This window comes from Neomonachus schauinslandi, chromosome 5 (genome assembly GCF_002201575.2).
Source record: "Neomonachus schauinslandi chromosome 5, ASM220157v2, whole genome shotgun sequence".
Taxonomy (NCBI): domain Eukaryota; kingdom Metazoa; phylum Chordata; class Mammalia; order Carnivora; family Phocidae; genus Neomonachus; species Neomonachus schauinslandi.
Genome location: NC_058407.1, coordinates 41,142,774 through 41,397,967, shown reverse-complemented (window position 1 = coordinate 41,397,967; position 255,194 = coordinate 41,142,774). Strand labels below are relative to the sequence as shown.

The 255,194-nt window shown below is 38.4% G+C and overlaps 2 protein-coding genes across 2 annotated transcripts; one reads left to right on the top strand and one right to left on the bottom strand.

Moving 5' to 3' along the window:
• Positions 1 to 35,942: 35,942 nt before the first annotated feature.
• On the top strand, positions 35,943 to 128,865 carry ZDHHC17 (zinc finger DHHC-type palmitoyltransferase 17). The gene is made up of 17 exons (XM_021678557.2): positions 35,943 to 36,035; positions 61,411 to 61,514; positions 68,114 to 68,236; positions 75,887 to 75,964; positions 76,566 to 76,710; positions 81,857 to 81,921; positions 82,570 to 82,732; positions 89,948 to 90,073; positions 105,536 to 105,678; positions 107,615 to 107,715; positions 115,376 to 115,500; positions 116,588 to 116,650; positions 119,359 to 119,452; positions 120,513 to 120,596; positions 122,034 to 122,191; positions 123,101 to 123,195; positions 125,966 to 128,865. Exons 1-17 carry the CDS (start codon positions 35,943 to 35,945, stop codon positions 126,102 to 126,104), a joined length of 1,899 nt encoding a protein of 632 aa, XP_021534232.1. The 3' UTR covers positions 126,105 to 128,865.
• A 5,031-nt stretch (positions 128,866 to 133,896) lies between these two features.
• Positions 133,897 to 152,531, bottom strand: CSRP2 (cysteine and glycine rich protein 2). Its single transcript, XM_021678556.1, has 6 exons — positions 152,440 to 152,531; positions 142,176 to 142,288; positions 139,371 to 139,539; positions 135,999 to 136,128; positions 135,224 to 135,317; positions 133,897 to 134,203 (listed from the first exon to the last, which is right to left on the bottom strand). Exons 2-6 carry the CDS (start codon positions 142,285 to 142,287, stop codon positions 134,127 to 134,129), a joined length of 582 nt encoding a protein of 193 aa, XP_021534231.1. The 5' UTR covers position 142,288; positions 152,440 to 152,531; the 3' UTR covers positions 133,897 to 134,126.
• Between the last annotated feature and the right edge of the window lie 102,663 nt (positions 152,532 to 255,194).

The following is a 255,194-nucleotide window of genomic DNA, read 5'->3' as shown; positions in this document are numbered from 1 at the left end:
TGACCCTGAGATCACAACCCTGAGATCATGACCCTGAGATCACAACCTGAGCAGAAACCAGGAGTCCACCCGCTCAACCAACTGAACAACCCAGGCGTGCCTGATCTGATGATATCTTTAGGCAAGATTTACAGTGATTCTCAATTCTCATTCATGGAATGAAGGAGATGTTCAGAAAGTTCCCCTTCTGTGTGTCAATAAAATTAATTTGCCACTTCTTTGCCCCCCTCAAAGGCTTGAAAATTTTCTCTGAAATGCCCATGTATGAGCCAGGAATTTCAATACCATTTTTAGACTCTTCTGAGTCTAATATATTTGATAAAACACCCCCTTTTCTGGATGGGTTATGAAAATATTGTTTAAGGCAAGTCTGATCCCTGGTGAGCCCAACATTTTGGATTGCCTTATTCAAAAAGAGTTTTATTAATTTATTCTTTCAACAAGTATTTATCGAGTGCCTGCAATGGGGTGGATGCTAGAGATATATCAGGGACCAAGACAAAACTGGTTCTCTTTGTTTTGTTTCAACCCGGAGGGAAAGGGATATGGTGAGACAGGATGTAAGAGAAGGAAAACAGCTCACATTAACTGAGGGACCTCTCTCTCTGTGCCTCTTACTGTCTAGGTGTGATGACATTTAAACCTCACAGAAACCCTATGAAAAAGGTATTTTTCTCATTATCCACATTCTACTGATGAAGAACTGAGACTTAGAGGAATATCTAACTTGCTCAAGACTAAAGAGCTCATAAGCACCAGAGCAAGGAATTCAACTCCAGTTTGCCTGACTTCAAACTCTATCCACTTAAACACTATGCCAAAATGCCTCTCTATTATCGCATGGTGATAACTACCACTGAAAGAAAAAAGATTTTGTATTTCTTGTTTGAAAATAACATTTTCCTTCATATTGAGTTAAAGCACTTTCTCTATGGGTTTGGCAATCCAATTGGATGTCCTTGGGCCTGAGTGCTATCCTTTCTCACTGAAAGAAAGTGGGTTGTCATCTTAAAATAAGCAAGCCAGAGTGGCCTCTGGTGTGTGTGTGTGTATACACCTTATTTCCCATATATATATATATATATATTCTCATATATAAATATATATATACTTCCCATATATATGGGAAATAAGTCTGCAACATATGTAAACAAATGGAGAATTTCAACAAAGAGAAAATTTTAAAAATCAAATGAAATGCTAAAAATGAAGATATGATATTAACTACAAAGAATTCATTTCATGGGCTTCAAAGCAATCTGGACACAATAGAGAAAATAATTACTGAACTTGAAGACATTTGGGTCAACAGCCATTACCCAAACTAAAACACAAAGAGAAGAGAGAGAGAAAAATAAAAACAGATTGTAATATCTGAGAACTTTGGAACAATACCACTGATCTAAAACATATCATTGGAGCCCAAGAAAGGGAGGTGAAAGAGTGGGGAGTTTCCAATAATTTTCCAAAATGTTTTTAAAGACATTAACTCACAGAACCAAGAAGCTCGGCAAATGACAAGTGAGATAAATACAAGGAAAACACACATATTTATATTATAGTCGAACTACAACATCTTTAAATTGCCAAAAGAAAAAAAGTCAACTTACACCCCAATGATTCTTTTAAAAGAAGTACAAAATAAAGACATTTTCAGATAGATAAAAGATGAGAGAATTGGTTGACAGCTGACCTAAACTAAAAGAAATGCTAAAAGAAATTATTTGGTTTAAAGGGAAATGATACTCGATAAAAGCTGGGTCAGCAGGAAGGAATAAAAAGCACCAAAAGGCTTAATATATCTTTTTAATATTCTTTATTTCATATATAGATATATTTTATATGTTACATATATCTTATATACGCTTACATAGATGATAGATAGATAATAGAGACAGAGATAGAGATATAGACAGATTCCTGTAACCTGCAAAAACTGGAGGGAAAATAAGGTCCCATTTATAGGGACAAGGACAAAAAACAAAAGTAATTTACGGAAAGCTACTAAGAGTGGTATGGAGTCCTTATGAATGCAGTTTAGGCATCGGCAAAGGTGCCCCTACCCTGCAGTCCTGAGTTCCAGATATGATTGGTTCAAACCTCCCGTTTCCATGCCCTGAATTCTTTCTATTCTCTGCATGTTTGTGTCTATTCCTTTATCTCTGCTGTGACTTTAACGCAAGTCAGGGCACACAGTACCTGCTCTGTTCCCCTCTCCCAAAGTAGTTTTGAAATAAAAGATTGTATCGAGTTGTAGAGATTTCGCTGAAGATAGACGCCTGCAACCCCACTCCAATCAACTGAACATTCAGAACATTCCTGTTGTAAATGTCTCACTGCCGAGATTTTTCTCACTGACCTCCTCACCTATGTACTATGCATCCTTCCACCATCACAACAGCTTCTCTTTGTCTGGCTACTGTTCTGATCCTTTTCTCTCTCAAGAACTAAATAAAATTTTTCTCATGTTCTCATGCAGAGAAGCTTAGCCATTCCTCTCATTGCTTTGGCTCCTGTCAACATTCTTACCTTCTTCCCAGAGCTACTTCACTGCACAGCTCCAGGGGCCCCACTTACATTGTAGTCCATGTCCATGGACTTGTATCATGCACAGATTGAGCAGCAGTGTGTGGTAGCCTTACCCCTATTTTATTAAGATATTTTCCCAATCAGGGACACCTGGGTGGCTCAGTCAGTTAAGCGGCTGCCTTCGGCTCATGTCATGATCTCCGGGTCCTGGGATCGAGTCCCGCATCGGGCTCCCTGCTCCGCGGGGAGCCTGCTTCTCCCTCTGCCTCTGTCTCTCTCTCTGTCTCTCATGAATAAATAAATAAAATCTTTAAAAAAAAAAAAAGATATTTTCCCAATCAAAGACTTTTCTGGTGTCAGCTATTATGCTAATAATCTCCACCTATAATACATAAAGGACCTACAGAAATTTTTAGGAGATTGAAAAAAAGTTGAGTAAGTGGAAAGCTATGCTATGTACTTGACAGGAAGTCTAATGTGGAAATGTCTACTCTTTTCCAATTACTCCTAGGTGTCATCAATTCTAATTAAGATATCAACAGCTTTTCTTTTCTTTTTTGGTATATGACAATTTTATAAGACATTTGAATAATTGCACAGAAGAGAACAGCAAAAATAAATCTTTTGGAAAAAAATAATGAGAACAAATATTAGACCTTACGATAACTCATTAACACATGGAACCATCATCTAATTAGCTAGTTTCCCATCAAGCTAGCTATCTTTGATCTATCTTGGTGAACATTTGAAGCCTCTCTTTCTTTTAATAATATCTTTCCCTTCTTCTGGAGAAGGGCATCACCCCCACTATGCATCCGATAATGGTTTTTGTGGAGTTGCCAATTGTAACACCCTGCTCCCTGGCCAAAAAGTGGACATGTAACATAGGCAGGATCAGAGAAAACTATCCTCTTGACCATAATGATTGGCCTAGGGTAGGTAAATTACTTGAGTCACTCAGCGTTTTCCTTGGAAAAATCCAAAATGAAGCTGAGAAAATATATCCTCTTCTAGGAAAGATAACTGGGATGATAGAAGCTCAAGGCTGCTGGCAGATATGTTTTCTGTCAGTGCAAAAGGCCCATCTGTTATAGGAGAGAGTGAAGCCAAGCAGAAGGAAGTAAAGATGAGAGATGGAATGGGTGAAAGAGAAGATCCTGGAGGTATTAAGTCCCAGACTGAATTTCTGAAGATCCAGAACCTATCTGGTTCCAGAAGGTCTTCTCTCCATTCTCAAAGTTTCTCTAGTTTATTTCTGATAATACAGACAGAGATTTAGTGATAGAGATACAATGACAGGAAATATTTCACCTCACTGTGCCCACCTCTCTCCTGGTTACCATTCAAAGGAGGAAAGGAAGAGGCACCTCCTGATTGGTCAGGATCCCAGACATGTTTTAGGGTTACGATTTGCTATGGGATGATTTCACTTCTAAGTTAATGGTAGTGGTTATGATGTTGATGGTAATGGTGGTGATAAGAGTATTCATATTTGCAGGGCACCTGGCTGGCTCGTCAGTAGAATATGCAAATCTTGGCCTCGAGGTTGTGAGTTTGAGCCCCACGCTGGGTGTAGAGATCACTTAAAAACAAAATCTTAGGGGCGCCTGGGTGGCTCAGTCGTTAAGCGTCTGCCTTCGGCTCAGGTCATGATCCCAGGGTCCTGGGATCGAGCCCCGCATCGGGCTCCCTGCTCTGCGGGAAGCCTGCTTCTCCCTCTCCCACTCCCTCTGCTGTGTTCCCTCTCTCGCTGTGTCTCTCTTTGTCAAAAAATAAATAAAATCTAAAAAAAGAAAAGAATATTTGTCAACATATATATATATTTAAAAAAAAGAGTATTCATATTTGCTATAATAGCAGCAGTAGTTGCTCTGCTCCCGGATGTGCTGGAAGGTGCCTGGATGTCCTGAAGTTTCTCTAGGTATTATTTGCCTTTAGGGTTGAAGTGGGGATCAGTTGCTTGGGAAAGTAGATGGTATAGAAGCTGTAACTGGTATGGAATAATAGAATCTGAACAGACAAATGGCATGAATTATTTTATGCAAACTCTGTGGGAGTTTTACCATGGGTAGAACTCTTTCCAAAATTCTCCTTTACTAGAAACACTGGGGTTCTCCTTATTTGGAGGGAAATCTGAGCATACTCTGTCTTAGCTTTAAGCTATCTGACTTCAACTGTGTATTTCTCTGGGTTATCCTAGGTTACTCCAGGATAATATGGCCTCCCACACCATTGAGACAGCTCAAGATTCCCATTCTAACTCTTCCTGGCATGCTTTTCTGCCATCCCCCCTCATTCATTTCACCTGTATGTTTTTACCCTCTCTCATTTAGGGAGTTTATGAAACTCTCTACTGAGTATTTCATCTGTCTTGAACTTTCATTCATTGATCCATCCACTTACTCAAATATATATTTAATGAGTGCCTACTATGTACGAATCATGATGCTAGTTGTACCCCAGGAACTTTTAGCCTGGTAGGAAGACAGACATGGAAACACTTTAATAAAAAATTGCTAAATCCAGCCCCATGTAGCAAGGCCTTGATATGGTTGATCCAGCAACCTTCCCTCAGTATCTCAGTGTTTTCTGCCCTTTCTTTCCTGTGTTATATACCCAGTCCCCTCCCAAGAGTACAGCTGAGGACACTTAGTTCAGCCTTCTAATCATAAGCAAATTCGAGCATCTCCTATCCTCCTTACTTCTTTGCTTACAAAACAGGGGAAGAATAACTGCCCCAACTATAACACATGATGTCTTCCTCTATATGCATATTATAGTACCAGAGCCCCTGGCCATAAGTCCAAAGAATCTGGCTTTTTCTAGGGCAGGGATAGGAAGTGGGGAAAATTCCATATCCCTGGTCCTGCAAAATACTTCCTACTGTCCTACCAAAGATGGCAATGGAAGGGCAGCAGGAAAAGATGTAAACCTGAAGACAAGGGATTTCACTGTTAGCCAGTGAAAATATAATTCCATGCAATAGACTTGCTTTCATAAAATAGGATTCAGTAGTTCATTTATATTAGTATTTGTATTATCTATTTTTTTGTATCTATTAAAGAAATTTAATCCATCATTGAATATTTCCTTTTTTTATTAATTAACATATAATGTATTATTTGTTTCAGGGGTTAATGTAGATTAAAAAGTGACTAATCTTGGGGTGCCTGAGTGGCACAGTGAGTTGAGTGTCTGACTCGTGGTTTCAACTCAGGTCGTGATCTCAGGGTGGTGATCTCAGGGTTGTGAGATCAAGCCCCGCCTCAGGCTCTGCTCTTCCTGGAGTCTGTTTAAGATTCTCTTCTCCCTCTGCCCCCCCCCCCCCCCAGCTCTTTCTCCTCTAAAAAAAAAAAGTGACTAACCTTTAAATTTCACTTTTATATGCTTTTGTTTACTCAGCTCTCATACTTGAATTATCATCTTAAAATACCACCTACTATGACAGTGGCATGTAAGCTTTAATTACTGTTTAATTTTATAGCAAAGTATTATTGTATTTTCTATTGTTTTATGGATTGTGTTGTAATGCAAAATTGTGACTGAATTAAAAATGTATGATAAAAGTGGTGTATATTGTACAAATAGAAGTAGTTGGGAAATAAAAAACGTTACCCTGTTTTTTTCCTCTCAAATTCCACTTCCCAGAAGCCACATCACTTTGTTTAAGCATGACAGTTTTTCCCCACAAAGCCCACAAATGAGTTTAGACACACACACACACACACACACACACACAATCTTATAATCAGCTTTCTCCATGAAACAATCTGTGCTATGTAGTATATTTAACTGTTTTTCAAAATACAATTAGAATAATTTTAGCTTTTTCACTATTATAATAACTTCATAACATATAATCTTGCATGATTATGTGATATACCTCTAAGGCAGACTTTTGGAAATGGAATTGCTGGGTCAATGACTAAATACATTTGAAATTCAGACAGATGCTGTGGAAATGCCATCTAAGGAGGTTGTGCCCACCTGTGGTCTTACCAGCAGCACGTATCTGACCGTGCCTGTTTGTAATCTTTGCCAAGCTGGTAGCCAACGTGGTATAACAGTGTTATTTTAATATGCATTTCTTTCATCATGAATGAGATCTAGCACCTTATCATATATTTATTAACCATTTGTATTTCTGCTTCTTTGAACTATATTCTTTTTGTGGCTGGATTTTTTTTAATATTGTGGATAATTTCCAAGAATGTATATTATGTACATGTTTTTGAGTTTCACATTAAATGACTATAATTTTTTAAGCATACCATTAACATTAGACATAGACAGATGCCAGGGTCTTATATAATGAAATAATGATTTTTGATATGAGGAGAAGACCCCCAGTCCCTCTGGGTCCCTGGGATCCTCCTCCTTCCCACATTGCAGAGCGGCAGTTTTTCAGTTCCCGTGGATGATAATCTCAGACATTCACATCCTCTTTAAACAGCCACACAGCATGGTTTCTGTAGCCTCAAAAATTGTAGCACAGGGCGCCTGGGTGGCTCAGTCGTTAAGCGTCTGCCTTCGGCTCAGGTCATGATCCCAGGGTCCTGGGATCGAGTCCCACATCGGGCTCCCTGCTCGGCGGGAAGCCTGCTTCTCCCTCTCCCACTCCCGCTGCTTGTGTTCCTGCTCTCGCTATCTCTGTCTCTGTCAAATAAATAAATAAAATCTTAAAAAAAAAATTGTAGCGCAAAATTATAAAAATGGTAGAGGATGGGCTAGCTCGGTGGTAACAGCACAGAAAGCTTTTCGGAGCTTATGTAAGAAGGAGGTAAGAAACATGACGATGCCATGTGTGACACTAAAAAGCTGGGGTTGGCCCAGGTCTCAAGTGCACCAGTGAAAGAAACAGGAGACAGGAGTCGAATGCAAGGGGGAAGATCGCTAGTACTGGGGTGAGTCTGATAATGGAAGGCCACACAAAGATTAAGCAAAGGACCTATTTATCTTTGTTTCAATTCAATTTAAGTAGCTCGCTAACATAGGGACACCCCTGAGCAGAACAAACCAGCTGTTTTAAAGTTTGTTTGTTGGTTGCAAGCTCAGGTCCTGACTCAAATAAGTTCAGGCTAAAAACGAATTCACTGGTTTACGTAAAAGGAAGTTGAGGATTAACTACTTTCAAGCTTCCTGGCTGGCTCTTGAGGGCTGTCCCCTTATTTCTGGCTCTGGCCTGCTTTTCTCCACATGGGCTCCTTATCCCTTGGGCGGTCCCTATGGTCACCAGCAGCATTAAGGTTTTACCAAACAAATGTCAGGTGACTTCTTAAGTGCTGGGAATATAAACACGAATGAGAAGACATCATCCCTATTCTTCCTTTTCATTTAATAAAAATTTATTATTACTTCCATTTTTAGAGAACTCATCTCTATTCCCTTTATTAAATAGCTAATTCCTTCCCTTCCTGGACTATTTTTGTTCTTTTTCCACCTATAACCTCTTTAGTAAATTCCAACGTATATACAGTTTTTTACCTTTTCACTTGGATATTTCATTTCAGCTTGCCCAAGAATATAATCTTTATATTTTTATTGATGGCTGCCTATTTGTCCATTGTATCAATATTTTCATATTTAGACACTTTAGGGGTTTTTTTTGTTTTGTTTTGTTTTGTTTTAAAGATTTTGTTTACTTATTTGACAGAGAGAGACACAGCAAGAGAGGGAACACAAGCAGCGGGAGTGGGAGAGGGAGAAGCAGGCTTCCCGCCGAGCAGGGAGCCCGATGTGGGACTCGATCCCAGGACCCTGGGATCATGACCTGAGCCGAAGGCAGACGCTTAACGACTGAGCCACCCAGGCGCCCTGTGCTACAATTTTTGAGGCTACAGAAACCATGCTGTGTGGCTGTTTAAAGAGGATGTGAATGTCTGAGATTATCATCCACGGGAACTGAAAAACTGCCGCTCTGCAATGTGGGAAGGAGGAGGATCCCAGGGACCCAGAGGGACTGGGGGTCTTCTCCTCATATCAAAAATCATTATTTCATTATATAAGACCCTGGCATCTGTAGCCCGGGGAGTGGGGAGCCCAATGCAGGGCTCGATCCCAGGACCCTGGGATCATGACCTGAGCCGAAGGCAGACGCTTAATGACTGAGCCACCCAGGTGCCCCACTTTAGGGGTTTTTTAGAGCAGTTTTAGGTTCACAGCAAAATTGAGGAGAAGGTACAGAAATTTCCCATATACTCTCTGCCCCAACACATGCACAACCTCCCCCATTTATCAACACCTGGCACCAGAGTGGGACATTTGTTACTACTGATGAACCTACATTGACATATCATTATCGCCCAAAGTCTATAGTTTACGTTAAGTTTCACTCTTGGTGTTGTATATTCTGTGGGTTATCACAAATAAAAATGACATACATCCATCATAATAGTATCACACAGTATATTTTCAATGCCTTAAAAATCCTCTGTGCTTTGCCTATTCATCCCTTACCAGTACCCACTGCCCCCAACCCCACAACCCCTGACAACCACCCATGTTTTTATTGTCTCCATAGTTTTACCTTTTCCAAATGTCATGTAGTTGGAATCATACAATATGTAGCCTTTTCAGATTGGTTTCTTTCCCTTAGTAATGTGCTTTTAAGATTCTTTTGTGTTCTTTTCATGACTTGATAGCTCATTTTTTTTTTTTCAGCCCTGAATAAGATTCCATTGTCTGGATGTACCACAGTTTATTTACTCATTTACCTACTGAAGGACATCTTGGTTGATTCCAACGTTGGCTATTATGAATAAAACTGCTATAAATATCCATGTGCAGGTTTTTGTGTGGACATAAGTTTTCAACTCCTTTGGATAAATACCAAAGAGCACAATTGCTGGATCATATGGTAAGAGTATGTTTAGTTTTGTAAGAAATGAAGAAGCTGTCTTTCAAAGTAGAGGTACCAGTTTGCATTCCTACCAGCACTGAATGTGGGCTTTTGCTGTTCCACATCCTAGCCAGCATTTGCTGTTGTCAGTGTTCCAGATACTGACTATTCTAATAGGTGCGCAGTGGTACTTCACTGTTGTTTTAATTTGCACTTCACTGATGATATGTGATGTGAAGCATCATATGCTTGTTTGCCATCTGTATATCTTTGGTGAAATGTCTGTTAAGATCTTTGGCCTATTTTTTTTTTTTTTAAGATTTTATTTATTTGACAGAGAGAGATAGAGAGCACAAGCAGGGGGAGCGGCAGGCAGAGGGAGAGGGAGAAGCAGGCTCTCCGCTGAGCAGGGAGCCCGATGCGGGGCTCGATCCCAGGACTCTGGGATCGTGACCTGAGCCGAAGGCAGCCGCTTAACTGACTGAGCCACGCAGGCGCCCCATCTTTGGCCTATTTTTTAATCAGGTTGTTTGCTTTCTTATAGTTGAATTTTAAGAGTTCTTTTTTAATTTTGGATAACAGTCCTTTAATAGATATGTTTTGCAAATAGAAATGTTTTGCAAATATTTTCTCCTAGTCTGTACCTTGTCTTTCTTTTTTCTTTTCTTTTCTTCTTTGCTTTTTAGAGAGGGGGAGAGAGAGAGATATGGGGGAGGGGCAGAGGGAGAGAGAGAGTCTCGGGGATCAATCTCACAACCCTGAGATCATGACCTGATCTGAAGTCAAGAGTCGGATGCTTAACTGACTGAGCCACCCTGGCGTCCCTCTTCTTATTGTCTTTGATATTGTTTTTTCACAGAGCACAGGTCTTTTTTTTTTTTTTAAGATTTTTTATATTTATTTATTTGAGAGAGAGAGGGAGCATGAGAGGGGGGAGGGTCAGAGGGAGAAGCAGACTCCACTGAGCAGGGAGCCTGATTTGGGACTCGATCCTGGGACTCCAGGATCATGACCTGAGCCGAAGGCAGTCGCTTAACCAACTGAGCCACCCAGGTGCCTCAAGAAGTCTTTAATTTTAATAAGTCTAGCTTATTCATTGTTTTTTTTATGGACCATACCTTTGGGGTTGTATGTAAAAAGTCATCGCCATACCTAGTTATCTAGGTTTTCTCCTATGTTATCTTCTAGGAGTTTTATCGTTTTGCATTTTCCATTTAGATCTGTGATCCATTTTGAGTCAATTTTTGTGAAAGGTGCAAGGCCTGAGTCTAGATTCACTTTTTTGCATGTGGATGTCCAGTTGTTTTGGGACCATTTGTTGAAGAGACTATCTTTGTTCCGTTGTATTGCCTTTGCTCCTTTGTCAAAGATCAGTTGACTATATATATTTGGCTTTATTTCTGGGCTATTTTGTTCCATTGATATATTCGTCTAGTCTTTTGCTGGTATCACCTTCTTGTTTACTATAGCTTTATAGTAAGTCTTGAAGTTGGATAGCATCAGTTCTCCAATTTTGTTCTTTTCTTTCAATATTGGCTGGTTATTCTGGGTCTTTTGCCTTTCCATATAAACTTCAGAATTGATTTGTCAATGTCCACAAAATAAGGTGCTGGGATTTTTATTGGGATTGCATTGGATTTATATATCAAGTTGGGAAGAACTAACATCTTGACAATATTGAATCTTCCTATCTATGAACATGGAATATCTCTCCACTTATGTAGTTATTTGATTTTGTTCTTCAGAGTTTTGTAGTTTTTCTCATATAGATCTTGTACATATTTTGTTAGATTTATACTGAAGTGTTTTATTTGGGGGGCTGCTAATGTAAATTGTATTGTGTTTTTATTTTATTTTATTAAATATTTTATTTATTTATTTGACAGAGAGAGACACAGCGAGAGAGGGAACACAAGCAGGGGGAGTGGGAGAGGGAGAAGCAGGCTTTCCGTGGAGCAGGGAGCCTGATGCGGGGCTCGATCCCAGGACCCTGGGATCATGACCTGAGCCAAAGATACACGCTTAATGACTGAGCCACCCAGGCGCCCCTGTATTGTGTTTTTAATTTCAAATTCTACTTGTTCATTGCTGTCATATACAAAATGATTGACTTATGTATATTAATCTTATATCTGGGAAACTTGCTATAGTTAATTGTTAGTCACACGGGTTTTTTGTTGTTGATTCTTTTGGATTTCCTACATAGATGATCATGCCCTCTGCAAAGAAAAGACAGTTTTCTCTCTTCCTTCCTAATCTGTGTACCTTTTATTTCATTTTCTTGTCTTATGGTATTAGCTGGTACTTCCAGTACAATGTTAAAAAGGAGTGGTGAGAGGAAATATCCTTGCCTTATTTCTTATCTTAGTAGGAAAGCTTTTAATTTCTCACCATATATGAGCTGTAGATTTTTTGTAATTTTTTTTAATCAAGTTGTGGAAGTTCCCCTTTACTCATAGTTTACTGAGAGTTTTTATGATGAACAGATGTTGGGTTTTGTCAAATCCTTTTTCTGAATCTGTTGATATGATCATGTGATTTTTCTTTTTTAGCTTGTTGACATGATGGATCACATTAATTGATTTTTTAATGTTGAACCAGCCTTGAATACCTGGGATAAATCCCACTTGGTTGTGGTATATAATTATTTCTATACACTGTTGGATTTAATTTGCTAATATTTTGTTGAGGATTTTTGCATCTATGTTGATGACAGATACTGGTCTATAGTTTCCTTTTCTTATAATATCAGTTACCAGATAATTTGTCTGGTTTTGATATTAGGGTAATGCTGTCCTTACAGAATAAGTTAGAAAGTATCCCTTCTGCTTCTATCCTCTGAAGAGATTATAGAGAATTAGTATAACTTTTTCCTTAAATGTTTGCTCAAGGTGAAATTTTACAGTACAGTTTTCATTTGGAAATTATATAGTATCATAGAGTAAAAAGAGCTCAGATCCTAAGCAGGTTTTCTGAATAATCATCACAGGAAAATGAAGTGCAGGATCACCTAGAAACCTGTCCTCGGCATTATGTTAGGTGTTTGATAAACACACACACACATACACACACACCCCTATATGGATAAATAAATATATATCAATTTCTTTAGTTTAAAATTAACATTTTAATCTTGATATAATTTCAGACCTTTGTTGCAATAACTACAGAAAATTTCCACATATCCTTCACCTAGATTCCTCAAACATTAATATTTTATTATCATTTTCTCTGTGAGACTTTCAGACATGATGTTTCATTACTCTTAAATACTTCAGCATATATTTCCTACAAACAGGAACATTCTTTTATAAAACCAGAGCACAATGATTAAAATCAGGAAATTGGGGCACCTGGGTGGCTCAGTCATTAAGCGTCTGCCTTCGGCTCAGGTCATGATCCCAGAGTCCTGGGATCGAGCCCCGCATCAGGCTCCTTGCTCGGCGGAGAGCCTGCTTCTCCTTCTCCCTCTGACCCTGCTTGTTATCCCTCTCTTCCTGTCTCTCTCTGTGTGTCAAATAAATTAATAAAATCTTTAAAAAACTCCATTTAAGGGCGCCTGGGTGGCTCAGTTGGTTAAGCGACTGCCTTCGGCTCAGGTCATGATCCTGGAGTCCCGGGATCGAGTCCCGCATCGGGCTACCTGCTCGGCAGGGAGTCTGCTTCTCCCTCTCCCGCTCCCCCGTCTTGTGCTCTTTCTCTCTCTCACTCTCTCTCTCAAATAAATAAATAAAATCTTTAAAAAAACAACAACAACAACAACAAAAAAAACTCCATTTAAAATTAGGAAATTAACATTGATGCCCAAGTATTGTCTGATATATGGATCATATTCAAAATTTGCCATTTGTCTTAATAATGTTTGCTATAGCAAAACAAAAGTCTGGGTCATATGTTATATTCAGTTTTTATTTAATTTGAAATAATTCCACAGTCTTTTTTTTGTCTTTCATGACATTGACATCTTTTTGGAGTACAGGCAATACATTTTGTAGAATATCTCTCAATTTAGGTTTGTCAGATGTTTCTTCATGATTAGATCTAGGATGTGGCTTTTGGTAGGAATATCACAGAAGTGATGTTTTCTTCTTAATGCATCACTGCAGGATGCATATAATACCAGTTTATCCCATGTCCCTCTTTTTAAAGTACTTAGCATCCAGGATTGGTGACAGGCACACAGAGAAATAACTGTAATATAGTCTGATTAGCACAATAAGAGAGGCATGCATGTGTGTGTGACATCTTTCATTCCTTCCTTACATTCTCTTGGCTCTCCTTTTTGCCCCAGTCGTTGCTGACACAACCAACTATGTACACTCCGCCATGGCCTTGCCTCAAGTGCATGGATCATCTCTTGCTTTTTTGCAGTAAGGGCTTTTCTGCTACCACCATGGGGAATGCCTGCAGAAGCCCATCCAGCTGTTTTGGCATAGGCACAGACTGGGGAGTGTGAGGGAGTTGACACTCACCGAGGCAACCTTCTACCACTGAGATGTAGAGCCAGGGAATCCATCATCTCCTCTTCTGTGTCAGACAATTCTGATGATTCTGAGACACAATTCACACAGCCCTCCAAGGCCTGCCTCTTCAGTAGGACCAAGCTCCAGGTGGCCACAATGGTGACCAGCTCAATAATGTACCCTTAGATTAGCTTTCTTTCTTTCCATTTATCATTCTTCTCCAGACCCCTCTGTCCCCTGCTTCTGCCCTATGGAACTATTTCCCAGAGTAAACCAATTGCATCCAAGTCCTTGTCTCAGACTCTGCCTTTCAAGGGAACTCAAAATAAGACATTTGATATGAGGAGTAGACCTGGAAAGCAGACCATCAGGAAGGGATTCTGGAATTGAATCCCTTGCCAGTCAGACTTACCACTGTGGGTAGAAAGTGTAGGTAGTGATAACTCCTAGCCTGAATCAGGATCACTAAGGTTTTCATAGGTAGATGTTTGGGATGAGGTATAGATGGAAAGTCAAGCATTTGCTTATGGACTGGGAATGTTCCTTGAACAGTTTAAAGACAGTGGTACTTTTTTTTATTCGAGTATAATTACCATACAGTGTTGTATTAGTTTCAGGTGTACAATATAATGATTCAACAATTCTATACATTTCTCAGTGCTCATCAGGGTACCTGTACTCTTTTTTTTTTTTTTTTAAGATTTTATTTATTTGAGAGAGAGAGAATGAGAGAGAGCACATGAGAGGGGCGAGGGGCAGAGGGAGAAGCAGACTCCCCGCTGAGCAGGGAGCCCGATGTGGGACTCGATCCCGGGACTCCAGGACCATGACCTGAGCCGACGGCAGTCGCTTAACCAACTGAGCCACCCAGGCGCCCAGGACCTGTACTCTTAATCCCCTTTATCTGCTTTCCCCAACCTCCTACCCACCTCCCCTCTGGCAACCACCCGTTTGTTTTCTATATTTAAGAGTCTGTTTTGTTTTGTTTTGTTTTGTTTCTTAAATTCCACATATAAGTGAAATCATATGGTATTTGTCTTTCTCTGACTGGCTTATTTCATTTAGCATTATACCTTCTAAGGTCCATCTATCTGTGTTGCATAAATCTCTTCGAATTTGTGTTTTCATTTTTTGGAGGGGTAAATATCCAGTAGTGTAATTACTGTATCATATGGCAATTCTATTTTTGATTTTTTGAGGAACCCACATACTGTTTTCCATAGTGGCCATACCAATTTGCATTCCTCGCCAACACTTGCTATTTCTTGTGTTTTTGACTTTAGCCATTCTGACAGGTGTGAAGTGATATCTCATTGTGGTTTTGATTTGCATTTCCCTGATGATTAGTGATGTTGAGCATCTTTTCAAGACAGTGGTATTTATAAGACCTGTGGATTGACTCACTTTTGTTACGGGCTTTTGAAGACTTTAAAAAAAAAAAACCAACAGACTCAAGTTACCAACCTTCAATTCAAGACAGGCTGTGAAAATCAGAAAGCCTCCAAAGCAGTATTTAAAGACATGCTTATCTTTTGCACCCATAGAGGAAACTGTGCTGATAATCAGATCCAAGATTGATCAACAAGGTAGTATAGCTACAAGGAGACTGAATGCACTGCCTTGACAAGTCCTCTATGCCAAAGAAGGGCCTTGGTAGGGAAAGAAAGGAACCCTAAGACTTGCTACTGTAGCATGTAGGTGGACAAGTCTGAGAAATTCAAACCCCCAGATTGTTCTGAACTCTGTATTAGCCTAACTTGAGAATACCCTCCCATTTTCTGGAGACACTACAAAAACCTCAGATGAGGCAATATCATATAACTAAACAAAGAATGTTAAGACTTGGTTAATATTTTACCTGAAAGGACTGAGGATACAGGTATAGGAATGAATTTTTAAAGTGTTGGGCCAAGGAGGGCAGAATATAAAGGTGGACAGGAGAGAATTTATTGACATTGAAAAATACTCTCATGACATAGCAAGGATACATGGAGCTAGTCCTAATATATTGCTAGGATGGTTCTCTAAAGTTTAGATAGAATGAAGGGCTATAGGAAATGAAGGAGAGATTCTAGAAGTGCCTTAACTGCCTTAAAGAAGGTGTCAGAAGGCTTAGGGAGGTTGGAATAAATTTAAAAAACGAGACCTGAGAATCTACCATCTGACTATGTTCCTTGTAAGGGCCCAGAAGACATACCCATCTCCAAGGCAGTAAGAAATACAGCAATGAGGGTACCATTGGCATCTTTGAAAAGCTCAGTCATATCTATTCACTGTAGTTGACAGTAAGAGATGCTGCTGTGGAACTGGGCTCCCCAATATCAATTAGACTGATAAAAATCCAAAATAGCAGAGGCCAGATGGAGCACATGACTGACAGAAGGAAAATTTACATAATTATAATAATGGACTGCAAGGCCACAGTGGCAACTAGAAGGTCTTCACCCACAGGGCTCTGTGATAATGATTAATAGACCACTGTGTTCCTCAGGGCAAGTTAAATGAGTATCCACTAGGGTGTTACTTGACATATATGTATAATCATAAACAGTGAACAACTGGTGAACAGAAGGCTGATGCCAGTTAGCTCAATGAAAAGTTGCAAGCTCTCACCCACTTTACAGATTAAGCAAGTTCTCAGACTTAAAGTTCATCATTTGAAGGGGACGCTGAGTAAAGACTCACCAATACTAAAACAAGTATATATACTACATATTCTCCCAATTATTCTCTAAAAGGACATATGCCCATTTATGGGGAAATTGTACATTGAGAAAAGGGAAGTGTTTAGGCATTTCAAGGCTTGTTGGATACAGGTTCTGAGCTGACACTAAATACCAGAAGGGTAGAAGCACTATCATAGCTTTCAGGTAAGTGGGAGCTCGCGGAAACCAGCTAGCTCAGGTTCCTCTTACAGTGGTCCCATGGAGTCACAGCCCCACTTTTGCTTATATCCCTGGTTTCCAAGTGAATGTTTGGAATGGATATACTCAGAAACTAGCAGAACCTTCACTTTGGTTTCTTGTCCTGTGCAGTAAAAATTATTATAAGAGGAAGGACCAGTGGAAGCCCCTGAAACTGCACATTCTCCCTGGCTAAGATAATGCATCAGAAGGAATACAGGAATATATTTCCTCCTCAGAGGAAATATAGAGACTAGTGCCACCATCAAAGACTTAAGGGATGCATAGGTGTTGGTAGTCATCATATCCCTATTCAACTCGCCGATTTAGCCTGTTTGGCCACTGCAAAAACCATAGTAGAAAGTTATGGTGGACTACTATAAACTTAGCCTAAGAATAGTCCAATCACAGCTGCTGTGCCAGATATGATATATTTGATAGAATATAACCACACAGTTTTTGGCACCTAGTACATAGTTATTGCTGTAGTGAATAGGTTCTTCTCAATCCCTCTCAGTAAAAGGAGCAAAAGTGGTTACCATTTATGTGGGAAGGAGAGCAGAGCATATTCACTCTCTTGCCCCAGAGCTATGTTAATTTTCATGCTGTCTATCACAATACGTGTAGTCCACAAGGACATTGATCAAGTTGACATTCTATAGAACCTCATGCTACACTGATAAGGTGAGTAGCAAGGTGCTTCCACACCCAATGATAACCATAAATGGACAAATGCAACAGCCTTTACCCAATCAGGCTAAAGCAACTAAGGGCTTTAGCCCCTCCAAGATTAAGAAATGGATAACCCATCTGGTAAACAACCTAGGTAAAGCAGAGTGGTGGAAGAGAGAGAGGAAGAGTGTTAATTATGGCCTTGAGATCAGTTACAGCTTGTAAGGGAATATTGCTTGTCTCTCTAACACTCCTGTATCAAATCTTTTGTGGGCATTGCTGTCAGCTACCACCTTGAAGGCTCTCTGGTACACTACATATAAGGCAGGCTACTAGGAGATCTGAGTAATACACATAGTGGAGTATATCAGACATCTGTTCTGCCCACTTCATATCCAGTTGAGCCAACGTTGGGGTGCCTGGGTGGTACAGTCAGTTAAGCATTCAACTCTTGGTTTCTGCTCAGGTCGTGATCTCAGGGTCATGGAATGAGCCCTGCATTGGGCTCCATCTTACTTTGTTTTCTTTGCTGGGGTTTTCTAAAAAGAAGAGCCTGAGACAAAGTTCACATTCATATTCACTTAGTTTGGGACATGATCCCAGGGAAAAAAAGTTGGAGGTAGAGGACTAGAAGTAAAACAGGATAACAAAAAATCAGTGCAGAGGTACATTATTGATCTAATTAACTTTACAGGCAATAGGGGCTTTGCCTTGCCGGAGAGCTTCTGAGAGGGCAGAATTAGTAACTGCTTGCTGACACACAGATGGTCTGTTTCAACTACTCAACAATACTGTCGTAATGTGAAGGTGGTCTTTAAGAATACTAAACTTTATCTATAATATGGAACTTTGAATTTCACTTAATTTTTAAAAAAACTGTTATAAAATTTTAATTCCAGTATAATTAACATACAGTGTTATATTAGTTTCAAGTGTACAATATAGTGATTCAACAATTGTGTACGTTACTCAGTGCTCATCATGACAAGTGTACTCTTAATCCCTTTCATCTGTTTCACCCATCCTCCCATCCACCTCCCCTCTGGTAATCATCAGTTTGTTCTCTATAGTTAAGAGTCTGGGTTTTTTGTTTTTTTTTTGTCTCTTTTTCTGTTTTTCTTAAATTCCACAGATGAGTAAAATCATATGGTAGTTGTCTTTCTCTGATTGACTTATTTCACTTAGTGTTATACTCTCTAGATCCATCCATGTTGTGGTAAATGGCAAGATTTCATTCTATGGCTGAGTAATATTCCATTGTGTGTGTGTATATGTGTGTGTGTGTGTATATATATATATATATATACACATCACTTCTTTATCCATTCATCTATTGATGGACGCTTGGGCTGCTTCCATAATTTGGCTATTGTAAATAATGCTGCAATAAACATAGGGGTGCATATATCTTTTCAAATTAGTGTTCTTGTATTCTTTGGGTAAATACCCAGTAATGGAATTACTATATCATATGGTAATTCTATTTTTAATTTTTTAAAGGAAACTCCATACTGTTTTTCACAGTGGCTACACCAGTTTGCATTCTCACCAACAGTGCACAAGGGTTCCTTTTTCTCCACATCCTTGCCAACATTTGCTATTTCTTGTGTTTTTTATTTTGGCCATCCTGACAGGTATGAGGTGATATCTCATTGTGGTTTTGATTTGCATTTCCCTGATGATTAGTGATTTTTTGGTATCTTTTTGTGTGTCTGTAAGTTATCTGTATGTCTTCTTTGGAGAAATGTCTGTTCATGTCTTCTGCCCATTTCTTAATTGGATTATTTAGTTTTTGGTGCTGAGTTGTGTAAGCTCTTAATATACTTTGAATATTAACCCCTTATCTGATATGTCATTAACAAATATCTTCTCCCAATCAGTAGGTTGTTTTTTTATGTTTTATTGATTGCTTCCTTCACTGTGTGGAGGCTTCTTATTTTGATGTAGTCCCAACAGTTTATTTTTGCTTTTATTTCCCTTGCCTCAGGAGACATATCTAGAAAAATGTTGCTGTGGCCGATGTCAGAGAAATTACTGCCTGTACTCTCTTTTAGGATTTTTTTGGGAAAGATTTTATTCATCTATTTTATTTTAGAGAGAGAGAAAGAGAGAGATCAGGGGAGGGGGCAGAGGGAGAGAGAGAGAATCTCAAGCAGACTCCACACTGAGTGCAGAGCCTGATGCAGGGCTCAATCCCACAACCCTGAGGTCATGACCTGAGCCAAAACCAAGAGTCAGACACTCAACCGACTGAGCCACCCAGGATCCCCTCTTCTAGGATTTTTATGGCTTCAGGTCTCACATTTAAGTAATCCATTTTGAACTTTTTTTTTTATGTTATGTTAATCACCATACATTACTCATTAGTTTTTGATTAAGTAATCCATTTTGACTTTATTTTTGTGTATGGTGTAAGAAAGTGGTCCAATTTCATTTTCTTACATGTAGCTATCCAGTTTTCCCAGCACCATTTGTTGAAGAGACTTTTTCCTGTTGCATAGTCTTGCCTCCCTTGTTATAGATTAATAGACCATATAAATGTGGGTTTATTTCTGGGCTCTCTATTCTGTTCTGTTGATCTATGTGTCTATTTTTGTGCCAGTACCATACTGTTTTGATTACTACAGTTTTGTATTATATCTTGAAATCTGGAATTGTGATATCTGTAGTTTTGTTCTTCTTTTTCAAGATTGCTTAGGCTATTCAGGGTTTTTTGTGGTTCCATACAAATTTTAAGATTATTTGTTCCAGTCCATGCTTTTGGTATTTTGATAGGGGTTGCATTGAATCTGTAGGTTGCTTTGGGTAGCATGGACATTTTAACAATATTATTCTTCCAATCCATGAGCATGGAATATCTTTCCATTTCTTTGTGTCATCTTCAATTTCTTTCATCAGTATTTTACAGGTCGGAGTACAGGTCTTTCATCTCCTTGGTTAAGTTTATTCCTAGGTATTTTATTATTTTTTAAAAAGATTTTATTTATACATTTGAGAGAGAAAACACAGCAGGAGAGGCAGAGGCAGAGGCAGAGGCGGAGGGAGAAGCAGACCCCTGCTGAGCTGGGAGCCTGATGTGGGGCTTGATCCCAGGACCCTGAGATCATGACCTGAGCTAAAGGCAGACGCTTAACCAGCTGAGCAACCAGGTGCCCCGTATTTTATTATTTTTAATGAAATTGTAAATGAGACTGTTTTCTTAATTTCTCTTTCTGCTGCTTCATTATTAGTGTATAGAAATGCAACAGATTTCTGCATATTGATTTTGTATCCTGCGACCTTACTGAATTCATTTATCAGTTCTAGTAGTTTTTTGGCGGAGTCTTTCAGGTTTTCTATATATAGTATAATATCATCTGTCAACAGTGAAAGTTTTACTTCCTCCTTACCAGTTTGGATGCCTTTTATTTCTTTTTCTTGTCTGATTGCTGTGCCTAGGACTTCCAGTATTATGTTGAATAAAAGTGGTGAGAGTGGACATCCTTGCATTGTTCCTGACCTTAAGGGAAAAGCTCTGTTTTTCACCATTGAGAATGATGTTAGCTGTGGGTTTTTCATATGTGGCCTTTATTATGTTGAGCTATGTTCCCTCTAAACCTACTTTTTTTGGGGTGTTTTATCATGAATGGATGTAGTACTTGGTCAAATACTTTTTCTGCATCTATTGAAATGATCATTTGGTTTTTATCTTTTCTCTTGTTGGTGTGATGTATCATGTTGATTGACTTGCAAATATTGAACAATTTTGCATCCCAGGAATAAATCCCACTTGTTTGTGGTGAATGATTTTCTTTAGTGTATTGTTGGATTCAGTTTGTTAAGGATTTTTGCATCTATGTGCATCAGAGATATTGGCTTATAGTTCTCTTTTTTGTAGTGTTTTTATCTGGTCAGGGTAATGCTGGTCTCAGAATGAATTTGGAAGCTCTCCTTCTTCTATTTTTTGGAATAGTTTAAGAATAGGTAGTAACTCTTCTTTAAATGTTTGGTAGAATTCACTTACGGAGCCATCTGGTCCTGGACTTTTGTTTGTTGGGAGATTTAAATTACTGATTCAATTTAATTGCTGGTAATTAGTCTGTTTAAAATTTCCCTTTCTTCCTAATTCAGTTTTGAGAGATTATGTGTTTTTAGGAATTTATCTATTTCTTCTAGGTTGTCCAATTTGTTGACATATAATTTTTCATAACATTCTCTTGACATGGTTTATATTTCTGTGGTGTCAGTTGTTACTTCTCCTCTTTTATTTCTGATTTTGTTTGAGTCCTCTCTCTCTCAACCTCTTTCTCTCTCTCTTTTTAACGAGTGTGGCTAAAGGTTTATCAATCTTGTTGATCCTGTCAGTGAACCAGCTCCTGGTTTCATTGATCTGTTCTATTGTTTTTATAGTTTCTATTTCATTTATTTCTGCTCTAATCTTTATTATCTCCTTCCTTCTACTGGCTTTGAGTTTTTTTGTTCTTATTCTGCTCCTTTAGATGTAAGGTTAGGTTGTTTGAGATTTTTCTTGCTTCTTGAGGGAGGCCTGTATTACTATAAACTTTGCTCTTAGAACAGCTTTTGCTGCATCCCAAAGATTTTGGACTGTTGTATTTTCATTTATCTCCATATATTTTTTAATTTCCTCTTTGATTTCTTGGTTGACCCATTCATTGTTTAGTAGCATGTTATTTAACTCTATATATTTGTGTTCTTTCCAGATTTTTTCTTCCGGTTGATTTCTAGTCTCATAGCATTGTGGTCAGAAAAGATGCAAGGTATGACCTCAGTCTTTTTGAATTTGTTGAGACTTGTTCTGTGGCCTAACATGTGATCTATTTTGTAGAATGTTCCATGTGCACTTGAAAAGAATGTGTATTCTGCTATTTTAGGATGGAATGTTCTGAATATATCTGTTAGATCCATCTGGCCCAAGTGTCATTCAAAGCCCTTGTTTTCTTGTTGATTTTCTGTTTGGATGATCTAACCATTTTAGTAACTCGAGTGTTAACATTTCCTATTATTATTGTATTACTATCAATGACTTCTTTTATGTTGGTTTTAAGCTGCTTTATGTATTTGAGTGTTCCTGTGTTGGATGCATAAATATTTATAATTGTTAGAGCTTTTTGCTGGATTGTTCCTTTTATGATTATGTAGTGTTCTTGTCTCTTGTTAGTCTTTGTTTTAAAGTTATTTTGTCTCATATAAGTATTGCTACCCCAGCTTTCTTTTCACTTCCATTGGCATGATAAATGCTTTTCCATCCCTTCACTTTCAATTTGCATGTGTTTTTAGGTCTAAAATGAGTCTCTTATAGGCAGCATATAGATGGGTCTTGCTTTTTTATTCATTCTGTCACCCTATGCCTTTTGGTTGGAGTATTTAGCCCATTTACATTCAAAGTAATTATTGATAAGTATGTACTTGTTGCAGTTTTGTTACTTATTTTATGGTTGTTTTTCTAGTTTTTGTTCCTTTCTTACCTTGTTCTCTTATCTCACAGTTTGCTGGCTTTCTGTAGTGATATACTTGGATTCCTTTCTCTTTATTTTTTGGATACCTATTACCAGTTTTTGATTTGTGGTTACCATTGTTTATATATAACATCTGAAGATAGAGCAGTCTGTATTAAGTTGATGGTTGCTTAAGTTTGAACCCATTCTGAAAGCACTAAATTTTGAGTCCTCTCCCCCTCCATGTTTTAAGTATACAGTATCATACTTTACATTGTTTTATGAATCCCTTGACAGATTTTTATAGTTATACTTAGTTTTACTGCTTTTGTGCTCCCTACTTTTCTTACTCCTGCTTGTGGTCTATCCTTTCCACTCAGAGTCCCCTTTAACATTTCTTGTAAGGCTGGTTTAGTAGTGATGAATTCCTTTAACTTTTGTTTGTTTGGGAAACTAGTTCATTTTATATTTGAACGATAGCCTTGCTGGATAGAGTATTCTTGGTTTCAGGTTACTTTCTTTAAACACTGTGAATATATCATGTCATTCTCTTCTGGCCTGCAAAGTGCCTGCTGAAAAATCAGCTGATAGACATATAGGGTTTTCCTTGTAACTGTTTTCTCTTGTTGCTTTAAAAAATCTTTCTTTATTACTACTCTTTACCATTTTAATGACTATTTATCTTGGTATGGACCTCCTTGAGTTGATTTTGTTGGGGGCTCTCTGTGCCTCCTGACTCTAGATTTGTATCCTTCCCCAGATTTGGGAAGTTTTCAGCTATTACTTCTTCAGATAAATTTTCTGCCCTCTTCTCTCTTGTCCTTGTGGGATCTCTATAATGCAAATGTTATTATGCAAATGTTATTATGCTCAGTGTCGCTGAGTTCCCTAAGTCTGTTTTCATTTCATATTTTTTTTCTCTCTCCTGTTCAGCTTGATTGCTTTCCATTACTCTGTCCTCCAGTTTGGTGATCCATTCTTCTGCTTCCTCTGGTCTAGTCTTGATTCTCTCTAGTGTATTTTTTTCCTTCAAGAGTATTTTTATTTCAGTTATTGAGTTCTTCATCTGTGATTGGTTCTTTTTTATGCTTTCTCTTTGTTGAGGATCTGACTGAGGTCCTCCATTCTTTTTTTTTTTTTTTTAAAGATTTTATTTGACAGAGAGACAGAGAGAGAGCACAAGGAGGCAGAGTGGCAGGCAGAGGGAGAGGGAAAAGCAGGCTCTCACGGAGCAGGGAGCCTGACGCGGGGCCCAATCCCAGGACCCTGGGATCATGACCTGAGCCGAAGGCTCAACTGACTGAGCCACCCAGGCGCCCCAAGGTCTTCCATTCTTTTCTCCAAGCCAGTGTGTATCTTTATTAACATTACTTTAAATTCTCTACCAGGCATATTACTTACCTCTGTTTTGTTTAGCTCTCTTGCTGTGCTTTTTGTCTTTAATTTGGGATTTATTCCCTGTGTTCTCATTTTGTGTAACTCTCTTTTTTTTATGTGTTAGGAACATCAGCTACATCTCCTGTTTTTGAAAGTAGTGGTCTTATGAAGAAGAGGCCCTATAGTGCCTTGAAGAGCAACATCCTCTGGGCACCAGAAACAGGCACTTCAGGGGTGTCTCCTGTGTGTGTTGTGTGCACTCTATTGTTGTGGCTGAGCCATGTTTGCCTTTATTTATTTATTTATTTATTTATTTATTTATTTATTTTAAGATTTTATTTATTTATTTGAGAGAGAGAGAATGAGAGACAGAGAGCAGGAGAGGGAGGAGGGTCAGAGGGAGAAGCAGACTCCCCACCGAGCAGGGAGCCCGATGCTGGACTCGATCCCGGGACTCCAAGATCATGACCTGAGCCAAAGGCAGTCGCTCAACCAACTGAGCCACCCAGGTGCCCCCATGTTTGCCTTTAGTCCAGTCATCTGCAATGGCTTTTTTTGATTGTTGTGGGCAGGGTTAGTGTTAGTGGTCCCTGTAGTGTTAGTGGTCCAGTCTGGGGCCACCTTAGGCTTAAGTTGAGTCAGACCCAGTATTTCCAGAGCTATGGTAGCACCAAACTGCAGGGTGCTCTCCCTGTGTTGTCCCCGAGAAGCTTTTGTTGGTGGTTGGAGCTGCAGTCAGACCAGATGTCTGCCCCCTGCCCACTGCTAGGGCCCCAGTTGAACTAGTGTGTGTGGTTTTCTTCCATCTCCCTGGTACAGAACCACTTTGGGGTGGTGCTAGCCCGTCATGACTGTTTGCACACTGCCATGTTTGTGCTGCTGCTTTGGATGGACACCTGCCTTGTGTATTGAAGGGGGTGGGTCTGCAGGAAAACTTGGGGGTGGGGTGTGCTAGTCCAGTGCAGGAGGGGACCTCAGTAGTTCAGGAAAATGGCTGAGGCCAGACTGGAGGGGGCAGGCCTGCATAAGAGTATGGGGGCAGGGCATGCTGTTAGGAAGCTAGGTGGAGAGTGTTTGGGCTGTGCTATTTCCCTCAGGTATCAGTGTACCTAGGCTGGGGAGCAGGGGAGGGAAATAGGGCCCTCCGGCTCTTTTGTTCTTGGTGAGGTCTCCCAAAGATCCCTGCCCCTCCAGCACAGGCTCTGAGATTAGTAAATATATCTTCCTCCCATATATCCCAGGCATTTTTCAAACTGTTGCTTCTATGCTATATCTTCATGGGGCTATTTATTGTGTTATCTTTTTAAGGGCAGGGACTCAGTTTTCTATAACCCTCTCAGCTCTCTCAGGTCTTAAAGTTCCAGGTGTAAAGCCCCACTAATCGCAAGAACTTGCAAGGTTAGGCCCCTCAGGTTTTTAAAGCCAAATGTTATGGGAATTCATCTTCCCAGCGCAGGTCCCCCATGGCTGGGGTGAGGTCTGCTCCTCACCCCTCTCCATGCCTGCAGCATCCTTCCGTCCTGTGGATAGTCCTGTGAGTCTGTTTGACTCCTGATTGTGTCTCTGCTCTTCCTATCCTCTTTGATGTGGCCTCTTCTTTACATTTAGCTTGGAGAGTCTTCTGCCAGTCTTCAGATCATTTTCTGGGTTATTTATACTGATGTGGATATTATCTAGCTGTATCCATGGGACGAGGTGAGCCTAGGACCTTCCTACTCTGCCATCTTCCCCGGAAGTCACTTAATTTTTCTGTTTCACAAAGTATTATTCTTCTTTTGATTTTTTGCAACTATTTAAGAATGTAAAACCCATAGTCTGTGGCCTATACAAAAACAGGCAATGAGTCAGAGTTGCTCATAAGCCACAGCTTGTCAACTCTTTCTATAAGTTAACCAGGGTGGTCTAATTTCCTTTGCCAAAGTTTGGCTTTAGCATGGACAGGTAGTTGCATCTTGACCAATGCAACTTGAGGGATGGTATGCTACAAGCTTTCCTTGATTTAAAAAAGAGGCCCATGAGAAGGAACAGTACTTTTATTGCCTGTAGATACTGCTATGTGATGAGTAATGCCTACAGCTGCTGTAACCATGTTGCGACCATGAGGCTTCTTGCCTTTTTACTGAGAACAGCAGAGTAGAAAGAATCTGAGTCTTCATGATATTAATGAGCTGTGGAATTAACCTGGAAAATACTTGAATCTTCATGAAATTACTCGTGTTGAATTAACTTGACTCTAGACTTCTTGTTGTAAGAAACAATAAAGGTCCTTATCATATAAGCCACTCTTAGTCAAGTTTTCTGTTACTTGACTAAAAGCCAAAAATATTCTGATACTAAAGGACCCAGGAGAATACTACTTAAGCCATTAGAACTATAAATGCTGCAGTGGAAGGATATCCAAGTCAAATTCTTAAGTGGAAAAAAGCAAGGTATGGAACAGTTTGCACAGTTAGGATGTCATCTTTTTTTATTATTATTATTTTATTTATTTGACAGAGAGAGACACAGCGAGAGAGGGAACACAAGCAGGGGGAGTGGGAGAGGGAGAAGCAGGCTTCCTGCTGAGCAGCGAGCCTGATGCGGGGCTCGATCCCAGGACCCTGGGATCACGACCTGAGCCGAAGGCAGACGCTTAACAACTGAGCCACCCAGGCGCCCCAGGATGTCATCTTAAGCATATATAGGTATATACATTAAAATTTGGGGAAGACTATGATTAATTATGATTAACTCTCGCAAGTGTTATTGGGATGAATGGGGAGGAAAAAGAGACTTAATTTCAATTGTAGGTATTACCTTATTTAAATGTTTTAAAGGATGGGCAATTACTACTTTTCAAATTGAAAAGCTGATTAAAAAATAGAAAATTGTTAATGTCTAGATAAGCAAGTATTGTGAATAGGATTCTGCAGGATTCTGGAGATGTAGCAACTTGATGCTGATGCGTAAAATGTAGTAAGGCCTTAGATTCAGATAAATTATTTCACTTCTATTTTATTCTCTTAATGTGGTATCTTTATCTATGCCACCTTCTCTCTGAGTGAAGCTTAGAAAAGTATAATCTAGAAGGGAAGAGCAGAAAATAACAGATACTGCAACTACAACAGTTTAGCTCCTCTTATCTTTCTGAGAGACAGAATATCTAATGAATTGCCTTTTGGTGTTACAACTGTGTCTTGTCTCAATTACCATGTGTGTTAATGATTTAAAAGTGGGAAAAAGGGTACTTAGTAATGGAAGTCCTTCCTTAAGTTTCACTAGTGAGACTTACCTGTCTGGGAATGATTTGGGTAAGGAAGATAAAAGAGAATATTAAGAATACCGAGAAGATAAAATAAAAAGAAGACCTATAGCATGAGGGATTTAGGATAGCAATCAGGAAGAAATTTCTGATAGTAAAAACTTACAAACAGAACAGAGGTTAATTACACACACTGTGGACTTTTCATTGTGACAGTTTAAAAGGAAATTATCATCTGTGTGTAGCATGGTATTATCATTAGAATCATAAAGATGAAAGAGTGTAGAGAGCACCTATTCCAAGCCCCTTCATTTTACAGATGACAAAACTGAGGCTGAGAAATTAAAGTGACAAAAATCATCCAGTTAATTAGCTGTAAAGCCAGAACCAGTGTTCAGTTTCTTTCTTTTTTTTTTTTTTTAAGATTTTATTTATTTGAGATAGAGTGAGAGAGCACGAGTAGGGGGAAGGGGCAGAGGGAGAGGGCAAGGCAGACTCCCTGATGAGCTGGGAGCTGGGTGCAGGGGGTCCTTGCTCAGGGAGTCTTGAACCCTTTGATATTTATGCAAAATTATGTGTATGTATGCTTGGAAATCTGTGGTTTCCAGTGCCTTCTTTTGATGGACTAGTTTAACAGCAAGTATCCCAAAAGCTGAATTTGAGATTAATCTCAGAGAATGAAAGTAGGAAAAACCATGCAATCAAGGAGGTAACTAGTTAGAACCCAACCTCAGCAATGAGGGGTGGCGGAGTTAAGGGGACTCTCCAGGTTCAGTGATAGGGGAATATTCTCTAGAGCATCTGATTTTATCAGCATATCAAAAGTTGACTGGGTATGGAGGAAAACTCTCATGGGCTGGGGATTTTTCAAAAGTCCAGGTGGCCAACTAAAAGTGCACAACAGACTTTTTCTCCTTAATACCTGCCCCCCTCCGCCCAAAAAAGGTCTAGAAAATTCACCAGTTCAACAACCAAAAAATGAAAGGGGCATACCCTAAAGTTAAAACAAGAAAAATAAAAAAACTTCCAGATACACAAAAAAAATGTAACATTCTGAAACAAGTACCAAATTATGAGATTAGCACGGATATCCCCAAATTTGTAGAGTAATAAACCTAATGGATCTCCTTACATTTCTCATTTTCTCACTGTACATTACTAGAAATAGCTGAAAGAAAGGCTGGTGATATGGGGAAAGTGAACTATGGGTCTGACCCTAAAAAAGGGCTACTCACTAAAATGGGGAGACTATCTGATGTCTGAAGATTTTTTTTTAATGGGATTAAGATATAATTCTCAGCTAGGACAAACACTCAGCAAAGAAAGTATGGCCCGAGTTTTCTAACGTAAATTTTATCTTTCAGAGCTTATCTCTCCTTCCTACCATTTCCTTGAGGTACGGAAAAGTAAACAGAAGATGAAATACTCTGCTAACAGAAACTGAGTGGAAGCCAAACTGGACTCAGAGATGAAGGCAAGGAAGTAAAAACATCATTCACACCATATTACAGAAAAGAGAATGTCTGTCAGACTATCTAAGCCTGAGCAAGATGAAAAGAAATGACACGGCTACCATGCACACATGTTATAGCCAGACACTGTATGTAACTTTTCTCAGGTCACAGAATTAAGATGGTAGAATTGGGATTCAAACCCAGGTGGTCTGACTAGCCTGGAAAATCTGGATAGAAGAATGTTTGATTTACTAAACTGTTTCCTAAATGAGATAAAGCTGTTGAGCCAACTGTAGTCAGATTTCCAACTCTGTTTGATTCTTAGGTATAAATAAGATAATGAGAGAAAAGCCTCTGGTCCCTGGTTCTTATAGCCATAGGAGGCAAAAATCATTCAGGATATCTCTCTCCAATGATGGGCCAGAAGCCTGGGGAAGAGGTCAGGGACAGCAATGCTGGGGGACATTATGGGTGTGGCCTGGTCACAGCCTATTTCTACAATAGCTACCATACATTCATACTATCCTAATGAAGTCCTGCTATAAAAGTTTATGTCTTTTAATGTTCTCTTAAACAGGAGCCTTGACAGGGGTCCAGCATAGTGAGTCAAGGCCCTATTAGCACAACTGTCGCCTTTTCCATTACTAAGTTAAACATGTCTGAAACATGAGTATCCTGTTCTAGAATCTGGGTGACAAGAGAGTGGATGTCATAGTTGTGGCCATTTCCTTCATGCATGGCAACAACCAAAGCCCTATTCTTTTTTTAAGACAAAGCGTGAAGAATACCTAATTTGTTCCTGGCATGGGTTTGATCTGTAGTCCAGCAGTCATTCTGAAAAACTTAAATGACATTAACAATATGGCAGCATACAGGGTGCAAGCAGAGGGTGGGCAGAGATGTGGGAAAGATGTGGAAGATCACCGAAAACATGTTTTGACTTTTCCATATTTCCCCTGATTCAAACAGAGGGCTATGACACAAAGCTTCTCTCAACTGCTTTCATTCCCTAATGGTAGCAACATAAAAGATGTATTTTTAATAAGAATTAACTTCATTTCCTCTTAAAGTTGTGACTAATTTTAAGTACTATGTAGATAGTCAATGACAAAAAGTTTTCTGGGATTGTTGAATTGTCAGAGAAAAACTAATGAATAGTGTATCTGACATTGGATCAAAGAGGTAATTTTATGGCAACAGAGGTGTATCTTTCTATCCAGTCATGATAACATAATTAACTAGCATATATCAACCTAATAGCTTATTACCTTTTGTCTACATATTTGATTTCAGGGCCTGACGATGCATCATTAATTGTTTGCAAACTACCTAATATGTAGATATCCTACAGAATCCCATGTAGCCATCATATTAATTCACTGTAAAGGGTCAATTTACCTGTAAAAGGGAGATATTTACAGTACTTACTTCTTAGGCTTCATATGAGCATTAAATGGGATCATGTGCATGAAGGATTTAGAACAATGACTGGTACCTAGAATGTGTATCATCAGTCAGAGCCCTTCCAGGAAATAGAATTGCCTCCACATGACCCAAAGGAAGAAGTGTTAGTGAAAGTACTACATACAGTGATATGGGCAGGGTGAAGGGAGCAAGAGGAGCTGCCAGCTGGAACTGTAGAAGAGGGACCACCAGGTAGGCACTGTAGTCTCAGAGGGATGAAACTGCTGACAGAGATGGTTTGTCAAAGCAGGGGAGGCGGTAGGAAGAAATACTCCGAGCTATTTCTTACACCAGTGCCTCCCATCAGCCAAACCCAAACAGCAGCCAACTTGGCCAGATAGCGCAGGACATGCAGTCCTTGGTGATCAATTTGTTAGAGCATAAGGCAGAAAAGAGCAAATAATGGATTGGGATGGGGGGGGTGTAGTAGGGAGAAGGGGTAATGCAGATTAACCAGCACACTCTGGTTCATTTTCTATTTTAAACCAAAACATACTACACCTGAATCCTAAAAAAGTTGGTATAAATGCATCTTTTCCCTACTATGAGAAATAGATTATGTGGAATTTTATTCCTACCAAGGCTCATATATGCTTTCTTTTTTTTCTTCATTTATTATCTATTCATGTAACATAATTATGGAATAACTACTTTGAGAAAGAAATATGCTAAGTATTATGTATATGATTGGTATTCTTGTCCTCATGGAGACTGTCATTTACAAATCACTCATGTAAGTTAATATCACGAAAATAATATAATAATATAGTAAAAATGCCCAATATAAATTTTCATTTATGTAAAAGGGAGCAGTACTTCTAAAACAATGGAGATTTTACATTTTAAATGTTCCTAGATATGAACAACCTTTTTTGGATCATATACCCACTTGAAAATCTGATGAAAGCTATAGATTCTCCAGAAAAAAAAAGTGCATATGCATGTAAGGGCTTTCATTGATCACTGTCTTAGTCTCAAGCTTGTTTACTTGAGCCTTTCTTACTCTTCCTATCTCCCCACTGGCAGGTGCTCATGTGATCTTTTTGGGCTTAGAGGTGCCCAGGAACATTGCAGAGGGTGGAGGGTCAAAAGACAAAGAGTAAAATAAAACTTAGTGGCACTGCCTGGCATGGCCATACCTTGTTATTCCTAAGGAGTAGTAAAATGGTGGAGCCCTGGTGCCTAACAAGAAAAATTTGCTTCCATGTACAGAATAGCTGTTGCAAAGGGCTCTGATCCATGAGGCTCCTGGGCACTCAACATGCCTTCACAGGGGACTCTTCCCGTCTTCTATGAGTGCACTCACTCCCCACAACTCCCCATTTCCTGGCAGCAGGATATTTTCTTAGACAAATTCAGATCTAGCACTCCATACTCTTGCTACCTGGACAATCCTTTCTCTTTGTTCCCCCTTTAAAATTACATTGTTATTTCAAATCCTCATTATTTTTCAACACAAAGTTCCATTATCTTTCACACTGACGGTCCTTGAAGGCTGACCCCAAGTTACTAGAACTGATTCCATTCTCTTTAGGGATGTGACCAGCTCAGTTTTTAAACATTCCCTGGAAAGGAAGAATTTGCATGCCACACTTCCCTCTCCCCCACCAAAAATAACAACAGGGGAACCTGGGTGGGTTCATAGGTTGAGTCTGACTCTTGATCTAAGCTCAGGTCTTGACCTCAGGGTCAAGAGTTCAAGCCCCACATTGGGCGTGGGGCCTACTCAAAAAACAAAAAACAAACAAACCCCCAAATTCAGTTATATATTCCTTTTAAGGGACTAAAACTTAGGAAAAAATCGAACAGTTCTTTTAAATCAAATTGGATGTTTTGATCCTGCTGTATTCTTATAAACACATAACTCTATAAATGATTTCAGGGGTTTCAGGCTTTACATACTGATTATCTACTACTGCTGTATAATAAATAAAATATATATAATATAATAAAATATAATAAAATATAATATAATATAATATGTTATCCCAAAATTCAGCAGCTCAGAAAAATAAACACTTAATATTTTACACAATTTTAGTGGTTGAGGAATCATGGTGCAGTTTAGGTGGGTGGTTCTGGATCAGGGTCTCTCATGAGCTCATAGTAAAAATGTCAGCTGGTGTTGCAATCATCTGAAGGCTTGACTAGGGCTAGAAGATCTGCTATTAAGGTGGCTCATTCACATGCCTGCCAAGTCAATGCTGGCTGTTGGCAGGAGGCTCCACTTCCTTGCCATGTGGACCTCTCCATAGGGGCTGCATGAGTGTCTTCATGACATGGCAGCTAGATCCCCGAGAGTTGGTAATCCAAGAGAAAATGAGACAGAATCCACAATGCCTTTGGTGATCCAGCTTCCAAAGTCACACAAAATTTTTCTGCAATATCTTATTGGTTATGCATTATCAGCCCTATTCAGTGTGGGAGGGCACGACCCAAAAGTGTGAATACCAGGAGATGAGAATTGTTGGCTTAGCAGTTAACTATCACACATGTCAAGTTCCACATGTTTCCTTTAATTCTCCTGCTTAATTTTATTTACATCAGTGATTCCTACAGAAGATGAGTACAAAAATATTGTTCTCATTTCATTTAAAATAAGATTATAGAGTATTGCTATATGTCCTTGCTTTTCTGTGTTAAAATACCAATACCTTGCCCCATCCAAGTTTTAAGTAGGTAGTATCTTATTTGGTTCTAGAGTCCACAATTCTAATGAGATACAGAACTTTATGAAATGGCTTATAGGAAAATCTTACAATCAGTGGATCTCATTAGGTTTCAAAGGACTATAACTAAGGAACAGCATTTAGCTAAGTCAAATAATCTGTATGGTATCTTAAAAATTATCTTTGTTGTGGTTACTAATTCTAGCATTTCACAGAAAAAGCGTTTAATAAAGTATTAAATAGACCAAATAATAATTCACTGAGGATAATTGCAACAGAAAAAATGTGGGGTAGAACCAAGAACAGTAGATGGGGAAGAGTTAGAAGGCTCCTAGACATGGTTCTGCTGCTACCTAGTTTTATGACTTTAAACAGGTTTCTTAAATTCCCCAATTATCATTTTCCTATTTGTGAAATGTTAGAGTTTGACTAGAACTGGATGACCTCTAATGATGTCTTTAGCTCTAGTACTCTCTGAAATTACATATGAAGCCACATCTATACAATAATTCCCCATTCCTCTCTGTTTCTAAATCCATTTCATAATTCTTCTCTAACAAGGTCCATCTTCTCTTTGTATTTTATTCTCTTTCAGCAATTATTCTGCATACCTCCCTAATTCTATGGTATTCTTTTGCCAATTTATCCATTGACATGTCTACTTTCTTGGCTGTCCTTCACAGTAGCCTGAATATATTGACTCAAATCTGCATGTAGATAAGAACTACGCAATTACCGAGATGGACTCTGACTATATCTATAGGGTTCATTTCGGTCCATATTGAACCTCACCCAAGCCTCAACTTCAACATATTTTCCCAAGAATGGCTGCTCTTACTCCTGATTTCTTTCTTTCTTAATTTAATAATTATTGTTTTCTGTCATACAGCAGTGATCTCTGGGAAGGCTAAACATCTCCATTTTTTGAGAACTCATACACCCCAATGTTCCTAATATATGGGCACCGGTGAAACATTCTTTCCTGTTATCTATACTTGTCTTTATGTCACTCCCCCACAATTCAGTATCTTCTTTATCCCATCTCCCAACTGTTTCTTTTCTTTACTCCCATCTTCTATTTCCAGTAAATGTATGACATAGGGTAAGGGGGAGCAAGATGAAAATTGAATTGTTGAAGTGAAAATTACTTCTGTCCAGGTTAAAATGCATCTAAAAGCAGTTTGGAGCGCCAAAGGGAGAACCCTAATTCTGTCTAGTTCTGCATGCTGAGTGAAAGAGTCAAACCAAAATTTTTCGTTTGGGCTAGGACCCAAAGAATTAAAATCAGCTCAGACTGAAAGGAGAAAAAGCTGCAGTTAACAGAGAATCTTGTTCTTCCCACGGCCATGCAGCAGCTGTAAAAAGCTGTATCCACCTATCTGAGTGATACTGCTCTCTTACCAATGACGCCAAGGCTATTTATTAGCTCTCTAGCTATTTAATAGCTAATCTCTAGCTAATATCTAGTTCTTCAATAGCTAATAGCTAGCTATTATTAGCTATTCAGCTATTTTTATTTATTGCTGGGTGCACCCAATTAGTGAACGGTCCTCTCCTCATGATAGCATCCAATCCCCAGTTAATCCCTGCTTTTCCTAATCCCACCTCACAAATAGCGTCCAATCCAGAACTGGTACTCGCTCTCCCTAGACCCTCCTGACTCCCTTTGGCGGGAACCTAAACCTTACAAAAGACACTTCATCCTCCCTTTTCCCGTGGTCTCCACGCTTCCTCTGGAGTGCCCTTCCTCCTGATTTACACATAAATCTGACCTTAACAGATGGCAGGCTTCTTCCCGGTGGTCTTGGCTGATTTGGCTTTAACAGGAAACAGGTTAGTATCAGAATCTCTCTAATAGGCATGTTTCGTGATGTCTCCTAAGTCTTTCTCTGAGCAGTTTAGATTTACAGTTCTTAATAGCTAAAAGCAGAGATACATCTTTTCTATAATTGTTCCATCAGCACATTTCTAGGAAGGAATTCCCCCCACCCCCATCATAGAGCCCTAATATCCGTTTAAAAATGGCTTTAATCATTTTATCGGGTTCGAATTTCAGCGAATTCAGTTTAAATGACTCCCGCTCTGCATTCCTGGGTTACATTAAAATGTAGCAGATGGGGGTGTGTGGGCTTTGAGGGTGTAAATTTTTTATGTAGTTACTGTTAATTCAGTTAATTCAAGACCAACCAAGGCAGGTTGGGTCATTTAAAAAAGGCTTCTCTAGGAGGAAGCCTCAAGCTTCACCCATGTTTTTCCGGGCGCCCCCCGGAGGCATAAATTGCGGGAGGATCTTTTTGAGTGTGGAGAAAGGGGGCGCGTCTGTAGTCTTCAGGAGCGATGCACGTCTGGATTCAAGCCTAAAAGTCCAAAGCCTTGTACCTGGAGCCTGGTGAAGGTTCCGCCCCGGTCTCTGGGAAGGAGTCCCGGGGGTCTCGGAGCCGGACAAGGTGCTCGTGGGCTTGCGCCGCCTCGGCAGCCCGAGGCCCCCAGTTCTCCGCTACGCGGTGCCGCAGCTTCGTCTTGCTCCCACCGGGCAGCCAGGTTTCCCGCGTTACCGAGTCGTCCCTCGGCCGCCTCCCTCGAGCGGACAGTGGCGCACATCTGCCTCGTGCCCGAGGCCCGCCCCCGGGCCGCGCTGCCCACGCCCAGAGCCTTCCGCCAGTCTGGCCCCGCGCAGTGCAGCAGAGCGCGCTCCCGCTCGGGGCCGGCCCGGCTCGCGCGCACGCGCGCAGGGACCCCCGCCCTCAGAGTGGGGTGGGGGCAAAGGGGGGCGGCACGGGGGGAGGGGAAGGAGGCGGAGGAGGCGGCCGCATCGCCTCCGGCGGGGCTCGAGCTCGCCCTCGCGCGTGCCCTTCGCCGCGCCCGAGCCCCGCGAGGGTGAAACGCTTTCTCCCGGCATGCAGCGGGAGGAGGGATTTAATACCAAGATGGCGGACGGCCCGGATGAGTACGATACCGAAGCGGGCTGCGTGCCCCTTCTCCATCCAGAGGTGAGGGACCGCACTGAGCGCATTCCTCGCTCTTCGGGCCCCGACCTTTCCCCTGCCCCCCCGACTTGCGGAGGGCTGTGGCCTAACCGTGTCGGGGTAGTGGAACGTGCCGAAGTTGGGGAGGGCGGGGAGGCAAATCCAGGCCCGAGCGCAGCTGCGACCGGATAACGGGGTGGAGATAGCGGGGCGGGCCTGGTCGGGGCGGGCTCTGGGACGCAGTCCCTGGCTGTGCCTAGAGGACAGAGGTGGAGATGTTGATGGTTCTGCTCTGTCGCCACGCTGCTCGCGGGTGCACAGGCAACGGGGGCCTGGTGCTGGTTTGGAACCGCAACTTACGCCCCTAGTCCTGCTACAAGCTTCTTGGGGGCGAGGAGGGAGCGCGTCTGGTTTTGATTTCTTCTCTTTTGCTTCGCTAGGGTGAATGACAGTATCTGTTCCTCCCATTTAGCTCATCACTGTGGGGGGAGAACACAGTTTTTGGATAAAGTGGTGTCCTTCCAGGTTATGCCACAGGCAGCACCTCGGGCACCTTGTGTCCTTATTTGAGCGTCTGTCTTTAAGCGAGTAAAGAGAGAGGTCAGAACTTTTGGGAATAGACCCCCGATTACACTAGCTTGTCAAAGTACCTTTTTTTTGTTTTGTTTGTTTGTTTTTTGGAGCCAGGGGAGGACAGTGCAACACGTTTCCCATCACAACATGAGTATCTTCCCATGTAAGTAAACAGTGCCCCGCTCCAGGATCAGTCACATTCTGTACTTGTTTACCTCTTAGTTTATAGCTGAGCTAGTGCTAGTTCAGTACTGGAAGTAACTTGTGATACATTCAAGTTTTTAATGATCCACACTTAGGTGCGGATCAGGCAGTGGCAAAGCTTCCTGAAGAACTCCCGTAGTTTTTATGAGGCTAAGGGAAGAAGACAACCTTTGTGTTGTAGTGGGGGGAACAAACATGGAAGTCTCTACCTGGTTACTTTGCAGTAGAATGATTCTGCTTATTTCTGAATTTTGGGTTAAAGCATGTTTTTATTATTTAGTAAAATGTAAATAAAGACGCACACTTAAACATGCTATATATTAATACTCAACCACCCTCTTATTCATCACTTTGATTTACCAGAAACAGATTGGGACTCTTCCTTAGGAATATCCTTGAGCCACTCTCAATAGAAAAGGCTCCTCTGGATTCCTGAGAAACAGAGCTGTACAGTAAAACTAAATATTTTTGTGACCAAGGTAGTACCATTTTTAGAACTGGCATTGGGCGCATCCTTTCTTTTAGTTCACACTTAGGCCTTAAAAATATGCCAAGAAATAAAGTTTTCAGATGATGCATTGAAAATATTGCTAAGGAATATTTCTATTCATCTATTCCTGTGAAAGTTTCAAATACTTAAATGTTGATTTTATGTATTTTAACATACTGTTCTTTTAACAAACCTTTGCTTTGTGAAATAATACATTGTTTGGTATTTTAGGAATAATTTTAACTGGTAACAAATCCAGAGAGATATTGCTTGAAATAATGAAATGGCCTGTAGGCTTGAAATTTAGAGACCAGTCTTCAGGTTGCTATTTAAAGAATATTATTAGAAGATAGGCTTATCATTGAAAGTGGAAGTTGATACAAGTGATATCTACCATTCTTTTTCTTTCTTTCTTGTGTCAGAGAGAGACACAGCCAGAGAGGGAACATGAGCAGGGGGAGTGGGAAAGGGAGAAGCAGGCTTCCCGCTGAGCAGGGAGCCGGATGTAGGGCTCAATCCCAGGACCATGGGATCATGACCTGAGCCGAAGACAGACCCCCAACGACTGAGCAACGCAGGCGCCCCTTCCATTCTTTTTCACCTAGCAAACACAAGGTCTGATTAATTTAGATGTTTTGCATCTTAAGCTTAGAATTATAAGAGCTAAGGTCTTTCTGCATTATTACTGTGGTTAGTGTTGCGTGCACACCTGGTGCAGATCTGGTAAAGTTCTGCTTCCTTGCAGTATGTTCTTGGGCAAGCTACTTCTCTGAGTTCTAGCTTCATCGTTTATAATAATAGTATGAAATGATAATAACTAATAGGCTATTGTGAGGATTGTGATAATGTATTCTTTTTTTGTTGTTAAAATAGGCAGTGTTTTCAGTCTCCCTTGGAAAGAAACCCATTCTATGCTTTGGTGAGCAAATAAAATAATACTTTTAACTCCTTTTAGAAGAGAACATAGACTTTTGGTCAGACAGACTTAGGTTCCAATTCTGTAATTTGTAGTAATTAGCTAAGGGACCTGAGACAAGTACTTAATCTTTTAAAGCCCAGATTTGTTCATCAGAAATGGAGATGTGGCCCAGTTCAGTTAGCTGTAAGGGATTAAGCGAGACTGTATGTTGAGGATTAAGAACTGGCACATTGTAGGTGTTCAGTTAATGTTATTTCTTTTTCCTCTGCCAAAGAAGGAGGGAGATGTACCACATGTATTTTGATTTTGGTAAGTAGTTTAGAGACTTGTGTGGGTTTTAATTTATGGAATAGAATCTTGTAGGAAAAAGTTTTATTTTACTTATCTTCGAATTTAACACTGAGGAGAAACAAAAATAGTTTCTCACTTAATATTTGTTGAACAGATGAATTATTTGTAGGATAAGGAAATTAGCCATTCTTTAAATCTTCTGTTAGTATGCAAACTGCTCACTATTAAACCCTTTCTCAGGGGATTATGTAATTAGATGAACAGTGAGACCTTCTTTTTAGAGGTATTTACTGTGAGAGAACCTTACTTTTTAATTAATTAAATGACCCATCCATTTAGTCAGTCTTTTAAACATTTCTTTATTTTGTTTGGGTCAGGTACTGTGCTGGACTCTTGAGACTGGAATTTTTGTGTTAAATTCAACGAGAGGTGGTATAGGATAGTGGTTAAGAGCCACTGGTGACAAACAGAATCTGGGTTCTGCCACTTGCTGTTATCATGGTCAATTTACATTTGTAAAATTGGGTTAATACCTCTTAGAGTATTTATTGTATTAAGTAAAAAAAATAATGTTTATAAATGTTTATATAATGTTTATAAAGCAGTCATCCCAGACCAAGGCACATAGGCTGCCAAGCAGATCTGGCCTTCTGAAAGTCCTAGCAGGTAGTGAATACTGGTGCTATTACTTTGTTTTCTGATGAAGTAGGTGATTATTCATTTTATCATAATGGAAGAAATTAGAGGCTATTTGGAAAAAGATGAACTGATTATCATGGGATTAGGGATGTTAATCCTACCTCTGTGACTTTAGGCTATTGGACATTTAACTACTCTTAGTTTCTTTGCTTTTGAGATAGGCTAGGGGTACCTGAGTGGCTCAGTTGGTTAAGCGTCCGACTCTTAATCTCAGCTCAGGTCCTGATCTCAGATAAAAAGAGAGGCTAGACTAGATCTCTTAAGATTTCTTTTAACTCTAATGTTGTGATTGTAGGTTTGAGCATCTACTATATGCATAGTACTGTGCTAGGTTATATGGGTGAAAATAAAATAGCTAGGATAGGATAGCTTCTGCTCTCCAGAAGTTAATGATCTAGTTGGGAATATATACATATGTGAAACACTTAACAGAAGCCAAATAAGTGCTGAATTGATTAGCCTATAAGCAGTGTCAGATTTCTGTCCCCTCGAATGGTTAGAAGAATGACTTCAGCAGGGAGATAGAGACCATATGTTGGTCTACAATCCACCTGACTTGCTATCACCACTCTTCCGTTTCATCCACTAGTATATCCTCAGTAAGCCGTCCTAGCTCTTTCATTGAATGAGGCCACAATACCTCCTTTTGCCAGAGTATTATTATAGGGGCTCTCTGTTTCAGCAAGATCTGACTCAGAGCTTTGAACTGGATTGCCTAGATTATCTAGGGCTTTCATCTCTTGTTTGCTTTCCTTTTTAATCAATTTCGAAACTTCTATTACTGCCTTTTCTCTAGTTTCTCTCTTTTTTAAAATAGCAACATTTTTTGCTTCACATTAATTTTGTCCATATTCATGTCTCATTGTTTTTCCTTTGTTTAAAACGTTAAGTCAAGGGCACCTGGGTGGCTCAGCTGTTAAGCGTCTGCCTTCAGCTCAGGTCATGATCCCAGCATCCTGGGATCGAGCCCTGCATCGGGCTCACTGTTCCGCGGGAAGCCTGCTTCTCCCTCTCCCACTGCCCCTGCTTGTGTTCCTTCTCTCGCTGTGTCTCTCTCAGTCAAATAAATGAATATAATCTTAAAAAAACCAAACCAGAACAAACAAAAAAAACGTGAAGCCAAAGTATTACTACTTCTCTTGCCATCAGATTTTATAAAATCTCTTTTTTGAAGTTTTTCTTTAGTGAAAATGATTTTGCCTTTTTCCATTACTATTTTTTGCCCTATAATTAGAGATATACATGTATACACATAAATAAATCATTTGCTTTCAGAAAATAGATAGAAAATTCCTTTGAAAATTGTTTTTCTTCTTCTGATAGGTTAGTGGCATACTCTTTACCTTTAAAACATGTCTTTCTGGAAGTCTTTAGAATCTGATGCCTTTTTTTATTCAGGAAGAATGCTATAGGTCATGTAGTTGTAATTTAGATTTAAAAATACTGTACCTTAAGCCTAGTAACCACTGAATCAATAGATATAAAATGAAAATGCAACTAATTGGTGACATCATAGATTGTGGCAAAAGCCAAAGTTGAAAACTACTGACCTGTAAAACAAAAAATTATATTTGGCTGTGAGAAATGCCACTTGTAACAGTTTTGACTTCTTTGTTTAATTTTGCTCATTATTTTGATTTAGTTTGAGACCATCATCCCAAAAGTATTTATTAAGAATGGACTGTGGAGTGGGTAGATTTAAGAAGATATAGATTAAAAGTGTGGCTGCTTGAGTTTAAATCCTAGTGTTGCCACTTACTAGCTGTGTGACCCTGGGCAAGTTACTGAACTGTGTCCTAATTTTCCAGACTAAAATGGGAGTATAATAGCACCTACCTCATGAAGTTGTTGTCAAGGTTAAGTTAGATAATATATATAAAGTTGAGTCTGGCGCTTAGTAACACAATACATGTTAGTATTAATGTTGTGGTAAGAAGTTAGTAATTCTTAAGCAAAGTAGTATACATAAACTGGATATGGAGGCAACTAAGTAGCTAAGGTAATTAAAATTGGGGATTGAGGAGAGGATGGGCAGAGGACTTTATTATTAACTTTTTTCTTATTTTGATTTTAATTTTCTTAAATTTTCTTAAAAATGTGTGCTTTCTTATGAGGAGAGTTTATTGAACATCTAAGTATGATCTTGATGCTTTGATAGGCCACAAAGTAATGGGGAATATAAAATACGGCATTGCAAAATGACAAAAGATTAACTGTAGGCCTTCAGATAGATCCCTCACAGTAGACAAAAGTGAGCTTGTTAAAATTTTGTTAAAAATTAGGGCGCCTGGGTGGCTCAGTTGGTTAAGCGACTGCCTTCGGCTCAGGTCATGATCCTGGAGTCCCGGGATCGAGTCCCGCATCGGGCTCCCTGCTCGGCGGGGAGCCTGCTTCTCCCTCTGACCCTCCCCCCTCTCATGTACTCTCTCTCATTCTCACTCTCTCAAATAAATAAATAAAATCTTTAAAAAAAAAAAATTTGTTAAAAATTAAAAACCCATGGCAAAACTCTTCCTTTAGAGAGTATCCTAAGGTTATGTTAGGGTAGTTAGGATTTGTTAGTTAAGGCATCTTGATACAGTGTGCTTTTTAACAGAACCTCTTACAACCACATAATCCAAAAAGCATTTCAATATCAGGGTTATGTGAAATGCTCTTTCACAGCATCATCTAACTCTCGTATTATTTTGTAATAAGATTCTAGTACAGATAGGTAATTTAAAATTAAATATCAAATACTTTAAACTTTGGAGTTTGAAAAATTGATTCAAGGTGATATTGTATTTATAAAATATACAAATAAAATTTTCATCCAGTATAATAATTTTCCAGTGGTAGGATAATATCTTCTATTAAAAGATCCTTAAAAAAGAACTACACAGGCAGCTAATTTGAAAGTGTGAAACTTCAGCTTTCAGTAAAGGAGATATTGCAAAGAACTTAATTTTCTGAGTTATAAAGGGATATTATTTTTTGCTTTTGTTTTAATTGGTGAAAATTTGTCATGATTATTGCATTTTCTAGGGTTAATAAGCACTAAATTAGAATCTTTGGTAAATCACAACATTATAATGTCTTAAGTTTGTCTTTCTGATTATCAATGATTATTATTGAGGAGATGGAGATAAGGGGGATAAGTGTACCTGAAGTATGGGTTTTTTTTTTTTTTTGCATATATGTTAAATAGGTTATATTTTTAAAAATCAGTTTTTTTTTTAAGATTTTTTATTTATTTGAGAGAGTGAGAGAGAGAGCCCAAGAGGGGGTAGGGTTAGAGGGAGAAGCAGACTCCCCACTGAGTGGGAGCCCGATGTGGGACTCGATCCCGGGACTCCCGGGATCATGACCTGAGCCGAAGGCAGTCGCTTAACCAACTGAGCCACCCAGGCGCCCTAAAAATCAGTTCTTTAATACTAGGAAAAATCAAGTGAAAAATAGTAACTACTGATTGAGATGTTACTGTACTGTACCCTTGTCAAATTTTTTAAAAAGATTTTATTTGAGAGAGTGCATGCATGAAGTGGGGAGGTGCAGAGGGAGAGGGAAAAGCAGACTCCCCGCTGAGCAGGGAACCCAATGTGGGGAGGCTCCATCCCAGGACGCTGAGATCATGACCTGAGCCAAAGGCAGATAATAAACTGGCTGAGCCACCCCGGCACCCCTCCCTTCTCAATTTTTTAAAAATAAGTTTCTGTATTACCAACATGTTAACTTACGAAGGATTTAATGAGGGATGAGCAAAACTATCCCTATTTTCATGAAAAACGAAAAAAATAAACCCTTCCGTGAGCTAAAGAGAGAAGTTGCTTGTTGTGTTAGAATCCTTGAATTACAAACCCTTTTAAAACTTACTTGGGAAAAAGGGAAGTTACTGATTTACATAACCCTAACTTAGGATGGCAGGGATGCATTTGGGCTCAAGGATACCTGGAACTTGAGCCGAGAATGTCACCAAGACTCTGTTTTCTATCTAGTCTCATCTCTGCATTTCAGCTCTATTTTCTTCTAAGGTAGAGCAGCTTCTTTCTTCTCTATAGTGGCGACATGGATGCTGACTTTTTTTCCCCCATATATCTCAAATTTTAACTAACCATTAGAGAGGGACTGCATGTCTTCCCTTATTCCATGGTGGGAAGTGGCACTGCGTTTTCCTTATTTAGGTTGTTTCCACTCTTATGACCATGAAATAGGGCCTCTAATTTGCTAAGATCTCTTGGTTGGACTTGGGGGGAGAACAGTTTCCTTAAAGAAGGAACGCTAGGAGGCAAAATTATTTCTGTCCTCTATATTCTTAAGTGAAAGAACTGTTTATTTGCTTTGTTTTGTCATCTAGTTTTTTACATGCTTTAAGAGATGTTGTAATTACATTGAACTCATTCTTAATGCCAAATGTTCTAGTAGAGTTACTGAATAGCGTTCTGTATGAATAATCTGGACCAGGAGTTGGGAAACTCTCTGTAAAGGCCACGTAGTAAATATTTTCAAGTTTGTGGGCCATATAGTCTCTGTAGCAATTACTTAGCCCTGTGGTGGTTGTATGAGAGCAGCCAAAGACAATATGGAAATGATTGGGTGTGCCGTGTTCCTATAAAGCTTTATATGTAAAACCAGGTAGTGAGCCAGATTTGACCTGTGGGTTGTATTTGTCAGCCCCTTATTGGGACAATACATAGAAACTCCAAGAAATTTATATTAAAATATATGTTTCAGTGCATGGAATCCCATTAGTCACTGATATTCAGTAACTTTATCAGAACTGGATTTGTGTGGGAGATGGGTTGGGTGAACTAAGAATATGTGTGTGTGTGTGTGTATCAGAATCTTATGGAGAACTTTGTTAGAATACATCTATTTCCATGCACACCTCTTAAAGTTTCTAATTTAGTATGTGGATTTGTGGTATGTATATTTTGAAAAAGTTCCAGAGATGATTCTTATAAAACTCTCTCATATTTTGTTCTCCATTCATTGATACATACTTGATATGTGGGAAAAGTTTTACTACAGGAGGAGGAAGGAAGCTGATTTGACATTTAATGTATGAGACATTGTACTGTATGCTTTTCATGTTATCTCTTTGGTTTGATAACAATAATGGTAATTGCTAACATTTATCAAATTATAACTATGAGCTAGTCACTATCCTGAACAGTTTTGCATATATATTCATTCATTTAATTCTCACACTTTTTTATACCTATTTTACAAATGAGGAAATGGAGGCATAGAGAAAGTTACTTGTTGGTAAGTGGCAGAACTGAATTAGAATCCAGGTTTAAACTGCTTGAACTCAATTGCTCCTTTTTTATAGTGCAGCGCAATGTGAAAGTGATAATACAGTCATGAAGTTGATTGACTATTATTTGCCAGGCACTGGTTAGCAATGATTGCAAATGCCCTCATTTACTTTTTAAAAAATTCTTGAAGTTTTTTTTTAATAGGCTCTATTTTTTAGATCAGTTTTGAGTTCACAGCAAAACTGAGCAGAAAGTATAAAGATTTCCCATTTACTTGTTGTCTCCCACACCTGCACCACCTTCCCCTGCATCAGAGTTACATTTGTTATGAACCTACATTGACACATCATTATCACCCAAAGTTCATACATTACATTAGGGTTCACTTTTGGTATATATTCTTCGGGTTTTGACAAATGTATAATGACATATATCCATTGTTACAGTAGTATACAGAATAGTTTCACTGCCGTAAAAATCCTCTGTGCTCCATCTATATTCATCCCTCCCTCCTTGTAACTCTGGCAACTACTGATCTTTTTACTGTTTCCATAGTTTTGCCTTTACCATAATGTCATGTAATTGGAATCATATAGTATGTAGCCTTTTCAGATTGGCTTCTTAGTAATATGCATTTAAGTTTCCTCCATGTTTTTTCATGACTCAAGAGCTCATCTTTTTAATGCTGAATAATGTTCCATTGTGTGGGTGCACCATAGTTTAGTTATTCATTCACCTACTGAAGGACATTTTGAAGTTATTTCAGTATTCTGCTCATTTACTTTTTACAGTTCTGCAAAGCAGATATTATTGAACTGTTTACAGATTAGGAAGCAGAGTCAGAGGGGTGAAGTAATTTATTCGGGTGCACGTCATTAGTAGTTGGCAGCTTATATTAACCTAAACTCTCTCTCTGACTCCAAACCCGTAATCCTCATATATATTCTGCCATATAATTTAATAGGTCAAAACACAAATTATTTTTGACTATATAATTGAAAAGCTCTGTCAGAATCCCACATCGGGCTCCCTTCTTGGCGGGGAGTCTGCCTTTCCCTCTGACCCTCTCCCCTCTCATGCTCTCTCTCTCTCAAATAAATCTGATTGCAGAAAGTTCTGTTGGACAACACTGATCTGGATGGCTTTTTATGTATGCCTTTTAAAAATATTTTCTACTGCATAACTTTTTTTGTTAAGGCATATTTTATTTATGATAAATTGTGCAAATTTAACATTTTTAAGTTGATAATTTTTAAGTTAAACTTTTTATTTTGGGATAGTTTAGATTCACATGCAGTTGTAAGAAAAAGTACAAAGAGATCTTGTGTACCCTTTACCCAGGATCCCCCAGTGGTAACACCTTGCAAAATTATAGTATAATATCACAACCAGGAGATTGATAGTGAATCAGTAAAGATATGGAACATTTCATACCACAGAGATCCTTCGTATTGCCCTTGTATACCATGCTAATCTGTTATCCATTTCTATAGTTTTCTAATTTTAAGAATGTTATTTAAATGGAATCATAGTGGTATGTAACCTTATGGGATTGGCTTTTTTTCAATCAGCGTAATTCTCTGGAGATTCGTCTGGTTGTAGCAGTCAGTCATTAGTCTGTTCCTTTTTATTACTGGGTAGTATATGGATGTACTACAGTTTGCTTAACCATTTACCTATTAAAGGATATCTGGATTGTTTCCAGTTTTGGTTATTATAAATGAAGCTTCTTTAACCATTTGTGTACAGGTAAAGTAAAAATAAGTTCTCATGGGGCACCTGGGTGGTCCAATCAGTTAAGTGTCTGACTCTGGATTTCAGCTCAGGTCGTGATCTTGGGGTTTTGAGATTGAGCCCCAATTGGGCTCTGCCCTGGGTATGGAGTCTGCTTAAGATTCTCTCCCTCTCCCTCTTCCCCTCCTCCCCATGCACATGTTCTGTCTCTAAAATAATAAATAAATCTTAAGAAAAAATATTTCATTTCTCTGGAATAAATATCCAGGAGCGCAATTACTGGGTTATATGGTAGTTGTATGTCAGTGTTTTCAAGAAACTGTCAAGCTGTTTCCAGAGTGGTTGTACATTTTACATTTCAGTCAGCAGTGTATGAGTAATCTGATCTCTGCATTTTCACCAGCATTTGGTATTGATACTTTCTGATTTTAGCCCATTTGAATAGTAGATGATGATAAGTCATTGTGGTATTAATTTGTATTTCCCTAATGGCTAATGATACTATGTTTTCATGTGCTTATTTGCCATCTTTATATCCTTTTGGGTGAAATGTCTCTTTGTATTAGTTTGCTAGAGCATAGAAATACCACACACGAGGTGGCTTAAGTAATGGAAATTTATTTTTTCATTGTTCTGGAAGATGGAAGTCTAAGATCAAGGTATTAGCTGGTTTGGTTTCTTTTGAGGTCCCACTCTTTGGCTTATAAATGGCTGCCCTCTTGCTGTGTCCTCACATGGTTTTTTTTTTTCTGTGCTCACAGTGCCCCTGGTATCTGTGTCCAGATATCCTTTTCCTTTAAGGACACCAGTCAGATTGGACTGGGACTCACCCTGGCGACCTCATTTAAACTTAATTCCCCCTTTAAAGGGCTTAGTTCCCAATACAGTAACATTCTGAGGTACTGGCATCTTGGCTTCAACAAATGGATTTTGGGGGACACAGTTCAGCCCATAACAATGCCTTTTGCCACTTTTTTTCAATTGATTTTTTATTTTACTGTTGAGTTTTTAATATATCCTAGACACTAGTTCTTTGTCTTGGCTTGCGGATATTTTCTCCCAGTCTATCAGCTTGTCTTTTCAGCCTCAGTAGGATCTTTCTCATGGCATAAGTTTAAAGTTTGATGAGGTCCAGTTTATAAGTTTTTACCTTTATGGGCTGTATTTTTTTTTTTTAAGATTATTTATTTATTTGAAAGAGAGAATGAGAGAGAGAGAGAGAGAGCACATGAGAGGGGGGAGGGTCAGAGGGAGAAGCAGACTCCCCACCGAGCAGGGAGCCCGATGCGGGACTCGATCCCGGGACTCCAGGATCATGACCTGAGCCGAAGGCAGTCGCCCAACCAACTGAGCCACCCAGGCGCCCCTATGGGCTGTATTTTTTTAATTCTTAAGATTCTCCTTCCCTAGCCATAGATCTCAAAGATTTTCTTTTTCTTTTTTACAGTTATAGTTTAACAGGTAACACTGAAGTTCAGGATCAGTTATTTTTTGCATAAAGTGTGAGAATTAGGTTGAGGTTTTTTGTGGCCTGTAAATGTCTAGCTGCTTCAGTACCATTTGTTGAAAAGCTTATCTTTCCGCCATTGAATTGTTTTTACATTGTTGTCAGAGATCAGTTGAGCCTATTTGTGTGTGCTTATTTCTGGGTTCTGTCTTCTGCTTCATTGATCTATGTGTCTGTCCCTCAGCCAATAGTATACCATCTTGATTACTGTAGCTATATAATAGGTCTTGAAAATGAGTACCTGCTTTCTTTATTCATTTTTTAAAAAATTATTTAACTACTTTATTTGCCTTCCCATATAAATTTTAAATTAATCTTGTCTATATCTACAAAAAATCTTGCTAGGATTTTGATAGGAATTGCATTAAGCTTATATATCAGTATGGGGAGAATTGACATCTTTACCATATTAAGTCTTCCAATCCATGAATATGGTATGTCTGTCTGTTTTTTTAGATCTTCTTTGATTTCTTTCATCAGTGTTTTGTGGTTTTCAACGTAGAAGTACTCTATATGTTTGGTTACACTAATTTCTATTCTCTCAGGCTGACTTACGGCATCTCTCCAGCAGTTCTCACACTCCTCCATCATCAGTTTTTGGCTTTATCAGATTATATCTACTAACGATCATTTCTCCCATCCTAAAAAAAAAAAAATCCCAAAATCAAACCATATTTTCTTTGATCCCGCTTACCTTCTGTCTTCTGCCCTATTTCTTTGCTCTTCTTTATAGCAAAACTCCTCAGAAGAGTTACTTATATTTGCTGTTCCCAGTTCCTTTCCTTCCCAAATTTTCTTTAATCAATCCAGCCTGGCATGTGCCCCACCTTGTCAAAGTAAAGCAGCATCTAGATTGCTAAATCCAGTGGTCAGCATGTGGTCCTTAGCCTTCTTGAGTTTTCATCAGCATCAATAGAGTTGATTTCTCCTGGATAAATTTTCTTTGCTTCAGGGAAATGCAGATTAAAACAAGGTGTAATTTGGTACCCATCATATTTCCTCAAAATTAAGTCTGATAAATCTAAATATAGTGAAAGGAAAACTCAGACATTACTAGTGAGAGTTTAAATTGGTACTACCACCTTAGAAAGCAATTTAATGGTAGGGAAGTTGAAGATACTAAAATCTTTTTATCCAAAAGTTCTATTACTAGGTGCTTACCCTAGAGAAACTTTTACAGGTGAGATCTGTATAAGATTGTTCATTGTAGTATGGTTTATAGTAGCAAAAAGTCTCAGTAGGAAACTGGATGTGGTTTATTCATATAACAGAGTACCATCTAGGAGTTGCATTGAACTACATGTATCAGCACAGAAAAATCTCAGAAACATAATGTTAAGTGAAAAATACTAGGTAAGAAAGAATAAGTAATTTATGATATACTTTTGTATAACAGGATATTAAGTGGGACTTTTTTTTGTGTCATCTAAGCATTTTTCCTGGAGCTCAAAGCTGAGGACAGTAGCTGACAAAGAATCCCTGCGGTGTAAACAGAGATGCTGAACTTGCTGGGAAATGGCCATGGTTTGTCCTGGAACTGTGTTACCTCCAGCTTATACAAAATAAAGGGAGACTTAATTGAGAGGAAGGGCTCTTTGAAGGGTTATTAATCCAAAAGGGAATGCTGTAGTGTTTGTATTGTCCTCTATGCGGGTTGCAAACAATTTCTTTGAAAGACTGGGGGACTTTTCAGGAGGGAAAATGTGTCTATGGCTGGATGCCTGCTGGGATGCTGTCTTAGTGGAGTGTTAGAGAATTCATGGAGAAGTGTGATTTGGGTCCCCTGCAGTTATTGAAGGCCCAGAGACTGGGGGCCGCTGCTGCTTTCCTGGGGAAGCATAAAGGTAAGGGATACATAAAATAGTCCTATAGTGGAAAAGCCAGAAGAGAGGGCTTCCTCTGTTTGTGTAGTGATGTTGAGTTGTTTCCTTTGGACCAGGCGAACACTTTAGAGGCTAGTTAGGCTAGAGCCATCATGAAAGAAACTTACCAAAAGATAGTTACCTGCTTGGTATAAGCAACTCCAGTAGCGTAAGAGCTGAGGAGGAGTTTTTAGAAGTGAGCTGGAGAACGCCTCTTCTACAGCAGAGGATGTTACAGAGATTCTGTCAAAGAAAACCAGAGCTGGACAGTAGTTAAAGTGGTAAAAATTAATTTCATTCAGGAACTATTGCAATAGGGGGAGAAGCAGCCCCTAAGAACAGAACCGGGCTCAGTTCTGAATATAGCAAGTACAATTGGGGATTTATAGCCAATAAGCAGAATGAGGGGGGTCAGTGGATGGAAATACTAAGAGGAGACATCAAGGATAGGGGGATTCTTGCTGAACTGACTTAATAGGACTTTTGCTGAAAGCAGGTCAGGATGATCAGAAATCAGGGATGGGAATTTCTCTCTGAGCTGCTAAAGCCGGACTGTGCAGTCCCAGTAAGGATATGGGAGGACAAGGTTGAGGCCTAGTTGAGAAGAGACTTCAGAGGACTCTCACCAAAGTTTGGTCAAGGAGAGAGTTATTGTTTATCTCCATGGGGTGAATTTCAGAATTCTCAAAATGCTCCACAGAAGAGAGCCACATTATCACCAATGATTGAGGGTATTTGATAGCCAAGAGAAAACTACAGTCAGCACGAGCTTATATAATATGAACTTGCCTCTTTACTTCTCATTTTTCTATCTTTATTCCTGTCCTGTGGTAGGCAGAATGATGGGCCCCCAAAGATCAAATCTTAATCCCTGGAACCTATGTTACATTATTAATGGAAAAGTCTTTGCAGAGATAATTAAATTAAGGGTGTTGAGATGGGGAGGTTATCTTGGATAGCCAGGTGGACTCTTAATTACAATCATATGTGTCCTTATAAAAGGGAGGCAGAGGGAGATTTGAACACACATGCACAGAAGGTTATATGAAGCAGACTGGAGAGATTTGGAGATGTGGGCCTGGAATATTGGAGTGATATTGCCACAAGCCAAGGAATGCTGGAAGCTACCAGAGCTGGAAGAGGCAAAGAATGGCTTCTGCCCTAGTACTTCCTGAGGGAGTGTGGCCCTGCTGACACCTTCTGATACTGATGTTTGATTTTGGACTTCTGACCTCCAGAACTATAAGATGATATATTTGTGTTGTTTTAAGCCACTAAGTTTGTGGTAACTTATTATAGCTGTAATGGGAAACTAATACACCATCACGCAGTACTGTAATTATTTGTTTGCAGAGCATTGGGAACACAGAAAACTGGATTGTTGACTCGTCCTGAGGGAAACGAGGAAGGCTGTGGTGACATTTGAATTGTGAATTGAAGGATTTGTAAAAGTTTGCCAGATCTGAGATGGGGTGTGCCTTCTAAGTGGAATAGCTAACATGAGTGAAAGGACCCTGAGGTTTTTAATATACAAGACTTCTTGGGATGGTTGTTATACATAAACATTTAGGATGCTTAGAAGGAAATGGTGGATACTAAAGCTGGAAAAAGTAAGTTGGGGCCAGTTCATGCAATTTTGCGTGATTACTGAAATGTTACCGCTTTACTCTGTTTAGGATTATAAGGATTTTAAGCAGGGGAGTGATTGGAAGAGCAAGGTGGATAGACCATTTGAGAAGATATTTTAGAGGCAAGACAAAAAAGAAGTGATGGATTTGTTTTGAGAAAAGAAGGAGTAAGACTCGATAGCTAATTAATTGCACCTGAAATTTTGGGGCCTTGAATGCGATTTAGTGTGAACATTTTGCTAGTTAGAAATGCCTTTTAATAAATTATACAGGAAGGTGGAAGAATATATTGTGGAGATGGCGAGGAGGAAAAACATCATTAGATTATCTTTTAAAATTGTATATCTAATCTGTAATTTCCTTGCTCAGAACTCCCTGATTATCTATTGCCTACTGAACTGGATGCCTAATAAATGCCTTTATTCTCAATTGAAGATGGGATTTTTGCATTTCTTCTTTTAGGATTTTCAGTGTTTATTTGACATCATATTTGCAATTTGGTAATTAAATTTAAAACTTACTGTACACGTGCACTTGACTCATACATTTAAAAAACAAAACTTAGAGTGCTTCAAAGGTACTTCCTCAGATTTGCCACAGATGGGACATTTTGTGTCTGCCCTAGCTTTTGGGTGCCAAGTTGGTAATGTGGCCAGCACTTGAGCTTGCGCTGCTGGTTAAGAAGAGTTGGCTGTATGTGAAGGTCAGGGAGCAGAGAAGTAGAGAGAGACTTCCATAAGATTTTCAGGCCAAGTAGGAGATAATAGTAAAAGAAGGCTATTCAGAATCCTATAGTTGGAGGATAAAATTGAGAGTTAATCTCAAGTGAAATATGAAATTGGACATATTTTATAGTGAAAGGGTGTGGTGGTCGGCTGGGTATTTATATCCAAGTCCAATGTTACTCATTCTCTGGAATGTATTTGAATACTATTTAACAACTTTATATATAATGGAGAAACAATAAAGGCATTGCCTTTTTAAAGTGGAAAAAAAAAAAGGTAAGGAAATAAGGATGTACTGTCATCATTTTTTCCCCAATATTGCATTTGATGTTTTTGCCAATGTCATATGCCATGGAAGTGAAAGACCACATTTACTTGGAGGAGTAAATGTTTGGAATACTTGTATTCTTAGGCTACTCAAAGAAATCATCAAAAAACAAATTAATATTTTTAACCATGTGTCCAGATACAAGATAAATTTGAACATTAGCAGTACTCCTGTATACTAGTTATTACATTAAAGGTCTTGAGATGTGGAGGTTATCCTGGATATCAAGCTCCAAAATACAATGAAAATGCTTTAGGTAGCTCTCCATTGCATACTCTTTACCAAAATAATTCTCAGAGTTGTATGAGTCAGATTAAGCTAGGTTTTTCTGGAGTAGTCACGCTAAAGTCTTAGTGGCTTACATGTCAGTGTGCAGTACACATGCATTGTGGGTCGGATAGTGGCTGCTTTGGGACTTGGACTGATTACTCTCTGGAATATTGCCATTTTCCATGGTAGAGGGAAAGAGAATGAGGAATTGCATACTGGCTCTTAAAACCTGTTCTCTGAAAGCAACATGTCTGTTTTATTCATATTATATTAGTTAAAAAAAAAAGTCACTTGGACTCACTTAACTTTCAAGGGGCCTTGGTGTATAATCCTGCTATGTGCTTGGGAAGAGAACTGGAAATATTTAATGGGTAGCACTAATGATTGCAGTAGCATTTAAATGTAAAAGTCAAGACCAAAAAGCCCAAGAAAAAGATTGTATGTGAGTATAAAAAGTATAATTCTTGAAATATATTGAAAGGATAAATAACTCAAAAAATACAACAGAAGTGTTTAGATCAGTATGAAAAAGGTTAATATCTAATCTTCTCAATATGTGAAAATCTGATTCAAATCTATTAAACAAATTTCAGGCCTCAAATAGAATAAAATGGCCAAAGGATAAGAACAGGCAATTCTTAAAAGATGACATAGAATAGGAAAATATATTAAGGGTTAAAATATCAAGTATTTTTTTTAAAGATTTTATTTATTTGAGAGAGTGAAAGAGCAGGTGCATGAGCAGGGGTGGGAGGGTGGGGGGTTGGGGGGTGGTGCCTGGAGAGAGTGGGAGGGGCAGAGGCAGAGGGACAAGCAGACTCCCCACTGAGCAAGAAGCCTGACATGGGGCTCCATTCCAGGACCCAATCATGACCCAAGCCTAAGGCAGGTGCTTAACCGACTGAGCCATCCAGGCACCCAGTATTAAATAATACATCAAGTATTATTTACTTTATTTAAATTAGGGGAAGAATTCAATGCAAATAAGAGTAGTTCTAGTGAATTTATGGAGAAATGGTTAATTATACGATGCTGGTGGGATTATAAGTATAATCCTTTTGCAAAACAATTTACATATTGTATCAAGAACCATAAAAATACTCATTCTCTTTAAGAATCCTCTTTAGGAAGTTTATTCCAGTTAAAAAGAAGAAATATTAAATGAGTTAAAGGTAGTATTTTTTAGTAGTGGGGAAAATCCATCCATTTGTTTTGTAATTTCCTTTAAGGGAACCAAATACTATGCCAGGCTGTGTTTGTGCTAAGCACTGAGAGTGCATAAATAAGATAGGCTTCTTGACTTGTCATAGTTTATGTTCAGTGGTGAAGAGATTGTTAGAAGACAAAGAATGGAATGCCTAAGAAATAACATCTGAGTTTAGTTAGGAAATGTAAGAATAACCTAAATTTTCAGTGATTGGGAAATGTTTAATTAAATATTTTGCAGTGGTTCAAAGCATTACTTGCAAAAACTACCTATAATCGTATGAAGAAATGTAAAATGGAAGAATATAAAATGAGTACTATGATTACAGACTACATGAAGATATTTGGACGAATAAAGATTGTTATAGCAGTGTTCAAAGAAATTGTAAAAATTAGGTTAAGTTAGAAAACAACACTTTCTCCTAAAAACACATAACTCTAGACCAATAATGAGAAAAAATCAGACAAATCCCAGTTGAGGGTCATTCTGCAAAATACCTGACTACCTCTCTTCAAAAAACTGTCAAGGGGCTGTCTGAGAAATTGTTATAGCCAAGTGGAGCTTAGGAAGCCATGACAACTTAAAATGTGGTGTGATGTCATAGATGGGATCCTGGAACAGAAAAAGGATATTATGTAAAAGCTAAGGAAATGTGAATAAAGTATAGACTTCAGTTAATAATGTATCAGTATTAGTTCATTAGTTCATTAATTGCAAATAAATACAATCAGTATTAGTTCATTAGTTCATAAATTGCAAATATGTGGTACTAATGTTGTGCAGTGCTAATGTTGGATCTTAATGCTAGAGGAAACTGGGTGTGCAGAATATGAGAACTCTGCATTGTTTTTGTAAATCTTACATTATCCTAAATAAAAATCCTGAAAATAAAGTTTATTTTTAAGGAGATAGGAGAGAGAGAAAAATGTACATATAGGCATTTGTTCATCAAATGCCTGTGGAAAGAAAAAAATGTATGCCAAATTTATGCATATTGTAACAAATATCTGTATATGCGTGGATTAATCCTAGAAGGAAATGAAGTGGAAACCAGTTTTTAAAGAAGCTAAAAGGTGATGATGAACATTTTCCTACTCTAAAATTTGTTAGAAGCTAGCAAGATTAATTTGATAGTTTGGATTGAGGCAGTGGTGGTATTACTCCAGTATGAGAACCTGTGAGTCAGGTTGGACTCTATTAGAAGCAGCAATCATGTAGTGTTAGGCAGGGATCTGGAACTGCAGCCGAATATGTAATATATGGGACCTGTTGCTTACTGAAAAAATTGATTCTTAATCTTTCCATTTTATAATCAAATCATTTTTGTCTAACTTCCCTTAAAGAGAGAGCATCAAAAAAAAGTTAGAAAGCATTATGGCTTGAGTGTAGTGCCATCTGCTGGCAGTATTAACTAAATACACTTTTTAAATCCTTTTATAATCATGTGATGGCTACTGCTTTTCCTTATTTATTGTTCCCTTGGTATTTGTTTTATGCTTATGCTGTCTTTTTGTTATATATAATTGATATTCCCTTTTAAAAAAATCCTTATGGTATACATAGAATCTAGTTCATCACTGCCTCAGGTTTTAAGTTCTCACATTTGGCTTGTCAGTTTTAGCTGGGACTTAAAAATAAGTCAAGTATGCATAGACCTTTTTTCCTTTCCTTTCTTCTTGTCAGTAACCCTTTATGGTGCTCTAATTTTATCTCATACATTTAACGGAATTAAATTTGAACGACTCAAAATTATATAATTAAGTACATTTAACTTCTTGATTCAGAGTCTGCCTTATTAGAGTGATACCTGACAGCAGACATTTACACAGTGCACATCATAAGCATATAGTTCATCCCTGCTGGCTTGCTAATTCTCTGTGTAGTGTGGGCTATGCACCAGAGATAGGCAGGTAACATGTGCCTTATGGGTAACATGTTTGTGTGCTAGAATGTTGTTAAATTGATTTCTCCCTCTTTTTGGAGGGAGGGTTTGGGAATGCATTTATTTAATTAACTTGGAATTGTGGTGTCTTTTTCATCTCTTTTGCATGTGCATGTGTGCTCTCTCTCTCTGGCAATTATATTTTGCCCCCTTTGAATTATCTTCATATCCTTTTCCCATTTTGTCAAATGTGATGTTATTCATGCTTTTCTCAGAGCTTTGTTTTGTTTTGTTTTGCTTACATTAGGACTGTTATTGCCAGTATTCTTATATTTAAGTCTTTGGTCTGGCTGGAAGTTACCTCATATGTATGAAGAGTGAGGTGGGAATTAGGTAGGCTGGAGCCTGGTCCTGCCAGGAGATAGTCACATTTCTGGGAAGCCTGGGAAATTGACCTGCAATTTACCTTGTCCTGTAGTAAACATTGAAGAAAATCCTAGAGCCTTTTGAACAAGTTACTTAGACTTGGTATTTGGCCAGAGTTTCCAGAACAGTCAGGAGAGTCCAGGAGGGGCACACATTCCCCAAGAACAGGAAGATGCATCCTTCTCTCACGAGGAGAACCCTATCCTTTTCTCACATAGGCATCCGTATGTTCTTATGGGAGTGTGGCTGACCTGGGAAGCCTCCATTCATGCTGCCCTGAATTCTGTTTTGTGTGGCCCTGTTATTTTCAAACACATTTCAGTATCATCTGCCATTAAGGAAACTATATCTTTGGCTATATTTGTTAACATCTTTCCTGCAAGCATATCAGCCTTTATGTTGGAGATTGCTAAATTTTTTTTTTTTTAATCCCAAATGGCTAGCCATTTGTCCATTTATACCATTTATTGAATAATACATCTTTCCCTCCTGATTCTAATTCTCATTCTTCAAGCTCTATTCCATTGCCCTGTTTATTACTGCGTTGCTCCTATTTTTGCGTATGTTTCCTTCCTAATATATTGTAGTCAGTGGTAGGGCATATCTCTTCCTTTACCCTTTTTTTTCCTGAATATTCCTGAATTTACTCTTCTTGCACATTTATTCTTTCAGAAATACTCTACCATTGAATCAGTCCTTAGAGAACCTTTTCTGCTAGAGCACTTATAAAACATCTGTATTCAGTTGCTAATTAATAAACATAATAAGCACTGGGCCATAGAGGATTCTTTGGTCAATGCTGCGTCCCTCTTTTTTAAAAATAAAAATAAATGTAAACTAAAGATTTAATAGGTCTAGCATTCTAAAAAAAAGTTAACTAGATTGCATACGGACACTTGGTAACTAGTTGATTGGTTATATTCCACTGGAGCATGTGAAAAAACATGTATTATGGCATCTGTCATCTTGATACACCAGCCAACATTTGCCTATACCTGCTGTATAAGTTTAAGTACTGTCATGTTTATTTCCCTTTGCAGCAGTGTGCAGCTGCTGAGCTTATTCCAGCTCTTCTCATTCTTGTCTATTACTTTAGCTTTAGATTTTGGAGATGCTTACTCCTTCCTTCAGTTCTCTTCAACAACTACTAGGACTGTAAAAACCTTTGGTTGTTGGGGCGCCTGGGTGGCTCAGTCGGTTAAGCGTCTGCCTTCAGCTCAGGTTATGATCCCAGGGTCCCGGGATCGAGCCCTGCATCAGGCTCCCTGCTCAGCAGGGAGCTGGCTTCTCTCTCTCCCTCTGCTGCTCTGCCCTGCTTGTGCTCTTTCTCTCTGTCAAATAAATAAATAAAATCTTTAAAAATCAAAACAAAACAAAACCTTTGGCTGTTAACTAGGTATAACTTTAAGGATCTTCCTATGGCTGTACTTTCTTTACTCCAATATAGAAAATCATTGTGTGTTAGCCTTAGAAGACATCTTGGAGGACTGGTGATCTAGTAGTTTTTGAACTTTTTTTTAAAAAAAGCAGCTGCATCTTTTTTTCAATTAATCTTATGCAAAACCTCAGTATCTAAAGATAGGATAAATCACACAGGCCTTTGTTTAAGAAGTAAATGAATTGAGAGTAGGGCTTAAGCCTTAGAGCTCTTGGACACCCTGTTGTTGGTCCTTGAGGCACCTCAGAGGAACTGTGTCCTTGTCTTATTTATCCTTCTCTTTTTACAAATAAGGGACCTGAATCCTGTAGTAGTGAATTGCCTCCCTGGGTATAACCTAGATAAGAAGGTGGCAGACTTTGAATTCAGTAGCCTCCCAGTCAAGGACTTTTTCTATTACACCAAGCTGCTTCTATTGGATTTACTGCTTTCTTAAAAGTTACAGTGATCTACATATGTATTTTTAAATTCATATTACTTTTCTTGGCAAGTATCAATTAAGTTGCTTCTTGGTTCCCATAAAAATCAAGGAAAAATTATACAATTTAAAATTATTAAATATTTATGTGTTGAAAATGTATCTGATATGTAATAGCAAATTTGTAATTAAAAGTTAATATTATCTGTACATTTATTGAAGATATACTTATTTACATGAATACAGTGTATTTCTTTGTTTTTTAAAATTTTTATTGTTATGTTAATCATCATACATTACATCATTAGTTTTTGATGTAGTGTTTCATGATTCATTGTGCATAACACCCAGTGCTCCATGCAGAATGTGCCCTCTTTAATACCCATCACCAGGCTAACCCATCCTCCCACCCCCCTCCCCTCTAGAACCCTCAGTTTGTTTTTCAGAGTCCATCGTCTTTCTTTATGTTTTTGAAATTAAAAAATTACAATTGTTATTCCTAGGCCTAGTGATAGTGGTGATTATCTTAATAGAGAGTGTTGTCATTTGTCACAGTGATGGGGTACTATTTCTATAGATGAATCAGTTTCCAGTCTGTTTAAAAGTGAAAAAGATAATTCAAAACCCGTATTATAATTTTTTTTTTTTTTGGAAATGAAATAGGCTGGAGATTTGCTTTAAAATCATTACTTCTGCCTTTTAGTGGGAATAACTTTACCTCTCTGGAATTACTGTAGGGATATATTAGAGTTATCTTTTAAAAATCAAGTTTCTGGGGCACCTGGGTGGCTCAGCCAGTTAAGCAGCTGCCTTTGGCTCAGGTCGTGATCCCGGGGTCCTGGGATCGAGCCCCACGTTGGGCTCCCTGCTCAGCGGGGAGCCTGCTTCTCCCTCTCACTCTCCTGTTTCCCTGCTTGTGCTCTCTATCTCTCTGTCAAATAAATAAATAAAATCTTAAAAATAAATAAATAAATAAAAGTCAAGTTTCTTGGGGCGCCTGGATGGCTCAGTTGGTTAAGGGTCTGCCTTCAGCTCAGGTCAGGATTGATCCCCTATCAGGCTCCCTGCTCAGTGGGGAGCCTGCTTCTCCCTCTCCCTCTGCCTGCCTCTCCCCTTGCTTGTGTGCGAGCTCTCTCTGTCAAATGAATAAATAAAATCTTAAAAAAAAGTCTAGTTTCTTTTACCAAAAAGTAAAAACAAAAACTTTATAGATGGATAAAACAGATTTAATTTAAAAATGTAACTGGAAGAAAAAAGTCATTTCTAGAACATTTGGCAATGTCACTGAGGCAGAATGGTCTGTGGAGAAACTAAGAGTACAACTTAATCATTTTGTACAATGAGTGAGGTTTCTGGGGATAAAAATGGAATTAAAGTCACATGGAAACATTAGGATAGTAAGCCTTAAAAAGAGATTTATTTTGTATTTTATGAATATTTGTTTTTTTTGTCTGTAAAAGCAAAACGTTAGTCCTTAGTAAATAAGAATAGCAGTTTGCCCTAACAGATTTTCAAATTGAAATAGGTTTTAAAGTTACTACTTTTTAGATCTTACGTTGTCTTTGTTTAGGTTTTAACTTATTATTGGAAGGTTCTTCTAGTATGTGACTTAAGTTTCTTACCTACTTTGTCCTTCCTCTCTGGATTGTAAAAGGCAAGTGAATGTATTTGGTGTATGTTTGCAATGCTGCTCCGAGCCACAGTGGAGCCTGGTGCAAAAGGAAAAATCAACAATATTGATGCTATCTGTATTTAAAAGGTTGATGTTTGGGATTTTTTTTTTTTTTTTGCATTGGCTTTTTAATTTTTTTAAAGATTTTATTTATTTATTTGAAAGAGAGAGAGCTAGTGCATGAGCAGAGGGGAGGGACAGAGGGAGAGGGAGAGCCACGAGGTGGGGCTCCATCCCAGGACCCCAGGATCACAACCTGAGCCGAAGGCAATAGCTTAACCACCTGAGCCACCTAGGCATCCCTTGGCTTTGATTTTTAAAACAGAACCCATTAAGATATATTTTAAAAAATTCCAGTATAGTTAACATACAGTGTTACATTACTTTCAGGTGTACAATATAGTGATTCAGCAATTCTCTATATTATTCAGTGTTCATCATGATAAGTGTACTCTTTAATCCCCTTTGTCTATTTCACCCATCTGGTAACCATCGGTTTTTCTCTGTAGTTAAGAGTCTGTTTTTCAGTTTGTCTCTTTTTCTTTGTTTTGTTTCTTAAATTGTACATATGAGTGAAATCATACGATATTTGTCTTTCTCTGACTGACTTATTTCACTTAGCATTATATCCTCTATCCATCCATGTTCCTGCAAATGGCAAGATTTCATTCTTTTTTTATGGCTGATATACCACATCTTCTTTATCCATTCATCTATTGATGGACACTTGGGCAGTTTCTATCTTGATTACTGAATTTTTTGGCAACCTCTTAAACTTTGTATTGGCCTTACCGTGTCCTGGCCTGAGGTTGCAGTACACCATATAGTGCTTTATGTGTAGCAGGCCAAACATGCTTAGTTTTCTGTTGTCATATAAAGGAAAAATAATTGTATCTTAGTGCTGTGTTATATTGAGGGAGCTGACCATGCGTAACAAATTTTGTATTTTAAATAGAAAATTACACACAGCATACGAGCTTTGAGTGGATGTAATATTCTGTAAAAGTTTAAAATTAAGAGTGTTGACCTTTTTAGAACTATTTAAGTGGATTTACATTTTATAGAGCTGCCCCATTGTTCCTTACTCACCTAATGGTAGATGTTTAACAAGCCCTCAGCATAAAGGAGTATAAGGAAAGATAGTATCTGATAATAATAGAAGAATGATCTCCATTGGTTTGTTTCTTTACCACCTTAGAGTTTATTTGGCATGTGATGAAGGTTTTAAAGTAGAGTGCTAGGTGTTAAAGGAGAGTTTAGAGTGTTGGGGTGCCTGGGTGGCTCAGTTGGTTAAGCAACTGCCTTCAGCTCAGGTCATGATCTCGGGGTCCTGGGATTGAGCCCCGCATTGGGCTCCCTGCTCGGCAGGAAGCCTGCTTCTCCCTCTCCCACTCCCCCTGCTTGTGTTCCCTCTCTCGCTGTCTCTCTCTGTCAAATAAATAAATAAAATCTTTAAAAAAAAAAAAGAGTGTTGTTGAATCACTGTGTTGTATACCTGAAACTAATGTAATATTGCATGTCAGTTGTACTCAAAATATATTTTAAAATAAAAAATAGAGTGTTAAAGGTAGGGGTTATGCTGGAATAAAAAAAATTGGTCTGAGAGAATGAGAGTTGATGAAGTAAGAATTCTATGGAGCTAAAGATAAATTTGTTTCAGATTTGCCACTAATTTCTAGTCTCACAGCTTTTCTGTTTTGAGAGTGTGCACAAGGGGTAGATCTATTGAACATGCTTTTTCTCTGAAGAGTACAGTCTTCAGAATAAGGTAAAACTTAATTTCAATAGTGAACATTCTTCAAACAGTGCAAAAATGGTAGTAAAATATTGAAACATTTTCTGTACCTCTCTTCTGAACTTTTGCCGTTGTGTGATTTACTCTTTAACAGGAAATCAAACCCCAAAGCCATTATAACCATGGGTATGGTGAACCTCTTGGACGGAAAACTCATATTGATGATTACAGCACATGGGACATAGTCAAGGCTACACAGTAAGTTTTTTGTTGTAGTTGTTTTCTTCTTTGACATCTGTATTTCAAGTGAAATATGAGCACATGCATTTGTTTCTCTTTATTGGTAATTCTTTATTTGGTGAGACATTGTTCTCATACTTTAGCTCTTTGTACAGATTTTTTTTTAAATATTTTATTTATTTGACAGAGAGAGCACAAGCAGAGGGAGAGAGAGGGAGAAGCAGGCTCCCTGCTGAGCAAGGAGCCCGATGTGGGACTCGAAGGCAGCCGCTTAACCGACTGAGCCACCCAGGCGTCCTGCTCTTTGTACAGATTTAACATAGCTGATTAAAGTCTTTCTCTAGTCAGTCCAATGTCTGGGATTCCTCAGGGACCGTTTTCTTTTAATTGCTCCCCCGCAATGGGTTATACTTTCTTGTTCCTTTGCATGTCTTGTAATTTTTTTTATTGAAAACCGGACTATTCAAATTCTATGAGGTGATAGTTTTTTTTAAAAAGATTTTATTTATTTGAGAGAGAGCAAGAGAGGGAGAGAGAGCACTGAGGGAGAAGGAGAATGGGAAGCAGACTCTCCACTGAGCAGGGAGCCCAATGCAGGGCTTGATCCCAGGACCCTGAGATCATAACCTGAGCTAAAGGCAGATGCTTAACCGACTGAGCCACCCAGGCGCCCCTGAGGTGATAGTTTTTATATCAGATTCTCCTAGGGTTTGTTGTTATTTATACCATTTCTAAACTAATTCTGTAAAGTCTGTATTTTTGTCATGGTGTGGCCACTGAAGCCTCTGCTCAGTTAGGTAGTGGTCAGTAAATAACTGGACAGAAACTTCTTAAATCCCTAGAACCAGTAGGCCTGATCTTTGTTGAGGAACTGTGTGTGTGTGTGTGTGGAATTGTGTGTGTGTGTGTGTGTTAGGACACTTAGCACTCTGCCAGGCAGCTTACTAGAGCCTTAGCCTTCGCTTTTTGCTTGCCCAGAACCTCAAGGTCAATTAGACCTGAGAGCCTCGGGCCTTCCTCGGTCTTTGTTGAACATGTGCACACGACCTTAAGCTTGTGTATGGCCTTCTAGATTTCCAGGGATATGTCTGAGCTTTTCAAAGCCCCTATGGATATCTTATTCCTCAGCTTTTGCTTTTAAGCTTTTTGATTTGTCTCTTGTTGGACCCAACTGTCACCCATCCTCTTAAGCAGCTGTGATGTTAAAACATTTGACAAACAACCCCCAAGGTGAAGCTTTTAATGAGTTTAAGTGAGGTTCAATAGATGAACCTTTTGAGTGGACTCTTCCCTGTCTGGGAACCACCAGACAGGTCAAATAATGACTTCTCTTTTGGAATGAGGCTTTGAGAGAACTCTGGTTACTAGTTACTAGTGTAATGAAACCAATGTGAGTTCACTTCTTGGTGAGTCACAGATACACCAGGTGGAGTTGTTGCACAAGTAAACATTATTTGCGGCAAGTGAGGAGATCACGGGGAATAACTTGCAAAGCTGTGATTCCCTGAGCAAGTTTGGATGGGTTCCTTTTATGTAGGGTTATGATGAATGAATATTTTAAAAGGGATTCTTGTCATTGCATGTAGAGGTGGGTATAAGGTTGCACACTTGCCTTAAGGAAAAGGAAACATGCCTGTGCATACGTTGTATGTTATGTAAATGAGGCTTGTGCTCCTCTTTGGGCGGAGATTTTAGTATTATAATGAATAAAGGTAGTTGTCAGTCATTCTAGAGGTTACTCCATAGTCCATCCATGCAGTTCGGGGCTTAGAATCGAACTGGTCTGGGTGGTGTGGGCCAGCTGGTGGTCTTGTCAGGGCAGTCGCTATCACTTGAGGGGGCTTTCGGTTTCCATTTGCCTGAGTTGAGATAGCTGGAAAGAAGAGCTTAAGGAAAAATGTGGGACAAAGGTCAGTCAGTTCAAGCATGTGGGCCATAAGAGGTCAGGTCTTGGGGTCGAGCTGGTGACACTAGTACCAGGAATACAAACATTTTTTCAAGGAGAGAGGCTGGTACTATGATATGTTAAAGTACCACAAAGTTCTCTGTTCTTACTGAAATTCAGCTGTTTTTTTCACTGAATGCTCCTTGGATTGCTGGACGCCTTTTGTTAATTCCCAGAGTTCTGAAAAAGTTGATTTTGACACTTTCTGGCAGTTTTTTCATTACTTTTGTGGAAGGACAAACTTTTGGAGGTCCTTACTTCACTGGTGGCCCTCTTACTTTCTGGAATGTTATGTATAGTCGAAAATCAGAGCACATCGTGCCACCTGTATTTAGCAAACAAATTACACTGCGTTACATTCATCTTTCCTTTTGAGACTCCTCCTTTTGATAGCTCCTTTCACTCATTTGGGATTAATCTGTCTCACCCAAGTGCATCATTTCCATCAGCAAATAGACTCCAGTATCTTTGATCTTAAGAAAAAAATAACCACCTTTCTTTATACTTCACATACTCTTCTATTTCTTGAAAAGTATGCTGTCTGTAATTTCTACCTTTAAAAACACTTTTTTAAATTAAGAAACATTTCAATTCTACAGTATGGAGAAGACGATAACTGTCAGATTAAACAGATGCTACTAACATTTTGCTGTAATTGCTACAGGTTGCTCAATGTGCTCTCTTCATTCTCCCTAAGGAAAGCTCTCTTGAAACTGCTGTGAATCATTCTCATGAACATTCCTGTACATTTATTTCTACAAACATCTACAAACAAAATATGTCATTGTAATATGTGCCTAAAATTTATATAAATTGTATTCTACTCTGCATATCACTTTACAGCTTGTTTTTTTTTTTTAAATAAAAAAACTATAGCTTTTGTGATTTATCAGTGTTGACAAATAAGGACCTAGTTTATTGTTTAACTGCTTTGTATTATTCTATTATTCCTTACTGAGGGACACGTAAAATTGTTTCTACAGTACTTTTTTATTATAACAAACTTTGCGTCAATGAATGTCCTTTTTCCTGTTTTCCTATGTACATAAACAAGAGTTCTTCTCAAGTGGAATTTCTGGCTTCAGTATGTTCTTTCAACTTTACCAACTATTGCCAAATTGATTTCCAAAATGGCTGTACCAATTTGTACTTGCACCTGCAGGAAATGAGTTCTTCTTTGACTACTTCTTGCTAACTCCTAGTTTTGTCACACTAATAATTGTTGTCAATTTAATGGTTGTGAAATGGTTTTCTGTTTTGATTGGCCTTTCTCTGATTACAAATGGTGTTGAATGTATTTCCTATGTTTATTGGCCATTTGGCTTTCTTCCTGAGCAAACATTTGAGTTCTTTTGTCTTTTTGTAATTGATTTGTAAAAGTTCTTTATGTATTTTGATGGAGTTCACAAAGAAGTTAGTGGGATTTGTGTCCCCTTAATGTTCTCTAGAATCCTGTCTTGCTGCTCTCCTAGCCCCTTCTCACCCCCCGCCTCCCAGTCATGTCGCTCACTATTTGGTACTCCTATTCATTGTGTCAAAACTTGTATTTCTTTTCTGCAGTAATGTGGTAGAACATCTCCTCTGGAAACCTGGACTTCCACAATGGTTCTCTCATCTGTGGGTGGTTGTCTAAGACAGTGTTGTACAGGGTTCCCAGACCACTGTCAAGAAGGACTGGAGCCAGTTCATGGGCCACTGCAGGATCCATGGCTGGGCTGAAGTCTGTATGCCTATTACCCAACACGTGGGTGGCTGAGACTTCTCAGCTCCCTTTGAGTGTGGTACTGGATCCTACAACTCCAACAGAGGCACTTTTGTCCATGACTAGATGCCAAATTACTGTTGTTGGAAGGGGGACAAAACGATGGATGTCTTATTCTACTCTGATGCTGACGTCACTCTGGTCCATTTCTAAATACTCTTTCATTTGTTTCATCTTGTATAGTACCACATTGTTTTAATCGTTTCTTAGTCTTCACAGTTGTCTTAGCTATTTTTGGCTTTTTACTCTCACAAATGAATTTTAGGTTCTACTTGAGAAGTTCGTGAGATACTCATTTGTGATTTTAATTAGAATTTCATTGAATTTGCAGATCAATCTGGGGGATATTGGTATATATATTTCTTTAGGTCTTTAATATCTTTCATAAATCTTATTTATAGGGAGAGTAGTGTAATTAAATATGCTTTTCATTATTATTTTAGATGGTTTAATATTTCATATTATAATGATATAGAATCTGATCCTAAATTTTTTTTTGCTTGGTTACTTTGTTGTAATGATTTTCTTTTGCTGGAAAAAAGATAACCTCACAAAAATACATAATTACATGATGGGAGAATTACAGCATATGCTGCATTTACTAAGTCATAGTAATTACTTTTTCAGCATTACTCACTAGGCAAATATTTTACTGAACTTTACCTTGTAAATATCCATTTTTTAATGCCAATTCTTGCAAACTATTCAGGTTTTGGTGTTTTTATAATTATAATAAATGGGTTTGCAGGTGTTAAGATTGTTTCAAAATATTTTAGTACATTCACATGAGGTTTTTATAGGTGATATATTTAGATCTTTCAGAAACTACATTATATAATGATGTAAACATTTCCCAGCATACAGTTTTTAAAAAATACTTTCTTTATAGCAAGTTTTTTTCTGAAGTAAAAGTAGTTACTTTCTCACTGTGTCTACAATACCCCTTTGCCTTGAAGGGGAACAGACTGTCTTTACCCATTTTAAGAATATATGGTTGATAGTATACTGTGTATTCATTTGCCATCACTACTGCTCCCAGCCCTTGCCCCCCCAAAAGGCAGTAAATTTGATATACCTTTCTTTTTTGTTAAAGGGAAAATGCAGTTCACTTCTTTGTATGGTTAAAAAGATTTGTGGGGCACCTGGCTGGCTTAGTCAGAGGATTGTGCAACTCTTAATCTCGAGGTTGTGAGTTCAAGCCCCACGTTGGGTGTAGAGATTACATACATACATACATTAAGTTTTAAAAAATGATTTTTGTGGTCACTTGTCACTTCTCTCATTTAAAGTGTGAGGTAGATTCTGCTCTTTAAGGTAATATGTCTAGTTCACTTCACTAGGCACATGTAGGCAGCTTTCTGAAAAAGAACAAAGAACTTAAGGTACCACCGTCATCTCCTGTGAATTATGGAACTCTTGCTCTTGCTGTAGGTTGATTACCTTGTGCCTGTGTGTGTGCCTGCGTACACACACAGTACACAGCCCATGAGGGCAGCAGTGTGCAGGCTGTGTGAAGCTTAGTTTATTAACTACACCATGAATATAGGTAGATGTTTTAATATTTGCTTCTAAAGTCCCATTATGTCCCCCAGCCCCACCCTTTGGTGTGCCTTCCCCATTTTGGAGACCACTCTGAAATTACAAATATAGTCAAAGCTCGTTTAAGTTTGTTTTTGTGTCTCATTATTTCCAAGGACCATATATTTTGTTTAGAATAAAGTTGATTGTCTTGAGGCTCCATGACGGATTCTTGGAGGTTTATTGTACTGCTTTCTCCATTTTTGCTTATGCTTGAAATTTTCCATAGTAAAAAGCTTAAAAACTTTATGTTGCCACACAGTGATCAAAAGCTGAAAGGGAGGAAAGGATCAGGCTCTCCACAAGTGCCTTTCTTCTTTATCAAATAAAATCATCTTTCCTAGAACTCTCCCAGTATACTTTCTCTTCTGCCTCATTGGCTTGAACTCACAGGACTCTTCCCCTACCCACCCTGCTTCCCGTCCCACACATCCTTTTTCATTTGCCCTCAGGAATATCAAAGCTAAATTTGTAAACAAAGAATCCTGAAGCTTGGGAAGCATCCTTCTTTTCATTTTTAAAATCATTGATAAGCTCTTGTAACATGTTTCTTTGTGTGTGTGTGATTTAATATTTTTTAACATAATTTTATTATTTTTATAAGCAGCCTTAAGTGTTTTGTGGAATAAGTGGTGATATTAGTAAAAACAAGCAATCGCTAGACATTTTATTTCTGGTATCCTTTTCTCTTCCAACTGATGAGATATTGCATTCTTATAGATGAGATCTTTAAAACTGTAAAAATTTTACTAACTGGATTAGTAAAAGCTGTTGGAATACTGATTTTTTAAAAAAATTTTATTTACTTGAGATAGAGTGAGTGAGAGAGAGAGCACGAGTGGGAGAGCAGAGGGAGAGGGAGAAGCAGGCTCCCCACTGAGCAGGGAGCCTGATGTGGGACTCGATTCCAGGACCCTGAGATCATGACCTGAGCCGAAGGCAGACGCTTAACTGACAGAGCCACCCAGGTGCCCTGGAATATTGATATTTTTAAAGTAACATTTTACCTTGAGAAGTCCATTTTAGTTTCCAGGTATCAGGATGCCTGGGTGGCTCAGTCAAGCACCTGCCTTTGGCTCCGGTCATGATCCCGGGGTCCTGGGATCGAGTCTCACATTGGGCTCCTTGCTCAGCAGGGAGCCTGCTACTCCCTCTGCCTGCAGCTGCCCCTTCTTGTGCTCTTTCTCACTCTCTCTCACTCTCTGACAAATAAAAAAAAAAATAATTTCCAGGTATCAAAATGGAGCATTATTTTTTTCTGGAAATGTTACTTTCAGCTTTAAATTTTTTGTCAAATAGTAGTAACGATCTCATATTTTCTTTCTTTCCCAGATACGGAATATATGAACGCTGCCGAGAATTGGTGGAAGCAGGTTATGATGTACGGCAACCAGACAAAGAAAATGTTACACTCCTCCATTGGGCTGCCATCAATAACAGAATAGATTTAGTCAAGTATGTGTTTTCTGTATTTTAAAGTAATTATTTATTATAAAATTATTACAAATAATTATAAAAGTTAATACTTTCTAAAATTCATTGCTTTTAAAATGTAGTTTCTGTGTACCTTTTTTCCCTGAAAATTGTTTTTAACATATATTGAATATGCATTTATACAAGGTGTTGTGCTGAGTGCTTTTTCATGTATCTTTCCTTTAATTTTAATTCTTGAAATAATAATTGCTGTCCTTCTGATGTGGAAACTGAAGCATAAATAGGTTAAATATGTTACCGATGACATGCAGCTAATAAAAGTTGGAATCAGGATTTCAGCAGTGTAATTTGCAGCTCACATTCAAAATGTGAATTCTGTGGGGAAAAAGCTACAAAAGAAAAGAGGGGTTACCAAAATAATAGGTAATAATAATCTGTTTTAAGTATTCATGCCAGCATAAGTGATGAATACATATTAAGTGTAAATGATTTTTGTTACTTACTGCTAATCTGCTTGCTTAGTATTAATAAGAGGTAGTTAGATAAGCAAGAGTCAGGGTAATAGGAAGTCTTAGTAAATCTAGTTTAGCAGTCTCTGACAATTTGGACATAAGTTCTTCAGATGAAGACATGAATCTGAAATAAACTAGTTGCAGATGTGCACTTAAGTACAGCATACAGAGTCTAGAGACAACTAGGATATTAAGGCTAGGGAAAAGAAATTGCCCTTTTGAATACTAAAGGAAGGTAAGCAGGTAATCACCTTCTTCAGAGAGCATACCTCCATTTTATTTGTTCCTTTTTTATTCTTGTCTGTCTGACCTTCCCTCTGCCTTTGATAATGGGTCTCCTGATGTCTAATTCTGTTTTTGTTTGTCAGAAAATGTTTTTATTTCATCTTCATTTGTGAAAGGAATTTTCACATGGTATAGAAATCTAGGTTGGCAGTTTTTGTTTGTTTTATTTTTGTGTTTTACTCATTGAAAATAACATTCCTCTGTTTTCTGGCTTCTGTTACTATTGAGAAATCAGTCTAAATATTGTGCTTTTGAAGGCTTTTTTTTTTTCCTGTCTGCTTTTAAGATTTTTCTCTTTGTTTCTGGTTTTCTGCAGTTTCATGATGATGTAAGTAGGTGTGGACTTCTTTTTATTTACCCTGAATGAGATTGCAAGGAATTCTTAATTCTTTGGATTGATGTTTTCATCAGTTCTGGGAAAAATCTCAACTGTTATTTCTTCAACTATTGCTTCTACCCCATTCTTTTTTTTGCTCTCCTTCTGGAACTACAGTTAAATGTCTATTTGACCTTTTCATTGTATACTCTGTGTTTCTTCTCTTTTGTATGTACTGTCCTTTGGTGTGCTTCATTCTGGAAACTTCTGACTTACCTTCCAGTTCATTTATTCTATGTATAATCTGCTGTTAAATCTATTCAATGTGTTCCTAATTTTATTTTCCAGTTCTAGAATTTTTATCATTTATCTTTTTCAAACCTGTATTACTTAAATCATCTGTGGCTGAAATTTTCAATCTTGTCTTGTATACTTGAATATAGTAAATATAGTTACTTTATAACTGTATCTGAGAAGATAATCTGTATCTGTTAATGTTCCTTCCTGTGCCTGATTATCTTTAAATATGTACTAGACATTGTGTTTGAAAATTATTTGTTGAATAATTTGAGGCCTAAGATGAGATTTCCTTTTGTTTCTGCTAGGCCCACCTTTAATTTAATTTCAAGGCTTTAGATTTTCTGGATTCCTCAGGTGGCTGAAGACCAGGCTAGAGCCAGGTTTACTTCTGGTTCATAATTACTGGTACAGTGTAACCTTTTGGGGTCCCAACCTTTGTTTTGCTTTTGCCCTTTAGCTTGCCTCTTGGCCAACTCTTCTGTATCAGCAAATTATCTCTAGGGCAGGTGGTGCCCAAGCGGTTTTCTAACTTCTCCAGATTTTAACCCTCTCCTGAATCTTGGCCTGGTTAATGCTCTTAATCTCCTTAGGTTTTACTTTTTAGGAAATGTTTCTTAGATTTCATTGACCTTTTTTAGTTTTCTTTAATGGGAGAGTTGATTCAAATGATCTAACCTTCTCAACCTCTGTTTTTCAGTTAGTGTTATTTTAATCAAAATTGTGTATAAGCACTTTGAAAACTCAAATAGTAATGTACTTGAAGGCTTACAATGGAAAATGGCAGTCCCTCCCCACCCTCTCGGTCCTGTAGCCCAGAAATAACTATTTTTAGCCCTTGAGCTGTTTCTTTCAGTATTTACTCTTTATTTTATATATTTATGTTGCTACATTTATCTAGGAAAAAATGACAGCAAACATTTTTTCTGCTTTTTCATTTAAATATATACCTTCAAGATTTCTCATTGTCAGTACAAATAAGAGCTGCATCATTCTTTTTAAACAGCTATATAGTGTTCAATTATATGGGTTTAATTTATTTAATGGTTTTCCTGTTGATGGACATTTAGATTGATTTTGGTGTTTTTACCATTAACAACCACTGGTGTAATTGTTATCTTGGTCACATATCATTTTGCTATGTCCATATATATCTGTAAAATTTATAGGAGTAAAAAAGTTAGAAAGCTGAATGTTGAATTTTAATAAATATTGCCAACTTTTATGCTGTTATTTCTTGATTTATCACTTATTATATTTTGACTTTCTATTTTTGGGATATCTAGATGTCCTAGATCTCCTCACCACTAACAATTCTTCCATCCTCTACTATAGTTTTAGTTAAATCACCATGCAAAGTTTAAGTTGTTGTATATAAATTCTCACTGCTAAGTCCTGAAGTGTTTTGTGATTATCTGTTTTTTCCTTATGGAATTTTGATTTTTGCCTGAAGTAACAGTTATTTCATTTTTAAAACTTTCCCTATGTTGTAACTAATTCTTGCCATACTCTTAGAAGTGTAAAATCCCTCTGTATGCAAACAGTATCAGCTAATTTATCTGTTCCATTTTTGGAGGTGGGGGATAGAGGAAATCATTCCTGAATTCTCCACTTTTCTGCTCCAACCCAGATTGTTTGCTCTTTAGAGCTACTATGCAGCCATTATCGTGAGACTTTGCCATTATTCTGGGAAATCCCTTTGCTTCAGTGCTGGTCTCAGTTTCCTGGATCTCAGGTTTTTGTCTCTTTTGGGTTGCTACCTGGTTTTAGTAGTTTTGGTAGAGCACAATTTCTGATAGCTTTCTGAGAGAGACAGAGTAAATGTTTTGAAGTTACTATCATTTCTGCCCTTACACCTTATTGGTGATTTGACTAAGCATGGACTTACAGATTAAAAATAGTTTTCTCAGAATTTTGAAGCATTACCTTATTATTTTCTTAATTTGTATATTACTATTGAGATTCTGTTGGTTAAAAAATTTCCATTTGTCTTGTGTTTAAAAATAAAGAAGAAAGTCTGAAGTGAGAAATACAGACAAAAAGACTTGATACTGCCTGCCTTACAAATGTTCCAAGCCACTTGTGAACTAGTGAGGTTATAGAAGAAAGTCAGTAATTGTAGAGTGGGTTAATAATCGGTTCTGTGCATATTATATCTTCAGGTAGATAAACTTAATTTTTCACAATGCATAATCTAGCAAGTTACTTTCTTAAGACAAACATGGTGAGTAAAGGCAGTTTCCAATAACAACTGGTATTCATAGCCTCAAGGTTACTTTTTCTGTTGACTCTGGAATTACACTCCTACTTAAAAGTTATAGCATATCCATAGCACAGCAAACAGTATGAACATCATATTTGCATAGGACCCTCATACTCCTAGGTTTTGTGGGAGTGGCTTGAGGTTATCCAGATGGATACAGCACACATAGTGGGTTTGTATTGCATCTTGGGGAATTCAGTGTTTTTAGATAAAAGCAAGCTTGCTCTTTGTTCCAGAGGGTGACATTACCTCATCTCTCAAGGTTGTTTGATACAAACACAACTCGGAGAATGACCTGTGTAAAAGTGGTCAGGACCTTGCATTCTACTCATATACCTAGCAAGATATATGGGAATGTGAGGGATCCATGGAGAAGTGTCTCTTCTAACAGTTATGTTCCATCAGGGTATATTAAAGGGACTTACTGCAAACAAAGTAGTTGGGTCACTTTCATGATGATAAGGTATAAAGTAAGTATAATATGGAAAGGAGGAGACCTTCACCTTAGCCTGGATTGTTTGTATTTCTAATGTTTTCAAGTGAAAGTCTTTATTTCTCAGCTTTTCCCCCAATATAATAAAATAGAAAAGATTATCTCAAGCTCTTGTCTTCAATAATCTCTTGTTACCCTAGGACTCTTCTTCAAGAGTAACTAATAATACTTGATTTCAGTTTGATTTCAAGTCGAAGCTTTATTAAGGAATATGGGGCTTTGTTAAAACATTGAGTTTAAAATTTTCTGAGAACACATTATATGTGTGGCTTATTCTTCTTCCCTGGGAACATTACATTTTTTTTTTTTTCTTTATCCCTGACTTTGTGAAAGCTCACGTTATTGTGCACTGATATGGCTGGCTGGCTGCCTGGCTTTATTTATTTATTTATTTATTTATTGACTGACTGACTGACTGACTGACTGACTGACTTTAAATCCAGTTTATGACCATAATATGGCCACTTTTTCTGGAAGCTTGCTTTTTTGGATTAGGGAGTTGTTCTTGCATGGTGCCCTCAAGAGTGCCTCACTTTCGTTTTCTCTGTTTTCCCCCCAGGAACTCAGATACTGAAACCAACCAGATTGATTCTTTTTCTTATCATCATCCCAAGTACTTTTTTTTCCATTTTATTTATTTATTTTAGAGAGAGGTAGAGAGCGTGAGTGGGGGTGGGCGGGTGGGGATGGGCAGAGAGGGAATGCCAAGCAGACTCTGCACTGAGTGTTGGACCCCCACGTGGAGCTTGATCTCACAGCCCTGAGATCATGACCCGAGCTGAAATCAAGAGTAGGATGCTCAACTGACTGAGCCACCCAGGCACCTCATATACCAAGTAATTTTTATCTCCTAGTATAGCTGTTGTACTTTGGGGAGATTTTCTTAATTTATGTAATTTCTCTTCTAATCCTTCCTTTGAATTTCTAATTTTATCTATTTCATTTTCAATTTTCAAGCATTTTTTCCCTTGATTTCTGCACCCCCCTTTTAAGAAAATATTTTGTTCTTCATATCATGAGTATATTATCTTCTCTTACTTTTTGGAGGATATTAATTGTAATTTTTGTTTTGTTTCTTTTTTCTTCTCTATTATCTGTTTATGTTAGGCTTCTTCTCTTTTATTTGGTCTCCTTCCATATTTGAAACTTTCCTCAATTATTTGGTCATATTTAGGAGAGACATAACAAAGCTGATTGGAAGTTGTAGAACTTAGATCATAACAGGAACCTCCCAATATCTGTTTCTAGAAATTTTTCTCTGGGGTTGTTCAGTGTCTCTTAGAGAAAAATCTTCTCATCTCTTTGTGGGAAGGAGTTCAATTATGTCTGCCAGCTGACCTGAACAAGGAGAGGAGCCGGGGGTTGTAGTTGTTATTTAGAGTGTAAACTTTCATTGAATTGCTATTTTCAGTATAGTGTCTCATATGGTTCTCTGATTTAATTTCATGAGTCTCAAATTTCTCTGGTAAAGGTACACTGAATACACTTTTCAGCAAATGCCAAATGGTTGAGTGTTGAAATCAGTGTGAGCCTGAGGCTGGAGCCAGAAATCATCATACAATGAAGCTTAGGGACATAAGAATGAATCTGAACTTGAAGAATTTGAGTTATTATTACAATAATGTTAAAATTTTGAGTAGTCACATTTTGAGATTGAACATTACAGTACACAAAGAAATACTTGTCTAGCAGCGTCAGCTGCTTGTTTCAGTGTCACTAAAATGCCTGTTTGTGATGCTAAATACTGAACTTTCAGTGAGAACATAAGTTACAAAACAACAGTTTTTTCAGCAATTTTTATTAACTTTGAACCAGTGTTTCTGTTTATACTCTAGTTTTTTCACTGCATTCTACAGAGGTAACAATTACCTTTAATCCCTTAGTCTTTTTAGGGTTTTATAATATATTCTGGTTTGCTTCTCAATGGTGTCCCCCTCTGGAGACATTTGAGTTTTAACTATTTACTTTTCATCTTTCAAATACTTGTTGATATCTCTTGTTCATTGATGATCTGGTCTCAAAACCTGGGGATCACTAATTGGTACCTACAGGAACATTCCTTGATAACCTTGTAGTATGCAGGGAGGCTTGAGTTTAAAAATAAGAATTACATGATCATTTCAGAATTGTGTGGTTTTGAGCTAGGGTCTTACAGCTATAAAGAATAACATATTGTAAAAAGTTAGTACTTCCCTTCCAGTAGTTTACAATGAAAAGGTGATAGAAGTTGTTCTTTAGTTTGCAGAAAAAAAAATTCTCCTATCCCTGTGGGGGTAAAAAAAAAAAAAAAAAGTTGTACTTTAGAACCAGTCTGGAAATCATTCATTACTGTAGCCCTAGCAAAGATTTGAAATGTGAGTAAAAATAACTCAGGAACAAATATGTTGACTATAGAGAAGGTAATAAAATTGCCTTAAAAAAACATCGCAGCTCTTGTCAAAGTTGTTCTTTGGCTGAGCTATACTTCTCTTCGGGCTCAAAAAACCATTTTCAACTATTATATAATGTCTACCAAGTTCCTTAAGAAAGAATTTAGGAATAGTTAAATATTTGTGTTCAGACTAATGTCTTTGATATTTTGGACTGGAAATATTTTAGTCTGGAAATACTTTGTTACGTCACTTTAAACTATTTTACATGATGGAGTGGAGTTTAGCCCTTTGTTACATAGTGCTTTAAAAACACCAATTTAACAGATACATAAAGCAATAAATTTCTGCATCAGGCATGTAAGTATGAGTATATTAAATGTTTAAAACTGTGTACATTAGAAGTAAATGCATTAGTGATCTGAAGCAGTAATCACTTAGAACAGTTTAAGAATCTCAGTAATATTCACCATCAAGCACTTGACATCAAAGGCTTGAAGTCATTTATATTCAAGATTCATTCATTGAGCAATCCAAAGTAAACATTATGGTAAGCAGCTAGGTCCTGTTCATTTCAGAGGATATCAGATGTTATTATGTTAATATATTAAGCAATGGGGTGGTTCTTCCTTTTTAAAGCAACACAGCTTTAAAGGTATAACAAGGCATTGTAAAGAACCTCTGTGTTATACTTACAATTTATAAGTCTTGTACGTATATTGTTTGATTTAATCTACAGTAATTTTGTGAGGAAAGTAAAGCTCATAAAGCTGAGCTTCTCCTTATAGTAGACTTAAGTGGCCTATTCTACAACTTTCTATCTGCTGCTGCACTCTGATCCAAGTCTTTGTGGTTCTCTGACTGCCTTCTTCTTTATATGATTGTTATTGGCATTACTATTCTTTTTTGTAACTTTAAAAAAAAATTACTTTCCTTTTACTTCTAGAACAAAGGAGTAATGTGTTTGATATAAAATTCTACTAAATATATTTTTTAAATATCACAAAAGATTGTTTATCATCAAAGGCATAAACTAGCATGAGGACAATGGAAAACATTTTTTTCTTTATTTTTTACATAATTTCTTAAAATTGAAAATGAAAATTGTCTAAATTATTTAAAATTTTGTCTTATAGATACTATATTTCGAAAGGTGCTATTGTGGATCAACTTGGAGGAGACCTAAATTCCACTCCATTGCACTGGGCCACAAGGTTTAAATTTGCTTCTGGATTTTTTTTCTTTTGGTACCTTTTTTAGTCTATAACTAAACAACTTTTCCTTTTTTAATGATATGCTAAAATGAATGAGAAAACTTATGCTAATAGTTAATATCAACAGTATACTAATATATTGCTATACAGTATGACCTGCATTGGCAGCAAAGTTTATTGTCCCAAAGTGTCTTTAGGACATTCACCATGTTGATATTAATCCAGTTAGTTTACGATTGAGTTAAACTTTGGATTTGTAAATGTAATACTTACGCAGCCTCTATATATTTACAATTAAAGAAGTTGCCCAGTTCATGGGACAATTAAGATTATATTTGAATAGGATTAATAGAATATAGTAACTATTTGTTACATATTTAAAGAAGTTATAAGTATTTTTATAAAATTTAAAAGCCTCTTATTTCAGTTGAGACTTAAGAACCATAAAATCCTAAGCATGTCTTGACATATACATATTTTAAGAAATTAAAAAAAAATTGTGTAATCTTTTCTACCATTGCCCTATTTAAGAAAGATCTTTCCAGGAGATCCTGTTTGAAATAACATTATATATTTAAGTGTTTATTCTTTTATGTTTTAGACAAGGTCATCTATCTATGGTTGTGCAACTAATGAAATATGGTGCAGATCCTTCATTAATTGATGGAGAAGGATGTAGCTGTATTCATCTGGCTGCTCAGTTTGGACATACCTCAATTGTTGCTTATCTCATAGCAAAAGGACAGGTAAAAAAAATCACAATGGTGTGGATTTTAATCAGATGTTCTTCATGGTTTAAATGCCTATTATCATTGGTGTTACAAGTGTAACAACCTGATGATATTTAAATAGTATTTTCTGATGGATGAAGAGAAAAGATAATATAGTTAGTTTGAGATTGAGGTAATAAATATAGTTAAAAATAAGATATTCAAGAACCAGGTAATGATCCATTAAGCTGTATCTTTTATTTCTGAGAATGATAGAGATGAATCCCAGAAAGTAAGAAAATTTAGGTATCTTTTTTTCCCCTTACTTACATCTTTTGAATATAATCTGAATTCATTTAAGCTTATTTGAACATTTTGCTGGTTATTTTCTCTATTAAGTTACTTCTCAGAGTGGGGGATAAATTCTTTAGGATCAGTTTCTCATTTTCTGCTGCATAAAATAATGCTGCTTCTTACATGTCAGAAAACTTCTCATGATTTAAGTGCTTCTTCCTGATTTTTCACGAGTGTGTACTGACTATAATCACATTAAACGGGTACCAGTCTATATATGCCATGTTTTTGTGATAAATGTATTTTGTTGAAATTAATGTCACTCAGTTTTTCTTTCATGTTTTTTCTCTGGTTATACTTAAACATTAGCTTTATAGCTAAGGATCTCATCATAAGAGTAAGATAAATGATTTTAATTCATTGCTGTTAACGTATTTATTTTAAATTTTACACAGATTTGGAATTTGAGTAGTATTTATTTTATAAATACTTTAAGATATTTGTTGTTGGCAGTGCCACACAATGACAGTTGTGTGTTGTGCATTATAGTGTAAGAGGCATAGACTGGCTAATTGCTGGAAGAGGGGGGTTATTATCTATTACGGTGTTTACAGATTCCCCCCAAAATCTAATGGCTTTAGAACAATACCAACCATTTATTACCTTAGCTTGACTGGGCTTGCCTGGGTGGTTCTTTACCTTGTGATAATGGCTGGGGGTTACAGTTATCTGGGGGCTTGACTGGAATGGAGGATGGCTCACTCATACCTTATGCCTTAATAGGAATGTAAAAGGCTGGGTTCAGTTGGAGTGCTGAGATAGCAAGTCCTCTCTTTTACTCCATGTAGTCTTAGAATTCCTTCTCCATGGTACCCCTGCACATAGTCTTTCTAAGCAGGGAAGTAGACTTCTTCTGTGGTGGGAGCTCCCAAAGGAACAAAAGCAGAAGCAGTCTGCCTTTTTTTTTTTTTTTAAGATTTTATTTATTTGACAGAGACACAGTGAGAGAGGGAACACAAGCAGGGGGAGTGGGAGAGGGAGAAGCAGGCTTCCCGCTGAGCGGGGAGCCCAGTGCGGGGCTCGATCCCAGGACCCTGAGATCATGACCTGAGCCGAAGGCAGACGCTTAGCCACCCAGGCGCCCCAGCAGTCTGCCTTTTATAAGTCTTATGTCTTGAACTGGCACAGCAACATTTCTGTTCCATTATGTCAGTTAAAGCAAGTAACTGGGCCAGTTCATGTTCATTGTGGGAACAGATGGGTAGAGCAGCAGGTGAGGTTTGTTGGGGGCCATGTTTGGATACTAGCTGCCACAGGAGATTACTTTCGTTCTCCCAAGTTTCTTTTAGACTGGGGTTTGGAGCAGTGGATGGTGCTGTAACACATGATAGTGTTGTTAGTGGCCTTTTATTTTGCAGGTATAAATTTACAATATGCGTTCACTGTTTCTTTTGTTTTTTTAACTGGGTAAGAGAAATGGTATAAGTTTTTTGTCTTTTTGTTAGCTTATTGGTTTTGGGGTTTGGATGTTTCAGTAATCTTTTTTAACTCTGGTATAGGATGTTGGCTATAAAATTCTTACGGGACAGGGATTTCTACCTGTCACAGTACCTTTTGTATAATAAATGCACGATGATAATAAATGTCTGGCAATTTGTTTTCTTTTTCATGAGTAAGTTTGTTTTTGTTTTTTTTTTTTTTTACTACAAAACTAACATGCTTATTGTAAAATAGTCGAACGTAAGAGAAGAGTATGACTTAGAAAATGAAACTCCACCTCTCCCCTTACCCCTCCGCTCCCAGAGATCACCTTCTTTAACAGTTTAGTATATTATTTTCCCAGAATTTTTTCCATGTATACACTAATTATAAAAGAAACTCCTCTAGTGTTCATCACATCATACTTTGAATGGAGTCCAAAGTCCTTCCCTACAGAAGCACTACAGAACCATGTGTAGTCTAGTCTGAGATACCTCACGGGCCCATCTTTTGTCATCTCCCCCTTACTCTGCTTTGACACACCAGTCTTCCTGCTCTTCCTTGAAGAGCCGTGCTGTTGTCTTTGGGCCTTTGTGCTTGATCTTATCTTCTGCTTGGTAAATCCTTTCCTTAGTCACACAGTTCTCTTTCTGTCTTATTTCAATCAGATGTTTGCTCAAATCTTACTAGTTTTGATTAGTTCCCAATTATAAGTAATAATAAAATTAGTATATTTTTATTTTTTCTTTCTCTTCCCTGTCTTTTACTGACTTTAGTCTATAATATTGTTTTTTTTAGTGTTAACTTCGTTCTGATAGATGTAACTACATTTCTATTACTTGATTTTTCAGCTTTAATATTTAATATTCTTTGACTCATAGCTATTACAGATTAGGTACTTATACTTTCTTTTCAACCTTTTTCCATTTTCTCCATTTTTTGTTAATTGTATCAGTTTTACATTCTTAGGGCATATAACATTTCCATTTAGTTTGTCATTCTGTTCTTCACATTTGTTTCATTTTAGTTATACTGTTGAAATATATGTAGTGCTCACTACCAATTCTTTTGGATGATTTTCAGGAGAAAAGGGAAAATGCTAAGTTATGGAGCCCTGTTGATCATGGAATCCCCATAAGCTTTTGATCTGGGCTTGTTAATTCTTCCTAATAGAGAATACCCATACGTCCAGGCTGAACTTGGAAAAGAAGTACCAAGTTTTAAACCCCGACCCAAAGAAAGAAAAGGTTGAATTTCATTTTTCTTTTAGTACTCTAGAGATGTGGCATTCTTTTACATTTTTAATTTTACTTATTGATATTTTTTAATACCATCACTTTTTAAAAAAGATATGAAAAAACAACTAAGAAGGAAGAAGAAACTAAAACAAGAATTTACGTGTTTGTTTTAATTGGACATCAAATTTAGTTGGGCTCTCTTGAAATTAGGACCCTGAAGGAAGTAAAATAGTTAGTACTTGACTCATATAAAGAACTAGGAAGCTTCTCATTTCTGAGATTTTCTTAAAGATTTTTATTGAAAAAAAAAATCAATGTGTATATTGGAAATACTGAGTGAGGTTACATAAGATGTTCCCAACCAAAGTTAACGTAAATCTGTAAATGGATTTATAATGAATAAGGTGTAACTTTTGATTACAGTATTCATGATGAGGGACTAAATCTAATGATGTCCAAGGATGTGTGTTCTAGTTTGTCTAATGTACTGATTCTCAGCATTTTTTCTGCTTCAGTACACTTGGCTAATGTTCACATTTGAGACATATTCCCATCGGTAATAGTGGCTCACAGAGAACTGCTGTATAGAAGTATAGAGTGTTTTGCAGTGTACTCACTATAACTCTGTCCTCTCTGCACTGACTGGTGTATTAGGTAGATAACGCAACTTGGATTAGAACTGCTGCCTTTATATAATCCAGGAATGGGCGATAGGGAAGGGAAGAAGAGGAAACTTATTATCTATTGAATGTCTATTATGTTCTAGGCTGTGGACTAGGTGCTTTACACACATTATTCCATTTGATCATCACAGGGATCTTATGAAGCCATTATTTATATTTGCCTTTTTAGATGAGGAAGTCGAAGCATAGAGAATTAAAGTAATTTTGCCAGTCTTATAGCTGTTAAGTGGCGCAGCTAAGAATTCAAAACCATGTCTGTCTTATTCTAAAGCCTATGCCTTTCCCAAACGAGTAGGTAGATAAACATGTCTTTTCACTTAGCAAATGGTTTTTGATCATTTACTCTGCTGGGCACTGGGAATACAAAGATGAATTTAATATAAGTTCAATCGTCAAAGAACTCCTAGTTAATGAGATAGATGTCTCAGGCATATAGGATAATTAGTCCAGATTGGAGTTAGGAGAGATAATTTTAGGGAAGTGAAACTGATAGAATCCCTGATGCATCAGCATGTCTTGAAAGGAGATTTAGATAACTAGGGAAGAGTTTTGGTTGAGTAGATGGTAGTTTTAATTGTAATGTGTTAAAAAACTAAGGAAAGCAGGGGAAGTGTCATAGGAAAGCAAAAAGTTGGGTAGGAGAAGAAAAATAATCATGGTTTACTACACTATTTTGCTGGGAATAGTATTCATATACATTTATAATAATATAAATATCAAACATTTATAGAACCAAAAATACAATAGATCTCTTGGAAGAATAGAGAGGTGCATTATTTGTGATGGCTCAGGAAGAGTAAAAAGAGAAATTCTCATTTTGCATTCTGAAGAGTCTCAGAAGATAATGCCTAAAACTGAAAAATCAGAAAGTAGTAATTCAAGCATCTTATTTTAAGATGTGGAGGACTAAAAGAGGTGAAAATAGTGGGGAGTAAGGCAGAGAATTGCTTTGTCACCACAAATTTTACAGAATTATTTGTCTCTAAAAATGTATGTGCATAACAATAAAAAGCAAACAGACTTTTTTGAGTTTATTGAAAAGATACGTCTTTTTATTCTTTGTTTTGAAATGCCTAGAAATAAACAGGGTTTCATTATTCCCTCTTACCATGAATTAGTATAAATCAGTTTTTCACAGACTTAAATCATTTAACTTATCCTCAGTGGATGAAAGATGAAGAGTAGGTCAAGGTCTTTAAATGCAAAACATTGAAAGGGTGATTAAGGCATCTGAAAAAGGAAATCTATAAATATATGTTAATTAAATACATATTTAATGTATAGTCAATTAAATACGTGCCCATTAATTAAAATATTTAGTGACAATAGTTTTATTTTAAAAAGTTAAAAAAATTTTTCATAAATCAGCCTTGATTGAGGAGTGTTATATTGGCTTCTCTTGTGATATGTAAATTAGATTTTTCTGAGTAAATTTGGTAGGAACTTAGAAATTTTTACTGTCTGACTTTTTTCTTTTTATTCTATCAGGATGTAGATATGATGGATCAGAATGGAATGACACCTTTAATGTGGGCAGCTTATAGAACACATAGGTATGTAATCATTATAAAATATTTATTCAGATCATTTTCAGCATATTAAAATGTAAAATAAATGATGAGAAAAAGCAGTGAATGTTCTGTTTGTTAATATTTAAAATTCTTATTATGAGTACATAGTATATAATAAATTACCTTTTTGAATATTTGAGTCTCTTTGCTTACCTTGACCTTGGTAACTGTGGTATTCTTAATCTATTCCTCTTTTAGCAGTTTTTAAGAATGAAAGATGTTACCATATTTTTAAGAACTATTTTTTTCATGTTATTTGTATACTGGCAGGTTTAATATATTAATTAGTAAGTCACCTGAAAACATTTTTGGAATAATCCAGATTTAAACTTAAAAATTTAATTGTTTAATTATATAGATATTAATGACCTTACTCCCTAATCAAAATTAGAAAATGTCAGGACCAAGTATGCCCTCTTTTGAGGGGCCATACTTTATATGGTGTTGCACATACTTAATACTTCATATTAGAATGTTCTCTCAATACTGATTATAAGGTTGAGTATAGGTTAGATTAGAAGTGTTCCAAGATGGAATGCAAATGCAACCACAATCAGTTTAGTGTCTGTAATGATTTCTATAATTGAAATTAGGGTTGTTGTTGTTGTTTTTTTTTTTTTTCCTTTTCAGTGTGGATCCAACTAGATTGCTTTTAACATTCAATGTTTCAGTTAACCTTGGTGACAAGTATCACAAAAACACTGCTCTGCATTGGGCAGTACTAGCAGGGAATACCACAGTCATTAGTCTTCTTCTGGAAGCTGGGGCTAATGTTGATGCCCAGAACATCAAGGTAAAAATATCCTGTATTGATTATGCTATGTGAAACGTTAAGATCTTAATTCTTCAGTAAAAACTAGGTTTTTTTCACAGACTGTCAAAAATGGAAGAAACCTCTTATTTAAGCTCAACCCTTTGCTTCCATGTGAGAATTTCTTTGGAAAGAATGATTTATTTACTTTTGTCTTTCAGTATTGAAGTAATTTTCAGATTTTGATGGCCTTTTCATTAGTGAATTCTTACTGACTTTTGAAAATTAAATTATATAATCCCTATCTTTATAGCTGAATAGAATAGTTTTCTGGTTTCTTTAAGAAGGTCAGTACAGAAAATCACAAGTTTGTAGTTAAACTACATTATGCATAATAACTTTTAGTAATTCTTTGACTGGTTATTGTTTTATTTTAAAGGTCAAGACCTTTAAATATGATAGACAGCTTTATGATGTTTATAGGAAAGTCCCCACCTCCCTCAGATGTTGGACTAATCCAGGAAAAGTATACAAAATTATCTAAGAACAAAACACAATTAACATTTACACTGTGAACCATTTAGAAATTTGTAGACATTTTATGAGTACTTGAAAGAAAATTCTATTGGTGGTTTTAAATTTTAGTTAAGCATTCTCATTTTTAAAGCTTCAGGATCCACCACGTCTTTCAGGAACTCTTTCAATGAAATGACTTTCAACTTTTAAATATCATCTTTCAGTAATGTGAATTCATAAATAACTTCGTGCCCTTTGACAAATGTTCTTTAATTTTGACTATAAACCATAGTATTTTCTGAGTCATGTTTCTTAAATTTCTAAGGGATATGTGCTAATTAAATTTGGAAGAGATTTGAGCCACATTATAATCCGAAATGGCAGTCAAAAAGTAGGTTATCTCCTGCTGGATCAGGGCATCTATTTATGTTCCAATGAATAGTTCTTTCTGTATTCGATTACTTTGAGCTTGAGCTACCTAAAATAATACAGCTTAGACTAGCTATATGGAGCCTAATGTACTTAAAATTTTAAGCAATTTTTAAAAATGAGTTTAATTAAAAATATTTAGTTAAAAGTAAATATCAAATATCATGTTGGAAACCATAAGAAATTGAGAAATCCGTATCTTTTCTTTCTTTTTTAAAATTTCGAGTCCTGGGGTGCTGGGTGGCTCAGATGGTTAAGCGTTGGCCTTCGGCTTAGGTCATGATCCCAGGGTCCTGGGATCGAGCCCCGCATCAGGCTCCCTGCTTGGTGGGGAGCCTGCTTCTTCCTCTCCCTCTGCTGTTCCCCCTGCTTGTGTTCTCTTGTGCTCTCTGCCAAATAAATAAATAAAATCTTTAAAAAAAAAATTTTCGAGTCCTTTTGTCTCCACCCAAAGTGATCAGAGTGGCCTAATGTCTACCAGTAAATACGAGAAGAGGAAAGTCAATATACCATAGTGCCTGACACATGATGGGCACTCTATTTGTTGACAGACTGAATGAAGATTTATGTAGTCATGAATTTTACCTCTAAGCTAGTTTTCATGACTCTGCTAGTATACCTGTCTGCCACTTCCGAAATTATAGATAGAAAATTTTGCTTTTCCAAATGTTTTTAAATAGGAAGCTCAGAAAAGTTCACAACACTGTAATTAGTAAATTAGGCCAACCTCAAGGCCTAAAGGATAAGAAAGAATGAGTTTGACTAAGGCTAACCAAGATCCCCATAAGAAAAAATTAGGGAGCTTACCTTCTGTTTTATAACTGAATTGCTTTAGAGCATTATTTTTCTTCTCTTTGGTACCAGACAACCATTCCTAAAATGATCATGCCCCAGGAAGATATTTCAGAATATTTGGCATTAATATTATTGAAAAGGTAGAACCAGTTTTACTGTGGCAAAGATTGAGTCTCCCTAAACTCTGCCAAGAGCCACAGCAATATATTGAAATTACAAGAATACTAAAAATTGTGACAACATGACTATACAGTTCTGAAATTTGAAGCTAGTAGTATGTATTTTTAGACCATTTAAAAATATCTTTTCTATCCATATAGAATTTACGTATCTTCACTTGGATCATGATCTTTAAGTATTTGAAGTGCAGTTTGTAAATTTAATGTCTTTTCAAATAAATAGTGAACTTCACATTAACCATTGCATAAACTTTTATTAGACTTAGCAGAAGAAATAATCTATAATGAATTTCAACAGAAATGTAATGATAAGAGAGATATTTGAGATGATTTATATGGTTTGAACCTTATATTTTTAGTATTTTGTAGGTTCAGGTGCATGAATTATTTGGTACCAAGATAGGATAAGCTCCAATGTAGCTTTTTATTTACTTATTTATTTGAGAAAGAGAGCACTCATGAGCAGGGGGAGGGGCAGAGGGAGAGGGACAAGCAGACCGCCTGCTGAGTGGGGAGCCTGATGCGGGGCTCAATCCCAGGACCCTGGGATCATGATCTGAGCCAAAGGCAGGCGCTTAACTGACTGAGCCACCCAGGTGCGCCTCGAATGTAGCTTTCCTAACTAGTGCGGTTCATGTGAATACCTGCCAGAGCTACAATGTCATATAATTATTGTGCATGTAGAACTTTTTTTTTTTCTTGAGAGAGAGAGCACGGGTGAGCATGTGTGGGGGGTGGGGCACAGAGGAAGAGGGAGAGAGAGAATCTCAAGTGGACTCCTCACTGAGCATGGTTTTGCACTCGGGGCTCGATCCCATGAGCCTGAGATCATGACCTGAACCAAAATCCAAGAGTTGGACACTTAACCGACTGAGCCATCCAGGCACCCCCCAAAGGAGGTTATTTTAAATGTAATTCTCTGGTAGCTTCTGGAGTGACATCATCATCGTCATCATCATCATCATTATTTTATTTTTTAAATTGAGGTATAGTTGGCATGCATCATTATGCTAGTTCTAGGTATACAACATAATGATTTGAACATGTTGTGGGATGACTGCCACAGCAGGTCCAGTCAGCATTGTCACCATTACATAGTCACAAAATGTCCTTTTTCCTTACGACAGGAGCCCTCAGGGTTTACTCTCTTAGGAACTTTCAGATATACAATAGAGTAGTATTAACTATAGTCGCCATGCTGTACATTACATCCCCAGAACTTAACTTATTTTAAAACTAGAAAGTTTGTATGTTTCAACTCCCTTCACTCATTTCACCCACCCCTGACCCCTGCTTCTGGCAACCACTATTCTGTTCTCTGTATTAGTGAGCTTGGTTTTATTTTGTTTTGTTTTGTTTTTTAGATTCCACATAAAAGTGAGATCATATGGTATTTATCTTCCTCTGACTTATTTGGAGTGACATTATTTTTAAAGGAAATAAAGTCTAAGGAGTTGCTTCAGTTCCTCAGGGAATATACTTTCAGAGTAAAAATAATCTTTTTATCCACACTGGTGGAAAAGTAGATTTTTTTTTTTAAATGCACTTTTTATGGAAGTTAAAAGATGAAATAAGTATCAGCTGTTTTTTCTAATGGAATCTGGCATTCCTGATATGCTGCGGTCTAGTCACCACCTTCTAATGGAAACCATTTATTCATTCATTCATTCAACAAATATTAGTGCTGGGGAGTCAAGGTGTTCAAGACAGATGAAGTCCATATTCTCTCAGAATTTACATTGTATTAAGGAAATAGACATTAAGTTAATTAAAACACGCGTGTGCATGCACACAAGCACCTGTGGTACAGTGATGAGGGCTGTGAGCGACTTCTGAATACCTCTGAGGAGATGACATTTGCTTTGAGACTTGTCTGATAAAGAAGGGATCAGTTATACAAAGATAATGTGGGAAAAAACTTTCCATATAGAGAAGCCTACAAGTGCAAGTCCCAAGGCCAGGAGCAAGCTTGCCGTGTTAGAGGTGCAGAAAATGACAGTCTGGACTGAGTGCAATGAGCAAAGGAGTGAAGTCACTGAGAGAGCCAGGTGCCAGATCACGCAAGGCCATGATAAGGAATTTTAATTATGTTCTCAGTCATGAGAAGCAGTTGGAAGGATTTGCGTAGGTTGGCTTTGTAATCTTTGTGTTTTAAATATTTTTAAAAGACTACTTTGGTTCCTGATGGAGAATGCATTGAAGAATTAAGAAAATGGAGGGGATGGTTGAAGATCACTTAGGCCATTGTAATAAATCAGGCAGGTGATGTTAGTTTAGCCTACGATTGTAGGAGTAGAGATGGAGAGAAATGAATGGATTTGGAAATGATAGTGTAGAGTAGATTAGATATGAGGGCGAAAGGAAGTCTTGATGACTGAATAAATAAATGTCTTGTGATATATGTTGAGGTTGTGAAGACTGAAGGAAGACTTTCTTGGGGCGAGGGTGATAGGAATTGGTTCTATTTTAGTCATATGTAATTTGAGGTGTAGTGCCTTTTAGCTATGTGGAATGGCAGGCTAATTAAGTAAATTTAAATTGCTGTGAATTTCAAAAGGGAAAAATTCATTAATTAAAAACAACCTAGATTCTTTGTCCAGGAATTTGACAAAGTTTATCTATGCCTGTATATTTTTCCATTTTTCATTTTAAGTGTTAAGAAAGAGAGTCTAGTTGATAATCATGAATTATAACAAAAAAGATGTGGTCTGCAAATCTGGATATGGCTGTAAGAGGAGTAAAAATTGCATTCTTCAAAGAATATGAAAAATTATACTTTGTGTTATAGTTATACAACTGTTAGTTGATCCTTTTTCTTCTAAAATAGCTATTTGCTAAGTAAGATTAAACTTGTTTCTTAGAAATCTGTCTTTATATTAGATATTTACCCTTGTATGTTAGTTATTTGAGTAAGGAATTCAATTCTTTTAATATATAAATAAGTGATTTTTTCCCCCAAATAAGATTACCTCAAATTAATTATTTTGATCCTTAGAAGGAACAGGAATGGCCCTATACCTTAGATTAGAAATTCTTAATCTGGGACCTACCAGTGAATTTTGGTTAGGGGGTGGGCCCATAAATTGTTACAGAGAAATTACTTGTATCAGTACTTTTTGGGGAGAAGGTCAATGGCTTTCATCAAGTATGACTCAAAAGAATTTAAGAACCATGGCCCCAGATAATAGTTACATGGAATAAATCCAAATCTTGTGAAGTGATAACAGTAAGCGAAGGAAAAGTGACTTGGGATACTAAGAATTTTTTTTTTTTTAATGACCTATGCAGTAATCCCTTTTTATGGTAGCTCTCATTTGTGAATTTTTAAAAAACAGTATTGTACTCCCTTCCACATGTTTTGGTTATACGATAAATTTAGATGAATTGAATTTTGGGAGAACAATTAATCTCTGAGTGCTGCCCAAGCATTTCTAGTTTTTTCTTTCTAAAAATTATCAACATAATTTAGTTTGTGCAGGCTGTATAATTACTGAGCTTTGTTAATAGATTAAAAGACTCTTACATGGTTTCTTGAAATGAGGTAAGAAACTTTTTTCTAAAAATGGTTTTCTTTACCTCTTAAGTACCCGACCTAGATGGTCTCCGAGAAAGAATTTTCCTTAGTTTTAATAATGAAATTCGATCTCATGCAAAAAGTTATCTTCCACCCTCCACCTTCCATTATGTTTATCTCACCAAAACCTTTGAAAAATTTCTTTTATTACTAGTTACATAGTCTGTAAATACTCCATGATTCTTGTTGTTATTGCTCTTGTTACTATCATTTGCTATTTTGGCTGACACATGGAGTAATCAAATATAGACTTAATTCAGAGCCCGGGCTTTAGTGTCATTCTTTAAATTAATTGCTTGTTTATTTTACCAGCTGAATAAAAGAACTATACAAAAGCAGTCAGAAGACTAGAGGAGTAGTAGTTGGAAGATTTCTTAAAGCTCCCTCCATCTTTTTATCTAGGCAATCCTTAGGTGTCACATGGCCCTCTAGTGGAAGGGATGCTCAGCTGGACCGAGGCAACAGCAGGATATTCTCTGGGAATTGTTACCCAAGGGATTGCTTTTATTCAGGTAATCTTTATAGTTTGGATTAATTAGCTGGTTCTTACAACTTAGGTGGTAGAAGTTTTGAATAGGTAGGGAGAGATTTTACAGTAAATATCCCTATTTGTGGAAGACTCACCTAGATTAACCCATTCCTTATTAAATACTGTTGACCTTTTATTAAAGGATTGGTTGGGCTTTTTGTTGTTATTGTTGTGTTATAGTTGTTGCTATTGGTGGTAGTGCCGTGCTTATTTTGTTGTTTGCTTTTTGTTTTTTAGTGTTTTTCTTTTAAATAAAGTGTACTTTATACTTGATAATAATCGTCCCTCATAAGTAAGGCACTCCAAAAGGCTTATTTTTTTAATTCAGTTTTTCAAAATAAAATTTCAATATTTTCCTTTTTTATTAACTGATTTTGAATATTCATCCATACATTCTTAAAATTTTGGCACACAGAATTTTTCATTTTGCTTTTCTATTTAAAGAAGTAGATAAATAGCAGAGAATATTAAATAAATAGAAATGTAGGTGTCTGACTAATGAGGAATAAGATTTTAAATTAATAATGGCAAAAAGAAGCATGGATCTAGAATTGGGGGCACTTATGTCTTCTTTCTTTCTTTAAAACACTTTAGTTCTGTTCACTTATACTCCTTGGCATTCTTCTTGAGATTAAAGGGAGCTGTAGGTCCATAACTTGAGTTTCTCTATTTTTTGTTACTGTTGTCATTCTCTTTGGAAATTTCTGGATGGGTGAATGAATTTAAGAAGATCAGAATGCCAGTACAACAGTAGTAGAAATAGAAGTTGACTTTTCTTTTTCTTCCCTGTTGTCTTCAGACCTTTGTCATTACTGAAATTAAACTGAGAGGTTTCTGGCAATTTGATATTATAGTAGGATGTTTTGTAGTAATAAGTATTACTAATAAAACCCTTAAAGAATATGAAATACCTGATAAACTGAATGATAGCCTCTGATCCAGCAGGTGCTAAAATACCTACTTTTTGATTTACTTTAATATAAGTCAAAACGCAACCAGAAATAGAATCTATAGAATAAGATGAGTAAATACATTTACTGATTGTACCTTGAATGGGAAAGCATAATAATAATATGTAAAGATTTAGACTCTTTTAGTATCTGACTTTGCCCAGTGTCAAACAATGTTAATGAACTAATTGTTCAATTTATTTTTGTGGGAGTACTTTAAAAGTTAGTAACTAAAATATTTTACTTTTTCTTTTATTTTTAATGTGAATTTTTTCTGCTTATCAGGGCGAATCAGCACTTGATTTGGCAAAGCAGAGAAAAAACGTGTGGATGATCAACCATTTGCAAGAGGCGAGACAAGCAAAAGGATATGACAATCCATCCTTCCTTAGAAAGCTGAAAGCTGATAAGGTAAATTCATGATTGAGGATTTTCAGTATATAATCTTTTTAAGTAAAATTCATAGGCATACTTTCTTAGCTGAGCATTTTTAGCTTTTAGTTTTGCCATTGGCCAGTGTAATTTTTAAAATACTTATTGCCCAGGACAAAATGAAGTTGGATAGCAGAGTTTTTCAGGGCTCTGCCTACTAGGTAATTTGATAATTAGGAAGGATGGTTATGTGTGAAATTGTTTAAATCTCCATAAGCTAACATAAATTTAAGTTCATTGATTCAGCTGGCCTTTGTTATTAAGTAATAGATAATAAGCCCGTCTTGTTTAAGTGCATTTATTAATATGGTAATAAATTATGAAAAATTGTAGTCCTAATACATATCTTTTTAAACTGCTCGCAACTTTAATTGATTCAAGCTTCCCATTCTTTTGTGATATGTTGGAACTTTTTTTAGAGTGAGAGAAACTTACATTCTTCACTTCTCTATGGAAAGCCTGTTTTAGATCTTTTGTATACCTTCAAGGTTAAACTGTATAATTGATGGTTCAGTTGCCTAGTTATAATAATATCATTTCAAAACTAAGAATATTTCCCCCAAAGAAGGGTCTATATTCCTTAAAAATTTCTTTCCTTTAAAAAGGAAAAATCATCTGGCAGTTTCTTTTATAATACTTAAATAATTGACAAGGTATTTGGCTAATTCGTCAATAATCACAAGTCGAATGGCATTAAGCCTTCAGTACCTTTTTATTCAGGCTGTTCTAGTGGTACTACTTTTTATTTAAAGTTAATGATGTATGTGTTAGCAGGACAAAATGACAAGATTTGGACAAAGGGAAACATGAGAAAATGTCTCATTTATAGTTCAGACTCCCTTAGTGCGTTGAAACCACTGGTCATTGCTTCGACATGAGAAGAGTTAGATTTATAGTGTATAAACTTGCCTTTTGAGGCGCCTGGGTGGCTCAGTCAGCTAAGCATCTGCCTTTGGCTCAGGTCATGATCCCAGGGTCCTGGCATCGAGCCCTGTGTTGAGCTCTCTGCTCAGCAGGGAGTCTGCTTCTTCCTCTTCCTCTCCACCCCCTCTTGTGCTCACTCACTTTCTTTCTGTCAAATAAATAAAATCTTAAAAAAAAACTTGCCTGTTTTCAAACCCATAGTTGAGAATAATGAGCAGTTTTTGCACATTGTGTTAACTTTCATTTTACTATTAGATATAACATAGAAAATGGTTTATTTTTTTATTTTCATTAATTTTGCTCTGTCCTCTAGGATTTAAAGCAGTTTTTCTCAACACAGTGAACAAAGGCTGATGTCTCATAGTAACTAAGCTTATAACAAAAGTGTCTTGTATTACTTTGGAAAGTCCCATAATATTTATACTTTCATTTTGTTTAGTGTAAATATTCTAAAGGATTTTTTTAAAAATACATTGTCAGATAAAAATGACTTTGTAAATTCTAGATGTTTAATAATATATAGTTACTTATTATAGCAATATGAACTATGTGTCACGTTTATGTGTTTGGATACAATTTCTTTTATTTTTTATTTTTCATTTTTTAAAGATTTTATTTATTTATTTGAGAGAGAGAGAATGAGAGACAGAGAGCACGAGAGGGAAGAGGGTCAGAGGGAGAAGCAGACCCCTTGCTGAGCAGAGAGCCCGATGCGGGACTCGATCCCGGGACTCCAGGATTATGACCTGAGCCGAAGGCAGTCGTTTAACCAACTGAGCCGCCCAGGCGCCGCTGGATACAATTTCTTTTAAAAAAGAGAGCTTCACGGGTGCCTGGGTGGTGCAGTCAGTTGAGCATCCAACTCTTGGTTTCAGCTTGGGTTATGATCGCAGTCTGTGTGGGGCTCTGCACTCAGTGTGGAGTCTGCTTGGGATTCTTTCTCCCTCTGACCCTCCTACTCATTCTTTCTGTCTCTAAAGTAAGATAAATCTTTAAAAAATAATAAAAAAATAAAAGAGAACTTCATTAAAGAGTTTAGCACAATTTTATTAACGTGTATATTATTGTGATCAGTTCAGAAGTCGAGTATTCCTTTGTTTTTTGTTTTGGTGTTTTTTGCATTAGTATTTTAAAATATATTACATTTTTATTTATTTTTATTTTTTTAAATTTTATTTTATTATGTTATGTCAGTCACCATGTGGTACGTGCCCTCCTTGGTGCCCATCACTGGGCTAACCCGTCCCCCCACCCCCTTCCCTCTAAAACCCTCAGTTTGTTTCTCAGAGTCCATAGTTTCTCATGGTTCATCTCCTCCTCCGATTTCCCCCCCTTCATTTTTCCCTTCCTTCTCCTAATGTCCTCCATGCTATTCCTTATGTTCCACAAATAAGTGAAACCATATGATAATTGACTTTCTCTACTTGACTTATTTCACGTAGCATAATATCCTCCAGTTCCATCCATGTTGATGCAAATGTTGGGTATTCATCCTTTCTGATGGCTAATATTCCATTGTATATATGGACCACATCTTCTTTATTCATTGATCTGTTGAAGGGCATCTTGGCTCTTTCTAGAGTTTGGCTATTGTGGACATTGCTGCTGTGAACATTGGGGTGCATGTGGCCCTTCTTTTCACTACATCTGTGTCTTTGGGGTAAATACCCAGTAGTGCAATTTCTGGGTATAGGGTAGCTCTATTTTTAATTTTTTGAGGAACCTCCACACTTTTCCAAAGTGGCTGTACCAACTTGCATTCCCACCAACAGTGTAAGAGGGTTCCCCTTTCTCCACAACCTCTCCAAAATTTGTTGTTTCTTGACTTGTCAATTTTTGCCATTCTAACTGGTGTAAGGTGGTATCTCAATGTGGTTTTGATTTGAATTTCCCTGATGGCTAATAATGATGAATGTTTTTTCATGTGTCTGTTAGCCATTTGTAGGTGTTCTTTTGAGAAGTTTCCGTTCATGTCTTCTGCCCATTTTTGGACTTGATTATTTGTTTTTTGGGTATTGAGTTTGAGAAGTTCTTTATAGATCTTGGAAATCAGTGCTTTGTCTGTAGTGTCATTTGCAAATATCTTCTCCCATTCTGTGGGTTGCCTCTTTGTTTTGTTGACTGTTTCCTTCGCTGTGCAGAAGCTTTTTATCTTGATGAAGTCCCAAAAGTTCATTTTTGCTTTTTTTTGCTTGCCTTTGGAGATGTATCTTCAAAGAAGTTGCCGTGCCTGATGTTGAAGAGGTTACTGCCTATGTTCTCCTCTAGGATTTTGATGGATTCCTGTCTCACATTGAGGTCTTTCATCCATTTTGAGTTTATCTTTGTGTGTGGTGTTAGAGAATGGTCGAGTTTCATTCTTCCGCACGTGGCTGTCCAATTTTCCCAGCACCGTTTATTCAAGAGACTGTCCTTTTTCCATTGCATATTTTTTCCTGCTTTGTCGAAGATTATTTGACCACACAGTTGAGGGTCCATATCTGAGCTCTCTATTCTGTTCAACTGGTCTATATGTCTGTTTTTGTGCCAGTACCATGCTGTCTTGGTGATCACTGCTTTGTAATATAGCTTGAAATCGGGCAGCGTGATGCTCCCAGCTTTGTTTTTCTTTTTCAACATTTCCTTGGCGATTCGGGGTCTTTTCTGATTCCATACAAATTTTAGGATTGTTCGTTCCAGCACTTTGAAAAATGTCATTGGAATTTTGATTGGGATGGCGTTGAAGGTATAGATTGCCCTGGATCGCACAGACATTTTAACAATGTTTATTTTTCCGGTCCATGAGCATGGAATGTTTTTCCATCTTTTTGTGTCTTCAATTTCTTTCGTGGAGTGTTCTGCAGTTCCTAGAGTATAAATCCTTTACCTTTTTGGTTAGGTTTATTCTGAGGTATCTTATGGTTTATGGTGCTATTGTAAATGGAATCGTTTCTCTAATTTCTCTTTCTACAGTTATTGTTAGTCTATAAGAAAGCAGCTGATTTCTGTGCATTAATTTTGTATCCTGCCACATTACTGAATTGCTGGATGAGTTCTGGTAATTTGGGGATGGGGTCTTTTGGATTTTCTACATAAAGTATCATGTCGTCTGCGAAGAGAGAGAGTTAGACTTCTTCTTTGCCAATTTGAATGCCTTTTATTTCTTTTTGTTGTCTGATTGCTGTTGCTAGGACTTCCAGTACTATGTTGAACAATAGTGACGAGAGTGGGCATCCTTGATGTATTCCTGATCTTAAGGGAAAGGCTCTCATCTTTTCCCCATTGAGGATGATATTCGCTTGGGTTTTTCATAGATGGATTTTATGAACTTGAGGAATGTTCCCTCTATCCCTATACTCTGAAGAATTTTAATCAGGAAAGGATGCTGTATTTTGTCAAATGCTTTTTCTGCATCAGTTGAGAGGACCATATGGTTCTTCTCTCCCCTCTTATTAATGTGTTCTATCACATTGATTTGCGAATGTTGAACCACCCTTGCATCCTGGGGATAAATCCCACTTGGTCGTGGTGGATTATCTTTTTAATGTATTGTTGGATCCTGTTAGCTAGGATTTTGTTGAGAATTTTGGAATCCATATTCATCAGGGATATCAGTCTGAAATTTTTCTTTTTGATGGGGTCATTGCCTGGTTTGGGGATTAAGGTAATGCTGGCCTCATAGAATGAGTCTGGAAGCTTTCCTTCTGTTTCTATTTTTTTGAAACAGCTTCAGGAGAATAGGTATTATTTCTTTCTTGAATGTTTAGTAGAATTCCCCAGGGAATCCATCAGGGCCTGGACTCTTGTTTTTTGGGAGGTTTTTGATCACTGCTTCAATCTCGTTACAGGTTACTGGCCTATTCAGGTTGTCAATTTCTTCCTGTTTCAGTCTTGGTAGTTTGTAAGTTTCCAAGAAGGCATCCATTTCTTCCAGCTTGCTTAATATTGGCAATATAGTTGTTGGTAATAATTTCTAATAATTGTTTCTATTTCCTTGGTGTTAGTCGTGATCACTACCCTTTCATTCATAATTTTATTAATTTGGGTCCTTTCTCTTTTCTTTTGGATAAGTCTGGCCAGTGTTTTATTGATCTTATTAATTCTTTCAAAGAACCAGCTTCTAGTTTCATTGATCATTGATCTACTGTGTTTCTGGTTTCTAATTCATTGATCTCTGCTCTAATCTTAATTATTTCTCTTCTAATGTGTTGCTTAGGCATCATTTGTTGCTTTTTCTCTAGTTCTTTAAAGTATAAAGTTAGTTGGTGAATTCAGGATTTTTCTATTTTTTTGAGTGAGGCTTGGATGGCTATGTATTTCCCCCTTAGGACCGCCTTTGCAGTATCCCATAGGTTTTAGACCGATGTGTTTTCATTCTCATTGGTTTCCATGAATTGTTTAAGTTCTTCTTTGATGTCCTGGTTGACCCAGACATTCTTGAGCAGAATGGTCTTTAGCTTCCAAGTGTTTGAATTTCTTCCAAATTTTTTCTTGTGATTGAGTTCCAGTTTCAAAGCATTATGGTTTGAGAATATGCAGGGAATAATCTCAGTCATTTGGTATCGGTTGAGACCTGATTTGTGACCCAGTATGTGGTCTATTCTGGAGAAAGTTCCATGTGCACTCAAGAAGAATTAGTATTCTGTTGTTTTAGGTTGGAATGTTCTGTATATATTTATGAGGTCCACCTGGTCCAGTGTGTCATTCAAAGCTCTTGTTTTTTTGTTGATTTTCTGCTTAGATGATCTGTTTGTTGTTGAGAGTGGAGTATTGAGGTCTCCTACAATTAACGTATTATTATCAGTATGACTCTTTATTTTGGTTAACAGTTGGCTTATGTAGATGGCTGCTCCCATGTCGGGGGCCTAGATATTTACAATTGTTAGATCTTCTTGTTGGATAGACTCTTTAAAAATGATACAGTGTCTGGGGCACCTAGGTGGCTCAGTCGTTAAGTGTCTGCCTTTGGCTCAGGTCATGATCTCAGGGTCCTGGGATCAAGTGCCGCATCCGGCTTCCTGCTCGGCGGGAGGCCTGCTTCTCCCTCTCCCACTTCCCCTGCTTGTGTTCCTGCTCTTGCTCTCTCTCTCTGTCAAATAAATAAAATCTTTTTTTTATTTTTAAAGAATGATATACTGTCCTTCTGTGTCTCTAACTACAGTCTTTAGCTTAAAATCTAATTTGTCTGATATAAGAATTGCTACCCCAGCTTTCTTTTGAGGTTCATTGGCAAGGAAGGTGGATCTCCATCCCTTCACTTTCAGTCTGGTTGTATCTTTAGGTTCAAAATGAATCTCTTGTAGACAGCATATGGATGGTTCCTGTCTTTTTATCCAGTCTGCAACCCTTTGCCGTTTTACGGTAGCATTTAGGCCGTTCACATTGAGAGTGATTATTGAAAGATACGAATTTATTGTCATCATGCTGCCTGTGAAGTCCTTGTTTCTATACATTGTCTCTGTAAATTTCTGTTCTGTATCACTCCTGGGGTCTTTCTCCTTATATAGAACCCCTCTTAACATTTCTTGCAGGGTTGGCTTAGTGGTCACATATTCTTTCAGTTTCTGCTGGTCTTGGAAGCTCTGCATCTCTCCATCCATTCTAAATGACAGCCTTGCCAGATAAAGTATCCTTGGCTGCATGTTCTTCTCATTTAATACCCTGAATATGTCTTGCCAGCCCTTTTGGCTTGCCAAGTCTCTGTGGATAGGTGTGACGTTATTCTGATGATCCTCCCTCTGTACGTAAGGAATCTCTTCCTCCTGACTGCCCTTAAGGTAGTTTCCTTGGTTCTAAGATTTGCGAGTTTTACTATTACATGCTGGGGCGTTGACCTGTTTTCCTTGATCTTGGGCGGTGTCCTCTCTGCCCCTAGGACACAAATGTCTGTTTCATTCCCCAGATTAGGGAAGTTCTCAGCTACAGTTTGCTCAAATATATCTTCTAGTCCCTCTCTCTCTCTCCACCCGCTCAGGGATCCCAATAATTCTGACATTGGAACGTTTCATGGTGTCACTTATTTCTCTGGTTCTGTTTTCATGGATTTTGAGTCGTTTCTCCCTGGCCTCCTCTTTTTCCTTCTTTTCTATCAATTGGTCTTCTAGATCATTAATTCATTTCTGCCTCGCTTACCCTAGCTGTTAAGAGTATCTAGATTGGATTGGATCTCATTGATAGCATTTTTAAGTTCTGCCAGTTCAGCTTTCATTTCTGCCCTTAGAGACTATGTTGCCATTAATCGATTTCTCCATTTTAGCTATTGTCTTCATAACTGCTACCCTGAAGTCCATTTCCGACATCTTGGTTATATCTGTATCCATTTTTAAATTTGTGGCAGAAGTCACAGTCTCTGAGTTTTTCCTGTTTTGGGGGTTCCTCCTCCTAGTCATTCTGTTAAGGGGTGGTTGACGGAATGTATAGAATCCAAATTATTGACCACGACCCAAGCAAGATGCACCTGTTTTCTAGGGACCTTAGGGTTGCTGGCCTCTTGTTCTCCCAGCCTGTTTTCGGGGGCGGGGAGGGGGCTTGCCATGCTGTTACTCAGGCAACCCTGTTTGGCTAGAGTTGCCCTGCCCCCTGTGGGGGGATGGGCTCAGTGAAAAACGGTTTTGGGGGACTTTTGTTCTCTGGAGGCTTTCCCTGGCGGCTTTCCGAAGTGTCTCTTCCGAGAGTCAGAGCAGAAGAGATCTTTTCCAACCCTCTGCCTCAGAGCAGAGAGATCGCAGTCTGTTCTTCAGTGAGCTCTCCAGGCCACACTATCTCAGTTTCTGTCTGTGCTGCTATAAACTGCAGCGTCCTGGGTTGTGCACCCCTCAGCAGGGCTCCCAGTCCTTACCTCCGGTTCAGGGCTCGGGGGGGAACGTCTCTGCTCTTTGTGTTTCTAAAACCACCAGCCACCCCCAGTTTACATGCGTGGCCCCACTGCTCCAGGTTTCAGTCCCGGGGACTGCCCTAAAGTCCTTTCCCTGCCACTACCGGTCTGCAAATCTGTGCCCCGTCCCCAGTGCGGGAGGCTATTGCTCACCGGCAGTGCTGGATCCCCATGGCTTCCTCCCCCTTTCGTTTATCATCCAATATCTGCCTGGGGAATCACAGCTCCCTGCTTCATACCTTGAAACCAACCGCCTGCGATACTCTGTAGAGATCCAGAGATATCTTCTTATATCTCAGGCTGATTTCGTGGGTGTTCAGAGTGGTCTGGTAGATATCCAGCTCATTTCAGGGGACCAGTTGGAATAGGGTCCCCTACTCCTCCTCCATCTTTTCTCTATATTACATTTTTAAAAAGGATTACTAAATAAAAATATACAATGGTTGGGTGCTTTTTGAAATTAAGTATTTGTGATTATATAGGCTATTCTCTTTTCATCTCATTTGAAATATTTAAATCATAAACATGACTTAATTTGCTAATCTGTAAAGTATGTTCTGTATTTAAAACTAAACAAGAAATAGTCACCTAGGATTCAGTAGTATTTTACTAAAAATAAGTCATCCCAATGGGGGAAAAATATTTTTGGACAGTGCTAGTAGGTAGATGTGGAGGGAATCTTAATTTTAGAAAACTATTTTTAAAGCGCTTGGATTTTTAAGGTTAGAAGATTTTAGACATGGGGGAGAAGCAGAAGGAGAGAGAGAGTGCCTCCTAAATAAATGCTTAATAATAAGTTAGGAAATCTCTAAATTGTATTTTTCAACACTTAAAAACCCACAATCCCTTTTGTTAACTGGAATCTCACATACTGTCTTCTTTAATATTGTTTATTGATCATGTGAAAATAAATCTGGAAAGATGGAGTAGCTGTACTTTTCCTATTCGTCCACACTAAGCACAACTGAAAAACTTGGACATTATGTACAAAACAAATGTAGGAAAATTCTGGGAGATGGAAAGAAGGCAGAGTGGCTAGGTAGCTCAGGACCTGAAAAATATATTCCCTTTTTTGCCTCATACGTCCCAGAAACAGAGCTGACAAAGTGAACAACCTAGAATCACAAATGGATATAGACAAAAAGGGCTCCAACAAAATCCTGCTCTCTGGCCAAAGAACCACAAAAGAGACAGCTTAGCAAGATAGAGGCTTTTAGAAGATAACTTTCTACCACAGCCAAATATTGCAGAAAAAACCGTGGCCCCACCTTGAATCACACCAGCAAAGGCCTAGACTTCCACCCTTATCAGGCTGTAATAAGGTGCCCCAACTTCTTTCCTGGGGTGGTGTCAGAGAAGTTAAATAGGGATTTGGGACTTTTATCCCCACTGGCTATTAGTGAGGTCCCATCCCCTGCACTATGAGGGAAGACCACATAGGACACAATAATGAGGCACTCCTAACCTTCCCAGCCAGGGAGGTATCAGTAGAGGTATAAGGGGGAGCTGGAAGTTCCACCTTTACCCAACAGTAATGAGGAGTCCCCTCCTCAGGTGTCATTAAAGTCCAAGTTGAGATCTGAACTTCCACCCCACCTGGCAGTAATGAGTAGGTGCTTTCACTCCCCTCATTCTGCCAAGCTACAGCAGAGGAATCCATCTAAAAGAAAAGGTTTGAATAAGATCCAGTGTTTCATTATACCCCAAATGTCCAGTTTTCAGATGAAAATCTCTCATCATACCAGGGACCAAGACAATGTGAAACTGATGAAATGAGAATCAAATAGACGCCAACAAAATGATGACAGAAATATTAGAATTATCTGACAAAAGATTTTAAAGTGGCCACTATGAAAAGGCTTCAATGAGTAATTATGAATATGCTTGAAAGAAATGAAAAGTAGTCTCAGCAGTGAAGTAGAAATACAGAAATAGAATATACAGAAGAACCAAATGGGAATTTTAAAACTGAAAATTAGAGTAAAATTTACAAAACTCAGTGAATGGGCTCAACAGCAGATTAGAGGGGACAGAGGAAAGAATCAGTCACCCTGAAGCTAGAACAATAAAAATTAGACATTCTGAACAACAAAAGGAAATAAATTGAAAAAAAAAAATGAACGAGCCTAAGGGTTATAACAGAGTATCTAACGTTGATATGATTAGTGTTCCAGAAAAAGAGGAGAGGGAGGGTGGAGCTAAAAAAGTACCCAAAAGATACAGTGGCCCATGAAATCCCCAAATTTGACAAAAGACCAACCTCCAGATTAAGAAGTGGAACATACCCTAAACAGAATAAACTCAAAGAAATTCTGCCTGAACACATAGTCAAACTTGTGGAAACCAAAAAACAATAAAATTCTTGAAATCCCCTTACCAGTGGGAGTGAAACAGTCCAAATGACAGTGAATTTCTCATCAGAAACCAGAGAAGCCAGAAGAAACTGGCACATTTTCCAAGTGCTGAATGGAAAGAACTGTCAACCCAGAATCCAGTATCCAGTAAAAATATCTTTCAAGAATGAAGGAGAAATCAATACATTCTCAGATAAAGGAAAATTAAGAGAATTTGTTGCCAGCAGACCTACCCTAGAAGAATGTCTAAGAGATGTTCGCTAAACACAAAGGAAACGATAAAAGGAAAAATCTTGGAACATCAGATCATAGTAAACAAATTTCTGGGTAAATTCAGTAGACTTCTCATCTTATGCCTTCCAAATTATGCTTGGCAGTTGGAGCAAAAATTATAATATTGTTTGATGTGTCTCTAAATGTAGGTATATATGTGAGGCAATTTATAATATAAGCGGGAGGGTAGAGGAACATAAAGGCAGGTAAGGTTTCTACACTTCATTTGAACTGGTAAAATGACACCAGTGTGATAAGTTATGTTTGTATAATATTTAGAGTAACCACTAAAAAAGCTCTACAGAGGGATAAACTGGAAAACACTATAGATAAAATAGAATTCTAAAAAGCTTTCCAGTTACCCACAAGAAGGCAGGAAAAAGAAAGCAGAGAAACTAAAACATAAGAAGAAAACAAAAAATAAAATTATAGACCTAACATGTCAATAATCACATTAAATTAAAATACTCTAATTTACCAAGAAAAAGACAGTTATTGGCTCTGTGTATTATAAAGCATGACGCAACTATATACTGTCTATAAGAAACTCACTTCATGTGTAAGAATATTGGCAAATTGCTTATATAGGTAAGTAACAGATTGGAAACAGTATGTGTTAGTTACCCTGATACCAAAACCACACAAAGACAGTACAAAACAAAGGACTATAAACAAATATCTTTCCTCATGAATATACAGTTGACCCTTGAAGACACAGGTTTGTATTTGGTAAATACAGTATTGAAATGTATTTTCTCTTCCTTATGATTTTCTTAATAACATTTCCTTTTCTCTAGTTTTACTGTAAGACTACAGTATATAATACATATAACATACAAAATATGTTCAGTCAACTGTTTGTGTTATTGCCAAGGCTTCCAGTCAAAATAGTAGGCTATTAGTAGTTAAATTTTGGGGGAGTCAAGTTATATGCAGGTTTTTGATTGCAAGGGGTTGGCACCCCTAACCCCTGTTATTCAAGGGTCAACTGTACACTTAAAAATTTTTAACAAAATATTAACAAATAGAAATCATCATTACATAAAAGGAATTGTGCACTATGACCAAATTGGGCTTATTACAAGAATGCAAGGCTCATTTAAATATTCAAAATTATTTAGTGTAATCTACCATATTAACAAAGAAGAAAAATCTCATGATTATATCCATGCAGAAAAAAGCATTTGATAAAGATCAGTATCCATTTATGGTAAAACTCTCAGAAAAATAGGAATAGAGGAGAATTTCCTGAACTTTATAAAGAGCATTTCTAAAACCTTCAACTAACATCATACTTTATGGTGAAAGACTGAGTGATTTCCCTCTAAGGTCAAGAACAAGGTTGGGCCGCCTAGGTGGCTCAGTTGTTAAGTGTCTGCCTTTGTCTCGGGTCATGATCCCGGGGTCCTGGGATCAAGCCCCACGTCAAGCTCCCTGCTTGGCGGAAAGGCTGCTTCTCCCTCTCTCTCACTTGTGTTCCCTCTCTCACTGTGTGTCTGTCTCTCAAATAAATACATAAAATCTTAAAAAAAAAAAAAAGAAGGCAAGGATATCCCTTTTACTGTTCTATTCAACTTAGTGCTGCAAGTCCCGACCACTCAGAGACTCTAAATGCTGGAAGTTCTAGCTAGTGAAATAAAGCAAGAAAAGGAAGTTAAAAGGCATATAGTTCAGAAAGGAAAAAATAATAAAATTGTCCCTATTTGTGGTTGACATGATAGTCTGTATCCCAAGGGATCTACAAAATAAACTCCTAGAACTAATAAATGAGTTTAACAAGTCACAGGATATTTTATTTTATTTTTATATACTTGTAATAAACATGTGGACACCAAAATTACTACAATATTACTTACGGTTGCTCAAAAAAAATCAGAATACTTAGGTGTAAATCTAACCAGACATGTAAAGTTACTTGTATACTGAAAATTTTTAAAATGTCAATGAAAGAAATCAAAGATGATCTACATAAATGGAGAGACATGCTGTGTTCATGAAATGGAAGACTGAACATAGTGCCCAAATTGTTATACAAATTTAATGCAATTAAATAAAAATTCTGGTAAGATTTGTTTGTCTGTATAGCCAAGATCATTCTAAAATTTATATGGAAAGGCAATAGGTCAAGAATAGCTAAAACAATTTTGAAAAAAAAAATCATCCTGTGCAATTTTAAGATCTGCCATGTAGCTACAGTAATCAAGAATGTGTGGTATTGGAGGAACAAATTCCTAGATCACTGGAACAAAATAGAGAACCCAGCAATAGAACCACAGAGATATATGCCTCCTGACTTACAGAAGTGCAAATATAATTCAGTGGAAGAGAAACAGCCTTTTCAACAAATGATGTTGGAACATTTGGACCTGCATAAGCAAAAAAATAAATAAACCTCTACTCAAACCTCACACTGTATAAAAAAGTTAACTCAAAATGATTCACAGACTTAAATGTAAAACTATAAAACTTTTAGGAAAAAACAAATCATCAGAATCTAGGGCTATACAAAGAAACTTGACATGAAATGTATGATCCAGGAAGGTAAAAACTAATCAGTTAGACTTCATCAGAATGAAAAACTTTTGTCCAATGAGAGGCTCTGTTAATTAGGATGAAAAGACAAACTGCAGACTGGGAGAAAATATTTGCTAGCCGTATATCCCAATAAAGGACTAGTTTCCAGAATGTATGAAGAATTTTTCACAACTAACAGTGGAAAAAGTCAAACAACCCAGTTAGAAAAATGGGTTAAAGATGGGATATTTCACCAAAAAGTTATAAAAATGGCAGATAAGCACATGAAAAACTGTTCAACATCATTAGTCATTAGGGAAATGCAAATTACTATAAAATTCTTTCAAACTTACTATATATTTGAAAATTTCCATAATGAAATTCAAGAAAAAATAGATTTTTCATATCTACAAAAGCAGCACATCACCGTTACATCTTTTTTTTTTTAAACATCTTTATGGTATCGTAAATACCATATGTTAAATAATATTTTGAAAAAAAAAAAAAAACCACTCCAGAAGCCCACACATAGGTATTTATCCAAGTGAAATGAACTAGGTTCACACAAAAACCTGTATGCAAATGTTTATAGTGGCTTTATTCACAGTCTTCAAATTTGGAAACAACCCTAATCCTTTAGCTGGAGATGAGTAAATAAACTGTGATACATCCTATAATAGAATACTAGTTAGCATTAAAAAGGAACAAACTGCTGATACACACAACAGCATGAGTGAATGTCAAATGCATTGTCTGAGTGAAAGAAGCCAGACTTAAAAGACTGCATCAGTATGATTCCATTTATAAGACATTCCTGCAAAGCAAAAAATACAGGGGTAGAGATTAGTGTTTGTTAGGGGCTGGGACTGGGAGCACAGGATATTTCAGGGCTTGATAGAACTGTTCTGTTTCTTGATTTCGTGCTGACAAAACAGTGTATGTTAATCAAAAGTCAGAGAACTCTGCCCAAAAGAGGGTGAGTTTTACTATATGTAAATTGTATCTTTATTTTTAATAATGAAAAAATGTGGCTGTTGCTGAGGGAGAACAAGCATCTTAACTAAAAACAAGGCAAATTACAGATAATTTTAGAAAATACTTTCCCAATGACCTATCTGCCTTGTCTCCCACCAATACCCACCCTTTACCATACACTTTGTCCTCCCAGTTATAAATCTTTTCTAATGTCTTGATACAAAATTCATGCATACTTGAGATGAAAAAAACAGATCACCAGGGTTAGTTAGTTTACTACAGCATAAAATTAAACTCTGAAGTTATGTTTAATTATTTTTCAAGTTAAAATTAGGCAGCATTCAGAAAATGAATTACAGTGGTTAAGTTGGGGAAGACATGGCCATTTATATGAAAAAGTATTTCGCTGAAAGCCAGCAGTATAAAAGGGGCGCTAAAAAAACGTAGTATCTTAGCCTTCAGAAAGGTAAATAGGGAGAAAAGTAATGTTTATACTCTGAGCTTTGTTAGATCACAGCTGGAAGATCTTACATTGTTCTGTTACTTAAGGTACCTCCAGAGATTTGATAGCTGCCTGTCAGTTTGTGAGGGGCTGCTATGTGGAGGAGGCAGTAGACTTTACTTTGTGTTGTTCTGAAGATATAACTGTGATAGATGTTATAAGGAAGTAGATACAGATAGGTTTTCTAACAACCTACAAAGTACAGACTTTGTAACAACTAGATCAGTACAACAATGAAATGGAACTACCTCCAGAGTATTAAGCACTGTGCTTTGATATGTGTTTAGAGGCACATAATCTTCATTCTTTGGACTCTGGGACCCTGTAGATTGTTTGGTTTTTATTTTCTATCTCATTTTAAGATTTTAGTTTACTGTTTATATGTATCATTCAAAATGTTTTCTTCAGGCTAAGCATCCTCAGGTTTCTTTATCTGATGTAGCTCTTAGAACTTCAAGTCGTTCTGGTTCTTATCTCTCTAGTTATCAATGGCCCTGTTAGAGGGGTAGTATCATCATGAACTATTTTCTAGTTTATCCATGCGTTGGCACGTGGTACTGCTGTCTTCTATATCTGAATATCTAGATCCACTCCTATAACTTAGATTCTCATTTTCCATAATTTTACTCAAGTACTTTTTTTTTTTTTTTTTTAATTTTATTTATTTATTTATTTGAGAGAGAGAGAGAGGGAGAAACAGCATGAGAGGGGATGGGGTCAGAGGGAGAAGCAGGCTCCCCACCAAGCCGGGAGCCCGATGCGGGACTCGATCCCAGGACTCCAGGATCATGACCTGAGCCGAAGGCAGTCGCTTAACCAACTGAGCCACCCAGGTGCCCAACTCAAGTACTTTTAAATTGTCTTTTTAATGCCTGTCTGTAGAAGACTGAGACTAGCACCTTGAATAGTACCTGTGCATAGTAGGCGTATTTGAATGAATGAATTTCACTCTCTGTTGCACGTTTTCACAAAGGTAACAATGGTTCATATTCAGATTACTTGAAACACACAAACTTTCTAACTAATTTTTTTTTTTTTTTGTACAGGAATTTCGGCAGAAAGTAATGCTAGGAACTCCATTCCTAGTTATTTGGCTGGTTGGGTTTATAGCAGACCTAAATATTGATTCTTGGCTCATTAAAGGGCTAATGTATGGTGGCGTTTGGGCTACAGTACAATTTCTTTCAAAGTAAGTATGTTGTTTTTAACCATATTTTTAACTGCAGGAAAGGATATAATTTGGACCCTGCTATGTAAAATTAATGTTTTGTATGTTTAGAACACTGCCTTTAGGTAATATGTTTCATTTTAATTTAATATTAAAGAATTTTGGTAGACTTATATCTGAAATCTTTTAAGTTTTTTAATGTTGAAATTCTTTTTTTCTTTTTTCTTTTTTTATTTAAATTCAATTAGCCAACATATAGTACATCATTAGTTTCAGATGTAGAGTTCAGTAATACATCAGTTGCATATAACACCCAGTGCTCATCACATCACGTGCCCTCCTTAATGCCCGTCACCCAGTTACCCCATCCCCCCCCCACCTCCGCTCCAGCAACCCCAAGTCAATCAGAGAAAGACAATTATCATATGGTTTCACTCATATGTGGAATATAAGAAACAGCACAGAGGATCATAGGGGAAGGGAGGGAAAACTGAATAGGAAGAAATCAGAGAGGGAGACAAACCATGAGAGACCATAACTGTAGGAAACAAACTGAAATGTTAAAATTCCCCAGGTACTTTCATTGACCAAAGTCTAACATATAATTTTTAAGGCTAAAGTACAATTTTAAAGATTTTTTTTTAATTTATTTATTTGAGAGAGAGAGAATGAGAGAGAGAGAGCACATGAGAGGGGGGAGGGTCAGAGGGAGAAGCAGACCCCCTGCTGAGCAAGGAGCCCGACATGGGACTCGATCCCGGGACTCCAGGATCATGACCCGAGCCGAAGGCAGTCGCTTAACCAACTGAGCCACCCAGGCGCCCCTAAAATACAATTTTAAAACATTTCAGTAGAAGTAGACTTGAGTTCGTTCAACTCTAACTGCAATATACATATTGTGTATTTCTAGGTAATTATAATGGTTGAGCTTACCTTTCCATAGGAATTATATTTTCTTTGGTCATAAACAATATGCAAGAAGAGGTTTGATTTTAGTACTAAGGTAGAGAGAGTCTGAACATGCGCAGTAAGGCTCAGCCTTTGTATTTTCTCCTCCCTCATTTTTCTTTAAAACATTGTGATCTTTCCCTTTCTTCCTATCCTTAGATCTCATTCCTTTAAGTTGCTCCTTCAGCAAACCTAGGCAGTAGTCTGTGATCTAGAACTTTCCATGTAATCTCCATTTCTTTAGTACTTTGTTTTCACATGAATTTCAAAAAAAAAAAAGGAGTTGTGAAAATAATTCACAGAGATGAGGATGACTGGTAATACACTAATGTGTTAACTGTCAGGAAGAGGCTTAATTCTAGGTAATGAATCTCATTGTAGTGTTTCTAGGAGCTCCAAGGGATCCCATAAATAGGAAGACTTCCTACTGAGCCTACATGGATAGTTGATCCTGCTTATGTTTAATAAAATTCATTAATACATATTTTTCCCCCAGTGCTAAATTCTGTACATCATGACCTTCAGTTCCATTACATTGGCCAGTTCATTCTATTTGAAAAGCTGTACTAAAAGCTTAACAAGAGTGTGTAGGTAAGGAGAAGTAGTGAAACATAAAAACTTGAGGATTGCTTTGTACTTGTTTGTCAAAATTATAATGTGTCTTTGGTGAATAATATGCTGAGTGATAGAGTTACTAAATATACTAAAGTGATTTATTGATTTAAGAGAATAGGAATAGACTGAAATTCTGAGGTTGAAAAGTACATAGAATAGAATTCCATTTCTCGGCAAATTAGGAGCTTCAAAATCTTGCTGACTGATTCAGCTGTGCCCTCATTTGTTATTGATTACCATGAAAAATGGTCTTGGTATTTAAGCATCCTGGATTTCTGGATTTTGGTTAAATCAGAGTTTACTATGTGGAATGTGTATAATTTTCATTTAAATAATTATTCATTTTTATAAAGAAACATAGAGCTCAAATTTTATAAAAACTTGTATTTTGCAGATCCTTTTTTGATCATTCAATGCATAGTGCATTGCCCCTTGGAATATATTTGGCAACCAAATTCTGGATGTATGTAACGTGGTTCTTCTGGTTTTGGAATGATATCCTTTGGTTATAAAGGTCATATCTAAAGCAATTTTTGTTTGTTATATAAATGAATATTTTATAATAATTTAACATTAGGACTGAACTACTTATGATTTGCTGCAGTAAAACAGTATTTCTAGGAAAATACTAATTGTGAACCAAAGTAAATATTGTTTTAAAATCTTTCATATTTAATAGTTCGCTTTTGAAAGCTGCTTTTAATGACTACATCAGTAATAATAGTAGCTATTATTTATTGAGTGTTTAAAGGGCATTTTCTTAAATACTCATTTGTACTCATTTAGTACACATTCTATATATTAATATTTTTATCTCCACATTTTATAGATGAGAAAATTTAAGCTTAAATAGGCTAAGCTGTTATCCTTGCCCAAGGCCACATAGCTAGTCCCTGATAAGGCTGGGATAGAAACACACACTAGTCTGATTCAACAACACGTATTCGAAACCTTTTTTACTAAACTGTGATTTTCATGTTTTAGTATCAAACTATTTTCTCTAAATATTTTCTTAATATCACAACCTTTTATTTTGTTGTGGTTGGTAACAGTTAATTTTCTCTTTTGCATTATAAAAAGCATGCAGTACTGTATCTTCAAATATTTGCTGATTATTTCAGTGTAGTATGCTTTTAAAAAGTAATAATTTGAAATTGTAAACATGTGTGTGTGCATGTATGTGTATCAAAGAAATAAGACCAATGTCAACTTTTGGATATTTTTATGTAGATGAAGCTCTATCAGTAAGACAGTCTGTTTTATTAAAATAAAGGCACATGTTTCACAAATGTCTTTTAATAAATCATTTTTTAAGACATTACCATAAGGGTGCCTGGGTGGCTCAGTCGGTTAAGCGACTGCCTTCGGCTCAGGTCATGATCCTGGAGTCCCTGGATCGAGTCCCGCATCGGGCTCCCTGCTCGGCGGGGAGTCTGTTTCTCCCTCTGACCCTCCCACCTCTCATGTGCTCTCTCTCATTCTCTCTGTCTCAGATAAATAAATAAAATCTTTAAAATAAAAAAAAAAACCAAACAAACATTACCATAAAAAATATGATAGGTTTTAAATGGAATACAGTTTTTGTTGACTTATGACTGTTCTGAACAATTTTAATTAATACCTAGTTTCACTTCACAGTCTTGCATGTTATAGCACTGTGTTCTTTTTATTGTCTTGTGTTTTAAACAAAAAGTATTGAAAAACAAAAATGCTTATTTTGAGACTGAGGCACAGAATTGTGGCTATACTTGTCATTCTTATATTTTTATATCATTATATGATTACTCTCAGAAAGTATAGTGCTTAAAAAATATTTCCTTAGCATAAGTTTCTTTTGAAATATTTCCATGTGGCAGTTTTTGCTAGCTCATTCTGCCTTGTACTAAACTTTGACATAAAAATTGTTCTTCAAGGATTTATTAAACATTAGAATTTGTCTTATTGGAACATTTAGTCTAGGTAAAACAGATCTGCTTATTTTTGTTACCTCATCTATTTTAAATTTATAAAAAGCACTGACTCTGAAATGACATTAGTATTCCAGACATATTTTCTCATTTTGTTTCCTAAATTGGACAGTAAATTTTATATCATGAAAAAAGTCAGATTCACATCTCAAAATAATTTTAGACTGTTGCTGTTCTCTTAATCTATTGTGCATATAAGTGGAGAAAAGCAGGAAAATTAGTAAATTACAAATAATGAAAACTTCATGCCAGAGAGTTTTTATGTAGTCTGACTTGAATTTTTTCCTTTTCTTTCTTCCTTATTTGGAGATAGAATAAAATAGCTATGCAAGTTTCCAAAGCGAGTTGAGAATTCTTACATTCTTAAGGAAGGTCAGCACAATCAAGCAATTTAACTTGCCCTATTGAATAATTATGCCTTTAGAATAGATTGGCATATGCACTGAACAAATTGCATGTATTTAATTTTTCAAATAAAAATTGTAGTATGAGAATACCAAGTTTTTATACTTGTCTGTGAAGGAGTGATAGTACTGTCTCACAGAATTCTTGAGAAGATGAATTTAAACTTAGGACACACCTGACATGTAAAAAATGTTAAATAAGTGTGTGTTACTATCTTATGCATGACTTTTTGGATCATTGTGTCCACATAGGCTTTAAGTGCGCATTTACGATTTCTTTTATTCGTATGTATGTATGCTGCTCATGGAATGTGGAATGAAATCACAAATAACTTTAAATTCTGATAATAAAAAAAAGCTTTACGCTTTTCTATGTTATAAAAGAACCAGATCTCTATGCCGTATGTGATTTTAGAGCTGTATTTTTTTTTCAGTATTAAACTTTGAGGCCAGAGATAAGAGCTCAGGAAACCTATATAGGAAGGGAACAGAAAGAGCCCAGAATTATTTATAATGGAAGCACAAAGGATGTTAGACAGGAAAGAGTCATAAGGTTCATGATATAAGATAATGGAGTTAAAAATGGCAGCTCTTGTCAGGGACTGTCTCACTTGTTGACCTCATCCTCTTTGCTGTTGATTCTACCACTTTCCTCATGCAACTCATGACTACATATGTAATTAAAACTGATTAGACCAGTTGTGAAAAATAGAGTTACAGTCAATTTTCATTATATGTGGTGATTATGTTCTATGAAGTTGCTGCAAACATTGAATTAGCAAATACTAAACCTGTTGCTCCTAGGAGAAAAAGAAATGCAAACCTCTGGTCATAACATTTTTGTCAGCCAATCAGTACATAACCTTGGTTTTATATGTGTTTCTGTATAAATATCAGATTTAATATTTATCATTGATTGATTGACATTGAACTCAAAGCCAGCTTGCATTATAATACCCGTGCCTGAACAAAGCGTATCTAACACACCTATTTTCTCTGTAAGGCACATCACAGCCCTCTTGTGTTTAGGAACATTGAGATAACACTTCAGCACTACCCTAGGAGACCATTTTAAATAGCAAAATGGCCAACAAAAAGCACAAATAGGCAAAACGTGTGACACAGAATAGACCATGAAAAGATACTTGTTTACAGTATGAGAGCTAGGACAAGTAGGCTGACTGTTGCCTTGTTCAGCTCGGCTGGCATTGTGTACATAGGGTGACTCATAGTTTTTGCTACTTTGCATATATCCATGGATGACTGTAAAAGCACCATGAATATTGATTTTGGGATTACAAATAAATTTTAGCAAGTAGGCATGAGGATCAACTGTATAAACTTCTTTTTAGTTTCTCATAATAGGATACCCAACTTATGTGTTTTGTGGTGTAATGAATTTTATATTGATATAAATTATTTGTCCTCTAACAAGTAAGTTCTTATTCTTTTCTACTGTTCATTAAATAATTATCATCTCATATATACCTTACATTTATTCAGTGCTTTTTGGTTTATAGTTCTTTCAGATCTGTTGTTTGACTTGGTTCTCAAAGCAATTCTTTGAGATTAGAAAAACAAACCACATAAATCCTAATCCTGTTTTCTAACTGATGGAAGTGTTGAGGTTCAGAGAAGTTGTATGTCTTGCCCAAAGTCACATAGATAGGTAATTATCAAGAGTCTTGCCCAGCTTTTTGATCTGATAACAGTGTATCTTCAAATGTCTAATTTTATACTCTGAACATAATTTTAAGTTTTAAACCTTCCTGAAAAGCAACATGTAGAAAAAGCTTTAAAAATACCCTGAGTCATTCATAAATAAGTCATCAGAGATAAGATCTAAAATTTATTTACAAAGTTGTTTGCCATAGTACTATTTATAGTAGGGAAAAAGTGGAAACAACCTGAGTATCCATCCTGAATGGGGAATAGTTGTTATCAATTAGCTATGTGTAGTATGGGATAAAATAGCCATTACAATGCTTTTCTAAGACTTAATGTGGGCTTATACTTAAGATGTAATAAGTGAAAAAATATTGATGTTAGGCTATTAGAAATTTTATGTCTAAAAATAAACTAGTTTTCAGTCAGGTTTTAAGTTAAATTAAGCTTAAACTAAAGATAGATATAAAGAACTTCTGGAAGCTGGGATGATTATATATATAAAAACGAAGACATTGCTAAATTATCATTTTCACCATCTTCTCCTATACATTTTCCTCTTAAGCATTTTTTCCTGCCGTTTACTGTTAGGGCTTCTTCAGGGGTTTTTTTTTGTTTTTTGTTTTTTTGTATCTTTTCTAGTTTTCTTATAATATTCTCTAAGCTTTTTAATACCTGTCTTCAGGTATCCAGTCACTACTTCTGTGAATTCTGAAAGTATTGCTGTAAATATTCTTGTATATCATGTGTGTGTGTGTGTGTGTGCACGTGCACATGCAGGTGTTTCTGAAGTCATTAAAGATAATCTATAATTTATTTCTTAATTCATGTGTATTTGAGTACCGTGTATAATCAATGATGTGCGGGTGGGCGTGTCTATCTTCCTTTTTCTTATTAGGGAACTCATTACTCCAGCATACCCTTTCCTCACTCAGTTGCAGTGTCAACCTTGATATTTATCAGTTTTCCTGTACTCTATTCAGTTTATTGATCTCTGCTGTGTCAGTACTATTTTATTACTATAGCTTTCTCCTTCCTTCCTTGCGTCCTTCCTTCCTAACTTCTTAATTTCCTAACTTCCTTCCTCCCTCCCTTCCTCCTTTTCTTCTAGTACAGATAACATACAGTGTTATATCAGTTGTAGGTGTACAATATGATTCAATAATTCTATATATTACACAGTGCTTATCATAAATGTACTCTTGATCCCTTTCTCCTATTTCACCCATCCTCCCCCCCCCCCCCCCCCCCCGCCCCACCTCCCCACTAAAGCTTTAGTCTTAAATCATGATATCTGGTAGGCCATGTTTTCCAGCTTCTTTGTTTCTCAGGAATATTTTAGCTTTTTTGGCACTTTGTTCTTCTGTTCAGATTTTTTAGAATCAGCTTTTTAAGTTCCATGAAAAGCCTAATGCATTTTTTTTTTAAAGATTTTATTTATTTATTTGAGAGAGAGAGAATGAGAGAGAGCACATGAGAGGGGGGAGGGTCAGAGGGAGAAGCAGACTCCCTGCCGAGCAGGGAGCCCGATGCGGGACTCGATCCAGGGACTCCAGGGTCATGACCTGAGCCGAAGGCAGTCGCTTAACCAACTGAGCCACCCAGGCGCCCAAGCCTAATGCAATTTTGATTGAAATTCTATTTAAGTTGAAGAATAATTTGATGTTTAGATCTGTGCCATTACTAAGTAACGTAGACTGGTTAGCTTACACAAAGAAATTGATTTTCTCACAGTTCTGGATAAGGATGCCAGCATGATAACGTTCAGGTGAGGATTCTTTTCCTGGCCTACAGCCACCTCCTCCCTGTATCCCACATAGCAGGGGGAGAGAGTGAGATTTCTTTCTTCCTCTTAAATCTTATACAGTCACAATCCTCTTGGATTAGGGTCCTACCCTTATGACCTCATTTAACCTTAATTACCTCCTAGAGACTCTATTTCCAGAAATAGTCACATTAGAGGTTAGAGCTTCATGTGAATTTGGGTGGGGGGGGGGTTAGGGAGTGGGACGTGATTCAGTCCACAGCAGAGGGCCAGGTGGGACTGATGAGAATTCTGACTTTATCTTCTCATCTGCATTTTCCATACTGTTTATACAAGTGGAGGTGGGATTAAGAACTACCCCAGGCAGCTTGCCTTACCAGAGTTGTCTTTTCTTGACCTCCAGTTGAACTTTATGGTATAGTGTGGCTTGTCCCCTTTCTGAAGTTGTTGCTGGTATTTTGCAGACAGTTGATTCATTTGATTTACTATTTTTGTTTTGTTTTGTTGGGTATTATGGTAAGTTAGAGCTGCAGTTCACAGCAAGCATCAAAATAACATCCAAGTAGATTAAAGAGTTAAATGTAAAAAAGGATTCCATAAACATTTAAATGAAAACATTGATGACACATACTTCTTTATCTAATTGGAGGACTATTTAAACATAAAAACAAATACAAATTAAGACAATAAAATAAGGTTTCTTTTGCTTCTAAAATTGACAACTCTTTTCTTTGCTCAGAGCTGATGAAAATGTAGTAGTCAAGCAGTATGTGATGTTAGTGGGATTTTAAGTTGGTGTATCTTTCTGGAAATAATCTGACAGTATAAAAACATACATCAAGCCATACCCAAAGATATTGTTCTCATAATATCTAAGGACCCAGTATCTTCTTCTGAGTGCATTGGAGAAGCAGAATAGCACAGGTAAAAAGAGCCTGGATTTTAATACCTGCTCTACCTTTAATTTAGTCTGCAACTTTGGACTACTTCGTTAACTTCTGTCTCAGGTTTGTCATCTGTAACGTGGGGATAGAGTTTTTGTGCAGATTAAATGGCATATAGTTGATTAATAGGTGTTGTTTTACTGATGTTCATAAAAACACTATGATCTCAATTATTAAAAATGCAGAATACCAAGTATAAAAGGAATTGTCCCTGGGTTGTGGAGGTGTTTTTGCCTTTATACTTTTTAGTATTTTCTGATTTTATAGGGAAAAAAATGGTTGTTTTAAACCTTTACAAAAAACAACCATGCCATTTGTGGAGAGTTTGTAAATTTTTGTTTGTAAATTTAAAAAATTAACTGGTGTGACCTATTACTAAAGCTAAGTTCAAACTACCATTTAAAGATATCTAATCTCTTTACCTTTAAAGATAAGCAAAGAAATTCTGTAAGTTCATGTGATATTTAATTCTTGAATATCCTATCCCTTTTAAATCTGTAGTCATTTCTTGAGCTGCTGTTTAGCCCCCTTGCAAATTTAATCCAGGCTTTAACAGCCTGAGCTATTTACATGTTAGCACCTTTTGAAACTTACAGTGTATAAAGGTCCTGCTCCTGAAAAATACCAGAGTTCAGTATTCTTTGCATGTACATTTATCCAGCTTTATTCTCAAGAGATTTTTAGCTGTTGATACTTGTACCTGCATAAAATCTTGAAAATAGTATTTGAGTATTTCAGATATTTTGTGCCTCAGAAATGTGTTGCTTCTAGCAACATTATTTTTCCTAGTGTTAAGTAGTTTTTGATTCCTCATTTATATTTATAAAGCCTAGTACATTTCTTATATTTTCATTAGGTAGAAAAAATGTAAACATAGAAACTTCTGTTTAGAGCAAGTTTATGAATACTTTTCTAAAATTAGGATCAATTTGAATGTATTCAGAAAGGCAATGGAGAGAATTTAAAAGCAGTCTTTTAAATCCTGGGTGTGATATGTTAAGTGGTAGATTACTATAAAGACTTTAATGCATATAGATAAAGTAATATGTTAATAACTTTGAACATGAGAAGTCCCTTCATTTTTGATCAGAAGAAATAATGATCATATAAAAATAATGTATTCACTGAATTTTTAATGCATTACTGACTTTTTTAAAGTGTCAGAAAGCTTATCCTACATGATTTAAAGTTTGTAAAGAAATCACATTTTTACTTTTTATATTCAGTTATGAATATAATTTAGAAGCATATTTATTTCGATGTAATAATAGATAAATCAACTTGTATTTTTTCCTTGGTTGGTGTTCCCTGTGTGTGTGTGTGTGTGTGGTAAAATTTTACAGATTATAAGTTTACCTATGATAGTAACTCATTTATCATTGCTTCTTTAGATTCCTTAACTTCAGGCACATCTCAACTTTTTATTTATCCATCTTCCATTCCTTGCCAATAGTGTTGCACTTTTCTACAATTTTGGAAAATCTTGGAAATCAGATCCAGGGATTATTAAAGCTACAGAAGAACAAAAGAAAAAGGTAGCAAGATAGAATCTAACTAGTCGTATGTGTTTAATTGCCAAATTATCAGTATTTATACCAGATATTAGAGTACAAAGAAAGAAACTATCTTCTAGAACATAAAGAAGTTTCAAACCAAATTAAGATTCTGCATAGTTGTTGCTCTCCCTTGGTACTCCTGAATGCCTATCCTTACACTTTCATGACATTTTAAAATTTCATGTTTCTCTCCTGTATAAGAATTGTGATTGCTTTGAGGGATGAGTACAGCATTTTAAACATCTCTGAAAACCCTCAGCAGATAATATGAATTCAGTAAATGTTTATTAAATGACTGTGTAACTGGAAGGTCAGTAAACTGGTTGATAGTTCAGATACTATGTTTCAGTAACATATATATATTTATGTGTGTGTTCAATAACAAATATATGTGTGTGTGTGTATATATGTAAAATCCAGGGCATCCCTTATTAAAGCCCAGGTACTTTAGGAAACCAAATTTACAATCCGAAGGTGTCCTAGAAGTAGAGAATTAGATTAGACTGGAGGCAGTTAAACTATGTTAAGAGCTATTTTATCCAGTCTCTGAAAACAAAACAAATCCTGATGAATTATTACTGTCCACAATAAACTAAAACAGTGGCAAGTTCTTAGGGTCTAATCCCCCCTTTTCTAGCCCGCATAGAGATTGCTGTTCTTATGTTTACAGTATTCTTCAGACATTACTGCTAATTGGTTTGCTAGGTTTTCTTAGTCATAATCCAGTTCTGAAGATTAAGTTCTTTACTGAACTTAAGTTTATTTTCATGTCTTAGTCATCAAAACCTATACAGACCAGTTCTTAGGGTAGGTAACTTAGTTTTATTCTCAGAGGAGTATTCCCCTAAGTTTAGAGTTGCATTTTCATATACCCAAGAAATAAAATTTCTATATTCATATTATAATATAATAGCAGAAGTAAATAAATAAAAGATTTTATTCTGAGCAGAAAACATTGATTAATTAAAAATGAACATCATGTTTATTGATTCATATTGATGGCACTATAGTTGGTGAACATTGTTGAGTTTTGAATAAAATACATATATATTTTTTTAATTCACAGACAATAGTTGAACTTGCAGAGACAGGAAGTCTGGACCTCAGTATATTCTGCAGTACCTGTTTGGTAGTATTTTTTTCGTTATTCTTCCCTCTCTCCTCTTCACATAGCAATGGGATAGCACAGAAGGGGTGGGGAACAAGAACAGTTTCTTCTGCTGAGCACATTTCATGCCCTCCCAACTCCCTCCCCCCCCTTCCGTGGTGACATTCCTTTTAGACCATAGTGTAAGGAGAAAGATGGTAAAAAGATGTCTCCTCCCAATGTGCCTGTTCCCCCTGATGGTAGACCTTGACTGTACTTCTGATTCAAGGTACCATTCATTCGTATTCATCCTTAATCTGTTTTTCTTTTTTAATATAACTCAACAAAGAAAAAACTAAGTAATAAAATATTAAAAAATCAAAGGTTTATTATGCTTACCTAATATTGTTTTCCTAGGTATTTTAAGAAAAAATTTATTCTTATATTTAGAGGTCACATTGGGAAAATCTGTTAGCTAACTTAAGACAGCATGGCCTCTAAAATGGTTCGGTTTGAGTAGTTATCTCTTTGTCTTAGAGGATTTATGGAACTTTGAGCACTGTTTTATCATTGATATTAAAAGTTGTCATCTTCAGGACATAAAGATATAAATGAAATTAAATAGCATTTACTTACGGAATCAGGTATAGTAATACATTATTTGTGTTATTATTATAGGTATCAAATTTCTACAGAATAATACTGTTTTGTGTTTTAATTATTTTCTGCTAATTTTTATAATTCTTGAAAAAATATATAGGTTGCCACAGTGTTAAACCATGTTTTCCTACATGGAAATGGAAATAATCCCTAAATCATCCATGAAACTAAATGTCCTTTTATACTTTTAAGTTACACACGATCACTGAACTAATAATGTCTTAACATGTAAATAACAACAAGAGAATTGACTTAGTTTGGGATCCTGGAATAAGTCTTTGAAATGGAGCTCTAACTCTACAGATTCTTTAAGTTGTTCCACCTAACATTCCATTCCTTAACCAAACAGTTACAATTTTGAATACTCAAAATGTATACTGCTTTACTTTTGGTAGCAACTTTAAGGTGCTGACTAGATTCTTTTGAATTTTCAAGCATTCTTTAAAAAGGTTTTTGTTTCTGTGCTTTACAATGGTTAATTTACAGGACTGGCACCTTAATGTTCAGAACATTTTTATATTCTGCTGTTCTCTGGACATATTACTCCATTCCACAAAGCCAAGTATGCATTGCTCATATGTTTGCCATGTGGCAAACAAATTCTTTATAGAGTCACTCAGTATGGTTTCATTGTTAAATAAATATCTGATGGCAAGAACAAGACTTTCTATCCTTCTAGCATAAATGTTTTATTATTGTAAGCCGTGTACTTCTGGATAGATAATTCGGTGTTGTAAAGAAAAGAGCATATCCAATTATAAAATAATTCAAATTGGCAGAGGTATTTGTCATTATATGGGTATCCTTTCCTTTGATAAAAAGACAGGTCCCTAAGAAGCCACATGTAAATCAGAATTTCCTAAAAATGAATTACTCTGTAAGTGAACTGAGGAGCCTATCATGTTCAGGAGCCTTGTGTCAGTCTTTGTTTAGAATTCACTGACAAGTATTGCCCAAAGGGCAAGTATAGCTGAGGGTTGGAAGTGGGGATAAAATTTGTTTAATACATCCTTCTTCTTTCTCCTAAATAGATGTAGTTTCATATCTGTGGTAAAGAATAAGTGACCCTTTATAAAGAGCCCACAGATCATTTTAGTACGTGTAAGGACTGCATAGTCAACCTGTGCTTTTTCTTAGTGCCTCAGAATGATATATAACCTTATGCAAACTGGTGGAGAAATGGCAATGTTTTTCTGAAACACCGATGAAGGATGTTACAAATTTTGTTTCTGGCATGGGTTAATAACTAGCTCTTGTCATGTATCCAGCATTAGGACTAGCAGCCCTTCAAAGATCAGTAATGAGTTCTTTATTCACTTGGCTGATTCAGAGTGATACAGAGTGAAACATTTCACAACACCTAGAACAGTAAGGCATCATAAACATGAATTCTTTATTGCCTGTCAGGAGCTGAATAATGAATATATTTTATGTTTTTGAAGTAATAGGGACTACCTAAATTTGCTAAGCATGGTGTACTTTCTTAGATGGGTCATGAAGTTCAGCAGAGATGTTGTACCTTAATCTGAGATTTCAGGAGCCACTGAAAGAGAAAGGTGTGTGTACACTTACTGGTTTTTGTTGGATTTGTTAACTTTGGGAAGACATTTTATTAATGATTTTGAATTTTAAAAGCTGCTTTTGTTCACTTCTAATTTGGCCTTCCTTTTACTAAGGAACAGTTTCATTTCGTTAAACAAGAACCAGTATCATGACCATTAATCACAATAACTTTTCATTTAGAAGCCTGGAGAGTGATGTTTTTATTATTCAGAAACTTGAGGGATGTGAATTAAATATAGTACCATTCATCATAACAGCAAATTGGTCTTTGAGTCTTAATTATTTTTGTAAAATGATGGTTCTACCCCACTCTTAGGCATTTATATTCCACAGTAGCCTTATCCTTTTTATCTTTTTTGTTGCAGTTAAAATCTCATTTAACAAAACAGTAGTGGTTTTTGTTTTATTTTATGCCTCTGGAAATATAGTTTTGTTTTCTTCATAATTGTATTTTGAGAAAATCAGCGTTCAGCTTTCCTTTCTTCGGTGTAGTGCCTTTCATAATCTTTTAAAATGCTTATTAACAGATACGGAAACCAGTGAGGTCCAAACATTGTGGTGTGTGCAACCGCTGCATAGCAAAATTTGATCATCATTGCCCATGGGTGGGTAACTGTGTAGGTAAGTTTTATTAATAATTTCTAAGTGCATTGTTCATTTAAGTTATTCTAGATAACTAATGAAGTACAGTATTAAAGTAGATGGTAGAAACTTCATTCCTACACTCTACTATAGCCCTGCTCCCCTCTGCCCCCCAGTTAATCTTCTGGTTGACAAACAGCAACTCAGTTGTGAGAAAAAGGGGGGAAAAAGTTATAAAATCAGTGTGTAGAAAAGATTGATATTTCTCTATCAATTCTTTCTGGTGCCTATTCTTTCCTATTTTCTTTATTGGATAATAGTGGAATCGATAAGGATGCAGAGACAGTATTGCTTTTTAGTTAAAGTGGAAAAAGTTAAGGCAGTAAAAATATTTGGAAGGATGTTGTGTACAGAAGCAGAGAGGAACGACAGATAAAAACTCTGTATACCTCAGTGTTCAAGAGTGGTGTGGTCTGAGGAGGTGAACTAAGTGGTCTGAGAGATGGCCCTGGGTTTTTATGAGGTGACAACAGGGAAACATTGCAGAGATTGCATGACCGTTGGGGAGAAGCCTTTAAAAAGTTGGATTATAAAATTTATAAAAGTAAAGATAAAATAGGTTATTTTAAACCTCACAAAGCAAACAGTAGGTTAAAACTCAAAAGTTGTGATTCATTTGGTTCATTGGGACTTAAGAATCAATGTCATGCAGTCATCACATCTTTGTAATTATAAACATTCTTATTTTAAGACTTCTTTTTAAAAAGATTTTTTTATTTGAGAGAGAGAGAGAGAGAGCACAAGTGGGGGCAGGGAGAGGGAGAAGCAGGGAACCCGATGTGGGACTCAATTCCAGGACCCTGAGATCATGATCTGAGCCGAAGGCAGACGCTTAACTGACTGAGCCACCCAGGCGCCCTTATTTTAAGACTTTTATTAAAACATTTATTTTCCTGAAAAACATTTTGTAAAATAAATAATGTATATCATTATTGTCCAAATTGTATCATTCATGGCATTCCTTTACCCCTATCCCCAAAAGGCGCATTTCCAGTTGTTTTTTCTTAGCTGAAAAAATTGCTTCTGTGTTGTTCTTTAGGTGCAGGCAACCATAGATACTTTATGGGCTACCTATTCTTCTTGCTTTTTATGATCTGCTGGATGATTTATGGTTGTATTTCTTGTGAGTACAGTTAGCTTTTTACTTTCTTAAAACAAATGTTTGTGTACTTTAGCTTACCATATTAACAAAATATGATAATGACAAAACTAAAAATTATGGTTTGGGGCACCTTATTGCAATGAAGCATAAAGAAAAGAACAGATATAGAACTATAAATGTGTTCAACATACAGTATAAGCAACAGAATTATCAGTTAGCTATGTTTTAATATGTGTGTCCTTTGATGGTTTAATAGGCTTTGAAATGCTTCTGGGTAAAATACACCAACATTTTTCACATCACATGCTTGCTTTACTCTAGTAGCTTACAGATTTTGTGACTATGCTAGTTGCTCTTTAGTATCAAACAGCTGGGAAAATGCAGTTAACTTCGCACAGAACTTGAAATATTTCAAAAAGTAAGGTGTAATTATTGCCTATTAGAGAATATTAAAAGGTGTTAGAAGATACGTTTTTAGGAATAAGTTGTCATTCACTTGATCATATGGGTATAAGGGCAATGATGGGTTTTTATTGCATTGAGAACATGATTCTCATGAAGAGTTTAAATGAAGGTATTAGTTTCTATGCTTCAGGGCTTGGTGGTACTTAGCATAAATATGTATTAAATCCTGGCTTAAAAATAAGTTGTGGAAGGATGATTTCCTAGTCCTCCTGTTTTCAGACATATTAAAAATAATGTCTGTTATTGCCCTGATGAAAAAGGCTACTTTCTCAAATACAGATTAAGAGAGAAAAAGATTTGGTCAAAGATCTTGACTTAGTTTCTGGCCCAACAAACCTGAGGGAGAACATGGGCCTGCTAACAGCCGAAGTTCCCACTAACAGCCGAAGTTCCCGCTAACAGCCGAAGTTCCCGCTAACAGCCGTAGTTCCCGCTAACAGCCGAAGTTCCTGCTAACAGCCGTAGTTCCCACTAACAGCCAAAGTTCTCGCTAACAACTGCAGTTCCCGCTAACAACTGTAGTTCCCACTAACAACAGTTTTTTATGGCAGCAGCTCTAAAAGAAGAGATTTTTGTTTTGGAAAAAGCCCTCCCTCACCAAGGTGATCTTGTTGTGTTATACGTACCCACCACCCCAAAAATTTTCACTTATATACATATATTATCTTATATTGTATAGAGGTAATGTTAACTCTTGTATGTATGCAAGACTAATCCAGATAAAAACTGTGTATTGTTAAAGTACAGTAGTATTTTTTTTAAGATTGGCTGGTGCTTTTTCCATTTCTGTCTTTGCTGTGTTTTTTCACTAATTATGTACTAATTTTTCACTAATTATGGGGTTATTTAAGAGTATAAAAAAATTTGCATTCAAAGTCATTGGCTAAATGTAGACTTTTGGATCATGGCTTCTAAGTGGTGCCTGCTGCAGATGCCTTTGTGAAGTGGTTGGATGATTACTGAGTAAATGTGAACCTTCTGTTCTCATTTTAGACTGGGGACTCCACTGTGAGACCACTTACACCAAGGATGGATTTTGGACATATATTACTCAAATTGCTACATGTTCACCTTGGATGTTTTGGATGTTTCTGAACAGTGTTTTTCATTTCATGTGGGTGGCTGTGTTACTCATGTGTCAGATGTACCAGGTATGTGCAAGTACAGGATTGGTTCTTCAGTGCGCTAACTGAAACCTCTTAACACTTCATTCCTTGTGAAAAGATAATAATGCATTCTCTTTCTAACCACTTCTGCTTTTCAAGGATTAAAATTTTCAATTTACTTTACTTACTCTTCCTTTATTCTTTCTTTATGTTTCCTTTACTCTTCCTTTCTTTTTTTCATTTCTACCTCCCACTTCCCTTCCTCCTCTCATTTTGATATGAACTTTGTTCTTACATTATGAATTTTCTTTTTTTATTTTAAAATTTTATTTGACAGAGAGCACAAGCAGGGGGGAGAGGGAGAAGGAGAAGCGGGCTCCCTGCCCCATGTGGGGCTCGATCCCAGGATCCTGAGCTCATGACCTGAGCCGAAGACAGACATTTAACTGACTGAGCCACCCAGGCACCCCTGAATTTTCAGTACTACTTTTGACAGAACTTATTTCTGTTGTTTCTGATTCAGATATATCCAGTTGGATATAGGTGTGAGCTTAGATCGATGATGCCATTAGTTTTGTGTTTATTAGTAATGTTTTATTACCTACAAATATCAGTATTTATTCAGTAACCTTTTTTTAATTAAGGATTTTTTTTTAAAAGCTCAATTTTTAAGGGGCTGATGGAGAGGTGGTCTGTGTACATAATGTCCATCTCTCCCCATGCACAATGCCAGATAACCTGTTTTTTAAACATTTGTCCTGTTTAACTGGCTACTTTTCACAAGAGTTCAAAGTAATATCATGTAAACTAGCTTGATGATCTCCTAATGGAAAAGCAAAAACAAACTTCATCATTTTTTTCTCCATCCTGGTCCTCTTGAGAATTAACTTATTTCACATTAATACTTATTTTACATCAGAGAGAGTTAATGGTTTGCTTTCTCTTACCTTTTAGATATCATGTTTAGGTATTACTACAAATGAAAGAATGAATGCCAGAAGATACAAGCACTTTAAAGTCACAACAACATCTATTGAAAGCCCATTCAAGTACGTACATGTTTATAAATTTAGTATTTTATTTTGGCATATAACTTAGCAAAAATCTAGTGAATACATCAAAGAGAAATGCCATCTTTAAGTATGTCCATAGGATATGAAACAGGGAATATTTCTTTTGCTTAGCAATATGTAAAATAGCTTATAAATCCTACTGAATTCTAAGATTTCTGCCAGACGTAGCATTGGTTAGTTTACTATAACTTTAAAATTCATCACATTAACTATATATAAATTTATGACATTCTTTTTTCTTAGTTGCACAATCCAAACTCTATTGACCTACTAACATTTAGTATAAACATGTATTATTATGCATTAACAATACAGCTTTAATATTGCCATAAGTTTCTACAGATTTTTGTTGATAAATGAATGTATCCACAGAATTAAAATACGATTTTAAAAATACAGTCAATTGAAATTCATACTTAGGGAAATTTTCTAGACTCTAGGGCAGCTACTTTTCAGTTCGAATTATTTTATTTGCCCTCTGCATGACACACAAATTTCCAAACACGGATTTATTTTTCCTTTTTTAAATTGAGGTATAATTGACATACAACATTATATTAATTTCAGATGTACAGCATAATGATTCGGTATTTGTGTGTATTGCAAAATGACCCACACGATAAATCTGATTAACATTTGTCACCAACCATAGTCAAAGAATTTTTTTTTCTTGTGATGAGAACTTTTAAGATGTGTCTTGGCAGTTTTCAAGTATGCAACAGAGTAGTATTAATAATACAGTGCTGTTCATTATATCCCCATGACTTATTAATTTTATAGGTTTGTACTTTTTGACTCCCTTCACCCATTTCACCCACACCCGACCCTCAACCTCTGGCAACCACCAATCTATTCTCTGTGTCTATGAGTTTGGTTTTGTTTCTTTGTTAAGATTCCATATATAAGTTAGATTATATGGTTTTTGTCTTTATCTTTCTAATTTATTTCACTTAGCATAATGCCCTCAAAGTTGATCCCTGTTGTAACAAATGGCAAGATTTCCTTTTTTATGGCTGAACAGTAGTCTCTCTCTGTGTGTTCGTGTGTGTGTATGTGTGTACACATACACATACATACCACATTTTCTTTACCCATTGATCCATTGGTGGACGCTTAGGTTGTTTCCGTGTCTTGGCTGTTGTAAATAATGCTGAAGTGAACGTGCAGTGCATGTATCTTTTCGAGTTAGAGTGCGTTTTTCTGTTTGTTCCTTTTTTTATTTTTTGAGCGTTTTTGGTTTTTTTTTTTTTTTTTGGATAAATACCTAGAATTGGAATTGCTGGATGATATTGTAGTACCATCTTTAATTTTTTTGAGGACTTCTTACTGTTTTCCTAGTGGCTGCACCAGTTTACCCTCCCACCAATAGTGCACAAGGGTTCCCTTTTCTCCACATCCTCACCAACACCTGTTATTTTTTGTCTCTTTGATAATAGCCATTCTAACAGGTATGAGGTGCTATCTCATTTTGAGTTTGATTTGCATTTCCTTGAAGATTAGTGATATTGAGCATCTTTTCATGTATCTGTTGGCCATCTGTATATCTTTGGAAAAATGTCTATTCAGATCTTCTGCCCATTGTCTAATTGAGTTTTTTTGAGTTGTATGAGTTCTTTATATATTTTGGATATTAATCCCTTAGTGGATATATGATCTGCACAAATTCTTTCCCATTCACGAGGCTGCCTTTTCATTTTGTTGATGGTTTCTGTACAGAAGCTTTCTATTTTGATATAGTCTGACTTATTTTGCATTTGTTGCCTTTGCTTTTGGTGTCATATTAAAAATTTCACCGCCAGGACCCCTGTCAAGGAGCTTACCACAGGTTTTCTTCTAACAGCTCTATGGTTTTGAATCTTGCATTCAAGTCCTGAATCCATTTTGAATTAATTTTTGTGTGTGGTGTAGAATAGTGGTCCAGTTTCATTTTTTTGCACTTGGCTGCCCAGTTTTCCCAACACCTTTTATTGAAGAGAGTGTCCTATTCATTCATATTTTAAATATATCTGTTTAATCTTACATTTTGTTTGATGCTGAGTAGTAGCTTCCTAATGAAATAATGAAATATTTAAAACTTTTGAATTTTACTCAAGCTACTTGCCTACTACCTTCAAGCTTTTGTAATGCTATTAATTATTTGCATGCTTCTGGAAAGCATACAAACTTTTAAATAAAAGCAAAAATAAAGGAGTCAGTTGGGTAATTTTGAGAATTCTCCCATAGGCACAATTATTATATAATATAATGTAAAACTGTTACTGCTTTTCCAGAGATGTTCTTGAAGCCCTAAAATTCCCTGAACTTATCCTTGACATACCTTTTCTTAAATTGTTACTTTTAGATACATTGCCAGCTTCATGCTATTTATAATTATTTTGTTTTACTTTCTCAATTTTGGATATAGTTTGTCTCCTTGCCAAAGAGCCACCCATCAAGGAAAGGTTTTATCAAAAATTACATATGACACAGGAATGAAAGAAATGCAGATTTGAATAACTTTAAAATATCATTGTGTAACCCATTAAATTAGCAAAAGAGAGAAGAGAAATTAGTGTTGGCAGAGCTGTGAAGAAACACGAATGCATATATATTTTATAGAGTTATAAACAGGTTCTTTCTGGCAAGTAAGCTGAGTTTTTAAGTTTAGAAAAAAATACATTTAACACCAAAATTATATTAAATTCATATATTAAATTATTGTACTAATAGACTTTTTCTTTTTCTTTTTGTTGGGGGGGTGTTTTAGCCATGGATGTGTAAGGAATATTATAGACTTCTTTGAATTTCGATGCTGTGGCCTCTTTCGTCCTGTTATCGTGGACTGGACCAGGCAGTATACAATAGAATATGACCAAATATCAGGATCTGGGTACCAGCTCGTGTAGCAACATCTTTATCCTATGAAGCATATTGCTGAGTGGTGCCTGAAAATTGTGTCTGTCCGTGTCTCTCTCACACTCGAATCCACATTTTTTGAACAATAGCATGCTATATGTAGGGCTAACAGTGAATTTTACAGTCTTTTTTCCAACACTTTTATTAACAAAAGTAAACATGGACAGAGCACACTGCCACTTCTGGGAAGAAAAAAGATCATAAAAGGAATTTTAATGGTTCTTAATGTGGGAATTCACAACATACTCAACTTTTTGGTTTTGTTCTCATAACACTTTTCATGAATAAAGAGTGAACTTATTCTGGTGACAGACATGGTATACTGATCAGAAATGTTCGATTCTAGCTAACACTAAATTTGTGGTATACAGCTAAATTTTATGATGCAATCTACTATGACTATTGCATTTAATTCCAAGAGAGTTGTCTTAAATTGATTCAGGCTAGTATTATGTACATTTTAGAATGTACATGTAAATACTGTGATAAAAATCATGTGGTTTTATTAGGGTTCTACTGTAATATGTCTTCAAGGGCACAAGAAAATAATGTTCACAAAAATATGTGCTAACAATATTTTATTGCCATCAGCTGTTGCAATATATCAGCTGATATATTTCTAGTTCAGTGAAATAATTTGTAGTAACCTTGCTCTGAGGTTTTATGGTCTGATAATAAAGCACTTGCATGAGTATAGTAAGTCATGTTATTTTGTTCAAACTTAAAAGCCCTACTAAGTGCATGATACACCTCATAGAATGTATACTAGCACATACTATCCAGTAAAGCTTAAATTAGAATTTAATTTGATGTGCAAACAGTCCAATTTTTAAGAGTTGAGGTAATTTCAAGGCAGAACAAATAAGTTAATGCAAAATTCTCAGTAATAGAGATAAATGGATATACTTCTAGAATTCTGTGCTGCAAAATAAATTGTAGACAAAATAATGGAGTTTAGCTAAAGATGGAGCATGATCTCTGTACATATAGCACATGTGAATAAAAGAAAAGCTAATGGTATATTCTGGTTTTTAAAAAGTGACCCATCAGAAAGAATTTAATCCTCAAGATTATTTCAATTTTCCCAGTATTCAATGTTTTAAAATTTGTTAATGCTGTCTGAAACAATTTCAGAAAGATTTTCTTATTGTTAAATGTTTTGCACTGATCAGTTTTTGTTGCAGCATTTCCATACTCTCACGGTGAACTATTAGTCACTGCTTCCATAAATATTGTTTACAGAGTGAGACTTGGTTTAGTCCTCTTAAGTGCTGTAGCAAACTGTGGTTCGAGCAACCTGTGGCAAACCTGTGAGAGGGAATGGGCTTGGGGGAGGGTGGGAGAAGGGTGGTCAGACTGCTGACAGATCCTAGACCAGTGTAAAGATTGTGTATCTGTATATAAATAATTTATCAAATAGTTTTCTCTTTGTGTCTCTATGTGTTAGTGTATTTAAAGCTGCTCATTTCATTTTATCCAACCAAATAGAAAAGGGAGATAACTAATGAGCTTCTAGTGATGTTCAATATTGCTTTTAATAGGCATTATACCCTGCAAGTTCACTGCATGTCTGATGCTTGGTAAAATTCGTTTTCTCTGTAAAATGCAGATTAAAGGTATTAAAGCAATCTAGTGGTATACCCGCCCCTTGCCTTAGTAAGAGGAGCAGTGAAAATGTATATAGTTGATGTTCAGTATTTCCAAGTACCATTTTTATATAGTAGTTTCTTTGACCATAAGTCACACATCAAAAAGATTACCTTTAGTGTATTTGAGTGTTTTAATATTAGAAAATTGGCATATGTACTTTATTTTTGAAAAGGGAAGAGAGGGGTGTGGGGTGGCAATAGCATTGTGCCATTTTGTCATAGAATGTAAAAAATTGGTTAACTTTACAAATGTCTCTGCTAGTTTTGACTACTAATTGGGGGAAATTTTAGATAATTTTTAAATTCAAAGTTATTTATAAAAGGCTAGAATTTCTTTTAATTTTTTTGTATTTTGAGCCACTTCACATGAAGACTCAGTTGCAATTTTTATTGAATACATTTTTATTAACAGTCAAATACAATGGTGGTATTCTCAGAGTTTGGATAAGAGTGTTGTTACCATGTTCTTTCTTTGTGGTACAATATTCTTTTCAGTGCAAAAGAGATGTCTTTCAGTTAAACGGAAAAAATCCTCTAGATCTACAAGTACATGGAACATGTTAGCAATGTTAATGCTTTAGTACTAACCATCTCACAGCACCGGTGAAATCCATAACTTAGAGATGGTCAGATGGTCAGGAGCCAACTATGCAGCAGCGTACTGTACCGTCTGTTTACCTATTTTGTAAGTCTTGTGTGTGGAGCCAGCTTAACCCGGTTCTAAAGTTGGTATGAAGGTGACCCTTCTGGGAATAGTTCATATCAGCTTTATTGGATACTTTTAGCAAATAGGAACTTACTTCTCAGCCCTGAACATGAATTACTTCTTTGGAGGTTTTTTTTTTTCTTCATATTTTTTGTTGTTCCCAGGAGTTTGTTTGAAATACTAATAGGCATAAAACAGCATCATTCTACTTAAGCTATGGGTATTTTTATTTTATATTTTCTTTATTTATAACTGTGCCAAGTATTATTTTGCTACTTACCATGTTACTCTATGGAAAGAAAAACTGTAAAGTGTTTAATAAATTAGCTCTCCTTACATAAATTAAATCTGTCAAAATTTTGTAAAATATTAATCAGAATAAATATTGACTCTTAAGTGTGTGCTTGTTTGTTATTTCGCTCCGTTCACTTCAAGAAATTGATGAAACACTGGCAGTGGTACCTGTGATATGAAAAGATTATTCTGTGTATTTTTATCTGGGTCAACTAGGATTCACATGGCAGGACTAGAAATTAGCAAAAGTAAAAGGTGGTAGCATTCTTTCAAAATATCCAATTCTGTGTGTATGTATGTGTATGTAATTAATACTTTTTAAATAAAAGCAATAAATTTGTCTTTGAGAATTTTGGATTCCAGGGCGCCTGGGTGGCTCAGATGGTTAAGCATCTGCCTTCGGCTCAGGTCATGATCCCAGAGTCCTGGGATCGAGTCCCCCATCGGGCTCCCTGCTCAGCGGGGATCCTGCTTCTCCCTCTGCCTCTCTCTTTCTGTCTCTTTCTCTGTCTCTTATGAATAAATAAATAAAAATCTTAAAAAAAAAAAAAGAATTTTGGATTCTATAGAGTAATTAGAATGCTCAGGGATTGTAGGACTCTCCAAGTTTTAAATATAAGTATTGTCTAAAGACACTGTGGTGAAATTTTGGAAAAGGAAACCTATCGAACATTGATCTCAGTTACTTGAAAAGCTGTGCATGACAACTTCTTTATTGGGGAATTTAAAAAGCAAAATTTGTGAAGGGACTCTTCCTGCCTGTTCAGAGGATTGTTTATGGTTTAACTGAGAACCCAGTGGTATTAAATATTTTCAGATTGGACTGATACTCATTTCATGATGCATACAGAGCTGTGTAGAACTCAAGTAACAATATTTTGAACAAGTGTAAAAATGAAGCAGATTCTGCAGCAATCCATCAGTTTTCATTGCAGGTGCTTTCTTCCTCCTTAGCCCTTTCCAGTTTGGTAGATTGTACCTAACCTATGATAAGGATATTTTGTTCTAAGGGTTTATAGAGATAACTGGAAACAAGTGATACATATCAGGACAAGAAGTCTTAGCTTCTTGTCAAAAAGTAAATCTTCAGTTCCATAAAGTTGTTGGTATAAGAGTTATTTATTAAATATCTTTATGTGATGTATAAAATAGAAAAGTCTGTAATTCCAAGTAGAATATTCAAAATGTTCCTTGATCTAGGTCAGCTAGGTCACAAGCTCCAGAAAACCAGATGTGCCTTTTTGCCTTTGGAGTATGAATTTTTTACTCAGATAAATTTTACAAGAATATCTATCATCAGACATTTATTTGGGTTGAAAAATACTTTTTAATAGATAGCAGTATTTCTAGTACTCAGAAGGAGGAACTGTTTCCATTCAAAGCATCAGAAAGCCTCATTGCTGCTGGTGCTGCTTGGATCTGTAGGTTTACAGTTTTTCATCAAATTTGGAAAAATTTCAGTCATTATGTCTTCAAATATTTTTCCTCCCCTGCCCCCCTGCTTTTCAGGAAACTCCAGTTACTTGGGATTGTCCTACAGCTCACTGATCAGTTCATCTTTTAAATTCTTTTGTCCCAGTGTTTACTTTGGATCATTTTTATGTCTTTAAGTTCACTTAAACTTTTTCACTTATATTGTTTAGTCTATTGTCAATACCATTCAGTGTATTTTTCATCTCTGACATTATATAATGTTTTCACCTACAGTGTTTGATTTAGACCATTTTTTATATCTTCTGTATCTCTACTTTTTTGGAGATAGGGAGTATACTTACAATTAACTTTTAATATCCTTACCTACCAATTTCACATCTAGGTCAGGTTAGGTTGGTTTTGATTTTTCTTCATTATTATGGATCGTATTTGCTTGCTTCTTGGCATGACTAATAATTTTTTATTGGATTCCAGACACTATGAACTAGGTGCTGGATATTTTTATATTCGTACACAAAGTGCAGAACTTTGTTCTGGGATGGAGTTATTTAGAAGCTTCAATCCTTTCAGGTTTTATTGCTAAGCAAGATTTGTTAGGTAGGACCAGAGCAGTGTTCAGTTTGGGTTAATGATTCCCCATTGTTGAGGCAAGTAAGACCTGTGTGCTCCATCTAAAGCCCCATGAATCGTGTTTCCTCATCTCACTGGTGGGAATGAACAGGCACTATTCCCAGCTCCATATGAGCACCAGTCTGTGTTCTAAGTCTTTCAGTTGGTTTTTTCTCTGGTCTTGGATAGTTACCTTACATGTATGCACTATCAGCACTCAGCTGAAGACTTGCAAAGTGGGGGTTGGGTCATAGTGTGCATGTTTGTGGAGTTTTCTGTGCAGATCTCTCCAGTCCCTTGAACCTTAGTTGCCTTGGTACCTCTGGACTCGGCTCAGTCTCAGCTCGGAATGCCTTCCAACCCCACCTGTGTTCTCCCTCTTTGCACTCCAGCTACACCCTAGAAACTCCCAAAGCAGTCAGTTTTGCTAATCCTAAGACTAATCTCATTTTCCCCATAACTGTTCTTTGTTGTCTGTTGTCCAGTGCCTGAAAACCATATTTTTTTCATGTAATTTGTGGTTTTGGTTGTTTCAAGTGAGAGGGTAAATCTGGCCCCTGTTGTTTTCACTTTGCTTTAAGTAGAAGTCTGAGTTAATATGTTTTTTAAATTTTTGTTTTAATTTCTAATATGGAAAATATTGGTAGATGTAATTGGTCATAAGCAAAAGCTCCTTGGGGTCCTCAATAATTTAAGAATGTAAAGGCGTCCTGAGATTAAAAGGTTTGAGAACGAGTGATCCAGACCAACATTTCCCAGTGCTTCCTTAAGATGTTAGTGGTTCCATGGACAATTAATTTGGTGTAAGACTCTCAAGTTAAAGCAGACTTCTCAACCACAGGCTCTCAAAGCCTTCAATATGCTGGTGTGTCACATATGTGTGTGTGTGTGTGTGTGTGTGTATGTGTATGTATCGATATGGATTGATAGCAGTACTTGCTAAACTTAACTGATCTTGAAGAACTTTTTGGAACTAGAGTTGCTAGCAGTCCTCCTCAAATATACCAAACCAGCACAAGGGGCTAAAAACAATCCCAAGTGGGTTGTTTTAAAAATAAAAGTATATATTTCCATACAGCACTTTAATATCACATTTGGATTACTTTGGGGCTACCCTATTGACTTACATCCAGATGTTGAAAGTGATGCCTCCCAGAGCAGTCTACTCAAAGCCAAATTCCCTTTTCCACTCCTGGAACCACTGGTAACTAATTTTACAGTTTTGGAGGTGTTGTGTCATGGCTCCCAATTTAAGAATAATTTTAATTATGAGTGGATGTCTCAATTGTTTATTGGGTAGAAACCTCAAATGACTAAGCACCTGGCATTTAGAGTGTTTTCCTCTCAGATATCTATGTGTATCTCTGATTTTGGAAACTTGGTAGGTATGGGAAATGTTGGTTCTGTGTGGGGAACAGTTTAATATATACATTTTGGTTATCTATAGCTACCTAATGAACCACTCAAAAATTTAGTGGCTTAAAACAGTATTTTTATTCACAAATCTCTAGTTCGGTCAGAACTCAATAGGAATAGTGTGCTTTGTTCCACTTGGGTGTCAGCTGGGATGGTTCAAAAACTGGGGACTGGAATAACCTGAAGGCTTGCTTACTCATGTCAGCTGATGCTGGCTAATGGGAGAGATCTCAGCCAAAGCTATGGCTATAATTTCTACATGTAGCCTCTTCGTGTGGTTTGGGCTTCCTCAAAACGTGGTGGCTGAGTTCCAAGAGTAAGCATCTGAAGGGAAAAAGGCAGGCAAAAGCTGTACTGTCTTTTCTAACCTAGTCTTGTCCATCATATTGTGCTAGTTAAAAATGAGTCACTAAGGTTGGCCTTTATTCGGGGGGTGGGGGGTGGGGCGGGGAATTAGTCTTCATGTCTTGGTGGGAATGTCCAGGTTTTAAAACTACCACATAGAGAATTAGAAGTTACTCCGTAACTCTTCTTCAATTCAGCCTATCTCCATTTATTGCTGATTAACTTCCCCAGTCTTCTTAACAAAAAGGCCTTCCCCTCTGCCATAGTGGAACTTGCCTTATAAGACCTATATGAGGTAGTGAAGGCTGATGCATGAATTCCTTCACTTAGTACATCCTCAAGATTGACTTCTTCCCACTAAGTTTCTGCTTATGTTTTTAATGTCCTACATAGCACACCCTGTAGCTTTTCAAAATAAGCAATATAGTATGTTAAAATAGGCTTTGGGAAAGATTCATATGTGCTCATTGATCATGCTGGTTCAGTTTTACCAGTACACATTTACAGACCAATTTCACACCATACCCCTGAAAAATAAAAGTTTGGATTGAGTCTTTGATAAAGAACTAAAAGTTTCTGGGGAAATAATAAAAATACTCTGTGTATACTTAACACTCCTTTTCTACCTGAGCCAGCTAAATGTGCCAGGACAGTGCGACATTCTTTGCAACTTATGCAGGATTGAAATTTTTGAGAAAAGCACTTCAGTTTCCAGGATTTAGTAAGTTACCATCTATCAGATCAGAATGTAGTCTAAAAAGTCATACCAAGCCTCAGATTCTAAAGTTGTCCGTAGGTAGCTGTTTGTAATAATCTTTAGGTTTAGATGAGTCAAAAGAATTTCTCAGTGTTTTGTTTAACAGCGTGCTTACCACCCTGGGTCATTGTGCCTTTCTGAGGAGCTTGTTAGAAGGGCTTCTATGGCCCCACTTCTAGAGAGTCTGCTTCTGTACGGTCTAGGAGTCCGCCTTTTAATACTCCCAGGTGATTCTAATGCAGGTGGTCTAGGAGCCATGCTTTAAAGAGAGGAGTAACCACCAGCCAGAGTGGGGAGGGCAGGCAGGCAGGCGGGAGATGCTGCTGAATGCCATCTCTGAAGAGCTAGAACCCATTGCCTAGCAACCCCCATTCTTGAGGCATACTTCCCAGGTTAAAAGAGATCTTTTCCAAGAGCCGTAACGTAGACATTAGCCTAGTAAGTCAACTGTTTCATGGGGTGGACTCTCTTTAACCACTAACGTGCACGTAGGGACCCACAATGATTGTCCACTGACTGAAATCACAGCAGCTTCTCCAAAAGGTAAATTGAAAAGATGCTGAACCACCAAATCAAGCTGAAGTTTTATTTAAAATGTAAAAGAAACAATTCTTGAAAATGCTGATGAATAAAGCAAAAGGACACCGTGCTCTCTTCCTACGAGTCAGCCAGCCTCTCCACGTACGGGACAACAGACAGTACTTAAGTGCTGGCAGAATTTCACAGTAGTTTAGTGGTAGATTATCTGTGCCTAGAGGATGTAGAGGTTCTCAGTGTGCGATCTTGGTTCTGGGCTTACACTCTACTGAGCATGAACGAGGGCTCCTGCTCCTTGGCCATAGCCAAATCCCTTGGGTCCAAAGTTCTTTGCATAGCATCCTATAAAAGAAAAGGAAGAATTAGTAGAAGACCATTAAGCTTTGCTAGCATTGCTTAAGACCCACGAAACAACAAACCCCTCTAAGTTAAAAAAAAAGTTTGCCATGCCCAAAAGAGTTCAACCTATTGAAGATCTAGAATGAGCGATGTAGGGGCACCTGGGTGGCTCAGTTGGTTAAGAAGCTGCCTTTGGCTCAGGTCATGATCTCAGGGTCCTAAGATTGAGCCCCACGTCGGGCTTCTTGCCCAGTGGGGAGTCTGCTTCTCCCTCTGCTGTGCCCTGCTTGTGCTCTCTCTCTCAAATAAATAAAATCTTTAAAATAAAATAAAATGAGCCATGTAGTAAATATCTTAGAGCTGCAAAGGCAAGTCCAAACATTCTGATGCCACAGTATTCAGCTCATGGTCCCACCTGAGTTATAAGCATAAAAATTGGGCCGGGCAAGTGACATATTTGTCTACTACCTTCATATATTCATATGCTTTGCTGAAAACATAAATTTGAAAGAAGACTCTTTATAGTGAGGTTTTTTGTCTTATTTGTTGGGGAATCTGAAATGACCAGAACTTAGCTTTATTGCATCATCTCAAATTGTTCTGTGGTTCTCTGTTCTAAGCATCTCTAGGTCCTTTCTTATTTTTTTTTATTATTATGTTAGTCACCATACATTACATCATTAGTTTTTGATGTAGTGTTCCATGATTCATTGTTTGTGTATAATACCCAGTGCTCCATTCAGTAATGCCCTCTTTAATACCCATCACCAGGCTGACCCATCCCCCCACCCCTCTAGAACCCTCAGTTTGTTTCTCAGAGTCCATAGTCTCTCATGGTTCATCTCCCCCTCCGATTTCCCTCCCTTCATTCTTCCCTTCCTGCTATTTTCAAATAGCCAGTGGCAATCCCACCTTTCCCCACTGTCAGAGTATCTTTTTTCTTTTTAATACTGGTGACATTTCCTTAACCAATAACCAGTGTGAGATATTCAGATGGACAGTAATAACAGAAATTCATTTTACCTTTACAATAGATTTCACCTTCTTTCTCAGTCAGGGTTGTGGATTCAAGACTCTTCCCACACTTGGCACACCGGAAACAGTTTTTGTGCCAGGGCTGGAAGAGAAACTGAGTTAAGTTTGAGAGGTCGGTTTCTTGCAGTACAGTTTAGACGCTGCAGCAAGCGGCTCACAAAGATCAAGCCAGCGCGAGCTCCTGACTGCTGTGCTTCTGCTCCAACAAAAAGCCTGGAACGGACCTCCCCATACCTACGTTCCTAGCCACCTGCAAAAGGGCCGAGTTCAAACCTCGTTCACAGAAGACATGGACTGGGAGCCCTACCATGCAAGGGCTGTTTCCCCAAGAGTGGTCTCAGACCTTGCTGCAAGCACAGTGTGCTCCTTTAAAGACTGTCCCTTTGATGGCTGAGAACAGTTGCAGCTCAAAGAGGTGAAGTGGTTCAGTAACTTTCTCAAATACACACAACGAATGAGCATTGGGTGTCCTGACCCTGGTTTCCCACTACCTGGAATAACCCACAGAGTCCAGGTGTGTTAACCGTAACAACCTTCAGGAGCGCCCCTTATGAAAACAAGTTTCTTTCAAACATAGATGTGATTTGTCAAGTAAGGGCATCACTTCAAAAACTTAATGATTCAGAAGCAATCTAAGAAAAATGTGAATCCAAGGCATTTATTTATTTATATAAAGAGTACCTCAAGGGGACAGGAAGGGGACAAGGGAGAAAGGGAGCGGAGAGCAGTCATTCGCGGCTACTAACTCAAGATAGCACTTTACCTTTCCAGCTCCAATTATCTTTTCAGCAGCATACACAGAATCCCCACATCTGGAACACTTCTCAGCACCTCCGTATTTCTGAGCAAATTTAGAAGTGTTTGGATTTGTTGTAGGCCTGTGAGGTTGAGCACTTGTAGAAAGGGGGAAAAAATTAGGCAAGATTTACCAAAGGCCCCTTTTAGCCCACAAGGCAGATTGCCACGGGAAGCGGGGAGTTCACTGCTCAACTGTCCCATAGGCGGCGGCCTTCTTACAGGTCAAAGAAAGGACTGAATCTCAGGTGCTGGTCAGCTGGTACTTCAACCTATTTATGGGCTCATTTCTGCCCCAAAAGACAGACGAGGCCCCAAACTTAAGTATCTGAGTCTAAACTCAGAATTTATTGAATCCCCAGTGCTTGCCTTCCACTAAACAATTATGCTTTGCTTTATAAAAACCTACAGTGGACATATTTTTACCTTATATTCATAGTACTGTTCATATTACCACTGGAATCACAGCTAGTTTTTTTTACTTTACCAGAGTTTGAAAAATCACTGTTAACCTAAGCAGTTAAAAGTTTCTGCAGACAGGTCAGTGGCCTTAGGTAGTCATTAAGAAAGTTAAGCATGATTTACAGATTAATTTCCTAATATATCTTAAGTAGGGGAAAGTGTGAATAAACTGCTTTCTTCATGGAAAAATATTTTAGAAAGTTTGCCTATTACTGTATGATGTTTACTTTTTCTCTGGATAGAGTTATTTTTGTCACTTATTTACAAGTCACTGGGTAAACTGTTTTCCTTGCTTTCTCTAATGTTTTCCCCCTTCAATATGTAGGTGTATCTACTCTGCAGAACAGTGTTGTGGGCTCTGAGATTTAAAGACCCCTCAGATCTTACAGGTCAGTTGAGCAGATAAGAGGACAACAGCTCGGCAAATGATACAAGTACCCCCTTTTTCCCATTGGAAAAACGGGTTTTTTCCTGATTATAGTTTAAGTTACATACATATTTAAAATGTTAATGTTAATTTAGAAATACTGCCTTTTCATCAAACAATGTATTCAAACTCTTCACCTATATCTTCCATTTATTCATCTCCACTGTATCCACGTTTGGGCCATCTCACAGTTTGCTACACATCCACGTGAGGGGCTTCATATACATTTTTTGAATCATGTTTGCTGCGGCCACTGGAAATTTTATTTTAAGCAACAAATACAAGTGCATTACTGACTCACGATATTGGTGTTTCCAATTGTCCCTAACGTATGCATATTTTTTAAAAAAATCTCTACAACCGACTGTATTTACTTTCTTTTAAGAGTGATCTTCAAAAGCTATTCACAATGATATCCAACATTTGGAGTTAGGAGTTTCCCTGGAAAAATTTCCAACACATTATGTTAAAATAAGAACTTAATGGAGATCCTCTCCCACCTCCCTGCTAATGACATCACAGGGTGTGGGTAATTGTTTAACCTCATGACAGATGAAGAAATAGGGGCTCAGATATTACATAATTTGTTGGAGAGCTAGAGAAATAGTAAATTGGTGAGTCTGAACTGAAAAAAAAAAGCAGTTCTGCCCCAACGAAATGTTCCTGCCCATGCAATGCTGTCTCCCCGGGAGATCCCTGTGAAGATATATGGTCCACATATGTTATCATTACCATGTCCCACAGGGTGCTCCAGACCACGGGCACTCCCAGAATTCAATCACTGAGAGAGGCTTCTGGAAAGGGAAGTCTACATCTGGTCCTAGTACGTGGCCAGGCTACGATGGAGAAGAGACAAGGGCACAGATCGACAGGCCAGCACAGAGGGCTTGTCAATTATTGGGAGAAGGTGGAGAAGCAGGAGGAGGTCAGGAGGTCAAGAGGAGGGTCCACTGGTCTTTGTGACTCTAAAACAATGGGCACAATCACTGACTGACTGTGGGGATTATGGATGAATTTGGTTTCGTTTGGGGGAAGGGATATATAGATACATGTGTTTTGAAAGATTTGAAATAAAACCTTAGAAAACAAGAATGGATTTTAACAAGCTGGAAAAGGAGCGCAGAACAAGAACAACGAACTTCACCAAAGACCAAGGTAAGCTGGGCTCCCACAAGTGACGGCACGCAGCGCTGAATGAGTCAGCCCTTGTACACAAGGCACCATGACTCAGAAACTCCAAGTGTGGGAAAAAACCAAAGAACAGACAGGTGGGCCTCAGTGCAGTGGAAAGAGCACAGGTGTGGGAGCCAAATAGACACGGAGTCAAATCCTGTCTGTGTCACTTAACTGTGTGCCCTGAGCCTTAGTGTCCTGTCTATAAAATACAGACAAAATATCTAAACTCAGAGTTACTGTAAGGACTATAAAAGGAACAAATGTTCAGCAGACAATAGACAAATTATTTCAGGCATACCATAATGCACCGTGTTTAGGATTGTAAGATCTGGAGTTACACTAGGTTAATTTCCAGGCTCTACGATTAACTAGCAATATGACTATAGGCAGAGCACTTCATTTTCATTGTCTAAGTTTGTTGAGTAAGATGGGAAACCCTACCTTGTCAGGTTGTTGTGAGGATTATATGAGGTAACGTGTTAATATTGCATGGTGGCCAGGTCACAGGGCAGGATGAACGGTCTTGTCCAACAAAAGGCCATCTTACTGGAATATTACACCGGTTTGGGCCTCTTCAGTATAAAATGGATGTGAAAAATGTGAAGTTCAGATGAGGGAATTATTGGGCCAAAAATAGGAATTAAGAGGAAATTATGAAATGAAAATGAAAAAATTATGTAGCCTGAACATGAAATACTAAGTGAAGTTGAACAGAGTTAGCACTTTGCTATTTTGGTATTGGAACCTTTTAAAATTTAATACTGAGCTCTCGAACAATCAAAAACAGGAAATAATTTCCATTTTTAAATAAGAATTTGTAAGTTAGAGAAAAGTCATTGCTTGGTGAAATACTCTTACATGGGAGGAGTGACTGAGGACTTTTCATTGACTGCTTAATTGTACCTGAGAAATGCATCTCATGATTCAGATACTATGTTTCTGTATCATTTGATTTCATTACATCTGATCTCTAAAACTGTGAGATGGAAGTAAATGTAAACCATGTGCTTTTGAGAACATGACTCCTTGATACACCGAAGAATGCTACAAAATCAAGGCTAGAAATCACTGGAATAATCAATAAGAATTTTGTTAGGTCCCAAACGGTCCATTTCAAGCTTGAAGAATAGTTACTCATTTATACTAGAAAATTGGAATAATCTTGTGTTCAGTTATTTTAAGCTAAACATCTGTTCTGTCCCAGACTCCTGTTCACCAAGTAACATTAATTGTTATGACTCTTTTCTGAAGGTAACAAACAGGGTCCTAACTCACCTCTCTGGCTTGATGCCCAGCCTCTCACCCCGGTCCATGTTGAGCGTGCCGGCGCCCTGGCCATAACCGTAGCCTTTGGGCCCATACTTCTTTCCGTAGCAGGATTTGCAGTAGATCTCCTCATCATGAATTGCCACGGTTGTGCTATCTAAATTTTTCCTGCAAACCACTGGGGGGGAATAAGTTAGACCTTTAGAAACGTGCCAGAGATGCCTTTTTCCTTAGAACAATGGTGGCCCTGACACATGGTCTACAAATGGTAAAGGCCTAGGCTCTCTCACATTCCTTTTTCTCCCGCGGCTTCCCAAACACCAGGGACGGCATCTGGACTGGGTCAGCTACAGCTGAGGACGATTTGCCCTTCTCCACAGATAGGATCGTTGTTTCAGAAACATACCAGAATTTTAACAGCCCGAAGCCTCAACCTTTTCTATAGGCTTGGCCTCTCTGGGAGGAGGGAGAGAAGTTCGGAGATGGCTATAATTACGTGAACAAAAGGAACACAATTAACACGTTGCTCCCAACCCTCAACACAATCTTTTCCACCTCTTCCTAGTATTGCGAAATCACAACCTAACAAAGAACCAAAGGGTGGCTGAGTGCCCTGTGGGAGTTGGCTCTGCACCCCTCCTCCCCTAAAGAGCACCCTGGGCATAAAAACGGCTTTCAATCCAGAATTGTAGTTTTCCTCACGAGCCTAGAAGGGAAAAAGCATTATTTTTTCATCTCGCCACTGGCTTCTCCAGCAGTGATGAGTATGTCTGAAAATTGTAAAGTGGTTTGAAGTCTGCATTTGTGTTTCCCTTCTGTCCCCAAAGAGAACACATTCTTTCTTGATGGTTTTCTTGCCACAAGACATTTCCACGTATCCCACTTCATAAAACTGCCAAATGTCATCATGTTTTACCCAGACATTATTTCACTTTCTAAAACTTCACTTAAGCTTGAGAAAAAAAGGAAACTATGAGGGAACTTGCTGGTAGCACAGCTGGGCAGCTGGAGATCCAAGATTAGGAGACAAGGGGATTGTTTCCCTCCTATTTCAAAGGGTGGGGGGAAAATGCAAGGAGCAAGAAAGGAAGGACAGAAAGACGGGGCAGGGAAAGGCGACTAAAATAGTTAAAATTACAAAGTTTCTGTTAAGACTACCGTCTTCTCTGGTAGAAGAGAATGATGTCATCTGCTCTGGAACCTTGCTGTTGAGGCTCAAGAACTGAAATACATTTGCTGGGAGACATCGTTCACCTAAAAGCATACATTGCTAAAGAACAAACACCCTTAACAGAATACGCAAAAATACAAAAACTGTTTCAAAGGCCACATATCTATTAACCAAAGCAAGTTCATGAAAACTTTACCGTCTTACTATCCTTCCTTCCTTCTGTCCTCATCTCTCTACAGTAAAATTCTCCTAGGTTTGCCAACTGCTCCGAATTATATCCTTAACAGGCTTTAGTCAAAAGAGACCAATACTCAGAAGTAGTAGTAAAATCGCCAGTAAAGAAGTTGACATTAAGTAAACAGTGACTTTATTGCGGTGGAGAGACTATCCTGGCTTAATGTAGATGAAGCTAAGAACCATTTCTCAAGTATCTGTATTCTTTGTTCACATACTCTTGGTTTCAAACCTGCTGAAAAATAGATTCCTAAAAAAAAAAAAACCCAACAAACAAAAAAGTAACTTCTAAGTGAAGAACTGCTTAAACCAGATCTGAGACATGGTAGCTATTATGGGGGCCTACACAGTAAACATGTTATATTTTTATTCTTTGTAACTGCGACTTTCTGTTGTCTGTTTCTAGTTGCCTGCAAAACAGCTACACTGTAACAAGGTCCCGAGGTGTCGAACGCTGGTGCCTAGAGGGAAAAGGACAACTAAGCACACTTAATGCGAGCAGTTTCTAGCAATAATCCTCACTGTACAGGACTACAGATATGTCTGCACGCACGGGTGGGTTCCTCACATTAACAAATCGCTCATCAAAGAAAATTTTGTCCTTTGAGTCAGAAGATGATGCTTAGCGAAGAGCTTTCCGAAGCGGCTTCTCTCCTGCTTGCAACTGAAGGCTGAGCTGTCACTAGAGAGGGCACGCAGGGGGAGGGGGCCTGTGTCTCCTTCTGTGTCTGTCAGCGAACACACATGTGCTTCATGCCCTCCTGCCTGTCCTATCAGAGGCTGATAATTTCCCATCTAGAAACAGTAGTAATTCCCAACTTGCCTTGATGGGATTTTCATACCCTACGTTCCCTTCCCTCAATTAGGGTATCAATAACCAGAAATAACTGAATTTTCACTACCAGAGAAGATGGGAATTTCACTTCTAGACATTTGATTTCAACGAGTCGTGGTGTGCCAAGAAACAAGCGAGGAGGTTTCAAAGAGAAGGGGCCCCGCCAGGAGGAGAAAGCTGGGGGGGTGGGGGGGATGAGGAGTGACCTGCTGATTCGGAAATCAGAGCCCAGCCCTTACCCTGTGCCAGAAGCCGGGCCCAGCTCCAGGCTAAAATCGACACTGAGCTCTTCGCGAAGCAGGGGAGACAGAAGGGAGAACAAGTAAAATCCAGTGAGGGCCCAGTGGAGGCTAGGAGCGATGGGGACACGGCAAGGCCTCGTGGGGCCGGTCACCCCCGCCGTCCGTGCCGCCACGCTGAGCCTTCACGCTGTCCGGGACAGGCAGGCAAAACCCGCCGGCGCTTCTAACATGATCTTCGTTAACATCAGCACAGTGTCCGGTTAAATAGGTAAATGGAGGCTTGTTACGGACACCCGCGTTCCGTGAGACGTCGGGCCCCGGGAGCTACTTACTGCACAGAAAGCAGCAGCGGTGGAAGCTTCTGCCGTCACACTGCACCTCCTCCGCGTGGTACACGGTCCTCCCACAGGCCCCGCACTTGTTGCCACCTCCCCAGACGGGCATCCTGAAGGAATAAAGGATTCGTGAGAATGTCCCCGCACCCTACGGGACGCCTGCCACGCTCCCAGGGGGCCAGCGGCACATTCTGTTTCTTTAGGCACTGCTCTGACCACCTCTGGAGAGGCCCGCGTTCCTCCAGGTTCGCGAGCCTCCATTAGCGAGCTCGGGCTTGTGGGCACAAGCGCTTTCCTGCAGGACAAAGGAGCTGCGTTCAGAACGGTACAGGTCGCCGGGCACAACCCAGACGAGGCCACCAGCGTCCCGGGAGCTAAGAAAGGAGAGTGGGATGGGAAGGGAACACTGGCGTCCCCCCCCCCACCCCGCACGCCCATCTTAATGATGGGTTCGGAAAACTCCGCTGAAGAATACACACTCGGGGGAGAGGTTTTTATTGCTCGTTTAACTCACTGTAACGCTACCGGGTTCTTAACATATACCGTACACAAGCTGTGACACTTTCGAGGGAGGAAGAAAGTGTCGAGCTGCCCTGCAAGAACTAGTCTTCTGTTTGTCCGCTGGAGTCATGCAAGATTACAGCATCAGCGGCTGGGTCTGCCTCTGCAGCTGCGTGCATGCAGCCTTGCTGTAACCACAACAGACAGCCCTCCAGATGGCTACGATTTAGGTTCCTCTGCTTCACCCAGGCCCCCAGCCCAGCCAGGGGTTGTTGGCCCCACTTTGATAGGCCTGTCAGTCCATACACAAGGCGCTACCAAGTTCCCTCCCCGGCGACGTGAAGGGTCTGGCGAGGCCGTCTGAGCACCGTGGCCCGCCTCTGTGGGACAGCTCCAAGTCGAAATCCTGCTATCTTGCTAGGATGTGGGGCCAACGTGTTCTAATCTCCCTCCCCAACGAACTGGTCCACCTGGGCGCCGTTTAAAATGCCTACTTCGGCATGGCCATGTGCACAGTCGGCTGTCTCTGCAGTCCTTCAAGAACGGTGTGTTTTGTCTGCCCTGCCCTGAGAGGTGTCTAAACACACAGGGTAAGAATTCCTTTCTTCCGCACCATCATTTTCAGACCTCTCTTGTGAGTGGTATTGGCAGCCCTTGGTGGTGAAGTGTCCTTGGATGAGATGCATGCCTCTGTAGGACGTAGCTGGATGAGAAACAGAGACCTCCTTCCTAACTCGGCCGTGGCTAGCTAAATAAGGGAAAAGGAGGGCTGCTTCGCAATCCATTGAAGAATCTTCAGTCCTTAAAAAGGAAGGTGGTAAATTCCCATCCTCCTGCCCATCCTATAGCATTTAAATGATCCAGAACCCAATGACTCCCTGAACACGGAGATGAGGGCTTTCTAAATGCAAGTTGTACAGAATCAGTCATTGTGTTGGGCACATTTCTGGATGTACGGCATTCTCTTGACCCTCTTCTGGTCACACCACGGGGAAGCAACCATCTCTTTCTAGGTCCATATGCTTTAGGGCAGTCTTTATTAAAATGTGGTCTCCTTGTGATGGTCCACCACGCCTGGTACCAATTCAAGATGAAATTCAGGTGAGAATTTAGAAACTTTAAACAATTTTACGCCCCAACAATCAAGAGCATGATCAGTGGACTCATCTTGTTGAACAGCATAGAATCAGAGAATCAATCTGCACTTGGAAATTAAAACAAAAAATGGTCCTCTACCAGATAGTTTGAGAAACACTTGTTTAAAGGGTATTGACTCTACCCTCAACTCCAGGGCTGGGCGTGTGACTCGGTCATGGCAATTAGGTCACTGCGGCCCCCACCCTCCATCACAGTGATTGATGTGGGAATGGTCACATGACCCTAAGGCAGGTCAGGGAAAGTTAAGCCCAGGGGCTTTGGTTTAGGACCGTGTGGATGCAGGGGTGGAGATGCTAGCAGCTGTCTAGCCATTGTAAGAAAAGAACCTAAGAATGAAGCCAGCACAGAAGAAAAGAGATGGAGAGAGTGGGCTTAGACACTTTTCAGCTGCATCTTGTCTTATCCTGGGTGCTATGAGAGCCAATAAATTGCCTTTTCGAGTCATTTGGAGATGGAGCTCCTGTTCCTTGAAACAAACACATATAAAGAGACCTGACCGATAGGACTAGATATCACTCAACTGTTGGCCTCAGCTTGCAAAACGCCTCCTTCTTATTCAGACAGGAGCGGGGTAATTCCAAGGGTCCACCAATGTCACCGGCTACTGTGAAGGCATCCATAGAGGATCAATAACTAACAACAAGGGAAGAGATCTGCAAGCTTTCCTTTAGTAGTTGCATAAATCTGTTATTCCCTTCCCTGGAGACAGGTGCTCCATTGTTTAACTCCACAGTGAAATTTGAGCCTAACTGTAGAACCCCAGCCACAAAGCCCTGGCTCCAAAGGCCTTCCAACTGGCTGGAGTCTGGAGTGCATTTAGTAACATGGACTTTGCCCCACGGCTCCAAAGTTACCAGAGTTCTGGAATGCTCATAGAGGCCACAGACATCTGCTGGAAGTACCCTCGTGATTCCAGAGGAAACCTAAAACGAAATCCAGGCCCGTAGGTAATGACCTTACAATTACTTAAAATTGGATCCCAAGCATCAATAGCCTGGCTGGCTTTGGAAATACTTTGTGATTGTCAAGGCATTTCTCATCATATGAGAAAGTGTACTAGTTATTATCAACATGTATTTTACATTTTCACACATATTTGCTTTGGTGCTATCACCAGTAAGGAACCAGATTTCCATCAAGACTAATGCCCTCTTGGGTTATCTTTGAATAGCATTTAAAAGCACATTTTTCAAAAACAAACTCATCACTTTATCTTATTCTCTATTAAAAAGCAGCCTGGATTTTTAAAAAGGGATTTTAAAAAAGGATTTTTTATGTAATTTTATGTAATTCAGTTACTTAAATTCACTTCTTGTAAGTCAAGTCCGATTTCTACTGCCCATGCCACACGAGCCAAAGGAGTCACTTTTCAGGAAATACCCAGCAAAGTGTTACAACATTCAGCCTTCTGTGTGAAAAGTCTTTTCCCCTCTAGGGTGGGGACCACACCTCTGTCTTCCCCACCATCTACCAGAGTACTTGGCACATGTCAAGATAACTTCTATTGTTTTAAAGAACTCTCCCTTTTTCAACCTGTCTGTACAGTTCTCAGTCCAATCTTATGCTGATCAACACAAAGGTAGCACTGGTCTACTTCTCTTTGTCACATTTTTGGATTCTAAGTAAAATTTCCAAGTCATTAACATTTTAAAAGTTCCATCCAGTTTCAAGGCTTTCGTAAGGATTTCTGCATAACCCTCTCTGTGGTCCAAGCAAACGGTATAATAGAAAGAGCATCCTCACAAAGCTTCAGCTGGAGTTATGCTTTATTTTTTATGCTGGATACTGAGTAGTTGGGTGTTCCTTATAGGATTCTCTATTTTGTGTGTCTGAAATATTTCAGCATGGAAAGAAGGGAGGGAGGAAGGGAGGGAAGGGATGGAGGAAGGTTGGTTTGGGTAGATCTGGGTTAACATCACTGTTAAGATGGTTCTGCAAACTTGGGCTTAGTTTTCTCATCTGTAAAACAGGGAAAGGTAGCTCTCTCTACCCAAAGGAGATATTGTGAAGATATAAGAAGGTGAGCAAACGTTTTGGCAGACATCTAGTAACTGTGAGCTTGAAAATGGAAGGGGCCTCTCATATTGTCCATCCTGCTATAAATACTCCAGTAAGGAAACCCACTATAGAAGAGCGTAGCTCAGAGCCACAAACACAGTAAAGAAAAAACTTAGCTGATGAGTCACTCATAAACCTTCTTTGGGAACATTCAAACACACTGTAAGTGTGATGATAGTTCCATTTGTGGTACCAAAGAAATGAAGTTCAAATTTATACTTTTAGGGTGAACCCCAATGGACGTTTCCTGAATTTGGCAGGAGGAAGTGTGATGATCTTCCATTTCTGTCACTCTGGGCATGGCTATGCACAGAACAAAATTCTAAAGCTTCGCGGTTCCTACAGGCCTTTGGCTGCACTACTCCCCAACGGCTGACGTTAATCACAGCAAACTGGATTTGCACTGAGCAATCTGGGCTGCATGCCTTTCCCCAATCCTATGCATTAATTTACAGAATAGTGAGAGGAGGAATGAGATCTCACTTTGCACATACCACACGAAAGAGGCCAAACACAGGCTTATTCTCTGTTTCTCCGTCTGTTCTTTGTTTTTCGATGTCTGAAAGAGTTCTAACTCTAGGATTTATCCGCTGTGTTAGATTAAAAAGCTTGGTTTACATCTGAACACCTATATGCAGTTTCTCTTTGCTGCTTCTCTCCAGGCAAAGACACCACCCAAAATTTCCTAAGACTTACCCCTAGGAGAAAATTACTATCATCTAAATCTGAGTCACCTTGTGGTAAAGTTACCTCATTCTCTAGGTAATCAACAAGAGCCGCAGAGTGACCACATGGATCATTCTCACACCACCTGTTCTGCATTTAGCATCTTATTTTAGAATCTAAGTGTCTTGAATCCATGAGTCTAGAGTCTACATGTCGCCACTTGCAGTGTAAGTTTTTTGCTCTGATATTAGAGGTTTGGAGTGAATCCGTCTATAAACCCAGATTCTAAATACTTCCAGAAGCTTTGACATTTTATTACTACATACAGGGTTTTGTTATTACCCTAGATCCTGGCTAGAATCCAATTTCCCAAAAGGGAGATTTATTATAAACCAGTTTCATCTTGAGACACATCCAGAGGGGTCACTAGTGAAAGAATATGTAGTTAGTAGCATTGTCCCAAATTACAATGATTTTTAACAGAGTTTGAGAGTTGTAGTTAATTGGAAATTAAGCTTTACTCAATGCCCATTCTAAAAATGCTTCCTTCTACTTAGCCAAACTATCTGGTTAGTCTACTTCCCATATCTAAGTGAATACCACTGAACCAAGGATAGACTTCATGTCTTAGTGAGCAGCTCCATGTTCCATTTGGCTCCTTCTACTAAAGCCAAATCTTCAAGACAGCTCAGCCTAAGGGTGAATTAAGAGCATGGATTTTGAAGTCAACACAGTCTCATTTCCTTCATATGTAAAATGAGGATAATGTGCCTTTCTTATAGAGTTATTGAGAGAATGAGATGAAAACATGCTTATAGGAGGCACTCAATGTATGATATACTCAAGGTAAAATGTTTTGTTATCAATCCTCATCTCCCACTCATCTCATATAGCCATTCCTTCATGATACCTCTAAATCCCTCTCCATCAGGGAAACTGACTTTCTGCCCTCCCTCATCCAGCCAAATCCTAACTTCTTTTCTGTATTGCAAGTAATTCTTCTAGGGTAGGGGCAGCTAAGAAACACTGTACAATGCTTTCCTGTCTGAAGATTTCACATAAGTGTATTCATCCAGCATTTCATAAGCCATTTCCTGGGTTAGGCACTGAGGCTGAAATGGTTGGTTATAAGGAAGGGGGCCAGTTCCTCAGGGAATTCTGCTTTGGTGGCAGAACGATGGAAACAAATAATGGCGCTACCATAGAACACATGACACAGAGGCATGTAGAAAGGGATTCGAACGTCTGCAGGGTCTACTTGTACAGGGATGGCGGAAACCGGTTCATCTTGTAGATTTACTGATAGTGGGCTCCTGGAGCTATATTCGAAAAGATTCTGAAGTTCCATCAAGATGCCGCATTAAAGATGGCTATGATTACGAACGTCTGCCATGGAAGCTGCGGTGCGTGTGCCAGATTTAAGACATTCCTGGTGTAAGAGAAAGAGCGTGGAACTTAGGTATAAGGTTGAAAGTCAGTCAGCAGCTCTGTGATCTTGGCCAAGTTCCTTAATCTCAACTTCCTTGCTATACATACTTGGAAACAGACGACAACGGTCTCTCATCGGGTGGTTGGAGGATTCAATGAGATAACGTCTGAGGTACCTGGCAGAGAGCTGGTACTCCACAAACGCTGGCTTCCTTTTCCTTCAGGAGCACTGCGGGGCCTGAATATGGCTACAGAAGTTCAGGCGTTAGGTGACCTGCTGAGGTCACTGACCTCTAGACATGCAGATCCGGGCTCCACTCACTCCTGTTTGATTCCAGAACCACAAGCTGTCCCCCAAACTCCCATATCTGATGGAAGGGTTGAGACCATCTCCGATCACCTGAGAATGATCAATCAGTCCTCGAGTTATCGAATTCCTTGTTCACAGGAATGCCTTCCTCTCTGTCCAATCTTCATGGATCCAGCTACCAGTGAGTGAGTGTCTGCTACTCTCAACCAAAAAGCTCTCTACCCCTCCTCTCTGCCTCCCTAAGTCCATCCTCACTACAGAGGAATCCCTCCTTCTCTCCAGTAAGTTCTCCTGTGTCCACTTCAGCCTCACCATTAATTACTAATTCTATATCCTCTTTCCACTTTTGTCTTCAATGTGGGGTACAGCAAAATCCTTGACACAGATTTGGATACTACTTGCCAAATCACATATTGCAATTAGAGTGCAACTAGGCTAAAAATGTGTTCACCATGACCCCCAGCATCTGCCATAGCAATCCACAATCTGTGTGAACTGCAAGATATTTAATTATTCAAACAATTTAACGTTTGTGTGATTTTTACATGGACTCAGACTGAGATTTATATGCCAAGACTACTGCTTATTTGCCAAATGATCTGATGTTGGTTATTTGATCTGCTAGTTTTCTCATTTTAAAAATGGAGATAATGCTTATTCATATCATAAACTAGTTCTGAGGTTAAATATATGGAAACATTTAGACTACTGCTTGCCATGTGGTAGGTAATAATAATTACAAATACTTATATAAAGCTTACATATGTGTTACTTATATTAAGTAGTTTACTTATACTAACATTTAACCTTTATCACGACGAAGGGAGACATTATCATTACACCTATTTTATGGGTGGAGAAGCTGAGGTATAGAGACATCGAGTGGCTCGTAACTGTGAAACCAAAACAAAATTACCAATTCAATTTAAAAATCAACACCAATAAAATTCAAATAAGCTACAGAGTTTGTTTCATTGATTTTTTTTTTTTTAAAGATTTTATTTGACAGAGAGAGACACAGTGAGAGAGGGAACACAAGAAGGGGGAGTGGGAGAGGGAGAAGCAGGCTTCCCGCTGAGCAGGGAGCCCGATGCGGGGCTCGATCCCAGGACCCTGGAATCACGACCCAAGCCGAAGGCAGACGCCCAACGGCTGAGCCACCCAGGTGCCCCTGTTTCATTGATGTTTTGCTAGAAGTAAACCACTGTTGGCAACACAAATATAGTACTGACTTCTCTGGCTCAGGCGCAGGTTCTTTTTAAATTGGGCATTTCTTGTACTACGTGAGGATCCGATTCTCTCTTTACTTTCCTCTTTCAGAAGTACTGGGAAGTCACCATGAAACCTTCTTTCCTATAGTGAACTGGGAAGCTATTTGGCCCTAATGTATTTATTACCTGGCATCTGTCCTCTTTTTATTAGTGAAGGACAATTAGTAGTACCATTCGCACAACGAGATCGTAAACAAAAAAGCAAGGAACCTGATAGCCTCTGCAAATGATGCACAGTGTAATTCTATTGGTTCTTCCCCTTGATTTACACCAAAACTTAAAATTTTTTAACAATCAGAACTGTGCCAGGTTCCTCCACAATCTAGTCTGAGAAAACTCCAAGTCAGCGTTCTTAAAGTGGGACCACAGTTTCCTTGGAATAATGGGAACTGGTGAACTTGGTACCACGGACTTTATTTTATGCACTTAAAAACATTTTGAGAAAGGGTTCAGATGTTTCACCGGATGGCCAGAGGGTTCACCACACAAAAACAGTTAAGTATCACCTTCCTGGGTAATCAAGGCCCCAAGGGAGTCTAGAGATCCCCACCCAACAGAACCCCAGGTCCGCCATGCAAATACCAGCCCAAGAAATGACACAGTACCTGGAGGAAACCTGTGAATATCTGCAAAGGGAAGAAACCTGCTCCTCAGGCAAGGCCAGTAGATACTGTTCAGTTCAGGCTTTCACTGAGAGCCATTTCCCCATATATTCAACAAAGTTCACAATAGTGTCTAATGACAAGGAATCTCTCCCTGGCTGAGCTGGGCTTTGTTCAAGGATCAAGATCAATATGCCTTATGACAACCCTGGTGTACATGCTATTACATCCATTTTATAAGATGAGGTAACAGAGGCCAGAGAGTAAAGTAACTTGCCCAAGGTCATCAAACCAATGGGCTGGAGCTGCAAGAGACTGGGGGGACTGGTCAGTCCTGTCCTTTTCACCAGGCCATGACACCAACCCCTAGGACGCTGGCTCTCCACAGCTCATTTGATTTACCTCATTCTTGGCAGAGAAGCAAAATCAGAGGCCCTCATTCCCGTGGCCATGTAGTGGCAATGCTGAGGCTGGAGCTAGGCTTCTAAAGCTCCTCATTTATTGCTGTTCCCTTTACGCTATGCCAACATTCTTGCTGTTTTAGTATAAAATTGTATTTTATTGTATTAAATTGTATTTAGTACAAAATTGTTTTTAGTATAAAATACAATTTCCCCCAAATCCAAGTTATTTGGCAATTTCATCAGACCTCCAATGAGTATTGCCTTTATCACAGTATTTAGCATATCAGTATTTGTATCAATCAGTATTTGAATACATTTGAAGGAATTCGTTAAAAATCTATAATCAAAACCTTAGATCAAACCTGCTAATGTTATCTATTGCCTGAGTCCAATGAAATATTTGTCCCCGACAATTGCAACCTTACTCCTTCCTTTCTTCATTCAATTAACCAATACTGGCTCTGGTCCAGCTGTGTTTAAGGCACCCAGGCAAGTACTGTGAGTCTCAAAGACTGATGAGATGCAGATCCTGCCTCTTGTAATTTCACTCTAAAAGAGTAAAGAAAACTAGAATCCAGAGTAGAAAGAACACTGAGAAATACTGATCAAGTACTAGCAGCAGTCAACCTGAGAGAACAATGACCAGGGATAGTGAGGGTGGACCAGGGTGGACTTCATAAAATCAGTTATGGTTTGGTATGTAGTTTTGAAATTATTTTAGAACCCATCGCCCATCTCTTTCCTGAAAAATCTGAGTCAAATTATAGCCAAATTTGTGGTTGTCCTATTTGAATTCTTGGCATTTCCTAAGTAGAGCTTGAAAACAGGTTAATTAGAAAAGGACTAACGAGACCGCTTTTACTGCCTGAGTTAAAAAACTTCTACCCCAAATTACAAGATTTTCTATATTGAAAGCACATATCAAGTGAAAATGTGCTTAGCCTGCAGCCTGCAAATAAAACAGGTTGAACATTTTGGGTAACTATTTAAACAAATATCCTTCAACAAACGTCGGGGCTTGGGGAAGGGGGAGGAAGGTTGAGTGTCTCCCCGCTTAGAAACCCCCTCCCCCCAGGGGCTGCCTACGTGGAGCTTTGGAACTCAGGATGTGATTTTCAGGACCTGTTGCAGAATTTCACAACCAAGCATTCTGGCTTTCCTGTTTGTACCTGAATAGTAGAAAGTTCCGGAAAAAGCTGGGAGTGATCGACCTGATGTTTCACTGCTGTTCTTCAACATTTAAGGTTCAGTGCTTGGTGGGCAGAGACCACCAAACAATGGGGATGCCAGAAGCTCTGTACCGCAGCAGGGGAAGGATTCTGGGCTCAGCGGGCTGTGGAAGCCCCCACCTCACTCCCAGGACTCCCAACCAGCCCCTGGTAAGATCGCCCTCAGAGCAGCACACTCCGGGCAGAGGAGACCCCGAGACTCGGATCCCGCCCTCCCCTTCGCGGAGAGAGAACCGGCTGCTGGAGGAGGGGGCCCAAAGCTACTAAAAAGCGGATTAGCAGCAACGCGAAACTCTCGGCCCCGCCTCTCTCCCAGAGAAACCGGTACGGAGCAACCCGTAGGGAGGTCACGCGCGAGTATTTATCTGCCCTAAGGGCCTGGGGTCCGAGGACGGACAGGGCCGGGGCGGCCGTGGGGAGCCGGACAGGTGTATGGAGGGGGGTTGGGGGGATCGGGGCGCAGGGGTGAGGAGGATGGCGGGGGGCGGCAAGTGGAGATTGGCAAGGGGGATGTCAGAGGAGATGGGGGACCACCAGCAGGACGTCCTGAGGACCCCGGGAGACTGTGGAACCTCCCTCCCCCTCGGTAGGCGGAGGCGCCCCCCTAACCCCCCCCCCCCCCCCCCCCCCCCCCTCGAGTCGGGGTCAGACCACGCACCGCCGGCGGAGATAGCAGAACCGCACCACAAAGAGCCCGCTGGCAGTCCCGGAACACCGACGAAGCGAGCGCCCGCACCTTTTAAAGACTCCCTGGTGGGCGTGGCCTGTGAGCCCCGCCCCCGCCCCGCCCGGCGGATTCCTGGACTCGCTCGGGAGGGCTGGGGGCGTCTGGAGCGGGGGCCGCTCGGGGCTCAGCTTCGGGCTAGGGACCGAGAGACAAAGGGCAGAATCCCGCCTCTTCCTGCTGTTTCCCGCCTGCCTGGCATCTTCCCACGTCCCGAGACCCTCCCGCCGGCCCTACCCCTCCTCCTTCCCCACGGGACCCGGCAGTTTCCAGAAGTGATTAGCAGTTGAAAAAGGAGACTTCCTTAACCTACAGAGAGACCGAGCCCGGAGACTGTCCTGTCAGGGAATAGCCCCCGGCGCCCTGAAACGTACCATTCCCACCGCGGGCGCCAGTTCTCCTTCAGGAGGGAACAGTCCAAGGTCGAGGAGGCTCCCACAAGTAGAGAATCGGCCGAATCGGGGCTTTCCGCCACCCTCTCCCTTGCCTTATCCTTATAAGTAAACTCACGTGATTAACTTCCCCAGTGGACAAATAGTCTCTGCTCCCATTTCCAGCTTCTGGGAATCCGCAACCTTCCTGTTCTTAAAGAGCAAAATATCTCATCTATACTAAATAAATGACGTTACGAAAACGCCTCATTCCCCAAGTGTTTTGCTTTTCCCACCGCGAGGGCACACGCTGCCGAGGGGGAAGAAACCTAAACCCAGCCAGAAGAAACCAGGGCACCGAAGAGTCCAAGGATGTCAGTGACCACGCGGGGGACCTCATACCTGAGCTGCAGGATGATTTATTGTTTGAGATGAAAAGAACAATGCTGCTCTATCTGATTCACATTCTAGGCCTACTGATGACATCTGTGCCAGAAGCCACGATCCCTAAGAATTGATACATGGCAGAATGGGGAGCTGGAAAAAGGCTGTTACTGAAACTATTCCTCCAACCACAAATGCAGAGCTTCTCAACCTGGGCACTTGACATTTTGGGCTGGGTAATTCTTTGTCGTGGGGGCCTCCCCCCACCAGATGCCAATATTACCCTTCCCTCCACTTTGTAATTATCAATAACAAAATTTGACCTTGCCAGATGCCGTCGTGGGGAGAGGGCCGAGGGCATCGGTTGAGAACCACATCTGCAGGACAACTTGCAGCACTTGATACTATGCTGGGGCTAATCCAGGCTAAACTCATTAGAATAGCAGCCTTATAGTCTCCGCTCACCAAGTACTGTGCAAAAACACATAGTGGTGACTGACATGTCCTGATACTGTGGCAGGAGTCTGGAAGTATTCCTGCCTGCTGTGAGCTTTTCTAAATATGGGCAATCCATATCTTCATGATATCGGCTAATGTAAAAGTGACATGACTCCTGGGGCTGACGGGACGGTTCTGTTCTCAGATTCTACATTCACTCTAACTCTGTTGCTTACAATACTTACTTCTTCTTGCACAGGTTTCTGTAGTGTCTCTACTGAATGAAACTCTGTGCACGTCACTACTGTGCTGATTTTCAGCAAACCATTGGTCCATTCTCCCCTACCCTTGGGTTCTTGATGTCTTCAGGACCTGACCTGTTTGCTTTCTGAGGCTCATGTTGTCCCTAAATTTCACAGCCTCATTCTATCCTTTGAAGTTTGGCTTACTTCTAACCTAGAAGTATTTCTGCTCTCTGATCCTGAATGTATTTGTCGCAGCGTATTTTACAGTGAGTCTGGGGATAAAGTACAAGATTTGATTTTGAATAAATCTGTATTTGTATTTAATTATCAACATTTTAACAAGTATTTTATTTCCCTTTAAACATTTCTTTAAACTGTTGACTCTTTTCCTTGTAAATATTAAGAAATTATTTCGGATGATTAGAGAGAATGGTGCCAAAAGAAAGAGTATGAGCTTTGGAAACAAACTGATGTGGTTTCAACATACAGCCCTGCCACCTAGTAGCTCTGGGAGCTTGGCCCAATACTTGACTTCTTCACATCTTTTTTCTTTATCTGTGGGATGATGATACTACACAACTCATAGGATTGTTTGGGGGATTAAATCAGATTATGTATGTAAAATGCGTGTCTGGCTCGTGGTAAATTCTCAATAAATGTATGTTGTTATGTTAAGCAAAGCTATCTCGATGTCCTTTTCTGCCTTGAGAAAGAAATAGAAACTGCGTTTTGCTGAGCATTCATCTTATGTTGTCTACTGAAAGGTTTGGTAGTAAGACAGTATTAAGTGTTTCCAAAATAATTAAGAGCCTTCTAGTAGAAAGTAAATTGTGTGCCTGGGGAAGAGCTAGTGGGAGAAGAATAAGCCCTTCTGAATTCCATGTGGCCCTAGTCTGTTTGACCCCTTCAGTCTTATAAGAGGCAAAAATAAAGGTTAAATGTGTCCAGCAGGAGGTTTCTTTTTCCCAAGACATGCACATTATACTTGTAACAGCTCTTTCATTCTCTGGAACCCATTAAACAATTTCAAATGAAAGTTCTTCATCAAGGTCACTATCCTAAGGCAAGTTGAACCAAGGTTGCTTTTCTTCATGACCTTGTGCTCAAGTTCAGATTTTTCAAATATTTTTATTATTTTTATTTCATGCTACTTTTTCTTAACAAAACTCTGAACCAGATGAGTGTGAATATAAACATAGAGCCTCTTTGTTTTATTTTAGGGCAAGGATTCCTTCCCAGAAGCCAGCTAGGCTACAGTGAAGAGGAATTTTTTAGTATATGTGAAATAAAGGAAAATATAAATTCTCACTTTGCTAATCTACATGCTTAATGATAATAATAATAATAATAATAATAATAATAATAATAATAAAGCAGCTGTTCCATCTTATTTCTTAGCCAAGATTTAGCAGCAGTGGTAGGAATTAAAAATTACTCATATTCAAGCCTAATAGTCTGTGATGCATTTTCTGTCAGAAAAAAGAATCATGTAAGTTACATATGCTTAAATTTTGAAGGGTAGATTAGAGTATCTTATTCTTGATATTTGTCATAGTTGCTTTTTTCGAAACTTATTTGAAACTCCTACTTCATTATAACTTGCATTATTTCTTACCCTTCTTTCTCCAAAAAATACAATATCCGGGGTGCCTGGGTGGCTCAGTCGGTTAAGCATCCAACTCTTGATTTCAGCTCAGGTCATGATCTCAGGGTCTTGAGATCAAACCCCATGTCAAGAGTCAAGATTCAAGATTCAACATTCTCTCCCTGTGCCCCTCCTCCCCCTCACGCTCTCTCTCAAAAAAAAAAAAAAAAAAAAAACAACCCACAAACAGATAAACAAACAAAAAAACTATTTCCTTCAGTGCTATCACTTCTGTTACAGGATTACTGATGTTTTCTTTCCTCTCAGAGCTTTCTAGCTTTTCCAGCTAAACTTATGCTTTCTTATTACAGCAGAGTTTTCCTAGTTGGACAAGTATGAGAAATATGGTTACTCTTAATCTCCAAGATGGTCTGTTCCATCCACCTTCTCTCAACCTCGTGAATGCCCTGTTTCACTTTTCTCCCTTATGTTCAGTTGGTGACCTCCCCTCCTTCATTCACATTCCCAACCACAGCCAACATATGCTCAGCCTGCCTCCTCTAACCGGCTGTGTTTTCTCCCATGTTTATACTTGCTGTCCCCGATGATGTCAGAGGAAGAGGTTGTTCTCCAACCCCTTACCAAGAATATCCACTCCGAGGGTGCCTTCGATCCCATTTTTTAGCATTCTTAGTTACATTCTCTTGCTCTTCAATTCCTCACTCTCTACAGCTTCCTTTGCTCTCACATTACAAAGCTGCTGTTATCTTAAAAATATCTTAAAAAGCTGGCAAAACTTCCCTGACTTTCGTAGTAGGTACTCGAGGTGGCCTCTCGAGCATCTGTTCCTCTTTCCCAGAGGCCCAGGTCTCTGTGTGGCGTCTGTGTGGTTTCAGGGATATGCCTCCATAAGCCCTGGTTCAGGGATGGACTATTGGAGCCCATCAAGGCCTTCCAGCCCTGGTTTGGATAGGGGGTGGGGGTCATGTGTGACTTAAACCCATCCTATCAGAGTGAATCTCTGAACTCTGGGGGATGCTGACACAGAGCCATGCTTACATGTTCTGGAAAGTTCTGTGTGCATACATGAGGCCCAGAGTTGCTGCAATCATTTTTGCTGGTAGGAAGCCCACCCGAGAATGATTCAACACAGAGAGGGCAGAGAAATGGAGCCGAGCTCTGAACAAAGGGCTCATGAAGTTTGTCTACCTGCAGGATCTTTTCGTTTTGGGAGCAAATGAATCCCCACTGTTGTTTCTTTCTTTTTTTTTTTTTAATTTTATTTTGAGATAGATTTTCTGTTACCTGCAATCAGGAGTTCCAATTGATTGTGGTGGTTTAAAACTATGTCCATAAATTCTGTGATACTTCTCACTTCATCAGGTGGAATTTCCTTCCCCTCCCCTGGAGCATGTGCTGGGTTTAGTGTCTTGCTTCTAGAGAACAGAATAAAGTGTATGATTCTAAGACTAAGTAAAAAAGGGCATGGCGGCTTCTTTCTCTTTCATCCCTCTCACTACCTTCTATCTCTGTCTCTGTGTCTCTGTCTCTTTCTCTCATCACTTGCTCTTGGGAAGCCAGCTGCCATGTCAGGAGGACACTCAAGTGGCCTTGAAGGGCCCCCAAGGTGAAGAACAGAGGCCTCCAGCCAGCAGCTGCAGAGAGTTGAAGCCTCCTGACAACAAAAACATGGGTGAGCTTGGAAGGAGATTCTACAGGCTTGTTAAGCCTTGAAATGCCTGGCTGACACTTTACACTCTCGTGAGAGACCCTGAGCCTCTTACTGTGGCCAGAGAGGGTCCCAACTGCCAAATCAATTACCATTTTCCAGTTCTTACGCTACTTGACCTCTTGGTTATAGGACAACATTGAATAAGTATATGATTGTGTATACATGCACAGAATGGAATTTTCTAAGAAAGGTCACACTTCTGAAGTTTCCCACAAATATTAACTTCTGTCTTAAGATATTGTTCTGATGAGAATAAATTCTCAAAGTCACAATCACTAGGAAACTTATTTCTTCCCTCCAAAAATTTTACCATGAAGAACAGAGCACACTAGGGATGTATTAAATAATTTTATATTATCTCACTTGTGATAAGAAACACCAGACACTTCCAGGAAAGTAAAAGATAAATACTCCAACTTTTAACAGAATTTTTTTTTGCTACAGATTACATAAAAATGAATGTATAGTTATCCACCAAATTTCAAGGAAAATTTTTAAAATTTGCAGTAGGGTTTATTGAAGAATTTTGTTTTTTTTCCCCCATTCAGAAAAAGTCTAAGTAAATTAGTCTAATTTGGGATTTAAAAATTAGCATTTGGGTGTATAGTTTATTTCAAATGTAGTTAAACAAGATTTCCATATATTTTGATCACTGAACAAAGCATGAGAGGAAAATCTCATAAAAATTTCCACTTAAAACATCATTCATACGTATACATATATATACATATATGTATACATATAGAATACTTTTTTGGGAAGTGATGTAAAGAAGGTTAATAGCATTTTGGAAACAATGCACAATTGCTGTAATTGATAAGCACTTGATTATTTATGGCATTTGCCGCCAGGCTTTTTCTGTAATGGTCACATATGGGATTGAAAGTCATTTGTAAAATGAAACTTCTCTTCTAAAAGAAAATAAAAACTGTCATGTTTCTGCATCTCGCACCTCATTAAGAGAAGTGTTGAGCTATAGACAAAAGGTTAATACTTTTAAAAAAGCTCCTATAAATTCTGTATTTCTATGTTTATAAGGAAAGCTGACTTAGATTTTACTTTAAATATTATTGACCTACCCCGTTCCAAAAAAGATTGTGGGAATACCCAATTCCCATTGCTAATTCTTAAATAATGCCATGTGTTAAAAGACTCAAGTTTTTGATTTATTTGTCCCTGTGTTCACTTCAACAGAAGACTTGACATGCTGAAGCAGAACTGAACTCCACTGGCCTGTTAAGGGCTGGGTATGAGCTCAACTCTACATGTTTACATGGACTTGTAAAGCTAACTGAGTCCTCCGTGAAAGGGCACTGGGCTATGCTGGAGGGATCTTCGTCTCCTGTCCAAATTCGGCTGTAAAACCATAAATGAGGAAGAGCCCAAGTACACACCATAGGCCGTTCTTCAAGCTGACAGCATATCCAGCAACCCCAGTAACAATAACCATTTGCTAAACCATTTGCTGAACAATAATCATTTGCTGAATGAAACCTTGCATGTCAAACATTATAGGAATATTTCTTCTGGTCCAAACAACAGCCTTTTAAGATCAGTATCTTTCAGGGCGCCAGGGTAGCTCAGTCATTAAGGTCTGCCTTCAGCTCAGGTCATGATCCCAGGGTCCTGGGATCCAGCCCCGCATCGGGCTCCCTGCTCCGCAGGAAGTCTGTTTCTCCCTCTCCCACTCCCCTCGCTTGTGTTCCTGCTCTTGCTATCTCTCTCTCTCTGTCAAATAAATAAATGGAGTCTTTAAAAAAAAAAAGAAAGAAAAGATCAGTATCTTCTTTTCCATTTTACAGATGAGTAAAGTGAGACTCATGGAAAGTGAACATCTTGTCTCACAGCCACATAGGAAGTGGCAGAGCTCGGACTCAAATCCAGTCTGGATCCAAACCTTACACTCTTTCCCCTTACTGCATGGGGCCTTTCACCAATGAGTCTTTCCTCTCATACAAGAAGAGCAAAACAATAATTTTGCCTGCTAGCACTAAGGACTGTGGGCAAGTCTTCATTCAGGCAAACCAAACATGAACCCTTGCAGTGTGCAGACATGCTCTACGCCATAGCTGCCTGGTATGAAGGCTATGACAAGAAGTGGCACCACGAATAAGCCTAGGTGGTCTCAACCTGGGGAGCAGGTCTGGGGACGGGACATGTGCTGGGGCTGGGTGAAGTAGAAATGGAGGTGGGTGTAGAGAGGAAGCAAGTGCATGAAAAAGCCAACACACTCTATCTTCTTTGAGCTAAAGCCTGCCACATGTTGGATGAGCACGTTCGACAGAGTGGAAACACCAAAGTTTAATTTGGGCACATCCATTTTTGTCCCATTACCTTTTTGGGGCACAAGGATGGAATAAATTCTTGACACAGCATGGGAAACAAGCATGTGGTCTTCCTTCCACCTCTATCCACCTGAGGAAATGGGTGAGTTATTTAACTTTTTTGAACTTAATTTTCCTCTAAGTCTAGCTGATCACCACAGACCCTTTAGCTCTGAATTATATGATTCTACTAGCAGCAATGATATGATATTATAGTCATGTATTTTTTTGACGTGGAAGGGTGTTCACATGTAGTTAGGTGGCAGATAGTTGCAGATAACAGAATTTCCAAGAGAAGCAGGAAAGCAAACAATGCAGTAGGAGCCAGAATCAGTGCCTGACTCCAGCATGGTGCAGTTTTAACGAGACCCCTCTGCTGCCCAGGACTGCCTCTCAGTATCTATTCCGCCAGAGTCTGAGAATGGGCTTTCTGCTTCAGCTACTGGGAGATCTGCTGTCCCTGACCATGTCGTCACCTCGTGTTACTCACTTGCCTTCCATATACGTTTTCAGGGTGTATATCTGCCATCGGGGCTTGATGAAAATTTGGTTACACGTGGAACCCAAGCTGCAAGGGAGTTTTGGAAATGTTTAGCTTTCTAGCCTCTGGAGTACAGGAAGCCGTGTCAGAAGTGTGAGTGGGTGTTACGTAAGCCTGTGTGCAGTGTTGGCCGCATCGCGTTACATTGCTGAGTGCAAAAAGAGCGGACCTCTTGTAGCTGCGTATAAAATAGTATATAAAAAGTCTGAAAGGGTATTCACTAAAATGTTAGTGTTTTGCTTTGATCAGAAGCGTAACTATTCACTTCTCTGTATCGACCGACATCTCCACCATGAATGAGTATTCCTTGTATTATTCCTCAAAAAAAGTGTTGCTTATTGTTTATGTTCCTGTGATTCTGCATGACGTACAGGTGTGGTCCCTGCCTCTCTGTGTCTTGTAGATGTCTATGTCTGTCTTCAAGACACGCCACAGAATTAGACCTTGGAAATAACGTCGAAGGGCATAACAACATTACTTCAATTCAAATCATGTTAACAAATCTCTAGCTGTTTGAATCAGTTTCTTAATGAAGATTCATAGACAATTTGGTAATGACAGGGAAGCAAAGTGGGGGTCTGAGGAAGCATTACTATCTGGAGGAGTTGTTTTTTTTCTCCTCATAGCATATATCTTTTTTCCATTTTAAAACAACGATAAGTTTTCTTAGGACGTGAGATCTGTGGTATTATGCAGTTTTGTTAACAAAGATAAACCTGACTGGAGGTCATTTGCATGAAGATCACACAACTGTGCCCACAGCCGCGGTGAAATAGGAGAGATAAAGCTGGTAAGGGAGGTGAGGGGTGGATAGACATGTGGGTCTTTGAATGCTGTGTTAAGAAATAGGGACTCAATTCAAATCTTATCTCCTATGACTCCCTCAGTGAGTGCCGAGTTTTTCAACCAGAAAATATTAAAATATATTTAATCTATTGCTTAAACTTGAGGATTCATTTTGAACTTGGAACAGCTTATGAGATTTCTAAATCAACAATTATGATTCATAAAAATGCGCTTAAATAATTTGATTTATATAGTGCTACAGAAAATGCTGTGAACCATTTCGGTGTTAGAAGGCTATAGCGCCTTTCTTATAAAAATCCTTAGTTTGATTAATGTAATTACTTAATCTGGTATTTTAAAAGCACCTGCTATATGCAAGGTACTTTGTTAGGCTTTGGGGGGAACTGCATTTAAAGAAATTTCTCTTCTCAAAAGAGTTTATGGTTTAGTTATGAGAGTCTAGATGTTCATAAAACCCTGCATTAAAGAGCATAATGTGAGACATATTACAACACGGGAACACTGGAGCCCAGATGGGGAGCAGGCCCTGATACAAGGATGCAAGAATAGGGACTTTTCTTTTGAAGGTATAGGAAGGAAGGTGAATGGGCAAGTGAGACAGAGAAGAGAGGGTAGCAGACATAAAATGCATTATCAAGCCAGTCACCAGTGTGGGCAACGGGAGCTTAACCTCCTGGGGAAACCGGGAAATGATACGAACACAACCTCAGAGTTGTTTCACCCAAGTTACAAAGGAAATGAGGTGCTTATTCACCAGTGTTATGGATTGAGTGTTGTTTTTTCCAAAGTTCCTATGTTGAAATCTTTTTTTTTTTTTTTTAAGATTTTATTTATTTATCGGAGAGAGAGAGAGCACACACAAGCAGGGGGAGTGGCAGGCAGAGGGAGAAGCAGGCTCCCGCTGAGCAAGGAGCCCGATGCGGGACTCGAACCCAGGACCCCGGGATCATGACCTGAGCCGAAGGCAGACGCTTAACGGACTGAGCCACCCAGGTGTCCCATATGTTGAAATCTTAATCCCCAATGCGATGGTATTGGGGCATAGGGCCTTTGGGAGGTAATTAAGTTTAGATGAGGTCATGACAGGACTAGTGCCCTTACAGGAAGAGACACCAGAGAGCTTGCTCTCTCTCTCCCTCATGTTAAGGACACAACAAGAGACTACTGACCCAAACCAAGAAGAGAGCCTCACTGGGAACCAAAGTAGCTGGCCTCTTGATTTTGGACTTCCCAGCCTCCACAACTATGAGAAATAAATTTCTGTGCTTAAGGCACCTAGTAGTCCATGATATTTGATTATGGCAAGCTGAGCACGCTAAAACAGCCTCCATCGGTCTTGGAGCAGAGGCTCTCTAGAACGAGTTACTTCGTTAGCACTTCCGGCCCGCTGAGCCTGGGCAGAGCAGCCTTCTCCCGGTTTGGAGGAGATTCTCAAACACAGACATGCTGCTTCTAGCCGTTGGAAGTGCACCTGTGGACACTGAAGGTAAAGCTAGAGGTATTTGGGTGAGAATTAGCAGAATCTTCTAGCAGGTTAATTCTGAGGAGGAAGGGACGTGGAAGTCTTCCTACTCCAGGGAGGATGTGGTGTTTCAGTGGAGCCTTAAAGGGATAGGATGTCAACAGACATAGACGGGGAAAAGCCATGCCAAACTCAGGGGAAAGCTGGAGCCTACACCTGGAGGAGGCAAAGTTTGGGATACTTAGGTAACTAATACAATCGCTATGACTCTATTTTATTTGTTTTTCCCCTTGACATTATTTAATTCTTGGATTTCATGTCTAAAAAATTGTTCATACCTTAATTTAAAAATAGTTTGTTGCTAAAAAATGCTAAACATCATTTGCGCTCTCAGCGAGTGGTGATCACAGATCGCCGTAACAAATATAATAATAATAAAAAAGTTTCAAATATTGTGCGAATCACCAAAATGTGACACAGAAACATGAAGTGAGCAAATGCTGTTGGAAACATGGCGCTGATAGGCTTGCTGAAAGCAGGGTTGCCACAAACCTTCAATTTGTAAAAACCACAATGTATATCTACAAAGCGCTATAAAGCAAAGCGCGATAAATGAGGTATGCCTGTATCTAGACTGTTTTCAAACTTTATTCTAAGGAATATTCATTTAATCAGTAAGTATGAATTCTGTACAATATGAAGATGAGCAAGACAGATCAAACACCTGCCCTGTGGAGTTGACAGTTTAATAGGAGTCGCTGTTGCAACACAGCTACAGAAGATCAGTCTACAACAGTTCACAAGGCCTCCACCCTTGGGAGAAGAGGCAGGAAGTCAGGTGACTGCTCTGAGCTCCTGGCAGGTGGGGCACGGCCTTCTTTACATTCAAAACCCCAGTAACTATCATACCACCTGGCCCTGAGTAGATACTGGGTAACATTGGTCAAATTATGGGAGAATATGCCTAAGCAGGGTATGAATGGGGTAATAGGAGAACTTGAGTTCAGGTTTTGTAAAAGAATCATGGTGATTAGCAGCACTTTTTTCCTCTACAGCTTTCTGCCATGCGCTGAGCCACGAGATTTATTTCCCAGATATTTTCTTCTGTGAGGTCTTTAGCTTAGGATGAAATATATTTCACTTCCTTGGAATGTGGTCAGCTAAGGCCACACCTCCCTTCTTGCATCATAATATGCAAAGAGAAGCTTCTATTTAAAATCTAGAAACAAATTTTATTTACTGTTTAAGTGTCTTCACCTCACGTGACTTCACCAAAACACCTGTCCCGGCTTCTGGCTTTCTCTTGAATTACATTTCTGTCAGCAATTACATGTGTAATGTTTTATCTTGCTAAGTTTTGTGTCTCATTAAAACAGTTCATGAATCATTTTTTATGGTTTCCATGTAGGTTACAGAATGAGCTCATTTGTATACAGATTCAAGTCCCTGCCAAATTTAGGAGACCACCTTTAAAATGTATCTATTTTCTTGCTAAGACCCTCTTTCTAAGATCACCTCCATCTCCACCTCCTTTTTTTTTTCCTAATAACTTCTTTCCATTGCCAAAACCAACAGCTGACATTTTCCTCAGGGCCACTTTCACAAGTCAAAGATTTTTATTACCGTAAAAGCTACTGCCTGAAGAGCAGCAAACTAGAAAGCCACATTAGGGTTTGTGTTGTGGACAGTGGGCTGAGCTCATTCATGAGCTGGGTAACTCACTCCCCAGGCTCCATCTTGCTTCAGCAGAATCCCAGATTACTATGGCAATGGAATATCTTCTGACCAGTTGCTAACTCTGAAAATGGTAAGTTTACAAACGCCAAGGGTCTGCTCCAGTATTTCCGAAACTGGCTTCCAAGGAGCATTAGAGTTCAAGTTGCTAATGGGTGTTTTGCAAAATAAAACGGTTTTGTGGTCAAATAAGTCTGGGAAACCCTTCATATTCTATCTTTCTCTTGGATAATTCATAAAGTACATTAACATATTACAGATTCCTAACCCTTTTTAACCATAGAAACCTTTCACAAAGAACCTATTAACAACTCACAGATTACTAATGTTCTAAGGAATATTGTTTGGGAAAGATTGATCCACATGGTTTCTATGAAGTTTATTTCCTGGATTTATGAGATCAGAGGACATGAACAGTTTTTTTTAGTTCTGATATATGTGTCTCCGAATGAATATATTTACTTATTATTGTTTTCCTGTGACTGATAAGCTTTGCCTTGATTATCAATGTGTTCACACTGTGTTACTGATTCAGAGATGAACATCACCTATACGTTCTTAGTTGAATAGTTTAACACAGTACTTCTCAAAGTGTAGTCCCTGGACCAGAAGCTTCAGCATCAACTGAGGACTTATTAGAAATGCAAATTTCAGGTCCCACACTTACTTACTTAGCAACTCTGGGGGAGGTCAAGCAATCTGTGTTTTAACAAGCTTTCCAGTTAATTCGGACGCACACTGAAGTTTGAGAACCATCAGTTTAACACAGTTTAAGACATCTGCTTTCAGCTCAGAAGGCGTAACAGGGACTAGATTTATCCTCCTAACTGAAACAACTGAAAAACTGGACAAAATGTATGAAACAATGGTTCTCAGGCGTGGGACATCAGGCAGCTCAGGATAGTCATCCTTGAGAAATGGACAACAAATGAAATGATCCCTATCACTGCTCCAGCTTAAAGAGAGTTTCCAGGTTAAAGTCACAGAAGGAAGATCCAGAGAGCTACAGAGGGCTCCCCTCAAGTCCTTTGCTGATTGCTGATCAGAGCTTGAGTGTGAGGAAACTACCTGAGAGAAAGATCTGCCCAAATGGAGCAGAGGAAACAATCCCTACAGCTCACACAGGACTGGGGATAGGTTGTGCTCCCACCATCTGGAGGAAGAACCTTCTAATTCACAGAGTACTGGTAGAATACCCAGAGAGTATTGCCTCAGTAGTGGGGCAAAGTTGGCTCTCAACTAAAGGCTGTTCTGGTCCTGACTAATAAAACTTAAAAGTCTTGAAAGGATCAAACTATTTCCAAATAACATAACTGTGTCCCAAAACAACACTCTAGAATATTGATCAGAGAACTTAACAATGACTGGTATATAATACAATCCATAATGAAGAGAAAAAAATCATTAATAGAAACAGATCCAGGGGTGCCTGGGGGGCTCAGTTCGTTAAGCATCCAACTGTTGATTTCAGCTCAGGTCATGATCTCAGGGTTGTGAGATCGAGCCCCATGTCAGCTCCATGCTGGCATGGAGCCTGCTTAAGATTCTCTCTCTCCCTCTGCCTCTCCCCAACCTGCCTGTCTCTGAAAAAAGAAGAAGACGAAGATCCATAAATGACATAGACAATAAAATCAATAAATAAGGACATTAAAACAGTAATAACTATATTCCATAGGTTAATATGATAATAAAGTAGAGAAATGCTTGAGTATGTTAAGACATGGAAAATATTAAAAAGGCTCAAATTTAACTTTGCAAGATAAAAGATACAATGCCAAGATGAAAACTGCAATGTATTAGACTCAACAGAATAAAAAATTAAATAACTTAAAGACACAGCAACAGAAATTATCCAAAATGAAACTCAGAGAAAAAAAGACTGAAGAAAAAATGAGTAGAGCATTCATGAACTGTGGAACAACTTCACATGACCTGATACATGTGCTTAGAGCTCCTGAAAGAGAGGGACAGAGAGAATATTTGAAAAAATAATGACCAGACATTTTCCAAATTTCATGAAGACCAATCTACAAATCCAAGAAATTCAGCAAAGTCTAAGAGCAAGAAATATGAAAATAATACCAAGGCATATTATAATTGAACTGCTTAAAATCAGTGATAACGAGATCATTTTAAAAGCTGTCAGAGAAAAGTGCCAAGAATATATGGGGGAGGTTTGGGGTGGGGGGTGGATACAGAGGTAAGAATGACAGCAAATTTCTTATGGGAAACAATGTAAGCTGCAGGACAGTGGAGCAATATTGAAAAATTCCTTTCAAAATGAAGGTTAAGTAAAGTTTCTGTCAGGAATATAAAAGCTAAAAGAATTCATCGCAACAACAGACTGAACCAAAATCAATTTTTAAAAGAAGTCCTTCAGGCAGAAGGAAAATGATATTAGAAAGAAATCTGGAGGTACTAAGGAATGAAGAAAACTGGAAATAGTACAAAGATAAGTAAGTATAAAACACTCCACCCCCCACCTTGGCCTTTTTAAAAAAAATATGCTTAAAAAGATAACTGTTTAACAGAAAAAAAAATGCAACATATACAAGGTACTGTAGGGTTTATAATGTAGAAATCAAATGTCAAATGTATGACAATAGCACAAAAGCCTGGAGGTAGGAAAATGAAGTATGCTATTGTAAGGTTTTCATACTCTATGTGAAGTGGTATATTGTCACTGAAAGTTGACTGTAATAGATTAAGGATGTACACTATAAACCCTAAAGCAACCACTAACACAAAATAAAATGGTTATAGCTAACAAGCCACCAAAGGAAATAAAATGGAATAATAAAAATATATAACCCAAAAGAGAGCAAAAAAATAAAAAATAAAAAAAAGAGAACAAATAACAGATGGGGCAAATAAAAAACAAATTGCAGATGATGGATTTAAAACCAACCATATCAGTAAATACCTGGACATGTAAACAAGATTTTTTTAAATTTTTGCATATAGTCTCAGGCAAATAAATAAGTTTTATCTCCTATCAGCATTAAATTTCTCTCAAAAAGTTGTGCAGTGAAAGATTAGAAAGTTGAACTAATTGTGGTTATAACAAACAGCAAAATGATCCTGGCAGTGATTCCTTTTTGAACTTAAGCATATCACAAAGAGATGTCTAACAAGTTTAGCCAAGAGACACTGTGCTGAAGGTACTTTTCATTTCTTGCTTCACAGAGATTTACGTAACTCAGATTGCTATAGGGTAACAATCCAGGCGTGGAGGGCTCAAAAGGGATTTCTTCCTCACAAGGCTGGGCCTGAGGAAAGCTATTAAAAGGACTTTCTTTTGTTCCCCTGAGACTCAAGGAAACTCTGCAGGCCTTTTGAGCCAACTCTCTTGTTCGGTCACTGGTATCTGCTGCCCTCGGCCTCCTCTGTGTCATTCTTCCCTCGCTCTGATTATACCTGCTGCTTTTCAGTTCCTGTTTCCCTCCAGGCTGTCCAAGGAAGTGTCTCCTTCCCAGAACACTTTTTCATCCGCCAAACCCATTCACTTCGTTCATTCTTTTTTTTTTTTTTTAAAGATTTTATTTATTTGACAGAGAGAAAGTACAGATAGGCAGAGCAGCAGGCAGAGGGAGAGGGAGAAGCAGGCTCCCCGCGGAGCAGGGAGCCCGATGCGGGGCTCGATCCCAGGACCCTGGGATCATGACCTGAGCCGAAGGCAGCCGCTTAAGTGGCTGAGCCACCCAGGTGCCCCCACTTTGTTCATTCTTGCTCATCCTTTAGATCTTAATTCAAAAGCGCTTCACTGTTCACCTTACCCCCATCTCAGATTCTTTTTTTTTTTTTTTAAGATTTTATTTATTTATGAGAGAGAGAGAGTGAGTGAGTGAGAGAACACAAGCCAGGGGAGAGGCAAAGGGAGAAGCAGACTCCCCATTGAGCAGGCAGTCCAATGCGGGGCTTAATCCTGGGACCCTGGGATCATGACCTGAGCCAAAGGCAGATACTTAACTGAATGAGCCATCTAGGGGCACCCCCATCCCAGCTTCTTATCACATTTTGAAATTATATATGGTGGAGTATGATTATTTGGATGGCAGAGATGGAAGAAAAAAATGATGAATATCTGTATTTTTCAGCTCATCAGATTAAAATAGTCCAGTCTTTTGTCCAGATTAAAATAGTCCCAGCCACCCCCTCCCCCCCCACCTTTTGAGGAAACGTCTGAACTTTATTATGCAGGTTGGGGTAATCAGTGGAGGGAATACTTGAAAAACAGGTAAGACTAGAGGAGGCAGGCTGGAGAAAAAAGTACTAGAGGTAATATAATAGTGGACTTGGGCAAAGAGAGTCAAGGCACGAAATGAGGGAAGGACAGCAGGGATGTGAGGGGGACTTGGGAGGAATTTTGGTGGGGACTGGATACTAGGCTGGCAGAAAGACACTAGGACATCATGGGACATGCGAGATACTGAGAGTGAGAGGAGAAGGACAACAGAATATCAAGATGTGTGTCTGTGGCTATGAATTGAATCCCCTTTGACCATCATTGAGAGGCACCATTAAGGATAGAAATTGCTTTTAGTGGAATTTTGGTTACCTCCATTTGTCTCCAGGAATAGGAAGGCACAGAGAGGCTGGACCACACGGGGTGTATAGTGGCTAGTGTGCTTTGACTGCCAATGTCCATTCCCCCCTTTTGGTAAGGCATACCCGATTTCTTCTGAGCACCAACTCTCTTCCCCACTCTCAATCCACAGCCTTCTCTAGGTTCTACCTCCAAGTCTAAGGAGGAGCATATGACTTGGGCCTGGCCAATCAGAATACCGCATTCCCCTGGCCAGGATGGGAATAGGGAGTGTGCATGAGTTCTCTTTTGAACTAGTGAGAGTCATGCCCAGGGTATTTGCCGGAAGAAGAGAAACAGTTCTTTTACTACTGGATTTGAACATGGGAATGAAACTGAACCATAGATGAACTGGCTGAAGTAAGGAGACACCAGGTCCTGGTAACATTACCCTCACCACCCCATGCCTCAACTAGCCCTCAGCTTTTTAACTGCATGAACCCATAGATACCTCCTCATTTTCTTTTTTTGCTTATGGCAGCATGAGTTGAGTTTTTGGCCACTTGGAACTGAAAAAGTTCTAAATTATACAGCATTCAACTTATATATCCGTGTTACATTTTATTAAGGCCTGTCTCCATGACTATACCTCATAAGGGCAGGGTCTGGGCCTTTTTTGTTCTCTACTTGTTCCCTACCACCTTGTATGCTATCTGTAACATTTGTTGGGTAAATGATTTAAGTGCATCTTTGTGACTGGTTTTTGTCTGTTTCCCTGCTGTATTTAAGCTCTCTAAGGGCCAGGATATAATATATATTTTTTTCTTTGTTATATATTTATATAATTATATATATGTATAAAATCTTATATATATCCTTATATATATAGAAAATCTTTTATATATTTACACAAAAATTTATAAAATTTATATATGCTTTTAGATAAAGTTATTTATATATAAGATATATAAATATAAAATGTAAATAAAAATATATAAAATTATTTATATTTATAAATATAAAAATCTTATATATTTATAATTATATATAATTTTTCTTTTTTTCTCACTTGTCTTGAGCTTTCAGACTAATGCACAGGGAGGGCTTGGCATATATAAGGTGCTCCACGAATGTTGGCAGAATGAATGAACAAGTACAGGAAAAAGATATAAACTCAAACCAGAGCAAGGGATTACAGTGCCCATCGTGAAAAGGCCAAGTAACTCAGTCTTTGTAAGTTGATTTCCCAGACACATATATTTAATGCCTATGAAGTGAAACCTTGGTGTTTATGACAGATTTCAAAAACTGGGAATGAATCAGGCAATCATCACTACCTTACTTACCTCTCCACTCTTCTACATTATCAGAAGGGATGATAACTTCTACTTCATGCATGCCTCTCTGACCTGAGTAGGCCTAAGCTTGTGTAGAAGCCTTAAAAAAGAATAGTGGTTAACATATCATTATCATATAGTTTATGCATTTGCAATATCTAGAGAAAAACAAGTGGAACTCTATAGCAGTTACGGTATCAAAAGGTAAGGCAAAAGTTCAAGTTACACAAGCGATATTTCTAGATTATTTTAAATTGTCACTTATAAACGACAAAGAAATGAGTATCCGGTAAAGACCCTAAAAGGTCCACGAGTGATTCCAATCCCCACTCACGGAGTCATGCAAACACTGAGTCTATTCCGAGACCAGGAAGAAAAGTTTCCATCATTTCCTCTCCCTGTTTAAGTATTGTATATGATTCAACAAAGTAAACAGTTTTCTGGAAAAGACGGATGGTGTGAGTTCCCTAAACTGTCTTTAGTAGTGGGGAGAAAAGGCTGTGATTCCAGGAAAATGTGGTTTTGCCCAGGCCATCTTTTTTGTCAGGACAATGCTGGTGAGTGGAAGCATTCCTCTTCTTCTGCAAGACCACACCCAAGCCAAACCAGAGCCTCAGAAACAAAGAACAAATGGAGAGCAAAACAGGGCTTTCCTTTGCTAATTTCTGAAAGTCTTTGAGCATCGGTTCCTCCTCCCCCACCCCTCCTGAGGTGAAATGACCCATTAAGTTAATGCAGAGGAATCTCAGATTTCTTAGGTTGATTTTATCAATTAATGCATGATGTTTTTGGAAACTGTGGGCGTTGACTCGCATTATAATGAGCCCTGGAGAATATAAAAAATTTCAAAACAGTAATTTTCGTTGTAATGAACTCATGGTTAGAAAACAGGTCTGAAAGAAACAATTAGCATTCACTTTGTGGTGAATTAACAGGAAAGACTGGACTAGAAAGAGGGAAATGTTTCCTCCTTTATGTGGAAGTCTGGAGTGAGAATTTGAGAATTTGTACAACATAGGAAGAAGTGAGTGCTTCTTTGACATCAGGACAAAAGAAATGTGTGCCTTTCGCCTACCATCCAGCTTGTCTCTCCCTTCTACAGGAAACAATTATGAAACTATAAGGTGACTCTTTTTTTTTAGAGAGAGACATGAAAAAGCATTTGCTGTTCAACAGGAAGAGTGCATTGTGATCAGATCAATAGCACACTGATGTTGTGGGTATTCTGCTATGATATTTATATATCTGCACTGTGGAATCTTTCTTGATAATGCTGTTTATTATAATAGGATTTCATTTGTGCTATTAAAGTGATGAAGTGTCAATCATTTAAGTCTCACTTATATCTTAAATATGTGTGTCCTAATGTATACCCTTAATAGCTAGTATACCATGAGCACATAGCATTTGTTTGTACCAGATATATGATAGGTGCTCATCAAGTGTTGACGTAAAATGGCGAAATGTTGATTTGGTTTAGCAAGCATTTATTTTATTTTTTTTTTTTAAAGATTTTATTTATTTATTCATGAGAGGCAGAGAGAGAGAGAGAGAAGCAGAGGGAGAAGCAGGCTCCCAAGGAGCAGGGAGCCCGATGCGGGACTCGATCCTAGGACCCTGAGATCATGACCTGAGCCGAAGGCAGACGGTTAACCGTCTGAGCCACCCAGGCGCCCTAGCAAGCATTTATTTTAAAGTTTCTCTAAATTCTCATGTGGAATTTTTGGTAAGAGTAACCTTGTGACTTAATGTGTTTAGACTGTCCCAATGATATACATAGAGATCCCCCAGACGTCTGGAGCTCATTTAATAGCCTTCTTAATATTACACTTAAACACTCCTTAATTTACATTATCATTTTAATAGCCTTGGATGCCAAAATTAGTTAATGGTTCGTCCCATGCTTCATACATAGGGAAGATTGTTTCTTTAGGTGTCACACTCTCAAAGCAGGTTTTGTAAAGTAAAGAGGAAAAAAATTTGACCGAGTTTTTTTTTATTTTTTATCGATACTTTAAAATGTGAATCCATGCGATAAATATAGGGGGAATTAGAATAGTTCATTATTCAATTATCAGTTCTTTCTTACTAAAATGAATCTTTGAGATGTATTTTTTAGAAAGTCTGGATAGGGATAGAACTTTTCTCTTAAGCTTACAGTGGCTCTCGAAGTTCGCTGTCCCCGATTTTAACCATGCAGATTAAAGGCTTGAGGAGGTTGAGATATGTGGCAGATTGTGTTTTCCAAAGATGGTCACCACAATATATCCCACCCCTTACAACATGATGTTGATACTGCTCCTACCAAGAGGTGGCATCTGTCTTTCCTCCCCTTGAATCTGATGGGCCTGTGACTATGGTAGAAGAGACCCTATGTGATTTCTGAAGCTTAGGCATAAAAATCAAGATAGTTCCTGCCTGGTGCTTTTGGGTCACTTGATCTTGGAACCCAATCACCATGTGTGAAGAAGCCCAGGCCACAGACCGAGGCTGTATGTGGGTGTTCAGATTACAACTTTGACTGACATTCTTGCCAATAGCCAAAATTCATGCGCTATATGAATAAAGAAACTTTCAAGATGGGGGCGCCTGGGTGACTCAGCTGGTTGGGCGACTGCCTTCGGCTCAGGTCATGATCCTGCGGTCCTAGGATTGAGTCCCACTTCGAGCTCCGTCTGCCCCTGCCGCTTCCCTGCTCATCCTCTCTCTCCCTCAAATAAATAAATGAATAAAACCTTAAAAAAAAAAAAAAAAGAAAGCTTCAAGATGACTTCAGTACCAAAAACTGTTAGATTGCATAAGAAAAAATACTCCAAGAGAGAATTACCCACCCACCCCAGCCAAGTAAACCTTCAGACTTGTGAGTGTCAATAATAATAAAATGATTGTTGTTGTTTTAAGGGACTACACATTATGCAACAATAGATAACTAGAACAAGATAGAATGAGGTTCTCTTCAATTCGCCAAGTGGTCTTTCGTGGTGAAAAGAGAATTTATGGCATTCTCTCTTTTCTGGGAGGTTTCCTTCTGAAGACAGCATCAGACAATGGAAAGGACTGCCAATTGTGCAGCCATCTGTGATCATCTTATCTTTCGGTGCAGTCAAGACTACTGGAAAACTACAAAAGCCTGACAAAATTAGAGGGGTATTTTTAAAAAACTAGCAAATAGAAAAAGCCGATTACAAACAGTATGAAGAAATTGGTTTGGGTTTTTTGTTTGTTTTTGTTTTTTGGTTTTTGGTTTTCTTCTTGGTACATAATTGAACTCATTGAGGGCATAGATTTTGTCTGTGTTATTGTTGTTATTGTTGTTTTTTTCTCATGCTGTACCCTTAAAGCCTAGAATAATGCCAAGCAGGGAGGCTCACTAAAATTATGTTGAATGAATGAATGTAAACACATTGGACAGAGTGAGCACCAAAATTTATTTCTGGCAGATAGAATTATGTATGGTTTTCTTGTTTTTCCTAAATTCTCTACCATGATCATGGATTACTTATATAATGCACTTGTAAAAGGTCATGGCATTCTATTTAGAATAATAAAAGCTTTCAAATACACATAAACATATATTCAAATCTTTTTATAAGCAATATATCTTCTTGGGAAAAAAAGAGGCATTATAGTAAGTCTCAAGAGAAGGCTTTGTGTTGTATAGGCAGGGGCAGTAATAAGTACAGATTTTCTTAGTTATTGTATGCATTCTCTACAGGTATCATAGAAACACAGATTTCTGTCAAGGTTTGAATTAATTAGTTCCCGTCTTCTTGTAATCTCTTTATTTAGCTCAGCTGGGATTCATTTCATCTGCCAGTTTAAAACCATGGGATTATCACCTTATGCCAAAAAAGGCCCTGAGAGAGAGTCTCTCTTGACACTACAATTGTTCAGATTTAGGACAGAAAAGAGATTTCAGTTTCTGTGCCAGCTCGGATTGACTGTTCTGGAGAGGACCCAGCACGCCCTGTGGAGAAGGATCCCCAGGTAACAATGATGCCTAGTCGATGAGCAATGTCGGTCATGGATCAGGTGTAGAGGAGCGGGGGTGTGAGGGCCTGCGAATGCATGACTTGGTCAGTGACTATCTTAATCTGTCCTGTGTCAGGCCCTACTTGTTTACAAACTCTTGATCTTAATTAGCTTCTCATGGTCAGTTGAAAATGTGATAGGTTGAATAACCCCAAAAGATGTCCACATTCTTGTCCCTGGAATTGGGATAACAGTCCATTTTGACTAAGTTGAGAAAGAAAACGATCACTAATTGCAACGTAATTGGCAGTCTAGTGAGACTTCTCTTTCCGTAATTTGTTGCTTTGGGAATACATTGTGTCCTACAGTCAAGGGGAATTAGGGAGCAGCCAGAATACATTGCCGGTCAGCTAACCTTAAAATAGGGAGATTACTCTGGGTTATCCAGGTGGACCTATTTTAATCATAAGGGTCTTCAAAAGTGGGAGAGAGAGGCGGAAGCATCACGGTCAAGGGGAGATGTGACTGTGGAAAGAGAACCAGAGAGCTGGTCACACGAAGGACTCTGCTTCACATTGCTGACTTTGAAGATGGAGCAGGGAGTTGGGAGTGAAAGACAACAGACTCTAGAGGCTGGAAAAGGCAAGTAAAGGGTTCTCTTCTTGAGCTCCCGGAGAGCAATGCATTCTGCCAGCACCTTAATCTTAGCCCAGTGGGATCCATGTCCTATTTCTAACCGTAGGGAGGAAAAATAATATTCCCTCTACGTTCCTGAATTCATAGCTGAGCCTCTGTGTACTAAAAGATAGATTAACAAGAGAGAAAAAACCAGAAGTTTATTAACATGCATACCTCATGTATATAGGCCAGATGCCCAGGTGAGTAACTCAAAGAGGTAGCTTTAATTTGGGATTTAATACCATCTTAATAGGGAAAGGAAGGGGGGATGTATACCTCTTAGGGGAGGGTAAATGATTTTTGTGAAAGATAAATGGGCCTTTAGAAAGCAAAAATGGTAGGTGTGATAGTTTGTGACAAAGTCTGGCCGGGGATGGTGTTGACCTCTAGTCTCCTCTACACTCCTCTACACAACCAAGATAAGAACTGGTCTTCCCTGGTTAATGAAACTCCAGGGAAGGGGATTTGTAACAATTGAGTTCCTTTTGGAGGAAGGGGAGATAAGGGGAGTTCAGAGAGAGCCTCTTCCTACATCTGCTCTTTTTCAAGTGCCTACAGCTCAAAATAACCAATATGCCAAAGCCGCACATTTTGTGGAGGTCTACTACCGTGTGTTTCATAACACACCGAACTGTAAGATAATAAATTAGTGTTAAGTTAGTGGTAATTTGTTACAGCTGCAGTGGAAAAGTAATGCAATATGGGTTCTTCTGTATTCATTTATTTTTAAAGATTTATTCATTTGAGCGAGCGAGAGAGAAAGCATGAGTAGAGGGGAGAGGCAGAGGCAGAGGCAGAGGGAGAGGGAGAGGGAGAGGGAGAGGGAGAAGCAAACTCTCTGCTGAGCAGAGAGACCAATGCGGGGCTCCATCCTAAGAAGACGCTGAGATCATGACCTGAGTCAAAGGCAGATGCTTAACCATCTGAGCCACCCAGGCACCCCTGGGTTATTCTACCTTTAAAAAGGAAACTGCTATTCCACAACGCCCTCCCCAAATGCTGACCCATTAGTTTTCTGGCTATCACTTTAAAATTCATAGCCAGTTTTTTCTAACAAGTTGAGGATCCAGTCTCTCAACTTACCATGTTATATTGTGTGAGAAGCAAGCAGGTTTTATCATTGCTGATAAATGCTCTAATTTCCCTTTCTCTCAAATAATTTTTGTCTATCCAACAAGGCCACATTCATCGAAACAATTAGAGAACAATACAAAATGAAGAATTCAAAGTTGGATTGCTGTAAAGAAGGGGAGAGATTAATATTAGTTAGAATTATTGACTACAGCTTTGAGGAAAAACTATAATCACTGAATTTTGGATTTTAAAAAAGTTACTACTTATTGGGGCACCTGGCTGGCTCAGTTGGTAGAGCATGCGACTCTTGATCTTGGGGTCGTGAGTTCGAGCCCTACGCTGGGGTGGAGATTACTTAAAAATCTTTAAAAAAAAAAAAGTTACCACTTATTAAGAACTGATTGCTTCATATACATTATCTTGTTTAATCTTTAGAACAACTTTCAAAGGGAAGGATTATAGTTTCTATTTTTACCAATGAGGGTATCACAGCTCAGTCCAGGAATTAACTGCTTCAAGTTCAAGTAGAACTGTAGAGGTTCCCTTGATGGATCAGATAACATTTTCCTTTGTGATAAGATTTGCCGTGTGGCCTGCTATTCTCTCAGAGCCTTAGTTTAAGGACAGCATATACCTTTTGGAAGAGTTACATGCAGATCCTCTTCCCTCCAGCTGTAGAGACAAGCAAGTGACTTACTTTACTCTCAAGAACTATGATTGGCTTTAAGAAGCAATAGCCCTGCCCTAATATTTAATTATAGCTGAAGTAATGTCCACAGCAGTGTTTCTAAAATTGTGTCGCATTTTAGAATCACATGGGGAACTTTTAAAAATCCCAATGTCCAGGCCACAGGGCACACCAATTAAATCCTAAACGCTTGGAGTGGATTTGGAGTGGATTTAGACAACAGTAAGTTTTTAAAACTTCCAAGGTGATTCCAAGTTTAAGAACTCTTGATCCACAACCCAGACCCTCATTTGGGATGGTTTTATCCCCGGCATTAACTGGTTTATAGTATATAACAGTTACGTGAGCACACAATTTTTTAAATCAATATTTTGACAGATCACCATAACCTTACTTCCTCAAAGTTAGAAGTTTAATGAGATTCAGGTTGTCTTAAGCCATGATTCATTTTAGCAAGTTTTGGATTTCTGAGTGTATTGATGAAATTTCCTTTTTTCTTTTTCTTTTTTTTTTTTTAAAGATTTTATTTATTTATTCATAAGAGACAGAGAGAGAGAGAGAGAGAGAGAGAGAGAGAGAGAGAGAGGCAGGCTCCCCGCTGAGCAGGGAGCCCGATGCGGGACTCGATCGCAGGACCCTGGGATCATGACCTGAGCCGAAGGCAGACGCTTAACCATCTGAGCCACCCAGGCACCCGAAATTTCCTTTTTTCTTAATTCTTATATATTTTTTCTATTCACAATTCTTCTAAAGCCTTCATTCTGTAACTTCTCTATTTATATCACTATATATGTTTAGAGAATGTCTTTCTAGCCTTTTTACTACTAAGGTGGTCATACTGTATTGACTTAAGACAGAAACTCAGAAGCAGGAAAACCTTTTAAAATATAATGTAAATAAAGGAAATCCAAACAAAGACACACTACCAGTGTCTTGTGATGTGGGGTAGAAAACTCCTGTCCCAGTGGGGTCAGGCAGGAAATCTAAATAAATGAAATGCACTCGTGTTTTTAAAGAGAATGGGAGGGAAGGAGGGGCAAAACAGAGGGAATACTGGGTTCCCATTGTTGCCAGATCTTCTTCTTCTTCTTCTTTTTTTTTTTTTAAGCAAAGCCCAAATCAGGTCTTTTATTAAGTGTCTATATACTTCTTAATGTTTGCTCAATTTTAAAATACTGTGTCATTCAAACGAAACATGGATGTGCTTGATACTCAGCCATACTGGCCTGCACTGTTTCAAGCAGAGACAATGGTGGATTTATAGGGGCAAGTGTCCTTGGGATCTAGCCTTGATGAGAATGATAGCAACCCCCAGAGATAAAATCATTGGCCATTGATTGGACATTAGTCATGTTAGTCATTATTGGGCATTAGTGATAAAAATGATCACAAGATTGAACAATTCTGTATTAGTTAATAGCATTGCCTGGAATACTGTTTTTTGTATGCTCTGCATAGCTAATATATATTATTTAATGACCACATCTATCCATAAAGAATTAAAACTAACCCATGGCTATGGAGGAAATCATGGAATGGTGGTAAGAGTGACTTTTGAGATAGAAAAAGCATTGAAGGACAGGGTGTAAGGTGAGGAACGAGAGGAGAACCCAGGAACATTGCATTCCTATCTCTTTGAGGGGAAACTGGTGGAATTATTTGCTTAAGAGGTTTTGATGAAGATAGAAGAATTTTAGAAATCCATTTTTATACTTTCATCTCTTGCTTTATTCTAGTCATTATCTATCAAAAGCAGAGATTCCTTTTTTCTTTGTTGCTTATTATTTGCAAAGCATTTATAGACCAAAGTCACTGTTGCTGACCTTCTTCCCCTACCTCCTTTCAGCTTTCATTTCCTTTTGTGTTAGATGCTTTGAATTACATACAGTAATAGAGGCTGGCTACAGTTGACTAGTTCTGAAGAGTGTTAAGATGAGTCACCTGCAATCCACAGTGGCTGGAAGCATAAAGAATCTCTTAATTTGCTTAGCCTCTGACTTGCCAATATGCCATTTCCTGATAAACTTGCTACTATCCTTCCAGCTCCACCCTCTGTTCAGTTTCCTGACGATTGTTAATGGAAAACTCTTTAATGCCCTACAATAAAATTAATAATCAAAAAGGCCTGTTTATGTTAGCCCCTTTTGTTATAAACATAGCAGCTACCAAAGGTGAAAAGGAAGTGGTGGTGGTAATTCTGTATTTTTTAACATCAGAGAATTTGATAGCTGGCAGGGATTAAAGCCCACCTGGGCATGCCCTTGTTTTTACAATGTGGGTTAGTGACCTGGCCAAGGTCACACAGCTGGCCAAAGGAGGCACTAGCCCTATGCCACATGTTTTGACTTTGACTTCACTATAAAGCTGCTCACCATTTCCAAAGCATTCCCATATTTGGTCCCTTTAACAGCACCACACAATAGGCAGGGGGTAGGAATTACCATTGCATTTTACAAACGATTAAACTGAGTCTCCACAGTATAGAAATATATCCAAGGTCAAATAACTAGAAGCCAGAGTACTCCATCCTATTCAGGACCTTTTGGGGGTTGAAATTGCCCAAGCTAGTTCCATTTCTTGAAACGCCCACCACCTTTAAAAATGCCCAAACATTTAAGAAATCATTTCTTCTCATGTAACGCCCCACCTCCAAAGACGACTATAAGTATAAGTTCTCCTGGGGATAATATGTAAAGTCTATATTTCAGATTTTAGTGAATATGAGGGCCAGGCTAATTTGTCCTTTTGGATGATCCCTGACCTTGGTGGAGGAAGGAAAGGGAGAGAGAGTCATAGAGAGGTGGTGAGCCCATAACACCTGCCCCAAATAAAACACTCAAACTTTGAGTTTCTTAGGCAACCCCATAATTTCTATGTAGAAAGGGCAGCAATTGCTAGAATATCTGGCTTAAAGCAGCATTGGCATACTACTTTGAGACTAAGAACATTTATCAAAGAATGAAGATGTGAGTAGGGGTAGGAACTGGCAGATAATATTGGTTGTGGATGGAGGGGGTCAGGTGGGAAAGAATGGCCAAATTATCCTTGGCTTTCTTACCTGTTTTGATTTGGTATAGAATGGGCCATTAGCAGACTTCCTTCACAGAGAAGTGAATAAAATCTCAGTCTAGACCCTCCCTCTCTTTTTGCATCATTTTGAACAAAGAGGGTTCTGTCCTTTTATTACTGATTGTGGCCTTAAATAAAGAATTCTTTAGATTCCCTCCTGCTCACCACCTCTGGCTCTTTCCAGACCAGATTCAAGAACCAAGGACCATAGTGAAAACTGAAATAGAACCATGAAAAGAGAATCTGTCTCACTGTAAAGGCACTTACAGTTTTTTTTTTCTTTAATTTTTTTTTAAGATTTTATTTATTTGTGAGAGAGAGAATGAGAGACAGAGAGCATGAGAGGGAGGAGGGTCAGAGGGAGAAGCAGACTCCCTGCTGAGCAGGGAGCCCGACGCGGGACTCGATCCAGGGACTCCAGGATCACGACCTGAGCCGAAGGCAGTCGCTTAACCAACTGAGCCACCCAGGCGCCCCAAGGCACTTACAGTTTTAAAGACCTTTTCACATTTGGTCCTTTTAAAGCAACCATGCCGCCGGCAGGGTAGAAATCATTACCCTATTTTACAAATGATTAAACTGAATCTCGGAAGATCTAGAAATATATACAATGTTATATAACTGTGCAGTTTCCACAGTTCCATTTCAATTCTACGGATAAGGACACTTTGCTAAGGACTTAGAACTCGGGGAAAGCTCATGTCTGATTTTAAAATACAGGATATTTTTGTCTTGTTTATCACAGTATACCCAAAAACTTCAAGAGTTTTGTGTGTTTGTGCTTTAGTGTTTACGAAATCCTGCAGCTATTTTTAAACAATTCGGTATTTATTTTGGGCTCGAATCCAGATTTCATTCACACCTGCAGTTTCCCCGTGGTCAACCACTTCTATGTTGTTAGCTGTTTATTGTGACCATGATCCGTTTAGGAGCAGCTTGAGGGGGACAACTCAGTAATTACTGGGGTTTTTGCTATTCAGCATTTGATAGCTGGCTTTTCAGGAACACTTAAGCAGATAGTGCTTGCGACTGGTGAACACTGCCCTGAAATGAGTCTTTCTAAAGTCATGGGAAACTGTTCTTGTTGGACATGAAACCACTCCTCTAAGCACTAGAATGTATAATTTAAGGCTCTGACTACTACTTTTTATTTTTCCCAAAGTACTTTCACATACGTGATATCTCTATACGGTCTGTGAGTGGGAAGATGATGTGTCATTCTTTCAGTTTTAACAGTAGGACAGAGAAAGGCTAAATTCGCCATGTTGTGTAGGTAATTAGCGGCCGGCCGTGAGCCCTAACTCCCAGTTTGCCTTTTGACCATGCTCTCTACGTGCTGACGTAACAAGGGAGCAGTGACTGTGGCCAAACCAGCTGGCATTTTAATACTTGAGGAAAATAACCGTTTGTATCCCCTCCTTCTGTGCCAGCTACCAGTTCCTTTCTGTCTTGGGCCACACGAACGGATGCCTGGATCTTAGATCATAGGAGCCCCTTTTTGATGTGAGATACTGGCTACTCTTGTCAACATCCTCATTATCTGTGATATGTATTCTGCCACTTGGTTTATATTCAGTGTAGCTCTCTAGTGTGCCATTTCATCTTTTCTTTTTTTTTTAAAGATTTTATTTATTTATTTGAGAGAGAGCGAGTGAGAGAGAAGGAGCAGCAGCAGCACTGGGAGGCCAGAGGGAGAAGCCGACTCCCCGCGGAGCAGGGAGCCCCACGCTGGGCTGGATCCTGGGACTCCACAATCATGACCTGAAGGCAGACGCTTAACCAACCGAGCCACCCAGGCGCCCCACATCTTTTTGTTGTTGTTGTTGCTTTTTCTTTAACCCTAGTCTTGCCAAAATAACAGGGTTTTTATAGGGAGGGACTGACAAACTTTTCCAGATGCATTCTTGACTTTAACTTCCTGTTTAATTCATTTTTTAATTTTTTAAAAAGATTTATTAGGGTGCGTGCACAAGGCGGGGTGGGGGGGGCGCGGTCGGGGCGAAAGAATCTCAAGCCGACTCCCGCTGAGCTCGGAGCCCAACACAGGGCTCCTCCCGACCGTCAGATCATGACGGGAGTGGAAACCAAGAGTCAGGCGCGCAACAGACTGATCCACCCAGGTGACCCCTGTTTTATTTGTCTTCAAGATATCTTGAGTTTGGCTTCACAAGATGTGTATTAAAAGAGTTCCCCCTCCTCTTATCAGTTAGTCATCTTTTCTTACTGAAAAGATAAACAGAAAGGACCACTGCCAGATGCTGGTTTCTCCTTACCTGCCACACTTGTAATTTTCTTCCTAGTGAAAGGATCTCCTTTTGTTTCAAATTACTGTCCAGATTCAAACGACCATCAGGGCCAGCTGCATAATGTATAGAGTCCAGTGCAAAGTGAAAATGTGGGTCCTTTTTTTTTTTCAAAAAGGAGAGAAAGGGACCATTAAAAGTACTAAAATGTAAAGCTTTCTTTAAAGATATTTTATTTCTAGGGGCACCTGGGTGGCTCAGTCGTTAAGCATCTGCCTTCAGCTCAGGTCGTGATCCTGGGGTCCTGGGATCGAGCCCCACATCGGGCCTCCTGCTTGGCAGGAAACCTGCTTCTCCCTGTCCCACTCCCCTGCTTGTGTTCCCTCTCTAGCTGTCTCTCTGTCAAATAAATAAATAAATCTTTAAAATAAACAAACAAATAAATTTCACTACATCTAGAATTGAGGATTCTTGGAACAATTTTTCTAAAAAAGTCATACAAATAAGTTTTGTGTAAATCTGAATTTTGTTTTAAATGTAAATTTATACAATGGCATTTTAATTTTTCCTCTGGAATTTCCCATGATTTGGGGAGGAGGAAGTCATTCAAGAAACTGAAAGAGACTTTAAGATCTATATATTGTTAAATACTCAATTATACTATTGTGTTTCTTCAGTTATAAGAACAAAACAATTTAAAAATTGTTTCCCTTGTTAATATTGGGTTCAGCCAAAGGTTCATAGGAAAATAGTGGTCTTTTTCATTGACTGTGATCATCTTTAAATTATTTCCATTTTTAAGCCTGTAGATACTTGCTTGACAATATTACAGCAGTTTCCAAAATCTGTGAATAATTACAATAATTCCCTGATAGGCTTTATTTCCATGTCCAAGTATACACTTCTGTTTTGTAGTAACTTACCAAGTTTACTGCCTGAGTACGGGCAGCTATGATCGCATCAGTCCAGCCAGAGGGAGAGTTAATATTTGTGCAGATAGGGTAGGGACAGACCCTGGGGACAGATGAGCGAGCTGGCCTTCCACCCAAGCCCCTTCTCTCTCCTGCGGCTGCTGCCGCCATTGCCCGTGTGGGCCCAGCTCCCAGCCCCGCCGCCCCTCAGGCCCTGCACCCCGGACTGGCTGATGCAGCTGTGTTCGTGGACCTGAGCCCTCGTGCGTGTGCACCACAACTGCTTGCACACATGGCTGCCCGCTTTCTCTGCTCGTGCTCCGCTGGCTCGTTAGACTTTGCTTTGAAACCCACGTTCAAGAATAAAACGGTCCAAGTTTTAAGACGACAGGACCGTGTTTTGTTCAGGACAGAACAGTGAGCCAAGTGTGGCTCTGTGCGAAGGTGCAGATTACATGCCCATGAAGCCGGCCTTGACAAGTGGGCCTTTCTGAGCAATTTCTCCAGCCCCCAAATCAGAGATGAGTTAACAAAGAACAACTCCGTCTCCACCGCCCAGCCTGGCTTTGTAACACTGTCTAACCTCAACCCCACCCGCTCTCTTCAGACCTGCCCCAACAAGGTTTATGACCACCTCTCCTTGCTGATCTAACACTACCTGGTTGCAGTGTATTGTCCCCCTTTATCAGTTAGTCTTGTGTATTGACTTTTGTCCCTCCTCCTTTCACTAACTCTTGTTTATTTCACTCCTCTGTCCTTCAGTCCTGATGCCTGGCACCACTTTGCAAATAGACTACGTACATGTGTGCCTTTGTCTCAGGCTCTGATTTCAAGAGAACCCAGATTCTAACTATTAATTAGTACAGTGCTTGGAAATGTTCTTTTACTTGGTGAATAACTAGACCCCTAACCATGCTGGCAATCCCATGTCATTCAGCAAATACTCATTGAGTGCTTGCTCTGTGCCAGGCACAGAATAATAGGAAACAAAACACAGGAATTCCTGCCTTTGTAGTGCTCACAGGAGAAATATTATGGAGAGAAATAAAGCAGGGGAGGAGGTGGATGTGGGAGGAGGTTTGCATTTTTTTTTTTTTTTTTTTTAAGATTTATCTATTTTAGGAATGCCCGGGTGGCTCAGTCAGTTCAGTGTCTGCCTTTGGCTCAGGTCATGATCTCAGGGTCCTGGAATCGAGTCCCGCATCGGGCTCCCTGCTCGGCGGGAAGCCTGCTTCTCCCTCTCCCACTCCCCCTGCTTGTGTTCCCTCCCTCACTATGTCTCTCTCTGTCAAATAAATAAAATCTTTAAAAAAAATAAAAAATAAAAAAAATAAAAAACATTTTATTTTAGAGAGCACGAGAGCAGGAGGGGCAGAGGGTAAGGGAGAGAAAATCCTAAACAGATTCTGTGTTGAGCGTGAGCCAGATACAGGGCTAGATCTCACGACCCTGAGATCAGGACCTGAGCTGAAACCAAGCATTGGACACTTAACTGACGGCGGTACCCAGGCGCCCCGAAGTTTGCAATTTTAAAGAAAATGTCAGGAATGGCCTCACTTGAATAGACTTGAAAGATGGGGAGAGCCGTGGAGAAACCTGAGAGAAGAGGTTCTAATTAAAGACAAGGACAAATGGAAAAACCGTGACTGGTCTGGAAGTAACACGGAGCCAGCATGGCTGGAGGGCAGAGGTCATGGGCAGACTCCTAGCAGATGAGGTAGAGAAGCAAGGCCAGATCCAGTAGGACCATTAAGGGCACCATCCGGACCTGGTGTTTATGGGGGAAACACGAATTTTTCTGCAAAAGAGTGACTTGATCTGCTTTACCCTCAGGTACAACCAAGCTTTGCATGTGGAAAGCTATCCCAACTGGGGATACCATGAATGAAACCAGTTCTCCCAGTTCTTTCTCCTGGCTTTCAAACAATTTTAAGCAGAAATTTAAAACTTCTAATTTTTTTTATTTGGAAAGATACTCAAACTGTACTCCTAATGTTGGTATGATACTCTTTGATTTCTTTATTAAAAGTGCTTTTTGAAACATATTTTTATTCAGCAAGACATGTAAATTACGGATGCTGTTGCCTTTATTCAAAAGAGACCTTTTGTTTACTGGTAGAAATACTTTGTCAATCACTGCCTACATTCTTTGAAGACTAGCTTAAGATGTTGTATACATAATTATTCTCATTGTTGGAAAATGCATAGTTTCCACCCATTTGAATTTGCATTTTAATCTTGTTTTCCTTTGTTTTGCAATAAAATACCACTTTGTTAGCCAAGTATGTAAGTGAAATTTAAACCGAACAGTTTTAGCTAAGAGGTAGGACATGAATATATCATTCAGTTTTATATGGAATCAATTATTCTCTGCCGTAATGAAGTCAGGATGGCATAAAATTAGTTTTCTGGCTCTTTAGTCCATAGTGTTTTTGTTCAAAGTTTTGAATATTATGTGAAGAAAGCCACCAAATCCTTGAGAGGAGGCCTCTTTCCCAGAACTATAAACAAGTGTTGACAGAGCAGGGGACCAATATTTGTTCATACCCCAGAAGGCACGGTTCAACCTGTCTCACCTACTTCCCCCCTCCTCCCCCACTCTTCCCTAAGTTTCTGTTTCTCTTTTTATGCTTCTGATCCTTTCTTCTATTCTGCTCCCTTCCTCCAAACCCTCTACCTGTAGAAGTCCACCAAATTGTTGGGAGGGGAACGGGGGTCTAGATTATAGGCTGGGCAAAGTGTTCCAGCCCCTCTTGTTCTTCCATTCAAAGCTCTGCCTCAATGCTAGTAACCTGTTCCCAGTGCCCAGGGAATGTTGCCACAAGAACAGAATGTTCTCTTCACTTGGCCCGATTAATGACCTGTGAAATCTGCAGTGCAAAACGCTTAAAAGGGGTATAAATGCTACTCACACACTTGAACAATTATACTTGAGTGTAGCAGTTGAAAATGTTTTCTCCTCTTAGGCTCACTACTGTCAGTTCCAGGAAGGCAGGGGGTCAGGGTCTTTGTGGTTGGCTTGTTTCCCTAGCAGTAAATGAAATGTCTAGAACCTAGTCAACACTTAAATATTTCTGCTACAAATGAACACAGAGTTAACTGTATACAGAGCCTTGTAGTATTTGGTTTATTAAAGACCTACCTGAAAGGAGCAACAGGTTTAGGAATTGATCTTCAGAAGTTGTTGAACCTGTTGGCTGATATCAGTCAAAAAGAACAAATCAGTATTAAATTTGCCCAAACTCAAATAATCCCTTCTGGCAATGGCCTGTAACATTCAGGTGGATCAGATAGTATGGAATCTTGCCATGTATTAGATCAAGTTTATTTTGTTACGTTAAGGAACATTTGGCAATTAACTCATCTTGGTGAGCTCATAGTGTTGAAGTCCTGTTAAAAATAAAACATTTTTCTGAAGTTGTGGTATAGTACACATCTGTTCCTTTTTGCCCTAGAGCACCCATTCACCAGCCATCTTTAACGTCTTTAACTTAATTTGGTTAATGTGCTACCAAGGGTGTTACCTTCTCGAAACAAAGAGGAAGCTCTGCCATCCAGAGCATCCCATTCCCTGGGCCATGGTTACTTGATTGGAGAGCCTTTCCCTTTTGCTACAGAGTATAGTTAGGAAGATACTGTCTTCAGACATGTTGCCCTAGGAGGGGAGTCTGATAATAAAGAAACTAACATGGAGAGTGGAATTCAGAGAGAAATAGGGTCAAATTTGGGTCACGATAATAGATAATTTAAACCCTTGTTGAGTCTAAACCTAAAGACCTGTCTATCTCTGGACTTGACTGTAAAATGAGCTGAAAAATTCAATATTTAAGTTTATATTGGTTTTTTGATCCTTTATGACCCAAAAGAATTAAAACAAATAATACACATTTCCTTTTCTGTACACCCCTTGGCTTTTTTCCTTTGTGCTTTTTTTTAATCACTTCTATGTTAAAACCTACTTTAGCTTCATCCCATAGGTTTTATTTATTTATTTATTTTTTAAAGATTTTATTTATTTATTTGACAGAGAGAGACACAGTGAGAGAGGGAACACAAGCAGGGGGGGTGGGAGAGGGAGAAGCTGGCTTCCCGCGGAGCAGGGAGCCCGATGCAGGGCTCAATCCCAGGACCCCGGGATCATGACCTGAGCCGAAGGCAGTCGCTTAACCAACTGAGCCACCCAGGCGCCCTCATCCCATAGGTTTTAATATATAATATTCTCCTGTTCAGTTTTAAAGTGTTTTCCCATTTCCATTTTGATTTCTTTTTTAAAAAAATATTTTTATTTATTTGAGAGAGAGGGAGCACAAGCAGGGGGAGCGGCAGAGGGAGAGGGAGAAGCAGGCTCCCTACAGAGCAGGGAGTCTGACGCAGGGCTTGATCCCAGGATCCTGGGATCATGACCTGAGCTGAAGACAAAAGTTTAACCAACTGAGCCACCCAGGGACCCTCCATTTTGACTTAATTCTTGATCCACAGACTCCTTACAATTATATTTTTAAATTTTCAAATGTAGGTGTTTTGGGAAGTTATATTTTTCTTAATATGTTCTAGTTTTAATGACATGTGAGTAGATAATGTATCATGCTGATTTTTTTTGGGGGGGGGTAGTATTGAGATTTGCTTTATGACAATATAAAGTTGGATTTTATAAATATTTGTGTTTGGAAAATTGTGTTCAAGATTCATATACATGTTTCCATTAGATCAAGTTTCACCATTATTTTGTTTAAATCCTTAATATTCTTACTACTTCAGGTTTGCTCTATCTGTAAATTGCTGTAAGGGATGTTAAAATCATCTACTATGATTATGGATTTATAAATTTCTTATAATTGTGTCAATATTTTAGCATATATTTTAGCCATGTTAGCTAACTATATGCTCAGAATTATTCTATCTTTAGATAAATTGTCTTTGTCATGTCATATTTTTGTCTTAAAATCACATTAATATGATATTAATATAGCTGCACCAACTTTCTTCTGGTTAGTGTGTATCTGTTATATCTTTCCCAATTCTTTTTCTCTGAATTTTTCTATGTTCTTATGTTTAAATGTCTTTTGTCAACATATATTTTAAAACCATTATAAATTTTACCTATTCAGAGGTTAATCATGAAAAGAAAGATAATGCATAACTAAAAAGTTAAAAGAGGAGAAAAATGGAATCATAAAAACAGTTGATCCAAAAGAAGAAAAGAATTAAGGAACAAAGAGCAAACAGGATGAATAGAAAACAAACAGTATGAGATTTGAACCCAATGATACCAATAATTTTAATTATAATTCACATTCCCACTAAAAGATGGAGATTGTCAGAGTGGATTAAAAAAATCCCAACTGTGTTTTCTAGATTCTTTCTCCTTATCAAGTGAGATCACTAGAAAGCTCAGTTTAGACTATCTTACTCGAGTTTATAAAATACCTGCTTTTGTCCAAGCTATAATATTATGCTGTCTGCTTGTAGTGTTGGTTGATATAAGAAATGGCCATATAAGGAAATTTTCTGTATTATCTGTAGTCCCCTCATTAAAGACCTGACGTAATGTGTGGCTCAATGTTTCGTATAAGGTTTCATGCAATAAATCCCTCCTGGAGTTAGTGCTAGGAAAAAGTTTAGTTTCCTGACAAATGAAAAGCTTTCTCTTATTATATAAAATGACATTTTCCTTTCCTGTCTTGTATGCAAGAAGCTTAGGGGGAAATCTTGTGATTATTTTTAGTGATTGTCTTTGGTCCCAGTTTTTGCTAGAACTATTTCTTCCTCCCAGTTAACCATCACAAAATGATTGAGCACTAAGCCTATTTGGAGAATAAGGAAACAAAGAACACAAAGATTTTAAAAATGGTAAAGACAGACATATAAACAAATAATTACATTATAGTTAGGGAGTGCTGTGATAGAGGTATGTACAAAGTATTATAAGGACGTAGGTGGAAATGCTTAATTTTACCTGGAGTAGCAGAGCTAGAAAGGCTTCACAGAGGAGGTGACATCTGAAGTAGGATTTTAAGCACATATGAGATCTTATCAGAAGGAGAAAAACATACACTACACCAGTGATATCCAATAGAAACATAATGCAAGCCACATAGGAAATTTCACATTTTCTAGTAGCCACATTTTAAAAGTAAAAAGAAACTGATAAAATAAATTTTAATAATACATTTTAACCCAACCCAATATACCCACTATATTATTGTTTCCACTATACGATCTATATGATCAACATGTAATCATTTTTAATAAAACATTGTGATATTTGGCATTACCTTTTGGTGCAAAGTATTTAAAATCCAGTGTATATTTTATTTTATTTTATTTTTTAAAAGATTTTATTTATTTATTTTAGAGAGAGAATGAGAAAGACAGCACATGAGAGGGGGGAGGGTCTGAGGGAGAAGCAGACTCCCTGCCGAGCAGGGAGCCCGATGCAGGACTCAATCCCGGGACTCCAGGATCATGACCTGAGCGGAAGGCAGTCGCTTAACGAACTGAGCCACCCAGGCGCCCCCAGTGTATGTTTTATATTTACAGCTTAACAGCCACATGTGGCTAGTGGCCACGATACTGAACAGTGCAGGATGAGAGCATTTTCTTTTCTTTTTTTAAAAGATTTTATTTCTTTTTGCAAGAGAGAGAGCACATGCATACGAGGGGAGAAGGGGAGAGGGAGAAGCAGACTTCCTGCTGAGCATGGAGCCTGATGTGGGGCTCGATCGCAGAACCCTGGGATCATAACCTGAACTGATGGCAGACGCTTAACAACTGAGCCACCCAGGTGCCCCAGGACTAGAACATTTTCAAAGACAGAAAAGAAAAAGGATATCTGGGAAACTACAACTAAACCTGTATGGTTCAAGCATGGAGTGTGCGGGGTGTGTGGTGTGTGTTTGGGGGTGGGGAGGAATGGAAGAAAAAAGACCAGAAAGGTAGATCGGAGCAGGAATATAAAAAAATGTCTGATTTTTTATTACACTGGAACCACTGAAAGTTTTCAGCAAAAGAATGACCTTTTCACAACTGTATTTTAAAACTCTAATTCTGGAGGCAGTGTGAAAAATAGATTGAACTTGAATCTGTAGTTTTGAAATGGATGAGGAAAGAATTTGATATGTTGCAGTTAGCATTAGCAGAACTTGGCAATCATTTGATTGTGGGGAATAAGAAGTGAAAATGATACTGGTTTTGAGCATGTGTGGCAGTGTGAATACCATTAGTGAGAGGGAATTAAACAGTAAAAACAAATTTTGAAAGGGCAATAATTAGCTTGACCTGTTTTGTGCATATTAAGATTTGTAATAGGCATTTGAAAATTCTGAGTAGTACCATATCCAATAATGGGAATATCTGCATCATAAGATTGATAAACTCTACCCAGTTGGTGTCCAAATTTAGTGTACATTTAATCAGAAGCTAAATTTTTTCTAACTGACCAGATTATTTTAATTATTTCATGTGGAAGAACAAACATGTTAAAATTTCTAAGAAAATATTGAAAGAGTTGAAAATCAGGTGTGCATTAAAATACATTCAAACTGCCATAATCAAACTGCATAAAACAGGCACAAGAAAAGCAGTGTCTAAAAACAGAAGGTAGGGGCGCATGGGTGGCTCAGTCGTTAAGCGCCTGCCTTCGGCTCAGGTCATGATCCCAGGGTTCTGGGATCGAGCCCCGCATTGGGCTCCCTGCTCAGCAGGAAGCCTGCTTCTCCCTCTCCCACTCCCCCTGCTTGTGTTCCCTCTCTCGCTGTGTCTCTCTCTGTCAAATAAAATAAAATAAAATAAAATAATAAAAATAATTAAAAAAAACAGAAGGCATACTCAAAAGAGACTAGAAACAGAATTTAGAGGACTATTTTTATAGGTATAGGTAAGGTAAGGGGACCAACAGGAAGTTTGAGGCGCTTTGGTGACCAAACAAGGAAGGATCAGGGAAGAAATATTCCAACCTCTTTCTCTTTCTAATCTCTTGCCAGTGCCTCCCATTGGCCAAATAGGATATAAAATCAGGAAGCAAGGGGCCCAGGGTGATGCAGACCCTAGGGGGTAGTTCCCTGGGATGCGGGGCTGGGCAGAGAATGAACCTGAGGGAGTAAAGTAAGGCTATCTAGCATACATGGACAGTTAATATATGATGGTTGGCATTTCTATTCATTGAGGGGAAAAGGACTTTTTAAAAAACAGCACCAGCTATCCACTTGGAATAAAATGTTTGTCACATAATAAAAAAAATATTCTAGATGGATTAAAGCTATAAATAGTAAGAACAGCATTTTTATAACTTTTGGTTGAAAGAGGCCTTAATCAAGAGGGGAAATAAAGAAAAATATGGAATTATTTATGTACACATATGTGTGTATGTAAAATATATGTATTAACATATGTTATATATGCAAGTTCTAAAGGACCAAAGTCATTATGGACAATATAAAAAGAACATTACAGACCAGGAAAAAATATTTGTAAAATATATAAGTGGTTAATATATCCTATATTCAGAGAGCTACTAAAATTAATAAGTTAATTTCTTTGAATGGACAAAAGATATAAATAAGCATTTCATAGAAAGAATCAAATGACCAGGAAACATAGTAAAAAAGTGGTCAACCTCCCTTTTTGTCAGAGGAATTCAAAGTCAAAAAGGAGTGTAATTTTCATCCATCAGATCATCAAATTTTTTTTTCTTTTATTGAAAAATGACTAAATCCATACAGTAAAAAAGTCAAATGCTGCCAAAAGGAATAGAATGAAGCAAGCCTGCCTCTTGTTGTAAATCACTAGTCGCCCACACTCTACCTTTTAGGGGCAGCCTCTGTGAAGTTTACTTATGTATCTTCCCAGAAATATTCTCTGTGTATCAAGTACACAGTGAAAAAAAAATAATAAATTTCAAACAGGAACATGCCATACCCATTATTCTGGACATTGGTTTTTTATTTTGTATCTGTCTACTTGGTCATGTTTTAGAGCTCTAGAGCATTCTGTTCCTGGGAAGCATCATAATTAATCAGACTTTTAAGCTGTTTCTGAACTGTTGCTGCAATAAACAGTACTACAGAGACTAGCCTGTATGTTCAAGCGCAGTTTCAAGACAAATTCTGAGAGGTGGAATTGCTGAATTAAAGAGTTTGTGCATTTCAGATTTTATGGATATTACCAAATTGCCTTCCAAAGTGGTCACACTGGTGTCCACTCCCAGGAACTGTAGGTGTTGAAGGACACCCATCAGGCTGTTAACACAACAGGGGTTGGAATGGGTGAAAGGCAGACTTTAAGTTTTTCTTTATATACCGGTGATTTATTTTTACTTATTAGAGGACCCATGAATTCCTTTGTAGTTATTTTTTTAAAATAAAATGAATAGCAGTCTGCCAGTCCATGGGGAGAAGGCAAAATTAAGCAGACATCTGGGTGTAGTGAAAAAGGTCTGTTTAAATGCACTTTTTTATAGTAAGCCTTTTTAGAAGTAGGAACCCTACAAATGAATGTTAAGTATGAAATAGATCAGTGCCTGGCTAAAATGGAAATTCTAGACCTCTCTTGGTGTAGATGAGCCCCTAAGGAGATGAAGGCCCATTATCTCCACCATTTACCTGCCTAATTTCTTTTTTTTCTGCATACCATTAAAAGGCTGGAAAATGTTCTTGCCTCTTCCAAAGTGCTACATGAACTCTTCTCAAAGATAGTGATTTAGTCAGACCATTAACAAGAGTGCACCCCTGACTCTTAACTCATTAAGTGCAAATTATGTTTTAAAGATCTTTTCACATATTTACCTCCGTTTTCAAAAATATCCCATTATTTTTATTGTTGCATTTCTTGCTGGTAGCCCCTTTTTGATACGGTTCTCCGGGCTCCTGGAAGGCTACGGCCCTAAGCAGCACAGAACAAGGGCATAGTTCATCAGGGATTTGGTGAACAGGTGTCTCCTGTGCGCATTCCTGTCCCTTCTGACAAGTGCTCTGTACTGGGACCAACCAAGGAAGACCCTGCAGCTGTGGATGGGCTGAGACTTTAAGGAGAACTGGGAGGTCCTGTCACCTCCTTGGGAAGGGGGAAAACAGCAGGATCTGGGGGCTTTTGAGAGAAGATGGTGGGAACTAACAGTGAGATTGGACAGGGCTATGCACAAGAGAAGTAAAGGCTGGGCTTTTGCTAAAGGATTTCAGAAAAGAGTCACATAATAGATTTTTCCTTTAACAAATAATGTTAAATAAATTATTAAAGACTGTAAAGGCCATATGAATAAATATTGGCATTTTGGACTGACTTTTTTTTCTTGCTGAAAGTTTTTATATTATCCCATTTGGGGGGCTGGGTAGGGAGAATGGAAGGAGGGATGAGAGGGGGAGAGAGAAAAATTTCCCTTTCCCCGTAGGAAAAAAGTCAAACTCTTAACTTGGCATGTAAAACACTTGACAAAATCCTGACTTTACTGAAAGCCAGCAATTGTCAAGCCTAGAAGTCATTAAAAATTAAAATTTTTCCTCAGAAAGGTTCATTGCTGATCAGGGAAGACAGAATTAAAGCAAATGATTATGACCTGCAGGATAGTGTAATGGTGAGAGCCATAGAAACACTCCCAAAGAGGGGTGGTTCATCCTATGTGTGGGGTCAGGACACATTCCTTGAGGTGGTGACATCTCAGGGATGATCTGAAAGCGGACCGGAGGCAGATGACGGGAGAGCATTCCAGGCAACATGAAGGCGGGCTGTGCACCACAGCTCGATGGTTATGTACGGCAACACGGTCATGCGTCCTTCTTGGAGGGAAAAGTGGAAGGGGGGTATCTGCAGAGGGGGGTTGCTTCATTCACCCACAAGACTCTTCCCCTCTTCCTCTGATAGACCCCTAACTGTCCTTCAAGGTGCTGGTCAAATGTTGCTCCTTCTTTGAGTTCGTCACTGCTGCATGCTATATCTCCTTGCGATTAATATTAATCACACATTATAATTACTTGTGTAGCAGGGTCTCCCACCTGAGATTTGGTTGTTTGTACTTTGGGAGTCAGACAAGTCTGATAATCTGGGGCGGCAGATCTTCTGGAAATGTGTTTGGTCTTCAGTCCCTTATCCATTCTGGGAGAGAACTTGAGGGAAGAAAAGCCAAGAGTAGTAAGTTGTCCTATAACAAAGCCTCAGTTGCTATAAAGCAGAGCAATCTGAGGACCATGTGATGATTGTTAGGCTCTTGCCCCTCACCTCCGAATCTGTGTTCTGTACACTTTGTGACCCTGGGGCTGGGAGTCTGCTCTGCTGAGAGAAAGCCCTAGGGGGAAATGGGAATTCAGAAGAGAAAAGGGACTTGCTTCTCTGTTTGCTCGCTATTCTGTGTCGAAGTAATAGCACTTCACCCGAGTACAACAGGGGCTTACCAATCCTCCTCAGACGTGCCAGTGGCAGCTGGGTGGCCCCCCTTCTCAAGGTCACATTTTAGCTTGGGAGGTCTCCTCCTCCAGCCTATGTCCGCAGAGGTTGTGATTTTTACAACATATATATGAATCCTATGAGATGTGAGTGAAAAATAATTTTCGCAAAAACGGTATTTGTTGTTGTTGTTGTTGTTGTTGTTTTTACTCCTTCTGGAGAGCACAGCACAAAAATGAGCATGTTCTCTTCATTTGACCACAGAATCTTTCTGAGATCTTCCTGCTGGAGAATTCTCTTGTGGGACTCAGTGGAATCCCTAAGAGTTTTAGAGCTCAATATAGCACTAACCAGTTGAGAAGGTCAGGGCTGGAGGAGAGGAAAATTTGCCTGCTGGCCAGGCAAGTAATATAAATGAATAAAGTAGGTTAAGTCCGTGAAACAGGAGAGGTAGGTCATTGTAAAACTGGAACCAAGTACCTTGTCAATATGGGCAACTACTACTTGGTTCCAGCCTATTAACTGCCATGTGGGAATGTGGAACCCAGTATGGTCTACATTTTCCAGAAAGCTCAAAATCAGTATTTTCAGGGAAAAGTAGCTAGCAACGAATTCAAATTAAAAATAACTGTGCAGCTCAACACCATTCAAGTCAAACAGTACCTTTCGTCATTGTAGACCATTGGTCTACTATTTCTCAAATCTGCAGGAACTAATAAGATTTATTTACAAGACTTGTGAGAGCCTTAAAAATACTTGATCTTGGGGCACCTGGGTGGCTCAGTCAGTTAAGCTTCTGACTCTTGATTTTGGCTCAGGTCATAATTTCAGGATTGTGAGATCCAGCCACACATCTGGCTCCTGCACACTCTCTCTCTTGCGCTCTCTCTTTAAAAAAAAGAAAAAGCAAAGAAATATTTGATCTTAGGAGATAACTTTGCAAGAATCTTTGTTGGTATAATTGTAGATGTGGGTAAGAACCAGTGACCCACAGTTTATATTTATTCATGCTTCTTTATTAGATGGTGAGCTCCCTAAGGGGTAAGGGTTATGGGGCAAGGATTTATGTCTAATTCATCCTTACATCTTTATCCCCTGGCATAAGTCTTGGAATATAGGAGTTTTAATGAATGGCTAATTGGATGAGTGTGTTAAGAAAAATAATCTAATTTGTACAACACAGCTTGGAAATTAGACTTGGGTTCTACTCCTGGATTTATTATGAGCGGTGTAGCTTTGGGAAATCACTTACCTGAAAATTTCTCGTCAATAAAGTAGAAATACTAATACCTACCTCCCAAGGATTTCTGTTTTTATTCTTTATTAAAAACCTCTTGCGAGGGCGCCTGGGTGGCTCAGTTGGTTGAGCGACTGCCTTCGGCTCAGGTCATGATCCTGGAGTCCCTGGATCGAGTCCCGCATCGGTCTCCCTGCTCGGCGAGGAGCCTGCTTCTCCCTCTAACCCTCCCCCCTCTCATGTACTCTCTCTCTCTCTCTCATTCTTGCTCTCTCAAATAAATAAATAAATCTTTAAAAATAAATATATAAAAAAATAAAATAAAAACCTCTTGCGAGTTTTTATTATTCTCAATTTATTAAGGTAACCTGAATCTTGTGGAGGGATTAGCTAAGAATGGGGGCTGGAGAGGCATTCAAATGTTTCGTCCTCCTTCAGTAGCTCGCTCTAGATCTATAGCACAACTAGAACTAAACCCGTGATGCAAAGTGTCCTAGTCCAGTGATATTTCACCTGTATGTGCTGACAGCCAATAATACATGGGAAGAAAATTCTATTTTATTAACATTGAATTGCATTTCCATCAGGATGACTCTGCTGTGTTGAACACTGACCCACTGTTCAAGGAGGAAAACCTCCCACATGACCCACATTTGTGCAGCTCAGATCTTTTCAAGTATTTTGAAAGGATGTGTCTTTGATTAATTTTCCTTTTCTGGAATATCTAAGGTTATGATTTGAGAAAATAGTCCTCTTATGAAATGTACTTTTTGGATTTCTTCCCAGAAGTTACTTACTTTTCCTTTTCTCCTATTATTTGAAGGAATGAAACTAGGGCTTTCATGTAGTGCCAGTGGTTAATGTGCTTGAGGTGTTTATGTGATGAAATGGGCTCTGGATGCCACCAGATAGAAAGCTCCTTCCTCCTCATTCCTTCATGTTTAACTTTCTGTTGCCTCTATCCAAGGCCATGTAGCATCTCCATTAAATATCATAACCCTCAGGTCCCTCTCTCTTCCCCCCGTCCCCCATGCCTCAAGTTGGCTGTCAGTCGTCAGCCAAATGTGAGTTTGGTCAGGTGATGAGGGAGCAGAGGCTAATTTATCTCCGTGTGTGCAGATTCCGGAAAAGCAAACTTCATAGAGTCAAACTGATTATAAATACCTATGCTTGTCACCCAATTAATTCACTTTGACCTGACTGACTTGGTATAACTGTTAAACTTTTTCAAGATACCTTCTATTTTACTTTCTTCCCTACAGATTTTGGATTTTTCAAGCCTCCACAATTGAGGGAGTCAAGTCCTTAAAATAAAATTTATGCCTATATATCTACATATAAATATAGATCTATCTATAGATCTAGATATACAGATAGGGATGTAGGTATATAGACATAGAAAATATAGAACCAACAAGATGTATGTGTATATGGATATATAGAACCAGTGGGACACATCCTGTGGTTCCATATATTTATCTATATCTGTATTTACATAAATATCCTGTTGGTTAAATACGTCTATCCATATCTATATCTCTACACACCCCCCCCCCCACACACACACCCTGTTGGTTCTGTTTATCTGGAGAATGCTGACTAATATGAAATCATAAAAGAAAAATGTATAAATTAAATTTCATCATAATTAAAACTTTTGTTCTGAAAAAGATACCATGAAGAAAATGAAAGGCATGCCACAGAGGGCAGATATCCTATATATGGTGTGTGTGTGTGTGTGTGTGAGAAAGATGACTTGTATTCAGAATATGTGAAGAATCTTAGCACTTAATAATAAGAAGGCAATAATAAATGACCAAGATCTTAACAGGCACTTCACAAAAAAAGGTGTGTGCTTATAGCAAGTTAAAAATACTCAATGTTGTTAGTGTCAAAATAAACAAAGCCAGATACTAGTTAACGTGGTGAGGACAGATTTATTTGGTAATTCTACTGCAATCGGGAAAAGAGTTCCTGTGTGATTTGAAGTCAACATTGATTTGTGGAGCAGTAATGGAGTGTTTTAAAGGGAGAGTTGGGGGATGGGGGCAGGAGAACAGTGGGGGCTTAAGGAGAGTCACAGAAGTAGAAATTACAAAAATGCGTAAGAGGGTGTTAGTTAACGTGACCAGGCCATCCGGGTTTGTTCATTGGCGCTTATCTGAAAGAGAAGCTTCTTGTATCTTTTCAACAAGAGGCAGTAATGTATTTCGAGCAAGGAGCCCAGCAAAGTTGGGCTCTTAACTTCCCACAGGCACTGAATGTTTGCATTTCAAAGAAATGGCTCCCAGGTCCTTGAGAAAACATTTTGGGTGGTAGATTTATATCTCAAAGGGCAGAGAAAAGATTTATATATATATATAGAAAAGTTTCTAAAGTAACTGCTTTAAGAGGAGATTTTAGGGGCCTATCTGCCTATTACCATCTTAAGGCGGGGCTGAGGTCATCCTAGGGATGAGGCCTTGAGATGTTAGAAATTAAGCTAGTGTTTGGTCAAACCTCTTAGGGTGAGGTGGACAAAGGCATTTATGCTGAGAGTCTACTCAAGTTTGAGTAGACTAGTCAAGAAAGGGCTCAGAGAAGCCTGACTAGAGTTTGGTCAAAGAGTTTTTATCAGTCACTAGGAAAATGCAAATTAGCACTACAATGAGATAACATACCAAACAGCTTAAAAAAAAAAAAAAGACAATAGCAAGTGTTAAGGGTGTGGGGCAAGGTTTGCTGTAGGGAATGTAAAGTGGTACAAATATTTTAGAAAACAGTTTGGCATTTTCTTATAAAATTAAGCATGTATCATATTACTGAGAAATTTTGCTTCTATGTATTTACCTGAGAAAAGTGTCCATCAAAAGGTGAATGGGTAAACCAACTCTGCTTTATCCACAGAGTGGAATCCTACTCAGCAATAAAATGGAAAAAAAAAATAGAAATACACACCACGAATAGATGAATCTCAAAATCATGCTGAGTGAAAGAAGCCAGATGAAAAATTTGTGCTATAATTTTATTTATATAAAATACAAGTTAACATATCATAGCATAAATCAGTAGTTTTCTGAGGGAAGGGCTGGAGGGAGGGATGAATTTCAAGGAAGCATGAAGAAACTTGTGGAGCGGATAGAACTGGGTTTAATACCTTGATTAGGATGATAGCTTCATTGGAAAACTCCTATATCATATACTTTAAATATGTACAGTTTATTGCACATGAAATATACCCCTGTAAGGTATTAAAAGTTAAGATTTCAATTACCCATTAGTGCAAACACTTATTTAGCACCTTTATTAAATTGAGGAAACAACTTTGTAATTGTTGTATCTAGATCATAGGTTGCAAATCTTTTCTATAAAGAGCCAGGTAGTATATATTTTATTTTTATTTTATTTTATTTTATTTTATTTTATTTTATATATATATATATTTTTAAAAGATTTTATTTATTTATTTGAGAGAGAGAGAATGAGAGAGAACACATGAGAGGGGATAGGATCAGAGGACAAAGCAGACTCCCTGCCGAGCAGGGAGCCCAATGTGGGACTCGATCCCGGGACTCCAGGATCATGACCTGAGCCAAAGGCAGTCGCTTAACCAACTGAGCCACCCAGGCGCCCTTATTTTATTTTTAAGTAGGCTTCACACCCAGTATAGAGCCCAACTCGAGGCTTGGACTCACAACCCTGAGATCATGACCTGAGCCAAAATCAACAGTCAGACGCTTAACTGACTGAGCCACCCAGGTACCTCCATGTAGCATGTTTTTCTTTCTTTTCTTTTCTTTTTCTTCCTTTTTTTTTTTTAGAGTTTAAAAATATAAGGACCATTCACAGATTGAGGGCCATACAACACAGGCTGTGGACCGGATTTATTTCAATCAAGGGCGAATGCAACCATCATTTATTCATAATTGGTTTTATTTTAATACTGATTTTTCTTTTCTTTTTTTTAAGATTTTATTTATTTATTTGAGAGAGAGAGAATGAGAGACAGAGAGCATGAGAGGGAGGAGGGTCAGAGGGAGAAGCAGACTCCCTGCAGAGCAGGGAGCCCGACGCGGAACTCGATCCCGGGACTCCAGGATCATGACCTGAGCCGAAGGCAGTCGCTTAACCAACTGAGCCACCCAGGCACCCAATACTGATTTTTCAAAATGGACTCACCTTCATGATCTCATTTGGCAAGTGACAACACATGTGTCAACATGGTAGAGCCATGGTTCTCTTTTCCGCCTGGGTAGAAACTGACTACCAGGGGGGCTTACGTGGATTTGCACATGGTCAGTCAGTGCCACCAAACTTCTCCTGGCAAATTCCACTTTAAGGAAGATATAATAATTTGGGGAGGAAATTAGGGACATATAATGACAGCTTAGTGTTCATTTAACACCTTCCAAAGTAAAAAGGGTAGGTCACATTAATGATGATTTTAATCCTCCCAGGAATCCTGTAAATTTTGTTGGACAGAAAATAATCAACATTTAGAGCCTTTATAATTGACAAGATAAATTCACTTATTTATTTAATTTTATTTTCACAGCGAAACTTAGCCTTGGAATGCTTAAAATCTAATTGTCACTTCAGGACCTTATTATTCATAGCTTTACATAACCTAAGCTTTCCTTCATCTCTGTGATAGGCACTTTTAATCATTCAATGAATGTGCAGACAAGCAAATTTATAGATACTTTTTCACAATAAATCCTGATGATATTTGATCTGTAGGAAGCATGTCTATAGCATTGCTTTGCATTGTCTGTCACCAGAGCAAATTTTTCAATAAGAAATTCTATAACACATGAATAGTGTGGGCAAAGTACTTTGTTAGCATGGTATAAAAAACTTTTTTGTTTTGTTTTGTTTTCAGTTTTTTTGTTCTTTTGATAAAAGAAGAAAACCATCATGCAGAATATCTTTAGGGGCGCCTGGGTGGCTCAGTCGTTAAGCGTCTGCCTTCGGCTCAGGTCATGATCCCAGGGTCCTGGGATCGAGCCCCGCATCGGGCTCCCTGCTCCGCGGGAAGCCTGCTTCTCCCTCTCCCACTCCCCCTGCTTGTGTTGCCTCTCTCACTGTGTCTCTCTCTGTCAAATAAATAAATAAAATCTTAAAAAAAAAAAAAAGAATATCTTTAACTTTCCCTATACAAATTTAGACATCATTTTATTTTTTATTTTTTTAATTTAAATTCAATTAAGAGGTACAGGTCTGTGATTCATCAGTTTTATATAATACCCAGTGCTCATTATATCACATGCCCTCCTTAATGTCCATCATCCAGTTACCCCATTCCCTCCATCCACCTCCCCTCCAGTAACCCTCAGTTTGTTTCCTGTGATTAAGGGTCTCTTATGGTTTATCTCCCTCTCTGGTCTCGTCTTGTTTTATTCTTTCCTCTCTTCCCCTATGGTCCTCCATTTGGTTTCTTAAATTCCACATATTAATGAGATCATATGATAATTGTCTTTCTCTGATTGACTTACTTCGCTCAGCATAATACTCTCTAGTTCCATCCACATCATTGCAAATGACAAGATTTCATTTTTTGATGGCAGCATAATATTCCATTGTATATATATACACACCACATCTTTATCCATTCATCTGTCGATGGACATCTGGGCTCTTTCCATAGTTTGGCTATTGTGGACATTGCTGCTATAAACATTGGGGTGCAGGTGCCCCTCTGGATCACTACATTTGTATCTTTGGGGTAAATACCCAGTAGTGCAATTGCTGGGTCATAAGGTAGCTCTATTTTCAACTTTTTTGAGGAAGCTCCATACTGTTTTCCAGAGTGGCTGCACCAGCTTGCATTCCCACCAACAGTGTAGGAGGGTTCCCCTTTCTCCACATCCTTGCCAACATCCTTTGTTTCCTGAATTGTTAATTTTAGCCATTCTGACTGGTGTGAAGTGGTATCTCATTGTGGTTTTGATCTGTATTTCCCTGATGCCAAGTGATGTTGAACATCTCTTCATGTGTCTGTTGGCCATTTGTACGTCTTCTTTGGAGAAATGTCTGTTCATGTCTTCTGCCCATTTCTTGACTGGATTATTCTTTGGATGTTGAGTTTGATGAGTTCTTTATAGATTTTGGATACTAGCCCTTTATCTGCTATAGACATCATTTTAAATAGGTTTTAAAACAATTCTTTAAAATTTAGTAAATGGAATCAGACTTCATTTTCTTAATTAGAAAATTGGAAAACACAAAAATGTTTGAATAAAAGGCTATATTTTTCACCCTGTAAAGTTTTATTCTCAGATGATGAAGAGAATTTTTAGAAACTTACGTAAGAAACTACATTCCCTCAATAGAATAAATTATTAGATGTACTTACATGAAAACCCAGTGTAATTTTTAAAAGATTTTTTTATCATCTCCCTTAGATTAAAATATGAAAATCAAAATCCCATGTTGAATGTGATGAGTTACATTATTTTCCTTGCTGCTTTCTTGGTGTAATTTATTGGGGCATGTACACAACCTAGGGATAATTTATCTAGTTTATACAGAATAGTAATTTACCATGTAAGTTTACCCAATTTCTACAGGAATTCATTTTGGGCTAACTTCGGTAGTTAATAAGTCATTAGAGAGAATTCACTTTGTGATAGGTGTAATTAATCAAGACTTCCAGACTCCTTTTTCAAATTCTTTTATATTAATCAAATTATTCACACTTCCAAGAGCAGCAATAGGTACCATATATATTTTTGCAGGAAATATAAATTGTATTAAGGATAAATATCTTGGAAGCATGTCTTTTCAAATGGTTTGCACTTCTCTTTGGTAGGGTAATTTGCTGTAGATATTGAGTTAAAATATGTATTTCTTCGAGGTGATTTAATTCTGAAGAGAACAAAACAGGAAAAATGGCAGATATTGGAAAAATTTGAAAGAAGTTTGAGTTTCACTCTTCTTTTTTTAAAGATGTATTTACTTAGAGCTTGCATGCATGTTGGCGCGCACAGGGAGGGCAGGGCAAAGGGAGAGGGAGAGAGAATCCCAAGCAGACTCTGTGCTGAGCACAGAGCCCACTTGGGGCTTGATCTCACCGCCCCGAGATCATGACCATGTGGAAACCAAGAGCCCCTGGCCCAACCAACTGTGCCACCCAGGAACCCCGAGTTTCGCTCTTACTGGGGAAGGACCAAAAGGAAAATGTATTGCAGGATATTTACTGGGACATGCTTTGAAGAATCTTGTGGTTTTATAAGTTTTCCTTTCAAAACGTACATTTTAGAGGCACCTAGGAGAGCCTGTCCTTCAACATGCATTAAATGATCGATCCTACTGTGTAGAAAATTGCTGTAGAGTGGCATGGTGCCCCTTTCTTGACAGGGGTTGATTCACAGCTCTCTCAGACCTTGGTTAGTCCTAGGAAAATTTATAACAAAGACATTCTGGTGATAATTCTGTCTCCTGTGTGTTGGGCTCCAGACAATAGGGCTTCTAGTAAAGTCATAGTTATAAATGTACAAACCACATTGTATAAATGTACACCCATGTAAACATGTAATCCTAGCATATGAAAAACCATTTCAGATGTCTGTTTTCATTCTCAGTGCTCTGGATGGTCTGAGACCCATCTCTGGTTTCTGGGTCTGGTGCTGCTGGCAGTAAGCCAAATTTCCAGGCTATGCAGTGAGCATATTAGGTGGATGGTCTATGCTGCTGAGTTTGCTTCTTGTTGCAAAGCCGCTAAGTCGGTGGGGACAATCATTGGCATACAATGAGACTCTCTGTTCCTGCTACCTGAGTCTTAGTCACTGTGGCTTGGTGTCTCTGGGAAATAGGTTGATTAGACAGCTAGTGTAACTGGTATTTTTTCAAGATATTTGGCTGTTTAGGTATGTTAATGGAGAGCACACACACTCATTTACACTTACATGCAAATTAAAGAGAAATCTTTCCCATCGCCTCATAATGACAGAACTTTATGGAGCCAAACAAATATTAGATTACAGAGGCAGACTTGATTATCCACCATAGTTTCAATTACACAGGAAAAGGGGAGTCTGGGTGGCTCAGTTGTTAAGCGTCTGCCTTCGGCTCAGGTCATGGTCCCAGGGTCCTGGGATCGAGCCCCGCATCGGGCTCCCTGCTCCGCGGGGAGTCTGCTTCTCCCTCTCCCATTCCCCCTGCTTGTGTTCCCTCTCTGTTAAATAAATAAATAAAATCTTAAAAAAAATTACACAGGAAAAGAAGTAGTTGCTGATTCAAGTTTTAATGCAAGCATTATGTCTATAGTCTAAACAAAAGCTACAAAGAACATTGAACCAAACATCCTCAGCTCAGATTACCACTGAATAAAGTGATAAACTAATTTCGGCAGGTGCACTCACTAGTAATTCAGGATCATAAGTTGGCATATGAATGTCTACATCACAGTTCTGTCATGCAGGAAGAAATGCTGCAGAAAACTGACCCTAAGAGCCATCCATGGGAAGCTTATAACCTTGGCATTCGAAATCATTAGACTGGTAAGAAAGGAGAGTGGCACAAATATATTTTTCTGTTGGACTCAAATACCTTGTTTTTCTAAATTTGCAATTTAAAATACACTGGTATTTCAAATCCATCCACACAAACTTCAGGGCTTCTGAATTTTCTTTTTAAAATAACACTCTAAAGGATGGGCACCTGGGTGGCTCAGTCGTCAAGCATCTGCCTTCGGCTCAGGTCATGATCCCAGGGTCCCGGGATGGAGTCCCACATCGGGCTCCCTGCTCAGCGGGAAGCCTGCTTTTCCTTCTCCCACTCCCCCTGCTTCTGTTCCCTCCCTTGTTGTCTCTCTCTCTGTTGAAAAATAAATAAAATCTTAAAAAAAAATAAAATAACACTCCAAAGGAAAGAATAGTGATATGAAAGGAGTTGCAAGGTGACCCTGAGAAAGTCTAGGAACAAATTCCCCATAGTACGTACTTTTCAATATCTGACTAATGATTTTTTGTTGTTGTTGTTGCTGTTGTTTTAATACAGGGAACAATAGTGGCATTGACAAACATGTCAAATGTCTTCATGCCATCCCCTGGAGATGTCAAGTTCAAAATCGCTGCCACCTAAGATAAAAGTGTGTGTGTATGAGTTTTCCATCTTGACCTTCTTCCCCCCACCTTAAAATCAGGGAAATTTCCTTGTCTTCATCCATTCATTCAGTTCAAAGTACAACTTAATTTCCTGTAGAGACATGGAATGCATCTAATCCTATACACCGAAACTAAATCCCATTACACTAAGTCTAAAATCTAGAATATTAAAAAAAAACACTTCTAATTGCTTCCTATTGTATTTAGAATAAATTTAAAAAGAAAATCTCAACTCCAGAGCATGGCCTACAAGGGCCTCCATGACTTGCCATGTCCACCTCTCCCACCTCCCCTCCATCTCCTTCCCCATACTGTAGCAATAGTGGCTTTCTTCTCGAAGCTTGTTTCTCACCTCAGGGCTTTTGTTCTTGCAGTGTCCCCCTTCCCCTGAACTCCGTGTGACTGGCTGCTTTTCACCATTTCATTTTCAGCTCAGAAATGACTCCCCATAGAGTTGGGTTGGTGGAATTGAGTGGGATGAAATTCACTTTGTTCAGTGGACTTGGCCAACTTTCAAAGCATTAAATGGTTTCAGAGACACATTACTTTGTCAGTCTACACAGCCTTTCGCTAGGCTATAAGCCGTTTGTAGTAGCCTGTATTAGGGTAACACTACCAGTTGTGAGAAAGAAACTCCATATTCTCAGTGGCTTATGGTCATACAAGTTTATTTCTTGCTCATGTCATAATGCAATGTGTATTTCTGATTCATTGACTTCCATGTGCTCATTTAGGGACCTATGTTTCTCCATTTGTGGCTCTGCCTACGTCTAGAAATTTGGTTCTGACATACATGTATCTTAACCATTTCATCCTCTTTCCATTCACCCATCCATTCCATTCAGTCTCCTTCCATTGGCCAAATGTAACCACCTAGGCTACCTGTTACTGCCAGGGAGATGTGGAAAGTAGTCCAGCTGTGAGCCAGGAGAAAAGGAAATGGGATTTGGGAAGACTGTTAAATTAATTAAACAAGGGGGCCATTAGACTGAGCTGGCTGTAATATTTGGCAGCCTAAATAAGCAAACCAAAAATCTGAGTCTGTAATTGCTTCAAGGTTATGAAGTCAAAACCCTAAGGACGACCAATCACTGACAGCCAACAAGGCTTTAATCTATAGCCAATCCAATAATTTCCTTTCTTTGCTTCCACAACTTCTCTCTGTCTTCCCTGTGGCTCCTGTTGGTAGCATGCTCTTAACCGTTTCCTGTTGGGTTCTGCCCCAGTGGAATTGATTTTTGCTCAATAAATTCTTAGAAGTTTTAATACCTCAGTTTATCTTTTAACAACACACAGCATCGTCCTTCAGGAAAGAATGACCCTTTCCCCCCACGTCCAGCTGTGGCCCGAAGTCTCGTTAAGGAATCAGAACTTTTCTTTTGGGGCCTCCTCTGGTTGTAGGTCCTGAATCAATTAGCTCAGGATTTCTCTGGAATGCTCCTCCTAGCACCTGTGAAACCCTGTTTCCACTCATTTTCTTTTAGCCAGGTTCTTAATGTACTTATTAAGTGGTACTTTTATTGCCCCTGAACCTCCGTTATTGATTCCCTTAGTCTTGGTCCACTTCCTCTTGGTCATAGATTCATATAATAGCTCATGCCTTCAATCTGCATTTTCACATTCCAGACTTAGCATATCCAAGTCTGCATAAGTTTGCATAGTTCTCGCACCCCTCTAATTCTCTGTGCCAGCTGATTTGCATTCAGTTCATTCTATCCTTTGTGCAATATCTCCATTGGGGGATTTTCCATAGACTTCGTAATAACTGCATCACCATTTTCCCTAGGAAATCTAGACAATACCTTGAAACTCTTTTTCACATTGACAATTGATCATCACATTTTGGGGAGTTTCCCAGAGCCATTCATCAAAGCCTGCTTTTACAAGAGCAGCCTGGTAAAATCATGTAAGGGAAATAGCATGTACTTTGGGATTAAATAGATCTGGATTTAAATCCATATTCTAATTTATTAACTGAATCATCCCACAGAGATGGTGATAATAATATTACACAGATTTATTGTGAGGATTAACTAAAATAACAGAGTGCTTAGCAAATAGTAGTTTCTCAAACATTAATGGGTCAATGCATTACCCTCATTTATTATTCCTATTCATAGGTGGGAACTGGGATAGATCATATCTGGCAAAATGAAACAAATGACTAATTTGACTTTATAATGGCAGGTAGTCTCTGAATGAAGCTTTTGCCTTGCACAATGTGGAGTGGAGACTTGGGAATTGGATCATGAAGTCTGCATTCTGACAGTAGTTGATTAGGGGGAATCTGAGCCACCATCTAGGACTGCAGAGGCTGTGCACTGCACAACTCAAGGGGGTGCCATTTTCACACCTAATGATGTAAATGACACTTTTGGGAGCTGTTTGGTGAAATGGTCCTAGGGAATATTGTTTGGATTTGGTTGAAATAATTTTCTTGGTTTCTTTCATTACAATTCAGAGAAGTAAGATTTTTCCAGCTATATGCTTTAAATTAAGCTCCATTTAATTATCCTTCTTCTGGGTTTAAAAATATAAAACAGATGACCATAACAGAGGATTGAAAAGTTAACATTTATATGTGCAAATTATTTTAAATATTATTGAACTAAATTTAATTATTTTTCCAAACTTGGTAGAGTAGGCTGTCAAGTTAATACAAACTCCTGGTCAAATGGAAAAGAAAATGAGAATATTTTGTTCTTAATAATTCTTAGATACTTGATAGTCTTTGAGAACAAGATGGAATGGTTGATATTCATCATCAGGCTCAATGAACAAAATGTATTTTCCTCCTCCTGCCTGTTCATTCTAACTTATTCCACTTGGGGCTTCCCAATAGCACAGATGTGATTTCCCAGACCTGCTTAGACAAGTAGTGTATGAGAATATGTTTTAGATTTACAGATATTAGCGTACTGTAAGTACCATGGAAAAAGGCAGCCTTTTACTTGAAACTTTACGTTCTCACCAGAATAACTGGTAGGTATTTATATGGTTACTGTCGCTGACACCATGCCATGAATGTTTTATAGATTTTTGATGTAGTCCAAAGAAAACAAATTACAACAAATCCCTCCTGCATTGTCAATTTGGTGAGCAGATGTAACTGCTAAGAGGCGAGGTCCTTGGAGAGCCATTGCCTCTGTTACCAAAATTAAAATTGGTCTGGATGTTTGGGGCTCCCTGCTCAAATCCCCTAATTACATTTACCAAAGCAAATCATTTTTTGAAAGCATGGCTGCTCCTTTATTGGTCAAGATTTGGAAGATATTATCTAACAGTCCATTTAGGAAGAAGGCAAAATGATTACATGGCCGTTACTATGATTCTTGTACTTCTTTAGGTGTCAAGGTTCTTCAAGGGGTGTTCCTATTTTAATTTTCTTAGTCCAACTGAAATGATCTTGCCCATACTAATGCTGGCTTTGCTTTTTGGCACATCCTCTGACATTTTTACCATCCCCAGGTGTCTGACTCTAGCTTTCAGATTCAATTTAACTGGAGAAGAAATGAAATAACTTGAAAATGGTCTTGTTAGTTTCATATGCTATCAAATTAATAAAAGGTCTTATCCCTGTGTGCAGCACCCCCACTCCACACATTTTTATTAGAACAAGGTTTTCTTTGTCTGGCTTGGATTTGTGTGTGTTCTGGCTTTGGCCAGGCACTCTTCATTTTCTAAATAGAAACTTAATGCACATAAAATTAACGACAAATCTGATTATGGTGATTTGCATAAATTAGAAGACATTTTTATTAATTTCTGAGGGCTTATCTCTACAAGAGAGGACATATAAATTTGGATGCTAATTAAGCCAGGATTACCTTTGTTAATGAATATAAGCATGCATTAAGCTCTCTAATGAAGAGGAGGTTGCATGCTCATGTAGGTGCCGGCAGTAATTACAAAGTTGTGATATTTCACAGCACAAGGATGGCTCATCTATATTAAGAATAATTCTGTTAGTCTAGTTTTTAGTTTTTTTCAGAACACTGAAAAAAAAATCAGAGCCCTCTTTCCTATGAAGGAAGATGGATTTGAAAGGAAAAGAATGTCTTCTGTTCCTGGTAAAATATTAACATGAATTACTCATTCCAAGGAGAAATCCCTCTGCGTTCTTAATCGGCTCCCAAGTACAATGATCATGTTCTTTAATTGGCCATAATTTTAGGTATACTTCCTTCTGTGTTTCTCCTGCCCTGTAATGGTTTCCTGATATTATTGGCCATCAACATGGTATTGATGCTAACCAAATGTGGAAAACTTGGAGCAGGTCAACAGCAAACACATTCAAGAAGATGACAGAACACAGAAAGGAAGGCAGGGACAGCCCTGAACAGAATTTTGAAGAAGGTAAAATTTACTCCTAAAGATTCAGTCTTCTCTTTCTTTACTTTATCTTCTTTTGCTTTTCCTACATGCCCATGTGTTTCATCTTCTTTCTACGTTTCTTTCTTTTCCTTTTTTTTTTTTTACCTTCTTTCTAAAGTATCTCATGGCTACGCTATCTAAATTCTCAGAGTAGGCCTGCTCTCAGAGGAGGGGCCTATGCTCTGAACCTCTCCCCATCAAACCTACTTGTTCTGTGGCCCAGGGTTTGCTAAGGACCTTGTTAAGTGACCAATTAATCTGATGGACAGCGTCAGAGCAATCACTAGTGGCTAGAATGAGGTTGACTGGGTTATTCCCTGAAAGTAGCTGCAAATTGTCATACCATAAAGCACACAGACCTAAGTCTCATGTTCAAGTTCTTTTTTTTTTTAATTAAAATATTTTATTTATTTGAGAGAGAGATGAGAGAGCACACACCGGGGGAGAAGCAGGCTCCTCACTGAGCAGGGAGCCTGATGTGGGGCTCGATCCCAGGACCCTGGGATCAGGACCTGAGCTGAAGGCAGACGCTCAACCGACTGAGCCACCCAGGTGCCCCTCATGTTCAAGTTCTTAACACGTTCAAGATACTGTGACTTTAGACAAGTCATTTAAGTTCTCTGAGCTTCATTTTCATAACATGGGACTAATTGACAGATTCAAGACCATTTAATAACTATCCCTTGCATATTTGCTGTATGCCACGCGCTGACATAAGGGCTTTACATCTATTAATGCACCATCTCACTGACTATCCAAAACAAGTGAACATTACTTGGCCTGTTTTATAGATGAGGAAGAAGACACACAGAGATGTTGATTACTAAAGCCATTATCTCTCTTGCCTGTATTATTGTAATAGATCCCTGACCAGTCTCCCTATTTCCATCCTTCTCTGTGTTCAGTCTATTCTAAGTCACAACTGGCAAATGATCCTGTTGAAACTTGAGTCAGATCTTGTCGCTCCTCTGCTCAAAACTTTCTAGTGGCTTCTCATTTTACCCAGAGTAAAGGCCAAAACCTACCCCATGTTCCACGAAGTGTTTGTGATTGGGTTGCCTCTTTGGTCTCACCGTATTCCAGCCTTACTCTTGGTTGTTCCATGCAGTTCCACTGGCCTCCTGCACCTTCCCTGTCCCCTCCTCTGTGACCATTATGCTGGCTAGTTCTTCTTCCTGCATGCTCTTCTTTCAATCATCTCCATGGCTCCTTTCTTCACATTCTTTTCTCAGAGACCCCTGAGTAAGCCTTCCCTGGTCCTCTTATCTAAAATGACATCCCCCTTCCACCCCCAAATGCTTCTTATCTCCCTTCTCTGCTTTGCTTTTTTTTTTTTTTTTTTCCTTCAGCACATGTGTGTCACCTAAGTCTAGGCTGAGAATCTTGGAGGATTTGATCTGTTATCAAAGAACTCACTGGGGATGTAGGACTCAAAGAAGGGTAGACTGAGATTCCCTCCAACTGATGTTTTTCTTTTGTATCCCTAATAGCCAGTCACCTATGGAACAGCATGGATAAGTCTAGCCGGGGGCGGTGGGGCATGGGGGGAGACCAGACTCTGAGTCACAGATGCTATGAGAAAGTCTACTGGCAACTATAGCGGCCACTCCCCTCCACTTTCTATTCTTGTTCTTCCTCTGACTTCTTTCTCCTTCTCTGACTCTCCTTTCCAGCCAGTTTTCCTGGTTCTCCATCTGTCCCACAGCTGGAGGGTGGCACTCCTGGTTTTTGCCTCAGCATCCAAGTGAAGAGACTGCTGATCTAGTCAACCTTCCCCAAGCCCTTTCCAGCTCTGAAATCCTATCTGATGTCAGCAGTCCTTCTACATTCATAAACTGCTGTGTTCATGCTGTGTGTAGTTTCCAGTGCCAGACTCGAGACTGAAACTGAGGGTGAGAAAGAAAATGCGAAGACCGGACAATGGTCAGAAGTAGGACACATCAAAGGCTAGATAACATGAGTGGCCGGTAGTTACTTCTGTCACTGGTGGTCTGCTCCCCACAGTCTTTTTTTTTTTTTTAAAGATTTTATTTATTTATTTGAGAGAGAGAATGAGATAGAGAGAGCATGAGGGGGGTAGGGTCAGAGGGAGAAGCAGACTCCCTGCTGAGCAGGGAGCCCGATGCGGGACTCGATCCCGGGACTCCAGGATCATGACCTGAGCCGAAGGCAGTCACTTAACCAACTGACCCACCCAGGCACCCTGCTCCCCACAGTCTTACTTGGAGCCCAGAGGCACTCAGTCAAACAGCCTGATCTTCTTCTTAGGAGTCTTTGTATCTCCTATTTCACTCACTGAGGATTTCCTCTCAGGCTCCAGTTACTTTATTCGGGCCCTTTTCCCAGCCTGGATAGATGAAGCCGTGCATGTGGCTTCAACAGTTCCCCCTCCTGGGCCCAGTGCTTGCTTAAGTGGGCCTTTTTGGTCTAGTTATTCAACAGTCTATAAACCATTAATTACAGCTATATTCAGGTTGTAAGAATTCCCAGGATTCCAAAAAAAGGTTTATTTACAACTGTTGCAAGCAATTTTAAGGAAAAAAGTATCTTTAGACCTTTTTAGAAAATCCAGCTTAGACATTTTTAGGGAAATGTTTCAGGTGTAGCAGCAGGCAAAAAAAAAAAAAAAAAATCATGGCAAGTCCATATGCTTTTTAAAAAATTGAGTGTTTTATCTCTCCCACTCCCCCTGCTTGTGTTCCTGCTCTCGCTGTCTCTCTCTGTCAAATAAATAAATAAAATCTTAAAAAAAAAAAATTGAGTGTTTTAAACATCAAGTAAAGGAGTAAATGATCTGATTTCATCTTTCTTAGAGAGTGGGAGACCCTTTCCTTTGTCACCTTCTGGTGTTGCTTTAAGTCTCCCTGCATGAAGACTTCCCTTCCCACCACAGAAGACTGGCTGCTTGGCACTCCTGAAGCCTCACCCCACGTAGGGGTGGTGTGAATGTTATTTATGGGCCATGGAGTAAAGTCCTGCTGATCTTGGTGATGGTCCAAGATCATTCATGTTGCAGACTTTCCTTCTGAAGACCTCTTTCCATTGCCTGTAGGCACCTCTTGTTTCTTTTTTTTTTTGACGTCTTGGAAACAAATCTTAAAGAACAGAAAAGGAGGGGCACCTGAGTGGCTCAGTCAGTTAAACGTCTGCTTCTGGCTCAGGTCATGATCCCAGGGTCCTGGGATCGAGTCCCGCATTGGGCTCCTTGCTTAGCAGGGAGCCTGCTTCTCCCTCTGCCTACCGCTCCCCCTACTCATGTGTTTTTTTTTCTCTCTCTCAATCTGACAAATAAATAAAATCTTTAAAAAAAAACAGAAGAGGAAACAAATTCTCACTCATAGTCGAGCATTGATTGGGGCAAGGAAAGAGAAAAAATTAGAGTCATCATGATGATAGCAATAGCTAACAGTTTTGAAACTTAAAACATGCCAGACACTGTAGCTATATACTTGATAAGCATTCTCTCATTGAATCTTCATAGGAACTCATCTTACAGATGAGAAAACTGAGACTCAGAGATGTTAAGTTTATTCTCCAAGGTCACCCAGATAGTTAGAAGTATAGTTACCTTTCACCTAACAAAAAAAGCTGTGTGGCTTGTTTGTTTGTTTTTTGCCTTACACTACACAGAGCAACAAAAATTTCTTGTGACTTGTAGTTACACATTATGAAATTTCAGGAAAATTCCTAAGGCTTTTTTTTTTCTCAGCCCTGTTTGTATCTCTTTCCTATTTTTCTCCACTTCTCTTTTTTCAGGCCACATAGTATAGTAGAAAGAGAAAAGACTTTGGAAATGGGCAAAGTTTATTCAGTTTTCACTGTACAACTCTCTAAAAGTAAAAGCTGGGGCAAATACATTATTCTCTTGAGCCTCAGTTCCTCATGTTTAAAAAAAATAATAGCTTTTTCCTAGAGTAGTTGTAATGATGAAAAACAATAATGCATGTGAAACTTGAATATTCTTGCCCTTCTTAAATTGCCTGGAGTTTCTGCTTTGTTTAGTATTTTATTCAATGGAACATATATCTACTTCAAAAATCCTAAGAAATAATACAAATCATTACTGAAGTGTCTAAAAAAGAAAGGAAAGAAATAAAGGAGTAATCTCATTATTCAACATTTATCAAAACTTCCAAAAATTCTCTTCTCCCCCAAATTATGATTCACAGTGCAGCCACCCCAACTCTGTCCACAAATATTTGTTCCTCATTGTTCTCTCTCCCTAATATCCTTACCCCAGGGCCACATTATGTGGTCCTGCAGGATGACAATTCTGTTGTCTGAGCTTTGATAAGAAGGCCTTGCCTCAAATAATTTCTAAAGCAGTTTTGCTGGGACAAATAAATATATGCAACAGCAAAAATCTTCACATTTCCCCCCCTTTTTCCCCATTTTTTCTTCCATCTATCACTTCTTCCATCTATCACTTCTTCCATCTATCACTTCTTCCATCTATCACTTCTTCCTTAATTATTTCCTAGATAAAAATGATTTTTATTCCTCAAAGCTAATAATATTTTGTTGAAGCCTGTATAATAGCATTTTCTTCTTTTTGTCTTTTATGGTTAACCGTGTCTAATTTTCAAATTGACCGTGAATTCATTGATTTAGTTAGGAATGCTTTCAGCTGCAAGGAACAGAAAATTTGACTCAAGGTGCTTAAACAGAGGTTGTTTTTCTTATCTGCAAAATGTTAAGATGAAAGAACCCAGCTGTTGGCATTGGTTCAGCAGCTCACTCTTTGCAGAGCCAAATCTCTGCCCTAATTAAGTCTTTCATTTCATCAAGAAAGCTTTTCCAGAAATCTGAGCAGAGTTTGTTGTTGTTGTTTAAATCTCACTGGTATGGACTGTGTCAAAGGGCAACACCAAGCTTGAGGGAGGAAAGAGAGTTGAGATTAGGTCTTCAATTTGCCTCACTCCTTAAAGACAGAACATGTCTTGGCCCGTCCTTCCTCGCGGTACCCATTGCCACTTCTAGAGCATAGATATACTCAATACGTATCTGTTAAATCGAAAAATTTATGAATAAATAAAAAGAGAATGGATGGATGACTTTTCAGCTGCTGAGGGCACTCTTAGGTCATACACTTTCCAAGACTGATGGCATCAGAATGTGATGCAGAGAATTTTCCATGCTGAAATGAGGAAAAAATGATTGAAATAATCCACTCTGATTTTTAGAAACTCTTCAAAGGGCTAAGAAAGGTTCAAAGGACCTACTATGATCTTTGGTAGTTGTACTTGTATAGGATTAGTAGATTATTTCTAAAGAAATCTGGAGGCATTGATGACCTGAAATTGATAAAATTATGGCTGTTTTGTGCTGCTCTTAATGACATTTGTTTTTAACCTAAAAGTTTTAAAGTCATAGAACAGATGAAAGGGTAGGAGAAAGTTATGACAGGGTGAAGGCCTCAGTAGAAATATCCACATGAATTTAATCCCACTTTACTTTATTCAGTAATGTCTTTGATTCTTAGAAAAATCTTCACACACAGGCGGTAGCCTCCTGGGAAGTAGGTGTACCTTTTGTGGACTAGCTTCATTCCCACCTCTGTTTTACATTTTCATTGCTTTCTCTTTTTTCCCTCATTTCTTATTTTTTGTGGCCTTAGAAGTTGTCTTAAATCATCTTGAATAGGCAGTAGTTAGTGATCATGTATGGCACTATTTTCTGTGCCCATTTCTGAAATGAAAGGCTGTAATGACTTTCATTCTTAAATAAGCATATTCAGAAACAGTGACAAAATTTGAGATAGAACAGAAAGTGTTAAAGATTGCACTTGACACTGCATGGCAACCAACTGGAATTTAAATTAAAACTTTAAAAAAAGATTGCACTTGAAAACATATCTAGGCTTCTTTGAAGTGTGACACATTGTAAGTTTACTGCCAAGCTATGAATTTAAGCACGTCATATGGTGTTCATATTTATGATGGTCAAATCTGTCTTTCACAATTGCCACCCCACCTCCCCCAATACTAATCCTAATATTCCTGGGGCAATTAAAGAATTGTGATTATCTCATTTGAATTTTTGCCTTCAATATGGTATATAGAAAATAAGAAATCTTTTCTTTTTGTAGGACCTAGGAAACAAATGAGATAAAAATGTTGCTTTTCATTACTGCTTGTTAGATAAGAAATGAATCCAGCCAAAGCCTTATTTTAAAAAGAACTTGTCTTGGGAGCAATTCTTCATTTAGTGTAAATGCTCAGCCTGCATTGTGAAGTGAGTAGTATTGAAAAGTTAACAGGTGGCTTAGCAATTGATGCACAAAGAAAAAGAATTATTATAACACCTTAACTACTTGCAGATGTCCTGGGTAGGAAAATAGAGGCTTCTTTTGTTTCATAGTATGGTCTTTGCTTTTCATGTTTAGTGTTTTTTTTTTTTTTTTTCTTGACAGGACTGTGTATACTTGAATCTAACTGATTTTTTTTTTTTATGTATGACAAGGAGAATGTCAACCAGGGAAGGGGAATCTGTGTGATATAAGGAAGAAAATGAGAATTGATAGAAATGGAATGAATTGTTCTTACAGTGAAACTAAGGAAATGTGATTGAATAGGGAACACAAAGGAAATGATATCAGGATTCTAGAAAACTCAGGTTCATGGTAGAACTGCTCAGGAACCTGCATTTAAATCCCTCTATTTTCAATTTGGGCATCGATCTTTGGGTGTCCCAATCCTGCTGTTATGTGAGATTTTTTAGTGTACCCTGAAACATCGGAAAGCCTGGTTTCAAACCAGCTGGTGAAGCTTGTGTGGTCTCTTCCTCACTCCCTTGACTCTAGCCTGAGTGCTAGAGAATGTAGGGTAATAAATACTATTCCTCCAGCCCCCCAATCACTGAGAAGCATGAGTTCTCTTTGTGGGTTTTGCTATAAACCTCTAGAACGCAAATATGAACCCTTAATGAAATAATGTGAGCAATCATCTTTAATGGTTGCTAATCTCAGAGAAGCAATAAAAAATTAGGTGACTCCTATTGGAAGTCTACAATACCACCTATAAAATATTTTTGTCAAAAAATCAAAATTTTATCAAATCAACTTTAGGTCTAACTAATTTATAATGAATAGAAGGGAAAACGGAATATATAAAAAGACACCATGGGGATTTATTCGTCAAAATTCAGAATGTGAGAAACTCTATAGGACAAACAATCTGGTTTCTTTGACACATGAATTGCAAGGGAAAAAAGGGGGAAACTATAGATGAAAGGAGACAATAAATATCAAACAAAAACAATGTATGAATCTCCTTGTTTGAAGTCCAATTTGAATAGCAACTGTTTTGTTTTTTTGTTTTTAAGGGATACAATTGGGGAAATCTGAATGTTGATTGGTTATTAACAATGTTAAAAATTATCAATGGTTTTTTATGTGCGGTGATGGTATGGAAATAATATTTTAGAAATCTTCACCGTTTGTAATTTGCTTCAAAATAATTTGGCCAAGGGGAGATGGTTTAAATGAAATAGGATTGGCCATGAGTTGGTAGTTAATGCTCTTGATAATGGGCTATTGTACTATTTTTCTACTTTTGTTTGAATTTTCCTAAGTCAAAAGTAAACAAGGGGCACCGGGTGGCTCAGTTGGTTAAGCGTCTGACTCTTGATTTCAGTCCAGGTCATGATCTCAGGATTGTGAGATTGAGCCTGACATCGGTCTCTGTGCTGGCGTGGAGCCTGCTTAAGATTCTTTTTCTCCCTCTGTCCCATCCTCCCCCTCTCTCTCTTAAAAAAAAAAAAAAAGTAAACAAGCAAATTTTTAAAATCCCACAACACAAACACACAAAAGCATAGATCTTTTAAGAACTCAGTTTTTTCTGACAATTTCAAGCCTGACCAGGAGTGCTGTCTTCTCCGAAGCCTTTCTTGATGCCCTTGTGCTGAATTATCTGGCCTTCATTTGCATCAGTGTGGTGCTCTGTGCTTACTATCTTGTTTTGACACCATGTTGTAATTGCTTAGTTACCTGTGGAGTAGAACAATATTTTCAAATCAGCTTTTTGTTTCCCATATTTATTCTCTGCCCCACCCCCCTTGTCCAGCTAAACAGTTTATGTCTGAAAGGGGTGATAGAGTGGACCTACAGAGACAAAAAAGAAGTTGATTGTTGACCTTTGAGTTCCAAAGCCTGGGCATTGTGGGAATAAGAAGTACCCATGTAGAGATGAGAGATTTGATGGAAGTGATGAGTTAGAGAAGAGCTCACTAATAACCAGGATTCCCTGAGCTGGAGTGTCGGGGACAGAGGGAAGATGGAGAGGCATAGCCTAGTGGGAAACAGAGATAGTGGGATCTAGGATGAGGGACCAGGTCTGGAGAGTTCACACACACAAGTCTGGAGTTAGCCTCCAGAGAAAGCTTGCCCACACTTGACCATCTACTAGAGTGAGTGCAGTTTGGCACCACTACCAGGGAATCATGTGAGAGCTGAGTTAGCAGCCTTAGATGGTTCATTCCAGTGTGGATTGCATATCACCCTAACGGTTTTCCTCATTAGTACTGGGGTCTGTTAATGTGGAGAAGAGGTGGAGATGAGGGAATATAACCTGGTGGGAGGCAGAGACAGATGGGATCTGGAGTTGTGGGATATGCCTGAACAAATGCAGAAGGAAAACCAGGAAGTAGCAAGCAAGGGCCACAGTATCACCCTTCTTATTGATAAATCCTAGTTTGGAGATACAGATTATGGGTTACAGAACCCCAGATGAGATAGATGTACCTCCTTTCCCCATAGGCAATGCTCGACAAAGGCAGGCTCTCCCTCTGGGAGATAGTGGGATGTCCCATGAGGTTTTCGGCAACTACCATTACTCATCCTGATAAGCAAGTTTGCTCCCAAGAGGGAAAAGAAAGATGATATGAGCATGCCCACTTTATTCTCCCAGAGTTATATCAATTGTGCTTCTCTCGACATTAAAGGAAACACTAGGAATAAGGAAGAGACTCTCCCTTCAAATAGTCAGAACCAGCAAATCACTTATTGATCATCTGCCTGAGTGATATCCATCTGCATAAGACTTTGCTCAATACCCAGTCAATTGATCCAAGTGAGCCAACCACCATCTCAAAATCTCAGGACCTTTGGAAGTGCTGCAGTAGGAACTGTGAACATTTGCCCCCAAAGGGGCAGTGGTTGCTATAGATAAAACCTGGAACTTTCCCACTTACCCATGAAAGTGGTGAAATACATTTCTATCATTTATTCTTTTTTTGCCTTTACCACAAATGTATAATATTTTTGAGGGCAAGGATCAGGCTTTATTCCAAGTTGTATTAATGTCTGCCAAAAAGTAAGGACTCAATAAAAATTTACTGAATTGAATCATAGTAACATTAATGGAATTTTTAGCAATCAAACAGGTATCTTGACAGCTAAGAACAAGTCCACTTGTTTTATGAATTAACTCCCTCCACAGACCATTATAATTCCACATCTACTCACTTCTAGGTAACCATCTATTAGTAATTTTATCAGTAAATCTTTGAAACCGTTACTGTTTTGAGATGTTAGCAGTGACTAAATTCTCTTAAGTAGTTGAAATAGTTAACAGAGGCTATAAATTTACCAATATTTCTTCCATTTATGCCCTAGAGTTATGAAAATTAAGCAATTTAAGTGTTTTAACCATATTTCTAATTCAGCATAGTATCAGCCAATAAATCACTCCTGGACTATTCATCTCACTCATAGAATTGATATATAATTTTATCAACTTAGAAGAACATTGTGCTTAACTATCAAATTTTTTAGGTTGTGCAAGCTGTCATGTATGTATTTCACTTTGTAGTAGATATTTATCAGTTGTTGACCATTCAGCACCAATACCCCTTCCTACTTACACTATTATTGTATTTAGGGGACTTAATACTTTCTATCATGTACTGTCTCAGTATGGTGGTAAACCCAGGTATTTGTTCTGCCATTATGGACTATAACATGATTCCTGTAGGTTCCTTCTATCAGACCTTTTTTTTTATTACTCAAGAACCACCAAGGGGTAGGCACATGATATTATTAGAGTCTCATGCAACTTTGCATAATCATTCAATCATACAAAGTTGAAATAAAGTATTGGAGCTTCTGAATGGCAATGGTACCATCTGGGCAAGGTTGACAGCAGTTCCTGCTGCCAAGAGTCACCTGGTTCTATTTCAAGACTGGTTTTTCATCTCTTCCTTCCAATTTGTAGGCCCCCTGTATCCCTTCAACTAATCTTTCCCTTTGTACTTATTTCTGCCAAGATTGTTTCTGTTGCTTGCTACCATAGAACCTTAACTGATTCACACAGCTTGGGAGGAAGCATATGAGGTGGAAGAGACCTTGAGCTAAAAGTCATGGAATATGAATTATAGTTGTAGTTTTCAACTCACTTGCTTGGTAACCCAGGAGAAATTCCCCAACCTCTTTGGACTTTGATTTCCTTATCCAGGAAGGCAGCAGGTCAGATAACCTTGAAGGCTCAGTTTTGAAAAAGCCTAATTCCATGACTCCTATTGTTATTGGTTAGAAACTACTATGAAGAAATAACAATGTTCTAATCGAAATAAGCACTTTTATAGATGTTTCAACACATGAGGTGCTGTGAATATTCCAGATATATTAATCCTCAACTGAGCATTTACTCTGTAGGTCATCTCTTGGGTGGAGTGACCAGATATTGGAACAGATTCCTACAACAAAGAGAGTAAAGGGGCATGTAACTGCCTGTTCTTGGAAAATATTACCTTAGCTCACTGGGGTGTTTATGACAGAGCTAGCCTTAAAGATGATTGATGGGATTGGCTTGAGATCCAGAGAATAGGAAATGCTGACACGTTACATTAAAATGAAAATAAAACTTATTCAGCAGATATTTACTGTGGTGAGGCACCCTGTCTTTCAGAGGGCTTGAGCCTATCATAAATTTGAGGTACATATACGTAATCTCTGTTTTGGGAGTGGTTGTTACTGAATGTTTCCTAACATATTTGAGTTTTTCCTTGTTTCTGATTTCATAAAATGTGGACTATTCCATTGTGGATTAGCACTTTCAGTGTCCCACAGATGATATAACACCAACTGCTAGTTGCTTCAGATTTGAACTAGACTTTGTGGTTATTATGCTTAACCTGTATTTCACAACTCAATAACTCAGTAAATAAGATTATAGCAACATAGCATCTAAAGGAAGTGTGACAATTATCTAGATACTTCTAATGATTCCTACCATCAGTTTGAGTACTATAAAATACCTGTAAAATCTACCTTGAGATTACAATGAGTAACCTGTTCGTAGTTCGCTTGACTAACAAGATCAAAGCATATCTATTTCATTTGGCCTTGTATGGATACCTGGTCCATAGCACTGATGGCCCAATTGGCTTCGTTTTATCTGAGACCTTTACTTCAACCAAGCTAATGATTTTGCGCTTCTCAGATTCCTGCAGTGGCTTTTGATCTCATTCAGAAAAAAAGCCAAAATTTGTAGAGGAGTCTGTAAGACCCTATGATCTGGTCCTGTTGACTCTCTTGCTTCGCCTCCTTCCATCTTTCTTTGTTCACTGTAGCCACACTGGCCATCTTGCTGTTCTTTCAACATACGGAACTCTTGACTGTCTCAGACACCTTGCCTTGCCTGAGTCAAGAGGTGTCTCGTGCCCTCAAAGCTGTGTGAAGGAGTTCTTCACTACCACTAGAATCCCCACCATCAAGCACTGCATCCTGCTGTGGTGGGAAGCAGAGGGTCTGATGGTGGGTGGGAGGCCAAGAGGCTGTCAGAGTTTTGGTTCTTGCAGTTTCTGTGCCAAAGTTGTCTCTTATTCATCAGAGCCATCTCCATACCAGTTGTGCTAGAGCTGAATCACCACTTATACTGGTGCCGTACCCCTGGGGCAGAGTGGGACATGACCATTTGTTCATAGTAGTAACTGCAATTTGTTGAGCACTTACTCATTTAACGCTCATAATAGCTCTGTGAGGTGAGCACTGTTACCATCCACGTTTTCTAGATGGCTATGGTGGTCTGTGAAAGGGTTAACAATTTTATACAGATAGCAAGTAGAGAGGCTGGATTCCAACCAGGGCATTAGGATTCCAGAAGTCATGAACTTAATGTCTCCAGAATCAACTTACTATGCTAGTTTAGTGGGAAAGAACCCTTTCTTCCACCTTTTTTTTTTGTCACTTAAAGCACAATGTGTTCATATAGTTTTCAGCCAAGAAATCTAACTGTAATTTTGTCCCACTTTTATTTGCTGCACCAGAGAACAAATCTGTCATGCTCTGGGCTAAAATCAGAACTAACCTGGACATTGTGATTAGGTTTGACATCACATGTAGCAAAATGGGGGAAACCTTGCCTATCTGATCTAAATTAAAATAATGAGGATGATTATATTTTTAAAAATTGTAAAAATTTTATTTAAAATAATTAACATACAGCATATTATTAGTTTCAGAGGCAGAGTTCAGTGATTCATCAGTTAGTTGTATATAACATATGCTGTCTTAATTCAAAATGTAAATACATAAAGCAGACAAAGGCAGAGTTGCTGTGTTTGAGTTTGCGTTGTGGCCTGAGTCCTGTCCCCTTGGCTTCCTTGGAGGATGATTATTTTTAAGAGACAACTCAGAGGGTGGGAACAAGTACAAAGTCAGCTACCTAGGCCCTCCCTCTCACTACCATCTTCGAGGTGGAAAGGACCTCTACATATGTCCTTTTATTTGTTTTACAATTTGAACTTCCTGGCATGATTTCTTTTGATAAAGTGTTCTGGGGCTTAAACAAAAAAAAGAGATGAAATCCCAAATCCAGAGAGCCATTATTAATGTTCCTTCCTCTTCCCTTTTTTGGTTGGGTGTGTAGGGGTCCAGTGAGGACATAATTCAAGCTATGGCCTCATGGGGATTTTGTCAACAAGGATAGTATATTTTGATAAGGACCAACACAGAGGCCCTCTTCCCTCAGCCTTCTGGACAAAGGTTGACTTCCTGGTAAGGATGCCTTTGAAATGTTTTCTTCAGGTTTCTCTTTTGAAGTCCCAGGATAAACAAAACCCTCCTTTAAATTCTTTCTGTTGTCTTTGATTGGTTCTCTTTTCCCTGTAGAGAAAAATGAAATTTAAAAAACTATAGCTATTTCTGATACTGGTAGTTCAAAAAGCCCAAGTATCTCCTTCAGGGCAATTATGCGGTTATTGGGGCCACATGACCTTCTGATTCGCCAAAGGGATTGTGACTCAGTCTGAAGCCTTGCCAGGACTTGTAGATTTAGGGTGGTACAAGGGGTGGGGGGTGGTGGAATTTGCTGCAACAGCTGCTGTGCTTTCCAAACTGTGAAGCAACATCACCTTATGATTCCCATCAGTCTTCTCTCCCATTCCCACTTTGGTTTAAAACCTGTATTTAAAGAGGAAGAAATTATGTGCAGATAAAAATTGAAATTATTTTATCACCTGGCTAAGTACTTTTCAGACTGAGCCTTTTATGAGTCCAGAATAAGATGTAGGGCTGCAAGTGTATAAATACCTATTTACATTTTAAAATAACCAGCTCCCCTGGTGCCATGTGAGTGTTGCATAAAATGTAACATTAGAAAAAAGAAATGTCAGCATATTTCAGAACATAAAACACTGGAGCAAGTTTGCTTACATTTCATCTGTAATAGTGGAAAAATTATCTCCTAATAGTGTATTCTGTTCCCACGGCTGGATCATCTTGCATATGACCCTTTTATGGTTCTGAGTTGATATCAATAATTACTTGGCCACCAGTTTCTTCATTTTCTTTTCTTTTTTTTTTTTTTGACACCATCATTCTGTTCTGCAGCCTATTTTTTCCTTTGATGAGGTAGAAAATGAATTTCTCAGTGCCTGGCCCTATAACACCCCATAGTAAACTCTGGAAGTGTTTGCTGGATGAATAAATGAATGTAGGCACTTCATAGTCCACTGAAAACAAGCAGGTTGAAGCACTTATTTGAGGCCCATTACCTCTGTACTTTTGAACTAGAATTCTATTTTTCTGAATTTGGCAAACTTCTAAAACTCTGGAAGCATACATAAATTGTATTCCCTTTGATTCTGTTAAATTTGTGAAAGAACGAATGGATTATTTTGGCATGAACCATAAACCACTTGAAGTTTAAACTTAGAGATAAAGCTGAAATAGTTTAGTGCAAATGTGCAAGATTGAGCTTGCTATATAATTTTTTACACTTGTCCAATTGGAAGTGTGTTTACTTTTGATTTAGGTTAACCCTTTAAGGCCCTATGTTGCCTCAGTAGGAGGCAGAATCCTCTCCTCCCCCTTCCTGTAGGAATGACCACTTTGAAATAGGAGCCAAGCTGGAGAATTAATTCCTCCCTCCAGATGTCTACTGCTGGAACACAGCTCGTAAAGAGATTATGTCTCTGGAGGGGACCAGGCTGCTGCTATTATTTCTGACTTCAAAATTTGTCAATGATAAAAATAGAGTTCAACATATGGATTTGCGCTTTGTCAAGTAAGCATACCACACTTCCAGATAGAGTGATCCATCCACCCAAAGTAATGTTAAATATAGCTTATGATATATTTTCTTAACATTCTATAAATAATTTACTCTATCCGATTTAGGACCTCCACCTCAGAAGGGATCTCAGAAATCTAGCTGACGCACGAATCTTCTGAATCTATGTCCAACCTCTCCCTAAATTACCGAACTCTGTAAACATCATTGCTTTATGAGATGCCAAATCTATATTGAGGGTAGATTTAAAACTTGAATAGTTTTTTCTCACAAAAAGTTGAAATGTCTTTTCTTATCTTTGGTCAGATGCTAGTTTGCCTAGACACCTTTTATAGGCTTCTAAGGGATGGAGCTAGGACTGGTGGGTAGAATTTACAGACTAATTTTTATTATCAAGAAGAATTTTCTACTGGTCAAAATTGTCTTCCTGGTGATGGGTATTAAAGAGGGCACGTATTGAAAAAAAAATTGTCTTGGCATGGAGGGGGCTGCTTCATGATGGTGGGGATAATGAATTACCCATTACTGGAAGGGTTTGAATTAGGCTATATAATCAATGGGCAGGAATATTATAGAGGAGATTCAAGCATCTGATGGGTATTTGGGGTAATAAAAGGATTCAGCCAGTCCTGAGGCATAATGACTCATTTTATGATACACTTCTTTAGATGTCTCATCTGGACATCTCCATGTATGATAGATATACTTCCTAAGTGTATATCAAACTGCCTACTTGACATCTCCACCTGGATGTCTCAAATTCAACATATTTAACCCCAAGCCCTCGATTTCTTGATTTCTTCTTCCAGTCCTGCTCATCCAACAGTCTTCTTCAGGTCAGTAAATCGTTCCTCTACATAGCAGTCAGAATAATTCTTTTAACTCACCTACAGCTTCTCCTCTTACCTCCTGTCCACTTTCCCTGGAACGTCACTCTCTTCCTCTATATAGCTGTATGACTTGCTCCTCATTTCCTGGCCTCTGCTCAAATATCACCTCTTCAGAGAGGCTCCCCTTGACCATGGTATCTGATGTAGCACTCCCTGTCACCCCTCCTTGTTATCCTCTGTCCCTCTTTATTTTTCCATGAGAAACTGACATCACCACGTTTATTTGATGATTGTCTGCCTCTCCAATAGAATTTAAGCTTCTTTAGGAAAGAGAATGTGTTATATTGACCGCTACATCCTCAGTGGTTGAAATTATTTCTGGCCTATAGTAGGTATTCTAATAAATATATATTGAAATGAATAATAGAAATTTAATTTAAGCAGGAAAATAAAGAGTAAAAATATGACATATGCTATGTGTAACAGGGCAAAGGAAGAGAGAGAATGCTTATGAATTTTTTATAGTAAAAGAAAATAAATTAATGGTTTTGATGTCTGTTTGTAGAATTATTCTCCCAAAGCGCCATTTCCTGTAAACCTCACAGAGTCAATTAGTGTGCATGTTCACTCTTGGCCTTCAGAAGAAATGGAGACATTGCAAACCTCACCAACATTGGCTTGAACCATTTTCCTAGAGAATATGGATCCCCAGATACACCAGATATCAGATCTGGGTGACACTAATAGAAGTCCAGCAGTGAGGAGCAATCATTAATTTTATCTCTAAGTCAGTCTTATAAGTAGAAGATAAATCTATCTTTCATATCTAGAGGGCAAATAAAGCTTTCTTATTTACTCTTCCCACAAATAGGATCTTCCCCATTCCAAACCCTCTGGGCTTATGCTTTCTAATTTGTATGAATTATTTTATTTTATTTTTTTAAAGATTTTATTTATTTATTTGACAGAGGGAGACAGCGAGAGCAGGAACACAAGCAGGGGGAGTGGGAGAGGGAGAAGCAGGCTTCCTGCCGAGCAGCGAGCCCGATGTGGGACTCGATCCCAGGACCCTGGGATCATGACCTGAGCCGAAGGCAGACTCTTAACGACTGAGCCACCCAGGCGCCCTCTAATTTGTATGAATTATTAAGTTTCAGGGTCTTTGTTTAAATACAGCAAAATTCCTATCTCAATTAAACTTAAATGGGATGACAGAATCACTTTCAATTTTGTCACTAAAAATGGAAATTTCTTCCCTATTCTTTGCTTTAATAAAGCAGCTTTTGTCCTGAATAGTAATATCTGGTGATTTATACATTTTTCTAAAATTACTATTGCTGTATTTTATATCCATTTTTCAGTTTCTTTAATAGCAGAAAAATGGATATTTTCAGAATGAATACACTTTAAATCTTTTCTATGTAACAACAGTTTTAAATGCCAGTGAGAAAAACAATCAACTTTTACTTTTCTTGAGACCTAAATACATTATCTTACAACTCTCATAGAATTAAAACTTGAGAACAAGTTTTGTGGGAATTATTTATTTCAGTTCTTGGATCCTCCTGTGCTTTTCTTTAATAAAGAGAAATGCATCTGAGAAAATAAAGAAAAATGTCTCTAGATTCCTCAAGGAATGAAATTATTTTTTTAAAGTTACTTTTAGGGTTGTGCACTGAATGGGAGGAAGGATGCTGTAAATCCACGGTCCATTCTGGAACACTATTTAACAACTCATAAAATATCAGACTCTGACCCAGCACTCCCACTTCTAGGCATTTGCTCTAAGGAGATGTCACATAAGAATGAAAAGATGTAGGCATATGAACGTTTCTTATAAATCTGTTTTTAATGTACAAAAATTGGAAACATCCCAGACATCTATCAATAGGAGACTGATTAAGTAAGTGATTGCACATAAATGCAATAAAATTCTGAAGCCATTAAACTTGATGTAGCTCAATATTTATTGACATGGAGAGATGTTTGTGACATAGTGTTGAGTGGAAAAAAACAAGTGAAAAATGCTCTCAGCATGATTCCATTTATGTAAAATTATATCCTTCTCTTTTGGAAGACATTCACTGAAATGTTATTTGTGGTTATTTATGGATAATGAGATTTGGGTGATTTATTTTTTTTCTGGGCATTTTTTGTTTTTAAATTTCTATTGTGTGAATGTATAATTTTAATAAAAATGCAAATTCATAAATGAATTTCTCATAATGAAGTAAAATCTAATAAGAAATGTATTTTTTAGACCTATTTGTAGCAGCAAAAATAACTGTAGTCAATTTGGGATCAGTTTGTTTAATGTAGGAAGAAGAAAATTGGAAATAATGTTATATAAAGAATGTCTCAATGAGAACAAAATTTTAGAAAGTATTTTAGAAGATGATGTCATTTAAATCCAATCTGGAAAAAGATAGATTTTTCTTAAAATAATATTCCTAGAATTCTAAAAATCTTTTCACTTCCAGTAACTTCTCATGAAAGTAATCTTTTAGATGGATATTTTAGAGCCTGCTCATTTGATACATAATGATGAACTGAGGAGACCTTGGAGCATGTGGAGATCCTGGTAGTGGAACCAATGAAAATCCTTAGCATTCAAACCTTTTCTGGTGGCAAACAGTGTTTAGCTGAATAATAAACTTTCTCGTCTGATCATCACTGATTGCTATCATGCTCATTATCTATATATTTGGAAGCTTTTAAACTGTAAAGTTTTAAATGCAAAGAAATGGATTTTTTTAATTGGTTTTCATATGTAAAGATTGAAGCAATTGCTACTACACTTTTAAACAAGCTCCCAGGAACATCATCATGAACTCAGAAGTTTGAGAAACATAGTTGAGAAAAGCTATCCAACTACAATGATGAAGACAATGAAAGGCATGCACATTCTCCAAGGTGGATCCATGATACATTCAGAATTATAGTCTTAGAGCACTGAAAAATCAAAGGAGCAGATACCATAAATCTAGAAGAAAACATAGGTAGGCAACAAGCTCTCTTTGACATTGGTCTTGGCAATGATTTTGAGAATCTGACACCAAAAACAAAAGCAACAAAATGAAAAATAAGGGTGACTACATCCAACTAAAAAGGTTTTGCACAGTGAAGGAAACCATCAACAAAATGAAAAAGCAACCCAGTGAATGGGAGAAAATATTTACAAATATCTGATAAGGTGCTAATATCCAAGATATATAAAGAACTCCTACAACTTACCATCAAAAACACAGTCCAATTAAAAAGTGGCAGAAGATCTGAATAGACATTTTTCCAAAGAAGACATACAGATGACCAATTGGTTGAGCAACATGAAAAGATGCTCAACATTATTAATCATCAGGGAAATGTAAATCAAAACCACAGTGAGATATCACCTCACATCTGTTAGAATGGCCATTATCAAAAAGACAAGAAATAACAAGTGTTGGTGAGGATGTGGAGAAAAGGGAAGCCTCATGCACTGTTTGTGGGAAGGTAAATTGGTGCTGCCACTATGGAAAATGATGTAGAGGTTCCTCAAAAAATTAAAAATAGGACTGCCATATGATCCAGCATTCAACTTCTGGGTGTTTATCAAAGAACATAATATTATGGGCACCTGGGTGGCTCAGTTGGTTAAGCACCTGCCTTTGGCTCAGGTTGTGATCCCAGGGTCCTGGGATCGAGCCCCATATTGGACTCCCTGCTCAGCAGGGAGCCTGCTACTCCCCCTCCCCCTGCTTGTGCTCTCTCATTCTGTCAAATAAATAAAATCTTAAAAAAAAAAAAAGAAAATAACACTAACTCGGAAAGATATTCATTGCCTTATGTTTGTTGCAATATTATTTACAATAGCCGAGATATGGAAAAAAACCCTAAGTGTCCATTGATGGATGAATGGATCAGGAAATTGTGGTACACACACACACACACACACTAATATCATTCAGCTATAAAAAAGAAGGAAATCTTCCCATCTGTGACAATATGGATGGACCTTGAAGGCATTATGTTAAGTGAAATAAGTCAGACATCCATATGGTCTCTCTTACATGTGGAATTAAAAAATTTTTTAAACCAAGTTCAAAGAGTCAGAGAACAAATTGGTGATTGCCAGGGGTGGGGGTTGGGGATTGGGAGAAACTGGTGAAGTCAAACCAAACCAAACCAGGAGATTGCTATAAAACAAAGCTGCTTATTTTCCACACAGAGCAAAATATTTTTCTCTATTTAGCATTAGATGATTTTCCCAGGATTTGATCCTATTTAAACATACAAATCTTACAAGATATTCTGTTTTGGTGATTAAAAAAACCTCAAAACACTTTCATCAATCGATTAATTCATTTTTTAATTTTTTTTAAGATTTTATTTATTTATTTGACAGAGACACAGCGAGAGAGGGAACACCAGCAGGGGAAGTGGGAGAGGGACAAGCAGGCTTCCCGCTGAGCAGGGAGCCCGACACGGGGCTCGATCCCAGGATCCTGGGATCATGACCTGAGCTGAAGGCAGATGCTTAATGACTGAGCCACCCTGGATTCATTCATTTATTCATTTACTCATATTTTGCTGGGGTGGACCTAGCAGGTGCAGGGCAGCTCCGGAACTGACAGCTGCCTCAGCACTTCCCTAGATGGCAGCTGAGGTGTTCGTGGCACAACAACTGCAATTATAGTTTTCATTTCTCAGCTTTTTGACTGGTTGAGCTAGAAGCTCTTCCCTGTGGGGCCTTCCTACTGGGAACTCTTCCTGGAAGCCCACCCTACAACTGCTCTTCCAGGTCTTCCAGTGGTGGTGTAAACACCTAAATCTCTGTATTAGATACCTTTCTGCAAGAAGCAATGTGGTTTTGCTCTTTCTAACTTATACCTCGCTCAACCCATGTTTTTTGGGGTAATTACATGGGAAATGTTTTTTCAAGTTGTTTCTGTATTCTCTGTATTAGATACCTTTCTGTATTAGATGCCTTTCTGCAAGAAGCAATGTGGTTTCCCTCTTTCTAACTTATACCTCACTCAACCCATGTTTTTTGGGGGTAATTACATGGGAAATGTTTTTTCAAGTTGTTTCCCACCTATCTTGATAGTAGACATTGCCACTGTTCACACAGATACTCTCAGACTCCTTTTAGTTCTTCTGTGCAACCCTCTTCCAGCTTTAATGTGCTTTTTTTTAATTATGTTATGTTAATCACCATACATTACATCATTAGTTTTTGATGTAGTGTTCCATGATTCATTGTTTGCGTATAACACCCAGTGCTCCATTCAATACATGCCCTCTTTAATACCCATCACCAGGCTAACCCATCCCCCCCTCCCTCCCCTCTAGAACCCTCAGTTTGTTTTTCAGAGTCCATCATCTCTCATGGTTCATCTCCCCCTCCGATTTCCCCCCCTTCATTCTTCCCCTCCTGCTATCTTCTTCTTCTTCTTCTTTTTTTTTTTTAACATATAATGTATTATTTGTTTCAGAGGTACAGATCTGGGAATGCAAGCTGCTAGTGCAGCCACTCTGGAAAACAGTATGGAGGTTCCTCAAAAAGTTGAAAATAGAGCTACCATATAATCCAGCAATTGCACTACTGGGTATTTACCCCAAAGATACAAACGTAGCGATCCGAAGGGGTACGTGCACCCCGATGTTTACAGCAGCAATGTCCACAAGAGCCAAACTGTGGAAAGAGCCAAGATGTCCATCGACAGATGAATGGATAAAGAAGATGTGGTATATATATACAATGGAATATTATGCAGCCTTAAAAGGAATGAGATCTTGGCATTCGCAACGATGTGGATAGAACTGTTATGCTGAGCGAAATAAGTCAATCAGAGAAAGACATGTATCATATGATCTCACTGATTTGAGGAATTCTTAATCTCAGGAAACAAACTGAGGGTGCTGGAGTGGGGCGGGGAGGGATGGGGTGGCTGGGTGATAGACACTGGGGAGGGTATGTGCTATGGTGAGCACTGTGAATTGTGCAAGACTGTTGGATCACAGATCTGTACCTCTGAAACAGCTTTAATGTGCTTTTGCTTTCAACCCTTGAGCCACCACTCTTCCTCAAAGGACTGTCCTCAGGCTATTGGAGCAGCTTTGTTCACAGGCACAGAGAACTGGAAGGGCCTGGAAGTTTATGATCCCCTACAGTGATGCTTGTCTAATGAGTGATCTCATTGGGAGATGAAGGTCCAGTCTCTTGTCTTGGGGGCACAACACCTTTGAGGCTATAACTTATACTCCAGAAATTTCTTGAGGAATCAGGCAGATACTGCCCTCCTAGGAATTTGCTGAAATCAAAGTTTCCTTGGTTTCTTTTTATTCTTTATTCTTCTCCCTCTTCCTTACCAGTGTTTTTCTGAGAGCACTTCCTTGCACATAAAGTCTCATCTCGGGTCTGCTTCTGAAAAAATTCAACTCAGACAATAGGTCAAACATTTGCTTTGCTTTCCAAAGGCTCTTAATGATTTTCCAGAATTGTATTCAATGACATGATATCCTTGTCTTCTGCATAGACATTTCCAGAACCTGGAAATATGGTTTATACCAAGCGAGTTAATTAGTGAATAAATGGAGGCATAGGGTCAATAGTCAGTAATTTTGAGATTGCATCTAGATGGATTAAGTGAAAATTCTGTCTCATTATGGTTCCTGTGCATAAATTAGTCTGATGTGCCCACATAAAAGAAGCTTTACTTCTACAAATCGCTATTAAGGACTATATAACAAAGATGAATTCCATCTTGAACTTTTTTCAAAAAGTTCTAGAGAATTAGATGAATAGGACAGTACTGCCTCTTCTCTCAGTTATGATAAATTGCCTCATCTTTTATGTTAGAAAGGGGGAGTGGCTCTTCCTTTTGTTGCTTTTAAATTTATCTTTATTTGCATAGCTCTTGAAATTAGAGGACATGTGGGTTATAGAAGTCAAGCTTGTAAGCTTGTAATCAATGTAATATGATGATATGTCATCTAACTGAGGCCTATTTAGCCTTTCTTTTCTTCATAATGGAGGCATAGAAAGTAATAACGGAGATGAGGTTAACTGGTGATATTTTACTATTCAAGTCTAGCATGAAAAATCAATTTCCCATTGATTTGATTTAGTTCTATGTAGCAGGAAGTGGATAACTAAAGAAAGGGATTACAGTATTATAGATTCTTTCCTTAATCATTCATTGTTAGAAACCAATAAATATTTATTCATTACTCTGTGGAAAAGTTAAATGTGGAAAAGTTAAATCCTCTCATCAGATAAAATTTCATTTTCCATAAGTGATTTTCATAGTCCTAGTGTATATTTGCTGGTTGCTGAAAAAAAAAATGACCTAGTGTAGGGAAAGATCTTTCCTTTCTTCTCAGAGCTTCAGTCAATGAATATCTAGATTGAAGATTTTGCAACTTGTCCCTACGTGCAACAGGGGAGCTGAAGCACATCTTTTCTAAAGGTGGATCCTTGAGACCTAAGTTCTGCTAGGTGTCCTGGAGACATTGGTCCAAGTTCTCCAAAGGCCTGGTGTACATAAAATAATTGGTATTCTTTTTTTCTTCGAGCATTCTTGGATTGTATACCCTTTTAGAGATGCCCTAGTTTTGGAACCACCACAATTAATACTAATTGGATTAAATGGTTTAACAAATATAAAGTGCTTAGAATAGCTCCTAGAATATTTTAAGTCTTCAGTAAATACTAATTATGATATAGACTAATAATTGCTTCTCTGAAACCCTTGGAGTCAGATGTATTTTGGAATTCAGAATGCTTTAGACTTCAAAAGAGAAGTAAGGTGGATATACTGTATCTTAACATCTCCAGCACCTCCAAATCAAATTACATTAGTATTTCTGCAGTGAAATACATTCACACAAAGTTATCATAAATAGCCTCATGTTAATTCAGATCAGATTGTGCCACAGAAAAACTATTTTAAAACTTTTAGTTTTTAGAGCTCTTTTGATTTTGTAATTATGGATAAGGAATTACAAACCTGTATTAGAAACATTTTTTTAAAATATGTATTTCATTTTTAGAAGTTTTTGATTCACAACAAAATTGGGTGGAAACTACAGAGATTTTCCATATATCTTCTGTCCCCACACATGCAAACTTCCTATTATCAACATTCCCCACCAGACTGGAAAATTTATTACCTTTGATGCATCTATACTGATAAATCATCATCACACAAAGTCCATGATTTATATTATAGTTCTTTGCTGGTGTTGTGTATCGTATGGATTTGGATAAATATATAATGACATGTATCTACCATCACACAGAATATTTTCACTGCCCTAAAAGTCCTCTATGCTCCACCTATTCATCTCACCTCTCCTCCCCCCCACCCCAGCAACCACTGATCTTTTTGCTATTGCCATAATTTTGTCTTTTCCAGAATGTCATATAATTGGAATCACACAGTATTCAGAAGTCTTTTCTGATTGGCTTCTTTCTCTTAATAATATGCATTTAAGTTTCTTCCATGTCTTTTAATAGCTTAATAGCTTATTTATTTTGGCACTGGATAATATTTCATTGTCTGAATGTATCACACTTTGTTTATTCATTCATCTACTGAAGGACTTCTTGGTTGCTTCCAAGTTTGGGCAAATATGAATAAAGCTTCTATAAACATCCATGTGCAGGTTTTTGTGTGGTTGTACATTTGCAGCTCCTTTGGGTAACTACCAAGGAGTGTAACTGCTGCGTTGTATGGTAAGAGCATGTTTGGTCTTGTAAGAAACTGTCAAACTCCTTTCCAGAGTGGCTGTACGATATTGCATTCCCACCAGCAGTGAATGAGAGTTCTTGTTACTCCACATCCTCAGCAACACGTGGTATTTTAATTTTCTATTTAGTTCAAAATATTTTTAAATTTCTCTTAAGACTTCTCCATTGACCTATATGTTATTTAGAAATGTTTTGTTTAATTCCCAAGTATTTTGGTATTTTCCAACTATCTTTCTGTTATTGATTATACCTTTCTGTTATTGATTATCTTTTCTGTAACTGATTTCTGTTTTAGCTTAATACCATTGTGGTCTGAGAGTAGACATCATATGATTTCCATTCTTTTAAATTTGTTAAGGGGTGTTTTATGGCCCAGAATGTGGTTTATGTTGGTGAATGTTCTATATGAACTTGAGAAGAATATGTAGTTTGCTGTCGCTGGATGAAGAAGTCTGTACATGTCCATTATATCAAGTTGATTAATGTTTAGTTCAACTATGTCCTTGCTAATTTTCTGCCCACTGGATCTGTCCATTTCTGATAATGCGGTGTTGGACTCCCCAGCTATAATAGTAGATTAAACTGTTTCCCCTCGCACTTCTGTTGGTTTTGCTTCATGTATTTTGACACTCTGTTGTTAAGTACATTCATGTTAAGGGTTATTATGTCTTCTTGAAGAATTGACCCCTTTATCATTATGTAATGACACTTTTTATCCCTGATAATTTTTCCTTGCTCTGAAGGCTGCTCTGTCTGAAGTTAATATAGCTACTCTTGATCTCTTTTGAGTAGTGTTAGCATGGTTTATCTTTCCCCATCAATTTATTTTTAATCTATATGTGTCTTTTTGTGTAAAGTATGTTTCTTGTAGACAACATACAGTTGGGTCTTGTTTTTTGATCTATCCTGACAATCTCTGTCTTTTAATTGGTGAATTTAGATCATTGACATTCAAAGTGATTATTGATATGATTGCATTAATATCTTCTATATTTGTCATTGTTTTCTATTTGTTGCCTTTGTTCTTTGTTTCTACTTTGTCTTCCACTAGTTATGCCTTATGTGATTTTGAGCATTTTCTGTGATTCTGCTTTTTTCTCATTTCTTAGCATATCAGTTATACTTCTGTTTTTACTTTTTTTAGTGGTTGCCCTAGAGTTTGCAATATACATTTACAACTAATCCAAGTCCACCCTCAAATAACACTATATCATTTTATGGGTAGTGTGATAACACTTATAATAAAATAATCTTTATTCCTCCTCCCAATTACTTGTATAATTTCTATTTCATAAGTATGTGTGTGTGTATATATATATTCTTATTTAGCATACGTAATCAAATACATTATTTTTATTATCTTGAACTAATTATCTGTTATGTCAATTAAGAATAAGAAAAATAAATTTGTTTATTTTACCTTCACTTATTCTTTCTTCAGTACTCTTCCTTTCTTTATATAGACTGAAGTTTTTGACTTATATTGTTTTCCTTTTCTGTAAAGAACTTCTTTTAACATTTCTTGTCAGGCAAGTCTACTGGTAACAAATTCCCTCAATTTTATTTGTCCGAGAAAGTCTTCATTGCTCCTTCACTTATGAAGGATAATTTCACGGAGTACAGAATTCTATGTTAGTGCTTTTTATTTTTTCATCTCAATTCTTTAAATGTTTCATTCCACTCTTGCTTGCATGGTTTTGGACGGGAATTTGGATGTAATTCTTACCTTTGCTTTTCTATAGGTAAAATGTTTTGTTTGTCTTCTTTCAGGATTTTTTTTATCATTGATTTTCTATAGTTTCATATGCCTAGGTGTACCTTTTTTGTTTGTTCTTTTTTCTTGTCTTTTTTTTTTATCCTGTCTTTTCTTCTCTGAGCTTCCTGGACCTGTGCTTTGGTGTCTGCCATTAATTCGGGAAAATTCTCAGTCATTATTGTTCAAACATTTCTTCTGTTCCTTTCTTTTTTCTTCTCCTGTGGTATTCCCATTACACATATGTTGTACTTTTTTGTAGCCATGTCCCACAGATTTTGTATGTCCTGTTTTTTTTTTTCTTTTTTCTTTTCTTTTTTAGTTTGTTTTTCTATTTGCTTCTCAGTTTTGGAGGTTTCTATTGAAATATTCTCAAGATTAAAGATCTTTTCTTCAGCTTTGTCTACTCAACTAGTAAGTCCATCCAAAGCATTCCTCATTTATATATTTTTTTAAATCTCTAGCATTTTGTTTTGTTTGCTTGTTTGCTTGAATTTCTATCTCTCTGTTTACCATTGCTCATCTGTTTTTGCATGTTGTCTGCTCCATTCATTAAAGCCCTTAGCATATTAATCAGTTGTTTTAAATTCCCAGTCCAATAATTATAAATACCTACCATAAATACCTACCTGAGTCTGCTTTTGATGCTTTTTCTGTTTCTTCAAACTCTGTTTTTTGCCTTTTAGTATGCCTTGTAAAATTTTCTTGATAGATGGGCTTGTACCAGGTAAAAGGAACTGCTATAAATAGGCTTTTAGTAATATGGCTGTGAGACATGGGGGAAGGAGAAGTGTTCTGTAGTGCTGTGATTAGGTAGGTCTTTTAGTGAACCCATGCCTCTGCACTGTAAACTTTGCAAGTGTTTCTCGGTTGTTTCCCACCCCCATCTCCCCCTTTAGGTGGGACAGAATGGCTAGAGTTAAACACTTCCCTCCTCCCATGTGGAAGGCTGGAGAGAGTTGTAATTATGTATTTCCCTTCCCCCAGGTCAGTTAGGCTCTAATAATACTCCAACAGTTTAGGTTCTGGTTATGTCATTTCTCCTGAGTGCAGAAGTTTTAAGAAGAGTAGTTCCTGTGTATTTAAAAATGATTCCTTTTTCCCTCCCCCTACCAGAAACTTGAACGGATTTTTCTCTGCTATGTACTCTGAGAATCTGGTATAGTTTCAGAAGGTAAAACTCGCATAAGTGTGGAGGCCTCCTGTTGACTGCCCCCTTCCCCCGCCTGAGTTTTTCTCTCTCAGATTTGTCCACACTAAGCTTCTAGCAATTGATCAGTTACACTTTAGGTTTTCCTGCCCCAGCATAGAGATAGAGGATGAGTATAAGCAAACCAAAGCTGGAGCAATTTGTGAGACTAAGGAGTTTGTAATTAGGAAGATTTTACCTTCAAGCAATGACCAACTCTTATTCAAACTGGCTGAAACAATAGTAAATACATTATATGATGAAAAGTGCGAGCCAGAATGGGCTCCAGGTACATTATATCAATTCCTTGGCACTTTCTTTGCTTCTCTGTGATCTTGGGGCTCTGCCTGATTCTGTTAGCTTTATCTTCAGATGTTCATGACTTGACAACATCTAGAAGAAGAGGAATTTTCTCATACAATTTTCTTTTTAAGGAGTGGATACATCTTTACCAGAACTGGCCCCTGCAATCCCTCAGCATGATATTTGCTCACTTCTCATTGGTTAGATAAAGTTAGATGCCTGTTACCAAACAACTGGCTGATGCTGATTATATGAGGTAATAGATGTTAGAGAGTCAACAACTTTGATGACAGCAAGAAAAGATTAGCCTCCTTAGGCTTTAAAGTAGGCAGAGTTGTTCATGTCATTTTGCTTCATATGAAACACTGATTAGTGTCATCTTGGTCACTGGTAAAGAGGTGTGAGGTAACAGCTTAAAGAGTAGTAGAGATCTGCAAAGAAGTACAGGGATTGGCCTTGGAGGCTACGTCTCTACTGTAGAACATCTCCTTAGGAAATTCTTAGTTCTTGTAGAGTTCCATCCTGTGATGCGATGTAAATCCAGCAGCAAGACTGTGGCTCTTGATTAAACTCATGTTTATTCATTGGATTAGACTCAATCAACTTGAAAGCTTGCCTTCATGCCCAGTTTAATTTGAATAGGTCACAGCAAAGTTTCACAAAAATGAGTTGGTTAGAAGAGAAGATGGTGTTTTGGTCACGAGATTGGAAAGCCCACCAGCTGTTGTTTAGTTGGCATAATCTTAACACTTTTCTCTAAATAATTATGGTCAAACTTTTAAAGTAGCAGAAATGACTGGGTTCTGAAGTAAGAATCTGGCCTTGCCATACTCCAGGAAAACGCTTGTACTAATGTGGAAAAAACAGGTGACGTTAGGAACTAGGAAAGACAATCTTTAGTTGAAATTTAACTTCAAACCTTTTTTCCTTTTACATTCAAATGCTTCTGACTAAAAGCATTAAGGCATCTTACCTTTAATGTGGTAAGACTTTTCACATGCTCAAACTTTAACTACACAATTTAGTAATCCCTTAAATCTTGTTTACATCAATTTATTCAGCCTAAGACTCTAGTGGAATAGTAAAGTGAAGACACTAAGAAGAATAATATTCATCGTCTAAATGTTCCATCAGAGGACTTTTTTTTTTCTTTTGGGACATGCTGGTAGGGAATAATAAATGGGCTATCTTGTGTATTTTGATGTTTCCAAGTTCTTCCCAAATTTCTAGCATACGCTATCATAAAGGTCAGGCTTTTGAGGGTATTAATCATTTTTCAATGGTGACATTATCCAAGTTTATAAATATCAAATCATCCCCTTAGTCAGAATCACAAGGGTAGAATTAATATAAGAGCAACCCTTTCCTGTAATCAGCTTGATCAGAGCTGTAGCATTTTTTTAAAAAGTTAAATATAAACTAAAAAAGTCAAGTAAACAAAAAAGAATAAAATATGCCTTGGCTTAGAGGTGCTATCTGGTTAGGGTTTCGTTGGGTTAGGTTAGAGTTAAGCTTAAGCAGGAAATGCTTCTACCTAACACGTTGAGTAACATATCAGGCATTGCTCTAAGCATTTTTCCTGTAGTAGTAGGTACTATTATCCTCATCTTGTAGATAGAAGAACTGAGATACAGCAAGGTTAAGTAAAGGATCACATAGCTGATAAAGGGTGAGGCCAAGATTTGAACCCAGGCAACTGGATAGTGGTGTTCATATATTCAAACATTACATAATTTGGCCCTGGATGGGGTAGGATAGCTGTCTGAAGAAAATAGTTCCTGTAATGCTTAGAATCTTCAGTAATGCAGTGTTAGGTGCAGGACTGCTTAAAATTTTAGGGCAGAGGTTATAGAGCCAGACCCCTACAACTTAGTAGCCAGGTGACCATGGGTAGGTTACTTAACTTCTGTTTCCTCTGAGCTATAAAACTGAGCTAATCATTTCATCTAACTGGTCCTCAAATTCAGTATGCATAAGATTCCTAAGAGATTGTGATTTAGTAGAACTGTGTAGGGTCCAGATATCTACATTTTAAATAAACACCTCAAGTAATTTTGATGCAGTCTGTCTTTAGACACCCTTTGGGAAATACTGAATTCTATCTCCTGGGAGAGGAGAGATCAGGCCTGTAAAATACTGGGCACAGTCCTGGCACATGATTGGTGGATAGAAATGGCAGCTTTTATCTATTTCAGTGTTACCAAGGCAGACCTAAGTCAGGAGAGCTGGGGTGGGGGGTAGTCTCAGATCTCAGGAGATACTGCAGACAAAGGGACACATACATTAGGATGATAGTGATGATGAAGATGATGATGATGGTGATCAATATGCTGGTACCTTCTGCTCTGGGAGAGGTATCATAAGGAGGAGAAGAAAGCGAAGTCTGCCAATTCCTCTCCTTCTCATTTCCAAATCTTAAAAGGATTTCATTAGGTTTGCCTTCAGGTTTAACAAAAGAAAACCTATTATTAGGGTCCCTCTACTCATTCTCTCTCCATATTTCCTTACGTACTTGCACATGCCAATTTCCTTTACTAGAAGAAATCTTTCCCCTTACAACTTAATGTGAAAAATACAAATGTCTAGTTGAGGTAATGTTTTGTTTGACTGTGTTCCAGCAGTGTCATGTGTCAGCCATTTAACAAATGCGTATACCCACTTAATAAATCCTTCCTTGTTTTGATAGGGCAAAGTAGTGAAGGAAACTGGAAGCTCTTACCATTCCTAAAACAAAGGAAGGAAATCCATGAGGATGGGGAATCAGGATAAGGTGCAGAAAGAGTACTGAAGCTGGCATACTAACTAAACTCTGTGTCTAGCTTTGATTGACTTTGTTCTTTCAGTTGGCCTGGTGCCCTTTGGAGTCCTATAGAAAGGTAATTTTGTCATGTAGCTGCAAACACAGCCAGCTCTTTTGCATAATTTATGAACTTAAACTCAATTTTTTTCAAAGGACTTTCTAATGGAGACAGCTTAATATTGTGGTGTAATGTCTGGGCCACAGAAATGTAGTTCAAGAATAGATCCACAGCCAATCTTATCATAAATAAATGCTGTGGATGTATTTTAAGACTAATATAACAACTTTTACACTACCACCAGAATAGCCTGAAGTAGAACATTTATAAAGTGTATTCAATTTCTTTCATGTATGTTAAAAATCACGGTGCACAGACATATACTAGAAGTCCTCAGGGACGGTGGCTTGGGTGCCTTTGAATTTTGGTGGAAAACAGAAGGAAGTTTCCAAGGCCCTGAAAGTACAGCATGAAGTCTGGAATTAGATTCACTAGGTGGGGGATTTGTGTGACCTTTTGCAAGTCACTTGACATCTCTGAAACTCAGTCTTTTTATCTGATAAATGATGAGTCATGAGGATTTAATAAAATAATGCATGTGAAATGCCTATTACAGTATCTGGTACATAACACAGAGACATTCAAGATGTAGCAGCTCTTATTATAATTTCTTTTTTTTTTTTTTTTTTTTTAAAGATTTTATTTATTTATTTGAGACAGAGAGAATGAGATACAGAGAGCATGAGAGGGAGGAGGGTCAGAGGGAGAAGCAGACTCCCCGCCGAGCAGGGAGCCCGATGCGGGACTCGATCCCGGGACTCCAGGATCACGACCTGAGCCGAAGGCAGTCGCTTAACCAACTGAGCCACCCAGGCGCCCTCTTATTATAATTTCTTAAATTTTTGTTATCTCTGTAGTAGACCGTCAGTCGGTTATATGTTCAGGCAACTTTATATTAGAATTTGAATTCCGTTTTAGTTTCTAAAATTTTGTGTATATTATGGCTCATGGTATTTGAAAATATATAATGGATACCATAATCAACACTGATCTGATTTTGAGCGTTAGAATCACTTAGAAAACACCCTGATGCTTGAAAGTGCAATAAGCATATTGTAGCCATCAGACTACATGCATGAAAACAAATTATAATGTCTAATCATAGTGAAAGAGAACAACTGGCAGAACCTGGGACACTTACATAATCATTGAATAATTATATTAGCCCTGCACGGCCTACCTCTGTACACCTTGTTATATCAGAAAAATTAACCCCTATTTGAGTCACTGTAGTTAGATTTCTGTTACTTGAAGATGAATACATTCCTGTCAATTAATAAAGACTAAGCCATTCTGGGTGAGATAAGGAGGGCTTTCCCCCTGCTCTAGAGAACAGATGATTTGTCTGACAAGATGAAGTATGATTGAAAGTAAATACAGACTAGGTCATTAAAACTCATGGGACTGGAGTGGCCAGAGGATCTTTTAAGAACTACAATGCCTATTGTTCAAAGTTGTTTGCAGTGTTGTGCTGTTGTTGGTAAAATGTATTAACCTTATTACTATTTTGTGAATGCAATCTTGTAGAAATTAGGGTTGAATTTCTCACCTGAATCAAAAAGGTATATAACCGAGAGAACGTATGTGAAAGTAGGGGTCCCAAGGTCAAGTTGACATTCAGAATAAAAGTCCATGTGGAATCCACAGAAATTTATGGATGGGCTCTACACTTGTGCGGGGGCTGGTATTTAGGGTTGAGGTTTGGACCAATTTTACTTGAGTGTTGAAGTTGGAAGGCTTTTGGCTGACATTTGAATAGCATGTCTTTAACCTGATGGTTAATAGCATATTGGCCAAATTGAAGAATCTTAATAGTGTACTTTTATATCAGAATGCTTTTAAATATGCTTTATTTTTCCTCTCCTAAATATGAGACAATCTACAGATAAAATGGTGAATTGATGCTTTTCATGCTATAAAATTATACAAATGATAAAGAATGCCCTTTGTGTTGTGCCATACGTTACCCCACCCAAACTCTATTTTTCCAGTTGGACAGGTTGAAAAGTTAAAACTACATTTCCTAGACTCCCTTGCAGCTAGGGTTCTGGATGTGAATTCAAGTCTGCCAAGAGAGATCTGAAAGGTAGAGGTAAGAGAAACCATCTTCCTGTGGTTCTTGAACTCTTCCTCCTGACACATAAGATTTTAGAAGTGTTAACCTTTCTCACAGCAGCATTCCAGGGTCCACTCTCCAGCTCCCTGGGTGTTTAGGGACAGTTGCAACGTTAGCAAAAGCCATTCCTATTTGTGAGGATGGTGTCCTACTCCAGGTATGAGTCCCCATGGCCACACAGAATCTGTGACTCTGCCCCCTTCTGGCTATAGATGATTAGAGACCAGTGCGTATATTTAGCTAGGCCAATCAGAGTCTCTCTGTCCTGTGATTCAGAATTAGAACACGATTCTCGTTTGTGGTCCTCAAATTTCAGGGGCATAAGGATAATGAGGAGCTTGGGAAAAAGGAAGAATCCAGTGCTTCACTTCTGGTGGGGTCCAGAAATGTCCATTTCAGCAATCAGACTGAGATGCAGATCACACTTTGAGACATGGCTATTGTTGGGCAGGTCAATGGAGAGGCCATGGGGAGCCAGGACTTCAGCAACCATTGTCTGCCTGCAAAAGCAGAGAAAAGTGAATCTGCAACTTTAGTCAAGTTAGCATGAAGGAGATGGAAAGACAAGAGGCAGAAAGAGAGAGGTGGATGGGGGAAGAAAGACAGAGAGGAAGAGAAGGGAGAAGGTGCCCTGGTTCTTGATAGTTCTTCGTCTCAGATGGACCCTTCTGAGTTCTGGCTACACTGTCTGACTAGGATGTCATGTTATTACCTAATTTTAAAATATCCACTTTTAATCGAACAGGTTTCTCTCTTCAAAAAAAAAAAAGATTTTATTTTAGAGAGAGAGAGCAAGGGGAAGCAGAGGGAGAGGGACAAGCAGACTCTGTGCTGAGTGTGGAGCCCAATGCAGGGCTCAGTCTCATGACCCTGAGATCATGACCTGAGCCAAAATCAAGAGTCAGACACTTAACTGACTGAGCCACCCAGGAGCCCCGAACAATTTTCTCTTTATCTTTCTCAAAAAGAAAATGATGAATCCGTTCTCATGAGCCTTAAGAATTCGTATGAATCTGCCAAAGACATTTTGATTATGTTGTATATTTCTGGATATGAAAAGTTATTTTTAAAGGTCACTTTCATATATCTCAGTTGTGAAGCCACCACTGCCCCTAAACACTCCAGAAACTGGAGCAGGAGCTCTGGAATTACAGTACTTCAGAGTTTCATATTTCTAACAATAATGTATTGGAAGCTACAATGTGTTGGGTATATATTGTTACCAGTCTTCTGCACTATAGGTGAGGCCAGTTAGGCTTAGACAGATGAATAACTTACCCAAAATACATGACTAGTAGATGCTAGTTCCAAAATTTGAACCCAGGCCATTAACCCTATCTCCCCATGTTCCTGCTTCACAGACACACACTGGAGTTATATAAGTTCCTGACCTCACAGAGCTGGCATTCTAATGGAGAGAGATGACGATAAACAAAATACTGTAAGTGCTAGGAAGAAAAGTTTTCTCTTAGAAGTAAAAATCTATTTCTGTTGCTAAGGTAAACAATGTGAGCATTATGAGAACATATACTTTCTCATTTATCTAATATCCACCCCCCCCATGAATTTTAGAATTCTTTCTCTCTTATTTTTTTTTTTTTTAAATTTTATTTATTTATTTTGACAGAAAGAGACAGCGAGAGAGGGAACACAAGCAGGGGGAGTGGGAGAGGGAGGAGCAGGCTTCCCGTGGAGCAGGGAGCCCAATGTGGGGCTTGATTCCAGGACCCTGGGATCATGACCTGAGCCGAAGACAAATGCTTAACCACTGAGCCACCCAGGCGCCTCTCTCTCTTACTTTCTTATCTCTACTCAAACCCAATGCTAGTTTACTCAGTTCACATTTTTTTTTCTGTAAAGGACCAGATAGTCAACATCTTAGGCTTTGCAGGCCATCACTCTATTGCTGTACTGTGAGAGCAACCATAGGCAATACACAAACAAATGAGCATGGCTGTGTTTCAATAAAACTTTATTTACAAAAACAGGCTGCAGGCTGGGATTGCTGAGGCAAAGTTAGCTTGCCAACTCCTGATCTCTAGCACTGAGAAATTGCTAAAAAAGAGAGAACTATATATAGCTACCTATCAAATTCCTTTGAACTTTGGTAGAGATTCCAGTAACTTTGATTTAATGATGGTTCAGAAAAAAATGAACAATTTCTAAAGAATTATATCTACTTCTTTGAATAACTTCTACTTTTCCTTTGCACTCAGATATTGAAGAATATCCCAATAGAAGAAAAGAAGGAAAAAATTTAGGGGTCCCGGCACACTGGAGTTAAAGTGCTAGCTGAAGGTTACTGTGAACACAATGTGGTTTGTAGTATTTTGCAATAAAGTAAATGTTGCAGTTATTCCAGGAAATACTGTAACCGTCATTCAGCTGTAACCAAGTAGAGCCAATTTAGTCAAATAAAAAACAGTGCACTGGAGTGCAATTTAACATATTATAGAAGGTTTTCATGAACTTGGAAGCCTGGTTATGACCATGGTGACTAGACCCAAGAGAAGCCAAAGGCATTTTGCTGGATACTTGAAAATAAAGAAAAAGGGCAAGATTGAATTAGGAATAATCAGCCCTCCTGTTTATTGTGCTATTCAGTCTATTATAAGAAATATTAAAATAGAGCAAAGTAGAAATACTTAAACATTAACCAGTGAGGTTGCTACATAGAAGGAGGGGATTTTTACTTTGGGAGGATACCTACAACTGACCACCCTGAAGATCTGTGGCACTGGTGGGGTATGTCAAAGGGGGAAAGGCACTTGAAAGGGGACAAATAAAAGATTAACCCACCTGACATATTGGGCAGATTACTATACAACCACTGCACCCCAAGATTCTAGCACAAAGTAGAATTTAGGACCAGACCGGTCTTGAAGATCTCCTCCTGCAGCAGACATCTCAGGGAGGCTCATCCCTTTGAGATGGTCTCTCTGGTTGTTGGGCTGATCCCAAGGCTGTCATCTCATCAGGATAAACAAGGATGGATGTTAACTTCACATGATCCAGGACCACATAGATGGCGTCATTGCTTTGGCCGACAGAAATAATTGGAATGATGCTATCTCTCAGTGATGTTACAACTGACAAGTAGTGTCCAGAATCTAAGTTCTTTTCACTCTATGGAATATCCAAGCTGGTCTGTGGAGATATTTTTTTCTTTATCTGGGTTTCCTCTCCCTGATGATTGGGTAGTATGAGCCTAGAATTTAATATTTGTGGTTAGTACTTGGGACTGACAGTAAAATGTACATTAGAACTTGGAAACAGAGAAATACTGTTGCTCTCTTGGAGTTAACACAAATAACACATGATGGATGAATACCTTAAAAAAAGCCAGATGTGTCAAAGGTCAAAAGGAGGAATGGCAAGGACTGGAAATTAAATCAAATCCAGATGGACTGTGAGAGAAAGTGATACCCTAATGTTACTGTTATATGTGAAGGACTTCTCTGGGAACAAGGAGGATGGGGGAGTTAAGCTGGAGACAAGAAAGACATCCTGAAGAGTAAGAATTGTCTGTGTGTCACCAGCTCTGCCCTTCAGCAAGGATGCTCTGACCAGCTAATACAAAAATTCGCACCCAGTTGGCTATTACATTGATGTGATTATTGTCATAGAGTTTATTCGTTGTGCTGAGTGCTTTGTCATAACATTATTCAATCCCAGTAAAACCGTAGGTGATTATCATTACCCCCACTTAGGCCTGGGTTCACCAAGGCTGAGAGAGGCTAAATAATTTATTCCATATCTCACAGCTAGCTTGTGGCCGAGCTGGAACTTGAGCCCAGACTATCTGAAATGGAAGACCAGACTCTTAATTCCCTGCTCTAGTGCTTCTCACATATGCGTGTGTGTTTCCCCCACCTGGGGGTGGGGGAGATTAGGCCACCACAGACTGATCCCACGGACCTTCAAAATCATTTAACTAACATACTCATTTTTTTAAAAAGAGTTTATTTAGAAAGTATCATAGTGTAAACAAATTGTACCACTTGGGTTTTCTTTTAATACAAGACTCATGATTCAAAGCTGAAGCCACTCATGAGGGTTGTGCTTCTCTAGAAAGTTGGGTGTTTTTTTTAAAGGACATTTGTGAACCATACATAATTAATAAAGATTTCCTTTAAGGCAGAAGCTGGCCAAGATCCTGCTCTGTTGTGTTCTGCCGCAGACAGCGGAAGTAGTCTTGTTTCTCAGATTCTCACCCCCAGTTATTATGTGTCCACTGAGCGTCCCTCCCAAGCATGGGAAGTTGGTCAAAGAGTGTTGGAAATGAAGGGGTTATTATGAGAAATAACTCGATGGCAAAGAACATACAGGTACGTATCTTAAGGGAGCCTAGTCCAATGGTGTTTCTTTTTAAGTGTGACAGTAAAAATACTTAACAACTAGGATGACATGGCTTACAAGGATGTTGGTAGGGGTAGCACTGTGGCCTGTTAGCCCTGACCCAGCCCTGCCTACTTCACTCTTTGGTCTTGAGGTCAACTTAACCCCACTCTTCATACAGCTGAGAGGTGACTTCCTCCAGGGCAGACAAAGTACAGTAAGCTTCTAAAACAACCACTTAGAAGCAGAATCTGAAGTTGCTTCCAGCTTGGGCCCTGTATCAGGGCTGGAGCACCTCCCGGCTCCTGATACCCAGACCTGGGAAAGCTCACCTAGGTCCTCTTGCCCCAGGTGGCAAATACAGCTCGAATCTTTCTGAGTTGTTTGTCAACTATACTGGTTGGGGTAGACCAAACTACAGTGGCTCAAGCACAGTAGAAGTTTATTTCTCTCTCAGTCAACAACTGAAACAAGGTTAGCAAGTGGATCTCCTCTGCGTGGAGAGCCAGCAAGTCAAGTTCCTTCCCTCTTATGTCTTGACCAGCCCCCTTCCAGTCTTCTTTTCACTCGTAACAAGCTGGCAAAAGGAGAGACGAAGAGATGGAAGAGGTTTTGGATCAGACACAGTTGAGTTCAAATATGAACTCTGCCATTTGCAAGCTATAGCCTAAGCGTGAGCCCTCTGAGCCTCAGTTCCTCATCTGAGGGTTAAATGAGGTGTCACATGTTGAGTACCGTGCTCAGCGCAATAAGTAGTAGTTATTTATAATTAGGTACCTGGCATACTTTCCTAAAAACCACTCTGCAAAATTAGCATTATCCCCATTTTACAGAGGAGGAAACTGAGGTCACACAGCAGGTAAATGGCAGAGTTGGGACTATAATCTAAAACACAGGTTCCTAACCACTGAACAATACTTTCTCATAAGTGAGGGAATAACTGGCCCCTGGCAGGAGAGAACTGAGTTCCTTTCACTCTTTTTAAATGTTTTCAATATTAACTAGATCTAGAACAGAACTGGCAAATCACTCTCCTTTTCCCATCTACCCTAGGTCTGAAGAAAGGCAGGCTGCCTTCAGTAAATTGTATGGCATCAACGGCCTGCCAGCGACCAGCATGTGGAAATGCTTGCTGACGCAGACCAAAAGTGAACTTGAATAACTTCTGTTTCATTTCCAAAAGAGACCATTTAAAATGCTTCCTTTTAGAAAGTAACTACCAGAAAAGGTCATACTTTAAGAAAACAAGTTTGGATGGCGAGGATAGAATTTTTTTTTTTTAATATTATTTTACTTTTTACAAGTTAGAAACCATATGGAATTTCCACTTTCACATAGCTCATGAATGACTTTGCCTGGTTTTCTTGAAACTTGATCCTCCAAACTCCAAACTCAGCAAAGTCTGAGGATGAGTTGGTGTCTGGAACTGATATTCCAAAGGCTAGCTTGTGATACAGGATGAATTGTTCAGGAAGGAAGGAAGGCTTATAGATTGCAGGGAATGGGACATCTTTTTCAGCTATCAAGTTTTGACCTGATCTTACCTCTCAAAGCCCTAATAACTTTTCTGTTTCTGGACTAAAAAAGTACTCTGCTTGTCATTAACTTTTGACATTTCCAAGGAATGAGGACACTGCCCTAAGAGCATTTTTATGCCATGATCTATATGCAAAGCAAGCAAAAGTTGTATGACAGAGGCTCCCTGGCCATCTATTTATTAAATGTCTTTTGGATTAATATTTTTTAAGTTATTCATCATTTGTTTTTGTTTTTGTTTTTTTTTTAAAGATTTTATTTATTTATTTGACAGAGAGAGAGATAGCGAGAGCAGGAACACAAGCAGGGGGAGTGGGAGAGGGAGAAGCAGGCTTCCTGCTGAGCAGGGAGCCTGATGTGGGACTCAATCCCAGGACCCTGGGATCATGACCTGAGCCGAAGGCAGATGCTTAATGACTGAGCCACCCAGGCACCCTATTCATCATTTGTTTAATGAGATGTGGTTGTGACTGAGAAAAGTAATTTTTATTTTTTTCACTTAAGGGTATTTTCTACTTTGGCATAAGCAGGAGCAACATACATTTTGCCGATTATGTAACAAGGCTGTGAAAACTAGAGGTAGTTGGCAGATATTTATAATGTGTTGGGTGAATCTTTATGGGTTGTTGGGCTAGCCTGATCCTCAATCTCATTCTGAATACTAGCCTTCCCTTGTATCAGTTAGCACTTGCTGAGTAACAAATCATCCCTGAATATAATGGATTAAAAACAACCATTTGTTTTTACTCACTAGTCTATGGGTCCAATGGGCATATTGGCTGACCTGGGCTGGGCTTGACTGATACTGGCTGGGCTTGTTTATGTGTTTCCTTTGAGCTGGTAGGTTGGTTGGGAGCTTCCTGGTTTAGAAAGGTCTCTGCATGAATCAACTCTTCACCAAATGGTCTCTCATCTTATACCTGAGTAGCCCAGATTTTTTCTCATGGTGGGAGCAGAAGTCCAAAGTAGAAAAAGATCACACATACACAGTCTCCTATGATATTGCTCGACATGTCACCCCTTCTACTTCATTCTTTTAGCCAGACTAAGTCACAGATTTAAGGGATTGGGAAATGGACTTTCCCAGATGATATGAAGAACTGCAAAGTCACATGGCAATGAGCATGGATATATAAGGGTGGATGGGGAATTGGGGCTATACTTACAGTCCATCTACCATGACCTATAACAGTAATATAAAGTGAATGAAGTTTGTCTTTGGTAACTCACTGTTCCCATTCCTATAGCATATGTTAGTTGAAAGCTTAGCAGATTTGAAGTCCAAGACCAGACTCAAGTTTGAGCTCTGCCATTTCTTTTCACAAGTCATTCTGCTCTCTGAGCATTGATTTGTTTATCTTTAAAATGCTGTGATGACATCAGTCCACCTGCTTTCTGGGTTTGTTTTGTTTATGTTATATATGTTTTTTTGTTAATGTTATTTTTTATGTTATACACATATATTTGTATATATTATATATGTATACATATATAATGTTACGTATATGTTATATACCCTCATGTATGTAACAAGTAAGGTTAAAAAGGGACCCTTTCTCTTAGATGTTCAAAGCCTTTATGCTGGTTCTTAGCCTCTGAAGCCCCTCCCCTACTTCCCCCCTCACCCTGTCCCCACTCCATGCAAATATCTTTGCTCTACTTAGGTTTGTCTTTCCAAACCCCTCCTCCCACCCTGTTCTGGACCTGCCCCGATTCTGACTTTATGCCTCCATTAAAGTCAACCCTCCTAATGTCTTTTTCTTGCCTTGAAATTGTTTAGCTTGAAATGGATAAACGACTTCAACCAAAAATGATACTGATTCTAGATAAAATTACCATTTTAACATCAGCCTTCTCAGGAGAACAGGACTATTTCCATGCTTCTGTTAAGCTCTGCTGGGTTCTCAGAGCACTTTGAATGCACCTCTTCGGTAATTACAACTGTTTCTTGAACACTGATAAGGGCTTTGGATACATTTTTCCTCCTCATATTGACTAGATGTCAAGAGTTCCCTGCCACGACTAGCTGTGTGATTTTGGGTACAGCATTTCCTTATGTTTTATTTTTCTCACCTCTAAACTGAGGAAATTTGACACATTGACCTTGAGAGGCCCTTACAACTCAGAACTTAAGATATTCTAGAATATTTACAAAGTAAAATGTGGAGAATCCAGTATTGTTTTGAATATTTCTTTCAATAATAATTCAATATTTGAATATTGAAAATATTGAATAATTATTCAATAAATGAATAATAAAATTCAATAATTTGGGCTGCGGCCATGTTCTCATTAGAGAAAATGAAGGCAGTTAATGGTTAGTGTTCAGAACAACAAAGCTCTTTTAGTTGCTTAGCAACTGAAGCTGGGGGGCGGGGTGTGTGGGCAGAGTGTATGTAAGCAGAGGGAGAGAGAAAAACAGAGAGGAGTATAAAAAGTGAATTTAATGTACAGGTCATTCCCAGGTGGGTGAAAAGAGATGTATGCTTATAGCTCTGGTATTTATAGCTGTAGGTTATTTGTTACATGACTGGAAAATTTAATGGAATATTTTTAAATTCAGCAGTGGTAAGTTACAGTGGACATTTATTGTTCCAATGCAATATGTAAACTGTTTATTTAACATGTTGATACGAATGGAATACGGGAATGATTTAGATGTCATCCAGATTTGGAAATTTGTCCTTCTAAACAGACACTACTGCCACCGTGTGGACAATGCTGGGAGCCTCCTGGGAGCCGAACGGTGAGGGATAGGCTGAGAGGGTCCATCCCTGGGGAATGTGGTAGTGGTCTGCAGGCGGTTTGCTCATGTACCCCTTAGAATAATTTTGAAAAATTCTGGTCTATTTTTAGGTTGGTATGTAAAAATTTTAATTATAAGTTGAAATGGTTGTTAGGAATATAATCTCCTATGGTTGTGAATATCGCCATTTAAAAATAAAACTGCCATTATCACTCCTTTAAATGTATACAGTGGACTCTAAATGCCATAGGGATTGGAGATATATATATATATATGTATATAGATATGCACATATGCTATGTGTATATATATAAACACATAGATAATATTTTAAAAATTACATGAACAAGTTCTTTTAAATGAGTAACATTCACATGATTCCTTTTCTCCCTTAAAATTACATTTGAATTCCACTTCCCCGGCAGACTTATGTCCTAATGTTTCATACATATATATGTTATATATAAGTATATAATGTTATGCATATAATGTACATATATTTTATATATATTTTTCTTCTTTTTAAAAAAAGATTATTTATTTGAGAGAGAGAGAGAGCACAAGCAGGGGGAGCAGCAGAGGGGGAGGAAGAAGCAGACTCCCTGCTGAGTAGGGAGCCCAACGTGGGGCTCGATCCCAGGACCCCGAGATTATAACCTGAGCTGAAGGCAGATGCTTAACCGACTGAGCCACCCAGGTGCCCCATATGTTTATCTTAACAAAACTAAGTATATAAATTAGAATTTATTTATTTATTTTCAGATTTTTGGCCCCCGGCTGGCTCAGTCGGTAGAGCATGCAACTCTTTTTTTTAATTTAAATTCAATTAATTAATATATAGTGTATTAGTTTCAGAGGTAGAGGTCAGTGATTCATCAGTTGTATATAACACCCAGTGTTCATTACATCAGGTACCCTCCTTAATGCCCATCACCCAGTTACCCCATCCTCCCACCCTTCTCCCCTCCAGCAACCCTCAGTTTGTTTCCTATGGTTAAAAGTCTTTTATGGTTTGTCTCCCTCTCTGATTACATCTTGTTTTATTTTCCCTCCCTTCCTCTATGCTCCTCCGTTTTGTTTCTTAAATTCCACATATGAGTGAAATCATATGATAATTGTCTTCCTCTGGCTTATTTTGCTTAGCATAATATCCCCTAGTTCCATCCACGTTGTTGTATATGGCAAGATTTCATTTGTTTTGATGGCTGCATAATATTCCATTGTATATATATACCACATCTTCTTTGTCCATTCATCTGTCAATGGACATCTGGGCTCTTTCCATAGTTTGGCTATTGTGGACATTATTGCTATAAACATTGGGATGCAGGTGCTCCTTCAGATCACTACATTTGGATCTTTGGGGTATATACCTAGTAGTGCAATTGCTGGGTCATAGGGTAGCTCTATTTTCAACTTTTCGAGGAACCTCCATAATGTTTTCCAGAGTGGCTGCACCAGCTTGCATTCCCACCAACACTGTAGGAGGGCTCCCCTTTCTCCACATCCTCGCCAACATTTGTTGTTTCCTGACTTGTTAATTTTAGACATTCTGACTGGTGTGAGGTGGTATCTCATTGAGGTTTTTATTTATATTTCCCTCATGCTGAGTGATATAGAGCATTTTTTCATGTGTCTGTTGGTCATTTGGATGTCTTATTTGGAGAAATGTCTTTTTGAGTCTTCTGCCCATTTCTTGACTGGGTTATTTGTTCTTTGGGTGTTGAGTTTGATAAGTTCTTTATAGATTTTGGATACTAGCCCTTTATCTGATATGTCATTTGCAAATATCTTCTCCCATTCTGTCAGTTGTCTTTTGGTTTTATGGACTGTTTCCTTTGCTGTGCAAAAGCTTTTTATCTTGATGAAGTCCCAATAGTTCATATTTGCCCTTGCTTCTCTTGCCTTTGGAGAGGTGTCCAGCAAGAAGTTTCTGCGGCTGAGGTTGAAGAGGTTGCTGCCTGTGTTCTCCTCAAGGATTTTGATGGATTCCTGTCTCACATGTTTGGTAGAATTCCATCCAGCCCTGGACTCTTTCTTTGTTGGGAGATTTTTGATTACTGCTCTAATTTCCTTGCTGGTTTTGGGTCTGTTCAGGTTTTCTATTTTTTTTCTGTTTCACTTTTTGTAGTTTATATGTTTCTAGGAATGCATCCTAATTTGTTGGCATGTAGTTGCTCATAATATGTTCTTATAATTGTATTTCTTTGGTGCTGGTTGTGATCTCTCCTCTTTTATTCATGATTTTATTAATTTGGGTCCTTTCTCTTTTCTTTATAAGTCTGGCTAGGGGTTTATCAATCTTATTCTTTTGAAGAACAAGGTCCTAATTTCGTTGATCTGTTCTACTGTTCTTTTGGTTTCTATTTCATTGATTTCTGCTCTAATCTTTATTAATTCTTTTTTAAAGCTTTTATTTATTTATTTGTCAGAGAGAGTGAGAGAGCACAAGCAGGGGAAGCAGCAGGCAGAGGGAGAAGTAGGCTTCCTGCTGAGCAAGGAGCCCAATGTGGGACTTGATCCCAGGACCCTGGGATCATGACCTGAGCCGATGGCAGATGCTTAACTGACTGAGCCACCCAGGCATTGTATAATCTTTATTAACTCTTGTCCCCTGCTTGGTTTAGGCTTTATTTGCTGTTCTTTCTCCAGCTCCTTTGGGTGTATGGTTAGGTTGTGTATTTGAGACTTTTTTTTTTCTTGAAAAAGGCTTGTATTGCTATATATTTCCCTCTTAGGACTGCCTTTGTTGCATCCCAAAGGTTTTGAACAGTTGTGCTTTCATTTTCATTTGTTCCCATGAATTTTTAAAATTCTTCCTTAATTTCCTGGTTGACCCATTCATTCTTCAGTAGGATGCTCTTTAACCTCCATGCATTTGTGTTCCTTCCAAATTTCCTCTTGTGATTGAGTTCAAGCTTCAAAGCATTGCGGTCTGAAAATATGCAGGGAATAATCCCAATCTTTTGGTACCAGTTGAGACCTGATTTGTGACCCAGTATATGATCTATTCTGGAGAATGTTCCGTGTCCACTCGAGAAAAATGTGTATTCTGTTGCTTTAAGATGAAATGCTCTGAATATATCTGTGTAATCCCTCTGGTTCAGTGTGTCATTCAAAGACCTTGTTTCCTTGTTGATCTTCTACTTAGAAGATCAGTCCATTGCGGTAAGTGGGGTGTTAAAGTCCCCTATGATTATTGTAGTATTAGCAATGTGTTTCTTTAATTTTTTTATTAATTAGTTTAGATAACTGTCCCAAATTAGGAGCATAAATATTTACAATTTTTAAATCTTGTTGGATAGACCCCTTAAGTATGATATAGTGTCCCTCTTCATCTCTCTTTACAGTCTTTGGTTTGTTTGTTGTGTTGTTTTTTTTTTTTAAATTTTATTTAATTATTAGAGCAACTGCACACAAGCAGGGTGGGGGGGAGGGTGGGTAGGAGAAGCAGACTCCCCACTGAGCAGGGAGCCCGATGTGGAATCAATCCCAGGACCCTGAGATCATGACCTGAGCCAAAGGCAGACACTTAGCTGACTGAGCCACCCAGGTGTCCCTACGGTCTTTGGTTTAAAATCTAATTTGTCTGATATAAGGATTGTTATCCCAGCTTTCTTTTGATGTCTGTTAACATGAGAAATGGTTTTCCACCCCCTCACTTTGAATCTGGAGGTGTCTTTGGGTCTAGAATGAGTCTCTTGCAGACAGCATATCAATGGGTCTTGCTTTTTTATCCAATCTACTACCCTGTGTCTTTTGATTGGGGGCATTTAGCCCTTTTACATTTAGAGTAACTATTGAAAGATATGGATTTAGTGCCATTGTATTACCTGTAAAGTCACTGTTTCTGTAGATTGTCTCTGTTCCTTTCTGGTCTGTGTTACTTTTGGGCTCTCTCTTTGCTTAAAGGATCCCCTTTAATATTTCTTGCAGGCTGATTTGGTGATCAGAAATTCTTTTAGTTTCTGTTTGTCCCAGAAACTCTTTATCTCTCCTTCTATTCTGAATGACATCCTTGTTGGATAATGTATTCTTGGCTGCATATTTTTCTCATTTAGCACCTTGAATATATCATGCCAGTTCTTTCTGGCCTGCCAGGTCTCTGTGGACAGGTCTGCTGACAGCCTTATGTTTCTACTTCTGTAGGTTAAGGATCTCTTGTCCCAAGCTGCTTTCAGGATTTTCTTTTTGTCTCTGAAATTTGCAAGCTTCCCTATTGTATGTTGAGGTGTTTACCTATTTTTATTGATTTTGAGGGGGTTTCTCTTTGCCTCCTGGACTTGAATGCCTGTTTCCTTCTCCAGATGAGGGAAGTTCTCAGCTGTAATTTGCTCCAATATACCTTCTGTACCCCCCCCTTTCCTCTTCCTCTGGGATCCCAACTATTCTAATATTATTTTGCTTTATGGTATCGCTGATCTCTTGAATCCTCCCCTTGTGATCTAGTAGCTGTTTATCTCTCTTTTTCTCAGTTTCGTTATTCTCCATCATTTTATCTTCCATGTCACTGATCCTTTCTTCTGCCTAGCAGTTATACTAGCAGTTAGAGCCTCCATTTTTTATTGCATCTCAGTAATACCCTTTTTGATTTTGGCCTAATTAGATTTTCGTTCTTTTATTTCTCCAGAAAGGGATTCTCTAGTGTCTTCTATGCTTTTTTCAAGCGCAGCTAATATCTTTATATTTGTTATTCTGAATTCTAGCTCTGACATTTTACTAATATTCCTGTTTATTAAGTCTCTGGCAGTTAGTACTGCCTCTTGTTCTTCTTTCTGGGGTGAGTTTTTCCATCTTGTCATTTTGTCCAGAGAAGAATAGATGAACAAGAGAACAAAATACAAAAATATTAACCATGACCCCAGCAAAATATATTCTAAACAAACCGGAAGAGATCAGAAACCAAAAATGAAAAAAAGCGAGAATATAATCAAACAGGTGGACAGAATAGGGTAATATAATACACTAGGTCTTGGGTGTAAATTGGTCTGTTTTTTAGAAGAAATTAGATCCCAAAATTATAAAGAAAGAAAAACTTATCTATATACAAAACCAAAATTGAATACAATGACAGAAAGCCAAAAATGAAGGAAAAAAATATATATATAATGTAAATGTAAAAATGAAAATTAAAAAAGACTTAAAAAAAGAATTGATAAGGGGCACCTGGGTGGCTCAGTGGGTTAAGCAACTGCCTTTGGCTCAGGTCATGATCTCAGGGTTCTGGAATCAAGCCCTGTGTTAGGGTCCCTGCTCAGTGGGGAGCCTGTTTCTCCCTCTCCCTCTGCCTGCTGCCCCCTCTGCTTGTGCTCTCTCTCTTTGTCAAATAAATAAATAAAATCTTTTAAAAAAGGAGTTGATAAAATAAACTAGTTGAAATGGAAAAAAAGAAAGAAGAAATTTTAAGTGAAAGACTAAAGAGTCATGAGAAAAAACCTTGAATTCTATATACTATTTTCCCCTGGCACTAGAGTTTTGTAGGTCTGTGTGATCGGTAAACTTGGTCTTAGCTGGCTGTTCTTTTTTTTTTTTTTTTAAAGATTTTATTTATTTGTTTGACAG

Coding starts and splice junctions, on each gene's coding strand:
- ZDHHC17 (XM_021678557.2), top strand. CDS start 35,943: ATGCAGCGGGAGGAGGGATTTAATACCAAGATGGCGGACGGCCCGGAT. Junction 68,237..75,886: donor AACAGAATAGATTTAGTCAA/GTATGTGTTTTC, acceptor TTTGTCTTATAG/ATACTATATTTCGAAAGGTG. Junction 116,651..119,358: donor TATTCTGCAGTACCTGTTTG/GTAGTATTTTTT, acceptor GCTTATTAACAG/ATACGGAAACCAGTGAGGTC.
- CSRP2 (XM_021678556.1), bottom strand. CDS start 142,287: ATGCCCGTCTGGGGAGGTGGCAACAAGTGCGGGGCCTGTGGGAGGACC. Junction 136,129..139,370: donor CTGGGCATCAAGCCAGAGAG/GTGAGTTAGGAC, acceptor CCTTTCTACAAG/TGCTCAACCTCACAGGCCTA. Junction 134,204..135,223: donor AGGTGAAATCTATTGTAAAG/GTAAAATGAATT, acceptor TTTCTTTTATAG/GATGCTATGCAAAGAACTTT.